Source organism: Myotis nattereri (genome assembly GCF_964212035.1).
Source record: "Myotis nattereri genome assembly, chromosome: 13".
In the NCBI taxonomy this organism is placed as follows: domain Eukaryota; kingdom Metazoa; phylum Chordata; class Mammalia; order Chiroptera; family Vespertilionidae; genus Myotis; species Myotis nattereri.
The window spans coordinates 4,435,429-4,708,837 of NC_138088.1; the positions used below are offsets into that span (position 1 = coordinate 4,435,429).

At 46.5% G+C, this 273,409-nt stretch overlaps 2 protein-coding genes and 1 pseudogene across 3 annotated transcripts; 1 reads left to right on the plus strand and 2 right to left on the minus strand.

Moving 5' to 3' along the window:
• The first annotated feature begins 17,618 nt into the window (after positions 1-17,618).
• On the plus strand, positions 17,619-18,163 carry LOC308529159 (small ribosomal subunit protein eS6-like; annotated as a pseudogene). Its single transcript has one exon. The product of its transcript is annotated as a small ribosomal subunit protein eS6-like (transcript).
• A 24,273-nt stretch (positions 18,164-42,436) lies between these two features.
• PTPN20 (protein tyrosine phosphatase non-receptor type 20) lies at positions 42,437-66,884 on the minus strand (the record flags this gene model as incomplete). The annotated part of the gene is given in 6 exon segments (XM_081105183.1): positions 42,437-42,529; positions 43,341-43,403; positions 50,463-50,678; positions 54,581-54,924; positions 54,927-54,935; positions 66,812-66,884. Coding segments are annotated over 6 exon segments (798 nt in total).
• Positions 66,885-76,564: 9,680 nt separating this feature from the next.
• Positions 76,565-234,270, minus strand: FRMPD2 (FERM and PDZ domain containing 2; the record flags this gene model as incomplete). Its single annotated transcript, XM_081105184.1, is given in 26 exon segments — positions 76,565-76,633; positions 179,884-179,983; positions 179,985-180,006; positions 180,009-180,068; positions 189,238-189,291; positions 189,294-189,317; positions 189,320-189,344; positions 191,130-191,140; positions 191,143-191,198; positions 191,200-191,265; positions 191,267-191,339; positions 193,761-193,874; positions 193,877-193,907; positions 195,866-195,951; positions 197,018-197,098; positions 197,101-197,110; positions 197,869-197,943; positions 213,767-213,879; positions 213,882-213,891; positions 216,257-216,372; positions 216,375-216,399; positions 216,403-216,441; positions 232,166-232,323; positions 232,533-232,617; positions 233,754-233,837; positions 234,232-234,270. Coding segments are annotated over 26 exon segments (1,626 nt in total).
• Positions 234,271-273,409: the final 39,139 nt, after the last annotated feature.

Below are 273,409 nucleotides of genomic sequence, written 5' to 3' on the forward strand. Positions count from 1 at the left end.
CACCTAGTGTGCTCCCAGCTGGACGCGGCTCTGAGGCTTGGTGATGCCGCAGGAAGCAGAGGCCCTGTTCCTGCTGCTTATGACCTAGGCCAGTGGTCGGCAAACGCATTAGTCAACAGAGCCCAGTATCAACAGCACAACGATTAAAATTTCTTTTGAGAGCCAAATTTTTTAAACTTAAACTATATAGGTAGGTACATTGTTATTAACTTAATTAGGGTACTCCTAAGGCGTAGGAAGAGCCACACTCAAGGGGCCAAAGAGCCGCATGTGGCTCACAAACTGCAGTTTGCCAACCACGGACCTAGAGTGAGGAGACAAGTATTAAATAAACACACAAACACACATATATAAGGTTTAATAAAAAATAAAAGCAGCATCAGGATATAGGAACTTGAACAATTAAGTCCTGTCTTTTCCGTCTTTCCTTTTTTTTGAGGGGGCGGTGGTGAAGGAGAGAAAGAAACATCGATGTTAGAGAGAAACATCATCAATCAGTTGCCTCCTGTACACACACCAACCAGGGATTGAATGCGCCCCAGCCGGGATTGAACCTGCAACCTGGGTATGTGCCCTGACCCACCAGCGTTTGATGCAGGGGACAATGTTCCCACCTACCATGCAACACCGGCCAGGGTCCATCTTTCCAAGAGAGAGTGCCCTCCGCACGCTTCCGACTCCCCCAGTCCCATGGAGCCCAGCAATGGGGCTGCCCACACCACTGCCTTCCTCCCTTCACACCAGCCCAGGCAGGACGCTCAGAGCTCAGGTGGGAATCCTGCAGAAGCATGACTCGGCATCTCACCAGCCTCCCAGACTCAGCTGAGGCAGCTCCATGGGCCCAGGAACAGGGTCAAGGCCCCCATGCGAGTCCAGCAGGCCAGCAGCTCATCTGAGCAGTTTCCCGGGCGGGAGGGTGGGGAGAGGGGAGGGTCAGGACACATTTCCATGCCCCTATGTGGGTGGAGGCAGGGCCCACCATACCTGTCCTGTCGGGGGGAACTCGGGGCTGAACCCAACTTCAAGGAGGGGCATGGGGCAGTCTCACAAGGCCTGGAAGGGCACACACTGCAACCCAACAGGCAGTGTGACCATCGCAGTGCCAACCACAAGCCTGGCCCAGGAGGCTGGGCCTGCGGAGGCCGGAGGCTGGTGCCCACATGCTGCTCAGGACGGGGCTTGGCCACAGCACTCGCCCATCAGGATGGCCCAGCACCAGCAGACAGCAGGACGGGAATGACGAGGACCCAGGTTGGCCAGGCCCCGGGGCCGTCACCTGAGGTGAGGCCCACTTATCCAAGTGGCACTGACACGCATTTGTGTGCCTTACGGTTCAAAGCCACTCCTTCCCGTCAGCTGCGTGACCTTCTGCACTTTCCTCACAGCCCAAGAGAAGGGCCTAACCTGTCAGTGGAAGCAGTGCCAGTGCCTCTCCAGGCTTTCCTGGGAACTGAGGAAGTGGTGAGATTACCCTCCCACCCCAGCAAGTGGCCGCAGGCTAGCAGGCCCTGGTGCAGGCTGGCTCCTCCCCAGCACCCTGCAGCCTGCTCACCTGCCATGGACCGACCATTTACGTTAGTCACAGCTCTGAAATATTATCACCGGGGCCGTGACATTTCACAAAAGGCGTCCTTTCCAGAGGCACGTTGCTCTGTCTATAATTAGCACACGTTTCCGAGAGCCTCACAAAGGAGTCGAGCAGCTGTGGGTGGGGGTTGTTAGTGTAAGGCATTCCTGGGGCTTCTGGCAGCCCTTCCTGGGCCTCTCCACCCCTGGCTTCGCTGGCCCCTGCCCTCGGCAGCCAGCAGGCCCTCATTAAGGGATTAGCAATGTCGGCCGCCCGTGCAGGGCCCTGGCTGAGGATGGGGAACTGCCAGCTCCCGCTCTGCCCTTATCAGGGTTCCCAAGTGATGTTTGTGCTGGGAAAATCAACGCGGGGCTCGGGCGGAAATGATGGACCGTTGGTGTCACGAGCTAATTAAAGACGTGGGGTCAAGCATCAGGAAGGGGACAGACTTCCTCCCTCTTGGTCCGTCTGCTAATGGGATGTCAGAAAGCGCAGCGGGCTGAGGCTGGGGGAGCACACGTTGCCAAGGCCTGGGAGAGTGTGATAAGAGGGTGACATCTGCTGTGCCTCAGGGAGGATGACAGGTCTTGCTTAACCACGTGCAGAGAGGGGCGCTCCTGTCTGGGCCCAGTGCCCGGGCACCAGGGCGTGGCTGCCCAAGCCTGGCCACAGCTGGGAACACCCAGTCATCCAACTCCAGTGGCCACTGCCTCCCGGGCAGGAGGGAGGCCGAGGACCTGGGGGCATTCTCATGTTGTGGAAACACAGGTATGGCTTGGTAGGCGGTTTAGGACGGTTCTGAGTGTCTGAAATCTGCCATTGAAAAACCAGGTTATAATTCAAGGACGATTCTACTCCCAAGAGCCAAACATACCGAACAGGTAAAAACAGAACAAAATACAACCCGAACAATTGCTGCAATTGTCCTCTTCCCCAGGCTCTCGGGACTGTGAGCTCTCAGACGGCACTGGCTCTGTCGATATGATCCTTCTCTGCTCCCGACCCCAACAAGGCAGGTGCAAGGTCAGGTGGAGGCCTGGGGACATCTGAGTGATGAGCTCACACCCTTGCACGTGGGGTGAGACAACATCCCCAGGTACCAATCACCCCTCCCTCTGCCTCTGCACCCACTGAAGCCTTCTCATGGCCCAGGGGTTCTCACCGGGTCTTCCCATAGCCTTGCCCAGCTCCTAGCCTCTCCCCCAGCCTCACCCCAGCTCCTAGCCTCTCCCCCAGCCTCACCCCAGCTCCTAGCCTCTCCCCCAGGCTCACCCCAGCTCCTAGCCTCTCCCCCAGCCTCACCCCAGCTCCCAGTCCTCCCCCCAGCCTCACCCCAGCTCCTAGCCTCTCCCCCAGCCTCACCCCAGCTCCTAGCCTCTCCCCCAGCCTCACCCCAGCTCCTAGCCTCTCCCCCAGCCTCACCCCAGCTCCCAGTCCTCCCCCCAGCCTCACCCCAGCTCCTAGCCTCTCCCCCAGCCTCACCCCAGCTCCTAGCCTCTCCCCCAGCCTCACCCCAGCTCCTAGCCTCTCCCCCAGCCTCACCCCAGCTCCTAGCCTCTCCCCCAGCCTCACCCCAGCTCCCGGTCCTCCCCCCAGCCTCACCCCAGCTCCCGGTCCTCCCCCCCAGCCTCACCCCAGCTCCCAGTCCTCCCCCCAGCCTCACCCCAGCTCCCGGTCCTCCCCCCCAGCCTCACCCCAGCTCCCGGTCCTCCCCCCCAGCCTCACCCCAGCTCCCGGTCCTCCCCCCCAGCCTCACCCCAGCTCCCGGTCCTCCCCCCCAGCCTCACCCCAGCTCCCGGTCCTCCCCCCCAGCCTCACCCCAGCTCCCAGTCCTCCCCCCAGCCTCACCCCAGCTCCCAGTCCTCCCCCCCAGCCTCACCCCAGCTCCTGGTCCTCCCCCCCAGCCTCACCCCAGCTCCCGGTCCTCCCCCCGAGCCTCACCCCAGCTCCCAGTCCTCCCCCCCAGCCTCACCCCAGCTCCTAGCCTCTCCCCCAGCCTCACCCCAGCTCCTAGCCTCTCCCCCAGCCTCACCCCAGCTCCTAGCCTCTCCCCCAGCTTTGTCCAGCTCCCAACCCCAGAGAGATGGAGCGAAGACTCCACCCACTATCCTTTGGCCGGGTACCCAGTAGTGGCGCCTGCATCCTGCTAAAGTGCGGGTTAGTCATGACCCAAGAGTATGGGGCCCCCACCATGCACCCATATGCCCAGCCCCATGTAGGACACCTTCCAACCTCCCTCTGGACCCCAGTAGGGGTAGGGTGTTGAATCCAGGCTGCCTGTGGCTGGTGTGGTGTTCCGGAGCGGATGCTTCACGGTGCAATCATCTAATTATTCTCTGAGACCTGCTGAGCCCTTCTCCCTTCTGCCTATCTTCAGTGCTCACTTTTGTTGAATATGTTCCTCAATTTCTCTGTCGTTCAATCCAGCTTCCTCTGACCAAAAGGACTAAAATTAATGGAGCACATACCATTTTCTAGGACAGGTTTCACCAACTAAGGCCAAATCCAGCCAGCTGTCCATTTCAGTCAGTCAAGCTTTATTGGAACACAGCTGTGCCTGTTCGTTTACACATCACCTACGGCTGCTCGCAGGCCACAGCAGCAGCGCCGAGCAGTCGCAACAAACACCCCATGGCCCAGGGCCCTCCACAGAGAACGTTCAGCAGCCCTTGTTCCAGGACGTTTGCAAAATAACTGTTTAGCGGTATAACCCCTGACTCCACTTGAAAAGAAGCCACTCAGGTCGGGCAAAGTCAAGTGGAACCCACGGCTGGTGGGGGAGGGAGAGACCCACGCCGCGTTCACCTGCGTCTGGAGGCCGCCCTGGGGCCTTTGTCCTTCCTCACCCTTGGCCAACCAGCCGAGGGGCACTGTCTCCTTCGTCCTGTTGCTCCCAAACCAGCAGGATGTCTAGTGATTTTCTCGGTGGAAATCCTGGTTCAGGCAAGACAAATGACCTCCTCCATCATTTCCCGAGATGCCCAACGCGAGTCACACAGACAAGGAGCCCCCTCCTTCCCCCTGGCTGGTGCCATTGCAGTCACTCCCTTAGCCCAGTGGTTCTCAGCCTGGGCTGCACATGAGAATCACCTGGGAATCTTTTTAAAATCCTGATTTCTGGGCCTCCTCCTCCGGAAATTCTGTTTCTTTGTTATGGGGTGAGGCCACATTAGTAACAAAGAAACAGAATTTCCAGAGGATGAGGCCTAGAAATCAGGATTTTAAAAAGATTCCCAGGTGATTCTAATGTGCAGCCAAGGTTGAGAACCACTGTCTTAGCCTCTCCCTCCTCCCTTTGATCCAAGCATCCGTACTGCCCCCGCCCCCCCCCCCGTCCCTCAGCCAGATGGTGAGGCTAACCCGAATGCCCACGGTCCTCTCTGGGACTGCAGGACCCTCCCTGGGCAGCGGGTCTTAGTGAGGAAGCTGGTTGTGGCCAGAGAAGCCGCTGGAGGCAGGGCTTGTAGTTACTCAGCTGAGGGCCTCTGGGTGGTGGGAGCTCAACAGAACCGCTCGCTAATCCTAGGATTCACCAGAGAGCAGCTGAGTCGGCACCAGCTGCTGCCTGTTGTCCTTGTTGGCCTCTAGGCCCTGAACGCCCCTCCATGCTCAGAGAGTGGACCCAGCGGGAAGCTTGCTGACTCAGGGGCGGCCCGCACTCAGAACCAAGCAGATGAGACGGGTGCATTCAGCTTCCTGCCGCCTGCCCCACCTGGCCATGTTCCAGAAGCTCCAACATCAAGCAGTGACCCCTGCCAGGTCAGGGCCAAAGAGGCAGCCAGGGACCAGGGGCCACCCTTCCGCTGACCACTCCTGCCTGATTTCCGCCTGTTCTACAAGCCTGTGCACCAGGCTTCTCTGTCGGTTGCCTGATCTCTTCCAATCAATCCCCTTTCTAGCGAAGCCAGCCCAGGCGTGTGCAGAAACTAAGCTTGGAGGGTTTCAGTGGTTTGTCCAAAGTGTGTCATAGTGGAAGACAGGTCTGGGACTGCGTCGGCCCTCTGGACGTAGCCCTTCCCACCAGTCCCCATGGCCTCTCAAGGAGGGACGCTGCTTGTTCTAGAAGTCGGCCACCACCATCTGCACTGCAGGACTGTGCCACCCCCACCCCCCTTGGTCCCCAGCCAGGGCCAGCCCAGTGACTGCCCAGGCCCCAGGACAGCCTCTTGAACCAGCTCCTGCTTCTAAGGGAAAACAGCCAAGTCCCTGGAGTGCCAGGTGCTCCAGCACTGAGAGTGAGAGGTTCAATCATGTGTGGAGCCTTGAGGAAGAGAGGGGTCTTGGGAGGTGCCCATCAGCTTGCAGGTGGGCAGCCACACCCACAGGCACTTGCCGGGAGATGGGGACCCAGGCCAGGCAGCCTCACCCACAGGCACTCACTAGAGACGGGGACCCAGGCACTGGAGGGCCTGAGGCCAGGTCAAGAGCAGAGAGAGTGAGCTGGTGGTGGCTGGCCTGGCCCCAGAGCAGGAGGAGCAGGGTGTGGCCACCAGGTTGGGGTCATGCAAACAGGGGCAGGGGTAGCGGGGGAGGCTGAGGGCAGCCGCAGCCGAGGCAGGCAGAGGGGCAGCTGCATGGGACGGTGCCCAGAGCAGGCTCCCTGCCGTCTCCAGCACTCCTGCCCATCTGGCAGGGTCTTGGGCACTCAGATAGTTTTCCTGCCTGAAGTGTGACTCGGAGGCTAAAGCTGCATGGACAGGACGAGTCTGGATCATACTTCCTGCCTTTTGTTCCTGTGTCACCGCCTCGTGTCATGGCTGGACGATGGGCCAGACACTAGGAGGAAAAGGTTGGGCTCTCCTCAATTCAGGACTCCTGGGCCAAGGGCAGAGTCTATGTGCTTTGGCTTCCTTATGACTGTGCTTAACACAGGGAGCTCGCTCAGGTGAGCTGCTCTGCCTGCCCCTGGAGGTGGGGGTGGAGGGAAAGGGACTCAGGGGCTCCCTGTCCCCTGGAGGTGGGGGTGCAGGGAAAGGGACTCAGGGGCTCCCTGTCCCCTGGAGGTGGGGGTGGAGGGAACAGACTCAGGGGCTCCCTGTCCCCTGGAGGTGGGGGTGGAGGGAAAGGGACTCAGGGGCTCCCTGCCCCCGACACCCATGCTGACTGCTTCACCTGCTGAAGCCACATGGGTGATCAGAGTATCAGACAGACATGTTTGTTGGACCTCTGTCTCATTTTAAGTCACAAAAGCGGAAATAAACTTTAAAAAGAATTAATTTTAATTGTTTTTTAAGACAAACTTAAGAAATTAAGTCACACTTTCCCAGGCCTCAAATCACCTTTGAATTTCTGTTGAAAACTTGGACCAGAACTTGCGCTTCCGCGTGCGCTGTCCTCATTGGCTCAGCATTGAATTGACATTACACTGAGCTGCCCAGGAGACAGCTCACAGGGAGCAGTTCCCACTGAACCTCCACTCAGCCTCCGCCTTCGCCTCCACCTCCACCCCAGCCTCTGCCTCAGCCCCAACCTCAACCCCAGCCCCAGCCTCAGCCTCTGCCCCAGCCCCAGCCTCTGCCTCAGCCCCAACCTCAGCCCCAGCCCCAGCCTCAGCCTCAGCCTCAGCCCCAGCCCCAACCCCAGCCCCAGCCCCAGCCTCTGCCCCAGCCTCAGCCCCAGCCTCTGCCCCAGCCTCAGCCCCAGCCTGAGCCTCAGCCCCAGCCCCAGCCCCAGCCTCAGCCTCAGCCCCAGCCCCAGCCCCAGACCCAGACCCAGCCTCTGCCCCAGCCTCAGCCCCAGCCCCAGCCTCTGCACCAGCCTCAGCCCCAGCCTCTGCCTCAGCCCCAGCCTCTGCCCCAGCCTTAGCCCCAGCCTCAGCCCCAGCCCCAGCCTCTACCCCAGCCTTAGCCCCAGCCTCTGCCTCAGCCCCAGCCTGAGCCTCAGCCCCAGCCCCAGCCTCAGCCCCAGCCCCAGCCCCAGCCTCAGCCCCAGCCCCAGCCACCAGCCTCAGCCCCAGCCCCAGCCCCAGCCTTAGCCCCAGCCTCAGCCCCAGCCCCAGCCTCTGCCCCAGCCTTAGCCCCAGCCTCTGCCTCAGCCCCAGCCTGAGCCTCAGCCCCAGCCCCAGCCTCAGCCCCAGCCACAGCCCCAGCCCCAGCCTCAGCCCCAGCCCCAGCCTCAGCCTCAGCCTCAGCCCCAGCCCCAGCCCCAGCCTCAGCCCCAGCCTCTGCCCCAGCCTCAGCCCCAGCCCCAGCCTCAGCCCCAGCCCCAGCCCCAGCCCCAGCCTCAGCCCCAGCCCCAGCCCCAGCCCCAGCCTCAGCCCCAGCCCCAGCCACCAGCCTCAGCCCCAGCCCCAGCCCCAGCCTCAGCCTCAGCCCCAGCCCCAGCCTCAGCCTCAGCCCCAGCCCCAGCCTCAGCCTCAGCCTCAGCCTCAGCCCCAGCCCCAGCCTCAGCCCCAGCCCCAGCCTCTGCCCCAGCCCCAGCCTCAGCCCCAGCCTCAGCCCCAGCCTCAGCCCCAGCCCCAGCCTCAGCCTCAGCCCCAGCCCCAGCCCCAGCCTCAGCCTCAGCCTCAGCCCCAGCCCCAGCCCCAGCCCCAGCCACAGCCACAGCCTCAGCCTCAGCCTCAGCCTCAGCCCCAGCCCCAGCCTCAGCCTCAGCCTCAGCTCAGCCCCAGCCCCAGCCCCAGCCTCAGCCCCAGCCTCAGCCACAGCCTCAGCCCCAGCCTCAGCCCCAGCCCCAGCCTCAGCCCCAGCCCCAGCCCCAGCCCCAGCCTCAGCCCCAGCCTCAGCCCCAGCCTCAGCCCCAGCCCCAGCCTCAGCCTCAGCCCCAGCCTCAGCCTCAGCCCCAGCCTCAGCCTCTGCCTCAGCCCCAGCCTGAGCCTCAGCCCCAGCCCCAGCCTCAGCCCCAGCCCCAGCCTCAGCCCCAGCCCCAGCCTCAGCCTCTGCCTCAGCCCCAGCCTCAGCCTCAGCCCCAGCCTCAGCCTCTGCCTCAGCCCCAGCCTGAGCCTCAGCCCCAGCCCCAGCCTCAGCCTCAGCCCCAGCCTCAGCCTCTGCCTCAGCCCCAGCCTCAGCCTCAGCCCCAGCCTCAGCCTCAGCCCCAGCCCCAGCCTCAGCCTCAGCCCCAGCCTCAGCCTCAGCCCCAGCCTCAGCCTCTGCCTCAGCCCCAGCCTCAGCCCCAGCCCCAGCCTCAGCCACAGCCCCAGCCCCAGCCATAGCCTCTGCCTCAGCACCATCCCCAGCCTCAGCCTAGCAGAGGCTCCTACAGGCGCTCTCTGTCTCCACCAGGGCCGTTCTCCAGGCCTGACAGCTGCTCTGCTGGGAGGAGAGGGGAGGTTGGGCCCCAGGCTGAGGTGCTGAGGGCAGCCATAGCCATAGCAGAGCCTGTGCGGAGGGATTTGTAGTCATTACCTGCTCCCCTGATCACCGTCCCAGGGTACAGGCTGCTGGAGGGTGGGGCAGCCGGCCAGGCTGTAAAATCAAGGGGGCGGAAGGTTAATGCTGGCGATGAGGCTGATGAGAGGGGCGGTGAGATGAGGCAGCGAGTGGCTGCTGCTGCTGATAATGATGTACCTGCCACTTTGGGGGCAGATGCCATGGCCAGGTGTGCCAACCATGTGGCCTGACCCTGCCTGAGCCACACCCACAGGAACTCTGTGAGGGTGGATTCTTAGGTTCTTCCATGTTGTAGCCGAGGAAATGGATTGGTTCCTGATCCCTCACCAGGTCCTCTGCCTTAACACCTGCCAGCAGCCTCCTCAGCTGCATGAGGGAAGAACCCCACCTTCACCCCTCCCCATCAGGACACACCCCCTCGCTCATCGGGCTGGCTGCCTGTGGCTGCTGTGCTGGTCACTGGATGTCAGGAGCCATCGCCTCGACCACAGCTGTCCCTGTGGGTCCTCTGACTCAAACAGGGCTGATTACTTAGTGTGTGAACTGTAGCTGTGTGTATGCACATGTGCGATGTGTGTGCATGCATGTGTGCGTGCATGTGTGTGTACGTGTGTGTGAATGTGAATCTGAATTTTAGAGCTGGAACATGAGAGGACTGTCAGGAGTGGAAAGCACCAGGACTCCTGGGGTCAGCAAGAGCTAGGCTGGGCTCACAGCCCACTTTCCACGCTGTGATCTGGGGCAAGTCCCTCGTTGGCTAGCGACAGCCTCAGAGCCTCACCCTGGGATGGAGCCCCAGGGTGCACCTTCACCACCCGGGGCACAAAGGCACAATCTTCCAAGCCAGTTCCTTCCCAGGAGGAGACTCCCACAGTCAGCTCCTTTCCTGCTGGCCCTCCCTCCTAACTACCTCTCTGGCCATCCTTCCCTCGCCAACCCGTCCCCCTGGCCTGGTAGTACCTCATCTCACATCACTCAGGGAACAGTCCTGCTAAAATACATATGGCACCACTTCCCTGACAAAAGCCACTTAAGGCCCTTTATTCCTAGTGGAGTGAAGTCCCTCGGGCCCACACAGCGGCCCCGGGTTGGCCCCAGCCCTGTGTCACACCACTCCTGGGACCCGGTCCGGTCATGATGAGCCTGCCCAGGGGCCACATCGCCTCTGCTTCCTCACCATCTTCTCCCCAGCCTGCGGGGCTTCCCTCTCCCTTTACCCATAACTATCCAAGCTGCCCGGAGCCCTGCGCCTGCTCTCTGCGCCCACTCCAGCCAGCCCCCACGCCGACCCTCCCCACTCCACCTGCTGCTGCCCTGTGCCCGTCGTGCATCACCCAGACCCCAGGTGCCACCAGGACTGTGACCATGTGTGTCTGCGGGTCTGCCAGCACCTGCCCTCGTGGGTCCCCGGCACAGTGACCTCCAGGCTGCAGGAGTGACGGTGGCATATTCTGTGCCCACCCCCTTCCTCCTCAAGTCAGCCACAGGGGCCCTGCCTCCCAGCTGTGATTTTCTTTTCAGAGAGGAGCTCCTCCTCAAACCAGAACCAGAACAAAAAGCAGGTGAATGAAAGGAAAACACAGTCAAGCTGGCAGCCCGCCCTCGCCACTCCAGGAGGCACCTCCAGGCGACCTCTCAGCCACTGGCGTCCCTGAGGCCCGGCTGCCAGGCGCAGCCGGCCTGTCCCTCACCCTGCTCTGCAGGCGGAACCAGCCCTCGCCCATGGTCACGGCAGTGCCAGGCCCCTCCGTTCCCTCTCAGACTTCTCTAGATTCACCACCTTCATGGGTGTGAGCCGCCTCGCAGAGGCCTCACCGCCTGGCTGGGAGAGTCCACCTTGGTGGCTGGGGGAGCAGGGGCGCCGCCCGCACTGCGGGCAGCCAGGCCGCCCGGCGGCCCACACTGAGCCCGCCCTCCCTCCGCCCGCGCCCTGGAGCCCGGAGCTTGGCGGGGACCCCGCACACTGCGCCCCGGGTCTTTCACGTTGCACTCGGGCCAGAGCAGCCTGGTGAAGGGCCAGGACCTCAGGGCTGCTCCTGCTGCTCCTGGAGCCCCTCTGGCCCCAGAGCTGGGCTCCATCCCCAGGTTCTCCCAGCAGCTCAAGCTCACCGTGTCCCCCATGGAACTCAGCATGGACTCCTCCAAACTCACCCCCATTCCCGCCATAAGGAATGGCGTCACCACCAGGCCCCACACCGGCCACCTGGAAGTCAGTGAGCTGCCTGCCCCAGAAGCGAGCAGGATTTGGTTACAGACTGCAGAGCTTTATGGGCCGCATGTGCCTGACGCTGCCGAGCCCCACCGCGCCTGTCTCCCGCGTCCGTTCTCACTCAGACTGGGTCACCTTCTGTCTGGACTATATGGCGGTGCCCTCCCACCAGGTCTTTCTAATTCCAGCTCAATCCCTGGCCACCACCCCCAGCACAGTTCTCCGGATGCTCTTCCTAAACATCCAACATGATTCCAGCTTCAAATACATCGGTGGCTCCTCATAAGCTCACTGCCTTGTGCCCGCTCCTCGCCTCTCTGCTGTGCTCCCAATACCCTTCTCATCTCCGGGGACCTCCGTGGGCCCCCTTTGGCCTGCACCCCGGACTGAGTCTGCTGTCAGGGACTCCGGCGTGGGAGTGCTCAGAATCCCAGTAGGGCTTGTGAAAGCCCAGAGGGCTGGGACCCCCACCTGAGTCTGGGACGGGGCCTGCGAGTCGCTGCACTTCCAACTTTAGGTTCTTAAGGGGGCTGATGCTGCGGGTCTCAGGGCCACACTGGGAACGGCTGCGCGGGGCTTCAGTGAGCACTCAGAGAGGACTTGGTACCTGCCCGCCGAACGGCTAAATGACTGAACCAGAGCACACACTCTGACCAACTGAGTCCCTGAGCCAGTCATGAAGACTGTTGGCCAGGTCTCATATGCATGAATAATCTTGGAATATGTTAAGTCAGACAAAGCTGTATTGTTCCCACCCCACAGGCCAGTGGCCCATCTGAGTTTCCACGACCAGGGTCTCCGTGCGCCCGGAGGAGTTGGGATCCCTTCCAGGCGCAGAGGTGGTAATTGGAGGGCCTGGGCCTGGGCCCTCAGACTCATTCCCGTGACATCATTTGGATTTCTTTATAGACCGCAGAGCTTACAATATCACAAAACACATGTTTCTATGATTTTCCAACTGCTCTGATTCCTGCTACCATGTCCTGTTCCCAGGCCACTGCCAAGCTCAGGGGACAAAAGCCAGCAAGCGTCAGAGCTCTCAATGCACACAGTATTCCTTTCTCATAGAGGGAGGTTAGAGAATGGAAACAGGATGTGAAAGACCCAGATGATGCTAGAGAAGGTGTTGCTGTGGGACCAGTTCAGACTGACCAAGTAGGGACTGCGAAGCCTTCCCATGCTCCAGGGCCACACTCAGTCTAAAGAAGACCCCGTGCTGGCCACCATGGTCCCCAGCGAACACGGCCTGAGCCCCAGGCTGGTCCACTCGGGTCTCTGAAACAGTAGAACTAACTGGAGCGGCATCCGTTATCCCATCCTCAGTTGATCTAACTATGGCCCTTTGTGGGGATCAGGAACTGACCTAGGGAGAGCTGGGGTCACCCTGTGATCACCCACTCTCCCCTTCAGACCCACTAGGCTGTCAAAGGAAGATGCTCCCTGAATCCCTGAGACCCACTCCCCCCTTGGGATGCTGTTATGGGCTGAACTGTGAAATTCCCAGAAGTCCTAAAGTCCAGTCCTACAGAAATAAGATCTTTAAAACGTAAGTGAACACAAAATCTCCAGGGTGGGCCTAAGATGATTTGTTATATGACACTAGGACCCCAGGTCTCAGTCGTCGTCGTCAAACCTACCCTGCCCTCAGCTTCTTCCCAGCAGTGGGATGTGTGCATGTGCCCGTGTGTGTGCAAGTGCATGAAATGATATGTGTGTGAGTGAATGTGAGTGTGTATATATGGTGTGAGCATGTGGTCTGTGTGTCTGTAAGCATGTGTACATGTGTGTGGTGCTATGATGTGTGTGAGTCTGCATGTATGTGTTAGCATGCAAGTATGAGTGTATGTAGTGTGAGTGTGTGATCATGCATGTGTGTTTTAGTGTATGTAGTGTGAGGTGTATATGAGTGTGCATGTGGTGTGTGTGTGTATGAGTATATGAACATGCATGAGTAGTATGTCAATGTGTATGAATGTGTGTGTTCCTGTGTGTTACTGTGTTAGTGTGCATGTGTGCTATTAGTGTGTGTGAACATGCATGTGTATGTTTTAGTGTATGTAGTGCAAGTGTGTATGAGTGTTCATATATGGGGTATGAGTGTGTGTGTGTGTGTGACTGCATGTGTGTGGTATGAGTGTGATGTATGGTGTGAGTGTGTGTGAGTATGTAAGTGTATGACTGAATGTGTGTGGTATGAGTATGCATGTGTGGTGTGTGTGGATATGGATGTTAGTGTGTGTGGTGTGAATGTGTGAGTGTGCATATTAGTATGCATGTGTGTGATGTGAGTGTATATGTGTGGTGTGTGAGTGTACATGTTAGTGTGTGATGTGTGTATGTGTGCTGTGTATGAGTATGCATGTTAGTGTGTGTAGTGTGTGGTGTGAATGTGTGGTGTGCATGTTAGTGTGCATGTGTGTGATGTGAGTGTATATGTGTGGTGTGTGAGTGTACATGTTAGTGTGTGGTATGTGTGTGGTGTGAATGTGTGGTGTGCATGTGTGTGATGTGAGTGTACATGTGTGGTGTGTGTGTGTGCATGTGTGTGTGCATGTGTGTGATGTGAGTGTATATGTGTGGTGTGTGAGTGTACATGTTAGTGTGTGATGTGTGTATGTGTGCTGTGTATGAGTATGCATGTTAGTGTGTGTGGTGTGTGTGTGGTGTGAATGTGTGGTGTGCATGTGTGTGATGTGAGTGTACATGTGTGGTGTGTGTGTGCATGTGTGTGTGCATGTGTGTGGTGTGTGCATGTGTGTGATGTGAGTGTATATGTGTGGTGTGTGAGTGTACATGTTAGTGCGTGATGTGTGTATCTGTGCTGTGTATGAGTATGCATGTTAGTGTGTGTGGTGTGTGTGTGGTGTGAATGTGTGGTGTGCATGTTAGTGTGCATGTGTGTGATGTGAGTGTGAATGTGTGGTGTGTGAGTGTGCATGTGTGGTGTGTGAGTGTGCATGTGTGGTGTGTGTGTGTGCATGTGAGTGAATGTGTGGTGTGAGTGTATGGGAATGCGCACCTGTGTGTTGGATGGGGTTTGCCACACAGATGCTTCAATCAGAGTGAGATGGTGTCAAAGCGCAGTCCTTGCTCCTGGTATCCTGGATGTGCACCACCTCCCGGTGTTCACACTCTTATGTAATCCCACACCTTGGACATGGGCTTGCCTAGTGACTTTTAGTGCACAGAATACAGCAAAAGTGATGTGCTGCCAATTCCACAATTAGGGGAGGATGGGGAGGGGGTCTGTCTCTTGCTCCCCACACACTCATTCTAATGGAACCAGCAGATGCTGTGAGCTGCCACGGAGAGGCCTCATGGCAAGGAGCCTGTGGGAGAGGCTTCAGCCAACAGGCAGCAGGTAGATGAAGGCACCAACGGTCCCTGAGCGAGTGCGAAACAGATGGACCCACTGAGCCCAGCCAATGCCGTTTGCAGGCTGAGGGAGCCCGGGCCAGGAGACCCCGCACAGCCAGGCCCCATTCCTGACCCACCTGCTTCACCCTCCCGCACAGCCAGGATAAATGTGGAGCATGTGTTACACAGCCATGAATAACTAACACACCGGCCTTTTCCTTGTTATTCTAAGCCCCGTTTCCCTGCTGTGAAATAGGGGTAGGATCATGGGAAAGGATCATGGGACATGCTTAACACAGCGCTGGCCCCACAGAGAAACTGCACAGAGATTTCCTGTCTCCTTTCCACACTACAGGCAGCTCGCACGGTGCTTTTTCCAACAGCAGGTGGTGGCGGGGGGGGGACCCTAAGTCAGGTTCAGTTTCAGGGCTGACAGAGCACCCACCCTCCCCAGCCCTGGCCCCTGGAGAATCTGAACCCCGAAGCTGGCTGGAGGGCAGATCTGGTGAAGGCAGCTTGAGCACATGAAGTGGGCAGTGGCAGGGAGGTGGGGTGCTGTTGACCTCTGCCCTCCTTATTCAAGGGAATAGAGCCCCCTCCAGGACCGAGGGGCTAGGACCCCAACTCTTGGATGTTGGGTGTTCTCTGGAACAAGTCCTGACAGTCCCAAGGGCAAGCTGACTGCCTTTCTCATGGTGAGCCCAAGGAGACGCCAGCCACCGCCTACAGCCATGGGGAGGGGCACCCATCTGTCCTCCTTCGAGTGGGAGGCAGCCCTGGCTCTCTCCCTGGTGGCTCTCCGGCCAGCCCACCTGCCTCCCAGTCTCACCGGGAAGCTCCCAGGACCTGGGAACAGTGTTCAGGGTGGGCTGTTGGGTCTCACCCTGGGAGGGGCTGACCCCTCTTCTTCTGTCCCTCGGCCAGGCGCACTGGCTCCCGGGCCTATGAAGCATGAAGAACTCACCCTGAGACCCTCACGTGTGCCAGGCTCCACCTGGGTTCCTGCCCGCTTCCTCCTCCCTCAGCAACTAGGGAGGAAAAGTGTTGTGGGCCCACTTTCTAGACAAGGAAAGCAAACCCCAAGGCTCGGAGTCACACGACCAGGTGGCAGTTCTTAAACATTCTCTGATCCCCAAATTCTTTGACCTCCTTCCACTGAGAGATGCTTCATGCCCTCTTTCTGAATCTGGGCCTGGGCTGTGCGGACAAGAGAACACAGCAGGCCTGATGCCGGCCAGTCGGGGGCAGGCTGCAGGAAACTGGCGGTTTCTGTGTCCTGCCTCTTGGGACATTGCTCTTGAACTTGATCACCATCCTCAGAGGAAGCCAGAGAGGGGCCCACTCAGAGAGGAACCGAGGCCCCGACCCCCGCTCTGGCCAAGCGCCCTGCCTCCAGCCTGCCCACCAGGAGTGAGGACATCGTAGAAGCAGACGCTCAGCCCAGTCAGGCTGCCCCAGCCGAGCGGTGGAGCAGAGCCATCGAGGCTGGGCCCCAGGGTCCGGGGGATATAATGTCAAACCTCCTGCCTCCAGCTGTAGGCTCCCAGACTTCCCATTACAGTGACAAAGCCCGGCCTTAGTTAGCTGCGGTCTGGTGATATGGACAGTCTCAATTCCCTCATTTCCAGGACAATCACAGCTCCCTGTTCAGGCCTCCCTCTCAGCAGGCCATTCACACCCTGGACACAGCTGCTTCAATCTGCTCCCTGTGTAAGCCCAGCCTTCTCTCATCTCTTACTTTCTCTGACCCAAATCCACAAGGACAGCGCCAGAATAGCAGCCCCTCTCACTGGGCTTCATGTGCTCAAAGCGCCTCCACCTGCCCACACCTCACCTCCACTTGCACATGCCTCACCTCCACCTGTCCACGCCTCACCCTCACCTGCACATGCCTCACCTCCACCAGCCCACACCTCATCTCCACCCTGCCCACGCCTCACCTCCACCTGTCCACGCCTCACCTCCACCTGTCCACGCCTCACCTCCACCTGTCCACGCCTCACCCTCACCTGCACATGCCTCACCTCCACCAGCCCACACCTCACCTCCACCTGTCCATGCCTCACCTCCACCTGTCCACGCCTCACCTCCACACTGCCCACACCTCACCTCCACCTGTCCACGCCTCACCTCCACCTGTCCACGCCTCACCTCCACACTGCCCACACCTCACCTCCACCTGTCCACACCTCACCTCCACCTGTCCACACCTCACCTCCACCTGCCCACGCCTCACCACCACCTGCACATGCCTCACCTCCACCTGTCCACACCTCACCTCCACCTGTCCATGCCTCACCTCCACCTGCCCACGCCTCACCTCCACCTGTCCACGCCTCACCTCCACCTGCCCACGCCTCACCACCACCTGTCCACGCCTCACCTCCACCCTGCCCACGCCTCACCACCACCTGCACACGCCTCACCTCCACCCTGCCCATGCCTCACCTCCACTGTGCCACACCTCACCTCCACCGTGCCCACGCCTCACCTCCACTGTGCCACACCTCACCTCCACCTGTCCACGCCTCACCTCCACCTGCCCATGCCTCACCACCACCTGCACACGCCTCACCTCCACCTGCCCATGCCTCACCTCCACTGTGCCACACCTCACCTCCACCTGTCCACGCCTCACCTCCACCTGCCCATGCCTCACCTCCACCCTGCCCACGCCTCACCACCACCTGCCCACGCCTCACCACCACCTGCCCACGCCTCACCTCCACCCTGCCCACGGCTGGCCACACTCCTAGGAGGTGGCCCAGGCCACACCCCACGCCCACTTCCTGGGTGGGCGTCCAGTGGCTCAGCCCACTGCTGCAGAGGTGGCACTTAGGACGCCCCCTCAGAGGGGTCTCTAGTGGCCTCACGTTGTTGCAAGCACTTGTTTGGTGTTCTAGGAGCATGATTCTAGTCTCCTATTACCACAGTGCCACCCCTCCAGGAAGAAGCCCACCTGGCACCATAAAAACAGCCACCGTGTCAGATTTTAATCTACTTCCATATAAACTGAAAGCACATCGAGATAAGACAATTAGTAAGAAAATAAAGAATCCAAACTACATCCCCCCATTTTCACCTGATAAACCAAGATGTAGTCAGGGCAGTTTTCTTACTAACCCTGCACATCTTGGAGGTGGTCGGCTGCTTCAAGATGAAGCTGAGCATCTCTTTCCCAGCCGCTGGCAGCCAGAAACGCATTGAAGTGGACTATGAACCCAAACGGCGTACCTTTCATGAGCACGTGTGGCCCCAAAAGTTGCTGCTGACACTCTGGGTGAAGCATGGAAGGGTTCTGTGGTTCGAATCAGTGGTGGGGATGACAAACAAGGCTTCCACATGAACAGGGTCCTGATCCATGGCTTGTCTGCCTGCTGCTGAGTAAGGAGCAGCCCTGGTACAGACTAACGAGGACTGGATAGAATAAGCACAGATCTGCTTGGTGCCAAGTTCAGCATTCTCACCTGGTTATCGTGGAAAAGGGGAGAGAGACACTCCTGGTCTCGCAGATACCACTGTGCCTCTCGCCTGGGGCCCAAAAGAGCTAGCAGAACTCACCAACTTTTCAGTTTCTCTAAGGAAGATGGCGTCTGCCATTGTGTTGTGAGAAAGCCCCTTAACAAAGAAGGTAAGAAACCTCAGGCCGAAGCACCCAAGATTCAGCATCTTGTCCTGCAACACAAATGTCAGAAGAAATAATGTACAAAGAAAAATAATGAAGAGGCCGCAGAATATGCTGAACTTTGGGCTAAGAGAATTAAGGGGGCAAAGGAAAGTGCCAGGGACAGATGGCCAAGGGGCGTACCATCCTCTCTTAGAGCATCTACTGGAAGGCTGCATCCAGTCAAAACTGAGATTTTGTAAGAGTAACAACTAAGTAAGAACAGACATAAAAAAAAAAGCAAACAAAAAGTATCATGATTATAGTTTTGCAATTTCTTGTAATTCTGTTGGGTTTTGCTTTATGCATCTTGAGGCAATATTTTATGATATTCCAGGGCCAGATTGTTAAGTGCACACTCTTCCTAATTGCATATTGCCCCTTTTACAATAATGTATTGTCCCACATTATGTCCAAAATGTCATTTGCCTTAAATTCTATTTTCTCTGTTATTAATATTAATATTGACAAGTCAATAGGAGGAGTTTTCCCCCAAGATCAATTGTTTGCAAGAACTGGTTGTGACCACTGACCACCAATCTCCAGTCACCATGGAGGATCAGCTGTGCAGGGTCCCACCCCACAGAGCAGAACTTACTTCGGTGGAGCTGTGGTGCCCACTGAGTTTGCCACTTGTGGAGGTGGTTGGGTGGTGATGCCTTGATGTGGTCTCCTGGATGCACTGGCTCTGAGGCCTTCTGGAAGGTGTAGGCCAAGGTCAGCTGCCAGCTGTGTTCTGCCCAAGGTCACCTGGCTTGAGCTACAAAGCAATCTACTGATGGCTGCTACTTGTGTTGGACTTGGAGGTGCCCAGGAAAGGCCAAGCTGCAAACCACAACTAGCTGTTGCTAGTGCCAGGCCTGGGGCCACTTATCAAGCAGTACAGGGCATGTCACGGCCAGATGTTGCTTGTTTGAGAAATTTTAGAAAAGTCTGAAGCATGTACCAAAACAGGCCATTTATATAAAAATGCCACTGGAAACAGCTTGGCCAGGCCCAAAATTTGGGTGGAGTGGGGTCTCAGGGAATCACCAGGACACGGAAAACAATGTTAGCCAGGTTGATGGAGACTCAGATAGTGCCCACCTGTCTGCTTTGTGTGGGGAGGCTCATCAAAGGAACCATGGCCTCTGCCAGCATTTTTGTGTGGGAGAAAGCTGCCCCTCCAGCTCTCATCCTGATGCCAGACAATTCTGTTTCTCACAGTATGTCCTTGGTGCCTTTCGTGATGCTATCCCGGCACTGGAACTCAGAGGGAGTGAGTCAAAGTAAGTTTGTATACAGTCCCCTTAAGAGAAACTGCCTGGGACTCCAGAAGCCCTCTGTCTCACTCAGTCACAATCCCAGCTGGTTTTTACTGCAAGGAGTTATGGGGACTTCTTTTCCTAGCCCTGGAACCCTACACTGGGGACCTGTTATGGGGTTAATACCTCTCCTCCTCAGTTGGGACCTCCCAGTCAAGATATCTCTCCTGATTTTTATCTGCCAAACCTGGGTGTGGGCCAGCCTGTTCCACATCTCTGTCCCTCCTACCAGTCTCAATGTGGCTTCTCTTTTATCTCCTTAGTTGTAGGGCTTCTGTTCAGCTAGATTTCAGGTTGTTCTGAATGACAGTTATTCTGTAGTTTAGTTGTAATTTTGATTTGATGCTATCTATCTTTTAATAGGCAGGTTAATTTGCTACTTTTTTGTAATTATCAATATATCTAGACTTACTTCAGCTAGTTTATCTTATAGTTTCTCTTTTCCATTCATAATATTCCATTGCTTCTCTTTTAATTTTTCCTCCCTAGTCAATTTTTGCTTCTTTTATGGTTTGAAAGTTTTTCTGTTCTTGGAGTTGTAACCCTTGAAATTCCAACCTACATACCTAGCTACATTTTTCTCTGAACAACCTACATTATTCATATCTCTATTCCTCCTCCCACCTACAACAAGGCCTTTGCCCAACTTAACTTCCACCCACTAAGCCCTTCTCTTCAATTTGTAATTTCTTTCTGAAGTCAGTTTTGCTTGTTATCTTTGACTATGAAAAATAACTTTTAATTTTTATAATCAAAAGCTAATCGTAATTTCTGACATGTTACAGATTCCGTGCTCACCAAGTGTTCTGTATCCTAGTGGCCCCTCTCAGGCCATTTTTATTCTGTGAAATTTCAGGCAGCCCCACTTTGCACAGCTCTGATATGAATGCATTTCAGTTGCCCTGCTATCAAGGCATTTCTTTGTCTCTAGTTTTCAGATTTTTTATACTACAATATATCTTCTTGTGGATTTCTTGGGTGTGAAACAACAGCAGTGCATGGTTCAAATTTAAGTCACCATACCTGTGAGTATTTGCAAAAAAACTGTAAACTTTGCTACTAACTCTCAGTCCACAAATCATGATCCATGACCATGTGATGTCTGAGAAGGTCTATCGCAATTGTTCACTGCATTTCAATTCGCCTTTTATATAGAGATGACAAACAGTAAGAGTATTATTTAATGACTTGACAAAAAATTTTAAAGGTCACTGAACAACTGTAGCTTGTTGCATTGGTCATTCAGATGCTTCGTCAGGAGTTCAGCTTGCAGGGCTATCTTTCGAGTCCCATGCTCCTATGCACAGCAAGGACTGAACATGTTTTAGTAATATCTCTTTTTCTGAACACCTGACTGACGCATCTTTTGCAGTCTTTGTGTAGCTTTGTATGTTTCCTTCATTTTTCAGTTTAGTATAATATGAAAGTTGAGTAATAATTATTTTCTATCAGCATTTTGAAATTATTACTCCATTTGCTCTTAGTGTCTCTTGCTGCTGGTAGAAAGTCTGTTGTCACGCTGTTGTTCCTTTAAAGGTAATCTTTCCTCTCTTGTACTTTTACCTTATTTGATTGATTGAGTGAGTGAGTGAGTAACTGAGTGATTTTACATTTTTACTTTGAAGTAGCTATACTATATTTATAGACAATTTCAAATACAGAGAGGTCTCCTATTCCTGCACCCATCTCCTCAGTGGTTCAGCTTACCTAACTCCAGTACAATATCAAAAGGAGGAACTTGATGTTGACACAATGTGTGTGCAGCAGCTGTATGCCATTTTAACACTGGTGTCCATGAGTATGACCACCCTGACAACCCAAATACAGCCAGTTACAGCCACAGCCGCACACCTGTCTCAGCACTAACTCCTTGAAACCGTTCATCTGTTCTCTATCTCTAAAATATAATTGTTCAGGGAACGTTTTATGAATAAAATTGTCTTGTCTGTAACCTTTTGATATTGGCCTTTTCCACTCACTGCAATGTTCTTTGTGTCTAACAGGCATTTCCCTAGTGGGTGGTGATGCAGGACATCTGCTCAGTTCTTATTTGCCACAAATATATCCTTTTCAGTGAAATATGGCTTCATGTCTTCGGCCCATTTTCTGTCACTTTTCATTTCCCCTCTATTTTCACTGGAAATGAGCTATGGGTTTTTTCCTTTTAGCACTTAATGTGTGTTGCTCCACTTTGTTCCCCGTTGTCTCTGATGGGAAGTCCCCCAGCGTCTCATTGTCCTCCCCCTACAAAAGGCTTGTTCCTGACTGCTGCCAAGCTGCTGCTCTGTCTTCAGTTTTATATTTCTTACTCTGATGTATATTCTCATGGATTTATTTAGGTTTTCCAAGTTTTGAGCTTGCTCAGCTTTTCAATCTGAGTGTTTATGTTATAACTGTCACCTGTAATGCTCCTTTCTATCTCCAAGAGCAGCTCATGGTGACTACAATAACCACCCCAAACTCTCACCATCGTTTGCCCTCCACGCTGGAGCTTTATAGTTTTAAATCCCACCACCTTTCCATCTCCCCATCTCAAGAATACTTTATCAATAACTGACTCTATTACTCACTCATATATTGTCCCATCACACACATGATTCTGTATATTGGCACTAACACTTGGAACACTCATAAAGAAGACAGAGTTTATCTCCCATTTGAGAAAACCTCTCTCTTGCTACAGCCCCACCATATCTATTTCCACCCCATGGTGTATCACCATATCACTGAAAAGCGCTGACAGCGGTTTCCCCACCTGCCTTCCACATGTCCATTACTCTCCTGAAGCTCCCTGTCTTCTCAGAGGCTGGGAGCCCCAGACACCAAGGACCCCTCCGACGCTGCCCCTGCCATTACTCTCTCAGCTCAGGTAGGACAGGACATCCACCTCCATGCTTCTAGCCTCCTGGAATGCTGCTTCCCAGACCCTCTGGTGACTTCTGATTTCACTCTGTTCAGTTACACACATAGACACCTTATCACTGGGTTTCTTCACCACTCAGGAATCACTCCAGCTCTGAGGTCATGCCCTCTGATGTTGTCCTTGTGGACTATCCTCTTCCTGCTTGTCCACCTCTCCTCAGTCTTTCTTTACCTGCCTTTTTACCCCCCTAAGGATCACCCATATTTTCATCCTGCAAGTCCCTCCTGAAATCATCTTGAACTCTACACCCAAGGACAGCTCCCAAACCCTGGCTTCTCAACATTTTTCCATCTCTGCCTATCAGGCTCCAACACTGAAGAAGCCACCACCTGGCTCCTCTCACTCCCCTGGGCCATGCAGCGCTGCAGCGGGAAGCTGGGTAACTGTGTGCCTTGGCTCCTGGACAAGCTTGTCTCTGCTAACCTCCCGGCCCGTCACGGCTGCTGCAGGAGCCAGTTATCCATCCCTCCCTGACATTGCAGCAGACTCCCCAGCCTAATCTTGCTCCTCTCCCCAAGTTCACAAACCCACCCCCACTTCCTATACTCATGGTTGATGAATGCACTTCATAATTTATTGAGAATTTAACTCAATAATAACGTTCTCACATTCTCTCCCCTTTTCCTCAGAATGTATCTATCTTCCCCCAGTGGATCTTTATTAAGAAATATTCTTCCTCTTTTCCAGACAAACTTTCCCCCTGGACTTTAGATCCCTCAGCTTCCTGATTCCTGCTTGAATTTCCATTTTCCTGTCCTGAAACTTCTTTGCAATTATTAGTTTTATTGAGGTATAACTGATATAAACAAACATATACACATTTAATTTATACATATTGATGAGATTGGACATACGCACACACCTGTGATACCATCACCACAACCAAGACACCAAGGCACTAAAGATATGCACCACTTCCAAAAATATTTCCTTGTGTTCTTTTTTTTTCTTCCCTTTTTTGTGTGAGAACATTAGTTCTATCCTTTTAACATATTTCAAAGAATATAACATCATGTGTTAACTCTATGTTGTATAAGATCTCTCTAGAACTTATTCATTCTGCGAAACAGAAACTATAACCACTGAAAAACAATTCCCCATTTCCCCCTACCCAAGTCCTTGGCAAACACCATTCTATTCCCTACTTCTATGAGTTTCACTATGTTAGATAGTTCATATAAGTGAGATCGTGTAGTATTTTTGTCTTCCTGTGACTGGCTTATTTCACTTGGCATAATGTTCTAGGTTCATCTATGTTGATGCAAATTCCAGGATTTATTTTCTCTTCTAAGGCTGAATAATCTACATCATGTTTCTTTATCCATTCATCTTGTTTGGACATTTGGGTTGTGTCCATATTTTGGCTATTGTGAAGAATGCTGTCATGGACATGGTATACAGACATCTCTTCAGGTTCCTGATTCCAATGCCTTTGGATATGTATCTAGAAGTAGGATTGCTAGAAAATATAGTTCTATTTTTAATGTTTCAGCAACCTCCATACTGCTTTCCATAGTGACTACACCATTGTCGGTTCCTACCAACAGTGTGATACCCTGAGGGTTAGAAATGCTGAGCACCTTTTTACATACCTGGTGGCCATGTGTGTGTATACTTTGGGGAAATGTCTATTGAAGTTCTTTGCCAGTTTTTTATTTTTTTTTTTTTTAATATATTTTTATTGATTTTTTACAGAGAGGAAGGGAGAGAGATAGAGAGTTAGAAACATCGATGAGAGAGAAACATCGATCAGCTGCCTCCTGCGCATCTCCTACTGGGGATGTGCCCACAACCCTGGTACATGCCCTTGACCGGAATAGAACCCGGGACCCTTCAGTCCACAGGCCGACGCTCTATCCACTGAGCCAAACCGGTTTCGGCTGCCAGTTTTTTAATTAGGTTCTTTGGTTTTCTACTATTGAGTTATAGGAGGTTCTTATATGTTTTGGACATTAACCCTTTATCAGGTAGATGGTTTGTAAACAAAACGTTCTCTGCCTCTTCATAGCATGATGTGGAGATGGGGTCCAGTTTCTCCCATCTGCCTGCGGTGTGCCATTTCCAAGCACCATTTATTCAGGAGACTCTCCTTTCCCATTGTGTTATGTCTTGTAATGCCTCTTCCTCCACAAAACTCCTGAAAACCAAATTTACCCACTTAAAATAAAACATGTGCTGTGCCTTGTGCCTCTCAGATTCCTGCCCCATCTCCTCCCTGCGTCCCTTCATGATCAGGAAGCTGCGTAGTGAACTACGTGATCACCACTTCCATCTTGCCCTGCATCAGCCCTCAGCCTCGGACATCCATCCCCACCCTCCACACCCTTGGGAGAGCAAGTGCAGTGTCTCCTTCACAGCTCTCTTTCTTGTCACCTTCTCCACAAAGTGTTATGCGATGACTTCCCACACCTCACTGTCTCTGATGTGACAAATGCAGGCTCTCCTGCCTCCTCACATCAGTCACTGGTTTTCTTCCTAGAGATCTCTGGAATCCTGCCCTTGGCCCTCCTCTCTTGCTACATTTCACCTGTGATTCTCAATGGGAAGGAACAGCCCTTTAAAACTGGGGCACTTTTGAGAGTGAAAGAAGTGCCATTAATAACTAGGTAGGGCAATAGGTGTCAAGCAAAACTGTCCTGGTCATCCTACCTGAGGTTTGTTTTAATGTAAAGCATGGAAATGATGGTCATGAAGGGAGAAGGTTGTGCTCACAGATCCCTAGAATCAGGAGGCACTGCCTGACACTCAGGGCCACACAGGGAAGCAACAGGCTTGGGGGGGGGGGGGGGCACAGAGGGAGAAGGAAGATGTGGGCAAGATCCTTTATTGTGTTTTCCATGGGAAAGGTTGGGCGAGGAAGGGTGATCAAGCTTAGGGCTGGCCAGTTTCAATAATTTTAGCAGGCTCTGGAACACAGGGGGGTCCCTAATTGTCTAGTACTTGGCCTGGGCATGATTAAGGCAGGGGAATCGTGACCCAAATTGTGAGAGCCAATAAAGGAGGTGGTTGAGGTGTGGACTCTGAGTGGCTGGTTTGCATTTGAAAAGCACACTCTAGGGCAGTGGTTATCAACCTTGACTGCACATTAGAATCACCTGGGAATCTTTTTAAAATCCTGATTTCTGGGCCTCATCCTCTGGAAATTCTGTTTCTTTATTATGGGGTGAGGTCACAACATTAGTAACAAAGAAACAGAATTTCCAGAGGATGAGGCCCAGAAATCAGGATTTTAAAAAGATTCCCAGGTGATTCTAATGTGCAGCCAAGGTTGAGAACCACTGCTCTAGGGTGAGTTGTTTAAGATATTCAGGAATTGGCTAGTCCTGGGTGGGGCAGCAAGGCCCCAAGATGTCAAAGCATCAGAACGCAGAAGATAAAAGACATGACTAATACAGGGATCTATCCAAGTCACTGGTGAGACTTTCCACCCTCCCCATACCTCCCGGGAAGAATGAGCACCCTTGCGAGCCAGAGCTGTGGATGCAGGTGCCACATCCCCACGTGTGATAACCACTGCTTTGCACACCATCACCCCAACCCCCACCTCATGCTGACTGGACACGCCTCATACCTGTTCCAATTTTGTATCTTAACTTCAGGTTCCCCTGTACCCCCAGTTGGAGTTTACCCTTCTGCCTGCTACTGCATTTACTCTCATCCTTTCCTTCACCTGGAACCCTTCCTCTTCCCATTCCACCTACCAAAGACCCAGCTTTCGTCCAAGGTACCTCTAGAATGCTGTTTCCTGGGAACTCATCTCGGTCTCCTCTCCCAGGCTGGGCCCTCCCAGCACGTCCTCAGCCCCTTCAGTCCAGTACATCTCTCCTGTCAGCGTGTGAGCTTTCTCTCCGGTTCATCTCCGGGGAGCAGGAGCGCAGCCATGCTGCTCTTAGATCGGATTTGGCTGCATCCCCCAGAGTAATGCATGTATTTTAATGTGCCAATGCGTTACTTCCTGGCAACATACTGAAATGAGAACAGGAGCCTTTGGGAAACATGATGTCTTCACTAGTGTTTCCCAAATGTATTACAGGAAACAGGCTTCCTGGGCCAGTAACAGGCATTATGCAGAATAAACAAGGGTGACACTGGGTACACAAAGTTAGTTTTGCCAAACTGCAACACTTCTCACAGTTAGGTAGCAAGGAACCTTTACTAAAGACAGTCTTCCCAAAGGGAGAAAAAGGGTGTTTAAAGGGCTGGTCTTTTGTTTTCTTTGGGGGGTTTTTGCTTGTTTTTCAGCTTGTTTTTCAGCCTTTTATTTTTCTCAGACCTTTGGGTCTGGTGGTTTTAAAAAACACCAATATTGTCTGAGAGAAGTGCTCTCGGGAGGCTGGGGCCGTGCATAAGCAGGTGGGGCCTCCCGCGCCTGCATGTCACATCAGCCGCACCATCACCTGTCTCACTGGCGTGCAACAAGTGCCTATGTCCAGAGAAGCTAATGTGTCCCGCCTGCTCCCACTCTTTGGTCGCCCCGGGACATGAGCTGGGCCAGTCCTTCCCTCCCCACTCCCTCTCCAGTCAGCTAATCAGCTGGTGGTTTCCTGAATACAGCCTGCTGTTTCTCACCTCTATCCCTTTTCACACTACTTGCTTCATCTGAATATATATATTATAAAACCTAATATATGTAAAGCTCTCCTGCCCTCCACACTATTTCCAACCCCCATTCTCCTGAAATCACCCATGACCTTCACTCCAAGCCGAAGACCCTGCCCTTATCTTCCAAGAAGAGCTCTCAGTTCCCACTGGAGCCTGTGAGCTCAGCCCTGCTCACGCTCAGCTCCTGCCTCCACCCTCACACATCCAGTGCCGGTCTTCTCCCAGGTCCCCTCACACAGCTTTCTCTCCTACACCTTCTCCCAGGTCCCCTCACACAGCTTGTTTTCCATGTCTTCTCCCAGGTCCCCTCACAGCTTGCTCTCCATGTCTTCTCCCAGGTCCCCTCACAGCTTGCTCTCCATGTCTTCTCCCAGGTCCCCTCACAGCTTGCTCTCCATGTCTTCTCCCAGGTCTCCTCACAGTTTGCTCTCCATGTCTTCTCCCAGGTCCTCTCACACAGCTTACTCTCCCACATCTTCTCCCAGGTCCTCTCATGCCACTTGCTCTATGTACCACCTGTTGCAGGCAGCTTGGTTTCTGTGGGGCAGTCAGCTTCACCCTCAGCAAAGTTCCTCTTACTCATCCTGCAGACGTGGCTCAGACACCATGGCACTCATGAGTCCCTGAACCCCAAGAATAGGCTGGTTCCTTTGACCTAGGTCCTCCTGGCACCCTCTTCCTTTCATACTTCTCATCTTCCCAAATAGTCATTGTGAGATTTTCACTACATACAATCTTCCTGATGAGTTTAAAAGCACCATGTGGACAGGAACAACTACTTCTGCATATTAGGTTGCCCTTGACACTTAGGAAATGCTCAATAATATTTACTAAATGAAAGAAAAGGAAAAAAGAGAAAGTGAATGAAAGTTTTAAAGCTCATATTTGGAAATTGATCTGTGGAAGCTGTAACTTTGCAAAGATTCTCTCCCTGAACAAATATTAGTTGAGCTCCTTTGAGCCTCTTCTTTGACTTGAGGCCTTGCCTTTGGCCTGCGGAGCCCAGTTCATTGAGACTCTCCCTCTTGACCCTCACCTTTATATTTAGTCAAGTTTCTCATCCCCATCCCAACTGCCAATATCTAATAAAGTGCCCCTCACTAATTTTCTGCTACTGTACCCTTTGGCTATAAATCTAAATTGCCAGATCTCTTTGCTCTGTTGGGAGTTGAGCTCAATTCTATAGTGAAGTAGCTCAGATAAAACCTGGCATGCTGTTTTGACAAATGTCAGTTTGCTTTCCTTTGACAGGCCAGGGGTATACACACTTAGACCTATAGGTTTCCTGTCGCTGCCTTGGGAAAGTCCTAGGCATTGCAGGTTATTGTCTTCATATTGGTACATGGACATGCTGCTCACTCAGACTTCCAAGCAAGGGCTTTGGTGAAGGGTCAGAGGTGACTGTCACCCTGTGATGCCTGCCAGTCAGGTCACCCTGGTTTATAGTGGGGCGTCAGCACTGCAGTCAGAAGCATCTTCCTTCATGACTCAGAACTGAGGCTGGGCCCCCACAGCCTGCAGCAGCCAAATGTTGCTGATCTGAGTTTATCCTGTTGGCCCTCAGGCTGCCAGAATCAAAGCTGGCTTCTCTAAAATCAGATGGCAAGGGAATTGGGGAGAAGAAAGAGAGCGAGCACTGGCCCAGCAGCTAGCGGCTGTGCTTGGCTCTAGGCTAAGCACTCCTCCAATCCTGACAGCAACTTCCGTGAATGTGTCTCATCACTGTCTCACAGCTGGTGCTCGCTCCACAGGCCTCTCAATATTCATTAGCCCAGCCCAGCTCCTTCCTAGCCTGGCACTGCTCCCCCGGAAAGGGGAAGCTGCCTGTCTTCTTAAGGACCAATCCAGGATTGGCTTAGAATTGTCACTTTATCCACATTTTCTTGATCAAGGCAAGTCAAAGATGCAGCCCTGAGCCAAAGTTCTGGGGCTGGTGATTCTCTGACAGTGAAGCAGTGCAGGGGGAGGACAGGAACTGATGGCCGCCACCTCAGAGGCACTTACTGTCCACTCGGAACCTGGCGCTCCACCTTGGGAAAGAGTCTAGGTCAGTGTTCTGCTCACTAAGGCAAGGAAACAGCCATCGGACACCTGTGTGACCAGGGACAGGAAATGCATTACACTGCACACCTGAGCCAGGTACAGATGCTGACAGACTCTGAGAGTGATGAGAAGATTCATTACTGAATTCCAGGACCAACTTACACTCACTCGCAGTGGCCCACATGCCACAAATCCAAGACGCCCTGGAGAAGCACCGAGGCCTTTCCATGCTCTGGGTGCTCCAGAGCCTGGCGACCTGCAGCAACGGCTGTTCTCTGTGCGTGCTGGTGAGGCCAGCGGTGTGAGGACATGTTAGACTACAAACCTCACCTTCCCAAGTTCCCAGAACAGAGCCTCAGAGGCAAAAACACCTCCTAGTTGTTCTCATTCCCCAAATGGCTGTTTTATGATGTGTTAAGTTTGGGAGAAAGAAGAAAATTCCTCTAGCTGTGAGTTGTCCCAGCTGACAGCACTGATTTATGGTCTGCTGAGTGCCAGCAGCATGCTCAGCTCCACCACGACTGGAAGAGGAGGCCAGGGCACTGCACCCACAGCACAGGTATGGCCTTCTTCACGGCCTCCAGGCTGAGGGTCCTCCCTTGTGGGCATGGCTCCCCATGTGCTGGACCTGCCTTCAAGTGCTTTGAGCTCTTGGCCTGCTGTCCAGTCACCGAGATGCTAATGGTTCATTAGAAGGTCTCAGAGGGAGGGCCCATTTCCTGGAGATTCTTTGGCTTGAGCAATGGCCTTCCACGTGGGAAGCCCTGTGGACACCTGTTCCTGGCCTCAGACCCCTGCCACCTGCCCCTCGTGGTGCCTGGGCCCAGGTGAGAAGGGCCTGTCTGTCCCAGAGACTCACTCGGAGGCCTCAAAGGAGACTTTGCCAGCTCCCCCACTTGCAGACCGGACGTGAGTGGGGTGCAGTGGGATGCTGGGCCGGGGCTGCTGGAAGGAAACCATTTAGAAGCGGCTGCAAAGGGTCGGACTCTAGGCCATGCCGACCCCTGGTCTCCTGACATCTCCTGCCGGTGCACATCCCCCTCAGCTCACTGCGGACGCTCTCTCTCCGGAGCTTCCCGTCACTCTGGGTCAGTCCCGGCTGGAGACACGTGACCATTCCCACTTCCTGCGGCTTCCACCCCACTTCCTGCGGCTTCCACCCCACTTCCTGCGGCTTCCACCCCCTCTTCCTGTGGCTTCCACCCCCACTTCCTGCGGCTTCCACCCCACTTCCTGCGGCTTCCACCCCACTTCCTGCGGCTTCCACCCCACTTCCTGCGGCTTCCACCCCCACTTCCTGCGGCTTCCACCCCACTTCCTGCGGCTTCCACCCCCACTTCCTGCGGCTTCCACCCCACTTCCTGCGGCTTCCACCCCACTTCCTGCGGCTTCCACCCCCACTTCCTGCGGCTTCCACCCCACTTCCTGCGGCTTCCACCCCCACTTCCTGCGGCTTCCACCCCCACTTCCTGCGGCTTCCACCCCCACTTCCTGCGGCTTCCACCCCCACTTCCTGCGGCTTCCACCCCACTTCCTGCGGCTTCCACCCCCACTTCCTGCGGCTTCCACCCCACTTCCTGCGGCTTCCACCCCCATTTCCTGCAGCTTCCACCCCCATTTCCTGCGGCTTCCACCCCACTTCCTGCACTGCTTCCAGCAGCTGCGCTTAGCAGACCCTGAGCCGCACCATCATGCTGGTATCGGGCTTCCGGCCGTGCGGCCGGCTGGGGAGCAGCAGGGGCCACGCAGGAGCCTCTTCCAGCCTCCAGTCCGAGCAGAAAGGACTTGCAGAAGATGCAGCCTCCACCCCCCACACCTGGCCCTCGACTGCCCAGGCCCCTGGAGGTGTGCCACTGCACTGTGGCCTGTAGTGCTCTCTCTAAACAGCGGCCATGCCGGGGATTTCACAATTTGTTGCTAAAACAGCCCAACCACCACTGAGCCTGTTGGGAAAATGGCGCAAAAGGCTCTTGATGCAGGGTGGCCCCGCCCTTCAGTGTGTCCAAGAGGCAGAAAGCCCAAGTGCGCTTTTCATACAGGAATGAGGAATGAATGACTGAGGAATGAATGAAGGAGGAATGAATGAAGGAGGTATAAATGAAGGAGGAATGAATGACGGAGGAATGAATGAAGAAGGAATGAATAAAGGAGGAATGAATGAAGGAGGAATGAATGGAGGAATGAATGATGGAGGAGGAATGAAGGAGGGAGGAATGAAGGAGAAATGAATGACGGAGGAATGAATGAAGGAATGAATAAAGGAGGAATGAATGACGGAGGAATGAATGGAGGAATGAATGGAGGAGGAATGAAGGAGGGAGGAATGAAGGAGGGAGGAATGAATGAAGGATGAATGGATGAAAGAGGAATGAAGGAGGGAGGAATGAAGGAAGAATGAATGGAGGAATGAATGAAGGAGGAATGCTCGCAGTGAAACACTGTGAAAGTCACGGCGCTTTTCCCCAGGGGAGGGCATGTTTGAGTGGAAGCCACCTGGACAGCGCAGAGTCAGGAGCTGAGGCTGCCTGGTGCCTCCCAGGAAAGACACCCCAAAGCTCATCCCGCAGGGAGGTGCCTGGAGAGCCATGCTGTTGGCCAGCGGCCTCGGATCCGCTCGGTCTGTGAGGGACCAGCAGCCGCTTCCACCGAAGGGAGTGCTGGGACCCACCGGGCCACCTGGGGAGGAGCACCTGCACCAACCACACCCACGGAGGACCCTGTGGTGGGCCACCAGGCCACAGTCCACAGCCAGGAGAATGGGCCGCCCACAGCAGGACAAAGGGCTTGTCTGTCCTGCCAGTCCCCGCAGGTTCTTGCTTCAGGTGGTTCTGGGAGGTGGGGTGGGGTGGGGGTGGGGGGGGGGAGCTGTGCCCTGGCCAGGCTCCAGGGAGAGCGAGGCTCTGGGTCACAGCAGCCCCGCCAGCTCCCTCCAGCGGCACACAGGGCAGGGCTTCCACACTGGAGCAACCACACCAGGAGAGCAGAATGACATGACGGGCTGACATACCCTGGGACTTACTTTATTTTTAACCAGTAACCTTTGGCTCATCTGTTATTGGCAGGACCTGCTGGCCAAACAGAAACTCCAAATGTAGAAAGGCTTAGCTTAGCAGAGCTTTCCCCAAAAACTTTACGCACACAGCAGCGGGAGGCACAATGGTGGCATACATTCATCACCACTAGCCCACGTGTCTTGAAAAGTGGCCTGAGAGATGGGGCCAGCATTATTGAGTGCTACCTCCTAACAGCTCATCGGCATCACAGAATGAAATGCCAATGTGTCTCTTTTCATCCCAGAAAAAGGAAGGCTCCTGAGGGCCTCTGGGAAGATGCTTCAGCTTGGCCCTGTGGGGCACTGGCTTCTCTAAGAGCAAGAGTGCCTGTGGCGGCCTGTGGCACCAAACATCAGGGAAACGCACCAGGAAAATCAGGTACTGGCATCACCCACGCATCCAGAAATGTGAACTACTTGAAACTGAGGAGCAGGGATCTGCCCAGAGGGCTGCATTTCAAAGGGGGAAGGAAGGACTGTAGAAACGAAAGATCCTAGAGGGAAGAAAGGAAAAGGCAGCTGAAGAATACTCACTAGGCGAGAATTAGGGTCTCACAAACGGACTAAAGGAGAGAGGGGCCCTCAAAAAAATCAAACCAACAGGTTATGGGAGAGGCAAGGGTGTTTAAAAGTGAGTCCACAGTGCCTGGGAAAAATTCTTCCTCCTTGATCCAACCCAGACCTTTTTGTCTTCCTGCTGGTTGACCATTAATCAGTTAAATAGAACAATGGAATTCACTCACTATCATTTTTATAAGAATTATGTTTTCAACACAATAGATTCCCCCATGACAATATTCAATGCCAAGAGAACATAAGTGGAATTCTATTTCTAGTTTGCTAAGAACTTTCTATTCTTTTTCAAAATTAAGAGAGGATACTAAATTTTATAACTTTTTTCTGTATCTATTACAGGGCTTTCCACTTCAATCCATTAGTGTGATGAATTACATTCATTGATTTATCAAATTGATCTCACATTCCTAGAAGAAACCCCAACTTGATCATGAAATATCATTTTTTTTTAACTGAAAAAAAAGTATAAGCTTTGAAAGGGACAAAAAGGATTACTTGGTATTCTTAATAGAAAACAAGGAATTTTCTCATTTTAGGTTTTCTGATTTTGTGGGAATTGTCTTTGAGCTATTTTACAGTGCTGTGAATTGTTGATAGCTGGTAGCACTGCAAATGATTCCTATCTGTAGATAGGCAGTTAACTCTACCCAGGGAAGGAACAATTAATTCTTCCTAAAATTCATGGTAAATGTCAGTTTATCACCTATTTTTAAATTTCAGGATTTATGTGTGGCTTTAAAATTTTTCCTGTGAACCAGTCATGAGTTTCCTCATTAACTGATGAATTAAATATTTGGTGTGTGTATGTTAAATATTGTAAGTCATAATGATACTTTAAAAATTATCTTCTGGTAGTTTCTGTATTCAATTTGCTGTACCTTGTTTAGGATGTATGCATACATTTTAGAGTGAAACTAACCTGCCATCTTCTCACAGTTTCCATTTGGGGTTTTGGTATGAACTGTTTGCTAAAAAATTCTCCCCCCCCCCAAATAATTATATAAGGTTTGAGTCCTAATTAATTATATTTTAGAACTTGCAGTGAAGCTACCTGAACTTGAAGTGTTTATTGTAGAATGGTTTGAATTATGAATTAGTTTCTTTGAACTTTTAGACCTATTATAGTTTTCTATTTCCATTGTGTGGTTTTGGTACTTTTCTAGGAATCTGTCCATTTCAAATTTATTGGCATAAATAAACTATATAATAAACTTTTTCATAAACTATTCCATTTTTTTTAAGTCTTCAGTAATGAAGTAAGTTGTTTTTTTTTTTGTTTGTTTGTTTTTTTTTTTCTCATTCTGCTATTTATTTGTGACCTCTCTCAGAACCCCACTGGGGGCAGCTTTTTAAAAATATATATATTTTTTTACTGATTTCAGAGAGGAAGGGAGAGGGATAGGGAGAGAGAGATAGAGACATCAATGATGAGAGAGGAATAATTGACGGGCTGCCTCCTGCAGGCCCCCTACTGGGGACCAAGCCTGAAACCCAGGCATGTGTCCTGACCAGGAATTGAACTGTGACCTCTTGGCTCGTAGGTCGTCACTCAACCACTGAGCAACACGGCTGCGCTGAAACCAGCTTTGATCAAGCCAAATCTATTCTCCATGTTGCATATTTGTTATCTGTGTCATTGATCCCAATCTGAACTCTATTACTTCCTTCTATTTTACTTTGGTTTAATTTTTATATTCTTTAACTTCTTGAAAGTGATGCTTCTTTCGCTAATTTTGTCCTTTTCTAATATTTATGGCTATAAATTCCTCTCTATATACTGCTTTACTGTCTCAAAACATTTTTAAATGTACTACTATCATTATCAATTTAAAGCATTTCCATTTTGATTATATTTTTCCTTTGTCTCATTATTTATTTAAATTTCAAATACATGGGGCTTTTCCAGCTATCATTCTGTTACTAATTTCTAGCATAATTGCACTTGATTTAGGAACCACACTGCATATTACTTCAATACTAGAGGCCCAATGCACAAAATTCATACAAGAGTAGGCCTTCCTTCCCCCAGCTGCCGGCGCCAGCTTCCCTCTGGCACCTGGGACCTGGGCTTCCCTCACAGCCCCAGCTTCGTCTGGAAGGATGTCCAGTCTAATAATTAGCATATTATGCTTTTATTATTATAGACTAGAGGCCCGGTGCACAAAAATTTGTGCACTCGGGGAGAGGGTCCCTCAGCGTGGCCTGTGTCCTCTCGCAGTCTGTGACCCCTCGGGGGATGACCACCTGCTGGCTTAGGCCTTCTCCCCAGGGGATTGGGCCTAAGCTGGCAATCAGATATCCCTCTGGCAGCCCAGCAGCCCTTGGGGGATGTCCACTTGCCAGGGGGAGCAGACCTAAGCTGCAGTCGGACATCCTTAGCGCTGCTGAGGAGGCAGGAAAGGCTCCCACCACCACTGCTGTACTGGCAGCCATCAGCCTGGCTTGTGGCTGAGCAGAGCTCTCTCATGTGGGAGCACACTGACCACCAGAGGGCAGCTCCTGCATTGAGCATCTGCCCCCTGGTGGTCAGTGTGTGTCATAGTGACCAGTCATTCCCAGGGGTTCTGCTGTTAGGGTCAGTTTGCATATTACCCATTTACTATATAGGATAGAGGCCTGGTGCACGGAAGGGGGCCAGCTGGTTTGCCCTGAAGGGTGTCCCAGATCAGGGTGGGGGTCCCACTTGGGTGTCTGGCCAGCCTGGGTGAGGGGCTGATGGCTGTTTGCAGCTGGTCACACCCCCTTCTGGGTGGGGGTCCCCACTGGGGTGCCTGGCCAGCCTGGATGAGGGGCTGATGGCTGTTTTCAGGCTGGCCATGCCCCCTTTAGAGTGGGGACCCCACTGGGGTGCCTGGCCAGTCTGGGTGAGGGGCTGAGGGCCATTTTCAGGCTGGCCGGCGACTGAAGCTCCCAGCCTCTTTTTTTCTTTTTTCTTTTAATTCTGGGATTTATTTACCTTCTATAATTGAAACTTTGTTGCCATCACTGGAGCTGAGAGCCAGCTCCTGCTTGCTGCAGCTCTGAGGCCACGGCCTGCTGAAAGCAGGTATCTGGGGTTTGTTTAGCTTCTACAATTGAAACTTTGTTGCTTTCGGAGCTCAGAGCCAGGCCATGGCAGGCAGGGAACCTTGGCTTCCTCCATCACGGGAGCAAGCAAGCCTCCTGCTCCCTTCAGCTGCGTGGCTGCCGGCCGCCATCTTTGTTGGTGGTTAATTTGCATATCACTCTGATTAGCCAATGGGAAGTGTAGCAAAGGTATGGTCAATTACCTGTTTTGTCTTTTATTAGATAGGATTTTTGACATAATTTTAAATTTGTTGTATGGCCCCAAATATGAGCATTTCAGTGTGTGGGGGCATTCTGGAGTGTGTGGGCATTTTGGTGTGTCTCAGGAGAGCTGGAAAGAGAAACTCTGCAGTATCCCTCTGCAGTGTGTGCAGTGTTCTATATGTGCTCTTGGGTCAATTGGCACATGTTGTTCTCCTGTAGTCTCATTATTTTATTTATTATTTATTCATTTATTTATTTATTTTATATTTTACTTTATTTGGCTTAAACAACAAACTTATTTTCTCACATATCTGGAGCCAAAAGTCAAAGATCAAGGTGTCGGCAGGGTTGGTTTCTGAGGCCTCTCTCCTTGGCTTGTGGATGGCTGTCTCACCCTGTGCTCACAGATTTTTGTCAGAGCTTTCTGTTAATAACTAAAAGAGATAGGTTAAAATCCCCAACTATTACTTTGTACTTGTTTCTTTACATTTTTCAATTGTTATTTATATGCTTCTTTTATTTGTATATATGCCTTATATATTTTAAAGTCTTATTGGGTGGACACAAATTTAGACTGGTCATATATTTCCAGGGGACTTCTCTAGTGATGCTTTTAGCCTGAATTCCATTTTGTCTAAAAGTAATATACCACACCAGCTTTCTTCAGGCTAGCTTTGGAATCCATTTTTAGACTCTTTCATATTCAACCTTCTTGTATTTTTGTTTTAGATTTCTTGATATTCTTCATTTACCTTGAGCACCTGATCCACTTATAATGTATTGTAATTACTGATATTTTGGGGCTTCAATTTTCTTTTTATGTGCTTTTAATTTGTACCTTTCCTTCTGTTTCTTTTTCTTTACTGTCCTGCCCATGTGTTACCTTCTCTTTGTGGAAATTATCCACTCTTTTACTGTTCTTTGAACAGCTATAATAGAAATTATAAGAAGCATTTTAAGGTTATTAAAACCTAATATTGATAAATTTACCCTTTTCTTAAGTAATTCAAGGACCTTAGAATATTTTAAAAACATTTATATCCCTCTTGACCGATATGCCAGTGTTACAATGTATTTTATATATTTTAATAAAAAATTTTAACTTTATTTTTATTGTAGACACTATTACAGATGTCCCCATTTCCTCCCCTCAATTTCCCAATCTTCATCCAGTCCTTGCCACCCTCTCCCCCCTGTCCATCACACATGTAGTCTGTGTATATGTTATGTATATAAGTTTCTTGGCTAATCCCTTCACCTTATTTCATCCAGTCCCCATGCCCACCTCCCCTCTGACAGCTGTTAGTTTGTTCCATGTATGCATGCCTCTGGATCTATTTTGTTCATCAGTTTATTATGTTCATTAGATTCTATGTAAAAGTGAGATCATATGGTATTTGTCTTTCTCTGACTGGTTTATTTCACTTAGCTTAATACTCTCCATCCATGCTGTTGCAAAGGGTAAGAGATCATCTTTTTTACTGCTGCATAGTATTCCACTGTGTCTACTGACGGCTACTTGAGCTGTTTCTATATCTTGGCTCTTGTAAATAATGCTGCAATGAACATAGGGGTGCATATATTCTCTCTGATTGGTGTTTTGGATATATTCCCAGAAATGGGATCACTGGATCAAAAGGCAGTTCCATTTTTAATTTTTTGAGGTTTTCCTTACTGTTTTCCACAGTGGCTGCTCAACAGTCAGCATTTCCACTAAAAGTGTACAAGGGTACCACTTTCTCCACATCCTCACTAGCACTTGTTGTTTGTTGATTTATTGGTGGTAGCCTTCTGGCAGGTGTGGGGTGATACCTCATTGTAGTTTTAATTTGCATCTCTCTGATTGATTAGTGACGTGAGCAACTTTTTCATATATCTATTGGCCAACCAAATGTTTCTATTCAGGTCCTTTGCCTGTTTTTTATTGGATTGTCTACTTTTTGTTGAGTTGTATAAGTTCTTTATATATCTTGGAAATTTGCCCCTTTTTAGATGTATCATTGGCAAATATGTTCTCCTATATGGTGGATTTCTTTTCATTTTGTTGATGGTTTCTTTTGCTGTGCAGAGCTTTTTAGTTTGACATAGTCCCATTTGTTTATTTTTTCTTTGTTTCCTTGGCCTAGGAGATATACTGGCAAAAAATACTGCTATGCGAGATGTCTGATATTTTACTGCCTGTTTTTTCTAGGATTTTTATGTTTTTGCAACTTTTAACATTTAAGTCTTTTATCCATTTTGAGTTTATTATTATGTGTGATGTAAGTTGGTGATCTAGTTTCATTTTTTTGCATGTACCGGTCCAATTTCCCCGACATCATATATTGAAGAGACTGTCTTTACTTCATATGTCTTGGCTCCTTTGTCAAATATTAATTGACCATAATGATGTGGTTTGATTTCGGGGGTCTTTGCTCTGTTCCATTGTTCTATATGCCTGTTCTTATGCCAGTAATGTTTTGATTCCCATAGGGTTGTAATATAGTCTGTTATCAGGTAGCATGATATCTACAACTTTGCTCTTCTTTCTCAATATTCCTGAAAATGATATTCCAATCAACTGAGCTACCCGCAAAGGCAATACCAAGAATTTATTTTTAGTAAAATTAGTGAAGTTTGAAAAGAAAAATATCCTTTGGCATCTATACAAAGAGTGTGAAGAAAATAAAATCAGGTTATTATCATGCTTTTTTACAATAACACTTTATGACAGAAAATAGGAGTAATATATTCAAGATTTTCAAGGAAAGAAAATATGATTCAAGTATTTAATATCTAGTAAAACGTATCATGATGTACAGATGGTGCAGATGAATGTCAACATGCAAGAGGTCAGAGAAAACTATTTCCAAGAAGCCTTCCAAGGGAATCTACTAGAAAACATGTTTGAGATATCAATGCTTAGAGAATTACTGACATAATGGTATTTTATATTTATATTTATATATAAAAATATATATATATAGTTTTGTATAATGTTTTTTATAAATATATACATGTAAAAGAGTTAAAAGGGATAAATTATAATGTGCAAATGATTATATCTACCTCATTAATATAATTATTTAAAAATGGGTAAGAATGATATAATCCAAGAAAAAAAAATTTAAGTGTTTTTGGTAGTTGGTAATTGGTCTTTTATATTTAAGTGCAATGTAACAAAATGCCACAAGGTTAGTGGATTAAAACAATAGAAATGTCTCATCTCACAGTTTCCTGGGTCAGGATCCAGGCACAGCTGGCTGGGTCCTCTGCCCGGGGTCTCACCAGGCTAAAATTGTGGCCAGCCTGCTGCATACCCAACTAGGGCTCCTTCAGGCTCAGCAGAATCTTGGGCTTTGTGTTTGTGACACTGAGGTTCCTGTTTCCTTCAGGGTTGTGAGCAGGAGGAAGAAATTGAAAACCTATTTGAAAAAATAATGACAGAAAACTTCCCCTAAATTTTAGACATACAAATCCACAAAGCACAGAGAGTCCCAAACAAGATGGCCCCAAAGGAGCTCATCCAAGACACATCATAATTAAAATGCTAAGGGTTAAAGACCAAGAGAAAATTTTAAAAGCAGGAAGAGAAAAGCAGTTAGTTACTTACAACAGAGGTAGGTAACTACTGTCAGCTAATTTCTCAAAAGAAACTTTGCAGGCCAGAAAAGAGTGACAAGAAATATTCAAAGTGATGAAAAGCAAGGATCTACAATAAAGATTACTCTACCCAGCAAAGCTATCATTTAGAATTGAAGTTCAGATAAAGAGCTTCCCAGACAAGAAAAAGCTAAGGCGTGTATCACCAGTAAACCAGCATTACATGAAATGTTAAAGGATCTTCTTTAAGAAGAAGGAAAAGATAAATAATATGAACAATAAAATGACAATACATACCTATCAACAATCGAGTCTAAAAACCAAAATAAATGAACAAGGATTCTTCTAATGAAAAAATAAACTAATGAATAAAATAGAATCAGAGGCATGAATCATGGAACAGACGGAAGAAACTCAGAGAGGAAGGGTTAAGGAAGGTGGAAAGAGATTAAGTAAATAACTTATGTGCATAACCCAGGGAAATAGACAATAGGGTGGTGAAGGCCTGAGGTGGGGTAGGATCCTGGCGGAGGGAGGCAGTGGGGAGGAGAGGCCAGAGACATCTGCAATAATCTCAACAATAAAGATTTTTTAAAAGGAAGGAAGGTGCAGAGGGAGAAAGGAAGAAAGAATGGAAGGAGAAAAGAGAAAAACAGAATGAATAAATAATACATGGTGGGAAAAAGAAAAATAAATTACTAAGACTTATATGAAAATAAAGCCTACAATGTTTATATCTGAGAAGATTTGGTCTAACACGTAAGTCCATCAAGCACATAAAACTTTTTAAATATGTATTTAAAGTTGAAAGATAATAAATGCATATATGATTATATTTAAATATTTTTTAATTTTTCCCAAATAAGCATTCATATACTCACAAAGATGTCAATGAGAGTTTCATATTCATATCGTAGGCAAAAACTGATTTGTTGTTTTATGAAACTTAGTATTTCAATTAGTCAAAAGTTTTCAATTTGAAATTCACTTCCCAAAAATAAAATCAAAACAAATACAATCCGTCTTCTCATATTTACTTATTCAACTTCCCTGACAAATGAAAAATTAGTCCAGCTATAAAAATATAAGGCACACATTAAAGAAAAAAAAGTCGCCAAAACCGGTTTGGCTCAGCGGATAGAGCGTCGGCCTGCAGACTGAAAGGTCCCAGGTTCGATTCCGGTCAAGGGCATGTACCTGGGTTGCGGGCACATCCCCAGGAGGTGTACAGGAGGCAGCTGATCGATGTTTCTAACTCTCTATCTCTCTCCCTTCCTCTCTGTAAGAAATCAATAAAATATATTTTTTTAAAAAAAGTCAAAAATTGAGTTTTTCTTTACAAGAATATTATAAGGCCCAAGTAATAAAAATGCAAGAGACAATACATAGTAAATATTTCCATTTAGATAGCATGAAATCCTCAGGAATATTGTTGTCTATTATTTTATAAAAACAGATAGATAGATTAGGAATACAAATATTAAAGGCCAATCATCAAAATTAATGTTTAGCATAGACTATTTATATGAACAATGTAAATAGGTAGAATCATCTATTTGACTTAATATAAAATAGATTTCTGGCATATAATTATTTTAAAAATGAGAATGATCATTTTAATTCATCCAATTCAAGTATTCATTCAGCCAAGGGAATATAAGCCTCTTAAAAATTCAAGATCTACAGCTTAATATTAGAAATGTTCTTAATATAATACATAGAATATTCTGATCTTTACTGAATTACACTTTACAAAGATGTATATTCAAGTGCTTTATAGCTTAAGATAACATCTAACTGGTCACTAAAATTCTTTGATAAAATTATCACTGTAATTGTATGAGGCAAAGTCCTATAATAAGATGACTGTAATAATGGCCACAATCTTTTCAAAAACAGAATATGGAAGTTTTCATTCTATGAATTTGGTTTTCCAAAATTTGGTTCCCAAAGCCAGTTTCTAAATGTTACAGCAGAGGTGGGGGGGGGGGGGATAAAAATAAATGATTTAATAGAACTCTGAAGAAAAAATAACTCTCCTAGATCTTAGTTTGAAAAATATATCTGGCATAAGAGATTCAAAATTACATAATAATGCTTATATCAAAGTCTATTAGTTAGCTAAAGGGCAAAAACTAAAAAGCAAGTAGAATGTAATATTTGCTTTCAACAAAGCCGACTGAGTAATATGTTAAGTGTTAGGGTGGGATAGGAAAGAACTCAAGCCAGGCAAAAGTTTCCTCTTGGACCTTCTCTATAAACAGCTATTTTAGTTTTGGACTGTTCCTCAGTGTGCTCATGTGATGGAGGAAGGAAGTCTGCCCACCCACAAAAAGCTCCCCACACCAACAGGTCTTTGTCCAGTGGTTCTAGAAAGGCAGCTGGTCCTCTGAGCTCCCTGGGGCTCCATGGGACTTGGAGGCACAGAAAAATGGAGTCCAATTTGCATAACACATTAAACCATCCTAATAGGAATCTTCAGTGAACTGAGTTATTCAAATGCCAGCTAATAGTATGGATTCTAGCTAATAACCATGGATAAATATCTGTCTTGAAAATGCCTGTAAGAAGTCAGTTTACTGGTTCTAGGTCCTCCCAGAATCAGGGCTTCCTAAGGTCTGGGAAATCCTTAGCTCCCTTTAGCTATCTTTCCAGATAAAATCTTAATGAATATAGTTTAAGTCCTTTATTGGGCTCTGTAATCCCTTCAACCAAATAGGCTGCAGTTGTTTTAAGAAACTTTTATTTCGTTGGAAAATGTGGGAGGGTATTTTGATATTATCTAAGTGAAATCAGTGGGTAGACACTATTCACCCCAAACCACAGAATGCTGCCTTCAGGAGTTGTCAGAAAGGAAATCAACGATACACCGAGAGAGCACACTGTGCGCCCAGCAGAGCCCTTCCTTCAGCACAACCTGCCATGCTCTGTCTGAGGAAGCTCCAGGCCACCTGGTATGTCAAGTGTGATGCAACTTCTGTCTTTCTAAATCCAAAGTCGCAAGCTTCCGAAGAACTTCAAGCACAATTTTATAACAAAACCAATACTGCTCCTGTAGACATATAAACAACAGACCGTTAAGTAACTGAATACCAATATCCACTTTCAGAGAACACATTTGTAATTTTCAGCCACAGAGAAAGTTCCTAAAGAGCACACATTTAACTAAGAACTTCTATACATGAATATATTTTTAAAAATATCAGAAACATAAATGATCACAATATAGTTCTTGGTCTAGAACTAAAGGCTTAACTGAATAGAGGGGAAACTAACTCTCAAACTCATTCTGCTTATGTTTTCCTTGGATGAATCACATTTTAAACATTTTTTAGATATAGCCTCCAGTCTCTCAGACAACAATAGTTCAAATAAAATGCTCCATATTACTCAATGTTGGCCTAAAAACAGGTCAGCCTGAAGATTCGGGGGTACCTATTTTCATTATCCATACTCTCTTAACCCCCCAAAATGACTAGTAATTAACCTGTGAATGAAATGATAGTTTTATGACTATCATGACTAATGAGATTAATATTTTAATGGCAAGTAAATATCCCAGAATTGCTATCCATAAATTTATGCAAATTCATGGAGACATGTTTCTCTAACGAAGCTTGCGTGTGGACACGGGGAGACTTGGCCTCAGTCTCAGCTCTTCCGTTCGCTATCAGAATGAAGTTACTTCATGGAAAAGCCTGCATTGTTCTGAACTTGAAGGTCTGCATCAGTAATGTCTACCTCAAAAGTGAGAACTCAGTGAGCTCATGTAGGTGAAAAGAGCTCTATAAATTGTAATAATCTATACAGTGAATCTCTATATTCATTATTCTTCAAATTAGAATTATGACATGAGAGCTTACCTTTGTTTGAACCATGCCATAACGTTGTGCTCTCATTTGGGCCACGATATCTTTGATGTTGAACTGCAACAGGATGACAGTAATTCTACGTTATCCATATAGAGCGAAACATAAACCCACAATTGCCAAATGAGTATTCAAACTGCTTTCTAGTAAAAAAGATGCCAAGATTTAACCAGAAAGGTCTCATTTTCAGTCATAAGAAATTGCACTATTTTAACCTAGTCTAATGGATAAGCAACACTTGTATCCAGGAAAAAGCAGGAAGCAATCAAATAACAAGAAATGCTCTCCAAAAGAAATAACAACAAATTTCCCCCTGTGTATACTTTCTGTTCTCCAAAGAGAGACCTGAAAGCGGCACTATAACTCTAGTAAAGTCTGATGCATAGAAGACTTGTTCTGGCCACAATAATAGCACAGCTGTTTCTCATAAAGAAAGTCCTCTTGACTCAAACGGAGACCCTGAGCAACAGCCGGCCCGACGCCAGATTCTACACGTGTGCATGGAGAGCTGCTCTGCCCAGAGTAGTCGCTGCCTGGGGCAGCCCGCAAAGGGCTGTTGCTGGGCCACAATGCGATCAGTCCAGAAATGAGCAGTACGTTTTAGAAATTCTTAGGGCAGTCTGCCACTGGCACAGGCTAAGAGGTGTCATCAACGGAACAGTGCACAGACCAGCTAGGGCGCTGCTCAATTTTCCTGAAGTCACATTTGGTGCAAGCTGAGGACCAGCCATGTGCTGTAAGACCATGTTGACACCTGAAAATTTTAAGATTTGTCAACCATAACCCAAAAGTATGTAAAAATCAGAGAATATAAGCATTCTTTTACCTTTATAACATGTCATTTTTATAATAATTTTAAATCTAATTTAGCCTTAAAATTTTTATATTGAAATAATTATATATGCAAAGTAGGTTGCCAAAAATACGTATCAAGAAATCCTGTGTATCCTTCCCCCAGTTTCCCCAAATTATAACATCCAAGATAGTGGCAGTATAACATCAGAAGCAGAAAACTGACATTGGTACAACCCACAAAGCTTATTCAGATTTTGCCAGTTTTATATGCGATCATTTGTGAGGGTGTGTGTTTGTGTATTTTTGGTTCTGTGCAACATTATCACATATAAAAATTCATGTAACTGCAACCACAATCAAGATCCCTGACCATTACACCACCAGATTTCCTTATGCTATCTGTTATAACTACCATCTACCACAACTCCTCATCCTTGGCAACCAGGGAATCTGTTCTCCATCTCTATAGTTTGCTTCAAAAGTATTATATGAATGGAATAATGAAATATCTAACCTTTTGTAAAGGACTTTTTTCATGCATCTTAGTTGACTCATCAAAATTGTTTTGCATATTAACAGATCTTTCCTTCTTGTTGCTAAATAGTATTCTAGGGTCTGGAAATGTACCAGGTTTTTAACCATCAACTTGCTGAAGGACATCCAGGTTGTTTCCAGTTTGGGGCTGTTATGAATAAATCTGCAGTGAACATTTGTGTACAGGTTTTTCTGTGAATATGAGTTTTCATTTCCCTGGGATAATTAACCAAGAGTGCTATTGCTGGGGTTATGTGGTTAAGTTTAGTTTAAAGTTTTAAAGAAACTGTAGCATTATTTGCCAGAATTGGTATACTGTTTTTAATATATATATATATATATATATATATATATATATATATACACACACATATATATACTAGAGGCCCGGTGCACAAAAATTTGTGCACTCAGGGGGGAGGGGGGTCCCTCAGCCCGGCCTGTGCCCTCTAGCAGTCTGGGACCCCTCGGGAGATAACGACCTGCTGGCTTAGGCCTGCTCCCGGGTGGCAGAGGGCAGGCCCAATCCCTAGGTGCAGCCCCTGGTCGGGCTCAGAGCAGGGCCGATTGGGGGGTTGGGGCACCACCCCGTCACACTCAAGGCAGGGTCAATGGGGAGGCTGTGGCGCAACCCCCTGTCACGCACAAAGCAGGGCCAATCCGGGGGTTGGGGCACTGCTCCCTGTCACACACAGAGCAGGGCCCATCAGGGGGGTTGGGGCTCCGTACCCTGTCATCCACAGAGCAGGGCCCATCAGGGGGTTGGGGAGCTCCCTCCTGTCACGCACAGAGCAGGGCCCATCAGGGGGTTGAGGAGCTCCCCCGTCACTCACAGAGTAGGTCCGATAGGGGAGTTGGGGCACCGTCCCCTGTCACACACAGAGCAGGGCGGATCAGTGGGTTGGGGCGCCACCCTCTATCACCCACAGAGCAGGGCCGATCAGGGGGTTGGGGCGCCGCCACTGTCACACTCAGGGCAGGGCTGATGGGGAGGTTATGGCTCTACCCCGTCACACACAGAGCAGGGCCCGTGGGGTGGGGGGGGGGGGCGCCACCCTCTATCACCCACAGAGCAGGGCCGATCAGGGGGTTGGGGCGCCGCCACTCTCACACTCAGGGCAGGGCCGATGGGGAGGTTATGGCTCTACCCCGTCACACACAGAGCAGGGCCTGGCGGGAGGGGGGGGGCGGTTGGGGTGCCACACCCTGTCACACACAGAGCAGGGCCCATCAGGGTGTTTGGACACTGCCCCCTGTCATGCTGATCCCGGTGCCGGGAGGCCTCGCGGCTCCGCTGATCCCGGTGCTGGGAGGCATATTACCCTTTTACTATATAGGGTAGAGGCCTGGTGCATGGGTGGGGCCAGCTGGTTTGCCCTGAAGGGTGTCCTGGATCAGGGTGGGGGTCCCTACTGGGGTGCCTGGCCAGCCTGGGTGAGGGGATGATGGCTGTTTGTAGCTGGTCACACAACCTTCAGGGTGGGGGTCCCCACTGGGGTGCCTGGCCAGTCTGGGTGAGGGGCTGAGGGCTGTTTTCAGGCTGGGGGTGACTGAACTCCCAAACGCTCCTTTTTTCCTTTTTTTTTTTTTATTCTAGGCCAGCTTTAGCTTGAGGCTTGGCTCCAGCTCTTAGGCCTCTGCTGCTGAAAGTAGGTTTCTGGCCTTTGCATACAATGTTGCGAATCTGCTGGCTGAAGTCAGGCGGTATTTGTTACAATGTTTCTTAAACTGCTGGCTCAGAGGCCTGCAGCCGCAGGTGGGGAACGTTGGTTTCCTCCAACGATCCTCCTCCGTCACTGAGGCAAGCAAGCCTCATGTTAGTTTCAAGCTGCCTGGCTGCCGGTCGCCATCTTGGCTGACAGTTAATTTACATATCTCGCTGATTAGCCAATGAAAACGGTAGCGGTCGTACGCCAATTACCATGTTTCTCTTTTATTAGTGTAGATATATATATATATAGATATAGATATATAGATATAGATATAGATATATAGATATATAGATATATATATCCATTACAACCAAACAACCGGAACGACTGGAATGACCAGTTGACCAGTTGCTATGCTGCGCACTGACCACCAGGGGACAGACACTCAATGCAGGAACTTCCTCCTGGTGGTCAGTGTGCTCCCACAGCCAACCTCCTGCAGCCAGCCAACCTCCCGCAGTCCCTCCCCCCTGGTCACCTGGCCAACCTCCCGCAGTCCCTCCCTCCTCCTCCCCCCAACCCCCTGGCCTACAGGCCTCAATCAGCCATTCTCCAATCAGCCCTGATTGCCAGCCACGCCCAGGGACTCCACCCATGCACAAATTTCATGCACCAGGCCTCTAGTGCTAGAATAATTGAACATCTATAGGGCAACAATAAAAAGAAAGAAAGAAAGTCAAGCTCGATCTCAACCTCCACCTTATACAAAGAATTAACCCCAAATAGATTATGGACTTAAATGTAAAACATAAAACTATAGAACTTTGAGAACACAGCAGAGAAAAACTTCTTTGGGACCTAGGCTGATGAGTACTTACACTTGGCACCAACAGCATGAAATCCTGTGGGGTTTTAAAAATTTATAATTTAAGGTTAGATCAATTGTGAAAATGAATTTGTATTTATTTAACCTAAGTTTACTGATGGCAGAACAAGCTTCTGGACTGGGCTGTCAGGGAAAGCACAGCTTTCTGAATGGAGCTTCAGTGACTGACCACATGAGGATCAGGGAAGTGATGCAGAGAAACAAAGGCCAAAAAAGCTCATAGTAATTTTACCTGGAATTATAATTCCTTACATACTTTAAGGAGTTTTACAGCCATTATTCATTGTGAATTGCTAAAACCACATGTGTGTTATTATTTATTAATCACTGTATTATTATTTATTAGTATTAACCTACTTTTGCCTACCACTGTATGTGGCAGAAAAGTTAAAGTACCATTTTCTAATGACACCACAGCTTAACAAGATCAGGGACTGGTTAATGATGGAAGTGGTACTAATTCATGAAACAGAAGTAGCAAATTATTTACCACTGTAACTTAATAAACACATAGATATTGCTTACACAGTAATTCTTTCAGTATATGTGTGATTTGAACATGATGAGACATGAAAGAAGAAGTCTCTTTTCTCAGTTTGATTGCTGACAAACACAATTATACAGCTCTACACTGTATAAAAATGCAACGTACAACATCGTCAACAACTGTTGTTCAGAGTGTAAGTTTTGTGAAGGATTATGTTCTGGTAGTAGAGCTGCAATGACCATAAAATAGTCGAAGGTAGTGACACAGATTAAGGAATTTATGCCAGAAGGCAAATCAACACACTGCTTCATCAAGACAGTTTTAATAAAAAAAATAAAAATTTTTTAAAAAAAACCACCTGCTGGATGATCTAAACTGTGTGCTTAGTGGTGCAGTGAAAATTTGGACTACTCACTTTTCTATGTGATAGCTGGTGACTGCCCGTGAGCGGCTGCTACTGCTGCAGGTGTGCGAGGGAAAGCTGTGTGCAGAATGTCTGAACTCGGAGCAACCTAAGTGTCTCCAGAGTTTCAGGGATTGTAAGCAGGCTTGATTAACTATGAAAACTGCTCTACAAATAACAATTAATGAAAAGAAATAGATGGTTACATATTCTCAGATCTTCATATCCTTTAACATTATAGTAAGTTAATCCTAAATGTCAGAGGTCACACTTGTCCAGCCACACGTGGCTGTATGCAGCTTGCAACATGTAAGCCTCCCCATGCGAATTCCCAGCACGCACATGGTCTGCAGCTGCTAACGCGACCAGCACGCTGCTCATGCTTCCCAGTGGTCAGCAAACTCATTAGTCAACAGAGCCAAATATCAACAGTACCACGATTGAAATTTCTTCTGAGAGCCAAATTTTTTAAACTTAAACTATATAGGTAGGTACATTGTTATTAACTTAATTAGGGTACTCCTAAGGCTTAGGAAGAGCCACACTCAAGGGGCCAAAGAGCCGCATGTGGCTCACAAACCAGTTTGTCAACCACGGTTCTAGACCATACAGCAATACACCAAACTGCCCTGAGTGCTTCTAAAAGCTTCCTCTCAATTCCTATAAAGCAATTTCTGCAGATATCAAACATCCACAGACTGATGCTGGTCCAAGGCCACACCTCCCAGAGCTCTGGTGGAAAGCATTTCTGAAGAGTAGAGAGGGGCATCAGTACGAATATGTGACAGTTCAAGGCTTTATGGAAGACCAATAAGGAAAAAATAGTGTATTTCTTATTTTTGAACCACTATATTTCATCAAATCTAAGGCATTCATGATTGTAAAATGCATCATTTATACACACTGTCAATTAGACAGATGACATTATAAAACACATTTAGGATCTAAAGAAGGTACAATGTGGGAAAAAGACAGTGCTCCTTAGGGTTATGAAATAGAATATTTACAGTTTTACATTTTCTACAAGGGATATAAAATAAAGATAAATATAAACAAACTACTTAAGAAATTATGATGAAAAATATATAAAAGAAAAATTATACTAATGCATTTTCTGCTAACAGGACAAAAAGTAACATCAGACACACTTAGCATTTTTTAGAACATTTGTCTTTTTGGGGGCCAGCCAGTTTATATTCTTTCTATGTGATAAAGCCCTAAGTTTACTCTGGAAAATCATTCCTCTCCTCTTCTCAACCGTTAAGGCCTGGAGCAGCCCTGACTGGCCTACACTAACCAGCATCTCCCACAGGGACTAGTTCAGGGAAGGGGCAGCCTCAATAGGAACTCAATCGGAAACAGTGAAATGCTAGGAGATACGGGGCTCAAGATTCTGAAAAGATGGAAAATTGCTTGCCCCTCCTTCAGGAGTGACCGGAGAGGCCATTTTCCTATCCTCCCACATTATGCACCCTGAGGTCCAGGGCCCAAGCGGCATCTGCTGTCACTGTCGAGTACAACTGCCCAGAGTCTGAGGAGGAAAGTCTGAGACCTGTTCCGACAACAGCCTGACTGCAGCGCTGTCTGCCAGGCACGCCCACACCCTGTCTGCCTGGACTAAGCCACAGGGTCACACTCCTGGGCTTGACTGTGGTCAGAGCCCCGCCTGCTCAGTGCACGCACGCCCACCCTCACTGCTGCAGCACAGAACGCTCAGCAAGTAGCCTGTTAGGCCACAGATCTAAAGTCACATTCCCCCATCAGTGTAACCAATAATAAAGGCAATAGTATAATCACCACATGTCTAAATTAAGAGGAAAGTAAAGAACTGCTAATGAATAACTCAAATCCAACAATATTATTATCCATATTTTATATATGAGCAAACTGGGTTGCAGAGAGGATGAACAATTTGCACAAGTCGCCAAAAGTCTACAGTATGTGGCAAAACTGGCAGTCACACCCCGAGCCTCTCAATCGCTCTGAAGTCTGCATTGTTTTCAATGTGCTACATGCATGTCGTTCTGTCCATTCAAAACAGGCACATGCCACCAATCTTCTCCAACAAGGCCGGGAAGAGGCCCCTGGGGGTGGAAGGCAGAGGAAGGAAGATGAGCTCACACTCAGTGTGTAGGTACTATGTTCGAAGCCATTCGTTTCATTATGTACTTCAGTCCTCACAACCACCTCCAGGAACCTGCAGCAGTTAAGGAGCAGGTTCCCAAAGCTCGTGTCTCTTTACTAAGTTGCTCCTAGTAACTAAGTTGCTCTTAATAACTAACTAAACAACAGCTGTTGGAAGACTGTTGAAAGTAGAGTTTTACTGATATGGGTTTATCTACTTAATTCCCACACTTACTGCAAAGTTCTTTTCAATGGCGCAGAACACCACATCCATACAGATGAACACCCCCGTCCGGCCCACGCCTGCGCTGCAGTGAACCACGATGGGTCCTGTCAGGTGGCTGCTCCTCACATAGCGGACATACTGTATGAAGCACTCTGGTGGCGCAGGAGTGCCGTGGTCTGGCCAGTTGGTGAACTGCAACTGTTTTATAAAGTGCCTAGTTCTTGTCTGTTGAGAAAGGGAAAGAGAGGGAAAGGGTGTAGGAGAGGGAGAGAGAAGAAGGGGAGAGATAGAGAAGACAGATATATCAACCTCTTATATTAAAGATATCATTTTAATTTCTAATATACCAGAAATAATAATGATAATAATAATAATGGCTATAGGTACTGCAATAATAAACATATGAATACCAACAGGAAACATGAATTGGGCACTTGTTCTGTTCCAGGTACTGTGCATTATCGCTTTTAATCCTCACATCAGTGTTTGGAGGTGGCACTATTTGCCCTCATTTTAGAGATAAAGAAGTCAGGATTAGCGTGACTGAGAGATGCAAAATAGGTCAGAAGGCTCACAGGTCCAGAGCTGAGACTACCAACTAGGCCTCCTGAATCCAAGTCTACTATCTTTCTTCTGCACCATGAGGCTGCAGAAAAAAACAGGAATTCAAAGATGGCCCAACATGTTATGAATAATATAGAATAGCACTCTTTCCTAGCTTAAATATCATTAAGTTTAATTAAAACAGGTATGTGCTATCAAGTTGCTTGACCGGGAGCACCAATGCCCTCTGCCAATGAGGACAGGGTGGTTGATGACCTGTGCTGAGCCCCTGGATATGGGGTCATGAAACTCCTCAAGACTGACAGATTTGAGTTTTCCAATCATCCCTTCCAAAGGGATCACCCTCTTCCAGGGTGCGCCCTCATTTAATTTCACTGGGGACCCATGGGGAACACTCAGGGTGGGTTCTCACTCCTCTCCTGCTGCCCTAGTGCACCAGTTTTCCTAAGTTCCAAATAGAAAGCTCAAGTTTGAATCATCAGCACCTAAAAGTCAGTGATGAAAACAATCCTTGAAAATCCTGCGAAGGCATGAGTTTTAGGGTGACTCTCACCCTATCACATATTTCAAGGACTAAATCTCTCCTGCTGCTGTTGACCATGGAGAGTTGCTTTCCTGACTGACCCAGTGCCATGAAGACAGGCCGCTGATGCAGGTTCTCCAAACAGAACCACATGGGTCTGAGGCTTGTGGGCCTCAGCCCAAAGGCCACCGTCCTGGCCTTCCTTGCCAAAACTCCGTAAGTGGATCCCAGAACTTGAGTCCATGCAGACAGACCATGCATCTGTGCCTCCCGCCTGGCCTACATTCTCCAAGCATGCTGCCCTCTCCTGCCGCGGCAGGCATCACACCCCATTTGGAACTGATGTGGCTGGTATCTTTTTAAAAAAATATATTTTACTGATTTTCTACAGAGAGGAAGGGAGAGGAATAGAGAATTGGAAACATCGATGAGTGAGAAACATCGATCAGCTGCCTCCTGCACATCACCCACTGGGGATGTGCCCGCAACATGCCCTTGACTGGAATCGAACCCGGGACCCTTCAGTCCATAGGCCAACGCTCTATCCACTGAGCCAAACCGGTCAGGGCTGGTGTCTTCCTCCCATGCTAGCCTGCAAGTACTCTAAGACTTGAGACTGTGTCTCTTTATATCCCCAGCCCCTGACATGCTACTTGGTTAACAGGACGGAATCAACAGGTATCAAGGGAATGAGGGATCAGGCGAGTCCCCAGGTATACAGAACAAGCATGGTGCCCAGCACACAGCCAGCAAGCTCTGCATCCATGTCAGCCGTTGTTATTCCTGACATCCTGCTCCTCACTCTGGGCTCATACCCTCCTCATTCGCAAATCTGCCTCTCCCATCCCTCCCTACTCCTCTCTCTCTCAACTCCTCCCTTTGCACTCAGGGCCACCATCCCACAATAATATCTTAGAAACCCTAGTCACCTCCCTAAATGTTTCTTCCATGTCCTTGCCTTGCCTTGCCTCCCACAGGCACGTCACTGTCTCTGGCGCTCTGATCAAGGCCCTAGGTATCACAGAGCACAGAGACTAGGTTACATACTGCTTGATGCCGACTCCCGTTTCCAATTCACTATTCCTTCTCCTTGAAAAAAACAAAACTCTCTTCCTTTTGAGCTTCATACCTCCTAGCTTCATCTTTTCGTTGTTATAACCCACTAGCTAGACCTCCTGCTTCATCTGCTACATTCACAGAGCATCCTGACCTTCTCCCTACCACAGGTTCTGACACCATCCAGGGCACAGTCAGGGTCCCCACAGGGCCACCGACATTCTGAATCACAGCACCTTTACTTCTCTCTTGCAGAGGAGAGACTCCTTCCTCCTAGTCCTCACAGTGAGGAGCACCACCTGCAATGTCAGGGATCAAGAAGCTTCCAGTTCTTAAAATCCACCGCCACTGTCTGACCAGAAGCCTATATGCTAGCACCTCATTTGTGCGTCACTTCAATGCAACCAAATGTACTCTCCTGTCCCTTGAGTCCTCCACGTACTCCTAGCTGACTGGCCCGATTCCATTCATCTCCCTAAATTAAGACTTCATGACTAATTATCAGAATCATTCTCTTACAAACTGTCAACTCCCTTTATCATTTGAATCTTGCCAGATTACCCTGGGCCAGTCCCATAACCAGTGAACAGAAATCCCATAGTCTGGCTGTCGGGGAGAAAATAATCACATAGTTGCCTATTTTATTGCAATTAAAAATGTATAGGTTCCAACCTCAGCACCTCCAGAAACCCTTTTCCTAGTCATTGTGCTCTAATCAAGTCAACTTCTTTGGTGATGACTCCAAATATCATCCCGTTTTTTCAAGCTTCCTGTTTAACTCCCATCCCATTCATTCCTGTGGAACACACGTATCACGTACTTGCTAATCAAATCCACTTAGAGAAGTTAACTCATCACTGCCTCCTATAAATCACTGCTTTTCTATTTTCTGAGTCTAACAGAGCAAGAAATCTGTGAATTACTCCAGACAACACTTCCCAACAAAACTTTCTATGACGCAGATGTTCTATATCTGTGCTGTCCAATATGGTAGCCTCTGGTAACATGGGACTGCTGCAGGTGAAAAATAAATTTGTTATTTTATGTAAGTTTAAATAACTTAAACTTAAATAGCCACATGTGGCTACCATATTACATAGCATACTTTTGACCACTCTTTCTGTCACTTATAAGTCAAAAGTCATAAGTCACATATAAGTCTGCCAATTTTATCTAAAAAACACCAAAGTCTCTGCTTTCCATCTCAATGCCAACTTCCCTAGATGACAATGGCACTTTCTTACTAAAATTCTTCAATGTCTCTCAATTATTTTCATAATAAAGTTTGCTCCTTCACTAAAATTCAAGAAATTTCATGTTCTGGTTTGCCCCTGCTTACTTTCTATAACCTTATCTCATCTCTCATTACTTCCTGGCACTGCAATTTTATGTTCCAGAAACATTTAACTACTTATATTTCTTTATATATACAGCGTTCCATTTTATATCTTGATAATCTACTCCCTCTTTCCATCTTTCTCATTTGGGCAATTCTCAATTCAGATGCCACTGCCTCTAACAAACCTTCCCCAAACCACAAGTAATGCTAAGTACTTCCCTCCAAAGCTCCCAAACCCTCCACATGGATCGCAACATTACCACTGAGCACACCAAACTCTCCACCACTCTGTAAGGGTGCCTGACACATTCCTAACATGCCTTCACATAACTAACATACCTTAAAGACTCAATACACATCTGTCACACTTGGCAGAAGCAGCCCAAGTACATCCCAGGATTAGGCAACTTCCAATACTCACTCTCTCACTCCATTCCCCCCTTCCATCCCTTCCTCTCGCCAGCCAGAGTTTGATTAAGCACAAGTGGAAGTGGTGAGGTCTTAGTTTCTAATGCCAGAGAGAAGTAAAACTAAGTTATTTAAAAAGTATCCTGGTCTATACGCTACCCTATGCCTAACTTCTCATCCTGACATGCATGCTTATATAATGAAATATGTATCTGATACTGATTTTAAAAAACTTACAGACTTCCTCACAACTTGAAATATTCGAATGGTGAAATACGGAAGTATCTGGTAGTCCTCCAGGAAGACGCGACAGTGCTTCAGCTCCAAGGGCTTCTTCGTAGAAATGGGCCAGTAGCGATGGCATTTGGGAACTCCAGCTTCTACCTCTCTGGTTATCATGACAATAACATTAGAGTTATTTTCCAAAATCATTTGCCAAAAGTCATCTGTGGTAGTTGGCAGTGGCCCTTGGGTAGCGATATAGAAATACTCTTCTCCAGAATTGGTTATCCTAATATAACTAGCATTAATGTAGTCCTTGTTTTCTCCAAGAGGAACACGTGTTGAATCATCTATTACAAAACAGAAACATCTGGTAGATAAGGAAAAGCAGAAGACACAATACACTCAGACTTCCTGAAAGCACTTAATGCAGATAAATCCATTGATCTCTTGGAGCAATAGAGAAGATGGCATACATTTGAGTCCATATATTTAAATTCTTCCCTCCCCTAAAACTTACTGGCATGACCTAAGAAATATACAATTAGGGAAGTTTTTATTTTAAATCATTTTCTACTAAACAGAGAAGGATGCCACCAGTATCCAGATACTGAGGGATTTCTGTTACGTGGGCACAGGTAGGATTAGGTCAAAAGAGGGACCTACTAGTCTGCAACTGAACACAGCCAAGGAGGAGCCCTCGGAGGGAGCAAGTGGAGAGCATTCCCAGAAATCTGGGGAACCTGGAAGCCCAAAACAGCAGAGCCAGGGGAAAATTCGGCAATAACAACTGAGAACTGAGGTAGTTGATCAAATACAAACACTAGCATAACAGATTTCTATCAATGCCACAAACATGCAGCCAGCCATCTGAATGTCGATCCTCGGTTTCATTGGTGAAGCGGCAATTTCTAATCAAAGCAGAGGAATTATGGGAAACGGATGCTATGAAGGGGATTTGTTCCAAGCAACATGGGACTCGTCTGACATAAAGTATTACAAATATGAGAGGGAAAAGCAGTGACTTGACTCACTAACAAACTCCACCAGCCCCGGAGTGGAGTTACAGTGACACCTGGAGCTCTGGGTCTCCCATGGCTCCTCGAGAAGAGAATGAAACCCTCAACAAAGGAGGAGCCTGCCCGCCCAGCCAGGAGCCATCACACCAGCAGTCTGTTCCTATGACCCCAGGTCATGGGGACTGCTTATTTAACAAATATACTATGACAAAATAATTGGCAAGGGGCTTACACAATTTCCAACAGAATCCTTCTCAAATTCCAACACAGTAAGCATAAACCATCCCTTCTAAATATGAATAAATTGGAAAAATAATCACTAGGTATATAAAAATATACAGTACTTCACAAAAGGAGACCGTTCTGAGAAATCAGAGCAAATGTCCTCCTTTCTAAAAGAGAAGAATGACTTAAAAACTCCGATTTGTTTATATATAAAGAACTTATACAAGTCAACACCAATAAGACAAACAACTGGCTCTCCGACATCCCCCAAAAGGTCCCAGATTGTGAGAGGGTGCAGGCCAGGTTGAGGGACCCCACCGGTGCACAATCTCCCGGGGTGGGGCCTCGGGAGGGCTCCAGGGCATATCCGGCCCATCTTGCTCAGTCCCAATCAGCCGGAGCCCAGCAGCAAGCTAACCTACCAGTCAGATCATCTGCCTCCTGGTGATCAGTGCACATCATAGCGACTGGTCAACCAGTTGACTGTCTGCCCCCTGGTGGTCAGTGCACATCATAGAAGCAGTTGAGCACCTTAGCATATCATTAGCATATCACACTTTGATTGGTTGTTCAGTTCTGCCATTTGGTCTTTTTGCATATTACCCTTTTATTATATAGGATTTTTATAGAAAATATGTACTACTTTATGATAAAAAAGCATTTTTTTTTAATTTTCAGAAGGGAGATAAGAATAATAAAAGCTGCTTTTAGATAAAAACCACAATAACTCAGAGGGTGATGTCAGCATCATGGGGGAGTGAGAAGACTCCTTTATTCTCTTCTTAAAATTACAAGTTAGACCATTATAACTCAACAAAGGACCCCCTGCTCAACACACAAAGATACCTGACCTGAAAGCCACCTGTCAGAACATCTGAAGGTGGGAAGATTTGAATGAGCAGGAGGGGTGGACAGGGAAGGAAGGGGAGGTTGCTGCAGATGCAGCCCAGCACGCACTGAGGCTCCAGTGAGGGCAATAGTGGAGGACTGGATGCAGGACTCACACTAGAGCCTGGAGTGTAAGAGGGACAGAAGCAGTGGTCTCCCAAGAAAAGGCATCACCTTTTCTCTCTCCCCGTTACAGCAGACCCCTTGCAGAGATGGCTGGGAAGCTTCAAACAAGAGCAACTATGATAGCCACTACTGGAAGAGGGGTGGAGCCACACATGCTTATATAGCCTAACCCATCCTGACAGAGCCCAATAAAGAAAGCTGAGAAGACCTGGACAGGGCATTGTGCCCATGCCACTGCTGGCAGGAGGTTGGACCTGCAGGAGTTCAACCTTACTACACTAGCAGAGACAGATAGAGAAAATGACAAAGTTTAAGACTGCAGTTATGAAGATGCTCGATGAGATAAAAACAGAACTTAGAGAAAAGTTCGTTGAACTCAGGAAGAAAACTAATGAACAAATGCAGTATTTTACCAAAGAGATTGTAAGTATAGAAGGAACCAAACAAAAAAATTCTGGAGCTGAAAACTCAATAAATAAGATGAGGAACATATTGAAGAACATTTGAAACAGCAAACCAGGTGGAAAAGAGAATTAGTGAATTCAAAGATCAATCACGGCTCTTCTTTCTAGAATTAGATGTGCTGGGTCCTCCTGCATTTGCAAGATCAAGTAGGCACTGTTTCCAGCTCCAGGACAGACTTTTCAAGAACCAGTGGAACAGAAACATGAAGGACTTTTGAGAGATGCTCTGTTTTATCCCGTAGGACGACAACATGAGAAATACTGTAAATAATACTAGTACTTTCAAATCTTACACAAGTTTCTTCATTTGCCCTCTCTGGGCAGGATTTCATCCCTTATTGTCTTGATTCATTCCTAAAATAACTGAGTCCTCCCAATATGATTCTAGCATTCTATTTAATAGTAAACTAAGCAGTAACTTTTTAAAAGTAGGAACTTGGATATGACCCAGGCGGATAAAGAAAGTGAACTAAGGGTTTATAAAATAATAAAGGAACTCTACCTATGAGAACAATCTTACTCCATTACAAAGAGCAACATAAGCATAAGGGTATACCAGAAGAGAGGGAGTAGGGAACAGAGTTAAATAGTCATACAAACAAATAGTCAATAAGAACTTCCCAAACCAAAGGAAAGAGATGGATTCTTGAATCCAAAAAGCTAACAGAAAACCTATTTTTTCTCAATACAAAAGACTTTTTTCAAGACACATCATATAAAAAATATCAAAAGTTAATGATAAAGAAAAAAATTTCAAAGCAGCCAGGGGGTGAGAGGGAGACTGTAACCTACAAAGGAAACCCCATTACAGAAAAAAAATTTACAATCCAGGAGAGAGTGTAATTAAATATTCAAACTACTGAAAGAGGAAAATCACCATCCAAAAATAATATATCCAGCAAAGTTATCCTTTTGATATGAAGGAGAAATAAAAACTTCCCCATAAAATAAGAGCTGAGGGATTTTTACTGCCACAATACCTGCATTACAAGAAATATTGAAAGGAGCTCTTTGCTTGAAAGAAAAAGACAAAAGTATACAAAACTTTCAGGTGACAGAAGCAGGAAAATGCAAAATTTTTCAGAATAGAGTATTAAATACTTAATGATAGCATGAAGGTTAAAGAGGGATAATAATTTTTTTTTAAAAAAAAAGTATAACTTCTGAAATTTCTAAACAAATTCACGGCATAAAAAGCCATACTTTATGACAACAAAAATAGAAAAGGGAAGGAAAAAAAAAGACTGAACTTGATAAGTGAATAAAGATGAGATACAATCAGAAGAAAAAGGACTAGTGTAAGTATGAAGAATTTTTTACATAAACTTAATGGTAACCACAAAACAAAAATCTGTAGCTGAGACAGATAATATAAAAAAAAAAAAACAGCCCTAGCCAGTTTTTCTCAGTAGTTAGAGTGTCAGCCTGTGGACTGAAGGGTCTTGGGTTTGATTCTTGTCAAGGGCAAGTACCTTGGTTGCAGACTTGATCCCCAGACCCAGTTGGGGCACTTGCAGGAGTCAACCAGCTAATGTGTTTCTCTCACATCAATGTTTTTTTTCCTCTCTCCCTCTCCACCTTCCTTCCATTCTCTCTCTCAAAAAAAAAAAATCAATGGAAAAATATCCTCAGGTGAGGATTAACCAAAAACATAAAAGAGAAAAAATTATAAATGAACTAACAAAACTAAAAAAGGCAGACAGAAATACAAGGCAAAGAAACAATGGAGACAGAGAGCAATAAGAAAAAAATAAAAAATGGTTCTAGCAAGTCTTCATATATCATTACACCCTAAATGAAAATGGACTGAACTCATGAATCAAGAGGCATAGAGCAGCAGGATAGGTTAAAAAACAAGACCCGACTTGCTGCCTACAGGAGATCCATCTCAGCTCCAAAGATAAACAGACTAAAATGAAGAGGTGGAATACGGTACTCTAAGCAAATGGCATCCAGAGAAGACATAACAGATATTTATACACACATACACACACACACACACACACACACACACACACACACACACACACACATATATATATACACTAGAGGCCTGGTGCACAAAAATTTGTGCACTTGGGGTGGTCCCTCAGCCCAGCCTGTGCCCTCTCGTAGTCTGGCAGTCCTCAGGGGATGTTCACTTGCCAGTAGGGAGCAGGCTTCAGCTGCAGTCGGACATCCTTAGTGCTGCTGAGGAGGCGGGAGAGGCTCCCACCACCACTGCTGTGCTGGCAGCCGTCAGCCTGGCTTGTGGCTGAGCAGAGCTCCCCCTGTGGGAGCGCACTGACCACCAGGGGGCAGCTCCTGCATTCAGCGTCTGCCCCCTGGTAGTCAGTGTGTGTCATAGTGACCAGTTGTTCCCAGTCATATTGCTGTTAGGGTCAATTTACATACTACCCTTTTATTATATGGAATACACACACGCGCGCGCACACACCCACAAAACCTGGGAGCACCAAAATATATAAAGCAATTACTATCAGACCTAAATGGAGAAATTGACAAAAATCATAGTAGGGAAGCTAAATGCCTCATTTACAACAATGAATCAACCATCCAAGGAGAAAATTAATAAGGAAATATCAACTTTAAATGACACATTAGAGCCTGGCCTGCATGGCTCAGTGGTTGAGCTTTGACCTATGAACCAGAAGGTCACAGTTTGATTCCTGGTCAGGGCACATGCCCGGATTGTGGTCTCGATCCCCAGTGGGGGTGGAGGGGTGTGCAGTAGGCAGTCTATCGATGATTCTCTCTCATCATTGATGTTTCTCTCTCTCCCTCTCCCTTCCTCTCTGAAATAATAAATGGGTAATATGCTAATTAGACCAGAACAGGTTGACCAGACATCTTCCGGACATCTGACTTCCTTCCGGACAGTTAGGGGGTGACCAGGCTGGCAGGGGGGCAGTTAGGGGGCGACCAGGTCAGCAGGGGACCAGTTAGGGAGAAATCAGGCCAGCAAGCAGAGGCAATTAGGGGTGATCAGGCAGGCAGGTGAGTGGTTAGGAGCGAGCTGGCAGGCAGGTGAGCGATTAGGAGCCAGCAGTCCTGGATTGAGAGAGGGATGTCTGACTGCCAGAGATCCCCTGAGGGGGTCCCAGATTGGAGAGGGTGCAGGCCAGGCTGAGGGACCCTCCTCCCATGCACGAATTTCGTGCACTGGGCCTCTAGTGTGTGTGTGTGTGTGTGTGTGTGTGTGTGTGTGTGTGTGTATGTATATGATGACACATTAGACCATCTACTTATAAAAAAACCATGGGCGGTGTTCGTCACAGTCCTACAGGGATAGTCTTGGCAACAGCTGCACCCTCCCCCAAGCTGTTTCCTGTAAGGGCGGAGTCTGAGGCAGGAACCCGCCCTGGGAGCTTGGAGGCAGATCTTTCTAAAGTGTGCGCGCCAGCACACCTGAGTGGGGCAGCTGAAAGGCTTAGAAAAGACAGACAAGAGAATGAAAGCCGGGTCTCGGTGGGATGCTGCTTCTCTGAGAGACAGCGACCACGCCCACAGCCATGCCTTTAGTTTATAGCAGATGCTACCAGGCAAAGTAAGGGCGTGACCAAGATGTTTACAGCATCTGCAGAGGGAGAGGCTGTTCTGATTCCAAGAATTAATTTGTCCCCATCTGACACTGGTTTCCCATTTAAATTGATTCGACGATGGTTTCTCGTGATGCCAGCATTTGTGATGACTATTAATAAATCACAAGGACAAACTCTAGACAGAGTAGGCATGTTCCTACCTGAACCCGTTTTTGCACATGGTCAGTTATATGTTGCTTTCTCTCGAGTTTGAAGAGTATGTGATGTACAGTTAAAGTTCTAAGTACTTCATCACAAGGGAAATTAGTCAAGCACTCTGAAAGTTTTTTCACTCTTAATGTGGTGTACAGGGAGATATTAGAATAAGTTTAATCACTTTATCAGTCATTGTTTGCATCACTGTTGTTTTCATATCATGTTTCTGTTGTCTTCATATCATGTTTTTGTTGTTTTTATATCATGCTTCTGTTGTTGTTATATCCTTTTGTTACTGTTTATTTATTAATAAATTTATATATGATTTTCATATACATTTTACTAATTTCCTTTCATCTCTCACACTTCTATTATAGAGAAAGGGCAAATAGCAACATTAAAATATCTCTGCTAATTAATTCCCTTTTTTAAAAAATATATTTTGTTGATTTTTTACAGAGAGGAAGGGAGAGGGATAGAGAGTTAGAAACATCGATGAGAGAGAAACATCAATCAGCTGCCTCCTGCACACTCCCCACTGGGAATGTGCCCGCAACCAAGGTACATGCCCTTGACCAGAATTGAACCTGGGACCCTTGAGTCCGCAGGCCAATGCTCTATCCACTGAGCCAAACTGGTTAGGGCAATTAATTCCCTTTTAATGTGCACAAATTTCATGCACTGGGCTACTAGTGTGAATATAATCAATATTATTAGAACTTTGCATCCACAAATGACAGAATATACATTCTTCTCAAGTGCATACAAAACCATCTCAAGGATAGAGCATATGTTGAGGCACAAAACTGACCTCAATAAATTTTAAAAGATTGAAATCACACCAAACATATTTTCTCACCATAATGGTATGAAACTGGAAATTAAGTATAAGAAGAAAGGTGGGCGGGGGGAAGAAGGTGGAAAAACTACAAATTTGTGGAAATTAAATAGCATGCTACTGAAAAACTATTGGATCAAAGATAAAATAAGAGATCAAAACATACATAGAAATAAATGAAAATGAAAATAATACATACAAAAATTTTGGGGATGCAGCAAAACAGTACCAAGAGGGAAGTTTATAGTATTACAGGCCTAACCCAAGAACAAGAAAAATCTCAAATAAATAACCTAACATTACACTTTAAAGAGCAAGAGAAAAACAAAGCACAAAATCAGTAGAAGGAAAAAATAACATAAATTAGAGCAGAAATAAATGAAATAGAAAACAAAAAAATACAATGAAAAAATAATAAAACAGAGCTGATTCTTTGAAAAGATTAACAAAATTGACAAACCTCTGGCTAGACTTATGAGAAGGAAAAAAGAAGACTCAAGTAAATAAAATCACTAATAAAAGGGAAAATATTATCATTGACACTACAGAAATACAAAGATTTATATAAGAATACTATGAAAGTCTATATACCACCAAATTTGATAATTTCATAGAAATGGACAAATTCTTATAAATATACTAGTAAATATATAAGCTTCCTAGACTGAATCATAAAGAATTGAAAAACCTAAATTGAAGCAATAATAAGTTATGCTAAGTGAAATAAGCCAGTCAGAGAAAGATAAATATCACATGATCTCACTCATTTATGGAATATAATGAACAACATAAACTGATCCAGAGATCCACATCCCGTAAAATGTTATGTCGGTTTATCACTGAAAGATGAGGAGGCAACACAACCACCTGCTTTGCTGTCGGTGCATGAGCTGAGTGACCAGCACACAGTGAGCAACTACTGACATATTTAACAGGAGTGACAGGAGTGATGGCTCAGTTGGTTGGAGCACCATCCCATTCACCAAAAGGTTGTGGGTTTGATTCCTGGTCAGGACACATGCCCAAGGTTTCGGATTGGATCCCCAGTCATGGCCTGTACGGGAGGCCACCGATCAATGTCTCTCTCATACTGATGCCTCTCTCTCTCACACACTGATGCCTCTCTCTCTCTCTCTCTCTCTCTCTCTCTCTCTCTCTCTCTCTCTTTCTCTCTCTCTTTGCCTCTCTTTCTAAAAATCAATAAAAAAAAATTTTATCATAAAAGAAGTGACATGATTGGTCACTGATCAGGATGTGCATCTGTACTCACATAGTGATCTGTGGACAGGAGAGGTACAAGTGAGGTTTACACCTTAGGCAATTATTCATAATTAATATAGTGACACTACTGAAATTTGAATCATGCTTTTGAGGAGTGGTTGTTACCTACTGAGAAACAGTAACTGAAATTTGTGCATCTTGGAGCCATGCAAAGTGAGGACTGTCTCCACCTGCAGTGTCCCAGGATGCATGAGTTCCCCATTTAGTGGTCTCAGCATTTGAAGAGAAAGGAAGATGTTATTTCTTTGGCTTTCTTCATGTAATTCTTCATAGACCTTTTCTGTTACTTCCAAAAAATTATGGTGAAGAAATCAAAGAAACTTTGTATGATTGTCACTGTTAGGTCTGATCAAATAAATGAATCAATTTCCCTTGGGAACTGACCTTTAGGCCACTTCACAAGGGACATTCCCTTTCGCTTAGACCGCATTCCATTTCACTAAGACCTTAGCCTTCCCCTCCAGACCTTCCTAGGATCCAGGCCTGCTCAGAGAATGCTCTGCCAAGCAGAAACCCACCTCGAGTTCTTTACAATCTCTTACTCCCCAACCCTGGGTGCTGGCACCATTTTGGGGCTCAGCCCATCTGGTTTTCCAGATGACCTAATATAGTCATAACTCTTCACCCCTTTTGGCCTTGTGCATTCCTTCTTAGGCAACCCTAACAGTCACTTAACCCTTTGCGGTCCTTTGTCTACTCTCAGCCACCAAAGTTTTTTTACCGTTTCGGTCGTGTCTGCTCTCAGCCACCACAGCAAGGAACCGTATGAATCTTAACTCTATTCATTCATGTATCAGTTCATATTTTCTCTTAAAGCTCTTAAGTGTCTAAGCAATCTTGTCACGAACCAAAACATTGCACCGACAAATCAGAGATATCGAAACTCAATATAAACAAACGCGGTCGTTCCACACGCGCCATGCAAAACACCGCGGCGAGTCAGTCGCCTTTTGAGAGTGAAGAAATCGACAAGCTTCGGAGATACTTCGCAGAATTTCAAATAAAGCTTTACAAGTTGCATTTAACTGTAATTAGGCATTCTCGCTTGTTAAGATATTTCAAAATAATACTCCAAAATGGCAAAAAGAAAGTTACCGAAAGAAGTGTATTGCGAATCTGAAAGTAACGATGAAGAGTTTTATTTTGGCAGGAAGACCATCGGCCTCAGATAAAGATGAAAGGCTTAATGGGAAACTGCATATATTGCGGCACTGTGAAGATGTGAAAAGTAAAGATTGCTCTTTATGTTCGAACAGAAAGATTAAGGGCGGAAGGCACCAAACTAATTATTTTTGCGACACATGTAGTCGAAAACCAGGACTGCATATTGGAGACTGCTTTCAAAGATACCACACAATGAAGAAATATAAAATATAATTTTTACATAAAAACATGTTATTGAAACACATTATTGTCTAAACATACACCTAATGTTCAAAAAATAATTAATAAATCTTGTTTATCCTTCATAATCTTGCATGTTATGTATCACTGCTCTTCCAATGGAAATTAATTCTGACCAGTATGACACCCATGTCCAAATTTAATACGACCGCAAAGGGTTAAGTGAGTTTATTTTAAATTAAGTTACACTGTAGTAAGAGATAGATAAATCAGTGAACTTCAAAATAGAACTTGAACGAATAACACCTTATTTCCTTTTCAGAAAAAGTAAAAAACTTGTAAATAATTTTCCTTAGTTTTAATCATTTCACTTCACTATTTCATATCTTTGCGTCTCTTTGGTTGTCACTCTTCTTATACCCAGAATAAAAGTTCAGCCAGATCAAATGTTAAATGTACCCCTGTCCCATGATGAGATTCTGCTGAGCTCCAAAGGCTTATTTAGGCCTGCGTGCACTCAGTGTGCTTGGATATATGGCATGTGTAGGGCAGAAATTATAACACTGAACCTCTAACTTCTTAGAGTAACACCAAATTGTCGGCATTATCTCTTAAACTGTCTAATAATGGTTCATCATCCTGATTTCAGAAATCGTCATCAATGCATTCCGCACTATCCTTATAGAAGACAGAATAAATTATTTTTACTAACTTGGGAAGGTTATTACTTTTATAATCATAAAGTTATTTGAGATCTGAATGAATCAACTAAACATGAAGATATTTATTCAAGGTGGCAGCTGCTGTGTTCTACTCTGATTTTTATAATAAACACCTCAGGCCTAGTGACAGAAACAAGAACATAAATAGTTAATAAGTCACAGTCTGGTAAGTGGGGGAGGGTAGTCACAAGATGGTAGAGGCTTTGGGAAATACCAAACCCAGCTTTGAGGAAAACAAGGAAGGTCTGGCCGGCTAGCTCCGAAAGACTGCGGGGATTGCCTCAGCAAGGAGGACAGACGGTTCTTACAAGAACCGCAGGTGCAGAGGCCTGGAGACAGGAGAAGGAGAATGATGAGTTCCAGAAACCAGAAGAAGTTCCAGGGGAGCTGAGGCTAGAGAGGTGACAAGCACGCCATGTTGAAGGACTCGGCCATGACAGGAACAGAGAGGCCACGCAGTCTTAAAAGGAGAGTTTTTCCTGTTCTGATCCGCATTTCAGAAAAGCCATTTCCAGAGTTACTGTGAATAGCGGGAGGGGGGCAGTGCCGAGAAGACCAGCTGGGATGCAGCGGGCTCACTGGAGGCCAGCAGCAGAGATGGGAGAGGATTCTAGAGGTATTAACCAGGTAGAATCAAGAGTGCTGTGACTACTTTTGGATATTGCAGGTGACTTGGAATTTTCTGGTCTGACAGCTTGGTGGTTGCATTAAATAAGATATATATAATAAAGGAAGATCAAATTGAAAGGAAATATGGTAATTTAATTTAAAAACTATTGACTTTTGCCCTAGCCTCTTTGGCTCAGTGGACAGAGCGTCGGCCTGCGGACTGAAGGGTCCCAGGTTCGATTCCGGTCAAGGGCATGTACTGTGGTTGTGGGCACATCCCCAGTGAGGGTTGTGCAGGAGGCAGCTGATCGATGTTTCTCTCTCATCGATGTTTCTGACTCTCTATCTCTCTCCCTTCCCCTCTTTAAAAAATCAATAAAATATATTTAAAAAAACAAACTATTGACTTTTAAAGGAATGTAAGGCATAGAATGAGCTGGCCTCTGTGTGTTTTTCTGCTCTTTGCATGGCCTGAGACAGATAAATCCTATGAGGAACCAGCCGGGTGGGGAGGGAAGTGGCACTACATTCACTCAGCAAAGGGAAGCAATGTGTAGGGCCCTTTGGAGACAAAGGGCAGCCTCCTATTGGCAACTTTATTGTCCAGGACTAACGCTGTAAACAGCACCATTTATTTGTGTGTCTGAACAAAATGGCTAGGGAGCTGGTCAGGGCTTCTTGTACTATAAGTGACAGATGTCTTAAACTATTAGACTATGTTTTAGCTGGTTCATGTCCTGAAAAATAACAATAAAGGCATAAGAAGAGGTTGAAGGACTTCTGTGAAGAACCCGGTGGCTGTGGCTGAAAGAAGGACCTGGACTGAAAGACTGGAACTTTACCATGTTCTTGCATATCCAAACATACACCCAGGCCGCCGACTGCCCACTCCTCATTATGGCCACAGGTCAGAATGCCTGAAAGCCATACAGACCACTTTTTATTTTTTCCCAAATGTAAACAGGAAAATAATCAAAAGCATTTTTAGCTCACATGGAAGGATGTCTCGATATCTGTTTTTGTCTCTGTTGCATAGTTCATTCCCACAGTTGAACTCATAATGCATATTCTTATTGTCCAAAGCCTTTGGAGGTAAGAAATATATAAGTCATGTATTTGCTATAACAAAAAACATCTGCCTTTGTCTACTGTTCATGATCCTTAACACTCTATATGACATGACCTGATATTAATGTGTTGTATTAATAATGGAAAAATCAAACCCCCTTTTAAAAGTACTATATGAAATATCTCAAACTTCAGATATCAATAAACAAGTGGCTTGATAAGGAAATGTTAAACCCTTAGAGATTCTTCTTTTGTTAGAACTTCAATAACTTTTAATTTTCCTTTAAAAAAAGGAAATATAGAATAATCACTTCTTAGGATCTACCCAAAATCTATCATTTCATAGACAAAAATAACAGCAACAAAAATATATAAGCATATAAACAAAAAATATAAATAGTCTCACAATTTACTACTTGCCCCACAAAGAAATTACAGCTGGGACACTAATTAGAGAATTCTTCCTATCAAAATAATTTATTTACCAAGTATAAATCTAACAAACATTTATTGGACATTTAGAATGTATTTGTACTGTTCTAAACTTTAGAATACAAAGATGAATCTGAATGTGAATATGGCTTCATCCTACATGAGTTACAGGAGAAGTTTAAGTGGCGGACATGTGAACATGTACAAAGACACCAGTATGACTGACAGCACTAGACATTACCTGAAGGTATGGGGTTGGTTGGTAAGACATACAACATGTACAAATACACCAGTATGAATGAGACCACTGGACTCTACCTGAAGGTATTCGATTGGAGGGCAGACATGCGAACAAGTACAAAGACACCAATTTGACTGATAGCACTAGACTTTATCTGAAGATATGGGGCTAGAGGGGTGCACACGTGAACATGTATATCAACACTGGAATAAATGACAGCACTAGATCATACCTGAAGGTATGGAAGGAAAGCTCTATAAAGTAATGAGTACTTGAACTGAGCCTTCCAAAGTCATTAGAAGTTACTCACATGAAGGTCTGTGCGTGTGTGTGTGTAAGAAAATAACAGAGGTGAGTGGCTATCATTCCAGGTAGGAGGACAAGAATAACAAAACTGAGGTATACATGTCCTCTCAGGGAAATAGCGGGTAGTACCCAACATGATCACAGAACACATGATGTAGCCCAATGGGAAACTGAAACTACCTGGAAGGCCTTGTTTCATTACAAAAGAAATCAAGATATAGCTAGTCATTTTCTATTAGAATATTGGTGGATAAAACCTATACTTTTCAAAGCTTTTCAGTAACTCCTGGGTGGCCAACTTGGCACCACCAGTCCTTAAATAGGTGTTGGCAACTCCTGCCATGGGTAATGAGGCACAGTGAAGGTGTGAAGCAGTAGGATAATATAATCAGATTATCTCTTTAATCTTTTTTGCAAACCAATTTTAAAATTAACCTAGAAAAAAATCTGTAGGAAGAACCAGAGCAATTTTGTAAAATAAGAGCAATGAGGAAAGACTAGTCTTAATAGATGGTAAAAACACTATCTAGCCACGCTAATTAAAGGAGTGGACAACTCACGGATATAGACAAAATAGTGTGGTGATTGCAGGGCTTTAGGGGTGGAGCTGGAAGAGGGCATAGAGAGGATACATAGCGATGGAAAAAATAAAAATAAATAAATAAAAGAGTTGGATACCAGTATATGAATAGACAAATCACTGGAAAAAGTCCAAGAATAAATTAAAGTGCATGTGGGGCTTCAGTATACGCTAAAGGTGGCATTTTATATCACTGAAGAGAAGTTTCCACACAATCCTGAGACACCTGGATAGCTATATAATGCTGGGTGCCTACACAATACCTTCTAATAAATAAAATTCTAGCTGGATCAAAGATTTAGATTTGAAAAATCATCAAATTATTAGAAAATAATCATGAAATAATTATTATGATCCTAAAGTAAAAGGGGAATTCTTAAAAGACACAGAAATCCCTGAAGTCCAAAAAGAAAGGCTTGCCATATTTGACCACTAAAAATACCTGTCTTTTCTTAGTCAATGTGTATGCGCACACATGTGTGTAACATAACAACAAAGTGGAAAATTTACCATCTATCACACATACAAAAGGGATCAATTCTTCATTATTGGTAAGCTTATTAATGGATAAGTAAAGGAATAAACAGAACATTGGACAAAGAATTGGAACTAGCAGTTCACTAAAAATAAATATGAAAGGCTTAAAAAATACATAGAGCTATTCCTGTGGTCTCAAATAAATGTCAATTAGATCATCAGTAAGAAATCATTTGTAATTTAAGAAATGAGCAATGATCCAAAAATCTAGTAGCATTAAATACTGGTTGCTTGTTAGGAGTTTGTTCTAAGGAACACGCACATGTATGTACAGGCATGTGAAGGGGTGGATGCTGTTCACAACAGCCAAGATGAGACTGATCTAGCAGCTATCCACCCCAGGTGACTCTCCAAAGAAAAGGTCTTTATTCAGGTAAGTAACCACCATGCACACAAAAGAATGAGCTGGGGCTATATGTGCTGACATTATATTTGGGAATCATATCTTCTATGGAAAAATTATTTTTAAAGGAAAAGAAGGGAAAACAAGCTATCAATTTTTCTGGAAGTCTGTATGAGAAGCTTCACTAGTGGAAAGGGGACCCAAGAAGTGAGGGAAGAGCAAGAGGGAGACGTTACCCATTTCATAACCGTATATGCTGTTTGACTTTTTACCCTGTACTCCTGTGACTTCAAAAATAAATTTAATATTTAAAGACAAAAACAATGTGCTCAATCTTTTAAAAAAAAAAAAGAAAAAGAAAAGAAAACCCCTGGCAGTGATGTGAGAAATAAATCACATATAGACCTTTGTTAAGACCAAAATATTTACCATGTACTCCTGAATGATTTCTTGTTCTTCTATCCTTTTCTGAAGTATTTGAAAATCATTCTTGATGTCTGATTGCTCGTGAAAACTGAATTTTAATGGCCGAATCAGAGCCAACTGAGCTAAATCCCTTTCAGAAATAATCTGTATACCTAAGGAAGAGAGAAATTCATACTTGTAACTTACGTGTATGTATGTGAAAGGAGATTTTATTGTTGTTGTTTTCTATTAAGTAAATACACATCCACTTAAGGATTAATGGGAGTTTATATTTTCAGAGGTGAAGAGTCTATTTGAAAGAAAGTATCCTTGTTTTGAAAAAATCATGACTATATACCTTGAAATTACACCAAACCCACTGCTCTTGGAGAAAACTGGAAGTGCAATAAATAACAGATGCAGCAGACCTAGAAGTGTTCTGATTTATAATGTGAACTGGGTGTCTGTACCGACAGTTATTCCAGGCAAGCATGTGCAAGACCTGGGTGGGAGAAACAGAGACCTGTCCCCTCCCTGTGGCCAAGTGTTTGGAAGTCCCTGGAGTCTGAGATTAGAGGATGTGGAGTCCAACACACTTCTTACTAAAATGGATCGAGTGCACAGACATGTGTGTACACACACATACGCACACACATACAAGAATAATATATGGTATAATCAATAAAACTAAAAAATAGATATATTATAAATACACATAATTGACAGGTATTAAATAGTTATACACTTAGAAGAGAATAGTTTCTATTTAATAGTACATGTGGAATCTCTTCTTAAATGATAACCCTTTAGGTCATGTTGACAGTCTAGATTTCACATATCTGAAATTATACAGATCATTACCATTGACCAAAATGTAATAAATCTAAAAGTATTAAAAGAGTATTTTAAAATTTCAGAATTGTGAAGTAAAATGCTCAAGTGAAACTGTTCTAAAAATCTATGCAAAGCCAAATATTATGAACTAAAATTAAGTTAATGCCAGAAAAAATATACAAGAAGCAATTAAGCAGAAAAATGGGCATAAATATAAAAGGTGGAAGTTTCTAAAAGTCTGCACAGCCTTGGGATCTCATCTTGTCTTGGAACACTCCTACACTTAAAAGCTTTCTGGAGAGGTGAGAGTGAGGGACTGTTGGTTGGGAGAGACATCCACAGAAATCCTAAAATTTTTCACAAATACTCCAGTCTTAGTGTGAGAGGTCTAGGAAGCCCAGAAAGGGAGATGGAATGCCCACAAGAGCAGAAGCCATTTGATCACCCTTGAGTATCTAAGAAAAATACTTAGAGCCTTGCTGGGGAGAAGCTGTGTGAAGGCAGAGGAGAAAGGACAGAAAAGATGGAATTACTTCAACTGACACAGCTGTTGACTCCCCGACACTGATTCCACCCTGGTAATTAATTAAAGCCATTTTTAATCATTCCACAATAATTCCTTTGCCAGTGAATAATCAGCAATAGGTAGGTGATTTGCACCAATGAGAAGCAAGGAGAAGTTTATTCAGGCCTTACAGGCAAGAGAATCAAGCCTCTGTCCCGCCTCCATTCCCTGCCCAGGCACACGCACATAAGCATAAGGCCTACTGTGACCATAAAAGGAATGAGCTGAGTATAGCAAATACGATAAAAAAGACACATGAAGAACCTATGTTCTGGATGAGCTCACTGAGCAGCTCACAATGAACCTGGAATATTTTCTATCTTTGGCCTCCATTATAGGAGAAAATGTATTTGTTTATTGTTAATGTCATTTTGAATTTGGTTTCTTTTTATTGTAGCCGGTCCAAAAATTCCAACAAGGTGTATAAGTTCGGTTTCAGCTATAGATAATGGCAATCATTACAGAAAGATATGTTATCTACTAGTTGGTGCTGACAACCTCATTGGGTGGATTCAAAGAGCAGGTGCTTCCCCCATTATGATTCAAAAATAACACAGCAGAATGGTCTGCCAAGAAAAGTGCCACCTTTGCCAGAATGAGGAATCTAAGGAAGCTGGACATCACAGCTCTAACCACTGGCTCCTGATGGCACTACCTGAGCAACCGTGGAGGAATTAGAAAGTCACACCACTGGGAATGCCTTGCCTGCTATGCTGTGCGCCAGCAGCGTGGATGCTGCTCCACACATTTCAGTCTCAGCTAAGTGCATATGACTGGTCAAAGCCTCGCTACCACCATGTCTGAGAAATGTCATTTTTAGTTTTTCTGCCTGAACCATACAGTGAGGTACACTAGGAGGAAGGTGTAGGTGATGTTGTGTAGACTGAGCTACAATATATGCCACACAACAATCCAACCACATCCTTTCTCTAACCCTGTACACACTTGTCACTGTCCTCAAGCAAAATCCAACTCTCATCGTATAGTTTATAAAGATAGATTTTAGTTTCAAGTTTTATGGAATGAGAGTCTAGAAGAATTCATTCATGCTCAATTATAAAAATCAAATAAATGTAGAGCTATACATGTTGTGAACAAGATGAAAATAAAATATGAGATGTGAGGGAAAATGAGTAATGCAATATGGTATGCAAAACTTTTCAATCCACCCTGAATGGAACATAAACTAAATGGTAGCTCTACCATCTTAGGAAGAAATAATAAGAATGTTAATTATCCTATATAATAAAAGCCTAGGTGGCATCACACCCTCGCACGACGCCCTTGAGCAAGATGGCTGCCCTCACGTGGTCACAAGATAACCACCCTCATGTTGTCACAAGATGACTGCCGCAAGATGGCCGGCAGGAGAGGGCAGTTGTGGGCGATCAGGCTAGCAGGTGAAAGCAGTTATGAGTGAACAGGCCAACGGGAGAGGACAGTTGGGGGTGATTGGGTTGGCAGGGGAGGGCAGTTGGGGAAAACCAGGTCTACAGGGGAGGGCAGTTGTGAGTGATCAGGCTGGCAGGGAAGCAGTTAGGCAACAATCAGGCCAGCAGGGGAGTGGTTAGGGGGCAATCAGACAGGCAGGTAGGTGAGTGAATAGGAGCCAGCAGTCCCAGATTGTGAGAGGGATGTCCAACTGCTGGGACGTCCTGCAGGGATCGGGCCTAACTCGGCAGTCGGACATCCCCTGAGGGGTCCCAGATTGGAGAGGGTGCAGGCCGGGCTAAGGGACACCCCCCTCCCATGCACGAATTTCATGCACCGGGCCTCCAGTTTTAAATAACAGGACAAAATTAGATGAAACAAGAGAATGAGGTAAAAGATAAATTAGATGTCAAAAGCACATGATTATAGAACTAAGAATTAATCAAACACTGCAATAAATATGGTATATAGTTAAAATTAACTTCTTTATAGGACAAAGACAGGTGTACATAAATTAATAAAAATAAGAAAAGGGGAAAAACAAAAGATAATGCATGTAATGACCTCATCAGAAGCTCAGGAGAAAACCTGGAGATAAGGCAAAGAACTCAATAAATCCTCTCTCCGGTGCAAGCTTGTACAGTGGAGCAGCCACTTCTGCAGGAAAGGCATAAAGCCCTACCCAAGTACTTTCCCCCTATAGTCCCTAGGGATCCAAAGCATAAGACAATGGGAAAAAGGCAGCAAACCCTATTACCCTCAAAGCACAGGTTGACCCCCTACATTGGGGTTAGAGAAGGTAGGAAAGCATCTTAGACTCAGACAGTAACACCTCCCCCAAACCTGAAAAAAGGGCAGAATAACTGAGAAGGCACCATGCCAGGAATGCCCTGATAAGGCTGAACAAGGACAACAGAGAATACCAATCCCATCTCCAATCAAATGTGCACGTAACAGAATTACAACAAGAGCACTCTATTGCTAAGGAGGGAACCAGATCCTAGATAGGAACCTTCTCTTAGGTGCAGGTACAATGGGGAGACCTAAAGTAAAGGGTAGAACAGACATTAAGGTAAACCAGCGGTTCTCAAACTGTGGGTCGCGACCCCTTTGGTGGTTGAACGACCCTTTCACAGGGGTCGCCTAAGACCATCCTGCATGTCAGATATTTACATCACGATTCATAACAGTAGCAACATTACAGTTCTGAAGTAGCAACGAAAATAATTTTATGGTTGGGTCACAACATGAGGAACTGTATTTAAAGGGCCAGAAGGTTGAGAACCACTGAGGTAAACACTCTGGCATGCCATTTTCCACAAGGTAATGGCACCAGTAAAACTGGTGGTGTCACTGAGCCCAACAGAATGTGAATGTTGTAGTGCTTTTATCCATAATTGCCAAAACCTGAAATCAACCCAAATGTCCTTCAACTCGTGAATGGCTAATAAAACTGGTGTAGTCATGGAGTGGAATGGTATTCAGCAGAGAAAAAAAAGTAAATTCTGATACTTAATATATATTTAAATATATATATACATAAAGAAAATACTTGGAATATTCTTCAGTATTTTTATTTTATTATACGTACTTATATTTTCTTTATTATCCACAATATGTGATTATGTGTAATCCAAAATTATTATTTTATTTACAAAGCACATGCTATGCAACAAATTAACATTAGGTGGATGAGGAAGGTCGTATTCAAGTCTATACAAATCTATAATTGCTAGTTTAAGAAAATAGCTCATTTTTTTTATTTTAATATTTTTTATTGATTAAGATATTACATATGTGTACCCTCTACCCCCCCCCCCCCCGCTCATCCCCTCACCCCCCCGTTGTCCGTGTCCATTGGTTAGGCCTATATGCTTGCATATAAGTCCTTTGGTTGATCTTTCCCCCTTGCCCCCACCCTCCCCTACCTTCCCTCCAAGGCCCGACAGTCCAATCAAAGCCTCTCCATCTCTGGATCAGTCCTTGTTCATCAGTTTATGTTGTTCATTATATTGCACAAATAAGTGAGATCTTGTGGTATTTATCCGCTCTCCAGTTCCATCCATGCTGTGGCAAATGGTAAGAGTTCCTTTTTCTTCTTCCTCTTCTTAAAGAATACCTTTCAGCATTTCATATAATGCTGGTTTGGTGGTGATGAACTCCTTTAGCTTTTTCTTATCCGTGAAGCTCTTTATCTGACCTTCCATTCTGAATGATAGCTTTGCTGGATAAAGTAATCTTGGTTGCAGGTTCTTGCTATTCATCTCTTTGAATATTTCTTGCCACTCTCTTCTGGCCTGCATGGTTTCTGTTGAGAAATCAGCTGACAGTCAGATGGGTACTCCCTTGTAGGTAACTGTCTTTCTCTTGCTGCTTTTAAGATTCTCTCTTTATCTTTTGCTCTTGGCATTTTAATTATGATGTGTCTTGGTGTGGTCCTCTTTGGATTCCTTTTGTTTGGGGTTCTCTGTGCTTCCTGGACTTATAAGTCCATTTCTTTCACCAGGTGGGGGAAGTTTTCTGTCATTATTTCTTCAAAAAGGTTTTCAATATCTTGCCCTCTCTCTCCTTCTGGTACCCCTATAATTCTGATGTTGGTATGCTTGAAGTTGTCCCAGAGGTTCCTTACACTATCTTCATATTTTTTGAATCTCTTTTCTTTTTTCTTTTTCGGTTGGGTATTTTTTGTTTCTTTGTATTTCAAATCTTTGACTTGATTCTTGGGATCCTCTTGTCTGCTGTTGGATCTCTGTAAATTATTCTTTATTTCAGTCAGTGTATGCTTAATTTCTAGTTGGTCCTTTTTCATGTCCTCCATGGTCTCACTATACTCCTTGAGGGATTCATTAAATTTATCGGCGGTTTCCATAAAATTCTTGACAAACCTTATAAACGTGGCCTTGAACTCTATATCCAGTCGTCTGCCCTCCTCCATTTCTGCCAATTGTGACCTGTTTCTTTGTCTCCGCATTTTGGCTGCTTCCCTGTGTTGATAGAGTGGCCCTGCGTGCCAGGTGTCCTGTAGGGCCCAGTGGCTCAGCCTCCTAAGGTACCTGGGGTGGACACTCTTGGTGCACTCTTGGTGCCTTGGTTGTTGTAGGATCACTGGGAGGAATTGACCTCCAGGCCAATTGGCTGTGGGAAGCAGCTGTGTCTGAAGTGGGAGAATGGTCCCCCTCTGACCACTGGGTACAGTGGCTCCTGGATATAAGGAGGTGCTAATTCAGCCCCTGCCTGAAGCCACACAGCCGGAGCCACGAAGAGGCTCAGCTGTGAAGCAATGCAAGCTGCTGCGGGACCTTGGGCCTTCTCTTGGAAGTTCCGGGTCTGCCTGGCTGGGCTGTAGTTAGGTACATTCACATGCAAAAGCCTCTGCCGCAGCCTGGGTGGGGCGGGGTCTCAGGGAGTCAAAAGGGCAGAGAAAGAAGCTATGGCTGATTCTCCGCGCCCGGAGTCGCGTGTCTCAGTGTCCCAGTAACGGCTGCAAGCACCTCTGAGGGAAATCCGCCCTCAAGTTCGCCTGCTGCCGCCTGACAGAGCAGCCTCTCCCCGTATGAGTCCTGGGTCCCCAGAGACTTCCCGGAACCGGAGTTCAGAGCAGTCGGGAGCTTGTGATTCAAAAAGACAGCCGCGTCCTCAGGTGCCACCCCCTTTCCGCGCGCGCGAGCCGCCGCCGTACCTCTGCACTCAGCCTCCGCAGCTCCTCTGGCTCTCAGCGTGCTTTTCTTTTCTTCTAGTTGTAGAAATTACACTCAGCCAGCCTTCCTGTTGTTCTGGACGATGTTTGCTCCGTCCTTTGGGATATTTTTCAATTGTTGTGTGAGGCGACTATTTCCCGGTGTTTATCTATGCCGCCATCTTAGTTTCTCTGAAAATAGCTCATTTTAATGTCATGTTTTATATATTAAAATATTTAAAGGTAGAATAGAAATTCACCCTTATGAATGTGGAGTGTGCAGCAAGAAAATCCCCCAAAATATGTTTTCCCATTTTAAAAGGTCTGCCTAGCTCTCTCCTGCATTTGTGTTAGAAAAGCCTTTGTGCACGGCGCTGAAACCAGCCTGCTCAAGAACCTGCAACAGAACAGGGTGCAGTCATACCATGCCCAGTCGGGGGTACAGCGTGCGACGGCCCTGCAAGCTCATCATCGCTGATCCACTTGTCTCTGAGGTAGGCGTCATCGGCTGTCCACATACCATGTTCATTCTCACTAGAAAATAAATGCACATATTTGTTCATGGTATCAAAGAACTTATCCATTTAAGAATCTCTGATAATCTACAGTAGTTATTAATTGACATTCACCGACATTTCTGTTCCACCATCTAATTCCATTGTCAGCGCCTGGAGCTGGCCCACTTCCAAAGAGAATTCCAAAATCCCAATGTCTGATCACAAATTCCATCTCCTCCAACTTTTACCTGGCTTGCAAACCAGCTGCCTCGGATCTATCCACCTCCCACCTGCTTTCCTCCTTCCCTAGGCTGTGGGAGGACAGCACTAGGGCCACTCGGCTTTCTCATATCAACAGAGAGCCCTTTGGAAAACACTGGTATATCACTGGTTTTCTCTACCATTCCTCCCCTGCAGCTAATCCTAAACTACCACCTGCATGTAGTTCTGATCTTAACCCTCTGCTGTAGCAAAAATGCAGCCACTTCTAGAAAATGCAGGCCAGAAAACCAGAACTCTTTCAACTTACTTTTAAAAAGTGTACTTAGATGAATCAACATTCTTCATTACTCCTTCCTTTCTTCCTGTTCAAAAGTTATCCTTCCACATTCTCAAGTACAATGCCTTCTGTCTCATGAGACGTTTTTCTAAAATTTCACATATATGTGTGTGTGTGTGTGTGTGTGTGTGTGTGTGTTTTATATATATAAAATCTCTCCATACCTACAAATTCTTTAATATTATAAGGATACTTGATTCACCCTCATTGTAAAGATAGAAAACCCTTCAAAGGTTCTATCTCAATCTAAACTACTGCTCTATTTCTAACTGACTTTGCAAATATAAATCCACACTCATTTCCATTTGCTTCCCAACTTCTCACTGTGACTCAGTTTCTTCTCTTGTGCTACCTGCTTGGCTCCTGCTGTACTTACACTCACAACCCACTTAACAGAAGCCTCCTATTATTTGACTTCTGAGTCTAATCTTTAATGTACAGAAAAAAATTCCCACTAAAATTTAATTATACCTGCCTACAAACTTCAGAATAAACAAAGGCTCCTTCCTGGACACATAACTTTAGCATGTTGGCAATGCGGTCCCTGTCTCCTCTTTTTTAAAAAAAATTTAAGTTATTTATTTATCTTTTTATTCTATATCATTGAAGGTATTGCATATGTCCCTGTTTTCCCCCATTGACTTCTCCCAGCCTGCCCACACCGAATAGCCCAGGTCTCCATCCCCCTATTGTCTATGTCCACTGGTTATGCATATATGCATACAAGTTCATTAGTTGATCTCTTCCCAACCACCCACCCTCCCCTCTGAGGCATTCCCTCTGAGGTTTGACAGTCTGTCAATGCTTCTATGTCTCTGGATCTATTTTTGTTCATCAGTTTACATTTTTCATTACTGTATATCCTACACTAGAGGCCTGGTGCATGAAATTCATGCACCAGTGGGGTCCCTCAGCCTGGCCTGCAGGATCAGGCCAAAACTGGCTAACATCCCCCCAGGGTTCCCAGACTGAGAGAGGGTGCAGACCAGGCCGAGGGATCCCATCGGTGCACAACTGGAGCCGGGGAGGGGCGCAGGAGGTTGGCCAGCCAGGGAGGGACGATGGGAGGGGTCCAGGGCACATCTGTCCCATCTTGCTCAGTCCCAATCGGCTGGATCCCAGCAGTGAGTTAACATACTGGTTGAAACATCTGCCCCTTGGTGGTCAGTGCACAACATAGTGACTTGTCGACTGGTCAACTGTCTGCCCCTGCTTGTCATTGCACATCACAGCGAGCGGTTGAGCAGCCTTAACATATTACACTTTGATTGGTTGAATAGAAGACCAGACGGACACTTAGCATATTAGGCATTTATTATAGGACTAGAGGCCCGGTGTACAAAAATTTGTGCACTCAGGGGGGGGCGGGGGGGCACCTCAGCCCAGCCTGTGCCCTCTCGCAATCTGGGACCACTCGGGAGATAACGACCTGCTGGCTTAGGCCTGCTCCCCGGTGGCAGAGGGCAGGCCTAATCCCTAGGTGCAGCCCCTGGACAGGCTCAGAGCAGGGCCAATTTGGGAATTGGGGTGCCGCCCCCTGTCATGCACAGAGCAGGGTGGATTGGGAGGTTGCAATGCCACCCTCAGTCACGCTGCAGGGTAGGGCTGATTGGGGGGTTGGGGCACCGCCCCCTGTCACACTCAAGGCAGGGTCAATGGGGAGGTTGTGGCGCCACCCCCTATCACGTACAGCGCAGGGCCGATCAGGGGGTTGGGGAGCTCCCCCGTCACGCACAGAGCAGGGCCGATCAGGGGGTTGGGGAGCTCCCCCCTGTCACACACAGAGCAGGGCCCATCATGGGGTTGGGGAGCTCCCCCCTGTCATGCACAAAGCAGGGCCCATCAGGGGGTTGGGGAGCCCCCCCCCCGTCACGCACAGAGCAGGGCGGATCAGGGGATTGGGGCGCCGCCCTCTATCACCCACAGAGCAGGGCCAATCAGGGGGTTGGGGCACCGCCACTGTCACACTAAGGGCAGGGCCGATGGGGAGGTTATGGCTCTACCCCATCACACACAGAGTAGGGCCTGTGGGGTGGGGGGTTGGGGTGCCACCCCCTATCACCCACAGAGCAGGGCCGATCAGGGGGTTGGGGCGCCGCCACTCTCACACTCAGGGCAGGGCTGATGGGGAGGTTATGGCTCTACCCCGTCACACACAGAGCAGGGCCCGTGGGTGGGGGGGTTGGGGCGCTGCACCCTGTCACACACAGAATCGCAGGGCGATCAGGAGGTCGGGGAGCTCCCCCCTATCAGGCACAGAGCAGGGCCGATCAGGGGGTTGGGGCGCCTTCCCCTGTCAGGAACAGAGCAGGGCTGATAGGGAGGTTGTGGCCCCGCCCACTGTCACACACAGAGCCGCAGGGCGATCAGGAGGTTTGGGCGCTGCCCCCTGTCATGCTGATCCCGGTGCCGGGAGACCTCGCGGCTCCACTGATCCCGGTGCTGGGAAGCATATTACCCTTTTACTATATAGAATAGAGGCCTGGTGCATGGGTGGGGGCTGACTGGTTTGCCCTGAAGGGTGTCTTGGATCAAGGTGGGGGTCCCCACTGGGGTGCCTGGCCAGCCTGGATGAGGGGATGATGGCTGTTTGCAGCTGGTCACACACCCTTCAGGGTAGGGGTCCCGACTGGGGTGCCTGGCCAGTCTGGGTGAGGAGCTGAGGGCTGTTTTCAGGCTGGCTGAAGCTCCCAACTGCTTTTTTTCTTTTTCTTTTTTTATTCCGGGCCAGCTTTAGCTCTGAGGCTCCAGCTCTTAGGCCTCTGATCCTGAAAGCAGGTATCTGGTTTGTTTAGGTTCTACAATTGAAACTCTGTATCAACTCCAGGTCTGAGATCCCGGCTAGCTGAAAGCTGGTTTCTGGGGTTTTGTTTAGCTTCTATTTTTGTAACTATGTTTCAAACTGCCAGCTCAGAGGCCGGCAGCGCAGGTGGGGAACATTGGAGTCCTCCGTCACTGAAGCAAGCAAGCCTCATGTAGTTTCAAGCTGCCTGGCTGCTGGCCGCCATCTTGGCTGGCAGTTAATTTGCATATCTCGCTGATTAGCCAATGGGAAGGGTAGCGGTCGTACGCCAATTACCATGTTTCTCTTTTATTAGATAGGATTAGTACCTACTGCTTAGGACATGCTATTAGAATATCTCTTTCATTTAATGTACTTCTGAAAGTTGAACATAAAAGATTTATACTGTACACATTATTATAGTATTATCCCAGTTAATATAGGTTATATTACTAAGCAATCTCTATGGAAGTATGATTCAATAAAATGTTTCTTATTTGGTTTGGTTTTTCACATAACACCTAAATCTGAACATTTTATGAGCATAAGAGCTGCTACCAGTGTTTCTTTGTTTTTCTTGATGTAAATTTATTTTTCTCTTGATTCTTTAATTTTTTTCATACAAAGTACAAAAAATTTACCAAGATGAGTCCCACTGTTTCTAGCATATTATTTTCTTTATAGAACCAGCCATAATTTCTAATAAAATGTCACTGTGCACCAAGCTTTACGTTACCTCAAGTACAGTGGCCCCTCAGGAGCTCCAGACACATTTACAAAAGCTTGGGAACCGTGGAATTGCTGAGATGACAAAAATGAAATTCTGTAGGCATATCTTTTTCTTGTGTTAATACCATATTTATGAGATCGTAAATACATTCTATTTCTAGCCAAATCAGCTTGTACTTATTACAAAGAGCTATATCTTGAAATATACCAAACATTTGAGAGCCATGATTCATTATCTCCAATCAGAGGAGTTATAGCTATTAACAGGCATAAACAGAAAACTAAATAAGCTCATTAGTCATACCTTTCTGTAGATTCTTGAAAAAGATCCACGAAATCACTATGTTTGTAATCCGAAAAAGAGAATAGTACCTTATCTAAGTTAATTTGATTTGCAAAAACCTATAGGAATAAGAAAGAATACAAAATTATGGCTAAGATTTCAAAAACATGTAGTTTCAAAATATGACTTCTGTAGCTTCTTAAAATACAACAAGAAGTACAAATTGACTTTTATACGAACAGTCAGGAGTGAAAAGTATAGCACAGGATATACAGTCAGTAATCTACACTAATAAAAGAGAAAGATACAAATTGACCATACCTCCGAATGCTTCCCATTGGCTAATCAGCAGGATATGCAAATTAACTGCCAACCAAGATGGCGGCCGGCAGCCAGGCACTGAAGCTAACAGGAGGCTTGCTTGCTCCAGTGACGGAGGAAGCCAACGTTCCCGGCCTGCAGCAGCCCAGCTCTGAGCTCCGGATGCAACAATGTTGGAATTATAGAAGCTAAACAAAGCCCAGCTAGCTTCTTTCAGCTGTCAGTGGGCTCAGAGTTTAGAGTGCCAGTGATGGCAACAGAGTTTCAATTATAGAAGCTAAACAAAGCCCAGATAACCTGCTTTCAGCAGCCGAGGCCTCAAGCTGGAGCCGGCCTCAGAGCTAAAGCCAGCTCTCACTCATGACAGCCATAGAAGGTAAATAAATACTAGAATAAAAAAGAAAAAAGAAAAAAAGGAGAGGTTGGGAGCTTCAGTCACCCGCCAGCCTGAAAACGGCCCTCAGTCCCTCATCCAGGCTGGCAAGGCACCCCAGTGGGGACCCCCACCCTAAAGGGGGTGAAGGCAGCCTATAAACAGCCATCAGCCCCTCACCCAGACTGGCCAGGCACCCCAGTGGGGACCCCCACCCTAAAGGGGGTGCGGGCAGCCTAAAAACAGCCCTCAGCCCCTCACCCAGACTGGCCAGGCACCCCAGTGGGGACTGCCCCCAGAAGCCTCAGCAGCCGGTCTTGCCTTGCGGCCTGGGAACCGCCCATCAGCAGGCCAGCACTTCAAGGCAAGGCCCGCCCCCAGCAGCAGGTCTTGCCTTGAGGCCCGGGAACCGCCCATTAGCGAGTCCTGGCTGCAAGGCAAGGCCCGCCCCCAGCAGCAGGTCTTGTCTTGGTGCCCGGGATCCACCCATCAGCGGGTCCAGGCTGCAAGGCAAGGCCCACCCCCAGAAGCCCCTGCAGTGAGTCTTGCCTTGGGGCCTGGGATCTGCTCATCAGCGGGTCCAGGCTGCAAGGCAAGGCCTTCCCCCAGAAGCCCCAGCTACTTTAAAAATAGAAGGATCTCCTTTTGAACCAATCTGTTTAGATTCATGATTAGTAAAACAGTATGGAACTAATAAAATACAGTGATAGGAATTAGGAAGTGTGACACTGATGGTTCTGGGCATGTGAAGGGTGAGGGACAGAGGGTATACACGGTCTTCCATTCAGTTTTGCTGGAGAGATGAGCTCTGAGGGCCGGAGCTGCTCCATGCCCAGAGGAGGTGGGTGTGCTCAGTGGCTCTGTTACAGAACTTCTTGCCAAGCAGAGACCTTACCCAACCCACAGGAACCTTTTCATTCCAGAAAACAGAAACAGCCAGTTCCCAATGTGCATGGAAAAACCAGTGTCCCCTCCTGTGCACGGCGTCCTGATGGAGTGACGGGGGAGGTGGGCGAGGGGAGCAGTGCAGAGTTGTTAGGCAGCTGGAGTGGGAGTGGAAAGGCCATGAAATGTCCACAGTCCTGGCTGTGCCCACAGCCTGGGCGGCTCCTCCAGTCCCTGGCTGAGGGATTAGGGCTGATTCTTTCAGGAAGGGAATAGTCCATGGGTGAAAGATTTACAGGCTCAGGGTGGGCCGTGTGTTAGTTTGGGGCAAATCCCTCAGCATTCCTGCTGCCAAGCCCTCAAAGGAATGAGGCAGAGGCACCCCTCACCCCCAAGACCCCTTCGTGAACATTTTAGCATCTACGTGATTTTTAATCCCTTCAGGGAGACTTTCTATCCTGCAGTCCCATCCCACCCCACTGTTGCTGTTTGTCTGCCAGCTGGGTCGAGCATCAAGGGGAAAGGGGTTAATACTCACTGAAAGACTACTGATCCTATTGGGAAACCAACCTATTTATTGTACTGTTGTAAATATCATACCCTTTATATCCTGTATATTGGCTTCTTTTAAATAAATTGAAATGTCTTAGAAAAAAAGAAGGAAAAAAGGCAAGGCAGGGCGGGACCTAGAAGACTCAGAAGCTGCCTGATATGGTAGTTACTCTATCAGTAAGCACTCTGAAAGTCAGTGGCATAAATGCAGCAACTAAAGGACAGATTATGAGGGTGAATCAAAAACAAAACCCACTTTAAATATAAAGACACATATAGATTAAAAGTAAATGAATTAAGCTGCAGCCTGTTTTGCTCAGTGGATAGAGCATTAGCCCGTGGATTGAAGGGTCCCAGATTCAATTCCAGTCAAGGGCATGTACCTCAGTTGCTGGCTTGATCTCCAGTCCCTATCAAAGCATGTGCAGGAGGCAACCAATCAATGTGTCTCTCCCTTTCCCTTCACTCTCTCTAAAATTCAATGGAAAAATATCCTTGGGTGAAGATTAACAAAAACAAAGTAAATGGATTAAGTAACATTAAAGAGATCATAAGAAAAATATATTCCAAATTCTGTTAGTTGTATATGGTTATGTTTAAATTATTAACACCTAAGAAACTGGGTGAAGGGTACATATAATATGCTGTAATATTTTATAGTTTTTTTAGATGTATGAGATTATTTCAAATTAAAATATTAAAAATTTAAAAATAAAATATTAATTGAAATGTATCTGCATTACATGAAAAATCTCCTAATTGCTTCTAGCATAATTTAATAAATTGCGCTAAAATTTACAAGGGTTCAATTAAAAAATATCTTAATTCTAAATGATATAATAGAAAATATATAATAGTGCAGTTATAAGCACTTATCTTAAAATACAAATTTAAAGAAGTGAATTTAAAGAAGGGATTAGCCAAAGAAAATATATGCACAACCCATGGGCACAGACAACAGTATGGTGATGGCCAGAGAGACGTGGGGGGCAAGAGCTGGGTAGAGGGGGAAAAAGGGGGGAAATAGGGACATCCTATATCCTATATAATAAAAGAGAAACATGGTAATTAGCCATAACTTCGCTACCCTTCTTATTGGCTAATCAGGGCAATATGCAAATTAACTGCCAACCAAGATGGCGGCCGGCAGCCAGGCACTGAAGCGAACAGGAGGCTTGCTTGCTCCAGTGATGGAGGAAGCCAAGGTTCCCCGCCTGCTGCTGCCGGCCTCTGAGCTGCAACTCTAAGAAACATTGTTGCAAATATAGAAGGTAAACATTCCCCAGAAACCTGCTTTCAGCCAGCAGTGCTTCAGCCAGCAGGACCGCAACAGTGTTACAATTATAGAACCCAAACAAATCCAGATCCCTGCTTTCAGCAGCTGAGGTCTCAGAGCTGCAGCTGGGCCTCAGAGCTAAAACCAGCTCTCAGCTCCAGTGACAGCCATAGAAGGTAAATAAATTCTAGAATAAAAAAGGAAAAAGAAAAAAAGGAGTGGTTGGGAGCCTCAGTTGCCCACCAGCCTGAAAACAGCCATCATCCCCTTACCCAGACACCCCAGTGGGGACCCCCACCCTGAAGCAACAAGATGGCAGCTAATTTGCATACTGAAGGCAGGCGGCAGTGGGAAAAGCTGTCCATGGTCCAGGACCCGGATCTGTGACCCTGCTGGGCGGGGGGTAGTGCTTGAGGCTGTCCGCGGTCTGGGACCCGGATCTGTGACCCTGCTGGGCGGGGGCAGTGCTTGAGGCTGTCCACTGTGTGGGACCCTGATCCGTGACCTGGCGGGCAGGGGGCAGTGCTTGAGGCTGTCCGCGGTCCCAGGACCCAGATCCATGACCTGGCGGGCGGGGGGCAGCGCTTGAGGCTGTCCACGGGAACAAGACACGGATCTGTGACCCTGCCAGGCGAGGGGCAGCTCTTGAGACTATCCGTGGCCCCGGGACCCGGATCCATGACCCTGCCAGGCAGGGGGCAGTGCTTGAGGCTGTCCATGGGACCAAGACATGGATCTGTGACCCTGCCGGGTGGGGGGCAGCACTTGAGACTGTCCGCGGTCCCGGGACCAGATCCGTGACCCTTCCTGGAGGGGCGACAGCTCGCACAGGGGCGGATCGGCCGGGGTTGGGCAGGGCAGGACGCCTGGTTTCCGCCCAGCCCCAGTCACTCTGGGCAGGTGCTCAGTGCAGAGAGCCTCTGGACAGGGGAGGCAGGCCAGCGGAGGGCAGCCTGTACTCCCCACATGGCGGTGGTGACAGCTGTGAGCGCGCCAAGCAGAGCCTGCAGGCTGTGCTGAAGTAGCACCTGCAGGCCCTCAGCACCAAGGAGTGGCTGTGCAAGATCCGCCTCCTGGCCCAGAAGGTGCAGGATCGCAGGGACAGCCACCATGGCGGGCCAGACTGACGTCCTCCTGGCCCCACCATGGGGGTTTGTGGATCTGCAAAGCCAGAGGCCTCAGGTGTGCACATGCCCCCTGGCATGCGAACATCCCCCAGCACACTGTCACCCTCCCACGCCTGCAACAGTTGCAAACCAAGGCGTGCACAAGTTCCCCCCGCCTCTCCACCGCACTTCCATCAACCCAGCATGCCTAACCCCCCCCCACAGGATGTGCACACATCCCCTCAGATGCGCTCACGTCCTTTGGAGAGTGTCTGGGTGTTCTGGGTGCTGAGGGTGGGCGCCTGTGAGATGACAGTGAGAGGGCGGAGTGGTGATGCCCTGTTCCCACGGAGGCCAGTGCAGCTACGAGATCACCTCTGGGGGGTTAATGCAGGTGCTGAGGCGGGAGCAGATGCAGACAGACACACCTGGTGGGCGCGGGCGGCCCTCGCTGAGGTGCCATCGGTCAGCGTTCAAGATCAAGAACCCAGAGGCAGAGAGGAATTCCGTCCTCTCAGTGAAACAGTGGGATAGTCGGGGCGACTGTAGAGAAAGAATGTGCACTTTGGGTGCCAGCACCCATGAGGGAAGGCTGCCCTGACTGAGCCTCGCTTGCTTGGGGGGTAGCACACTCCTGCCAGGCAGCGGGTGACAGGACGTGCTTTTCTGAATTAATGAGAGAAAACGTTGATTCTCCTGCTGCCCACGAAGGTGGAAAGTGAAGTGGGGAGACGTGGTGCCCTAAGACTATTTCTACTTTTAATAATAGATATCATTATGAATATAACACTGATTTAAGTTCCTGTGGGAAAATTATAAAATACTGGTAAGCACAGTCCGTTTTATAGGTGCATTGCATTAACACACTAATCAGGTATATACACATTGCTCTGCAGTTTGCCATGGAACCAAATTATCTGCACATCTGGCCTCGAAACACCTTCATGATGATTGCACTTCCTAACAAGGTAGTATGGCATCTCTTGGCTCCTGTAATTTTGCGCCTACAACCAATGTTGTTCTTTATTCACTTTTGCACTGAGCATGTGTATACCTAATTAACCTCAGCATCATGTAGGGAGGCTATAGCGTGATCGAGGTTCCCTGTCTGGGGGTTCCAAATCTGCTGTTGGTTTCTTTCACCACTGACTAGAGATATACAGGGTGTCCCCCCAAAATGTATACACACTTTGAATACCTACTAATTCCAATGGTTTTAAGCATAAGAAAGAAACAACAATGGAGCTGTTATCTGTTAAAAGTGTGGGCACAAACAGGTAGTTGGACATTCCCTGAGGGGTCTCAGATTGGAGAGGGTGAAGGCCAGACTGAGGGGCCCCTTCCCCCCCCGCCCACCCCAGTGCACCAATTTTGTGCACCGGGCTACTACTAATAATAATAAAAGGCTAATATGCACATTGACTGAACAGCAGAATGACCGGTTGCTATCATGCGCACTGCCACCAGGGGGCAGATGCTCAATGCAGGAGCTGCCTCCTGGTGGCCAGTGCACTTCCATATGGGGAGTGCCACTCAGCCAGAAACTGGCTCATGGCTGGCCAGCGCAGTGGTGGTGCCAGGAGCCTCTCCCACCTCCGTGGAAGCACTAAGAATGTTCAACTAACGGTTAAGACCTGATCCCTTGGGGGCCTAAGCCTTTAGTCGGATATCCCCAAGGGCTCCCTGGCTGCTAGAAGGATGTCTGACTGCAAGCTTAGGCCTGATCCCCTAGGGAGTGGGCCTGAGTCGACAGGTGGACATCCCCCAAGGGGTCCTGGACTGTGAATGGGCGCAGGCTGGGCTGAGGGACAACCCCCGAGTGCACAAATTTTTGTGCACCGGGCCTCTAGTATAGTAATAACTATGCATGGTGTCAGATGGTGACACCATGGTGATCACTTTGTGAGGTATATAAATGTCTAATCACTATGTTGTACACCTGAAAACTATTTTAACATTGTATGTCAATTATAATTTAATTTTTTTTAATATTTTTAAAAATAAGATCTTAAATAATAGAATCAAACCATAATCACATGATTTTTACTCCTAGAAAATCACTTGAAATGTGTCTCTCCCTAGTAAATATTTTCCAATCTGTCAAGACAGACTATAGAGTACTATGCATATACAAGTGATTTTTATTGAATCACCCAAGTTATTTTCCAAAGTAAGTAAAAATAAGTTTGTATTTCTTTTCTTTCTTTTTAAATAGCGTTTTTTCATTGATTTTTTAGAGAGAGAGAGAGAAGGGGAGAGAGAGAAACAAGGAGAGAGAAACATCAATCAGCTGCCTCCTGAACAACACCGCCCACAACCTGGGCAAGTGCCCTGATGAAGAATTAAACCAGCAACCTCTGGGTGCACGGGCTGATGCTCAACCAACTGAGCCACACTAGCCAGGGTTAAGCTTCATTTTTCTTAAAAAAAAAAAAAAAAAAAGATTATGACTTCAGCCCAGAAATTCTTACAATGAGTGTTGAGTTTATTGTAAATATAAAATTCCCAACAATGTATTTATCTTTATTTTAGAACTTGCGTAATCTAATACAGTAATTCTAAGCATGTCTCTGCCATGAGAGTTAGTACTGCCTGATGGCCCTTAGGCCACTTGTAGCATTCGCAGCCTCCGGTATAGTACCTAGCCCACCAGTAAACAGAGCTGAATATAATGGAAGGGGAAACATCATTAAAATTAAGATTCAGTAATCAATATTTTGGCTCTTAATTCTGTTTCAATTAATCTATTCATTTGACAATTCTTTTCTGGGGGCCTATGATGTGAATACACTGTTCTAAATGCTCCCGATGAAACACTGAACAACAGAGGCTTGTGTCCTGCCCCGTGGAGCTACGTATTCCCATGGGGAGAGAGGAAATACACAAGCAAGCATGTAAAATTACAGCTGGTGATAAGTGTTAATGCAGTGACAGAGTATGGTGATACACAATAGCCATGTACCTAAAAAATACTAGGGAGGGCAACGCAAAGAAGCATCCTGAGCAGAAGGACCAGGCCCAGCTTCCCGGGCAGCCTTCCCTGGTACGGACGCTGCCTAATTTCCCACCCTCACCTCATGTCTCTCTATTTCTCATGCAGCATATCCAGCCACAGCCTGTGTTCTGTCTTTTCATCTTTTTGAAGTGTTATTTGGTGACTTTTATTTTTGTAAAACATATTAATCTTTTCCCCTCTTGCAGGTGTCTGTGTTTTGATTGATTCCATAAAACTTCCTAGTCCTGGAATACCTCTTGTGGGCATAAATACAACCATCATTCCAGAACATGAACCCAACAAAAGAGATTTTAAAACTAAGCACATTAATGGAAAGATATAAACAACTACCCAGCATTCCTACCATATACACACGTTTCCTTTCTTACTTAATACTGTCTTACCTAATCTTGGTCTTATGTTTTTCCAAGTTTTTAAATCAGCCAATCAAATCACATGCACACAAACAAACACACAACACAAGCTTTGAAATTATGAAATTATTGTTTAAATTGAGGATACCTATTATCTTTATTATATTAAGTCTTATTATCCATTATATGATATAGCTATTATAATATTTTATGACATTCTCAACAGCAATTCTCAACTTTCCTTATATTTACTCCTATATACTTACTGGCTGGTGCCATTGTAAATGTAATGATATAGATTATACCATTATATTTGCTAACCACTGCATAATGAATGAGCAAACAAGTTTTCCTATAATTTTGTATTTATTCTAGTCTAAATAGTTTATAAATCCTTTGTAATTTCTTCTTTGACCCATGAGTTTAGAAGTATGTCTCTTTAAATTTTAAATGTACATTTTACCCTTTTGTGGTTGACTTCTTACTGAGTTTCTTTATGTCAGAGACCACAGTCAGTACTATAAGATTATTTGACATTTGCTGAGAGATAATTTTGATTTGATACCTGATAAATTTTGTATGCTTAAAAAGAATGTGTGTTCTTTAATTTTAAAAACTAGTTCTATTTATGTTTATTATACCTAGCTTGCTAATTGTTTTTTGGTAATTTCTACACTCTTAACTAATTGTCTAATCTATTGATAGGACATATTTTTAAATGGTCTACTATCCTAGTAAAGTTATTATTTCTCCTTGTAGTTCTGTTAAATATTAATTTATATATCCTGAAGCTGTAATTAGGTGTTTATAAATTTAGAGTTTTATATCTTCCTTGTGAACTAACCCTTCCAGTATTACATAGTGACCTCGTAATGCCTAATGCTTTTTGCTTTTGTCTCTTTATCTGCTATTACTATAGTTACAACAGCTCTCTTTTCTTAGTGTTGTTTTGTGTATTTTCTTCATTTTACTTTAAAATATCAAGGAAAAATGTTTCCCAAAGATTTCTTTTCATTAAACTATATGGGTGACTAATAAATTAAATGAGTTCTATAGAGTTAACTTAGTCCTGAAAACTAGTTTATTAATAGTTCATAAAACAAATCCCTAAAAATTAATTTCTGAATAATTAAAACAGAAATGTGGAGATTGTGAATGCGATGAGATAGAGGATAAGTGAGGTGGTTGCTATCACATCAACAGGATCCCTCCTATCTCTAGCACAGCACATTTAAAAAGGCATTTGCATACAACTCATTTACTCAAAGAAAGTGACATTACCTGAGTAAGAAGTGCTAGCACAATTTAAACCCGAGACTTATTTCAAGTCATGCTTCAAATCAACTTGAGTACATTTATCAAAGAAGCAAACTGCTCTAGATGGCTGCAGTTCAGACTGAAGGCTCATTAGGACTCTAATACGTCTGATGAATGACATGTGACTTGGCTAATAACAACGTCAAGAAGGCACAAGATGCCAGATCTTCTCATAGATTGTTCACCAAATCAAATTAATGTCAAATTAGAGAAAAGGCTAGACTAGACAAATGTTTCTGAGCAGGCTAAGTTAGCTTTTCTGCACTGCATATGCCAAGGATTTTATGAAAACAAGATCATTCTATAAGATAGTAGCCTGGTTTCTAGGCTTTTCTCCATAATGAAGAGCTGTATGTCACAGATGAATCATTTCAGTTCTCTCTAGGACTTAGTTTCTTCACTCTAAAATAAATAAAAAATCTTAGTCTACCTTCCAAATTTAGCATCTACACATCTAAACAATTCCTAGGAACATCATCACAATTGAAAGGCCATCAAGTGGCTATTTCATGTTTTGTGAAATATTAAAAAAGCAAATAAATTCTGATTTTAAAAAAATCAGCTGATTTTCCCAACATACTCTGAAAGCCATGCAGAAGTGTACTAAGATCTCTTTATTAAAATGAAACTTTAAAGTATATCAAAACTCACTTTAGATAAGTCAAGTAAAAAGAATGAATGAATGAATGAATGAATGAATGAATGAATAAAATATACTCAGTTGTAGATTGCAGTTATACAACGGATCTACTCAGGATATTCTGTGAAATTATTCACTTCCAAATTGCCATTCAGATCAGAGAAAAGTATCAACAGTGGGCTGACAGCCCAGCAGCACACTAAGAGTCAGACACTGCTGGTCAGAGATGCACTGGTGCCATTGATAAGGCCACCTGACATGTCACACAAAAATCTACCAATCTTCGAAGTTGTTTTTCAAAGAAGCAGCACAACTGTCATCCCTGAGTGGAGGTGGCAGTCAATTGGAAAGTAAGGGAAGCAGTGCTTATTCTTGATACTGATTTTTATCTCTATTCATGCTGGAATTTACAAGAAGTGACTATGAGGACCGCACCATGATGGAAGTCCTAAAGCTCCAGTAGATGAGTGAGGGAAGAGAAAATTGCAAGGCACCCACAAGATGAAAATTTTCCTATTTTTACTCTAAACCTGGTGGTATCTCCACAAGGAAGGTAATATATCAAGGTGAGAGTTTTTGCCCCAGATTTTTTACCACCATAGATTGGAGACACTGTACCACACTTTCTCTATCAATTAAAATTTCATCATCATATATTTAAAATTGCTTCAAATTTTATGCGAAATTTATTTTGTATCTGTTACTAACAAAATGAAATAGATACCCAAATAATTAAAATTTCCAGGACAGCATCTAAAAGAGTTTTCTTTAGAGTTTGAAAAAGTCTCACTCTTTTAAACCCATTTCTTAGCGAGCTTAGTCAGTGATTTGGGGTACCAGCCACAATTAATTATCAGAGGTGCCTCTTTTTCTAGTTTTACCTCATTAGTCACTGATCTATGTGCCGTTTCCTGACTGGATGAGGGCAAATGCGTCCAGGAATTCAGGTCTTCTGTGGTAGAGGCACCTTCCTGCTGACCTTTTCCTGAACAAAGAGAAGGAAAGAATTGATCAAATGCAAAGGGTTACACAGAAAGGAAGACTGAGTCTGAATGAGAAAAGTCAAGCTGGGTGAAGGGAATTTACACCTGCCTTTCCTATTTTAGATTTATTTCATCTTTAACTCCTAGGTTATAATCACTTTTCTCCCTGCTTTGAAAAACTAACATAGCAAACATGACCCTTCTTCTAGGATTATCCTCAGGAATTTATTTTTGAGGAGTCCCTTTGTTCCTACTTCTATATTATTCAAGAACGTATTCTTTAGGTAAGTCCTAAATATATACAACCTACAGAAAGTATGCATTGTAATCTATTGAAGAATTCTGTTTCAGAGTCTACTTCTTAGATAAAAAATGTTACATACGTCTCACATACTTAAATAATGTTTTGTATTATTATTAATGAATAAATTAGCAATATGTAAATGTATATAGAAAGTTGTTATAGTCTTTATTGAAAAACATAATATGAGTCATCCCTACAAAACCCATTGCTGGTTGTATTACAAGAGTGTTGCCAATTACCGTGTTAATTCTTCTGCACAGAATCTTCCAGATAGAAGCCCAGAGAGAGATTTTTCTCTGATCTTAGAACTGAGCATTCAGACTACTGTTTCCCATATCATGGCAGCCTTAAATATTATAATTTAGAAATGTTGTAACAGCATATTACAAAATCAATAAAAATATAGTAAACAAATACTTTGAACACTAAAAAGTACATTCTTGCATGTGTTTAAAAGGAAATCAAATAGGAATTATAAACTATTATAACATATACATTTTTATAAATATATATATATATTAAGAAATGTCAATGAAAGACTACGGTTCTGAAGGTTGGAAATGCAAGATCAAGGTGCCGGGAGGTTTGGTTTCTCTTGAGGAATTTATCCTTGGCTTTTACTTATTTTTTTTTAATTTAAATTCTTTATCATTTAAAGTATTGCAAATGTCTCCTTTTTCCACCACTGACCTCTCCCTGGACACTCCCAACTCCCAGCACAGGCCCTCACCCTGCTAGTGTCTGAGTCCATTGGTTATGCATATATGCATGCATACAAGTCCTTTGGTTGATCTTTTACCACCACCCTTCCACCCTCTTTTTTCCCTCTGAGGTTTGACAGTCTGCTTGATACTTCTGTGTCTCTGGATCTATTTTTATTCACCAGTTTATGTTGTTGTTGTTTATTATATTCCACAAATGAGTGAGATCATATGATATTTATCTTTCTCCTACCGGCTTATTTCGCTCAGCATAATACTCTCTAGGTCCACCCATGCTGATGCTAATTGTTAGAGTTCTTTTTTTTTTTATAGCAGGTAGTATTGTGTAGATGAACCACTGTGCTGATGGGCACTTAGGCTGTTTCTAAATCTTAGCTATTGTAAATTGCACTGTTATGAACAAAGGGGTGCATATATCCTTTCTGATTGGTGTTTCTGTTTTCTTGGGATATATTCCTAGAAGTGGGATCACAGGGTCAAATGGGAGTTCCACTTTTAACTTTTTGAGGAAACTCCATACTGTCTCCCATAGTGGCTGCACCAGTCTGCATTCCCACCAGCAGTGCACGAGTGTTCCTTTTTCTCCACATCCTCTCCAGCACTTGTCGTTTGTTGATTTGTTGATGATAGCCATTCTGACGGGTGTGAGATGGTACCTCATTGTTGTTTTCATTTGCATTTCTCGGATGATTAGTGACTTTGAGCAAGTTTTCATATGTCCCATGGCTTTCTGAATGTCCTGTTTTGAAAAGTGTCTATTTAGGTCCTTTGCCCATTTTTTTTATTGGATTGTTTATCTTCCTTTTGTTAAGTTGTATGAGTTCCCTATAAATTTTGGAGATTAAACCCTTTTCGGTGATAACATTGGCAAATATGTTCTCCCATTCAGTGGGCTTTCTTGTTGTTTTGTTGATGGTATCTTTTGCTGTGCAGAAGCTTTTTATTTTGATGTAGTCCCATTTGTTTATTTTCTCTTTAGTTTCCAATGCCCTAGGAGCTATATCAGTGAAAAAATTGCTTCGGCATATGTCTGAGATTTTGTTGACTGTGGATTCCTCTAGTATTTTTATGGTTTTCCGTCTTACATTTAAGTCCTTTATTCATTTTGAATTTATTTTTGTGTATGGTGTAAGCTGGTGTTCTAGTTTCATTTTTTTGCATGTATCTGTCCAGTTTTCTCAACACCATTTTTTGAAGAGACTGTCTTGACTCCATTGTATGTTCTCGCCTCCTTTGTCAAATATTAATTGAGCATATTGGTTCGGGTCGATTTCTGGGCTCTCTATTCTATTCCATTGATCTTTATGTCTGTTCTTGTGCCAGTACCAGGCAGTTTTGAGAACAGTGGCTTTGTAATACAGCTTGATATCTGGCATTGTGATCCCACCTACTTTGTTCTTCTTTCTCAGGATTGCTGCAGCTATTCAGGGTCTTTTTTTATTCCAGATGAATTTTTAGAGAGTTCGTTCTAGATCTGTGAAATATGCCATTGGTATTTTAGCGGGAAGTGCATTGAATTTATAGATTGCTTTGGGTAGTATGGACATTTTAATGATGTTGATTCTACCAATCCAAGAACATCGTATGTCCTTCCATCTGTTTATGTCTTCCTCTATATCTTTTTTCAACGTCCTGTAGTTTTCTGAGTAGAGGTCTTTTACCTCTTTAGTTAAGTTTATTCCTATGTAGCTTAATTTTTTTGGTGCGACGGTAAATGGGATTGTTTTTTTAGTCTCTCTTTCTGAAAGTTCACTATTGGTGTATAGAAATGCCTCAGATTTCCTGGGGTTAATTTTGTATCCTGCTACATTGCCAAATTCATGTATTAAGTCTAGTAGTTTTTTGATGGAGTCTCTAGGGTTTTGTATGTATAATATCATGTCATCTCCAAATAAGGACGGTTTTACTTCCTCTTTTCCAATTTGGATGCCTTTTATTTCTTCTTGTCTAATTGCAATGGCTAATACTTCCAATACTTTGTCGAACAGGAGTGGTGAGAGTGGGCATCCCTGTCTTGTTCCTGTTTTTAGGGGAAATGGTGTTAGTTTTTGTCCATTGAGTATGATGTTGGCTGTGGGCCTGTCATATATGGCTTTTATTATGTTGAGGTATGATCCTTCTACTCCCAGCTTGCTAAGAGTTTTTATCAGAAATGGGTGTTGGATTTTGTCAACTGCTTTTTCTGCATCAATTGATACGACCTTGTGGTTTTTTTCTTTCAATTTGTTTATGTGATGTATCACGTTTATTGATTTGTGGATATTGTACCATCCTTGCATCCCTGGGATAAATCCTACTTGGTCATGGTGTATGATCTTTCTGATGTACTGATGGATCCGATTTGCTAAGATTTTGTTGAGGATTTTGGCATCTATGTTCATGAGGGATATTGGCCTGTAATTCTCTTTCATTGTGTTGTCTTTGCCTGGTTTTGGTATTAGAGTGATGCTGGCTTCATAGAATGAGGTTGGAAGTGTTCCTTCCTCTTGAATTTTTTGTAGTAGTCTGAGGAGGATAGGTTTTAGCTCTTCCTTGAATGTTTGGTAAAACTCCCCTGTGAAGCTGTCTGGTCCTGGGCTTTTGTTTGCTGGAAGCTTTTTGATGACTGCTTCAATTTCTTCCATAGTTATTGGCCTATTGAGATTTTTAGATTCTTCCTGATTTGATTGAGTTTTGGAATGTTGTATTTTTCTAGGAATTTGTCCATTTCCTCCAGGTTGTCTAGTTTGTTGGAGTAGAGCTGTCCATAGTATTTTTTAACAATCATTTGTATTTCTGTGGGGTCTGTTGTTATTTCGCCTCTATCGTTTCTGATTTTGTTTATTTGGGTCCTCTCTCTTTGCTTCTTGGTGAGCCTGGCTAGAGGTTCGTCAATCTTGTTTATCCTTTCAAAGAACCAGCTCTTGGTTTCATTGATTTTCTGTATTGTTTTTTTGGTCTCTATGTCATTTATTTCTGCTCTAATCTTTATTATCTCCTTCCTTCTGCTCACTCTGGGGTTTTCTTGTTGCTCTCTTTCTAATTCTTTGAGATGTAGAGTTAGATGATTTACTACCATTTTTTCTTGTTTTTTGAGATAGGCCGGTAGAGCTATACACTTCCTTCTCAGGACTGCTTTCATTGTGTCCCATAGGTTTTGGATTGTTCTGTTTTCGTTGTCATTAGTTTCCAGGATGTTTTTAATTTCTTCTTTGATCTCATTGGTAACCCAATCAATATTTAATAACATGGTATTCAGCTTCCAAGTGTTTGAGTATTTTGGGTTGTTTTTATTGTAGTTTATTTCTAATATTATGCCCTCATGGTCTGAGAAGATGCTTGGTATGATTTCAATCTTCTTGAATTTGAAGAGACTTTGCCTGTGACCCAATATATGGTTTATCTTTGAAAATGACCCTTGTGCACTTGAGAAGAATGTATATTCTGTGGGTTTAGGGTGAAATGTTCTGAAGATGTCAATTAATTCCATCTGATCTAGTGAGTCATTTAGGATTGCTGTTTCTTTGCTGATTGTTTGTCCAGAGGATTTATCCAGTGATGTCAGTGGTGTATTAAAGTCCCTTACTATGATTGTATTGTTGTCGATCTCTCCCTTGGTATCTCCCAGGAGTTTTTTTATGTATTTTGGTGCTCCTGCATTGGGCGCATATATGTTAATCAGGGTTATATCTTCTTGTTATATCGATCCCTTTAGTATTATGAAGGCCTTCCTTATCTCTTGTTATGGCCTTCACTTTGATGTCTATTTTTTCTGATATAAGTATTGCTACCCCTGCTTTTTTTTATTTCCATTTGCCTTAAAGATATTTTTCCATCCCTTCACTTTCAGTCTATATGAGTCCCTTATTCTGAGGTGGGTCTCTTGTAGACAGCAAATATACGGGTCATATTGTTTAATCCATTCAGCCATTCGATTCCTTTGATTGGAGCATTTAGTCCATTTACGTTTAAAGTTATTATTGAAAGGTACTTGTTTGTAGCCATTTCTATTTTTTGTGCCTGTTTTCTTTCTTAGCTTTTTATTTCTTCTTTTTACACCAGTCCCTTTAGCATTTCTTGCATTGCTGGCTTGGTGGTGATAAACTCTCTTAACCTTTTTTTGTCTGTGAAGCTTCTTATTTCGCCTTCAATTTTGAATGATAGCCTTGCTGGATAGCGTATTCTTGGATTCAGTCCTTTGCTTTGCATCACTTTGTAAATTTCCGTCCATTCTTTTCTGGCCTGATTTGTTTCTGTTGAGAAATCATTTGATAATCTAATGGGAGATGCCTTGTATCTTTCCGTCTCTCTCTTGCAGCCTTTAAGATTCTCTCTTTGTCCTGAACATTTGCCATGGTAATTATTAATGTGTCTTGGCATGGGTCTTTTCGGGTTCACCTTGTTTGGGACGCTCTGTGTTTGTGTGACTTTTTCTTCCCCACCTCAGGGAAGTTTTCTGATATTATTTCTTCCAATAGGTTTTCTAACACTTGTTCCTCTTTCTATTGTTCCGGCACCCCTATTATTCTTATGTTGTTTTGTTTCATGTTGTCCCATAGCTCCCTTAGACTCTCCTCCTGTCTTTTAATTTTTTCTTCAGTTGCAGTTCAGTTTGGGTGTGTTTTGTTTCCCTGTCTTCCAATTCACTAATTCAGTCCTCCGCTTCTCCTATTCTACTATTGAAACTTTCAATGGTGTTTTTTATTGCAGCTATATCACTCTTCATTTCTTCTTGGTTCTTACATAAGTTGTTGATTTTTTCATCTGTTTCTTCTTGATTCTTGCAGAGGTTGTCGATTTTTTCCTCCATCCGGTTTATGCACTCTAGGACCCTTAATCTGAATTCTTTTTCTGACATGTTGCATGTCTCTGTTCCACTTAGCTGCTTTTCTGATGAGTCCTCCTTTTCTTTCCTTTGGGGGTTTCTTTGTTTACCCATGTTTGATCACACCGACAGATCTAGATGTTGAGTCATTCAGGGGCTGCTACTTGGGTGGCTGTGGCTCCTCAGGCTGCGGTTGCTCCTTGGGCGGTTGTGGTAGCAGTTGCTCCTCAGTTGGCAGCAGCTCCTCTGGTGGGTGCTGTTCACAGCCCTAGTGGCTCCTCTAGCTGGTGGGGGGAGGCTTCTCACACAGCTGCTGTTCCTCAGACAGAGGGTGTGCTGATCACGAGGCTGCTGTTCCTTGGATGGGGGCGGGCTACACATGCAGCTGCTACTCCTTGAACTGGTACGGACTGCTCACGTGGCTGCTGATCCTTGGATGGGGGCTGGCTGCCCACTGCTGTTGTTCCTCTGATGTGGTGGGCTGCTTGTGGGGCTACTGCTCCTTGGTCTTGGATAGGTTGATTGCAAGTCTGCTGCTCCTCGGATGGGGGTGGGCTGCTTGCACGGCTGCTGCTCTTTGGACAGGACTGAGCTGCATGCGTCGCTGCTCCTCCTTTCCAGGTGTCTGGTTATGTGGCTTGCTCTCTAGCACTTTAGCCAGAAAGGATAAAATTCACCTTAACAAGACATGACTCAAGGGGAACAAAGCATGAATGTACTCATGACACCGATAACCCCAATATAAGTGAGCACCTGAGAAAAGAGAATTAGGGTAGAGAAAAGAGAGTACAAATGATATCTAAGAGAGAGAGCGAGAGAGAAAAGAAAAAAAAAGGTAGGAGAGAAAATAAAAAGGAATATATATACACACACACACACACACACACACACACACGTATGGATAAAACACCACAGAACCAATAGATAAATCAAACAAATACAAACACCAAACACCCAGTAAAGAGGGTGGGGCATAATCTGTAGAGGCTGAGCTGATATACAAGAAATAAGGTTCAGAATTGGATAAATATGGGGAGGACCTCACTTCAGTATAGTGGAGGTAGAAAAGGGATGAGTGGATAAGAAGAGACAGAAAGGGAACAAAATAATATATTTACAAAAAAATTGATTAAAAAATGGTATAAAAATAGAGTTTGTAGCTCCGTGAAACCATAAAGGACACACTCAGGGGGCAGACTCAGTGAACACCAAACCCCCACTGAAGCAAGTCTTGCCCCGGAGGGGTGTCTCCAGCACAGAAGTTCTCCCACTGCAGACACAGCTGATTCTCACAGCCAATTGGCCTGGAGGTCAATTCCTCCCAGTGATACCTACAACAATCAAGGCTTAACTACAACAAGACTGTGCACAAAGCCCACAAGGGGGTGCACCAAGAGTGTCCTCCTCAGGTAATTGGGGAGGCTGAACCACTGGGCCCTAGAGGACACTTAGCACAGAAAACCACTTTATCAACACAGGGAAGCATAAAAAATGTGGAGACAAAGAAAAAGGACACAAATGACAGAAATGGAGGAAAGCAAACTACTGGATATAGAGTTCAAAACCACACTTTTAAGGTTTTTCAAGAATTTTCTAGAAACTGCCGATAAACTTAATGAGACCTACAAGAAATCTAATGAGACCCTCGAGGTTGTGATAAAGGACCAACCAGAAATTAAACATACACTGACTGAAATAAAGAATATTATACAGACTCCCAACAGCAGACTAGAGGATCGCAAGAATCAAGTCAATGATTTGAAATACAAAGAAGCAAAAAACACCCAACTGGAAAAGCAAAATAAAAAATGAATCCAAAAATACGAAGATAGTGAAAGGAGCCTCTGGGACAGCTTCAAGCGTACCAACATCCGAATTATAGGGGTGCCAGAAGAAGAGAAAGAGCAAGATATTGAAAACCTATTTGAAGAAATAATGACAGAAAACTTCCCCTACCTGGTCAAAGAAATAGACTTACAAGTCCAGGAAGCGCAGAGAACCCCAAACAAAAGGAATCCAAAGAGGACCACACCAAGACACATCATTATTAAAATGCCAAAAGCAAAAGACAAAGAGAGAATCTTAAAAGCAGCAAGAGAAAGACAGTCGGTTACCTACAAGGGAATACCCATACGACTGTCAGCTGACTTCTGAACAGAAACTTTGCAGGCCAGAAGGGAGTGGCAAAAAATATTCAAAGTGATGAATGCCAAGAATCTACAACCAAGATTACTTTATCCAGCAAAGCTATCATTCAGAATTGAAAGTCAGATAAAGAGCTTCATAGATAAGAAAAAGCTAAAGGACTTCATCACCACCAAACCAGTATTATATGAAATGCTGAAAGGTATCCTTTAAGAAGAGGAAGAAGAAGAAAAAGGTAAAGATACAAATTATGAACAACAAAAACACATCTATCAACAAGTGAATCGGAAAATCAAGTGAATAATCTGATGAACAGAGTAAACTGGTGATTATAATAGAATCAGGGGCATAGAAAGGGAGTGGACTGACTATTCTTGGGGGGGAAAGGGGTGAGGGGGATGCGGGAAGAGACTGGACAAAAATCGTGCACCTATGGATGAGGACAGTGGGTGGGGAGTGAAGGAGGAGGGTGGGGTGGGAACTGGGTGGAGGGGAGTTATGGGGGGAATAAAAGAGGAACAACTGTAATAATCTGAACAATAAAGATTTAATTTAAAAAATTTAAAACATGGTATAAAAATAGAAAATAACAAGTAAAAATAAAATAAAATTGAATGATGAAGAAATAATGTAGAAAAAAGTAGAAAGTAAAGCAACAAACAAAAAAGGAGAACAAAGAAAAATGCAAAAAAATAGCAACAAACAGAAAAAGGGAAACAAAGAAAAAAGCGGGAAAAAAAAGAGCTAATAAAATAATAATAATAAAATAAAAATGAAAAATTGAAATGTCATTCCTTTGGCTGGCCTAAGATCCCAGTTTTCTGGAGTGTCTGTGACTTTTTTTTTTTCTGTTGTTGGGACTGAAGGTCCCTCTACAGACCAGACCCTGTTAATTCCCAGGGCCTAATCAGATTTGTTTAATCCTTCATACCATTCAGGATGGAATCTGGATGTGGCTGAATTCCTTGCATGGGGGCTTGAGGGGGTAGTTATATCCTCAGGAGAAAATGGCTGCCCAAGTCCTGGGCTCAGGCATGACTCAGCACTCATTTTGCTGCCACCTCTCCTGGATCCCCTTCTCTCCCCAGCCTCTTCCCAGATTCCACTTGTCCGCACCTTCTCCTGCTCCTCAGCACAGGTGAGTGTCTGTATCCGAAATGTCCTATAAACAGGGTTCAGTGAAAACATACAAATGCCATCCGCAGAAACGAGGAAGACTGAGTCTCTGTAAGCTCCTCTCTTACCGGCACTGCATGGTCTGGTCAGCCCTTAGGCTGCCCCCTCTGGTCTCAGTCTTCCGTAATTATGGAACCCAGATCTCAAATCCTCCGGCGCCAACAGTCTTGCAGATTTCCTTTCCCCAGTCAGGGTCTGTGCCTGTCCCAAGGGACGTGGCTGGGTATCGCGAGGTCTCCCTCTGACCCTCTGGGCTCAGAGATCTGGCAAACTTTCTTGTCCAGGTCCCTGGTTTTTACCTTTCCAGGGGAACTCTGCCCTTCCCGGCTGCAAACTGTCTCACCAGCTGAGCATACTTTGCCAATACTGGGATGGATGGTATCTGTTTCAGCTGCTCATTCTATTTGCTCTGGGACAAGCCTTGGGACGCGTCTGCCTATACCGCTGCCATCTTGTCTCTGTGTCAGCTCCACTTTCCTTTAATTCAGTGGTTCTCAACCTTCTGGCCCTTTAAATACAGTTCCTCATGTTGTGACCCAACCATAAAATTATTTTCATTGCTACTTCATAACTGTAATGTTGCTACTGTTATGAATCATAATGTAAATATCTGACATGCAGGATGGTCCTAGGCGACTTCTGTGAAAAGGTCGTTCGACCGCCAAAGGGGTCGCGACCCACAGGTTGAGAACCACTGCTTTAATTCCTGAGTATTTCATAGTTCTAACGTGAAAATCTGGTAGTTTCTCATTGACCGCTTCCCCTCCCCACTCCTTTGCCCTGCTAAAGTCACTGTCCACCTGATTCCCATAGTCTAAAATGGTAAGCCCTCTCCTCTGCTGTTACTTCCTCTCCTAAAATGCTCTGTAGGTTCACATCTTTTCACCCCTTCACTGTCGTTCCAGTAGGATTTCTGCTGAGATTACTTTACTACAGCCATTTCCCCACATGGTTATATTATAGCATTACTGTTTATATTATGATTTACCTGCACACAAATTTCCTCAGTATATTGGTCTCCTTAGAGAGACCATGCTTTATCTACTTCTCTATTTCTAACCTATCAAATACAGTGTCCAGACCAGAACACTCATGAGATAAATGTCTATAAAATAATGAATTTTTTAATCAATTTTCATTGTGTGATTAATTTTATTATATGTTTCTCTAACAACAAGAGTACTTTCCCCAGGCTTGAACAAATGCAAGGTGCTGGGCAATGGGAAAAGCTTTTCTGTTATGGTGGTGGGCATGTGGCCTTCCATCATTGATTCTAGATTGGTACTCTAGAATGAACAAGGTATATTTTTCAAAATCATGATAATCACTTGGCCAGAAGAGTCCAAACCAGAATCAAAGAAGGAATAGAAAAGGTCAAAGCTGGAGAAGGGGTGCTAAGAATCAGTCTGAAGAATGAAATATAAAGGGGAAAAGGCCATAAATTAATGGGGTCCCTGAAAAATGGAAAGACGTCAGACCCCACTTTATGTGTGTTCATGTGTGGCTTAGGGGCTACAGATATGAAAGTCTAAAAATACCAGGCCTTCACCTCAGCCAGGTGGCGCAATCAGTTGGAGTGTCATCCTTACACCAAAAAGGTTGCGTGTTCAATTCCCAGTCAGGGCACATACCTAGATTGTGGGTTCTGTCCCTGGTCAGGTTGCATATGGGAGGCAACTGATCCATATTTCTTTCTTTCTCTCTCTCTCTCTCTCTCTCTCTCTCTCTCTCTCTCTCTCTCTCTCAATAAATAAATAAAAATATATCCTCTGGTGAGGATTCAAAAATAAAATAAGTAAAAGCACCAGGCTTTTAAACACCTATTTCCCATTTATTTATGCCTAGATTCCCTGGTCTTGAAGTAAGGCAAGGATGTCTCTTCATCGCCCAGCTGAGACCCTATCCCTAGGAAAGTCTATTTGAGCCTCAGCTTCCTATAAGCTGCTCTGATGTCCAGCCTTTCTCCTGGCTAGGGCTCGGAGCAGGCCTGTCGTATGGTCTATTTGTGGAGCATATCCTAAAAGTCCTGGCTGCATGCCAATGCCCCCATGGGCTGCATATCGTCACAAGAGAATGTAAGGAACAGTGGAAGACAGGAAGAATGTGAATGGAAATAATGATAATAGAAAGGGGGTAACCTTATAACTTCAGTGACTCAGGAAGAACTAGAATGCAGCTTTCAAGTTTCTTAAAGTGTAAGGTGACAGAAAGTTATGGGGGTTGAATGTGTCTCAGTGGCCTATGGAATGGTTTCTGCTGGCATGCAATAGTGTATCCACTGAAGTCTAGTAGCAGCTCCTGGTGTTGCATCCTATATATTTTTGTGAATTGAGATTCCTGGCCAAAGCCAGAGTGACGACGGCGATAGAGAAAGTACAGAACTAGGAGTGAAGGATATAACAACTATGATTGAAATATCTGTTGGGTATTAGTACCGTATTTGGGCACCATGTAGCCTGTCATTTTACACATACAGAGCACAGCATCCGAAGTACTTCCCAGTGATTCCTTTAAGTACCCCATCTGGCTTATTAGTAGGTACAAATGAACGTAGAGGGCCTTAAAAAGTGCAAGATTTAAATGTGGCCCTCTCTCAGACACATGCATGGAAAGGTCCGAAAGAAACATCTCTTAAGAAAAAGTGGGGTTAACTAGAGAAACTAAAGACAAACTAGCACGAAGAACCAGAACCTAGTCATCTGTCTTAACATTAACACTTACTACAGTGAGAACTCTGTTCTCCTCCAGGATATGCAGGGACTGACAAAGAAGCATAACCCTGGGCCAGCTAGCTCAGGTCCTAGGTAGTTCTGTACAATTCTGAATATTGGACTTGATGCAATAAAATCACCAGAAATTTCAGGTCATCGTGGTTCAATTTTAAAGGAGCCTGAAGCATAAAGAAGGCTGAGAATGTTCACAAAGACTTTGTCAATGGGTCATCTAAGTGGCTAGCAAACTAGTTAAACTAGTGAATTGATCATAAAAGGATCATTTCTGATTTCAGCAAGCATCTATTTGTTTGTCCTTTCAATAGGGTTCCAGGGAAATTTTAGGGCCACCAGGTACCCCAAGCAAAGAATCCCCTGTGGTCTGATGGTGTGGGTCATCCTGATCTTCCTTAGCATGGCCAGGAAGAAGAGTACCTACACATCAGAAAGAGGGGTTTCCTCTTAATCCAAGGCTGCTCTAGACTAGTTAGAGGCTGGGCCAACCTGTCTTACTCTGAGTGAAAAGCACTCTGTTCTTAAAGATCACTTCATTTTTTTACTAAGGGCTCACGGACTATTTGTTTGGTAATAAAATATGTTGTAAAACAAAATTGCTAATCTGTTCTTTCTCAAAGCACGGTATATTGTAGAAACTACAGATTAGTAAGTATTTTTGCTGTTCTCTGCTTTCTTCTACCACTGAGAGCAGCTCTGAGATAATGGTCAACTCAACAAACAGTTATTAAACATCTACAATATACAAACATCTTCCTTAAGAAAAGAAGAAAAAGACTACCTTAAACCTCAAGGAGTTTGTACTTCAATAGGGGAATATAAAAATAAGTATGAGACAATGAATAATCATTCCAATAAAGAAATAAAGACTTATGGGAGCCCAGAAAAGAGAATTCCACCTGGAATTCTATGAAAACTAAATGCTTTAGTGATTTAGGGACTGTGTCTGTAGCTAAAGATTTTAATTAACTTAAAGTAATTTGGTTTTCTCTCTCTCTGTTTTTGTCTGTCTTTCTCTCTTATGTTGGACTTTAAATTCATCTATATATTAACTTTTCAATTTTATAAAGCATTCTCTTTCTTGATCAAAGAAACCTAACTAAATAGCAATAAAGAACAGACCTATAAACTATCATAACATAAGTAGCACTTTTTGAATATTAAAAAAATATTTAGAATCTAAAATGTTTTGCTAATAAAATATAAGAATCGCTACTTTCACTGTAATTTCTTTTAAGGTAATCCACCCATTGTGGCCACTTGCCTACTGATTTGCAAATGTCTCAAGTAAATAGGTGCCTCAACTATTCTTACTTTGCCAAGGAAGCTGAAATGAAGTAGTGGAGTATTAAGAACATAAAATAGAAAAGAAGTCAAGTCAAAATTATATTTTAAAAGACTCCAGTAAACTTTAGAATTTCATCAGACCCTTGAGAAGTCAGAAGATAATTAACTGATAGAACTTGTTACTGCACAAGTAAATTTAAAAGAAAAAAAAAGGATCAAACAGAATTTTTTAAAAATCTGATTACACAGCCCTGACCAGGTAGCTCAGTTGGTTAGAGCACTGTTCCAATATGCCAAGGTTGCAGGTTCAATCCTGTCAGGGCACATACAAGAAACAACCAATGAATACATAAATAAGTGGAACAACGAATTGATATCTCTCTCTCTCTCTCTCCCTCCTTTTCTCCTTTCCCTCCTCCCTCCCTTCCCCCTCTCTCGCTCTCCGGCCCTCTCTCTCTCCCTCTCTGTCTCTAAATCAATTTTTGGAATTCTGGTTACACAAAAGAAAATAAATAATCATGGACAGTTATCAGAGAAATGTAAATTAAGGAAGCTCAAGGCATCATTTCATAACAAATAAATTAGGAACATTTCTTCTTGCTGTGATAATACCAAGTGTGGTGAGGTTACAATATAACTGGTAACCTGCTGATAACATGCTTAACCTCTTCTAGAAAATAATATGGCGATAGATAGCAAAAGTAATACAAAATTCAGACTCACTAGCTCAAGAAACTCAATCCTGAGAATTTATCCTAAAGAATTCAACCAAAGAATAAAATCTATTAATATGAATAAATTGTCAATAGTAATGTCAATAACAGAAAGAAAACACTGAAAACAACATACGTGCTATGGACCAGTAATATCACAATTAGAAAGCAAGCTGCCTCCAGAGTGGAAACAGGACGAGAGGACTCTGGAGTTGGAGCTGCAGGGCCAGGGAGCAGCCCCATGCACAGCATGAGCTGAAACCTGCAGTGAGCAATGCTGACAACAAGGAGGGCAGAGCAGGAGGTGAAACAGGAGCTGAGCTGAACAGAAGGAGTGAAGAAAGATAAGAGAGGTTGAAAACTGAAAGCAAGCTACTCCTGGTTGAGGTTAGACAATGGCAATATGAGTCCGCTGGGAAAGAGCTGGCATCTAATTAAAACTGCATTAGTATTATGTACCAAGAGCTTTCTTCTTTGTGGTTCTGTGTTCTTTGTACTTCCCTAATTCTCCACAGTAAATATATTTGTAATCAGAAAAGAAAGGTTATTTGTAAAGAGAAAATAAAACACGAGCCTAATCCTTGCTACTCTAAGTATATAGCCTTTTTACAAATTCAGACTCGTAGGCCCCACCACAGACGCAGTGAATCAGAATCCCAGGTTAACAAATCCGCAGGTTAACAATTAACCAATGTGCATGTTTCCGTGCATTTTTACAGTCTGGGAAGCACTACTCTAGTTCCTCTGGTCCCCACATACCCAAAGTGTGTGCTGCATGAGAACCTACCGGGTTCTGCTGTAGCCTTTCTGGGTGAAGACATGTCCCTGTGTGCAGATAAGATGGATAAAGGCTTCTTATGTCCTGAGATTCAGCAGAAGGTCTAACTAGTATCCTGAGGCCAGCACACAATTGTTCACCTGGTCAAACACACAATGCAAAGGATTTTCTTAGACCGCTGACGTTTTCACAGCCTCGGCATATTGCTCATTTATTCGGTCACTGTCACTCAGTGGCTTAGTTCTCTTAATGCCCTACTATGCTGACACAGATGCTTAGGAATACAGTATGAATGGATACAAGAATTAACCACAGAGTGTGTCTGTCTTCAAGGAGTTCATGTTCAAGCTAAAAAAAGTCCTCACATAGGACAAGCTTTATTTCTCTGCTAATCCTTCCCATATAGACCTGTGAAATCATGTTGCATTCCCTGCTTTGGTTAAAGCCTAGAGTATATTTTGTCCAGTGATCTTTCAATTAGCTACCTCCAAATGAAATCGGATTGCTATAATCTGAACTTAAAAATTAATGTTTTAAAACATATGTATTTTAAAACGTTCAGATATAGGATGTTAAGAAAGGTTATTTAAAACATGGAAGTAAGGCAAAGAGATAGGTGGCATGTCCTCTCAATGCTACATGAGGACATTGTGTAAACAGGCCCTCTTAAGGATTATTTAATTACTAGAGGCCCGGTGCACAGATTTGTGGGATCCCTTGGCCTGGCCTGTGGGGATCAGGCCAAAACTGGCTCTCTGACATCCCGCTAGGGGTCCCGGATTGCAAGAGGGTGCTGGTGAGGCCAAGGGACCCCACCAGTGGACAAATCCACACACCGGGCCTCTAGTATGCATATAAGATCTTTGGTTAATCTCTTCCCACGCTCCTTACTTCCCCCTTCCCTCTGAGATTCATCAGTCTGTTCCATGTTTCCATGCCTGTGCATTCAGCATCTGCCCCCTGGTAGTCAGTGTGTGTCATAGCTATCAGTCAAATGGTCAGACATTTAGCATATTAGGCTTTTATATATGTAGATGTAGATAACACATACTTATGTATTATTGTACTTTGTTCAAATCATTGCTTACTGTTAAGAGTCCTAGACTTAGTCAATTACATGTTACCTTAGATTTTTGTTCAATAGTAATACAAATAATTTCTATGTGACAGAAAACACTAAAGATTATAATTTATTGTCCTGTCAGATATTAACCACCCTAATGGTAACTTTCCTTTCTAAAAAAATATAGGTTTTCTTTATAATTAGAAAAAGCATTACATTATAAAAAACTAAACTAATAACAATTTCAAAAAAGTATAAAATATGCTAAATAATAATAGTCCAAGAAGCTCATACTTGGAATTTGATCACAGGAAACACAGATTTCACAGGAGGGAACTCTTATCCCTGAGGTGGCTTCAGGTCGGGCAGCAAAATTACTCAGTCCTGCGTATTTGGAATTTCTCTTATTCCCTTCTCTCCAGGCCAGTCTAGGTCTCAGAGAGTGGGACATGATAGAATTTTTAAAAGATTTGAGGGTAGCCTCAGGTTAAAATTCTATATTTTGGCATCTTGTATCCACATGAAAAAAAAGGGTCTTTACTGGCATCTACTTTAGTTTTAAGAGAGTTTGAGATAAATCAAACACTTTGTCCCATGTTGGAGCTTTTTCCTTCCATCCTCAATGTTGTATCACAAAAGAGGAACATTTTTTCAGGTTCTACTATCGACTGCCATTTTCCAGAATTCTTGACATGATTATGCAGATTGCTTAGTGAAATATACATATTTTCATGGAATTACAGAGATACCTCTTTTTATTGCGCTTAGCTTTATTGTGCTTCACAGTTCATTGCATTTTTTTTTTACATACTGGAGGTTTGTGGCAACCCTACGTCACCATTTTTCTAATAGGTTTAGATGATGCATTTTTTAGCAATAAAGTATTTTTAATTATGGCATATATATATATATATATATATATATATATACACACATATATATATTTATATTTAGAAATAATGCTCTTGTAAACAATAAACTACTGTATAGTATACGTACTGGGAAACCAAAAAATGCTTGTAACTGGCTTTAGTAAGATACTTGCTTTATTGTGGTGTTCTGAAACTGAAACCACAATAGCTCTGAGGTCTGCCTCATTAGTTAAATCATCAAACATTTCTTTAGTACCTAAAATGTGCTAGTCACTAAAGATCCAAAAATGAAAAAGTTACAGTATTTGCCCCCCAAGATGCTTATGGTCCAATGAGATGAGTCCAGAAATCATCATAAAAAAAACAAAGTATAGGCGAAGCACTGGTGGAGAGTTACTCTGAAAAGCATGGGGATAGAGGGTAATACAGTTTTTAAAAAAAAAAAATGTTGCTGTTTTTTTCGAATTATAAAGAAAGTAAAGTTATCATTAGAAAATTTCATTTTTGATCAGTACTTTGTTAATCATTCTCTGTAGTGTGTGTGTGTGTGTGTGTGTGTGTGTGTGTGTGTAAGGGTTGGGGGTTGTGAAGAGGGGAGAAATAAAGTGCTAAAGTGGTACTTCAATAGCCACTGACAGTTCCAGCCAGCACAATCAGGCAAGAAAAAGAAATAAAGGTATTCAGATTGGGAAAGATAAAGTAAAGCTGTCTTTATTCACAAGATTTGGGTTCTTGTATATAATTATACCTCAGTAAAATTGATTTTTAAAAAGCCATAAAAAGGTCATCTATTTTAATAAGACTAAAGTAAAATATCTATATATATAAAAGCCAAGCAACCAGAACGATGGAACGACTGAAACAACTGGAAAGCTGGGTCGCTATGAGGCGCACTGCAGCAGCCAACCAGCCCGATCAGGGCCCCGACTGCCCCCCTCCCACAACCTCCAGCAGCCCCTCCCCCAGGCCAGGCCAGCCCCCAATTGCCCACTCTGATCAGGGGCAGGATCAGTTGGTCAACCACCCATGACCCCTCCCCCGCCAGCCCAGCCCAATAGCCCCCATCAGGGTGGGCCAGCCAGACCCCACCTGTGCACAAATTCATGCACTGGGCCTCTAGTATAGAAATAATTATGTAAAAGAAATTTTTAAAATCAAATTTTTGATGAATGTTTAAACATTAAAAATGGTTGTTACCCTCTGTGGAAACCATGCCAATGAGAGCACAGAGGTCTTGTTATTCATACACCGGGATGTTCAAGGCCGTTTTGGCATGAGCCTAATCAAGGTGCCCAAGGCCAAGATACCATAAGCGGGCGCAAGGACACACAGTACACTTCTGTAACCCAAACGATTGATGTCACTATTGGCAACTAGCCTTCTTTGCCTCTGGAGTAATATACAGGTTACTGACCATAGAGAGAGGGCAGAGAAAGCAGCTGGGCAGAGCAAGTGTGTGAAGAAGAGAGGCTAGAGAGCTCAGATGGAGCTGAAAGCTGGAACTGCTATGATGTAAGGCTAAGATCTCAAAGGGAGCTCAGATATAGCCGCCATGTTAACCAGCCAGTGTGCTGGGAAGGAGAGACAGAAGAAGCTGCTGAGCCAGAGAGCTGAGACACCGCTACGATGTAAGGCAGTGAGTTTAGGGGCAGCGTGCGGGGTGCTCAGATAATAGCTGTGGGTACAGAGACTAATGTTGCTTTGTGGGAAAGATGTACACGTTAACCAGCTGGTGCCAGCTGCCTGCCTGTATGGACTCTGCTGTGAAGAATTGTCTTGTCTGATGGCTATATGGCCACTGGCTTATACAATAAAGACTCATTCTTATACCCACAACCTCTCATGGCTTCTTCATCTGCCCTGCCACCGAGAACTGACCTGTGTCTCTGACACTTGTTGGACTAAGTTCCCAGCAGTTAGTACAGTAGGGAGGGTTCGAGAAGGAACTCCCTGGCGTAGTTTGGAAGAGTTGAGAACACAATGACTCAGAGCCATTCAGAGCACCAAAGCTTGTGCAAGGCTCCAGCTGGCTCTGACACCCTCCAATCATAGAAATTTAAAAAAATGACTGTCGCCCTTCATGGGTCCTTACTAACCTGTTTGTATTAAAAACGTTTGAACCCGCCCTGACAGGTTTGGCTCAATGGATAGAGCATCGGCCTGGGGACTGAAGGGTCCCAGGTTCGATTCCAGTCAAGGGCATGTACCTTGGTTGCGGGCATATCCCCAGTGGGGGGTGTGCAGGAGGCAGCTGATCAATGTTTCTCTCTCATCGATGTTTCTGGCTCTCTATCCCTCTCCCTTCCTCTCTGTAGAAAATCAATAAAATATATTTAAAAAACAAACAAACAAACAAAAACGTTGGAACCCTATGTCAACAATGCTTAGTCACTAGCAACACAGGGACTGGCCATTACCATAATCCACACATGAGCAAATACTTTTCAATTATTTGAATGACATTAGTAAAAATAACTATTCTCTAAGAACATCATTTAAAAATGATTTATTGACCTCAGTCAAGATGGCAGAGTAGGTAAACACTGTGCTGGCCATCTCCCATGACCATATCCAACTTATCACTAAATTACATATCATAGAGAATTACTGAAGACTAGCTAAAGAGAATTCTTACAAATAAGGATATAAAGAAGCCACAGTGAAACTGGTAGGAGGGGTGCAGATGTGGAACAGGCAGGTCCCCATGGTAATTAAGAATCTGGAGGAATCTCAGCTGTGGGGCTCCCCCTGATAAGTGAGGGGTCCCATCCCAGGCTGCCAGTGCTAGGAAGAGGAGTCCCCATAACATCTGCCTGAAACACTGTGGGAATTGTGTCAGAGAAAGACAAGAGACTGCTAGAGACCTAGGCACTGAAGGTCTTAAAGGGAGTAAGCACAGATCACTTGATCACTAACTTACTTGCTCTGAGTTCAAGCACTGGGATAGCAACATAAAAAGCTCCAGGGACATACAGGAAGAAACTAAATTGACTAGCTTCAGAATGAGAGCTGAGGGGAAGGCATCAAAGCAGTTCTCTTCATGATGAAAGTTCTAGCAAATGTCAGTGTCCCTTTGTTGAACCTTCTCCCTACTTAGCCAGCAGATGCAGACAGGTACCTGGCTCACCATTAACCTTGCTAACATCGTCCACCCCACCCTGATGATTCCCTGAGAACCTCATGCTTACAGCCAACTCACGCCATAGCCAACTCATCTCAAAGCCCACACCTCTTTCAATAGCATTTCCACATAAGCAGCTTGCCTTGGTTCATGCTGTTTACCTTCCTCCTACACAAACCCCAAACAAACAGCAGCTGGTCTCAGAATGCATTGTAGCTCTTGCTAAGTGGTCCCAAGCAGAGCACTATTGGCAGCTAGCCTCAGTTCACAGCACAGCCTCTTCCAGGTACCTAAGCCCAGCAGAGATGGCAACCAACCATAGATTGTTAGTGCTACCATGTGGCCCTGGGCCAGTCACAGGCAGTGGCTGATGTTGGCCTACAGTGGTCCCTAAAAATAGGCCCCAGGACCAACACACCTGGAGACAGCTTCAGACAACACCAGAGCATCACCAAAATAGCTTCATAAATGACAAACCAAAAACAGTTTTGGCAGCCACCAGATGCCCACTAAAGCAAATCCCACTCCATGGAGTCAGCCCTCACACAACAGCTCATACACTGTCGCCAACAGCCCTCACAGCCAGTCAGGCTGAGGATCAATCCCACCGATGTACTGACAGCAATAAAGGCTCAACTCAACCAGAGGGCACACCCACAACCCACACAACGGACATCCATGGAGCACCTGGATCAGATGACCAAGGAGAATGTGCCACTGAGCCCCAGAGGAGACTTACTAAATAAGGCCATCTGTAAGACTTGGAGACATAGCAGATCTACCTAACACAGCAGTTCAACCTGTGGGTCACAACCCTTTGGGGGTCGAACGACTCTTGCACAGGGGTCACCTAAGACCATCGGAAAACACATATATAATTACATACTGTTTTTGTAATTAATCACTATGCTTTAATTATGTTCAATTTGTAACAATGAAAATATATCCTGCATATCAGATATTTACATTATGTTTCCTAACAGTAGCAAAATTAGTTATGAAGTAGCAACGAAAATAATTTTATGGTTGGGGGTCACCACAACATGAGGAACTGTATTAAAGGGTCGCGGCATTAGGAAGGTTGAGAACCACTGACCTAACATATAAACAAACACAGGGAGGCAACCACAATGAGGACACAAAGAAACATGACAAAAATCCAGAAAAAGAATGAAACAAAATGGTGACAAGCAATCTACCAGATACAAAGTTCAAAACATTGGTTACAGGAATGCTCAATGAACATAAGGAAAGAATAGATAAAATCCATGAGAACTTCCATAAAGAGATAAAGACCATAAAAATAGAAATAAAAGGGGTAGGTAAAGTAGGTTTATAGTTGTGAGTAACACAACTTTATTCTTATTACTAGAGGCCCGATGCATGAATTTGTGCACGAGTAAGGTCCCTCAGCCTGGCCTGCGGGATCGGACCAAAATCGGCTCTCGGACATCCCCCGAGGGGCCCCAGATTGCGAGAGGGTGCAGCCCAGACAGAGGGATCCCACCGGTGCACAATTGGGGATGGGGAGAGAAATAGGAGGTTGGCCAGCCGGGGAGGGACTTCGGGAGGGCTCCAGGGCATGTCCGGCCCATCTCACTCAGCCCTGATGAGTGGGACCCCAGCAGCAAGCTAACCTACCAGTGCACGTCATAGTGACCAGTCAACTATCTGTCCCCTGGTGGGCAGTGCACATTATAGCGAGTGGTTGAGTGATCTTAGCATATCATTAGCATTTGTGCCTCAATTGGTTGAACAGACAACCTGACGACTGGACACTTAGCGTATTAGGCTTTTATTATATAGGATTTATTTATTATTGTATTATTTATTTGTATTACAACTGCAAACCTACTTTTGCCAACCCCGGTACAATAACTGAAATGAAGAAAATATTAGAGGGAATTAAATCAGATTAGATGAAGCAGAGGATCAAATCAGTAATCTGGAAGACAAAATAGTAAAAAACACCCAAAAGAAACAGAAATAAAATTTAAATTAAATTAAATTAAATTAATAAAATAAAATATAATAAAATAAATAAATAAATAAAATAAGATAGGATAGTCTTGGACAACATCAAAGTATACCAACAATCTCACCCTAGGGGTACCTAGGAGAGAAAGGAGAGAAGGAAGGAAAGAAAGAAAAGAAAAGAAAGGAGGGAAGGAGGGAGGAAGGGAGGGAGGGAAGGAAGGAAGGAAGGAAGGAAGGAAGGAAGGAAGGAAGGAAGGAAGGGAGGGAGAGAGGAAGGAAGGAAGAAAGGGAGGGAGGAAAGAAAGTATTTAAAGTGACAAAGAGCTAAGACCTACAACTAAGATTGCTCTACTTAACAAGGTTATCATTTAGAAGTAAAGGAAAGATAGTGTCCCAGAAAGAAAAAGTTAAAGGAATTCATCATCACTAAACTAGTATTATAAGAAATGTTAAAAAAACTTCTTTAATAAAAAAGGAAAATATCAAAATGATAAATAAGAAAATATGAAAAGGTAAAAAATTCTCACTGAAAAGGCAAACACTTAATAAAAGCAGTGAATTAACCAACAATAAGGCTAGTATAAAAATTAAAGAGCAAAAGTAGATACCTGGCCAGTGTGGCTCCATGGTTGAGCCTCAACCCATGAGCCTCAACCCATGAACCAAGAGATCACTGTTTTGATTCCTGGTCATTGCTCGATTCCCAGTGGGGGCAGGGGGGGCAGGAGGCAGCCAATCAATAATATTTCTCTCTCATTGATGCTTCTATCTCTGTATCCCTCTCCCTTCCCCTCTCTCTAAAATAAATAAATAAATAAAAATTTAAAAAAATACATTTTTAAAAACACCTCATAACATAACTTGTTTTCGAAGCCCATTTCTTTTAGGAATTAATTTTTCTATCTCTGTAATTTATCCAACAAATGTTCTCTCACACACACAAAAAAAAACACCTCATAAAAAATAATAATAAAATGCAAAAGTAGGAAGATCATGTGAAATTATAATATTAAGGGACACACACATGTAAACACAAAAGAAGTGAAAACTAATAACAAAAACATAAACATGAAGGGAGTGAGTAAAAACTATAATGATTTTAGAATGTGTACCAAATTAAGTGACCATCAACTTAAAGTAGACTGCTACAAAAAATAGCTTGTCATATATGAAGCACATAGTAACCACAAAACAAAAATCTACAAGTGATATGCAAAAAATGAAAGTTATCCAAACACAACACTACAGAAACCATCAATATACAAGAGAAAATATTAAGAAAGAGAATGATAAAAACAATTAATAAAATGGCAATAACTGTATACTTATCAATAATTACTTTAAATGTATATGGACTAAATGCTCCTATCAAAAGACATAAGGTGGCTGAGAAGATTGGAAAACCCATACATATACTTCCTACAAGCGATCCACTTCAGATTGAAAGACACACAAAAACTAAATGTATGGGAAAAGATATTAAATGCAAATTAAAAAAAAATTAAAGCTAAGGTAGCACTACTTAGACAAAAAGACTTTAAAACAAAGGCTATAACAAATGACAAAAAATAACATTTCATAATGATAAAAAGTTCAATCAAACAAGAGAATATAACTCTTCTAAACATTTATTCATCCAATGTAGGAGCACCTAAATATATAAAGCAAATATTGACAAACATAAAGGGAGAGATTGGCAGTATTAATACATTAACAGAAGGGGGACTAACACCCTTGACATTAATGAACATACATAGAGACAGAAAATAAACAAGGAAATACTGGCCTTAAAGGACAAATGAGATAACATGTATTTAATTGATATTTTTAGAGCATTTCAAACAAAGGAAGAAGAATCTATATTCTTTTCAAGGGCATATGGAACATTATCTAATAGAGCACATGTTAGGCCATAAAATGTCTCAATAAATGTAATAAAACTGAAATCATATCAAGCATATTCTCTAATCACAGTGGTATAAAACTAGAAATCAATTACAAGAAAAAGACAAAAACACATGGAGGCTAAACAACATGCTACTAAACAATGAACTGGCTAACAATGAGGTCAAGGAAGAAATCAAAAGATACCTGGGACAAATAAAAGTGAAATACAAATGAACCAAAATCTAGTAGAAACAACCACAGTAGTCCTAAAAGTAGTTCTAAAATGAATAGCAATACAGGCTTACCTCTGCCCAGCCATTGTGGCTCAGTGATAGAGTGTCGACACATGTATCAGGAGGTCACTGGTTTGATTCCCAGTTGCAGCACATTCCCAGATTGCAGGCTCGATCCCCAGCAGGGACGTGCAGGAGGCAGCCAATCAATATTAATTTTTTTTTCTCTCTCCCCTCCTCTCTCTCTGAAAATCAATTTTAAAAAATACAGGTTTACCTCAAGAAACAAGAAAAATCACAAATAAACGAGGTAACTTTACACACACGCGCACATGCACACACTCACACACACACACACAAAGCCTAGAAAAACAGGATAAACAAAGTTGGGAAAAGTAAGAAAATAATCAAGATCAGAGCAAAAATAAACAAAATAGAGTCCAAAAAATAGCAATAATCAAAAAAACCAAGAGCTGGTTCTATGAAAAGACAAACAAAATTGATAAATCTTTACAAAGACTCATCAAGAAAGGAGGAGAAGCATTCCAAATAAAATCAGAAATGAAAATGACAACCAACTTGACAGGAATACAATGGACCATAAGCAAATACTACAAATAACTATATGCCAACTAATTCTATAACAGCCGTGGGCAAACTATGTCCCGCGGGCCAGATCCGGCCCGTTTGAAATGAATAAAACTAAAAAAAAAAAAAAAAAAAAAAAAAAAAAAGACCGTACCCTTTTATGTAATGATGTTTACTTTGAATTTATATTAGTTCACACAAACACTCCATCCATGCTTTTGTTCCGGCCCTCCGGTCCAGTTTAAGAACCCATTGTGGCCCTTGAGTCAAAAAGTTTGCCCACCCCTGTTCTATAACCTAGAAGAAATAAATTCCAAGATAATATATAATCTTCCAATACTTAATTAGGAATAAACAGAAAATATGAAGACAACAATAACTACTTATAAAACCAAAACAATAATAAAAACTCCCAATAAGGAAGGATCCAAATGGCAGTGGAGTAGGTGGATGTTACACTCAGCTCCTCCCAGGATCAAACTGAAATTACAATTAAAATATAGATCAACTTGCCCTAGCCTGTTTGGCTCAATGGATAGAGCATTGGCCTGCAGAATGAAGGGTCCCAGGTTCGATTCTGGTCAAGAGCACATGCTAGGGTTGCGGGCTCTATCCCCAGTAAGGGGTGTGCAGGAGGCACCCAATCAATGATTCCCTCTCATCATTGATGTTTTTCTCTCTCTATCCCTCTCCCTTCCTCTCTGAAATCAATAAAAATATATTTTAAAAATACATATATAGATCAACTAACTTGAATAACCAAATGAAGACTAGCTGAAGAGAAGTCTTATAACCAAAAATTTTAAAAAGAACACACATCAAAACTGGTAGAAAGAATGGAGATGCAAAAAGGGCTGGTTTTGCTCCCACAGGTGGTGGCTAAGATTCTGAAGAGATATTTCAGCTGCAGAGGCTCCCCTGAGAAGCATAGGTCTAAACCTCAAGTGAGGAGCACCAAAGTCAGGAAGAGGCACCCACATAATATCTGGCTGTGAAAATCAGTGGAAATTCTGTCTGCCAGAAGAGAAAAGTGTCTGCTAGAGACACAAGCGCCCCCTGAAAGAGCCAATGCACAAAATCTCATTCACAGCCACTCACCATGGGCTCTGATGGAGGGAGGGTGGAGTGGACTACAGTCATGAGAGCAAAGACTAGGGTTTGTGGCTCCGGGGAGAGAGCTGAAGGGACAGGAGCCAAGATCCCCACGTAGAGTCTCTATCCCACACTTTAAACACCATCTTAGGTGGATGGAGCATTTGCCTCCATATGGCAGTAGCCCGAGGGAAAGCAGTAACTCTTCTGGACTCCCTGTAGGCCCACTCTACAGAGCTTGTGCCCTGCAGAGTCAGCTACCTTGCTGGCATGCAGAGGTTTGGGCAGACTCAGAAGGTGCCAGTGTGGTTTTCGGGCGTGGCCATTCCCACCACTTTACCCTGAACCTGACTGGTGCTCTCCATCACATGGGATCTGCTAGCCCCACTTTCTGGGCTCCCAGTGGCCCCTCTCTCCCAACTCCTTGTGGCAGAATCAGGGACAGACTGAGTTGTGTGGCAGGTTCAAAGTTACATGCCCCCTCAAGGGGGCACCATCCCTCAAGGCTGACTGGCATCTCCTATTCACAAAAGATCCATTAATCCCATTCTCCCAACTCCCATTAGCCTCAACCTGCTGAGACCTGGCTCCTGACAGCATCTGGGACAGACCGAGTTGAGTGGCTCTAAGACGGGCTTTTTTCCTTTGTACACACACACAACTGGTGCAGAGCCCTACTTTCACATAGCCAAATCTTGGTCTGGCTGGGCCAGATAAACTCTGATAACTCCTTGAGACCCCGCCCCACCATAAAAAAGGCAGTTAGAATTGATATACCCTGGGACATTTGCTGAGTGGCCTCAGACACAGCACTGGCCCTGAGTTTGAACCTATATCAATCTGGTAAAGACCAGTCACCCATACCTGGTGACTCACTGAGAACCTACCACACAACTTGAGTATTGCCAGAGAATCCTTCACTGACTGAGTCTAACAAGCAGCCAACAGGCAGAGGCAGGCAGAGGTGTATCTTAGGGTGCCTGGGACTTTTGCTGACCTGTCCACAACCACGGATGGTAAAAGCTGACCTTGGTGCACAGCCTGATCCTTCCTGTGCAGACCTAGGCACAGCAGAGGCAGGCAAAAACTGGGGATCACTTTGTAGCCAATCCAAACAGGCAGTGGCTGACATTGGCCTGCAACAGACTCCCTCCCAAGGGCCCAACACCAAAAAATCCAGTGGCCAACTTAAGATAACATCAGAGCAGGATCTAATTAGCTTCACAAGCAGCATATACAAAGAGAGATCTCAGCAGGCACCAGATGCTGCTAAAGCAAATTCTGCTTCATGTGGTCAGCACCCAAACAGCAGCTTGTACACTGACATGCCGATTGATCCTCAGAGTAAGCCAGTCTGAGGTTCAATACCAGGTACGAACTGGCCAATAAAAATCACAAGGCTCAATCACAACAGGAAGCCCACAAAACCCAAATAAGGGACATTCCTGGAGCACCAGCTCAGGTGATCAAGGAGACTATGCCACTGGGTCCCCTAGGACACCTATTACATAAGGCCATCCTACTAAGACTGGAAGTCATAGCAGATCTACCTAATACATAGAAACAAATATAAAGAGGCAGCCAAAATGGAGAGACAAAGAAACATGTCCCAAATGAAAGAATAGGAGAAACCTCCAGAAAAAGAGGTAAATGAAATGGAGGCAAGCAATTTATCAGATACAGAGTTCAAAACAAGGGTTATAAGGATGCTCGAAAATCTTAGTGACAACTAGAGCAAAAGATAATAACCCATCAGGAATGAAGACTACAATATCTGAAATGAAGAATACACTAGAAGAAATAAGCCATTTGGAAAAGGTAGCAGAAAATACCCAATCAAAGCAGCAAAAAGAAAAAAAGAATTTTTTAAAAATTAGGATAATATTAGGGGTCTTTGGGACACCATGAAGCGTAACAACATCTTCATCATAAGGGTACTAAAAGGAGAAGAGACAGAGTAAGAAATCAATAACCTATTTGAAGAAACAATCACTGAAAACTTTGCTGACCTGGTGAAAGAAAATGATACGAAAGTCCATGAAGCACAGAAAGTCACAAATAAAATGAATGCAAAGAAGCCCAAACCAAGACACATCATAATTAAAATGGCAAAGATAAAAGACAAAGAGAGAATCTTCTATAATATTTTTTATTGATTTCAGAGAGGAATGAGAGGGAGAGAGAGAGAAACATCAATGGTGAGAGAGAATCACTGATCAGCCACCTCACATACACCTACAAGGGATTGAGTTCACAGCCCAGGCACATGTCCTGAGAGGGAATCGAACTATGACCTCCTGGTTCATAGGTCAATGTTCAACCACTGAGCCACACACATAAAGAGAGCTCCCATAAGACTGTCAGCTGATTTCTCAACAGAAACATTTCAGGCAAGAAAGGACTGGCATGAAATATTCAAAGTGATGAAAAGCAAGCACCTACAACCTAGACTACTCTTCCCAGCAAGGCTATCATTTAAATTTGAAGAACAAATAAAGAGCTTCCCAGACAAGATAAAGTTAAAGGAGTTCATTTATCAAGAAACCAGTATTACAAGAAATGCTAAATGCTCCTCTTTAAGAAAAACATTACAAAAAGGAACATAGTTAAAAGAATAAAATGGCAATAATACTTACCTATCAATAATCATTTTAAATGTAAAAGGTTTATGTTCCAATCAAAAGACATATGGTTGTTGCATGGATAAGAAATCAAGACCCATTTATATGCTGTCTACAAGAGGCCCACCTCAAAATGAAAGATACACACAAAGTGAATGGATAGAAAAGAGATTTCCTACAACTGGAATGGAAAAATAGACTTTAAAACAAAGGACACTACATAATGATAAAGGGAGCAACCCAACAATCCTATCTAATAAAAGAGAAACATAGTAATTGGCATATGAGCGCTAACCTTCCCAATGGCTGATCAGCGAGATATGCAAATTAACGGCCAGCCAAGATGGCGGCCGGCAGCCAGGCAGCTTGAAACTAACATGAGGCTTGCTTGCTTCAGTGACAGAGGACTCCAACATTCCCCGCCTGCCTTGCTGGCCTCTGGGCCTGCAGTTTAAGAAACATTGCAACAAATATAGAAACTAAACAAAACCCCAGAAACCAGCTTTCAGCGATCTGGGATCTCAGGGCTGGAGTTATACATTGTTTCAATTATAGAACCGAAACAAACCAGATACCTTCTTTCAGCAGCAGTGGCCTCAGAGCTGGAGCCAGAGCTAAAGCTGGCCCAGAATAAAAAAAAATAAAAATAAAAATAAAGAGCAGTTGGGAGCTTCAGTCCCAGCTTGAAAACAGCCCTCAGCCCCTCACCCAGGCTGGCCAGGCACCCCAGTGGGGACCCCCATCCTGAAGGGTGTGTGACCAGCTGCAAACAGCCATCACCCCCTCATCCAGGCTGGCCAGGCACCCCAGTGGGGACCCCCACCCTGATCCAGGACACCCTTCAGGGCAAACCAGCCAGCCCCACCCATGCACCAGGCCTCTATTCTATATAGTAAAAGGGTAATATGCCTCCCAGCACCGGGATCAGCAGAGCTGTGAGGCCTCCAGGCACCGGGATCAGCGTGACAGGGGGCAGCGCCCAAAACCCCTGATCGCCCTGCGGCTGTGTGTGTGACAGGGGGCATTGCCACAACCTCCCTATCGGCCCTGCTCTGTTCATGACAGGGGAAGGCTCCCCAATCCCCTGATCAGCCCTGCTCTGTGCCTGATAGGGGGGAGCTCCCCAACCCCCTGATCTCCCTGCGGCTCTGTGTGTGACAGGGTGTGGTGCCCCACCCCCCCCACCACCTCCCCACCCCATGGGCCCTGCTCTGTGTGTGACGGGGTGCGGCGCCCCAACTCCCCCACCCCCACGGGCCCTGCTCTGTGTGTGACAGGGTAGAGCCATAACCTCCCCATCGACCCTGCCCTGAGTGTGAGAGTGGTGGAGCCCCAACCCCCTGATTGGCCCTGCTCTGTGGGTGATAGAGGGCAGCGCTCCAACCCCCCCCCCTCCCACGGGCCCTGCTCTGTGTGTGATGGGGTAGAGCCATAACCTCCCCATTGGCCCTGCCCTGAGTGTGACAGTGGCGGCACCCCAACCCCCTGATCGGCCCTGCTCTGTGGGTGACAAGGGGCGGTGCCCCAACTCCCCTATTGGCCCTACTCTGTGAGTGACAGGGGGGAGCTCCTCAACCCCCTGATGGGCCCTGCTCTGTGACGGGGGGAGCTCCCCAACCCCCTGATGGGCCCTGCTCTGTGCGTGACGGGGGAGCTCCCCAACACCCTGATCGGCCCTGCTCTGTGCGTGACAGAGGGCGGCGCCCCAACCCCCTGATTGGCCCTGCTCTGTGCGTGACAGGGGGTGGCACCACAACCTCCCCATCAACCCTGCCTTGAGTGTGACAGGGGCGGTGCCCCAAACCCCAATCGGCCCTACCCTGAGCGTGACTGAGGGTGGCATCACAACCTCCCAATCCACCCTGCTCTGTGCATGACAGGGGGCGGCGCCCCAACTTCCCAATCGGCCCTGCTCTGAGCCCGACCAGGGGCTGCACCTAGGGATTGGGCCTGCCCTCTGCCACCCGGGAGCAGGCCTAAGCCAGCAGGTCGTTATCTCCTGAGGGGTCCCAGACTGCGAGAGGGCAGAGGCCGGGCTGAGGGACCCCTCCCTCCCCCCCAAGTGCACAAATTTTTGTGCACCGGGCCTCTAGTCTATACTAATATTAGACAAAAATATAAATTGACTATCCTTCATGATGCCCACAGCCAATCAGGAGTGAGTATGCAAATTAACCCAACAAAGATGGCGGGCATGTGGGCAGCACGCATGCGCGCAGGTGCCAAGTGGCTGGGGGCAGGTTGGGATGCTCACCCATCCACGGTGTAGCCAGGGCGACGTGGCAGGCATCCCTGGCAGTCGTCCTTGGACTCCGCCCACTCTAAGCCTGTGGCCAGCATGATTGAACGCTGGCGCCGAGCGGCCGGGGTCCCAGGGATGCCACTGGAATGTCCGGTCCTGTCAGCCCGGAGTGGGGGTAGCTGGAGTTCCCAGTCCTTTTGGTTTCTGCAGCCCCTGGACCAGAAGCAGAAACCAAGAGTGTGGGGAGCACAGGGAATTCTGGTAGCAGCCCCTGGACTGGAAGCAGAAGCCCAGATCGCAGAGAGCCCCAGAAATGCTGGGAATCGTAGTTCTGGTGGCAGATGCGTTGTGGGGTCTTCTAGACACCTGAGCAAAGTGAGCCTGGAGCAAGTTACTGTTGCGGGTGGGGGATGGAGGGAAAGCAAAGGTGAGAGACATAAGTAAAGTCAGAGTGTCGAAGAGAAATTAAAAGGAAGATATCCTGCAACTTCTAGGAAATCTCTACCAATTGAGCAAAGAAAAAAGAAAGACCTCTATTATTCTGTGAGCACCAAACCAAACTGGGTTGGGGTCTCAGACAATTTGCTCATATGATTGCAAAGACAGACAGAAACTCCCAGATTGGAGGGGGTGCAGGTTGGGCTGAGGGACCCACCCCCCTGCATGAATTTCATGCACTGGGCCCCTAGTAGGATGTAACGCTTATAAACATGTATGCACCCAGCATAGAAGAACCTAAATATGTAAAGCAAATCTTAAAGAAAATAAGGGGAGAGACTGACTAACAGTAAAGGTAGAGAATTTTAACACACCATTGACATCAATGGATAGAACTTTCAGACAGAAAATGAACAAGGAAACAGTGGCCTTAGATGACACACTAGATGAGATCTAATTGATATTTCACAGCATTTCACCCCAAAGCAGCACAATATACATTTGTTTCAAGCGCACATGGAACATTTTCTAGGATAGACCACATGTTAGGACACAAACAAGTCTCAAAATATTTCAGAAGACTGAAATTATATCAACCATTTTCTCTGACCATAATGGTATGAAACTAGAAATTAATCACAAGAAAAAACAATGGAAAACAACAACAACAACACGGAGACATGGAGGCTAAATAACAAGTTACTGAACAATGAATAAGTTCAAATACGATCAAGGAAGAAATCAAAAGATACCTTGAAGCAAATGAAAATGACAACCAACAACTCAAAATATATGGGACAAAGAGAAAGCAGTCCCAAGAGGGAAATTCATAGCATACAGGCCTACACAAGAAACAAGAAAAAGCTCAAATAAACTTGAAAAAGAAAAACAAAACCCAAAGTAAGTAGAAGAAAGGAAATAATAAAAGTCAGAGAACAAATACATGAGATAGAGTCTAAGAAAAAAAAAAACACAATACAAAGAACAATGAAACTAAGAGCTGGTTCTTTTAAAAGATAAACAATATTGACAAACCTTTAATCAGACTTATCAGGAGAAAAAGAAACAGACTCAAATAAATGAAAGAGGAGAAGTAACCATGAACACCACAGAAGGACAAAGGATTATAAGAAAATATTATGAACAACTATATGCCAACAAATTGAACAACCTAGACAAAATGGATAAATTCCTAGACACATACAATCTTCCAAAACTGAATCAGGAAGAATCAGGAATTCTGAATATACATATTACAATGAATGAACTGAAGCAGAAATTAAAAATGAACTCCCAACAGACAAAAGTCCTGGACCAAATAGCTTCAAAGGCGAATTTTACCAAATATTCAAAGAAGAACTAACACCTGTTTTTTCTCAAACTATTCCAAAAATTTCAAGAGCAGCTCATCTTTTTTTTTTTTTGATTTTTTTTTTTTATTGCTTAAAGTATTACAAAGGGTATTACATATGTGTCCATTTTATCACCCCGCCCTAGACAGTCCCCTAGCCTCCCCTATCCCCCAGTGTCTTATGTCCATTGGTTATGCTTATATGCATGCATACAAGTCCTTTAGTTGATCTCTTACCCCCCTACCTCCTGCCCCCCAACCCTCCCCGGCCTTCCTGCTGCAGTTTGACAATCTGTTTGAGGCAGCTCTGCCTCTGTATCTATTATTGTTCAAAAGTTTATAATGGTCTCTATTATCCATGAATGAGTGAGATCATGTGGTATTTTTCCTTCATTGACTGGCTTATTTCACTTAGCATAATGAAGAGCAGCTCATCTTACGAGGCCAGCTGCCGGGGTCCAACCCCAGCAGGTCCAGGGGTCCCCAAAGGTGTGGACGGAGTCGGCGAAGAAGGAATGACACGGAGGCAGCGTTCAGTTGATCATCATAGCCGGGTTCTCTTGTCAGGGTCTCCTGCCAAGTTCTGGTCTGGATCTCCAGCGAAGTTCTGGCTAGGATCTCCAGCCAGGTTCTGTGTCCATGTTCTCTTGCTAGGTTCTCCAGCCAGGTTCTGTAGATTCTCCAGCCAGGTTCTGTAGCCATGTTCCCTCGCTAGGTTCTCCAGCCAGGTTCTGTCCAGGTTCTCCAGCCAAGTTCAGTCACCAGGTTCTAGTCAGGTTCTCTTGCCAATTTCTGTAGTCAGGTTCAGTCCAGGATCTTTTGCCATGTTCTCTCCAGCGAAGTTCTTCTGTCTGTAGGTTCTGTGTAGGTGCTGTCTTCTTTCTGTCTCCTAAGTTCTGTGTCTTGCTGTCTTATTACATCTGTATTTATACCAGTTGATTTTAATCCTGTCAATCTCTATTACAAAGGTTAGGGCGTTTCTTATCTCCATTCCAGGGAGTAAAGATTATGTAGCTTAAGCATGATTGTTCATAGTTAAAGTGATTAATTACCCGCCTGGCACTTAGTTGAGGGGTTTTATTCCCTCCCTAACTTCAGGGAAAAATTCCTACCTGGGGAAACAACCTTTCTCGGAGAGGTGACCTTGGTTAAAACACACAGCGCTAAGGGGAGCAAACATATTAAGAACAGTATGCTATATATGCCAGGTCCCTTGAAACAGCAAGGATGGACCGGCTCCCGGCAGCCAGCATTATCCTAACTCCCAAACCAGATGAAGACAGTACAAAGAAAGAAAATTATAGGCCAATATCCCTGATGAACATAGATGCTAAAATCCTCAACAAAATATTAGCAAACCTAATCCAGCAATACATTAAATAATCATACACCATGACCAAGCGGGATTTACTCCAGGGATACAAGGCTAGTGTAATATCTGCAAATCAATAAACCTGATATACCACATAAACAAAATGTAGGATAAAAATCATATGTTCATATCAATAGATACAGAAAAAGAATTTTATAAAATCCAGCACTCATTTATTATAAAAACTCTCAGCAAAGTGGGAATAGAGGGAACATACCTCAGCATAATAAAGGACAAACTCACAGCCAACATCATACTCAATGGGCAAAAACTAAAAGTGTTTCCCTTAAGATGAGGAAAAGAATAGAGATGTCTGCTTTTATCACTCTTATTCAACATACTACTGGAAGGCCTAGCCACAGCAACCAGATAAGAGAAATAAAAGGCATCCAAATTGGAAAGGAAGAAGTAAAACTCATTATTTGCAGGTAACATGATACTGTACATAGAGAATCCTAACAATTCCACCAAGAGTACTGAAATTTATCAATGAATTCAGTCGTGTAGCAGGATAAAAAATAAATATCCAGAAATCAGTTACAGTTTGTTCACCATTAATGACTATCAGAAAGGGAAACTAAGAAAACAATCACATTTATAATTGCATCAAAAAAATTTTAAACCTTTGAATAAATGTAATCAATAAGGTAAAATACCTGTACTCAAAAACTTATAAGACATTTAAGAAAGAAATTGAAGAAGGTACAAATAAATGGAAGCATATGCCATGCTCATAGATAGGAAGAATTAACACTGTTAAAATGTCCACACTACCCAATAAAACCTAAAGATTCAATGCAACCCCTATCAAGATATCATGGCAATTTTCCACAGAAATAGAATAATTCTAACTTTTATATGGAATGAAAAAGACCCAGATTATCTAAAGCAATCTTTAAAAAGAAGAACAAAGTTAAATGTATCATGGTATTATGCAATACTACAAGCCTACAGTAATCAAAATGGCATGGTACTGGCATAAAAACAGATATACAGATCAATGGAACAGAACAGAGAGCCCAGACATAAACCCACATATATATAGTCAATTAATCAATGACAAAGGAGGCAAGAATACATGATGGGATAAAGACAGTCTATTCAATAAATGTTGCTGGGAAAACTAGATAGATACATGGGAAAAAAATGAAACTAGATTACCTTTTTCACCATAAACTCAAAATGGATTAAACACCAAAGATAAGACCTAAAACACTAAAACTCCTAGAAGAAAGCATAGGCACTAAACTTTCTGATATTATACTAAATAATATTTTTTCTGATATATCTCCTCAGGCAAAGGAAACAAACAAAAAAAGAATAAGCAAGTGCAACTACATTAAATTAAAACATTTTTTGCAAAGCAAAGGAAAACATCAACAGAATAAAAATACAACTTACATATTGGGAGAAGACATTCATCAATGACAAGGGGTCAATATTGAAAATGTATGTATAAAAAAATATATGCAATTTAACAGCAAGAAAACAAACAACTGAATTTAAAAAATGGGCAGATGACCAGAATGGACATTTCTCCAAAGCGGACATACACATGGCCAACAGACGTATGAAAAAATGCTCAATGTCACTAATCATCAGAGAAATGCAAATTGAAACCTCCTGTCAGAATGGCAATTATCAATCAATCAACAAACAACAAGCACTGGCAAGGATGTGTAGAAAAGGGAACCTTTGTGCATTGTTGGTGGGACTGAAATTAGTACAGCCACCAGGGAAAACAGGATAGATTTTCTTCAAAAAATTAATAATAGAACTACCTAAAACCCAGCAATTCTACTTCTGGGTATTTATCCACAGAAACATGAAACACTAATTCTAAAATTTATATGCACCCCTATGTTCACTGCAGCATTATTTACAATAACTCAGATATGGAAGAAATCTGACTGTCCATTGTTAGACGAATGGATAAAGAAGTTGTGGTACATAAATACAATGGAATATTATTCAGCCATGAAAAGGAAGGAAATCTTGCCATTTGCAACAACATGGATGGGCCTAGAATTCAGTGGTTCTCATCCTTCTGGCCCTTTAAATACAGTTCCTCATGTTGTGACCCAACCATAAAATTATTTTTGTTGCTATTTCGTAACTGTAATGTTGCTACTGTTATGAATCATAATGTAAATATCTGATATGCAGGATGGTCTTAGGAGACCCCTGTGAAAGGGTCATTCGACTGCCAAAGGGGTTGCGACCCACAGGTTGAGAACCGCTGGCCTAGATGGTATTATGCTAAATTAAATAAGTCAAACAAAGACCATATCATTTCACTTATAAAGGGTGTCCCAAAATTCATGCAAGAACTAATTTTGATAGAAAACACAGGTTTATAATTAAAAATTGTAAATCTTTTATTGATTCATAAAGTACACAGTATAGGATAATGTATGGAATAGCATATTGGGTAAATGGCCTCCACGGCTTTGCTGGCACATACGCACTCTTTTGTTGAAATCTTCCATGAGCGTTTTTGCATAAATGTGGCTGAATTTCATTGATACAGTGCTCAATTTCCTCCTTCAAGGTGTGGGTGGTTGTGGGCTTGTTGGCATAAACCTTAGACTTCAAAAAACCCCAAAGAAAAATCCAACAGCATTAAATCACATGATCTGGGCAGCCAATTCTGATCACCAAAACGGGAAATTACCCAACCAGAAGATGACTCATGCAGTAATTGAATTGTTTCTCAGGCTGTATGGCATGTGGCACCATCTTGTTGAAACCACATGTCCTCCACATCCATATCTTGCAATTTAGGCACAAAAAACTGGATTATCATGTCGCGATAGCGAGCACCATTAACTGTAAATGGCATAAAATTCAAATCTTGCGTGAATTTTGGGACACCCTTTAAAACAAAGTAAATAGCCAAAACCGGTTTGGCTCAGTGGATAGAACGTCGAGCTGCAGACTGAGGGGTCCCAGGTTCGATTCCAGTCAAGGGCATGTACCTGGGTTGAAGGCACATCCCCAGTGGGAGATGTGCAGGAGGCGGCTGATCAATGTTTCTCTCCCATCGATGTTTCTAACTCTCTATCTCGCTCCCTTCCTCTCTGTAAAAAATCAATAAAATATATTTGAAAAAAATAATAATAAAAATAAAAAAATAAAATAAAACAAAGTAAATAAAACAGACTCATAGATACAGAGAACAAATTGATGATTGCCAGAGAAGAGGGGAAGAGCGGGATGGGTACTGGATGAAAAAGGATTAAGAAGTACAAATTACCAGTTATAAAAAATACTCACATGGATGTAAAATACCATATAGAGAATATAATCAATAATATTTAATAACTAGGTATGGTGTCTGATGGGTACTAGAATAGTTGGGGTAATCACTTCATAAGCTATATGAATGTCTAATTGCTATGTTGTATACCTGAAACTAATCTAATATTTTATGTTAAGTGTAATTGAAATTTTTAAAAAATTATTTAAGTACCTGGATACTTCTGCTACTTAGGTGCCAAAGTGAACAATCTTCTATGGTTTATTTCATTGATGGCATAACTTGCTTTGGCATATTCTCTCAAACCCCCTGAACTTCAGGTCCTTCTATCTGTCTGTCTGTTCCTCCTTTTTTTTCTTCCCTCATACCGTCCTCTCTCTCCTTTGGAAGTAAACCAATAATTACATTATAATTCTTATTTCAAAATAGTTCCTGTAGCTTGAATCAGTACACTTGCATTACCCAAAGAACTACTTATTTATAAGGTAGAGCTGAACCATTTCCATAACTGAGATCATATCAATCAAGAGCATATGCACATTACATTTGTGTGCCAACAAGAGCTGTTGAAACAGTCCTGAGTCTGCTATGCTCAGAAAGGCCTATCTATCTACAAGGCTAGCCTTGAATGGCATCTAGAAACCTGCCTGGAAAAACTTCCCCTAAAGAGTGAGAGTGACTCCAAGTGCCTCAATTATACAAATGATGTAGTGTATGCTAGCACCTGCTTTCCTTCTGGGTGTCTGGAATGCCAGGGACGTCCTTCATGGGTGCCTCCATGACTAACCTCTAAAAATGACCCTAAATTCCTACCTGCAGTGTGCTCCCTGGTAGACATTTCCCACAAGCTGCCACAACTTGTTGCTGGGGGAAATTAAGGGCTTCCTGTGTGACTCCACTAAGAGAGGAAGTTTGCATCTGCTTTCCTTCTGCAAAGAACTGAATGTGTGTGTCCCTCCATAATTCATATATTAAAACCCTAATTATAAAGTGACGGTATCTGGAGGTAGAGTATTTGGGAGGTAATCAGGTCATTAGGGTGAAGCATTCATATGTTAGGCTAGTGCCCTTATAAGAACAGGCTAGAGAGTTAGCTAGCCCTCTTTCCACCATGTGAGGATACAATGAGATGTCGTACACAACTTAGAAGAGAGCCCTCACCAAAACTTGCCCAAGCACCTAATCTTAGACTTCTAGCCTCCAGAAGTCAAAGACATAAATGTCTATTGTTTCAGCTACTCAGTTTATGGCATTTGTTATAGTTACCCAAAATGACTAAGGCAGAAACTGGTACTGAGAAGTGGAGATGCTGCTGTGACATCTACTTAATATAGAAGCAGCTTCGAAACTGGGTGATGGGTAGAGGCTAGAAGAGTTTAGAGGCTACATCTTTGAACATAAAACAAAATTTAACAAATTTAAAAGAGTATAACTCATATACAAAGTATGCTCTCATACCACAGTGAAATTAAACTAGGCATAAGAAAGAGCTCACTGGAAATTAAATAACATATAGATCAAAGAAGTCTCAAGAGAAATTTTAAAATATTTTAAACTAAATGAAAATGGAAAAACATCAATATTCATGAGAGACAGCAAAAGCAGTTCTTAGAAATTTGTATAACTGAATGCATATATTAGAAAACAAAGATAAAATTAACAACTAAGCTTCCACCTCAGAATATTAAAGAAAGAAGAGCAAAGTATGCCTAAAACAAGCAAATAAAATAAATAAAAATTAGAGCAGAAATAAATGAAATTGAACAGAAAATCAATAGAGAAAAAATCAAAACCAAAATCTGGTTCTTTGTAAAAAACTAATAAAACTGATAAACCTATAGCCAAGAATAAAAGTGAGAAGCACAAATTATTAATAACAGAAATGAAAGAGGGAACATTACTACTGATGTCATGGACATTAAAAGGATAATAAAGGAATTTTATGATGTCCTAAAACTTTGACAAATTTAAAAGACCAGTTCCTTATAAAATGGAAACTACCAATACTCTCAGAAAGGAAAAGTAAATCATCTGAATAGGCCAATGTCTATTAAAGAAACGGAATCAGAGGGAAAACCAAGATGGCGGCATAGGTATACACCGGAGATTGCTGCCTCGCACAACCACTTCAAGAATACAACTAAAAGACAGAACGGACATCATCCAAAACCACAGGAAGGCTGGATGAGTGGAAATTCTACAACTAGAAGGAAAGAGAAAAGCATACCAAGACTCAGGGGAGGTGCAGTGCGCAAGTGCAGAGGTACGGAGGCACATGCGGAGAGGGTTGGTGGCTGAGGATACGGTTGTCTTTTTCAATCAGGAGGGAGACTCAAGCTCTGAGCTCCAGTTCTGAGCGAGTCTCTGGGGACCCAGACTCATATGGGAGAAACTGGACTGTCTGGCATCGGTGGGAACTCGAGGGCGGCTTTCTCTCAGAGGTGCTAGCAGTGATTGCCGGGACACTGAGAAGCAGGGCCTCTGAGGGCAGCCATAGCTGCTTGCTCTGCCCTGTTCATCTCCTGGGACCCCGTCCAGCCCAAGCCGCAAGCCACACATGGAGGCTGTTCCAAATGAAAGGCCTGGCCCTTTGCAATCTGAAAATTACCTAACAAATTGCAGCTGGCCCAAGGCTTCAGGCAACTTGCATTGCTTCACACCTGGCTCCTGCTGGATAGCCTCAGGCAGAGGCTAGATTAGCACCTCCTTAGAGATCCAGGAGCCAGTGTACCTGGTGGTCAGAGTGGGACCATCCAGATTGCAGGTCCTCGGATCCATAAAGAACACATTCAGGGGGCAGACTCAGTGAGCACCAAAGCCACACTGAAGCAAGTCTTGCCCCAGATGGGTGTCTCCAGCACAGAAGTTCTCCCACTGCAGACACAGCTGATTCTCACAGCCAATTGGCCTGGAGGTCAATTCCTCCCAGTGATACCTACAACAATCAAGGCTTAACTACAACAAGACTGTGCACAAAGCCCATAAGGGGGTGCACCAAGAGTGTCCACCTCAGGTAATTGGGGAGGCTGAGCCACTGGGCCCTATAGGACATCTAGCACAGAAAGCCACTCTATTAACACAGGGAAGCAGCCAAAATGCAGAGACAAAGAAAGAGGACACAAGTGACAGAAATGGAGGACAGTAAACTATTGGATATAGAGTTCAAAACCACACTTTTAAGGTTTTTCACCTATGGATGAGGACAGTGGGGAGGTGGGGGGTAAGGGCACAGGGCAGGGTGGGAACTGGGTCGACAGGAGCTATGGGGGGGGGGGGGAAGAAACAACTGTGATAATCTGAACAATAAAGATTTAATTATTTTTAAAAAAATGTAGCACTCATGCCCTGGCCGGTTTGGCTCGGTGGATAGAGCATCAGCCTGCAGACTGAAGGGTCCCAGGCTTGATTCCGGTCTAGGGCATGTGCCTTGGTTGCGGGCACATCACCAGTGGGGGGGGTGTGCAGGAGGCAGCTGATGGATGTTTCTCTCTCGTTGATGGTTCTAACTCTCTATCCTTCTCCCTTCCTCTCTGTAAAAAATCAATAAAATATATTTAAAAACAAAAAAAAATGGAATCAATAATTAATAACCTTCCAATGTGAAAGCACAAGACCCAGAAGTTTTCACCAGTGAATTCTACCAAACATTTAATGGGTAAAGAACTATACCAATTCTCTCAAATCTCTTCCAGAAAATAGAACCAGAGGGAGTACTTGCTCACTCATTCTATTAAGCCAACACTGCTTTAACTACAAAATCCAATAAAGGCATTAGAAGAAAGAAAAACCATAAGCCAACATCATACATGAACATAGATACAAAACTCAACAAAAATATTAGCAAATTGAATCCAATAATGTATAAAAAGAATTATACACTATGACCAATGGAACTTATACCAGGTATGAAAAGTTGGCTCAACATTTGAAAATCAACTAATGTATGCAACAAAACAGACTAAAGAATAAAAATATTATTATATCAACATGTTCAGAAAAGCATTTAACAAAATTCAAATTCTATTCATGATTTTTAGAAAACTAGTACTAAAGAGGAGAATTTCCTCAACTTACTAAAGAACATGTATTTTAAAAATCTACAGGCAACTTGACACAGCCAGTTGGCCTGGAGGCCAAATCACCCCCAGTATTACCTACAACAATCAAGGCTTAACTACAACAAGACTGTGCACAAAGATCACAAGGGGGTGCACCAAGAAAGCATAAAAAATGCGGAGAGAAAGAAACAGGACACAAATTACAGAAATGGAGGATATAGAGTTCAAAACCACACTTTTAAGGTCTCTCAAGAACTGTCTAGAAGCCACCGATAAAGTTAGTAAGACCCTCAAAAAGACTGGTGAGACCACCGATAAATATAGTGAGATCCTCAAGAAATCTAATGAGACCCTCGATGTTGTGATAAAGAACCAACTAGAAATTAAGCATACACTGACTGAAATAAAGAATATTATACAGACTCCCAACAGCAGACCAGAGGAGCGCAAGAATCAAGTCAAAGATTTGAAATGCAAAGAAGCAAAAAACACCCAACCAGAAAAGCAAAATGAAAAAAGAATCCGAAAATACGAAGATAGCATAAGGAGCCTCTGGGACAGCTTCAAGCATACCAACATCTGAATTATAGGGGTGCCAGAAGAAGAGAGAGAGCAAGATATTGAAAACCTATTTGAAGAAATAATGACAGAAAACTTCCCCTACCTCCTGAAAGAAATAGACTTACAAGTCCAGGAAGCGCAGAGAACCCCAAACAAAAGGAATCCAAAGAGGACCACACCAAGACACATCATTATTAAAATGCCAAGAGCAAAAGACAAAGAGAATCTTAAAAGCAGCAAGAGAAAGAAACTCGGTTACCTACAAGGGAATACCCATACGACTGTCAGCTGATTTCTCAACAGAAACTTTGCAAGCCAGAAGGGAGTGGCAAGAAATATTCAAAGTGATGAATGCCAAAAACCTACAACCAAGATTACTTTATCCAAAGAAGCTATGATTCAGAATTGAAAGTCAGATAAAGAGCTTCACAGATAAGGAAAAGCTAAAGGAGTTCATCACCACCAAACCAGTATTATATGAAATGCTGAAAGGTATCCTTTAAGAAGAGGAAGAAGAAGAAAAAGGTAAAGATACAAATTATGAACAACAAAAACACATCTGTCAACAAGTGAATCTAAGAATCAAGTGAATAAATAATCTGATGAACAGAATGAACTGGTGATTATAATAGAATCAGGGACATAGAAAGGGAATGGACTGACTATTCTTGGGGGGGATAGGGGTGTGGGAGGTGTGGGAAGAGACTGGACAAAAATAGTGCACCTATGGATGAGGACAGTGGGTGGGGAGTGAGGACGGAGGGTGGGGAGGACGGAGGGTGGGGTGGGAACTGGGTGGAGGGGAGTTATGGGGGGGGGAAGAGGAACAAATGTAATAATCTGAACAATAAAGATTTAATTAAAAAAATAATAAAATAAAAATCTACAGGTAACTTAATGTTGAGAAATTAGATACCTCTATGATAGAGAACAAAAGATATCCTCTCTCACCACTCCTATTCAAGATCATATAGGAAGTTCCAGCTAAAGCAATAACACAAAAAAAAGAAATAAAAAGTATACAAATTGGAAGGAAAAAATAAAACTGTTATTTCTTCTTAGATGACATGATTGTCTCTGAAGAAAATCCCAAAGAATCAACAATTACTACAAAGAACTCCTAGAACTAATAAGCTATTACAGTAAGATTGCATGATACAAAGTTAACATACAAATGCCAATTCCTTTCCAATATACCACCAATGAACAATTGGAACTGGAAATGAAAACATATTAGCATTACATTTACTCCTCCACAAAATGAAATATAACAAAATATGTACAGGATATATATGAGGAACTCTAAAAAACTGATGAAAGGAAGCTGAGATCTAAATAAATATATGGGGTATTTCATGTATATGTATAGAAAAATTCAATACTGTTAAGATTTCAATTCTTCCCTGTGTTATTTATAGTCAATGTAATCCCTTCCAAAATCCCAGCAAGTTATTTTGTGGTTATCAACAAACTCATTCTAAAGTGTATCTGGAAAGGCAAAAGGCCCAACCAACACACTACTGAGGAAAAACAAAGTCAGAACACTAACACTAAGAATTTCAAGATGTACTATGATACAACATGGTACTGATGAAAAAATGGATAAATAGATCAATGGAACATAATAAAGAGCCCACACATAGACCCACACAGATATAGTCAACTGATCTTTGACAAAGGAGCAAAGACAATTCAATGGAGAAAGAATATTCTTTTTCACAAATGGTATTGAAATAATTGGACTTCCATATGTAAAAATAAATAAATAAATCTAGACATAGACCTTATACTTTCACATAAATTAACTTAGGCCTAAATGTAAAAGACAAAACTATAAAACTAATAGAGGATAACTGTATTGGTACCAAGGACTATCACAACAAAGTGTCACAAACTGGGGAGCTTAAAAGGAAAAACAAAGCACAATGGTAAGAAAACAACCCAATTTAAATATGACAGAGGAGCCTAGATTGCCATGAAAAGGCTGTTAGTAGAAATATGATGTTAAAGGGGATTCTCGTGAGGGGTCAGAAAGAAAATAGGGGAATTGTAGAAAAAGCATCTAGTCTTAAAAAATACATATTTAGTCAAGAACACAACACTGCTATAAATATTAACCTTAAAAGTTCTTCTGGTGAGGCCTTACCAGGAAACCATGAACATATTAGAGGACACTGAAAACAAGAGATCCTTGTTACAAAGTGGCAGAAAGTTGCCTGAGCCAGGTTCTATTATTGTGTGGAAGGTAAAACTCATAAGCAATAAACTTGGATATTTAGCTGAAGCAATTTTTAAGCCAAGTGGGGAGATGCAGCCATGGTTTCTCCTTGCTGTTTAGAGTAAAATGCAGATGAAAAGGAAAAAATGAGGAAGAAATTGTTAGCAAAAGAATCCAGCACTTGATGATTTGGAAAATCATCAATTTGATGATTTCCATCAATTGGAAAATTCTCAATTTATTGTCAACCTAAGAAGCATCCAAACTTGTAAAGAATTATTATAAGATTGTATTCAAGCCAAACTTAGGATACAGCCAGAAAGCATGATCTCAAATGCTCTGGAGAATACCAGTTTTGCAGTTTCTTTATGCATTTGGAATTAAGGTAGAAAGTGGGAGAAAGCAAGGTGGGAACCAGATTACAGGTTACCTAACATCGTGTATGTTCTCTGAGGGGTCTGAAAAAGAGGTATTTCACAGGTGTGTTACTCTATGCATAAGAATAATGGACAGGGCTTACTTAAGGCAAAGATAAACCTTTTACTAAGAATTTGTATACCTGGGCATAATTACATGCCAGGACCTTCACAGTTATGAATTCATGATCAGATTACCCTGTGAAGTTAGATTTAATAAAGCACCTTTGTTCATCCACACTACCCAATATATCAGGCTCTGGAAACATGACTAAAGATGTGGCTGGACAAACGTTCAACAAAGAGATAAGGTTGTGACTCCTGGATCCAGTCAGCCTTCTCAGCAGAAACACTGCTAGCGTGGACTGAGGGAAACAGAGTCAGGATGAAATGAAGGCAGACTGCCATACTTTTGGTATTAGACACAGGAAACAGACTACCCGAAGAATGCTTCTGACCAGAGCACGGTCTGAGGCTAGGCTCACCCTCACTGAGGGCATCACCCGCCAGCGGCCCAGAGGGTGGACTGACCCAGAAAATTACTGTCAGGCCTTGAAACTTAATGAAATGTTCCCTGCTGTGTTTTGGACTTCATGGGACCTGTAACACACTTTTCCTTCCAAATTCTCCCTTCTGGATTGGGAATGTCTATCCTCTGCCTGTACCACCCTTCTATTATGAAAGCAGATAAGTTGTTTTCTAGATTTCAGCAAAAACAGAGGGAGACAAATTTTGCCCCAAGATAGACCGTACTCAGGTTCACACTTATCTGATTTAGGTGAATTAGGAGATGAGATTTGGGACATCCTGAGTTGATAATATTTTGAGATTTTAAACTCAGTTGGTGATGGAAATGCTCAAGTTTCCTGGAGAAGTTAAGATGAAGTGAAGGTATTTTGCACATGGTAAGGATATAGCCTTGGAGGGCTGGAGGCCAGATTGTTCTGGTTTTAATTGCCTCAACCAATTAAAGTGTGCTGCCAAGAATTGCCAGCAACTACCAAAAGATACAGAGGCAAAAGTTTGATGTAGTCCCATTTGTTTATTTCTTCTTTTGTTTCCCTTGCTTGAGGAGATATGTCAGAAAATATATTAAGGAAACAATCAACATTATGAAAAGAAAACCCACTGAATGGGAGAATATATTAGTCTATGATACACTGGATAAAGGGTTAATATCCAAAATTAATAAATACCATATAAAACTCAACACCAAAATAACAAATAATCCAATTAAAAAATGGGCACAGGCCTAGCAGCATGGTTCAGTGGTTGAGTGCAGACCTATGAACCAGAACATGGTTCGATTCCCGGTCAGGGCACATGCCCGGTTGCAGGCTCAATCCCCAGTGTGGGGCATGCAGAAGGCAGCCAATCAATGATTTTCTCTCATCACTGATGTTTCTATCTGTCTATCCTTCTCCCTTCTTCTCTGACATCAATAAAAATATATATATATATATATATATATATATATATATATATATATTTTTTTTTTTTTTAATGAGCAAAGGACCTGAATAGAAATTTCTCCAAAGAGGACATACAGATGACCAATAAACAGATGAAAATATGCTCAAAGTCACTAATCATCAGAGAAATGCAAATTATAACAACAATGAGATATCACCTCATACCTGTCAGAATAGCTATCCTATCTAATAAAAGAGAAACATGGTAATTGGCGTACGACCGCTACCCTTCCCATTGGCTAATCAGCGAGATATGCAAATTAACTGCCAGCCAAAATGGCGGCCGGCAGCCAGGCAGCTTGAAACTAACATGAGGCTTGCTTGCTTCAGTGACGGAGGACTCCAACGTTCCCTGCCTGCCTTGCCAGCATCTGAGCTTGCAGTTTAAGAAACATTGCAACAAATATAGAAGCTAAACAAAACCCCAGAAACCTGCTTTCAGCGAGCCCGGGATCTCAGAGCTGGAGTTATACATTGTTTCAATTATAGAACCGAAACAAACCAGATACCTTCTTTCAGCAGCAGAGGCCTCAGAGCTGGAGCCAGAGCTAAAGCTGGCCCAGAATAAAAAAAGAAAGAAAAAAAGGAGCAGTTGGGAGCTTCAGTCGCAGCCTGAAAACAGCCCTCAGCCCCTCACCCAGACTGGCCAAGCACCCCAATGGGGATCCCCACCCTGAAGGGTATGTGACCAGCTGCAAAGAGTCATCATCCCCTCACCCAGGCTGGCCAGGCACCCCAGTGGGGACCCCCACCCTGAAGGGTGTGTGACCAGCTGCAAACAGCCATCACCCCCTCATCCAGGCTGGCCAGGCACCCCAGTGGGGACCCACACCCTGATCCAGGACACCCTTCAGGGCAAACCAGCCAGCCCCACCCATGCACCAGGCCTCTATCCTATATAGTAAAAGGGTAATATGCTTCCCAGCACCGGGATCAGCGGAGCCGCAAGGCCTCCAGGGACCGGGATCAGCGTGACAGGGGACAGCGCCCAAATCCCCTGATGGCCCTGCGGCTCTGTGTGTGACGGGGGCGGGGCCACCTCCCTATCGGCCCTGCTCTGTTCATGACAGGGGAAGGTGCCCCAACCCCCTGATCGGCCCAGCTCTGTGCCTGATAGGGAGGAGCTCCCCAACCCCCTGTTCTCCCTGCGGCTGTGTGACAGGGTGCGGTGCCCCAACCCCCCCACCCCACGGGCCCTGCTCTGTGTGTGGTGGGGTAGAGCCATAACCTCCCCATTGGCCCTGCCCTGAGTGTGACAGTGGCGGCGCCCCAACCCCCTGATTGGCCCTGCTCTGTGGGTGATAGAGGGCAGCGCCCCAACCCCATGATCGGCCCTTCTATGTGTCTGACAGGGGGCGGTGCCCCAACTTCCCTATCGGCCCTACTCTGTGAGTGACGGGGGGAGCTCCCCAACCCCCTAATGGGCCCTGCTCTGTGCGTGACAGGGGGGAGCTCCCTAACCCCCTGATGGACCCTGCTCTGTGTGTGACAGGGGGCAGTGCCCCAACCCCCCGATTGGCCCTGCTCTGTGTGTGACAGGGGGTGGCGCCGCAACCTCCCCATCGACCCTGCCTTGAGTGTGACGGGGGCGGTGCCCCAATCCCCCAATCGGCCCTACCCTGAGCGTGACTGAGGGTGGCATCACAACCTCCCAATCCGCCCTGCTCTGTGCATGACAGGGGGTGGTGCCCCAACTCCCCAATCGGCCCTGCTCTGAGCCCGACCAGCGGCTGCACCTAGGGATTAGGCCTGCCCTCTGCCACCCGGGAGCAGGCCTAAGCCAGCAGGTCGTTATCTCCCGAGGGGTCCCAGACTGCAAGAGGGCACAGGCTGGGCTGAGGGGACCCCCCCCCCAGTGCACAAATTTTTGTGCACCAGGCCTCTAGTTATTAATAAATCAACAAATAAGTTGGCCAGGATGTGCAGGAAGGGAACCCTAGTGCACTGTTGGTGGGAATGCAGATTGATACAGCCACTATGGAAAACAGTACGGAGATTCCTCAAAAATATTAAAAAAATGGAGCTGTATTATGACTCAGCAATTTCATATCTGGGACTAAACCTGAATAAGTCTGAAACACTGATTTGAAAGACTATATTTACCCTATGTTCACTGCAGTGTTGATTATAATAACCAAGGTATGGAAGCAGCCTAAGTGCCCATCAATAGATGAGTGGATTAAAAGCTGTGGTACAAAAATAAAGAACTGTAAGAAAATACTATGAACAACGATATGCCAACAAGCTGGACAATGTGGATGAAATGGACAAATTCCTAGAAAAATACAATCTCCCAAAATTGAAACAAGAAGAATCAGAAACCTGAACAGGCCAATAACTGAGGAAATAGAAGCAGTAATCAAAAATTCCTAGTAAGCAAAAGCCTGGTCTGGATGGCTTCACAGGGGAGTTTTACCAAACACTCAAAGAACTGACACCTCTACTCCTCAAACTATTCCACAACATCCAAGAGGAAGGAACACTCCAAGCTCTTTTTATGAGGCCAGTATTACTCTAATTCCAAAACCAGATAAAGACACTACAAAGAAAGACAATTACAGGCCAGGATACCTGAACATAGATGCTAAAATACTCAACAAAATATTAGCAAATCCAGAAATATGTTAAAAAGATCATACACCATGACCAAGTGGGATTTATTCCAGAGATGAAAAGCTAGTACAATATTTGCAAATCAAGAAACGTGATATATCACCTAAACAAACTGAAAGACAAAAACCACATGATTATATCAATAGATGCAGAAAAAGCATTCGGCAAAATCCAACACCCATTTTTGATAAAAAAAAAAAAAAACTCACAGCAAAGTAGGAATAGAGGGAGCATATCTCAACATAATAAATGCCATATGTGACAAACCTACAGCCAACATCATACTCAACAGGCAAAAACTAAAACCATCTCTCCTAAGAACAGGAACAAGATACGATACCACTTTCACCACTCTTATCCAACATAGTACTGGAAGTTCTAGCCATAGCAATCACACAAGAAGAAATAAAAGGCAATCAAATTGGAAAGAAGAAGGAAGTAAAATTCTCATTATTCACAGATGACATGATATTGTACATAAAAAACCCTAAAGACTCCACCAAAAAACTACTAGATTTAATAAATTTGGCAATGCAGCAGAACACAAAATCAACACCCAAAAATTGATATCTTTTTTATACATCAATAATGAATTCTCAGAAAGAGAAACTAAACGAATAATCTCATTTATCATTGCAACAAAAAAATAAAAACTTAGGAATAAACTTAACCAAAGAGGTAAAAGACTGGTACTTGGAAATCTAAAGACATTGAAAAAAGAGACAGAGGAAGGTATAAACAAGTGGAAGAATATACTGTGATCATGGACTGGTAGAATCAACGTAATTAATATGTTCATACTACCCAAGGCAATCTGCAGATTCAATGCAAACCCTATTAAAATACCAACAGCATATTTTACAGATCTAGAAAAAATACTCCAAAAATTTATATGGACTAAAAAAAGGCCCCTAATAGCTGCAGCAAGATTGGAAAAGAAGAACAAAGTTGGAGAAATCATAACACCAGATATCAAGTTATACTACAAAGCCACCATAATGAAAACAGCTTGGTACTGTCACAAGAACAGGCATATAGATCAATGCAACAGAACAGAGACCCCAGAAATTGAGTAAGGCCATTATGCTCAACCAATATTTGACAAAGGAGGCAAGAACATATAATGGAGTCAAGACAGTCTCTTCAATAAATGGTGTTGTGAAAATTGGACAGATACATGCAAAAAAATGAAACTAGACCACCAACTTACACCATACACAAAAATAAACTTAAATTGAATAAAAGACTCAAATGTAATTCGGTAAACTATAAAAATCCTAGAAGAAACCATAGGCAGCAAAATCTCACACATCTCTCATGGCAACATGTTTACAGATACATCTCCTAGGGCAGTGGTCGGCAAACTGCAGCTCGCGAGCCACATGCGGCTCTTTGGCCCCTTGAATGTGGCTCTTCCACAAAATACTGACTTCTGTGCATGAGCCACGAAGTTTCAATTGCACTGTACATGCGCGCCTGCACGTGGTATTTTGTGGAAGAGCCACACTCAAGGGGCCAAAGAGCCACATGTGGCTCGCAAGCCGCAGTTTGCCAAACACTGTAGGGTAAAGAACACTAAGTAGAAAATAAACAAATGGGACTACATCAAAATAAAAAGCTCCTGCACAGCAAAAGAAACCATCAACAAAATGAAAAGGGAGTCCACTATATGGGAGAACATATTTGCCAATGATACATCTGATAAAGGTTTAATATCCAAAGTATATAGTGAACTCATACAACTTAACAAAAGGAAGACAAACAATCCAATTTAAAAAAGGGCAAGCGAGCTAAATAGACACTTCTCCAAAGAGGACATACAGATGGTCAAGAGACATATGAAAAAATGCTCAAAGTTACTATCATCAGAGATGCAAATTAAAACGACACTGAGTGTTGGGGCTGGCAAGCCGACCCTGAGCAACGGAAGAATGGATAACTCCAACACAACTTTTGCTGTGAAAGAGGGCTAAGGTACTGCCTGGCTAAAGGAACCAAACAGCCTCAATTGCCTGCCTCATTAGGCTCTTATTGTAGCAGCAGTTTGAGATAAAGCTTCTCTTTTAGATACAATCAGTAGGGTAAAAAATATTGGGAGGACACATGTGTTTGTAGTATCCTTTAAGCAAGGGCACCCAAAGATTAAGCATAAGGATTCCAGTAAACACCGGGGGGGTCTGCACATGCACAGACTTGTTTGGAAAGGTCAAGGAAGGGCACCTTCTTCAGCACTCCCCTAAGTCAGAATTCCAATGAACAGGTGGGTGGCCTTCCGCACACTTCCCTTTTCTTGGAATGTCCTCCTTACAAACTTTCCAACCAAGTCTCATGCTTCCCCACAACTGAGATATGACCTCACACCTGTCAGAATGGCTTCCATCAACAAATCAGCAAATGACAAGTGCGAGGATGTGGAGAAAAGGGAACCCTAGTATACTGCTGGTGGGAATGCAGACTGGTACAGACACTGTGAAAAACGGTATGGAGTTTTCCCCAAAAAACTATGAAACTGCCATTTGACCCAGTGATCCCACTTCTAGGAATATATCCTAAGAAACCAGAAACACCAAACAAAAAGAATGTATGCACCCCTATGTTCATAGCACCACAATTTACAATAGCTAAGATCTAGAAATAGCCCAAGTGCCCATCAGTAGATGAGTGGATAAAAAAAACTGTGGTACATTTACACCATGGAATACAGTGGGGCCTTGACTTACGAGTGCCCCAACTAACGAGTTTTTTGAGATACCAGCTGTCTCTCGGCCAATTTTTTGCATTAAGTTGACAGAGTAATTTGAGTTAACGAGCTCCTTAATGAGCTCGGTCTCGGTCTTGGAATGAATTAAACTCGTAAGTCAAGGCCCCACTGCACTATGCAGCAGCAAAAAAGAACAATCTCTTACCCTTGGAGACAGCATGGAGGGACCTGGAGAGTATCATGCTAAGTGAAATAAGTCAGTCAGAGAAAGACAAGTACCACCTGATCTCACTCATATGTGGAATCTAATAAACAAAATAAACTGATGAACAAAACAGATCCAGAGGCATAGAAGGATAGAACAGAGTGCGGGATCTCAGAGGGGAGGCGGGAGAGGATGGGTCGGTGGGAGGTAATCAACCAAAGACCTTGTATATCTATGCATAACCCATGGATACGGACAATTAAGTGATGAAAGCCTGGGGCAGGAGGTGACGGTGGGCTAGAGGGGGTTAGTGGGGAGAAAGGGGAACATATGTAATACTTTCAACAATAAAGATTAAAATTTGAAATAAAGCTGTGGTACATTTACAAAATGGAACACTACTCTGTCTTAAAAAAATAAATCTTACCTTTTGCAACAGCATAGATTACTCCTAGAGGGTAGAAATTACTCTAAGTGCATTAAGCCAGTCAGAGAAAGACAAATACTATATCATTTCACTTATATGTGGAATCTAATGAACAAAATAAACAAACAAAATAGAAACAGACCATAAATATAGAGAACAGACTGCGAGCTGAGAGAATGGAGGGGCTGGGTGAAATAGGTGACGGGATTAAGAAAAAACACTCATAGACACAAACAACAGTATGTTAATTATAAGAGAATAAGGGGGCTTGAGGCAGATAGCAATGGGAGATAAATGGTGATGAAAGGAGACTTGACCTTGGGCAGTGAACACAAATATAATGTACAGATGATGTATTACAGAATTGCACATTAGAAACCTATAAATTTTATCAATCCATGTCACCTGAATAAATTCAGAAGGATCCTCCCCTGGAGCATTCAGAGAGAGCATGGCCCTGCTGACACCTCGATTTCAGACTTTAAGCTTCCAGAACTGTGAGAATACATTTCTGTAGACACTAAGACAGTGGTTCTCAACCTTCCTAATGCCACGACCCTTTAATACAGTTCCTCATGCTGTGGTGACCTCCAAGCATAAAATTATTTTCGTTGCTACTTCGTAACTGTAATTTTGCTACTGTTATGAAACGTAATGTAAATATCTGATATGCAGGATGTATTTTCATTGTTACAAATTGAACATAATTAAAGCATAGTGATTAATCACAAAAACATATGTAATTATATGTGTTTTCCGATGGTCTTAGGCGACCCCTGTGAAAGGGTCGTTCGACCCCCAAAGGGGTCGCAACCCATAGGTTGAGAACTGCTGCACTAAGAGCACAAACCACAAAGAAAAAAAACTGATAATTAGAATTAAAAGTTTCTGCTCTTTAAATGATACCATTAAGAAAATACAAAGACAGCCCTGGCTGGTGTGGCTCCGTGAGTTGGGTCTTGTCCTGTGCACCGAAAGGTGGCAAGGTTTGATTCCCAGGTTTCCAGCTCAATCTCACTAGGCATCAAATCAATGTTGCTCTCTCCATCTCCTTTCCTCTCTCTAAATATTAATAAATATTAAAAACAGAAAATACAAAGATGAACCACAGTACCTAAAAATAGACTTGTATCCAAACATATGAAGATCTTTGTAACTAAAAAAGAAGACAACTCAAGTTTTTGGGTGGTGTTTTTTTGTTGTTTTTTTTAAATATATTTTATTGATTTTTTTACAGAGAGGAATGAAGAGGGATAGAAAGTCAGAAACATCGATGAGAGAGAAGCATCGATCAGCTGCCTCCTGCACACCCCACACCGGGATGTGCCTGCAACCAAGGTACATGCACTTGACTGGAATTGAACCCGGGACCCTTCAGTACCCAGGCCGACGCTCTATGCAGTGAGCCAAACCAGTCAGGGCAACCCAAGTTCTTTAAATGGGCAAAAATTTGAACAGATACTTCACCAAAGAAATGCAAAGAGTAACATATGAGAAGATACTCAACACCACTGGTCAATAAAAAATGAGATACCACTATGTACCTGCTAAAATGGCTAAAATGAAACACAAATAATACACAGCTGTTCTGGTGAGGTAATGGAACATTGGAACTCTCATGCAATGCAGTTACATTTATTCTACTCATTACCCTACTTTTTTTTATCTTTATTGTTGAAAGTATAACATATGTTCCCTTTGTCCCCCCAGTGACAACTTCTAGCCCAGCCTGAACTCATCCCAGGCCTTCACCACCCTATTATCTGTGTCCATCGGTTATGCATATATGCATACAAGTTCTTTGGTTGATCACTCCCCATGCACCCACCTTCCCCCACCTAGCTTTTGATATTCCACGGTCTCTTCTATGCTTCTATTCCTCTGGATCTATTTTGTTCATCAGTTTATTTTGTTCATTAGATTCCACATGAGTGAGATCATGTGATACTTCTCTTTCTCTGACTGGCTCATTTCGCTTAGCATAATACTCTTCAGATGCCTCCACGCTGTCTCAAAGGGTAAGAGATACTTTTTTTTTTCTACTGCTGCCTAATATTCCATGATATAAATGAACCACCGCTTTTTTATCCCCTCATGTACTGATGGACACTTGGGCTATTTCCAGGTCTTCGCTATTGTAAATTGTGCTTCTATGAACATAGGGGTGCATACATTCTTTCTGATGGTGTTTCTGGTTTCTTAGGATATATTCCTAGAAGTGGGATCACTGGGTCAAATGGCCATTTTATATATATAATTTTTTGAGGAAACTCCATACTGTTTTCCACAGTGTCTGCACCAGTCTGCATTCCCAACAGCAGTGCACTAGGGTTCCCTTTTCTCCATATCTTCGCCAGCACTTGCCATTTGTTGATGGTAGCCATTCTGACAGGTGTGACACCTACCTGCTTGCATCTCTCCGATGATCAGTGACTGGGCATTTTTTCATATGTCTCTTAGCCATCTGTGTGTACACTTTAGAGAAGTCTCTATCTGGGTCCTTTGCCAACTTTTAATTAGATTATCTGTCTTAAATTGTATGATTTCCCTATATATATATTGGATATTAAACCTTTATCAGGTGTATCATTGCTAAATATGTTCTCCCATACAGTGAGCTCCCTTTTTGTTTTGTTGATGGTTTCTTTTGCTGGGAAGAAACTTTTTATTTTGATGTACTCACATTTGTTTATTTTCTCCTTAGTTTCTTTTGCCCTAGGAGATGTATCTGTAAACATATTGCTATGAGAGATGTGAGATTTTGCTGCCTATGGTTTCTTCTAGGAATTTTATGGTTTACTGAATTACATTTAAGTCTTTTATCCAATTTAAGTTTATTTTTTGTGTATGGTGTAAGTTGGTGGTCTAGTTTCATTTTTTTGCATGTATCTGTCCAATTTTCACAATACCACTTACTAAAGAGAATGTTTTGACTTCATTTTATTTTTCTTGACTCCTTAGTCAAATATTAATTGAGCATAACAGCGTGGGTCAATTTCTGGGATCTCTGTTCTGCTGCACTGATCTATATGCCTGTTCTTGTGCCAGTACCAGGCTGTTTTCATTATGGTGGCTTTGTAGTGTAACTTGATATCTGGTAATGTTATTGCTCCAATATTGTTCTTCTTTCTCAAGCTTGCTGCAGCAATTAGGGGTCTTTGTTTAGTGCATATACTAGTAAGTCTGTGGAGTATTTGTTCTAGATCTGTGAAAAATGCTGTTGGTATTTTAATAGAGTTTGCATTGACTCTATAGAATGCCTTTGGTCATACAAACATATTAATGATGTTGGTGCTACCGATCCATGAACACAATATATTCTTTCACTTGTTTATATCTTTCTCTATCTCTTTTTTTTTTCAATGTCTTTAACTTTCCAAGTACAAGTCTTTTACCTCCTTGGTTAAGTTTATTCCTAAGTTTCTTAATTTTTTGTTAAAATGGTAAATGGGATTTTTCGTTTAGTTTCTCTTTCTGAGAATTCATTATCGGTGTATAAAAAAAAGTCATCGATTATGGGTGTTCATGATGTATTCTACTACACTGTCAAATGCCAAATTCAATTCTAATAGTTTTTTGGTGAAGTCTTTAGGGTTTCTTATGTACGATATCATGTCATCTGTGAATAATGACAATTTTACTTCTTTCCAATTTGAATGCCTTTTATTTCTTCTTCTTGTCTGATCACTATGGCTAGGACTTCCAGTACTATATCAAACAGGAGTGGTGCAAGCGGACATCCCAGTCTTGTTCCTGTTCTTAGGGGAAATTATTTTTTCCCATTCAGTATGATGTTGGCTGTAGGTTTATCATATAAGGCTTTTATTATGTTGAGATATGATCCTTCTATTCCCACTTTGCTGAGAGTTTTTATCAAAAAAGGGTGTTGGATTTTGTCAAATACTTTTTCAGCATTGATATGATTATGTGATTTTTGTCTCAATTTGTTTATGTGATGTATCACATTTATTGAATTGCAGCTATTTACCAGCCTTGCATTCCTGGAATAAACCCTACTTGGTCATGGTATATGATCTTTTCAATGTATTGCTGGATTTTATTTGCTACTATTTTGTTGAGAATTTTAGTATCTATGTTCATCAGGAATATTGGCCAGTAATTCTCTTTCTTTGTGGTGTCTTTATCAGGTTTTGGAATTAGAGTAATTGCTCCCTTTAGTATTATGAAGTGGCCTTCCTTATCTCTTGTTATGGCCTTCACTTTGAAGTCTAATTTGCCAGATATAAGTATTGCTATGCTAGGGGTTTTGATTGTTTTTGTTTTGTTTTTGCATTTCCATTCGCCTGAAAAAAATTTTTCCATCCCTTCACTATCAGTCTGTGTGAATCCTTTGTTCTCAGGTTGGTCTCTTGTAGACAGCAAATATATGGGTTGTGTTTTCTTATCCATTCAGCTACCCTACATCTTTTGATTGGAGCACTTAATCCATTTACATTTAAGGTTATTATTGGTAGGTACTTGTTTGTCACCATTTTTTATTCTTTATGCCTGTGTTCCAACTTCCCTTCCTATTTCTTCTTTTAAAGCAGTCCCTTTAGCATTTCTTGCATGGCTGGTTTGGTGGTACTAAACTCTGTTAGCCCTTTTTTGTCTGTGAAGCTCCTGAGTTCACCTTCAATTTTGAATGACAGCCTTGCTGGGTATAGTATTCTTGGATTCTGTCCCTTGCTTTGCATCACTTTGTATATTTCATTCCATTCCCTTCTTGCCTGGTGTGTTTCTGTTGAGAAATCAGTCAATAGTCTAATGGGAGATCCCATGTAGGAAACTTTATATCTCTGTCAGCTTTTAAGATTCTTCCTTTGTCCTTGGTGTTTGCCAATTTAATTATGATGTATCTTGGTGTCAGTCTTTTGGGGTTCATCTTGTTTGGGAATCTTTGAGCTTCCTGGACTTGTGTGAGTTTTTTCTTCCCAATATCAAGGAAGTTTTCTGTCATTATTTCTTCAAACAGGTTTTCTAGCCCTTGCTCAGTTTCTTCTGCTTCTGGCACCCCTATTATGTGAATGTTGTTTCATTTCATGTTGTCCCAAAGCTCCCTTAGGCTCTCCTCCTGTTTTTTACGTGTGTTTTTTCCAGTTGCTGCTCTGCTTGGGTGTTTTATCCTAACTTGTCTTCTAGCTCAATGATGCGGTCCTCAGCTTCTTCTAGTCTACTGTTGATCCTTTCTATTGTGTTCTTTATTGCAGCTATGTCATTCTTCATTTCTTCCTGGTTCTTCATTTCCTCTGATTCTTACACATGTTGTTGAATTTGTCTTCCATCCTTTTCAGAATCCTTATGACCACTGCTCTTAATTCTTTTTCTGACAAATCACTTGCCTCCACTTCATTTACTTCTTTTTCTGGTGATCCCTCCTTTTCTTTCACTTGGGAGTTATTTCTTTGTTCCCCCATTTGCACTCTTCTTAGCGTGTCTGGTTATGTGGCTCACTCTCTGCCATGTTGACCAAAAGGCATAAAATACAACTCAACAAGACACGACACAGAGGGAACAAAATACATATGTATTCACGACACTGATAACCCCAAATAAAGGTGACCACCAGAGAAAAGAGAATTAGGGGAGAGAAAACAGTGCAAAAATGATATCGAGAAAAGGAAAAAAAAAGTAAGAGAGAAAAGAAGAAGAAAAAAGAAGGGTAAAAAATATATATACGTATATGGGGGGGGGGGGACTCCTCAAAACCAGCAACTAAACCAAAAAATGCAAACAACCAACACCCAGGACAAAAAGGAGGGGAGCTGAATCTGAAGAGGCATAATTTATTTCCACAAGGTAAGGTAAAGGAATTGAATGAATGGGGGAATGGCCATGATTCAGTATAGAGGCGGTAGAAAGAGAATGAGTGTATACAAAGGAAAGTAAAAAAATAAAATACTCAATAAAAAAAGAAAAAATAATAATTAAAATATATATATTAAAATTTACATATATAAAAATAAAAATATTTTTAAAAAACTTTCCCCTTTCTTTAATCTACCTATCTATATATTCATCTATTTTTCGAACAGGGGAATAGAATGGGGAGCAGATAGGCCTGAGTTTGGCAAATGAAACTAAATAAGCTATTAATAGAAGAAGAAAACAATCGAGGAGAGGAAATACAAAAGCATATAATAAAAAACAAACAATGACAAGAAAAATAATTGGCTAGCAAAGAGAAAAGAGAAGGGTGCATGGACTTGGAGAAGGGGAGAGGAAATTAGATATATGAGTAAGCCAACAGAGACTACTATAATAGTAACGTGTCACTACAGCAGATAAAGAAGATCAATTTTTAACAAGGAGTAAAAAGAAAGGAGAAAAACTAAAGCAGGAATAGGAGAAGAGAAACAGGATGAAAAAGGGGGAAGTGAGGAAGAAAGGGTTGGCATAAATGAAAAAATGAGATAGAGTAAAATAATGATAAAAAATAGAATGTAGAACACCTATCCAAAAAAAGGTTTAAAAAGGCTAAATAATAATAATTTTAAAAAATAAAAAAAGAAAAACAATTTAGTTTCTTATGTAAAAGATTTTTTTAAAAAGTGAAGTTTGTTCACTTCAGCTGAATACTTAATGTCCCACGGGGGCTGGTGTAAGACTCCTCTCCACTGTTCTGTCTGCCACGTCTCATCTTCCTGCTAGTCAGCACCATGTTGAAGCTCCCAGCAATCCACTGCTTCTGTGTCAGATGCCACAGCCTTGGTTTCAGTCAGGCAGGACCAATCTGCCCACTTCATTTTTCTGCCTGTTTTCAGTCGTATTTACAGAAGCTTTTATATTTCTGACACAGCTTCTAGGTTGCAGTGTTTCTGTATTAGTTTCTGGGACCAAATGGCCCCACAACCCGAGGGCTCCCCGCGGGTATTTTGAATCTTTGTTTCCCTGCTGAGCTCAAGGCTAGGTGTGGCTATGCTGCTAGGAGGGGCCTAGTCTCCAGGAGAAAAATGTCTGTTCAGGATTGGAGGGATTGGACTGTCCCAGAGCTGGCTTCCTGATTGCCTCTCCCTATTTTGTTCCCCAGCTTCCACAAAACCACCTTCCTCTGCATTGCAGCCTCGGTGAGTGTTTGTAATTGAAAGATCCTGGGTTTAGCGAGTAAAAGCAAGGGAATTATAAAGACAGAGCAACCACGCCACTCCACGTCTCTCTCCCCACCAGGCACTGTGCAGCTGGTGCAGAACTTCAGGCTGCCTTTCTGGGCACAGCGTCCCACAGCTGTGGGCTTAGGCCTAGAGTCCCCTGCTGCCAGCGGCCCTGTGGACACCTTTCCACAGATGAGTGCTACACGTGTTTCCAATGTACGTGGACTTCATGCAGCACAATCTCCCTCTGACACTGTAGTCCCAACTGAGTGCATGTCTCCCTCCAGCCCAGATCCCTGATGCCACTGGTCTCCAGGCTGCCTCTGACCTTTCTGTCCACGGATTATCTCTCCAGCAGGGTTTAATTCACCAGTTCCGGGTGGATATTATTTGATTCAGCTGTTTCTTCTATCTGTTTCGTGAGAAGGCACCGGACCTCTCCACCTATTCTGCCACCATTTTGTCTCCCCCTGGACAAACATTTTAGGAGCCCGTGGCCAGGGAGGTTGGTTTCTTGGTGTTCATGGGTTCACAGCCAAGGCAGCTGGTTCATGGCCAGTGTTGATGTAGGGTCCCGGTTGTGTCCGAGGTCTCCCCAGGTAAAGGTGAGGCTGGGCTCCCAGACACAGCCGCTCTCCCCTCCAAGATGGCACAGTTTCTGTGCCAGAGCTGGTTGCCCTGTGAGAGATTTCAGCAGTAGTAGAGGCTAGGGGAGCCTGGTCCACCAGTCCCCAACAGTCCTGCAGAATATAACTGTCCCTCACTCACACACACACACACACACTGCATGTCCACACAATCCCCTTTTGCTCGCTCTCTCACTCACTCACACTCTCTCACTGCCGTCCTGTCATCCACCATTTTGGATCTTTTTCCCTGCTTTATTTCTTAAAAACACTTTTCAATTGCCTTAAAACAGTGGTCGCCAACTGCTGGTCCACGGATCACTGGTGGTCCGTGAGGTCTGAAAGGTTGGCAACTGCTGGTTTAAGGAAACCTTTGGAACACCAGTCGTCAACTGGTGGTCCACGGACCACTGGTGGCCCGTGAGGTCCGAAGGCTTAAAGTGTACTTATGTATGTAAGTCCATATGAATCTGATCACATGTTTACTATCTATCTCCCTCAATATAAGTACAATGAGGTTGTTGACTCAGGCTCTGGTCACCACTGTGTCACCTCAACACACAAAGTGGGCACTCAATACATATTCATTAAAAGCAGGAAGGAGTAAAAAGAAAGGACACTGAGCTAAGTAAATGTGTAGGGGTGTGGAGCCAAGTCACAGCAGTCTGAGGAGGAACAACCTGCTGGTGTGAGAGAAAATGAATTTAGATCAGTGGTCGCCAACTCTACAGACCTCATGGACTACCAGTGGTCTGTGGACCATTGGTTGGAGACCACTGCTCCAAAAGTTTCCTTAAGCCAGTGGCTGCCAACCTTTCGGACCTCACGAACCACCAGTGGTCCAGGTACCACCAGTTGGCGACCACTAATTTAGACCACAGGGACTGCACACTAGAGAACTTTGCAAAATCCCATATTCAGGCCACACCAAACCAATAAAATCAGAATCTGAGAATGGAACCCAAGCACTAGTCATTTAAATTCCCCAGGTGATCCAAATGTGTAGTCTAGGTTGAGAAGCACTGAGGAAATGGAACCTTGGCTTTGGAGCTATAAACACCTGGATGTAAATCTTGGGCAAGCTACTTAATTTCCCTCAGCCCTAAAATTCTCATCTACAAATGAGAATAATGCACACCTCTTGGTTTCTGTTAGATTGAGATTATATATAAAGCTCTAAGTAAATGTTAACCTCATTTCCAGGGTAATCTTGATGAAATCTTTATTGTGTGATAAATGCTAATTCAGTTACCAATTCATGTCATTCTTGTTTACCTTATTATTAGATTGAACATTTTCATGGACAAGTTTAGAAATGCTAATTTTTTTCACTTTTCTGATAAGATGTTGCCTGAAGTTAATTCTATTTTAAATCTATGAGTGACTGCCGTAACCAGTTTGGCTCAGTGGATAGAGTGTCAGCCTGTGGACTGAAAGGTCCCAGGTTCGATTCCGGTCAAGGGCATGTACCTTGGTTGCAGGCACATCCCCAGTGGGAGGTGTGCAGGAGGCAGCTGATTCATGTTTCTCTCTCATTGATGTTTCTAACTCTCTATTCCTCTCCCTTCCTCTCTGTAAAAAATCAATAAAATATATATGTTTTTTAAAATCTATGAGTGACTAAACTCTGGAGGGAACTCTAGCTAATCATTTAAACCAATGATTCTCAAACCTGGCTGCAAGTTAGAATTACCTAAGAAGCTTTTTTTCAAAATGCCAACATGAAATGTTCAAACCTCATCCAGGTCAATTAAACAAGAATACCTAGTGGGGAGGGGGGAGTCTGCAACATCATTGTTATTTTTTTAAAGCTAATTGAACAGTGATTCTAAAACAGCTTCAGGGCTGAAAAATGTTGCTCTTTACTGATAAACCATGCTCACTGCACATCTGAGTCACTCGGGGCACTCTTAAAAAGTTGATTGATCCCAGCCTGCATGGTTCAGTGGTTAAGCATCAACCTATGAACCAGAAGGTCATGGTTTAATTCCAGGTCAGTGCACATGCCCAGGTTGTGGGCTCAATCCCCAATGTGGGGCATGTAGGAGGCAGTCAACCAATAATTCTCTCTCATCATTCATGTTTCTCTCTCCCTTGCCCTTCCTCTCTGAAATCAACAAAAGTATATTTTTTAAAAAGTAGATTGATTCCACAACCCTGTCATGACTTACTGATTTAGAATCTGTGGGTGTAGAGCCTATATTTTGCAAAGCTTCATAAAACTCCCCCTGGTGATTCTGATGCAAACCCACTGGGAACCCTGCTTCATTTCATGCACTTACTCTCCTTTTTGTGAGTTTTCACTGGCCTCCCATGCCATGCCTTTCTACTTACTTTTAAGCAGTAACTGATGCCACACATCACAGCAAGTCTAAATTTTACAGATCTTTTCAGAATACTTTTATATACAGTCCAATGACAACATTCACCATACGCTGTGCCCAGCACCAGCTGTGTAGTCCATTGGCCTTTCTAAAAATCCCTCCCATAGGCTGCCCATTTGGGAAAGACAAAATGGCATCACATTAAGCCTTATTTATAAGTGGCATCCAATGCCTAGACTAATGAAATGAACATCATTGGTCAGATGCGTCTGAATGAAGTCTGAGTTGTTAACTGCACCAATAAGCATATTGTTATGTTTGCTTCCATTAGAGAGATAATAAAATCAAAGGAAACAAAGCTGATGCCTGAGTTGGGAGCATTAGCCGAATGCCCTACAATTTTTAAATTCACTCTAGACACAGTCACAGGACACATCCTATCTAACAAAGAGGAAATATGCTAATTGACCCTCACGCCATCGAAAGATTGCAGCACTGAAAGCCAATAAGGAGGGAATAGGCTAATTGACTGCCATGCCCTCAAAGATGGCGACGCCCACAGCCACAAGATGGCTGGCAGGGGAGGGCAGTTGTGGGCAATCAGGCCAGCAGGGAAGGGCAATTAGGGGTGACCAGACGAGCAGGGGAGGGTAGTTGGAGGCAACCAGGCTGGCAGGGGAGGGCAGTTGGGGGCAATTGGGCTGGCAGGGAAGCAGTTAGGGGGTGATCAGGCAGAAGCGGTTAGGGGCAATCAGGCAGGCAGGCAGGTGAGTGGTTGGGAGCCAGCAGTCTCGGATTACAGAGGGTGCAAGCTCGGCTGAGGGACACCCTCCCAGTGCATGAATTTCGTGCACCAGGCCTCTAGTCTTATATAATAAAAGGGTAATATGCAAATAGACCAAACGGCAGAACAACCAGAACACCTGTGGCCACTTGCCTGGCCCAGCCCCGCCCCCATCACCCCCCTCCCTGATCAGGGGCAGGGCCAGCTGGCAAACCTCCCAGGGCCATTTGCCCCAGCCAGCCTGCCTCTGCCAGACTCCATCAGGGGCAGGCCAGCTGGACCCCACCAGTGCACGAATTCGTGCACTGGGCACTAGTTACTTATAAGAAAGTCAATCAATCAGCACACATACCACCATGGTTGCAGGACCAGGCAAATGATAATAGCAGCATTTAAACAACAAGGCTTATTACATGCATTAAGTCATGTCATCCTTTAGGCAGGACTATTATTATTCCCATTTCATGGATAAAGAAGCAAAGGTTAAATTTGCTCCTAGTCACATAACTAATAAGTGGCAGCATTACCTTTACTGCACCACAATGTAGATAAGTGATGGCCAAGTAGTCATTTTTCAAAAAATTAAAGTCTGCAGCCGAAAATGGAGATCAAGCTATATGTATCTTGGATGAGTTACTTAACTTCTCTGAACCTATTTTTGCATCTGAAGTTTAGATATAATAATAGTACTCGCCTCACAGAGTCGAGGTCCCAAGATTATATATATATGATGTGCTTAGACCAGCCGTGGGCAAACAACGGCCCGCGGGCTGGATCCGGCCCGTTTGAAATGAATAAAACTAAAAAAAAAAAGACCATATCCTTTTATGTAATGATGTTTACTTTGAATTTATATTGGTTCACACAAACACTCCATCCATGCTTTTGTTCCAGCCCTCCGGTCCAGTTTAAGAACCCATTGTGGCCATCGAGTCAAAAAGTTTGCCCACCCCTGGCTTAGACAGTGCTTGGCACTTTTAAGAGTTGTCAATATCAGCCACTATCATTATTTGTACAGTTATCATAATACATCCCAAGTGGTCAGGGAGAAATGACAAACTATTAAAATGAAAATCGCCCTGGTGATCTTAGAGCTGTGGATTCCGTAGACTCCCAGTACATCAGATCCAATATGAAATACCTAATAAAAGATTTTCACAAAAACTTATGCACTGCCACTGTGACAAATCTGTAGTGCATCCAGTCCAAGACTATGAATTAGTCCGACAATGGAGAGCTCTATTTTGCTTATTTCTAGCAAACATCCTCAATTTTCAAGCTATATAAATGCAACTTCATAAGAAGTCAGACTCCAAGAAGCTGCAAACTGCAGTGGTCTCTAGTTTGGCTGGAAAACATGTAACAGAAGATCCCATCAGATTGTAAATGTCATCCCTCCTCAGTCCCATTTATATAAACAAAAGAAAAAATGAGAACTCAAACAAAAATATGTAACATTCATCCTATACTTCTCACTGTACTGGTACCCATGCATTATCTCTTTTAATCCTCACAGCACCCTCCCAGGATGGAACATTCCCACAGAAAACCACACAAGCCCCAATGGTTAATCTCACTTTAAATTCATGACTACACATCTCAGACGGGTACTCAACACTGCCTAACAACCCAACTCCATTTCCCTGGTTAGTTCACTTTCCCACTCTCCAGAAGGACTGTGTCCCTTTTCTCTCCTCCAAGTTCCAGCATCTCTTCCCCTCTCTTCTGCTGCCCTTACTCTCAGCCATCGACTGCCTTCACAGACCTTGCTCCTACACTACCTGCATCTGCACCCGTTATCTTGGTGCTCCCTCCAGTTAGTGTAAAATATGTGTTCCTGCTCATTTCAAAGCCAGCTGTCCACCTGCTCTATGATTTCTCAGGCACTCTCCGGTACTCAGGGAGCTCCCCCTGCAATGTTACCCTCTCATATGTATCAAGTTTCCTTCTCTATGAGTTTGAGCCCACTGCCATATAAACATATTCTTTTTTCCCTATCTTAAAAAGAAAACAATCTCCCTTGATTGTAAGGCCCTTTAGTCCACCAAAGTTGTTCTTGTTAAATTAAAATCCTCCTAATTGCCAAGGCCATCTCACACAGGAGTCACCAGTTGACCATCGCCTTCCCCCGTTTTTGGCTTCCCCAGAGAGAGCACATGCTCCACCGCCCTAGATGGTTTCATCCTTAGTTTCAATACCAGGTATATGGTGATGATTCCAAAGATCATCTCTAGCCCTGACATTCCCCCAGGACTTCAGACTCAAATTTCCAATGGCTTATGTGACATCTCAACTTAAGTATCTACTAGGTGAATTTTGCTATATATATTTTATCACAATAAAAACTAAATCGATCAGATGATTGACAGATGGGAGAGGGCTGGAGATAAGATGTGTGAAAAAAGTAAGAGTAGCTGAATGTTAATGGTGGGATGGAGGTGGTGGGTATAAAGAGTTCACTGGAAAATTTTTTCAACCTATACTGTTTCAATGTTTTATGTCGGAAAAATCCTACTAGGCAACTCAAACCTAACATATTGAAAACGTAATTCTTGATTCTATCCCTTCCAAATAATCAGGAACCTTGACTATCTTGTTCATCAATATTCCCAACTCCTAGAACAGCACATACGAGGTGTTCAAAACAGCTGTGGAATTAACTGACGAATTACGCTGCGTCGACGGCCCTCGAGCCGGTCCTGTAGTGGGAATGTTTTGGCTCCAAAACTGCCCAGCCCCGGCCGGCCAGACCGCGCCTAGACCTGGTTATGTTTTCTTACCGGTCAGGTCACATCAGCTCCATGCTCTTCAGCGAGAGCCCAGGCCTCCCGGTACCGGACAGCCAGTTTCCGGTCCCAACCTGCACACAGAACAGCTGTGGCAGGGCCGCTGCGCACCTCACGGGCAGGCCCGGCCCCACCCTGCCCCTCGGCTAAGCCCGCCCGAATCCAGCCCAGGAAGGCCTCCGGGGGTCTGGGAGCCCCCTCCGTCAATGGCAGCTCCCACTCGGGACCCCTGGGTGGCCGGACTCCGCCCTCTCCTGACACCGAGTGGTGCCCCCCTCGCCCACCTGACGCGCCAACTCTGCTCACCTGGTCCCAACTGCCCCGCCTGCCCCCACGACGCCCAGCCAGTTGGGTTCTCGCGGGAGCACAACCCGCGGGATCGGTGCAGTCCAATCCGAGCTGTGCCCGCGAGCCTGCGCACAGAGCCTCCCCCCCGCCCCCCCACCCCTCCACCCCGTGGCCTTCGCTGACCTGGCCGCGCCAGAGCCCACAGCGCCCCCCCTGCTGGCCCTCGCGGGCACTACAACGCCCACGGCTGGACCACTGAACACTCTTCCTTCCCAGGGGTGTTCATACCTGTCCTGAGCGCAATGGGCCCTCAGAGGGGCAGGCTGCGGGGCCGGCTTGGAGTGTGAGAGCCGGGCAGGTGGGGTGTTCAGGCGCTTTGGCCGAAGATTACTGCAGGAGTCACTCGTCTGAACCAGAAGGTGAGGTCCTGGCTACCAGGTTTGTAGAGAGAGGCCGCTGGAGGGTCAGTGGAGGGAATTCAGGTGCAGACATCCCTCGACACGCAGAGCCAGACTCTGCCGCGCTCCGTTTGGTCCCGAGCAGAGCCCTCTGGCGGTGCCGTGTCCGTGAAGGCCTGGCCAGGTTGCCTGGCTCAGCCCGTGGCATTCAGTGTGGGTCCGAGGAGAGAACCATGTCCTTGAGCTGAACTGGGCTGAGCTGCAGGCACCTCTGTCCCGGCCTGGAGGGAGCAGCCTCCTGCTCTGAGTCCCGGGAGGCGGAGGCGTCCTTCCACCTGGGGCCCCGCCCTCCCTCCCCAGGCACCCTCCCCGGGCACCCTCCCCGGGCACCCTCCCGTGAGTGGCGCCGGTGCCCGCATGGGGTTCCGCATAAAGGCGGACTCGGTGGGGCTTACAGAACTGCAGGTGGTCACCACTTCACAGACGGAGCAGCATGATGGGATCTGAATGTTGCAGACACAGCTGTGTCCCCACAGGGATGGGGGCGTGGGACCGGGAGATGCCCGAGCCCGGTATCGGGATCCCGGTGAATGGGTAGCAAATGAGCATTTGGTGGGGTGGGCCCTGAAGTCTCCTCCCCCCCTCCTAGTGTCCTGCTAACCCACAGTACTCCCAGAAGCCACTGCGCCAGAAGATTCTTCTTGGCTGTTTCACTTTTTATTAAAGAAAAAAATCAAAGAACTCTAAAGTTCAGTGCGTTCGCCAGGTGGCTACCACTCTGGAGGCCGTTTCAAATCCCTGTGTCGGCCAGTTATCCGTAGTGCAAGGGTCTACCGGCCTGGACTGAGCCCTGCTCTGCTGCGGGGTAGCTGATGACCTCGGGCAAGTTAACTTCCCAACTTCTGCTAACGTTCTCTTTATTAAAAGGGGACACAGGTAACCAGCGTTTACTGAAACAGGGGTGAGGTGTCCAGCCCCGTGCCTGGCGCTAAGTGCTGCTTCCCTGCCCCGGAGGTTAGAGCCACATGCTCCCAAGTCGTGGCTCCTCCAATCTCTGTACTCACTGTGCCCATCTCTCAGTTTTTCTCCAAGCAGGGCACTCGCCACAGTCACGTCTCTGTCCTGTGCGGGTGAGGTTGGATACCCTTGACAAATCAGGCCAGATGTATTCCTGCATCTGACAGTTATTGCCAAAGCAGAAGCCTGCCAGGCCGGCATGGCTCAGTGGTTGAGTGTCAGGAGGTCACTGTTTGATTCCCGGTCAGGGCACATGCTTGGGATTGTGGGCTTGATCCCCAAGGTGGGGGGGGGGGGGGGGCATGCTGCAGGAGGCAGCCATTGATGATTCTCATCATTGATGCTTCTGTCTCTCTCTCCCTCTCCCTTCCTCTCTCTGAAATCAGTAAAAACATATTTTACAAAGAAGCAGAGGCCAGAAGACCAGATTGCTAACGCTTCCTTTCCTCTTGGCTCAGGACTCAGTCGCACAGGACATTCTACTGCACAACCGCAGCGCTCAGTCCTCCGTGCAGGCCTGGCCCCACTCTGGTCCCAGCCCAGGCCTCAGCTCTGCCTCTCCCAGTCCTTTCCTCCAGGTCCCTTTTCTAACCTGGCTGAGAAGCCTCCCGGTTTTGCCCCCTCTGCTGCCCCCTGCCCCCAGATACCATTTCTGAATGTCCTGCGTGGCCCTGTGCCGGGGTCCAGCCCCAGCGGGTCCAGGGGTTCCCAAAGGTGTGGACAGAGTCGGTGAAGAATGAATGACATGGAGGCAGCGTTCAGATGATCAGCATAGCCAGGTTCTCTCGCCAGGTTCTCCAGCCGGGTTCTAGCCAGGTTCTCTAGCCATGTTCTACCTTTATTCTCCTGTTACATCTGTATTTATACCAGTTGATTTTAATCCTAACCATTCTATTCCAAAGGTTAGGGCGTTTGTTATCACCATTCCAAGGTCACTATTCTATTGTTCTGTTAAACTACAAGGAAGTAACTGAAGGAGATATCCTAAGTAAAGATTATATAGCTCAAGCATGATTGTTCGTAGTTAAAGTGATTAACTACCCGCCTAGCATTTAGTTAAGGGGTTTTACTGATTTATTCCCTGCCTTAGTCCTATTAATCCCTAACTCCAGGGAAAAATCCCCACCTGGGGAAACAACCTTTCTCGGAGAGGTGCCCTTGGTTAAAACACATAGCGCTAAGAAGGGGAGCAAACATATTAAGAACAGTATGCCATATACGCCAGGTCCCTTGAAACATATGCTGTGCAGATGTTTCTTCCCTGCAGCGACTATGTCAAGCAGCAAGGATGGACCGGCTTCCGGCAGCCATGGGCTCACTGAAGATCCCTGGGAAGCTCAAATTGGGGAGCAGCAGTGACCAGCACAGAGAGGCTGCAGACTGTCACTGTCTCATCTTCGCCCCTGGTCTGGACATCCAGACTCCCTCTGCGATGGACCCTGGGGGCCAGGCAAATGTCTGCTCTCTGCTAGTGTCCATTTGCTCGTCAAGTGTGAGAATTTACTACCAAAATGACCCCTCATCCCAAGCCATAGGTCTCTGGGCACAATCAGAGAGGACCCCATGCTCGAGGGCCCCCAGTCTCCAAGGCCCATGGCTCAAGTTCAGGGTTTTTTTAACCTGACATGGGTCCAGAGAAGGGCAGAGAACTACGGATAAGAAACAGGGACAGAGAAAAACAAATCATTTGGGTGACAATACATCTCCACAGGCTTCACTGCGGTACAGGCCTCAGCTTTGCAGCCCATTGTATTTTTATATATTTTATTTTTTTAATCCTCCCCCAAAGATATGTTTATTGATATTAGAGAGAGAGCAAAAGAGGGAGGGATAGAGAAAGAGAGAGAGAGGCATCGATGTGAGAGAGAAACAATTGGTTGCCTCCCATATGTGCCCCAACCAGGGATCAAACCTGCAACCTAGGTGTTTGCCCTGACCAGGAATCGAACCCACAACCTTTTTGGTGTACAGGGAGATGTTCCAGCCAGCTGAGCCACCTGGCCAGGGCCTCTGGTTTATTGTGGAGAAGCTGTGGGGTATGTTCTGTGTGTTTCTCTCTCTCTGCTCAGCTTTGAGGGGCTTCACATAAGAGGCTATGAAAATCCACTGTGGAGACGACACTGCCAATAAAAACCCTGGAAACTATTTTATTTAAGGGCAGAAGCACATGCACTGACCTTGCTGTGGCCTGAGCCTGGGACATGGTAGACGCTTGTATACATGAACTGGGTGGTCCGTTAGTTGGCTGCTCACCCACTTTCAGAGCTGAGCCAGTCCACAGCTCTGCATACGCACGCCACAGGGAGAGATAATCCTCAGGCTTTGCTGGGAGAGCTGCTACGTTGGCAGGCAAGCCTGCCACAAAGTCAAGTCGCAAATGCCCATGCCTATCACTCAAGCTACTTACTACATAAAACAATGATGTGGCAGAAAGTGCACTGCAAACTGCCAAATTCTGACTCTGACCTGGGTGTTTGGTTCTCTCTGCCTTGCAGCCAGGACTGCTTTGGGTTGGAAAACAGGCATGGGAAACTGGAATGTCAGTCTCTCTTTTCTCACCACTTCACACCCCCAGACTCCCCTTCTGGTATCTCTGCTGCTGGCACCCAGCTAACCCTCTGAGCTTGGCAGCTATTTTGAACGGGCCAATGTTCTGAGAGCGAATCTGTGGTTTCCCTAAGAATCCCCCTGGAGATGTGTCCCAGTGCAGCTCCTCTGCCTGGGCGAGGCTGCCTCTGGCCCACTGTTCACAACGCCCTCCCCAGGCTCCTGTCTTCTGTGGGCTCTCTCCTGGACACGAAAGTCTGTGCCACAATAAAGACAGTAAAAGGTTTTGTGTCCCAATGAGAGCCTCTCCAAGGGAGGAAGGGCCACGCCACATAGCTCCTCAGCCACAGGAGGTGCTTTTCTGTGATTCTCCCCAGGGCAGCGCCTGTGTGAGCTGTTTGGGTCCACATCCCTCCTGCTTATTTTGCAGCTACTCCAGGCTGGGCCCTGCCTGTAGATCCACTTGGCTATAAAAAGGGCTGGTGCATCCCTACCCTAGCAAGGGTGTTGGCAGTTCACTCCTGGGCCAGTTCTCTTGCTCCTTGCTCTCCCACCAGGAGTGTTGTTTCAGCCGTCGCCTCACCTTTGGGTTGCTCAGGCATGGGTCAAACACCAAGCCCTTGTGTTCCCCCCAAATTTCAGGAGGCACATGTCAAGCCTCACAAATTATCCTCTTAAAGTTGCTCTAATGAAAGCAGAGGGGCAGGGGAAGCGTGTCTCTCTCTCTCTCTCTCTCTCTCTCTCTCTCTCTCTCTCTCTCTCCTCTCTTCTCTCTTCTCTCTTCTCTCTTCTCTCTTCTCTCTTCTCTCTTCTCTCTTCTCTCTTCTCTCTTCTCTCTTCTCTCTTCTCTCTTCTCTCTTCTCTCTTCTCTCTTCTCTCTTCTCTCTTCTCTCTTCTCTCTTCTCTCTTCTCTCTTCTCTCTTCTCTCTTCTCTCTTCTCTCTTCTCTCTTCTCTCTTCTCTCTTCTCTCTTCTCTCTTCTCTCTTCTCTCTTCTCTCTTCTCTCTTCTCTCTTCTCTCTTCTCTCTTCTCTCTTCTCTCTTCTCTCTTCTCTCTTCTCTCTTCTCTCTTCTCTCTTCTCTCTTCTCTCTTCTCTCTTCTCTCTTCTCTCTCTCTCTCTCTCTCTCTCTCTCTCTCTCTCCCTCTCCTTTCCTCCTCCAAAAGGGGAAACAGGTATGGAAAAGCTATAGTGTCCCAACAACTCTTTTCAGAGAACTTTTCTATTCCTGACCTCCAGACCCTCTAAACCCTCATAGGCTATGGATGGATGATGCCCAGTGCTACTGGCTTGCTGGAGGCAGTGACTTTAGAGCATGAGTAGCATGAAGAAGGGCGAGTGTGCCATGTGGGTGTGTCAAGCCCAGAGCAGCACAGGAGGGAGCATAGCATATTCCACAAGCTCCATATGACGCATGAGAAAGACCTTGAGGACGGCCAAGGAGATGGAACTGAAATTTGGAGAACTGAGTTGTACCAGATCCTGGAGTGTTTTGCATACTGGCCTAAAAATTTTGAATAATGTCCTGTGGGATTAGCCACCAAAGGATATTTAAAGAGATAGTACATGTTTTTGTTTTCCTCTTAGCATGCTTCCTTTGGGTGTAGTGTGGAAAGTTATGGTGGCCAGGCCAGTGTGGTTCAGTGGTTAAGAGTCAGGAGGTCACAGTCTGATTCCTGGTCAGGGCACATGCCCGGGTTGTGGGCTCGATCCCCAGTAGGGGGCGTGCAGGAGGCAGCAATCAATGATTCTCTCTCATCATTGATGTTTCTCTCTCTCTCCCTTCTTCTTTCTGACATCAATAAAAATATTTTTTTTAAAAAGAAAGTTATGGTGAAAGTGGAAACTTCTAAGAACTTTAGTAAGCAATATTCCGAGGATCTTCCAATCAGTAGCCATGGTTAAAGCAGACGGGGAAGACCATTCTTTACATTAAGCTTTTTTGAGATAATTATAGATTATCACACAATTAGAAGAAATAATTAAGATGATTCCCTTTACCCTTTACCCACTTTTCCCCAACGGTAATATCTCACAAAACTATAGTACAATATCACAACCAGGATATTGACATTGAGACAAGCCATCCCTCTTGTTCAAGTTTCTTTTTTTGTTGCTGTTTCTTTTTTTTTTTCTTTTATTGTTGAAAGTAATGCAGGTGTCCCCTATCTGTTTGTTTTTACTATTGACTTCCTCCCCTCCACACCCGCCCCTCCAAGGCCTTCACTACTCTATAGTCTGTGTCCACATATGCATATAAGTTGCCTGGTTAATCACCCTCCACCCTCCCTCCCCCACCTTCCCTCTGAGATTCCGCACTCTGTTCTATGCTTCTACTCCTCTGGATCTATTTCGTTCATCAATTTATTTTGTTCATTAGATTGCATGTGATACTTCTCTTTCTCTGACTGGCTTCTTTCACACTTAGCATGATACTCTCCAAGTCTGTCCATGCTGCTGCAAATGGTAAGAGTTCTTTCTTTTTTACAGCTGCATAGTATTCCATTGTGTAGATGTACCACAGCTTTTCATCCACTCATCTGCTGATGGACACTTGCATTGTTTCTATATCTTAGGATCTTAGGTATTGGAAATTTTGCTGCTATGAACATAGAGGGGCATATATCCTTTCTGACTGGTGTTTCTGGTTTCTTGGAATACATTCTTAAAACTTGGATCACTGGGTCAAATGGGAGTTCCATTTTTAATTTTTTGGGGAAACTCCATACTGTTTTCCATAATGGCTGCACCAGTCTGCATTCCCACCAGCAGTGCACTAGGGTTTCCTTTTTTCCACATCCTCACCAGCACTTGTTATTTGTTGACTTGTTGACAATAACCATTCGGACAGGTGTGAGGTGATACCTCATTGTCGTTTTAATTTGCATCTCTCAGATGATTAGGGAATTTGAGCATCCTATCAAAGAGGGAATATTCTAATTGACCCTCATGCCATTGCAAAGATGGCAGCGCCCACAACCAATAAGGAGGAAATATGCTAATTGACTGCCCCACCCTCAAAGATGGTGGCACCCACAGCCAATAAAGAGGGAAAATGCTAATTACTGCCTCACCCTCAAAGATGGCAGTGTCCACAGCCAATCAGCAGGGAATATGCTAATTGACTGCCCCACCCTCAAAGATGGCAGTGTCCAGTCCCCTCAGCCCTGCCAGGGTGGCAGGTGTGCAACAAGGATAGGCCTGCCCCCAGGCGGGCCCAGCCACTCCACACGCCTGCTTCCAGAGTCCCCCAGGCCCCACAGCCCCTCAGCTGCCCAGGGCCGGCCCAAGGCACAGGCAAGCCTCGGATGGCAGCTGCCCAGCTATCCAGGCCTGCCTGGGGCTCAGATAACCAGGGCCAGCCAAGGCTTGCGCTGCTGGCAGTGGCAGCAGCAGAGGTATGATGGGGCATCGCCTTCCCCTGATTGCCGGGTTGTCTCCTGCCCCTGAGGGCTCCCGGACAGTGAGAGAGGGCAGGCCGGGCTGAGGGACCGCCCCTCCAGTGCATGAATTTTCAAGCACCAGGCCTCTAGTTTTTTCATATGTCTCTTGGCCTTCTGTATGTCCACTTTGGAGAAGTGTCTGTTTAGGTCCTTTGTCAATTTCTATTGTTTTACTTATACTCATGTGTGTGTGAGTGTGTGTGTATGTGTGTGCATATTAAGTTCTATGCGATTTTATCACCTGGACAGATCTATGTATCCACCACCACTGTCAAGACACAGAACAGTCCCTCACACCAGAATCCCTCCCAGTGCCCTGTTACAGCCACACCCACTCCCCTCTTACCCGACCCTGCCATCCTGCTCCCTCCTGAACCTACCATAACCACAGATCCGCTCTCCATTTCCATAATTTGTCACTTTTAGAAGATCATACAAATGGAATCATACTGTACAAACGTGTGGAATTGGCTTTTTCAACCTCATTCTCTACACATCCATCCAAGTGTGTCCCTTTAGTTCACTTCTCTTTGTATGAATGTACCACAGTTCATTTAACCATTCATCTGGTTGAAGGCATCAAGATTGCTTCCAATTTCTGGCTACTACAAATAAAGCTGCTACGAACATTTATGTACAGGTTTTTGTGTGAACATGTTTGCCATTTCTCTGAGATAAATACCCTCATATCTAATTTCTGGGTCTTAGGGTAATTGCATGTTCCCTTTTTTTTATAAGAAACCACCAAACCCTTTTTCTGGGGTGCCTGAACCATTTTATGTTCCCACCAGTAATGAATGAGGGACCCACTTCATCCTCACCAGCATTTGGTATTGTCGCTATTTTTTTTTTATTTGACCATTCTGATACATATATAGAGATATCTTATTAAGGTTTGAGTTTGCAATTCTCTAATAACTGATGAAGTTGAACATCTTTTCACACTCTTATTTGCCATCTGCTTATCATTCACAGTCAAATGCCTATTACCTATTTTCTAATTGGATTTTTTGGCTTTTTACTATTTAGTTTCAAGAGTTCTTTATATATTCCAGATACTGTTCCTTTGTTGGATATGGGGAAAGACCTATTTATCCTTTTTTTTTTTTAATGGATCATGCTTTGATATTGAGCCTAAGAACTCTTTGCCTTGCCCTAAATCCCAAAGATTTTTTCTAAAAATCTTACAGTTTTACATTGACCCTTAAATATGTGATCCATTTGGAGTTCAATTTTGTACAAGATGTGAAGTTTATGTCAATGTTCTTTTTTGTTTGTTTGTTTTTTGCTATGGATATCCAATTGTTCTAGCACTATTTGTTAAAAGACAAATTTTTGTTAATTTAAAATAATTAAATTTCTTCTGCACCTTTGTCAAAGATCAGTAGGAAATATCTGTGTAGGTCTGTTTTTTATTCTATCCCATTGATCTATAAGTCTGTCCATCTGCTTATACTATAATGTTTTGAGTGCATTTGCTATATAATAAGACAATATGGGGTACAGTGATTCTTCCCACTTTATTCTACTACTAGAGGCCCAGTGCACAAAATTCTTGCATGGGGGGGTGGACCCCTCAGCCAGACCTGCACCCTCTCCAATCTGGGAGCCCTCAGGGGAGCCCTCTCCAATCAGGGAGCCGTGACGACTTAGGCCCACTCCCCATGGTTCTCTAATCTCTGCAGGCCCTGGCTGCTCCACACCCTCTACCCAAAGGCTCTCCGTGGCCCAGAGGCCCCTCCATGCACATGCACACAGCCCAGAGGTCCTCCACGGCTGGGGCGGGACACTTGCTTCATCACCACAGCGATGAAGCAAGCATTCCACCAGGCCGCTCATGCTGCCCGCTCTCAGCAGCTGCGCCCCTCCCCCCCCCCCCACCCCCGCCAGGACTGGGGGACTCCATCTTGTGGCTATGGGCACCACCATCTTTGTGACAGAGTGATAGTTAATTTGCATATTACCCTTTTATTGGATAGGATTTCAAGATATTTTTGTAATCTAGGGCTGTGCCTTTTCCTATAAATTTCAGGACATAGTGTTTTGTTTCTATGATGCAAATTATGTTAAAAACATAAAATAAAATATATAAAATGAATTTTGGAATAAGCATGTCTCTTTTTACAAAATACCTTGCTGGGAATTTGATAGGAATTGCACTAGGCCTCTAACTTAATCTTTACTGTATTTAATTGAAAAGCCCACTTTTGCTTTAAAACTTAGTGGTAAACATACATATGTTTGAGCAACCTTATACAAATGGTGTGCTGGCACATAATGGAAGCTTAGTAAATGTTTGTGGCCAGGACGGAGGATGGGAAGGCCAAGCAAATTCTTGAAGTGTGTGTGGGTCATTGGTTCCCAAGCCTGGCCAGGCCCACACCCTCTTCTTACCTTCATCAAAGTACAGATTTCTGGTTTTACCCAAGGCCTGCTGATTCAGAGTCCCCAGGGATGATGCCATGAATCTGATTGTTTTTCTTTTTTTAATTAATTTTTGTAATTAAGGTAACATTGGTCAGTAACATTATATAGATTTTAGATATACAAAATTATAATTCAATATCTGTACATTCTATTGTGTGCTCACCATCAAAAGTCCAGTTTCCATCTGTTTCCATATTTGAACCTCTTTTACCCATTGTTTTTAAAACTGGCAAGAGTTGATTCTCAGGTGAGCAGGGTTTGAGAATGTACGGTGGAGAAGCCAGACACAGCAGCAGTTTTCAGGCAATGAGATGAATCCCTCGAAACTGCACTGTTCTGACATTTGCCCTGAAACAAAGTGAGTGGCAACTGCAATCAAGTTTGCACAAGACAAATGAACAAGTTCTTTATGAGCTAGGACTCAAAATGAGTGAAAAGGCCTGGGGAAAGGGGAGGCTAGGTCCATTTTGAACCTGTACCCACCCATTTTTTTTCCAAATAGGAACTGAGCAGCCCGAGTTCAGCAGAGAGTAAACAGTTCCAAGCAATGCTGTACATTCACTGCTCTGCGGGCTTGATCAACTCCCTGGCATGAGGCCGACAAACTCTGGAAGACAGCACCCTGCACTGAGGGAGTTACACTGGGAGCCTCTCACACCGGACTCTTCAGAGCCCGGAAACTTCTTTTTCATAGAGAGCAGAACAAGCCAATTGGAAGGAACTGAGAAGGAAAAGCTCACAGAGGAGAGAGCGTAAGTTAGGGTTTAGAGCACAGCCATTTCAAACCTTTGTTCCGGTTTATTTGCTGCTTGCTTTATTTTTAATGTAAGTTTCATTACATAAGTAATACATATATAAAAGTAAAGGAATGTTTAACAAGATGAAGTACAGTCGCATAATTCCATTACCCACGCACTAGGTGATTTTGATTTCACTGCTGCACGTGCCTTCTATTCGCTGCACCTGTGTGAGTACATGCTTTCTGTAGCTGGCATTACTATTCCAAACACCTTTCTAAGTTGTCACTTTTTGTATTTATTTTATTGTTTTCTTGGCTGCATAAAATTCCTTTATGCTACTATACCCTGTCTCTTTGTTTTCCCATCACACTAATATTACTGCATTTTATTCTATCACCATTTCTACTCTTTTTATCATGTTGACATCATTGTCTTTAATATTAGCATATTCTAAGGCATTTTAGCCATTTTCAATCTGTTGTTTTTACCAAACGCACTGCAATAAACATCTTAAAATATACAGATTTTATTTCTGATTTCAAATTTATTTGGGATAAATTTGCAGGAATGGCATTGTTAAGTCATTGGACATAAGCATATTTATGGCTTTTAATATTTCTGAGTCTATCAGCTTCAAAATTTTGTCAAAATTGGATTTTACTTTTTTTAATTTTGCAAATATGGTTGAATGAAAATAAATACATTAACATTATTTGATTGGAATATGTGATTATCCACCATTTGTATTTCATTGTATACCTTGCCTATTGAAATCTTTTATTAATCTACTAGAGGCCTGGTGCACAAAAATTTGTGCACTCAGGAGGGAGGGGCGGTCCCTCAGCCCGGCCTCTGCCCTCTCGCCGCAGTCTGGGACCTCTCAGGAGATAACGACCTGCTGGCTTAGGCCTGCTCCCAGGTGGCAGATGGCAGGCCCAATCCCTAGGTGCAGCCTCTGGTCGGGCTCAGAGCAGGGCCAATTGGGGAGTTGGGGCGCCGACCCCTGTCATGCACAGAACAGGGCAGATTGGGAGGTTGTGATGCCACCCTCAGTCACGCTCAGGGTAGGGCCGATTGGGGGGTTGGGGCACCGCCCCCTGTCACACTCAAGGCAGGGTCAATGGGGAGGTTGCAGTGCCACCCCCTGTCATGCACAGAGCAGGGCCAATCAGGGGGTTGGGGCACAGCCCCCTGTCACTCACAGAGCAGGGCCAATCAGGGGGTTGGGGCGCCACCCTCTATCACCCACAGAGCAGGGTCGATCAGGGGGTTGGGGCACCGCCACTCTCACACTCAGGGCAGGGCCGATGGGGAGGTTATGGCTCTACCCCGTCACACACAGAGCAGGGCCCGTGGGGGTTGGGGGTTGGGGCTCTGCACCCTGTCACAGAGCCGCAGGGTGATCAGGGGGTTGGGGAGCTCCCCCCAATCAGGCACAGAGCAGGGCTGATCAGGAGGTTGGGGCGCCTTCCCCTGTCACACACAGAGTTGTAGGGCAATCAGGAGGTTTGGACACTGCCCCCTGTCACACTGATCCTGGTGCCGGGAGGCCTCGCGGCTCCACTGTTCCCGGTGCTGGGAAGCCTCTCGGCTCCGCTGATCCTGGTGCTGGGAGGCATATTACCCTTTTACTATATAGGGTAGAGGCCTGGTGCACAGGTTGGGGCCGGCTGGTTTGCCCTGAAGGGTGTCCTGGATCAGGGTGGGGGTCCCCACTGGGGTGCCTGGTCAGCCTGGGTGAGGGGATGATGGCTGTTTGCAGCTGGTCACACACCCTTCAGGGTGGGGGTCCCCACTGGGGTGCCTGGCCAGTCTGGGTGAGGGGCTGAGGGCTGTTTTCAGGCTGGGGGTGACTGAAGCTCCAAACTGCTCCTTTTTTTCTTTTTTTCTTTTTTTTATTCTGGGCCAGCTTTAGCTCTGAGGTTTGGCTCCAGCTCTTAGGCCTCCGCTGCTGAAAGATGGTTTCTGGCCTTTGTTTACAATGTTGCAATCCTGCTGGCTGAAGCCCCACGGACTAAAGCTGGTTTCTGGGGTTTGTTTAGCTTCTATACTCGTTACAATGTTTCTTAAACTGCAGGCTCAGAGGCCAGCAAGGCAGGCGGGGAACGTTGGAGTCCTCCGTCACTGAAGCAAGCAAGCCTCATGTTAGTTTCAAGCTGCCTGGCTGCCGGCCGCCATCTTGGCTGGCAGTTAATTTGCATATTGCCCTGATTAGCCAATGGGAAGGGTAGCGGTCGTACACCAATTACCATGTTTCTCTTTTATTAGATAGGATACTAGAGGCCCGGTGCACAAAAAGTTGTGCACTGGTGGGGGGTGGGGTGGGTGTCCCTCAGCCCCACTTGTGCCCGCTCACAGTCTGGGACCCCTCGGGAGATAACGACCTGCTAGCTTAGGCCCGCTCCCAGGTGGCAGGGGCAGGCCCAATCCCTAGGTGCCTGCCCCGCAGCCCCTGGTCAGGCTCAGAGTAAGGCCGATTGGGGAGTTGGGGCGCCGCCCCCTGTCATGCACAGAGCAGGGCGGATCAGGAGGTTGAGATGCCACCCTCAGTCACGCTCAGGGTAGGGCCGATTGGGGGGTTGGGGTGCCGCCCCCTGTCACACTCAAGGCAGAGTCAATGGGGAGATTGCGGCGCCACCCCCTGTCACGCACAGAGCAGGGCAGATCAGGGGGTTGTGGCGCCACCCCTGTCACATACAGAGCCCACCGATCAGGGGGTTGGGGTGCTGCCCCCTGTCACGCACAGAGCAGGGCCCATCAGGGGGGTTGGGGCTCCGTACACTGTCACACAGAGCAGGGTCGATCAAGGGGTTGGGGAGCTCCCCACTGTCACCCACAGAGCAGGGCTGATCAGGGGGTTGGGGAGATCCCCCCTGCCATGCACAGAGCAGGGCGGATCAGGAAGTTGCGATGCCACCCTAAGTCACGCTCAGGGTAGGGCCGATTGGGGGGTTGGGGCGCCACCCCCTGTCACACTCAAGGCAGGGCCGATGGGGAGGTTGCAGCTCCACCCTGTCACACACAGAGCAGGGTCGATCAGGGGGTTGGGGAGCTCCCCCTTATCAGGCACAGAACAGGGCCAATCAGGGGGTTGGGGCGCCTTCCCCTGTCACGAACAGAGCAGGGCGGATAGGGAGGTTGTGTCCCCCGCCCTCTGTCACACACAGAGCTGCAGGGCGATCAGGGGGTTTGAGCACTGCCCCCTGTCACGCTGCTCCAGGGGCCAGGAGGCCTCGCGGCTCCGCTTGGCACCAGGGCAGTGAGGCCTCGCTGCTCAGCTGATCCCGGTGCTGGGAGGCCTCATGGCTCTGCTTGACACAGGGGCAGTGAGGCCTCACGGCTCCACTGATTCCGGTGCCAGGAGGCCTCACAGCTCCGTTGATCCTGGGTTCGGGAGGCCTCGTGGCTCCACTTATCCCAGGCTGGGAGGTCTTGCAGCTCCACTGATCCCGGTGCCAGGAGGCCTCCCGGCTCCACTGATCCTGGGTTCGGGAGGCCTTGTGGCTCCGCTGATCACAGGCCGGGAGGCCTCATGGCTCCGCTTGATACCGGAGCAGTGAGGCCTCGCTGCTCAGCTGCTCCCAGTGCTGGGAGGACTTGCGGCTCCGCTGATCCTGGTGCTGGTGCTGGGAGACCTCGCTGCTTCTATGATCCCTGTGCTGGAAGGCCTCGCAGCTGATCCCAGGCTGGGAGGCCTTGTGGCTCCGCTGATCCCGGTGCTGGGAGGCATATTACCCTTTTACTATATAGGATAGAGGCCTGGTGCACGTGTGAGGGCTGGCTGGTTTGCCCTGAAGGGTCCCGGATCAGGGTGGGGGTCCCTCTTGGGTGCCTGGCCACCCTGGATGAGGGGATGATGGCTGTGTGCAGCTAGTCACACCCCCTTCAGGGTGGGGGTACCCACTGGGGTGCCTGGCCAGTCTGGGTGAGGGGCTGAGGGCCGTTTTCAGGCTGGCAGGTAACTGAAGCTCCCAACCTCTCTTTTATTTCTTTTTTCTTTTTTTTTCTGGGATTTTGTTTACCTTCTATGGCTGTCACTGCTGCTGAGAGCCGTCTTTAGCTCTGAGGCTCGGCTCCAGCTCTGAGACCTCGGCTGCTGAAAGCAGATTTCTGGACTTTGTTTACCTTCTGTATTTAAAACTTTGTTGCGACTCCAGCTCTGAGATCCCGGCTGACTGAAAGCAGGTTTCTGGGGTTTTGTTTAGCTTCTATATTTGTAACAATGTTTCTTAGAGAGCAGCTGAGAGGCCTGCAGCAGCAGGCGGGGAACCTGGTTTCCTCCGTCACCGGAGCAAGCAAGCCTCCATGTTCGTGTCAGCTGCCTGGCTGCTGGCCACCATTAGCCAATGGGAAGGGTAGCGAAGTTACAGCTAATAACCATGCTTCTCTTTTATTAGATAGGATATATAAAAAGCCAGCAACCGAAATGCCATAACGACCAGAATGACTGGTCACTATGATGCCCACTGCAGCCAATGAACCAGCCCGATCAGGGATGGGGCTGGCCAACCAACACCCCCCACGAACCTTCCCCACTCCTCGGGCCCGCCCCACCCTTGATTGGCCCACCCCACCCCAATTGGCCCACAGGCCCTCCCCCAGGCCAGCCCCGCCCATGATGGTCCCTCACCAACCTGATCGGCCTTCAGCCCCTCCCCCTGGCCAGCCCCACCCCAGATTGGCCCCTCCACCCCAAACAGAGACAGGGCTGGATGGCTAACTGCCTGCAGTCCCTCCACCCAGCTGGCCCCACCCCCCATGGGTCCCCACCACCCTGATCAGTCCATGGCCCCTCCCCCAGGCAGCTGGCCCCCAATCGGCCCCCCTCATCCCATTCAGGGCCAGGGCTGGCTGGCCCACTGACTCCAGCCACTCCCCACAGCTGGCCCCACCCCCAATCAGCCACCACTAACCTGATTGGCCCGTGGCCCCTCCCCCCAGCCAGCTCCACCTCTGATCAGCCCAGCCCTGACCAGGCCCCGATCAGGGCAGGCCGACTGGCCAGCCTCTTGCCATCTCCTCCTCCTGACAGGCCTGGCCGGACCCCACTCATGCACAAATTCGTGCACTGGGCCTCTAGTCTATTATAAATTAGTAGAGGCCCAGTGCACAAAATTCATGAATGGGTGTGTCCCTCAGCCCGAACTGTGCCCTCTCGCAATCTGGGACCCCTCAGGTAGGGTCCTGAGGCCTGCCCAGCAATCAGGGCCTATCAGGGCTTTCCTTCCCCTGGCTCCCGGCAGCTGGCCCTGCCCCCGCCGTTGGCACTGCTTTGTGCGACACTACCCTCCCTCCCCCACCAGCCAGTCACCTACCTCTGCAGGTGACAGGCGTGGGGTACGATCACTTGGCCGGCCTGGGCCTCCTTCTGTGCGGCAATCACTGGCCAGCCCTGCACACCTGCCACAGCATCACTAGCTGGTGGCCTGGGCCTCCCTCTGTGCGGTGATTGATTGCGGGACCCCCAGATCGATTGCCCTGTAGAGGGAGGCCCTGCCCACCCACCACAGCATCACTAGCCAGGTGGCCTGGGCCTTCCTCTGTAGCTGCCAGCCAGGTGGCCTGGGCCTCCCTCTTTGGGGCAATCGATTGCCCAGCAGAAGGAGGCCCTTCCCACCCGGCCAGGACTCAGTGATCAATTGCCTTGCAGAGGGCGGCCTGGGCCTCCATCTTTGGGGTGATTGATCACAGAGGCCCCCATCAATTGCCCCACAGAGGGAGGCCTGCGGGGTGATTGTGGGGCGATGGCATGCCCCCCACAACCAATTTTATCGCACCCGCCTTGGCAGGCCTGGCACTAGTGCGTGTCATAACATGGTCGGTCGTCCAGAAGGTAGTCCAGATGGTTGTTCTGCTGTTTGGTCATTCGGTCGATTTGCAAATTATGCTTTTGTTATTATAGACTAGAGGCTCAGTGCACAAAATTTGTGCATGGGGGTGGGGAGTCCCTCAGCCCGGCCTGTATCCTCTTGCAATCCAGTACCCCTCGGGGGATGTCCGACTGCCAATTTAGGCCTGATCTCGCATGTAGCCATCCCTATACCAGCATTTGGACATCCCTCTCGCAATCCGGGACTGCTGGTCCCTAACTGCTTGCCTGCCTGCCTAATTGATTGCCTCTAACCACTCTGCCTGCCTGACTTATTGCCCCTAACCACTTGTCTGCCTGCCTGATCACCCTTAACCACTTGCCTGCCTTATCACCCCTAACTACTCTGCCTGCCTGCCTAATCACCCTTAACCACTTACCTGCCTTATCACCCCTAACTACTCTGCCTGCCTGCCTAATCACCCTTAACTGCTCACCTGCTTGCCCCTAACCACTCTGCCTGCCTTGTCATCCCTAACTACTCTGCCTGCCTGCCTGCCTGATCACCCCTAACTGCCTCTGCCTGCCTGCCTGATCACCCCTAACCACTCACCTGCCTTATCACCCCTAACTACTCTGCCTGCCTGCCTAATCACCCCTAAGTTCTCGCCGGCTTGCCTGATTGCCCCTAACCACTCTGCCTGCCTTATCACCCCTAACTACTCTGCCTGTCTGCCTGATCGCCCCTAACCACTCACCTGCCTTATCACCCCTAACTACTCTGCCTGCCTGCCTAATCACCCCTAAGTGCTCGCCTGCTTGCCTGATTGCCCCTAACCACTCTGCCTGCTTTATCACCCCTAACTACTCTGCCTGTCTGCCTGATTGCCCCTAACTACTCTGCCTGCCTGCCTGATCACCCCTAACCACTCACCTGCTTGCCTCATCACCCCTAACCACTCTGCATGCCTGCCTGATTGCCCCTAACTGCTCGCCTGCCTGCCTTATCACCCCTAACTGCCTCTGCCTTGGCCCCCACCACCGCAGCTTCATCCAAAAGGATGTCCGGAATGACGTCCGGATGGTTGTTCAGCTGTCTGGTCTAATTAGCATATTACACTTTTATTATTATAGATAGTGGGCTTTACAAACATTATAGAAATCAATCTTTATTCACAATTATGTAAATTATTTCCCAATCCATTGCTATTTTTTCATTAATTTTGTCATTATTTTAATATCATCAACTTTGTAGTTCTTTTTTGTTATGCTTTTTATATATTACTGTATACTGTAAGCCAGAATTAAATTTATATATTACTGTAAGCCAGAATAAAAAGATATCAAAACACATGACTCTGTAGATCTGATATGATGAAAGTCTGTTTTCTGCCAGCTTTTTACTGACGTGCTCCTGTGCATTTAATCTATCTGTACGGACTTTTAGTAGATGAAATACCTTTGAGTCTAATCATGGGTCAGCGATCCTTGTTCTCTGTGAGGTGCCCTCCCTCCCCACAGAGACGCTGACTGCCATGTGTCTCTATCATGTAGAGCTAAGTGTGCCCCCTGCTCACTCTGGGGTCCACCAGATCTATTTCTTTTGAGCGTCTGCTATTCCCACCTGGTTTAGATTTTGTCATGGCTGTATGTCCAACACCTGGTAATGCTGGATCCACCTCTCCATTCTTCCTTTTGCGTTATATGTTCCCATCTTACATTTCCTTAATATAATCTTTAGAATCAGGTTGAGAATCAAGTTGTTGAATCCCAAAAGAAAACACTTTCAAAAGAATTTATACCCATAGAAAGTTGCACAGAACACAGAAAGATGTCAAAACACATGACTCTCATGGCCTTTGAGGCAACACCCTGAGCCAATTCCTTTGCGGTAACTAGGGACATGTTGAAAACCACAAAAACTGCTTCCATTAATGGGGAACTAGATAGTGCAAACCAGAACACTGCATCTGCCCCAGAAAGTGGGCACCAGTGCTTCACCTTGTCCCAAGGTTGGGCAAGCTTATCTCAATGTAGGAAGTTGGTTCTCAACATCCTTCATAGATGGAAGTCTCCACCCCCAGACATGAGTGCAAGTGTATACACACACACACACACACACACACACACACACACACACACACGACATACATCCCAGAACTGAAGAGAGGTCACAGACACTACCCAAATGAGCCTCGGAGGTGACAGGCATGATCTTTTCAACCTTAGTTCTTAAAAACTGGGCCAGACCCTGCATCACAGGTCATCTTCTCAGGCACCTTCTTTTTCCTTCTGGCGGAGCTTGTGGGCACATTCTCTGGACCAAGGGCATCTGAGGGCTCTTCCATGTGACCACAGTCAAAAAGACATCCACACAGAAACTTCAGGTTCTCCCTCGGGAGACCGTGCTCACCTGAACAATGCCTCGCTCTTACTGGGTGGCCTCTGCCATTTGGCCAGCAGCCTTTTCTAAACAGAACATTTGCATTGACTCCTATCCCACTGGATAGCAGGGCCTGTTTTAGCCTCATTAGAGAGAAATGTTCTGTAAGGGAAAAGCAGGACTCGTGACACGTGATGGAAAGGCATCTATGTTATCTTAAGTTCACACCGAAAGACACATTCAAGTAAGTGCAAGAATGTGCCAAAAGTAGAGTCAGAGAGATGCAGTGTGTATCTGCCTCTCCTAGCTGCACAATCTTGGGATAATTAAATAAACATTTTAAATCCCATTTATAAAAGAGGAATGAGGATATCATTCAAAATTGATGTGAGGGTTAAATTAAATCATTGATAGAAACTCCCTTGCACTATTCCTGTCTGAGAGGACCAAGGAAAACAGTTCGTTATATGGGTTCAAAGGATGCACTGCTCCGTCCGTAAGCACAGCCCTCTGTGCCCTCCAGGACTTCTCCCCGCACTGGGATGACAGTGGAAATATTTACAACAGAGGTAGGTCCTCAGCCTTTTGGGTCATAGATCTCTGAGAAAATTTAAAGAATATGAAGAGCCGCTTTTTCCCAAAGAACTACACAATCAACATTCCAGGTGCAGACGTCAATGGACACCTTGAAGCGCATCCATGGGCTGCTCCATGGAGCCCAGGCTAAGCCCGCGGGCCTTGAGCAGTCCCTGCACGCCCACCTTCCAGCTGCAGGAAAGGATGAGTGATGGTGACAAGACTCAGCCTAATTACATCCTAAGCCATTGTCCACAGCTGAGGGCTATTCAGTCCATCCCAGACCCTGACAGTCTTTCCATAAACCAGGACTTCTCCCCACCCCACTCCACACCTCATGTTAGGGCATAAGTCTGACTGCCAGTTCCTTTGTCTACATGGGGAAAATCCAACAGGATTGGATGTATTCATAAGGCTGCATCATCTCGCTGATGTTTCTTCCTCCTTTTTGATTTATAATAAAAATAGCTAACACCTTTTTAGCCCTTACTACATGCCAGACAGTATGCCAAATGCCTGGCTCGGATTGTCCCCTGACTCTTACAATGAGAGCATGCGGTGGGATTTGTTATCCCCATTTGGCAATCGGTAGCTGAGTCTTGGATGGTTGAAGAGCCATTTTGCTGCAAGTCACCCGCTCGTGAGGGTGGAGCTAGGTTCAGAGCCTGAGCCGTTCGCCTCGAAGCCCCACTCTCACCTCTCTGTGCTCCACAGCCTCCCTCCAGGGCACAGAGAGCTCCTGGGCATTTCACATGCCTAGCACTCATGGTGCCTCCTGAGTCCTCAAAGCAGTGCTGGCTCTTCCCGTAGCCCCAGCCCTGAGGAGCTCTCTCCACAAGACTGCCCTCCACAGGGCAGCCGCTCCCTGCTTGCTCTACACTCTGTGAATCCATGTTTCATTCCCACCATTGTCAGCTGTCCGACTTCCCCATAAATGGCATGTGTGGTCTTCAGAGCTTCCATGTCATCCCCTCTGTTCACTTGTTTTCTATTTCAGGGAAGAACGAACCCTCTTGTCATGTTTGAATTTCCAATACCCACCCACGTGATCAGCTTGCCTGCCATCGTCCTCTAAGCGTCCAGTGCCATCGTTTGTGGTGAGAGTGTGCTGGGCCCCGAGGATGAGCGTGAACGGGTGTGTTTCAATTACAGCCCAAATCCGGGAGCCAGTGCCCCAGCACATCTCAGTGCACCCTGAGAGTGTGCTCATGTGGAAGTTTCTTGAACACTCAGCATTCTTTTAAGACTAGAACTACATATGTGGAGGCACTTTAACAGCTGGAAGGTGTTTTAGCAGCCTGTCAAGATGTCAACCCATTCTACTCCCAGCCTCACATTGTTCTTCCTCCTCCTGTGACCTCAACAGCACGATCGGACCCCAGCCTGGTGACCCAGTCCCAGCTTCTCGTGGCTTTCTTGATCAAGAAGGAGCTTGCTGTGCGGAGCCATGGTGGCTCAACAAGAAGGGCCACATTGCCAGCAGTCCCTCTCCCTCACCCTACACAGGCCATGAGAAAATGTACTAATCTTAACCTAACAAGCCTTTGTTTAAACTTCTCTGGGTTGCAACCTTATACCTTTAAATTAACCCTAGACTTCTAAAATTTTAACTTAACACAGCAAAATCATACCTCAGGGAAAAGCAATTAAAAGTTCTCTACTTTCTTCCCCCAAAGCGGGGTTTGCCCTATCTTTAAACAAACAACAGAAAGAGATAACAAATACTCTCATGTGTACAGCCAGACAGCACAAAGTAGCTTTCACTTCACACAGACTCTCACACTTACATTCATACACCAGAAAGTCCGAGTTTTTGACTTCTACCAAATGTTTACTCAGAGTTTAAGCAATCCATCCAATTCCTGACTAATTGCCTAAGGGAACTCTATGGCTTCCCGGGAGGTGATCAAGCTCCCCTTCCACTCACTTGGAGTGGGCCTGATTGATAGGGGTCGACTAAGGCGACTGACCCTAACCCATTTTGACAAAGACAAAGACAACAAAGAACAAAGACAACAAACACCAGACAACAAACACCAGACAGACAAACCCGGTGCAGCCTAAAGCCGCACAAACCAGGGACACCGGCCACCGTCGTGGCCGTGGGTCAGTACCAGGAGTACTGCTGTGTCCAGCCCTCCGTATAGGTCCTTCCGTGAGATGTCCCAATTCCAGATTAACGACCAGTCTTCCTTACCTCTCCCGAGAGTCCAGGTGGCTCAGTTTCCGAATTGAAAGTTTTGGGTGGAGTCTCCTCCACCTCCCTGGGACCAGGAACGGAGACTGGAAGCCTCCTTGGTAGTCGTTCCCCACAGGGATGTGGGGTATCTCGCTGCATGCCCGGCGATAAATGGGGGAGAGTCTCCTGCCTTAAATAGGGGGTCCCTCTCACCCCTGCCGGGGATCTCACTGGGGGCCTCCAAATGTTATGAGTTCACACAGCGAGATAGACCACTGACTCAGAATTTAAATTTAGGAGCCTTTATTATTAAGCTGGCCAGCGACTACAGTTACAGCACCCTGCCGAAGCAGAGGCTGAACTTCAGCGCTGACTACAAGAGTTACATTTTATTATTAAATTCTGTGGAGGCCCAGAGAAAAATGTGTCTTTCAAATTCTGGGCCCCCCATATGGAGAAAACTCTATTTATACTTTTTCCAGTCCTTTGTCTCCCAAATTTGGAATGAGACTTCCGGGCCTTCTGAGAAAGAAGGCCTGCATGCTGGGAAGGGGCCATGAGACCATATCTCAAGGCCTGGCCTGATAGCAATACCTTCCTATCTATGTGTTTTAGGAATAGACAGCACAGCATGACCCGTCTGACCGAAGCGCCAGATATGCAGCCCAGCACAACATTGCATGAGACCAAGACTTGCTTTCTGGAAATTTCAATACCAAACCCAGAGGCAGGCAGGTGCTGAGGAAGCAGGAGCCAGTACTTCACAGGCAGCGCACCAGCGAGCACGAGGCGGCAGGGTAGCACTGAATCGTCCTGCACAGAGTAGGAGCCTGGGGGGCACTGGGACTCTGTTACTTACTCACTGTAAGATGCTGGGAACGTCCCCAGTGTGTCCTCTGTAAAATGTGAACAATAATAACCTTTTCCTTTGGGGTGGTTGTCGTGGACATGGACCATGCATGGTAGGTGCTCAGTGAAAACGCCTGCGTGGTGACATCTGACCAGAGGGGCGGTGGTGGGAGCACGTTGCTGCCCACAGGCCATGAGGCAGCCAGAGTGGCTGAAACAGTGAGCCACATGGGAGAACTCGGTCCAGCCCCATCTGCCCAAAGTGATACCCACCTGAGGGCACCATCACCTGGGTCTGGGAGCTCCTCTCCGTCCTCCCATTCGCTCTCACTATCAGGGGACTCTTCCGGGGGCAAGGACTCTGAGAGCACCCCAAGAACAGAACTGCGGCCAGGGAAGCTCCCTGAATCCGCCTCCAAACATTCCCCACAGGCAGCCAGTCTCCGACGCACAGCTGATGGGAAAATTCACTTCTTCTTTCACGGAGGGAGAAGGGACTTCAGGTGGATGGCACGTGTCAGCTGCCGCACCATCCAGTCCAGGACTAGAAAACAGAAACCCAGTGTCTTCTGGCATTGATCAGAGATGCCTCTCCCTGTCTTCCCTTGCTTTTTAGGATTCTCATCATGGCAAATCACAGGAAAGCCAGCCAGGGTTTAAACAGTCCTTGCCAGAAGCTGCTCTGGGACCATGAGGTAAACTGAGTTAGGCATGATCCCTGGAAGAGCCCCCAATTTAATGGGAATAGTGAGCAGGAAATGTCACAATGCAGGTAATGAGTGCTATGGTAGAGGCAGCACAAAGCATTATGGGTGCAGGGGAAGCCCCTGACCAAGCCCAGGAGACCATGGGGAATTGCTAAAGGGCAAAGCATTGAAAGTAGAGCTATGACCCAGTTCCAGGAGTAACTCTTCACATGGGAGTCAGTCAGACCTCGGTCAAGCTTATTAACTCCTCTGGACCCTCAGTTTTCTCATCTGAAAAATGGGAAGATCAAGCAACGTATAGGATGTTGGGATGCTTACGTTAAATAATTCTGATACAGCCCTCCATGGTTCCTGTTACAAAACAAGGTCTCGGAAAGTAGGAGATGCTGTTACTACACTGACTGCAAGTATTACTTCAACAGAGGAATTCGGTGGAAAAGGAGAAAGCAGGGGGTTGGGTGCAACTCGAGCAGGTGACCTGCAAAGCACTTTGTGCGAATATCAGGTCCTTTCCTGAGCATGAAGAGGTGGCCGTTGGGAGGCAGCCACTACAAGAACATTTCCTCCTTGTGTGACACAGGAGGCAGATGAATGCTGGGACAGTGTCTGGCAGCAAAGACACAGACACACAGTGAAAGAGCAGCTCCTAGAGGCTGCCCGAGGCAGCACGCTTGCTGTTCATTGCAAAGAGCAGCCCCTGCAGACGGCAGAGCATTTTGCACATGCAGAGAAGGTGCTCAGAAAGTGTCAGTCAAAGGTCTGGTGAGGAATGATGAGTAGGAGAATCTAAAACAATGCACCCAGATCTAGTTTTTCACTAAAAACGCTCTTCTTTGGCCAGAACCGGTTTGGCTCAGTGGATAGAGCGTCGGCTTGCGGATTGAAAGGTCCCAGGTTCGATTCCGGTCAAGGGCATGTACCTGGGTTGCGGGCACATCCCCCAGTGGGAGATGTGCAGGAGGCAGCTGATTGATGTTCCTCTCTCATCGATGTTTCTAACTCTCTATCTCTCTCCCTTCCTCTCTGTGAAAAATCAATAAAATATATTTTAAAAAAACAAACAAACAAAAAAAACGCTCTTCTTTGTTCATCAGCCTCCTTCCCCACCCCCAAACCAATGGGCTGGCTTTGTTACATTATGGGGTGTGAGGTCTCTTGCCCTTAAAATCGGCTCTGAAACCCCCCCGACAGCTACAAGCCCCCGACTGCCATGGGGCCGTCTTCCTCCCCAGCAGAGTTGAGTGTCTGCTCCAACCTCAGTTTTGCCATCAAGAGAGCTTCCTTCTGCTCGTGAGAGCTGCAGGGCGCGTGTAAATGTGCACTTCGTGTAGATATACACTCACTCCTGTGTATCTAAGGAGACTATGCAACAGACTAAAGAGGAACATTCATTTAAAAGGAAACTATTTAAAAATCACTCAGCACTTCAAGGGAAAATTGGCTTTAAACCTTAAGATACTTGGCTGGGGGAGAACCAAGATGGCGGCATAGGTTAAGGCCTTTAAGAAGAGGAAGAGGAAGAAAAAGGTAAAGATACAAATTATGAACAACAAATATGCATCTATCAACAAGTGAATCTAAGAATCAAGTGAATAATAATCTGATGAACAGAATGAACTGTTGATTATAATAGAATCAGGGACATAGAAAGGGGATGGACTGACTTTTCTTGGGGGGGAAAGGGGTGTGGGAGATTCGGGAAGAGACTGGACAAAAATCGTGCACCTATGGATGAGGACAGTGGGTGGGGAGTGAGGGCGGAGGGTGGGGTGGGAACTGGGAGGAGGGGAGTTATGGGGGGGAAAAAAAGAGGAACAAATGTAATAATCTGAACAATAAAGATTTAATTAAAATAAAAATAATACTTTAAGCAATAAAAAAAATTAAAAAAATTAAAAATAAATAAAAAAATAAAAAAATTAAAAAAAAAACCTTAAGATACTTGGCTAGATGGTATAGAATATGTGGTTTCTTAATTGTATAGAAATTGTGCTGAAAACCATGGAGGTTTGTTAAAGAATGGGAAAGCCAGCCTGTTGCCCAGCATCCCCGCCCCCCCCCCCCCCGGCCCCCAGCAGCAGTGCTCTGCGGACATGTCCATCAGCAGCAGCAGTGAGGGACTGTCCACTGCCGCCACCACACTGCGCCCACCTTTCTAACAAACCGCCTGCTCTCCTGCTTTGATTTGGGGCTCACCTACGGGCCCGGCCTGAAGAGAGAGCCAGGGAGGCATCAGCCTGGAAGGCAAGGGCAAGAGGCCCAAGTGTCCAGAGAGAGCTTGCTGGCCATCACCCCATACAAGTCAGGGAGCGGCTGCCTTTCCTCCTGCCCTTCCTCACACCCCCAGGCTGCCCTGGAGCTGTGGCCTGGAGTTTGATTATGGGTGTGGGGAACGGTGAGCAAGGGGCCCGTGAGAGCCCCAAGGCACAGCCCATTTCATGGAAGGACAAGACCTAGAGACTTGGGGAGTGAATAAGGATGGTGGTATCGCTGCAGAGCAAGGCCAGATGTCTGGGCAGGTGACCAGCGGGTGAAGAGGCAGAGTCCTTCATCAGGGCTCGCAGCCAGCTCAGGGCGCCCGGGATAATGCAGCAGGACTCCCACCTGGAGCCTGAGGGGCCCAAGGTCCCAGAGCTCTCTGCTGACCTCCAGGTACAGTCAATGACCTAGTCCTAGTTACTCCCGCCCTCCCCACCCCCCTCCCCCCCACCCCCAGCTGTCTGACTAAAGAAGCCTTTTATAGACACATCCTAGAGGAGGATCGGGAGACCCCGGGTGAGCTCCCGGCCCCGCCATCCTCCCCACACGAGCTGGCAGGGCCCTGGAACCCAAATGCAGCCCCTCCTCGGAGCTGCTTCCAAGGACGTGCCCCGCCAGGCTCCGAGCCAGTGCAGTCGCTTGAGGCCTTTGCTTGTAGAGGGTGTGTGCTCCCTGGACAGGCTCCTGAGACACTCGCTCACTGAAGTCACGGCCCCTTCCAGGAAGACAGTTCAGATGAGCAGACGGCATCTCTAGGCTGCAATACCACGGTTTTGTAATCGCCCTAATCGCTGTGGTTAAACTCACAGCCAAGCTCAGGTCCTGGTCTTTCTGTGAGGCTGAGCCTTCTCCAGTTTTCCAGGGACAGGCCCCGCCAACGTCCTGTCAGCCCTGGTTAGTGCGGGGAGCTCAGGGCCAACCCCCACGAGTCCAGGATTTGCATGGTCTCTAGGACGGCTAGTGGAAAAGGCAGTGGACTGCTGGGCTTGAAGCTCAAACGATGATCATGAGCTGGAGATTGGGATTTGGGAGTGGTCACAGTGTGTATCGGGGTGAACGGGTGGTAGGGGCGGTCCCCTGGGAGCCTGTATGGGAAAGAACCTGCTGAAGGTAGCACCAAGCCCAGCCTACTGAGGGCTCTGCTCTGCTGTTAGACCACCTGTCCCTAGCCAGGCACCTGCCGCACTGGCTCCCCTCAGCTCACAGGGTCTCCTGAGCCCTCCCGTCTGACCAACAGCTCTCACCTGGCAGCCTCATTCGAGGCTCAGCCAGCTGCTCTGATGACGCACCTGCATGTCAGCTGCAGTGTTAGACCCTTCGCCTCCGTATTACTCCAGGGACAGAGTGCTCCCTCCCAGAGGCCAGGCCGTCACTCTGTTTATTTCAAGGCCTCGGCCTCACTTCACATTCTTTTTAAAAAATATATGTTTTATTGATTGTTTTACAGAGAAGAAGGGAGAGAGATAGAGTCAGAAACATCAATGAGAGAGAAACATCGATCAGCTGCCTCCTGCACACCCCCCACTGGGTATGTGCCCGCAACCAAGGCACATGCCCTTGACTGGAATCAAACCCGGGACCCTTCAGTCCACAGGCCGACATTCTATCCACTGAGTCAAACTGGTTAGGGCACTCACTTTACATTCTTAAGTGACTCTGAAGCCTTCCATCACCTCTTCCACTAAGTGATGGCTGCTGAAGCTGCATGTTTCAGTTGCATGAACGTAAACATATGTGCTGGGGGGTTGGAGGAAGAGAGAGAGGGGGAGAGAGAGAGAGAGAGAGAGAGAGAGAGAGAGAGAGAGAGAGAGAACTAAACATTCTGCAGTGACAACTTCCAACTCAATGAGAGTCAGCCCTGAAGGGAGCGTGGGTGGAAAGTGCACCTCCCGCACCTTCACCTTCTCCCGACAAGCCAGCACTCGCAGATCGAATTCTGCAGAGCCCAGAGCACAAGTCACCACACTCATCTGAGGCTCAACCAGAGAAAACCTGACCTGCTCCGACACCATGGGGAACGTCGCATCTTCCACAGTGATGCGCAGGGGTAACATGGCTTGGTGTGATTTCCATTATTTTCCTAACTTTGGGAACATGATGATAAAGTGGGTCACCTCAAGAAGGAGCGAATCCTGCACCCCAGGCGATATTTAAGCTAAAGCAAGTCCCCTCCTTCAGGGACGTCCAGGGCAGATTCCAGCATGGGCTAGGAGTTGGTCTCGATCATTTTTATACTGAAAACCCCCGAGCTTCTGTGAGTCAATGAATGGGACAGTGACCACCTATACTAATAATTAGGAAAAAAAAGTAGTAATATTAACTGATAACCATGTTAGATGAAAGGCACGTGGCCAGTCAAACTCCAGGCTTGCACCTAAACCCAGAGTCTCTTTTTAATCCAGCTCTCAGGGTCGCATCACCCCGAACTAGCTGGCAGTAACACCGTTAAAACCCAAGAGAGGCCCCACGTATAGGGAAATACAGTTCCTTGTATGTTTCCTATAAGATCATATCAATGGTTCTCCTTAGATTAATCTCTGTACATTATTTCTTCGATCATTTAGGCAAATATTCCAGTTACAGCCTAGAGTACACTTGTGTTGTACATTTTCAGACAATGAAAAGAATACCACTGATGAATGTGCTTCTGCTTTTCAGACTCATTAGTTTTTGTTCCCAAAGTCTGGCACAGAATTCTTTAAAAAATGTGTCTGAATACTTTCAGGGAACATATGCCTGGCTCCCGTTGGTGACAAATCTCACCTGCCTAATGCAGGACGTCAGCTACCTCATACTTCAGGTCACCTACCAGTCCCTACAGATCTGCCCTTGTCAGTCTTCTAATATGATCAATAAAATCAAGCCATGTAATCTCAGTGGGTTTGCATGGTTCCAACAAAAACCATCCTTCCTCATTACTGTCTGTCTGTGCGCATGCTTCTCTCTCTCACATGCCTAGGCACAATACTCCACCCTTTCTCAGTATATGTACTCTCTCTGCCCATAAGAGGTCTCCGTGGACCTTGGGTATCTGTAATAAATACTGTCAAACTGAATGCAATCGTAAGTTATCCATCAGGCCAGGACCAGGACTGAAACCTGGAAATACCTAGGAGTGGATGGGCACAAAAATAAAACTAAGTTTAAAAGGGCTATTAAAATGAATGTTTCAGTCCAGATTGAAAATGTAGGTCTGTTTTCTTAAGAAACGTTGATTGTGAAGCATCGTATTAGCATAGGAATGATGATGCACATGGGGGGAATTCCTATAGGGGGGGATTCTTTACCGCAGTGCTTCCAGAGGCCACAGAGAGGCAGGACAGAGCTGTGGGCTGCAAAGAGCCCCAGGCCTGCCATCTCTAGCCCCAGGGTACCACTGGGTGAGGCTGGCTTTCCCGAAAGCTCCCACGCTGTGGTTACAGTGCCTCCAGATCTTCTGCTTCTCTGGATTTTTCCTCCCCTCCAAATGCCGAGGGCGTGCTGGGCCTAGTTGAGCAGTTATTGACTGCTCTGTTGGAATTTCTAGCAATGAAGGGCATACAGCTTACTAATTATCTGCAAATGTGGTGAGTCTCTGTTCTCTAAATTGCTTCTCATCTTCCAGCCACCTTGACTCTCTGCTCTTCAAGTGAGTACCTGTATGCACTATTTCTGGACCTTCTCCCTTGCATCCCCACTAACCAGGTTTCTGTCCCCATTATTCAGTCCCCACCTGAAATTGCTCTAATCAGGGTCTCTCTTGAACTACCTCTTTCTAAAGCTAAAGGACAACTCTCTGTCCTCATCTCACTCTACTGCTCAGCAATAGTCAACATAATTGGCCCCTCACTCATTTACTCTAGTTAAATGTCAAGTTGACCCTGAACTCTATCCTTACCTGGCTTCCCTACCACCTTCCAGGCCACCTCCTCTCAGTCCCATTTGCTGTCTCATTTCTTTGAACCAGACCTCTCACTGATGGAGTGGCCCATGGCCTACTTTTCAGCCCTTTTCTTGACTTTTTCTATATCTTTTCGAAGGTGGTATCATCCATGTCATGGCTTTAAATGGCATTGTTTGCTGAAAATTCCCAAATCCACTTTTTCCAGCCCTGACCTCATGCCAATTCTCTACAAATAACTGCCTAATAGACGTGTCCACTTGGCTGTTCCTTAGACCTTTCCCTTTAGTGCCATCAACAACTATTGCTGCTTCTCATGTAAACTGCTCCATCTGAGCACCCCTGTCTTGGAAAGTGTGCACCATTCATCCAGTTTCTCAAGCCAAACTTTGTTTTCTTTCCTCATACCGAGATCTAATGGAAAAGTAATCCTATGGGCTCTACCTCTCAAACCTTTTCCAAACCTCACTACTTCTTACCAACTATTCGGCTTCAACCTGAGTCCAAGCCACAGTAATAACTTCCCTGAATGACTGCTGGCTTACCTCCTGCAGTCCATTCCCACCAGCAACCTGAGGGGTCTTCCTAGAGCACAGACCAGACGAGCTAGGCTCCTGCTGAACCCTCATCCTCGCACCACCCCCTCCAGTGGCGTCCATTGCAGACAGTGTGGACTCAGCACATTTCCAAAACCTACAATTGGCCCAACGGCCTCTACATGTCTCCTTCCGTTCTCCCCTTCATTATCTCTAGTCCAAACACCAACTGTTACCTTTTGTCCCTCAAACATCCAGGTCATTCCTGTCCCAGAGCCTTTGCACTTGATATTCTTTCTGCCTGGAATAACCTTACTCAAAATGTTTTACAGCTGCCTCTTTTCATAATTACTTTATTCTAGCTATGAATTCAATGTTCCCTTTCTTGATCTTCAATCTGGAGTCACACAAATGAATTAAAATTCCTCTGCACATGGCCCCAGACAGGAGAAAGAAAGCATGCCCCACCACACCTTACCCCAAGCCATCCCTCCACGCTCTGCTGGGTTCTCCTGGAGGGAACTATTCTCAAGGACAGAAAGACAACTTTTCCCCTGGCACTTCCTAGGTATCTCAACAAAACCCCATGGTACAAACCCCCTCGGCCTGACCTTTGTGTGTGCAAAACTTGATCCTCTCTCACCTGTTCAGATGTATAATACAATTGCTTTCCGCTAAGCTTTTTTCTAAATTGGCAACTTTCTTATTTCCTTTCCATAGCTCTTTTCCCACCAAAGTCAGTATCAAACAACCTGTTGGAGTCTGAGCATCAAGAGGATCTGAGTCACCAAGTCCCATGTGCTGTCTTTAGTGACTGTCACCTTCAATGATGATAAGTGATCATTTTAATCCTCATTTTGTATGAGGAATCATGGGCCCTAGAGAAGTTAGGCAATTGCCCAAGGCCCATGCAGCGAGAGAGTGCAGAGCAGGTGTGGGAGATTCCAGGGTGTCCACACAGACCATCCAGGACCAAGGTCCTCTCCGCCAGCTGCTAGGAGTGCCGGCTGCTGATGGCGCTCAGCTAGCCCCTTCTGCCGCTCAAGGGAGCTTCCTCAGCCAAAGTCAGAGGCAGGCCCCTCCCTTGAGGCAGCCATGCCCCAGAGCCGGTTGCTGCTCATGAAAGGCACGGGCTCTCTTGCCCCTCTTAAGGACAGCTCCGAGAGGCCCTCCCAGCTCCAGACATCTCTGTGGGGTCAGCCAAGGCCCCTGTTGCAGCTGCACCACATTCCTTCCCCGCCCCTCCTCCACCTGGCCTCCTGCATCCTCCCGGGAGCAGTACATCCCTGCTGCGGAGTCTATGTCCCAGGCACCCAATACGCGGCACTGTGATGGTTAATGTTAAGTGCTAACTTGACCAAGCCACAGTACCCAGTATTTGGTCAAACACTAGTCTAGATGTTTCTGTGAAGGTATTTTTCAGGTGAGATTAATGTTTAAATCAGTAGACTGTGAGTAAAGCAGATTGCCCTCAGGCCTCATCAATCAGTTGTAGGTTTTAAGAGAAAAAGGCTGAGATCTTCAAGAAAGAATGAACACTGCCCCCAGACTGCCCACATGTCCTGCAGAATTAGACTAGCCAGCCCTGGCAGTTCCTTCAAATTTCTCTTCACTCCTCTCTCCTCCCCTTCCCACCACTTCCCTCTCCCTTCCCTACTCTCTCCCTCCCTCCCTCCTTCCTCTATGCATATATGTGCACTTGCTATTGGCACACATATATACCTACACACATACACGTCTAAATGGTTCTGTTTCTCTAGAGAACCTAATACAGCATCAAGGTAAAACTTCTGAATTTCCCTAATCCCAATGCCTTTCTTTTCCCTGGACCACAGGTGGAAGTCATGCTTTAGGAGGGCGGATGCACATTCTGTTCCCCATTCCACTCCTCAGCATTGACACTCTGGTTTCGCATCTACTCCTCTTGTTTCCAGTTTCCCCGCAATCAGCCTGGGCTGCCAGGGAGCCTGGCTCTAGCGCGTTCATGGCCAAGATCTGCACATGTGACCATGTGCAGGGAGATTCAAAAGTCAGGAGAGGCAGAAGCAGGGAGGGGAGGGAAATGGCAGAGATAAGACCTCAGGAACTTGTTTCAACCAATGGAGGTTTGGGGGCCAGCTATGTTCCGGCCCCAGTGAGAAGGTGGCGTCGAACCCTACCCAAGGCAAAGCTGGGCTTCTCAAACGCACCAGCCAGGAAACGGGGTGCCTGACGTGAGGCCTATGGAGAGGGCAAGGGCACCACATCTTGCCTGCCAGCCCTGGTCCATCTCAGGCAAGACCCCCAGAGGGGTCCACAAAGCAGGAGTGTGACTTCTGAGAGGCCCCTCGCAGTAAATGGAGCACCACCTACAGGAAGCAAACAGCTAGGTGAGGGGCTGGATGGCCGTGGTCTCCTCTGAGCTCTCCACCACCGCCCTGGGGCCGCTCCCGTCCCACCTGGATAAGCTCCTCAGGTCGCTCCCGTCCCACCTGGATAAGCTCCTCAGTTCCGAAAACTGGAGAAGACCACTGGGGCTGATTTCCCAGAGTGGGCGGAGGCAAGGCAGAGCCTGAGCTCCCCCGAGGGAGTGCACCAATGATGATGCCTTCTCTTCAGGTACACAGTGGCTCAAGCAAGTGGCTGTTGTTGTCTCAACCTCCTTCCCTCCCAAGGCCTCCCTCTCAGCATCACCAGCCAACAGTCAGCTAGGCCCTCGGAACCTCTCACCTGTGCTATTGCCCCAGTTTCTGAGATCCGAAGCCGATAGATAGGCATCCCCACCCATACATACACTGTCCTGGGGACTCTCCGCCCTCCGTACCTACCCGGGGCCCTCTTCACCCACCCCAGGCCCTCCTCTGGCTTTGTCAGCATGCCCTGTGCTCTGGGGGCATGTCTGTGAGGGCTGCAGGGTAGGAGGAGAGGGAAGCTGGGTAGTTCATGTGTGTGTATGTGTGCGTGTGCGCGTGTGCGTGGGCCTGCCTCCCTCCCCATGGGGTAGTCACGGGAGACTGCGTCCCTCAGTTCGTGTCACAGCTCATTTCAGTGAGCTCACTCCATCCAGCTCTCTCAGCTTCTGGGGTATGGTAATTGCTCTTTCCCATGTCCCTTTGGACTTGGGGGAGTGGATCACTGCACCCAGGTTCCCAGCCCCAGGGCTCCATTATTTCCCTTGCCCACACCTTTATTAAACTCTCCTCAAATGACTCAATTTTCTGCCAGGACCCTGACTGATATGTACAGTATTCCATAGAGATTTTGTACTATAAGCATTGAAAAGCATCCACTTTTCACTGTCTTTCATAAATTACACTAGGGCTCCAGTACATGAATTCCTGCACCAGTGGAGTCCCTCTGCCTGGCCTGTGGGATTGGGCTGAGAAACCAGCTCTCCAACATTCCCTAAGGAATACTGGATTGTGAGAGAGCCCAGACCAGGCCGAGGGACCCCACCAGTGTATGATCAGGGCCAGGGAGGGACCATGGGCAGGGTTCCAGGGAGTGTCCGGCCCATCTCACTCAGTCCCAATCAGCCGGACCCCAGCAACAAGCTCACCTACCAGTCGGAGCATCTTCCCCCCTGGTGGTCAGTGTACATCATAGCAACTGGTTGACTGGTTGTCTGCCTCCTGATAGTCAGTGCACATCATAGTGAGCGGTTGAGCATCCTTAACATATCATTAGCATATTACACTTTGATTGGTTGAATGGCCAACCGGACACTTAGCATATTAGGCTTTCATTATATAGGATTTTTGATGATACAGGATAAACAATGCAACACTATGCATCAAAAGCTGTAAATTTAGTAGAAAAGTGGGGGAGTAGAAAAGGGACCCACTGGAGTCCCTTCAGCCCTCACACTCACCTCCCAGAGTGTGTTACACCTTTAAACAACACAAAAGTCAAGGTTTATCCTCCATTTTATTATGAGCCTAATTAAAGCAAGGCTGAGTCAAGGTCAGATATTTAAAAACTAAGATGAAAAATTAAATGTGAGAATGTTCTGAAGACTGCTCTCTTTAGGTGATCACAGTGCAGGCGCCAGGGCTGATTGACAAGAGCCGAGAGCATCCCTTACAGTGGGTGGGCCTGGGAGAGCATGGCCAACACCAGCAGGCACTCAGGCTGCAGCCTTCATGGCCTCCCACCTGGAAGAGGAGCCTTCCGTGGGCTTTCCATTTGCAGCCAGGATAATGCCACCAGCTGTGATGGCTGCTCTCCTCAGCTGGCTGCCCTGGGAAGAGCTGCTTATTCCTCACAAGATCATTATTGAGGTGGCTGCAGCTCTCTCTCCACCTGCACAAAACGGAATCCCACACCACCAGCAGTCTTCCTCAGTTTGAATTCAAACTTCACACCTGTATGGTAGGATGTGTGGGAGATCAGCACTTCAGCACATTACACATAAATTGACCAGCCTCAGAAGGCAAAATGTCAAGGAGATGGATTCCATGCTTTACATAAAAAGATTTCATTTTGCTAATTTTTATGAGAGTCTCATACATGTTGTAGATCAGTATTGTCCAATGGAAATATACTGTGAGCTACAAATGCAAACCACATATGTAATGTCAAAGTTTTCAAATAGCTACATGTTTAACAATGAAACAGGTAAACTTAATCATATGTTTTATCTATGAACTAGAGGCCCAGTGCATGAAATTCATGCACAGGGAGGTTGTCCCTCAGCCTGTCCTGCACCCTCTCCAATCTGGGATCCTTTGAGGGATGTCTGACTGCCGGTTTAGGCCCTATCTCACAGGGATTGGACCTAAACCAGCAGTCGGACATCCCTCTCACTATCTGGGACTACTGGCTCCTAACAGCTCACCTGCCTGCCTGCCTGATTGTCCCTAACCATTTCTGCCAGTGTGATCGCCTCCTAACCACTCCCCTGCTGGCCTGATTGATGCCTAACTGCTCCCTTGCTGCCCTGATTGCCCCCAACTGCCCTCCCCTGCTGGCCTGGTCCCCCCCAACTGCCCTCCCCTACAGGCCTGTTGCCACCAACTGCCCTCCCCTGCAGGCCTGGTTGCCCCCAACTGCCCTCCCCTGCCAGTCATCTTGTGTTGGCCATCTTGTAACGATGTGAGGGGAGCCATCTTGTGGCAGCCATCTTGTGATGACATCACAGTGGCCATTTTGTGACAATGTTGTGCAATGCCACCTAGGCTTTTATTATATAGGATATATATCTAAATAAATCTAAAAATATTACCATTTCACCTTGTAATCAACACAAAATAATTATTAATGAGCTATTTTACACTCCTCTCATGAACCAAGTCCTCAGGAATTGTGAGTATGTGTTATCAATTTGGATTGGTCACATTTCAAGTACTTAATGGCCACATGTGATGAGTGGCTATCCTATCAGACAGATGATCAACAAAATCTGGCCTTAAAGACCTATTCAGGGACAGACACAGTATGCCCGCGGTCTTTACTAAAACTAGTATCACACACACTTCTCGGACTCCTTTAGAGCCTCAATCACTTTTTAATTTCCCTGAAACTAAATTTTGCATAATTAGACTATGGAGACAATGCCATGGAAATGTTTTAGCTGCTGTTTTGTTTAACCATGCAGGCTGATCATAAGACAAAACAGCTGCCTCTGGGCACCTAAGAGGGACACAATCCAGGAGCCTGAGTGGTCCGGCAGCCACTGGGCCTCTCAGCACCCCCTCATTTCTCTCTCCAGCTCAGCTGGCCATCGGTCAGAGGAGGGACAGAGCACCTGTGAACTCTGACTTGGGGCAAGAATAAAAGCCCCAGAAGCTCTTAGGTTCAAGTGTGTGCAGACAAATTTCACCTTCGCCATCATCTGGCCCCTTCAGCTCATTGCGTGGTCAGTTTCCCAAGTCCTCACTGGAGTCTATGAACAGCAATGAAAGAGGACAGACTTGTTTCAGGCACACGTATGCCTCCACCAAGCCTGTCACTCACTATGGCTACCTGCATTCAACCTGTCTTATACCTTCCAGAAAACCTTATAAAGGGATCAAAAATGGCCCTAGTCAGTTTGGCTCTGTGGATAGAGCATCGGCCTGTGAACTGAAGGGTCCTGGTCAAGGGCACATGCCTGGGTTGAGGGCTTGATCCCCAGTGTTGGGTGTTCAGGAGGCAGCCAATCAATGATGCTCTCTCATCATTGATGTTTCTATCCCTCTCTTCCTCTCCCTTCCACTCTGAAGTCAATAAAAAATATTTTAAAAAAGGAAAATTGTAAGTTCCAGATCATGATATCCCAGGAAATAAACCTTTTCCCAGCAGGAAACAAAATCACAGGGACGTGCAGAGGGGCAGACCGCCCGCAGATGTGCAGCCATGCCCACGCACACTGACTGTGGGTCTGCTTTTTAAAGGCTGCTGACAAAAGGCTGCTTCTGAGCTCCTTTCTCTCTGGCCTGCCTCATCATTCCTCGGGCTCCTGCTGCAAAGGTCTTGGCTTGAGTGTGGAGCTTTGGACAGAAAATGCATGACCCTTTCCTTTCACTGTCATCCCCAAATGTTATACTCAAGCAGCAGCTGATCAGGAAACCACTGAAGGTTTCGGGACAGAATTATGCCTGGCAACCACTTGGGGACGATGCACTATTCTTCCGGAAACAGGTTTTGTTAGATCGTCTTCAGAAAGCTGCCACGGCACGGCCACCACTGCTCACTATCTTTGGGGAACCCAGAGGAAGCCTTCCCGCTTCCCCTTTCCAGGCGACAATTTGAAAGCAACCCAGGATGACATGACAATAGTAACACTCGATTCTCTCTCCTCTCACCATCTGTCACCGAGACACAGCTTGCAGGCCTGCCAGGCAAGGCTGTTGCCAAGGAAACAGCTGTGCATTCAACTCCCATCCTGCTATTAACAGAAGGACACTGCTGTGCAGTCCTGGGCCTCTTCTCCCTAAGACCAGGCTTGCGATCTAGGGTAGGGAACAAATTCGGTTTATATTTCAGATGGCACCCGGGAGGCTCCCCATTCACCCTGAAAATGCTTTTTAATTTTCTGATACTTTCAGTAGCTGCTTCATTTGAATCTCAAATCAAAATCTGCAAGCCAGCCTATTTGATAGAATCCAAAGCCGTATTTCCACTGCCTATTGGACAAATGCTCCTGAAAGCAATGTGTGTGCCTCTATTTCAGGGTATTCAAGGTCATGTTCATCTTATTCTCTCACCCACCCTCACTTCCTCCCCCTCGCTTTGCCTAAAACATTTCTCCCCGTGCATTTGCTCCCCAGAACGTGGAGCCATCCCTCTAATCTCCCAGGGACCACGCTTGCAGTGGTCCCGCTCTCCCCTCTGCCCTCCAAATTCCCATCTTGAATGTTCTCCATCAGAAGCTTCCGCTCAGAGCTTGTCCATTCCCTCTTCTGCCACCAAGCCCAGCTGGACTGTGGCCGGCTCCTTGGCTTGCTAGCCCCTATCTCCTCCTGTGGTCCACCCTCCTCATGGCTACCCAGGGATTGATCAAAGACACAAATTGAAAAGGCAACACTTTGGTTAAGAATCTCCAATGCAGCCCTGGCTGGATAGCTCAGCTGGCTAGAGCATTGTCCTAATATGCCAAGGTGTCAGGTTTGATCCCCAGTCAGAGCACATACAAAAATCAACCAGTGAATGCAGAAATAAATGGAACAACAAACCCATGTTTCCCTTTCTCTCTCCCTCTTCCTCCCTCTCTCTCTCTGCTTCTCTCTAAAATCTATTTTAAAACATAATGATAATGAGTCTCCAATGTTTCCTATCAGCTAAAGTCCCACCCCTAGCATGGTGTACCAAGCCCATGGCAACCTGACCCCCTTCCTTCCGGTTCGATTTCCATTCTCTTCCCCACACATTCTAACTCCTATTACCCAAAGCGTGGCTGAGGGCCAGTGGCTAGATATCAGCTGGATGCTTTTCAGAAATGCCAAGCTTCATTGAGGGGCCTTGGCCTGACTAACACTCTTCCTCTGCAATATCATTTAGCACTAAGCCCAAGATCCGACCTACTGTCATCACCACTGCTAGGCTGGCCCAGTGCCTTCGTAATCCCGTTAATTAGCAAAGGTCTAAAGAACAGAGACCTAATAAATCATGATTCTGTTCCCAAGATATGTGAACTGAGGCTGCCAATATAAGTAAATCGCCATCACCAGGAGATGGCTTTGGGAAAGGAAGCCACGTTTGCCAGAAGGGGCCCAGGAGTCCTTTCTGTCTCTGCTGGCTCCCCAGTTCCCAGGAGAGTAATGCTAGCCCTGCAGTTTAGGACCCTGGGGCAAGCAAAGCCTGCCACCTTGGGCAGACGGTGGAACACAACGTGGCAATACCCAGATGCCACCTGGGCACTGCGCAGAATACAGAGCACCTAGTGGGTGAGTGCCTCCAGCTCTCGGTCTGGAATTCCTAGCTCATTGTAATGGCAGGATTGATTCTCAGGACAACGTGGCTTGTAACCACACAGCAGGATGGGAATGGTGTGAACTGGGCGGGGTACAGCATGTGCAAAGGCAGGTTAGGGAGAGGGCCTGGGAGCAGGTGGAATACTGGTCAGTGGGAGCTGGAGCAGAGGGCGAGAGGCAGCAAGAGCCAGGCCGGGCAGTGGCCACACTCCATCAGCTCTGTCCAGCTGTGAGATGTCAGAGTCTAGGCAAATGGCAAGTAAGTTGTTCAAGGCTATTTATAGACAGTAAGTGTTCTGCTTGGGACATCGGTCTACTTCCTCCTGGCCTTCACATCCACGTGGAAAAGTTGTGCTAAAGGAAGAAGCAAGAGAAGAAGGAAGTTTTGTTTTGCTTCCTACCTGCCCCTTCCACCCAGGGGCAATTGCAGTGTCTAATGTTGTGCAGAAACTCTGGAAGGAAGAGACTCTCCCAGGAATGAGCAAGGGTGCCCTTACCTGCTCAGAGCCCTTAAGGCACTGCATGGCCTGCTTGTGGGTGAAGCCACTCAGACTCTTTCTGTCTACCTGCAGGAGCCTGTCACCTGAGGGGAGACAGATGCCATGCCCACGGGTCCTGAGGCTACCGGAAGGACTCTCTGGGAGTCCCTGCCCATGTGCAGCCATGCAGCCTCGAGAAGCAGGAAGCCACGCTGTGGGAGCGCAGCCGAGCCTGAGCACCAGCGCCGCTCTGAACGCCCAGCAGGCCAGGAGCTCTGAACGCTCCGCAGGCCAGGAGCTCTGAACGCCCCGCAGGCCAGGAGCTCTGAACGCCCCGCAGGCCAGGAGCTCTGAACGCCCCGCAGGTCAGGAGCTCTGAACGCCCTGCAGACGAGGACAGAGAACTCCTTGGATGGACGGGTTAGCCATCTCTGGGCAACCTCATCCTTTCTCCTAGTTCCCTGGCAAACTGTTTTTTAAAGTTTTTAAAATCCCCTTTAAAATAATATTTATCTCCAGGATATATATATTTTTTTATTTCAAAAAGGTCAGGGAGACCTAGTTGGTGCCAGAGACGCTGGAATTCTGGGGGAGAAGAAGGAAGTGCTAAGTTCTCTTTTCACTTCACTGTGGCCTTTGGAGAACAATGCAAATCCCCTTCCTTCAGGGAGTGGACACGAGGAAGGGCAGAGAGGAGGCTCAGCGGAGGCCTCCCAGACGCTCAGGTGGGCCTCACCCAGCACTCTGTCCTTCACAGGGAGCACTGTTTGTTCCCATGAAGGCAAAACAGTAGCATGTTTATTTTATTTTTTATTTTTCCTTTATTGATTAAGATATTACAAATGTGTCCTTATTCCCCCATTGCCCCCCATCCCCCCACTCATGCCCTCACCCCCTGGTGTTTGTATACATTGGTTATGCTTATATGCATGTATACAAGTCCTTTGGTTGATCTCTCCCCCTTTTTAAATCTTACCTTTTTAACTCACCTTATGGTTCCCAATGTGACCCTATAGACATCTGGCTGTGATAGGAACCTATCGGGTGGTGGGCCAGGCTAACTCATCCCTTTTCCAGGCAAGGGAGCCAGGACTGCTGAAGCCATCATTTGCTCAGAGCCTCAGTGGGAGCAGCAGCACTCCCGGCACCCAGCACAGCTCCATGCCTCACTCTGCAGGACAAGCCCTTCCTTGTCAGCTGGTCCTCCAGGAAGGATGGATTTCACATAGATCCCTCTATATAGCACGCGATGTTAATGCCACCCTGAAAGTACAATGAGAAACTCACCACTAAAGAGCCCCATCTGCCTGCCACTGTCTCCCATTATTCATCTCCATGTGACACCATCTTATATATTTGCTTGCTTGCCAATCCCATGTTATGCGTGAGCAGTAAGGTTAGGTGCTCATAAGATAGGAGCTGCTTGGGGGAGCTGAGCCATACCCAGCCCCAGCAGCGGCCCATGGCAGGTGCTGGAAAATCGGAGTCTGGTTGATGCACCACACTGTCTCTGCACAAGCAATAACCAACATAGGTGGACAGGGTGATGGGCTGGTACCTGGCTCACCCACTGACTGGTGCCTGGCATGTCCTGTATGCTTGCGTTTGGCTTGTGGATACAAAACTACATGGTATTTTGCAACTTGCTTTTTTTAACTTAATAGTTGATCCCGAACATCCCTGCAGGTCACTAGATAAAGACCCAACTCTATCTTCTTATAATTACTTCATGTATGCACACACACATCTATACAGATTCCTAGATCAGTGGGGTTACATCATTCCTGTCTAGGTGTCGCCTTTCTCCTCCAGGGTCGGCAGAAAGAGTTCACCAACCAAATGCAAAGTATCTATCCTGAACAGAGGTCTTGCCAACCCAACTTCATCCTGGGCTTGGGACTGGGAGCACCAGGTTCTATCATGACTATGGATTATCCCTCTCACCTTTGGCTTGTTTCTCTCCAGCTCCACCCTGCTGCCCTCTCCTTTTGCCCAGCATAACCTCAGAGTTAGCACCCAACTTCTTTAACCAGTTCCACAAAGTAGAGTCCACTGGCATTGGTTTCTGAAAGTGATGGAGGAAAAGAACCGGCACCCTGCCCCAAAGGAACAGCATGAGGTCAGTTGCCCTGCCTAAGCAGATGGCCCCTCTTAGCTCTCACCTCTCAGGAACTGGTAGCATTGCACACCAAAAGGGGCTTTAGCTTCAGGGTTGGGCCAACAGGGGGTTTGTTCCCAGCTTTATCAGCTCCTCCCTACATGACCCTGGACCAGTCCCTGGCCTCTGTTCTTAGTTCCCAGTCCACAGAAATGGAATGAGAGCTCCTCTTCTAACTGGGACAGCAGATGATGCCCAGCACATAGCAGGGACTCAACAAGTGTAAGTCCCCTCCCGTCTCTACTCAAGATGCAAATATCATTATGAGAACTGAAGTCATCCAGTAGGTTCATGTATGACACCAGCCAAGTGATGGCATGCTGGATACCAGATCACAGCAGCTTCTTGAGCAGAAGAACACCTCAGGAGGACCTCCACTCATCCCCAGCAAGAGCAGCTGCACTGGGTTTCTACTTTACAGCGGATGAATCCTGAACAGAAGTTAAGAATTGTCTACCATATGCCAGGCATTTGCTTGGTATTGTGACAATAACAGGTAGGATTGTTTATTTATTTGTCCAATCATGCAACAACACTTATTATGTGCCAAGCACTGTGCAAGTAGCTAGGGAGATGTCAGTGATCAGACAGACCTTCCCATATCAAGCTACTGTCTAGTGGGGAAGAGACTTTTACTAAACTGTGCCCGGAATATGGGGCGGCAAATACTACTAGCTTTCTGTCTATCTGCCCCCTTTGGTTTGTTAGCTGCTTGTTAGTCCACCATGCTGGAAAACACAATTAACACATAGGAAACTAAACAGGATAAAATAAGCTAAAAAATGCTCAGTTCAACTGAAGCCCTCTATGCCCCACTTCCTACAAAAGGAGCCTTCCAAAGTATGGCCCAGGGTGAAGGTTTCTGCTCTGGAGTCTCCTTCTCAGATTCAAATCCCAGCTCTGCCATTTACTCCCTGAGAGACCATAGGCATGTTCCTTTCCTCTCTGTGCCTCAGGTACCCCACCTATAAAAGGAGTAACTATCTCATAGGCTTATCATCAACCTTTTATGAGACTAGAGGACCAGTGCACAAATTCGTGCACGGGTGGGGTCCCTCAGCCTGGCTGGCCATCAGAGCTGATTAGGGCCGTCTCGCTCAGTCCAAGGGGAGGGACCGTGGGAGTTTTGACAGTCAAGATGGTGGCATAGGTAAACACAGTACTAGGAACCTGCCACAACCACATCAGAATTACAACTAAACTATAGAACAGCCATCATTGAGAACCACCTGAAATCTAGCTGAATAGAAGCCCTATAACTAAGGATATAAAGAAGAAGACACATCTAGACAGGTAGGAGGGGTGAAGGAGTGGAACAGGCTGGTCCCACCCCCACATGTAGTGGATATAAATCAGGAGGATATCTTGACTGTGGAGTTCCATCCTGAGGAATGAGGGGTCCCAGCCCCACCACACCAGGCTCCCCAGCCCAGGGTTCCAATGCCAAGAAGAGAAGTCCCCATAACTTCTGGCTATGAAAACCAGCAGGGATTGTGGCTGAGTGACACGGAGGCAGCTGGAGTCCCAGGTGTTCTTCTTAAAGGGCCTACACACAAACTTACTCAGACCCCCTCGCTCTGAGCTCCAGCATTGGGGCAGATGCTGGAAAGGTGACAGGGACATACGGGAGGAACTGAATTGTCTGGCACCAGGGTGAGGGCTGCAGGGACAGCTTTCTCCCAGGCAGAAGTGCTGGCAGAAACCAGTGTTTCTTTGCTGAGCCCTCCCTCCACAGAGCCGACAGGTGGGCATCATATCTGAGTCTCCAACAATCTGGTTCACACTGTTAGCCCTGCCCTGGTGATTCCCTGAGACACCATCCAACCCAAATTTTGGGCCCACCCAAGCCCTTCCCAGTAGCTTTTCCATACAAACAGCCTATCTTGGCTCAAGCTGTGAACTTTCCTAAAATCTCTCAAACAATCAGCATCTGGCCTCAGTGTGTCCCATACTTCTCACTAAGTGGCCCCAGACCCAGCACTAGCAGTAGCCAGCCTTGGTTCACAGCCTGAGCTCTCTTAAGCTCCTCCATGCTCAGCACACATAGCAAACATCTGCAGAACATTTTGTAGCTCATGCCAGATGGACCTGGGCAGGGCAAAGGTGATAGCTGATCTTGGCCTGTACCTCCCAGGAGACCCCTGAACCAGCAGACTCAGGTAACAGCTTCAGACCACACGGAAGCATCTGTGACTGAGGACACTGGATGCTGAAACACTGAGCCTGTGGCCCAGGCACTGTGCTGGAGGCTTTGCCTTTCCCCTTTATATTCTTCTCAACAACCATGCAGTGCAGGTATGTATTTCCTTTTTGAAAATGAGAAAGCTGAGGGCCAGAGGAACTAAATAACCTCCCTCCACCTGACACAGTAAACAGAGAGCAAAAAGGGACTTTGAGGCCAGGGTTGATGGGCTCCACAGACTGTTCTCTTTCCTTCAAAATCTAGAGAATGAACCACAAGTACAGTTACCTTTAATGGGAGAGCACATGGCTGAGGCCTCCACCTGGACAGTAAGCTCTGAGTTCCAGCCATTTCTAGTTCTTCAATATTTCTCTTCTGGTCTTGTGTGTGTGATGAAAAACTGCTCTGGTGCCCAGGGCTCAGGCTGTCTGGAGAGAAGACCCCAGAATTGGCTGTGCTATTCTTCTCCTAGCTTGGGTATTTCCACCAACACCTGCACAAACAAGCCAAGAAAGAAGTCAACAGCTTGGAAAAGCTAACATCTCGGTGGCATCTCTGTGTGGAGCACAGCGTTTTCACCAATGGCAGAAAGACCTTTATATCTGCTGGGAATGATGTGAGTCAGTACCTTGTGAGGATGATGCATTAGAATATAGGAAGGGAAGATGCTGGATGCGATTTAGAGCCTTGGGACACAACTGTGCAAATATGGGAGCCACGGAGAGTTAATAATGCCAGCCCCCCTGACGTGCCAGGTGTGATGAGCAACACACACACACACACACACACACACACACACACACACGTACACCCCTTTCCAGTTTCTCATCATTTGCAGCAGGAAGTTGTTATTCCAGTTCAATCATGAAAAGGCAGAGTCAGAAATATTAAGCAGCATTCGCAAGATCCCACAACCAGTGTGTGGTGGTGATAGCACTGGCCTCTTCTGGACAATCACCGCGTGATCCAAACGTCAAAATACCGGGTCCTCTTGGGGACTTGATAATAACCATGTGGTGGGCTCCCTGTGGGTGAAGGCTGGGCCATGGCTTATACTTACCCCATGTCTGACCCTTAATCTGGCACAGAACAGAGGAAATAACATGATGTTGAGAATCAAAAGTTAAAACCTGGGGGAGGTACTTTATTCTAGACCTCAATTTCCTTATACCTAAACTATTGATAATATGAGATACTGTATAGGGTTGGTGAGGCTTAGAGGTTATATATACATATGGAGAGAGAGATGAGGAGAAATTACAGCTTGGTACCTGGAAGAGCCTCAGTATATATATTGATTGCCAATATGTTAATATTAGCTGCTCCACAAATATATGTGGGAGGAAGGTATACAAGTTAGATTTTTTTTTAGATATGGATATAGAAACATACAAGTAGATTTGCTGCTTTTGATACAGACTCATTAGCACCCAGAGAAGTGTCCAAACTCACATGTTGAATTCACTTACTTTATTGAAGTTATTCAAACTAGAGGCACTCAGTAGATAATGGGAGGGCCACTGTCTGTAAGGCCGTATTTCTGGACAGTCATTCACAGATCACTGACCCTCCTGCCAATGTTGTAAGCATTTGTTCATTTTCTTCTACTCCCTCCGTGAGAAGTGAAGACAGGACTTATGACTGATTAAAAAGTCGAGCTGTACAACCTGTGTCCTGCCCAATGAAAATACAAGCTAGGAGAACTTCTACAGGTAATTAAAACTCAATCTATTGTAGACCGTGATGGCCACTCATGAGGGAATGTTTTATCTTGTCCCTGACCTCCGGTCTACGCTGCCTGCCCCAACAGCAGCCTAACCAAGTAGAAATTCATGGCTGTCGAGACTCTGCCCACAGTTACCAAGCCAGCATCCCCATGGAAAGGTCTTCCTCCAGTGGGAGAAGCTGTGTAAGAGACCTCAGCTGTGATGAGGCAGTTTTACCTACTAGTGACAGACCTGCGGTGAGAGGTCATTTAACCACAGGCATTGTGAAACACTCATTGTCTAAATTCTAATCTGAGATGGTGGCTTGAATCTAGAGACTGAAATCTGGCTTTCTCTGCACCAAAGTCAGCCTGGTCTTCTTCCTCCTTGTGTAGTTGTCAAGAGCCAATTTGCAGCGTGAGGACCAACCAGAGGCCAAGAATGAGGTGCCTGGTTGTCCATACACTGACACCCTCTAACACAGCAGTCCATTCCTGAACAACACAATTGATCCCCGCTCAGCTGCATTATGGTTCTTGATTTTAAAAAGGCTAGTTTTATTACTCCTTCCAGTCCTACCCCTGTGCAAAGTGTGGGGGGAAGAGCTAACACAGTGGGAAGAACTGTGACATGTCAGGAAGTCCAACAGACAGAGCTGGGCTGCTGTGTGGAAGTGCAGGGGCAGGCCCTGAGTCTGCTCCAACCACAGGATGAAAGGCACATGGCTGCGGGTCCAGCTTTGCCAGCTCCCATTCTCTCTGGTCCACAGGCAGCTGCAAGACCAGGAAAGCCCTCTGGTGATGGTGCGTTGCATTCATGTGCAAGAGTGAGAGTGTGGTTTTCAAAGGGTGAGGCACCTAGAGAATCCTGGCTGGCATGATGAGAATCATTTCTATACTAAGGGGAAGTCTTACACTTAGCCTGGACTTTGAGAGAGACACACATGAGCCTGGATTTGCAGGCAGCCTGTTAAGTTACAGTGTCATGCAACCAAAAAGCAGCGGTGGTCCCAGGTACTGGGAGGAAAGGGGATGCTAACCTTCCCCTATTACCTCCATCACTCCCCAAACCTGCCCCAAATAAACATCATAATATTATTGTTTGCTATGGCAATTCCTCTCTCTCTCTCTCTCTCTCTCTCTCTCTCTCTCTCTCTCTCTCGTTGAATAAAAGCATCTTGAAAAACCAAACCACTCTATTTGTCAGTCTCTAACATGCCAAGACTTAACCAAGTAAGCAGTATGCTTGCTGCACACATTCAGCTCTGAGAGCAGCTCTGTCTTCCTCCCATGTGACTGTCACACACTGTTGGCGACTGTAACTGGTACAAACACTATGAGAAACAGTATGGAGGATTCTCAAAAAACTAAAAATAAAGTGACTATATGGCCCAACAATTCCTCTTCTTGATATCTACCCCAAAATTTTTAAAACATTTATTCACAAAGATATATGCACCCCTATGTTCATGCAGCATTATTCATAGTGGCCATGACACAGAGACAACCAAAGTGTTCTTCAATAGACAATTGAATAAAGAATATGTGAGATATATGTGTCTCTCTCTCTCTCTCTCTCTCTCTCTCTCTCTCTATATATATATATATATATATATATATATATATATATATATATATATTAGAGGCCTGTTGCATGAATTCATGCACGTGAGGACCAACCAGAGGCCAAGAACGAGGTGCCTGGGTGTCCATACAGGGGCATGTTGGGATGGAGATATATATATATTGAGTGGCCAGATTATTATGACCACCCCATCAGTCTGTTGTTGGGCCACCTTTTGCCTTCAATACTGCGGTGATTCTTCTTGGCATCAACTCCAGGAGATGTTGAAAGGTGATGGCGGGAAACCTGACACCATGCCTGATGAATAGCACTGTCCAGTTCTGTGAGGTTTGATGGTTGTGGAACCAGCTGCCTGATGGCTCTTTTAATTCGTTCCACAAATGCTCAATTGGATTGAGATCTGGTGATTGTGGGGGCCACCTAAGCAAGGTAAAGTCTCCCTCATGTTCTTGAAACCACTCCTGCACAATACGAGCACCGTGGCATGGCGCATTGTCTTGTTGGAAAAAGCCATCTCCATTGGGATACACCATCAACATTATAGGATGAACTTGATCAGCAACAATGGTATGTTGGGCTATTCAGACATTGTTCCACACGAATTAAAGGGCCCAAATCATGCCAGAAAAACATGCCCCAAACCATAACACTGCCCCCACCAGCTTGAAGGGTTGTACTCATGCATGTGGGATGCATGCTTTCATGCTGTTTCCACCAAATTCTCACTCTGCCATCTGCATGATGCAACAGGAAACGTGATTCATTGGACCACATGACTTTTTCCAATGCTTGATTGTCCAATCCTTGTGTTCCTGTACGTTTTATCTTGGTAACTGCAGACAGCAAAGGTGTTCGAACAGGCCTTCGGGTGCTTTGCTAGTACTCGCTCCATGGCTCCGAGCGCCAACAATCACCCCACGTTCAAAAGCTATTAAATTGTGTTGTTTACCCATACCTTCAGAAAAAAATCACTTCTACTGTCGTGGTAAACAACCTGCTTCCCTATTTATAATGGTCTGGCCCTCTAGCAACTTCAGTGCAAAATTATAGCTAATTTGCCTATAAATGTCAGGTGGTCATAATAATCTGGCCACTCATCTACACTAATAAAAGAGAAACATTCAAGTTGGTCGTCACTCTGCTACACCCACCAACCAATCAGGATGAGTATGCAAATTAACCCAACAAAGCTGGTGACGCCATAGCGGCCAGGCAGTGCTTGGTGATCCTGGGGGCCAGATCAGAGACGCAAACACACAGGGAGGCCATCACCCAGCAGCCACAAGGCCCACCACCCTGGCACTGGGGCTTCTGGGGGCCTGATCAGAGGTACAAATATGCAGGGAGGCCGGCACCCAGCAGCCCCAAGGCCCACCACCCTGGCACTGGGGCTGCTGGGGGCCTGATCAGAGACACAAACATGCAGGGAGCCCGGCACCCAGCAAGCCCAAGCCCCGCCACTGTGGTGCTTGGGGCTGCTGGGAAGATCAGAGACACAAACCCGCAGGACTGGCACCCAGCAGCCCCAGCACCCAGCAGACCCAAGGCCAGCTACTGCAGTGCTGTTGCTGCTGGGGGCTGGATCAGAGACACAAACCCACAGGGGGGCCTTGCACCCAGCAGCACCAAGCCCCACCACCTCAGTGCTGGGGCTACTGGGGGAAGGATCAGAGACACAAAAACGCAGGGAGACCAGGACCCAGCAGCCCCAAGCCCCGCCATCATGGTGCTGGGGCTGCTGGGGGCCAGATTGGAGACACAAAACCACAGGGGCCATGGCAGAGGTGGTTAGAGGTGACCAGGCAGGCAGGGGAGAGCAGTTAGGGGGATCAGGCTGGCAGGCAGGTGAGCAGTTAGGAGCCAAAGGTCCTGAGGGGTCCCAGATCGGAGAGGGTGCAGGCCCAGCTGAGGGGACCCCCTTCCCATGCACAAATTTCGTGCACCAAGCCTCTAGTTACATATATAATACTCAGCCATAAGCAAAGATGAAATACTGCCATTTGCAACAACATGGATAATATTGTTGAGAATATCATGATAAGTGAAATAAGTCAGACAGAAAAAGTCAAGAACCATATGATTTTACTCACATGAGAGATATAAAACTGAAAGCAACAAATGAACAAACAAAACAAACAACAACTCATAGACAGACAATAGTATGGTGGTTACCAGGGGGAAAGGGATTGGGGAGAAGTAGTAATGGGTAAAGGGGTCAAATATGTGGTGATGAAAGATGTGACTTTGGGTGGGAAACACACAATGCAATATACAGATAATGTATCATAGAAATGTACACTTGAGGCCTACATGCTCCTGTTAATCAATATCACCCTAATAAATTTAATTAAAAAAATTTTAAATGGTTAAGATGGTACGTTTTATGTTACATGTGTTTCACTGCAGTTAAAGTAAATTTTTAAATGTAAACCTTAAAAAAGCCATTTACCGAAAGCCTCCACAGGGTGCCAGAGTGAGGGAACAGGCCTGTTGTGCTGTCTGGAGGTTCACTTTTAACCAACAAATAGATAGATGCTTATGGATGTTGGGGTGCAGGAGGTAGGGGTGCTGCTCTAAAGGGAGCCAGTGATGTCAAGCAGCCACCCCTTTGCCAGAGCTTCACAGCAAAGGGGATGAGAAGCAGGTGGCCAGCTCCTTGGTGGAGAAGGGCAGGGTGGAGGTTGTATATCAGATTGGCACCCCCTGGTATCCTTAGTCTAAGGCAGGGGTGGGGAACCTTTTTTCTGCCGAGGGTCATTTGGATATTTACAACATCGTTTTTGTGGGCCATACAAAATTATCACCTTAAAAATTAACCTGCTCTATTTCGTCAAACATTTAATTAACTCATCCCTAACCTTGGCAGGGCCAGACCAAATGACTTCATGGGCCTTAATGGCCTCCAGACTGATGTTCCCCCATTCTCCTCCCTGCCCCCCATTCTATGGGTTGCTGAGTAAACAGCTGCTCAGGAATGGCCATGGGTATGAAGCCCACCTCTTCCATGTACAGGCCTGCATGCAGTCCCACCCGTCCTGTCCTGGCTCTGGACCACTCCATCTCATGCTCTGGGCTCCAGACCAACAGCAAGAACTGCACCTGCCCACACAGACCCTGTTTGTCACTTCTGAGAGCACCATGGGGCAGGAACTATGTTCCTGAGGGCTGATGATTCCTCAGCATCTAGCCCAGGACAGGCACACAGCAGACTCTCAACTAATTTTTCTAGCAAGGCTACTTGAACCTTAGCTCATGGCATTCCTGCACATCTTCCCTCCCTCTCATCCTACTGATGTCATGTCCCCAGTCCTCCCTGAATCTCCTTGCTTGGAAATAACCTCACCCTTAAGGGAGCCATGACACTGTTGTATCTGTGTCTGCCTTAGACCTTAACCGCATCCTATCCCCCTTTAGAGGGACTGTGTTCCTACCTTCTCCCCTAGAGACAGGAGAAGGGCACCGATATTAGGACACTCACTGCTAAGCCAGCCCATGTTCATTCTTTTGGAACACCATTTAATTCCCACAGTCACCCAGAGGGGTTATCGTCGCTGGAGAAATGAGGAAACTGAGGCACGGTGTGTTAAATAACTTGATCAAGATTATGGAGCTGTAGACAGCTGAGCAGGTATTGGTAATGGACTTCAAAACGCTGGGCTCCCGCCAGAATTCTGTCCGAAGGGGATCCATGGCCGAGCCATCTATATACCAGCCACCGCACAAATGCTGAGTGTCCCGCCCATGTCACAGAGATCAACGGGGCCAGAGGATGTCAGCCCTTGACCCACTGGACTTCGACCATAGTGACGGTGGGCAGTTCCACTGAGTTCAGGCTTAGCTCGTGCTGACAACATCCTGTGTCAAATTTGGTCCTCCTGTCCTAGAATTCCTTGTACATCTTGGGTACCCCCCACCTCCACTGCTCCCACCTTGCCCCAAAGTAAAGGAGAGCTAATACCTCCCAGACCACCTTTGCCCACAGGGCGTGGGAGCAGTGTCCACCCTCTGTCCTTTAGGTGAACAATTCTGGAGGCCTCTGTGAACTCTAATTGAAATGAAGCCTGATGCCCACAACCACTACTTTGATGATGCTGAGTCCCCACCCGTTTTTGACCTTCCCTCTTTCCCCACCTCACTCTCTGTGCTCACTCCTACTTCCTGGAATCATCTGCACAAAAACCACAGGCACCAGCTCTGTCTCAGGCTGTGCTCTGGGGGCCCTCCAGATGGCCAAGGGCCCCAGAGTCCCCTTTTCATGTGAGGTTGTAGTGAGTTAGCAAGGGTTGTGAAAACCTGTCATTTGTAAACTAGAATTAGAGTAGTACCAGAGTTTACGAGGATATTAATCCAGCTTTCTATTGAGAAGACTGGCTGCCATGCCCTGCTCAAAGACCCTACTGCGCATGCCCATTGGCAGGTCATTAGAAGCCCCACCATCCTCGGGAAGGATACTGTGCAATCAATACTTCCTGAAGATGACCTTGAGCCAGTCGCAGCTTCCTCAGACTCTTAAACTATGAAGTGCTATAAAGTACTATTACTTTGAATAACAGATTAAAAATGGCCACAAATTTTTTGACGCTCCTACATCAAGAGGCCAGTGTGTTCCTGCAACCCTTAAATCTGCATTGCTCTGCAACTACTTGACCAAAAGAGAATGGCAGAGGGGTGCTGTGCCAGCTCCACCCCTGGCCTTGAAGAAGACTGGTAGCCTCACAGTGGTCCGTGGAGCCCTGATCTGCCATGTGGGAGCCTGACTACTGTGCCGGAGGCCCTACGTGGAGAAGGCCTGAGACTGCGGGGAGGGAGAGGGGTGAGGGGAGCTCACTGTCCCAGCCTGCCCACCACGGGGCGGGCACATGAGCACAGCTGTGCTGAAGACTCCAGACAGCCCTGCCAACTCCAGTCAGGAGACTCCAGTCACCACCACATGAAGCGGAAGGCTCAGCCAGCCTGGATATGCTTGGTTTTCTAACCCAGGAAATGATGAGACAGGGCAGCAAACCGGGGCTTGTTTTCAGCCACTGGGCCTTGGAGTGGCGTGGGGACCAGCGACAGTCGCATGGACAGTTTTACTTCACTACTGATTTAGTTTGCAGTACATGGTGATTCATATTTGCATCAACAGAATGTAAGACAATAATTTTTAAGAATTACTTTAAGAGTCAAAGTTCAAATGCAACATCCATACCCTCTTGCTGAAGCAGGCGTGTAACTCATCCAAAAGCACAGCTCCTTCAGCGACCTGTGCCGGTCATGTGCTGCCTGTGAATCTGCGCTATTTATATAGTTTGCCAAGTAGGTGTAATCCAATTTCTAGGCTATTTTTGAATTTATGAATCATGGTGTTATAATGACAAGTTGTGTTTATAAGCTCATTATTTTTACTTGCAAATTAAATTACAAGTAATCTATTAAGAGAGAAAGTGCCTAGAGCAGAGGTTAGGAGTAACAGCAACGGGGCTGCTGTGTGGGTTCAAATCCCAGACTCTGCTTCTTCCCCACATAGTCAGTAGAACAATGGAAACTACCGTGGAGGGTTGTGAGGGTCATTGATGTATACAAGTGCTTAGAACAGCTCATGATAAGACCCAATTGGCTCATTACAATTTATTTATTTTGTCCTCTTCAATTTTGTATTGTCACCTAGTTCTTTCTCTACCAAAAGATAGAGCAACATGCTGGGGAGACAGTATGTCTGCCCTGTAGTGTTGAGCACACCCATTCCCCATCTCAGCCTTCAGGGAACTTTGATAGTTACCCAGTGAATGCATTCTTCCCTTGGACATCTGACATCCTTTAAACAATGTCTTTAGGCACAGGTGGCTCTGAAGCACTGAGTGCATGCTGGTTTGGGCCCAGGGAACAGGGGTGTCCAGCCCATCTGCCTCCGATTTCTGGTGGCCCCCGTCTCCTCGCCAGTGTCCTCGGTGAAGCTGTCCAGCGACGTGCCCACCAGGCCTCCTGCAGGGTCCTCCTGCCTGGATGCAACCAGCGTACTTTCTGAATCCAAGTGACAGGCTCAGGCTGGGCCAGTGGGCAAGACTCAAATTGGCCACTTGCTCACACCCACCATAGTCTGAAATTTGTCAGAAAAAGATAAAAAGACATAAACACAAGAATGGCGCTGGCCCCATCGCTCTGTGGCAGCAGCACCTCCCAGGCCCCACGTGCTGTTCTGTTTTCTTTTCCTGCTGGTTTTCCTCCTGTGACCTTGGGGAGTTCTTGCTATTGGCCCAGAGATGCCAAGTCTCCCTAATGAGAGAAGCCTGGGAGACACGGGAAGGATGAGAAGAGACGCTCCCCCTCCCGCTGTGGCCAACAGGACTCTGACCCAAGGTCTGATGTGTGGGAACCGGCAGCACCCGGAGCCATGTCACCGGGCCAGCAGAGCCCTGTGTAAACGCCACTGCCACCATCCGTTCTGCTTGCTGCCTCCACAGAGCTGTCCTCACAAACACTGCTGTAACCAATGGGTGCCAAATTAGGCTCTGCCCTGTGCAATATAGTCTTCACTCTACACAGCTTAGTTCCCTGGTAACACAATAATCTCTAAATTAAAGTCAGATTTTGTAAAATATATAAGCATATCTGATGTGTTGAGCCCCCAGCTTTGCCACCCCTTCTGCCCTCATGGAATAAATGAAGTCCTAACCTGAGACAGTGAAGGAGACGCTCACCACTTCACTGCTCATGTTGTTCAGAAGATGATAGATAGATAGATAGATAGATAGATGATAGATAGATAGATAGATAGATAGATAGATGATAGATAGATAGATAGATAGATGATAGATAGATAGATAGATAGATAGATAGATAGATAGATAGAACCTGTAAGTTCACTAGCCTTTATACAAAGCCCAGTTGTATTTTGAAAAAAGGAAGAGAAGGACTGTATTGCGGCCACCTGCTCCCTGCTTAGGCCCAGAAGGAAAGAGCCACCACTGGGGTCCTTGGCCCCCATTCCTCAGGAAGACCCCGCCTTCCCCAGTGGCCTCTGGCTCATTGCCAGCCCTCTGCCTCCGGAAGCAGGCAGCCTTTAGAAAATGCTGTTCGGAAACTGTCTGTGCCTATGAGGCACTGGTATCATGACTCACATGGCGTGACCCAGAACGAACCCAGGAAGAGAAGTGACTCAGGTGTGACCTGCAGCTCTTGCACAAACTGCGTAGCATCTCACTCCAGAGCTGGGACCTGTTCAGATACATAGCACAACGGTAACCTCAACAGAACTGCTCACCTGTGCTGATGTGCCAGGCACAGTGCAAGCACGGTGTCTGCATTGTACCATTTAACCCTCACAATGACCCTGTGGAGTAGATATATTAGACCCATTTTATAGATGAGGAAGCATGAGGTCAGACAGAGTTCATAATTTCCTCCAGCTCAGGGCTGGTGGGTGGCAGAGCTAACTCTCACTCAAGTCGGCTGACCCCCACCAGGAAATGGATATGCGAAATATGCAGAGACAGAACAGTGCACAGCCCAGCCTCCGACAGGCCCAAGGGGACTGTGAGCTTAGCTAAGCCTGATGGATACTCACGCCCACAGGGAGACACTAGGGAGAGATGGTGGTGGCGGGGTCTCAGCTAGAGAGGTTTAGTGGGTTTGAAGGAAGCCTTTGCATAGAGGTTGAGGCTACAGAAAGAAGGGGCTGTCCCCTAGGGGCAGGGTCTCATGGAAGGTAGCTGGGAGAGCCCCAGTGGGCTCCAGGCAGGGTTGTCCCCAGCAACAAGCCCGATAGCTCAGGGCTCTGGGGAGGACAGAGGCCACAGAGAGTCAGGGAATTGGAGCCCAGATGTCACACAGTTAGCAACAGCCGCTCAGCACCGAACGGGGCCGGTGGGTCTGGTGGGGAGCATATTACCATTACTAGGCCATAGCTTAGGAGTTTGATTGTCTAGACAAACAGTGGAGGAAGAATTGATTGGTAGGTGAAAGATCCAAGAGTTGATAACTTCAGGAATGGGAGGAAGTGATGCCAAAATGTTCCAAAGCACCAACCGGCTGCCAAGGAGAGGGGTGGTTTCTGCCCACTGGCCATCGGTGATCACAGCATGAGTGTGGCACCAGGAAAGCAGCTGACAAATGTGCCAACTGGCTGCATGGCAAGTGCTGGGATCCAGGCTGGTGACAGTGTTTCAAGGGCACAGGAGTCACCAGGGCCAAGGGCCATGAAAAAAATGAAAAGGGAACCAGGGCCAGATCCTGGGCAGCCCTCGGAAGAGCCGCAGCATTTTACAGCCACCAGCTGTGAGAGCGAGAGCCCAAGGCCCCGCTCTGCAGTGCTGACAGATGACAGAGCCTTCATGATGTACTCCTGAAATTATGCACTAGTGTAATCATGGTGACATTTCTCTCTCCCCAGGGAACCAAGTGTAACTAACTATAAAGTAATATGCTCATTGAGACAATTCACCTAAGAACAACTAAGAAACATTTGGGAAATATTCAACTTTTAAAGAATCAAAGAAATGCCAAATAAATTATCAGTGAGAAACCATTTTACCTATCAATGGACAAAGGTAAACATGATAAAATCCATTCTGCAAGGATGCAGTGCAACAGGCAGGGTGACACTGGGCATGGGAACCCAGGAAACAGCGAGGGCCTTAAAAATGCCCAGCCTTTGTACCCAACAACTACACTTCCAAGACCTCGCTTAAAGGTACTGCAAGGTACAGAAGAAATTGTCTTTCAGTGATGTTTATTGCAATATTACTTAGAATATTGAAGAATGAAAAGCAACTTAAAATCAAAATAAGGAAGTGATTAAAGGATTACATTTCCATACTCAGAAGTCATCTAGTCATTCAAAAAACCCTGCATGACCACCTCCCACTTGCATAGCTCTGATCCATGCTGGAGCTGTGCAGGCAGTGGGCCACTGTCCCTGCCCTGCAGACTGGAGGCAGACAGGTCCACAAATATAAGGGGCAGAAAAAACAGGTGAAAAGATGGAGTCTGCACAAAAGAGGGAGTGGGCAACACCTGTAAGGGAGAACAGGCCAGTCAATCAGAACTTTAGAAAAGGCTGTCCTTGAACTCATTGTTGGAGAACTGGGCTTACCATGGTGACCTGAGTCTGGGAGAGGGCAAGAACAGCTCTGCAGGCAGAGGCCATGCGAGCACACAGGCCTCAGCCCCGAGCCATCCTTGTGTGCTCAGCAGTCTGCAAGCAGCAAGCAGAGCAGCTAGAAAGCGGAGTGAAGGAGTCACAGCGAGGGCTGTGTCAGGGCTGGGCCAATGCCAAGTCTGGCATGCCAGCCTAAGAAGTCTGGGCTTGTCAAAACAGCTAGCAGAGAGCCGCTGACAAATGTTCAGTGTGGAGGAACATGATCGATCGGTCCTTTTGTCACTTGGAAGGCTGAGAGCAAGACGTCTTTGGAGGGCATGACTCCCAGCACTTGGTGGCAGATGGGTGGGCAGAGAGGGTGCAGATTTAGACCCTCCCAGTTTCTTACAAGGTGGATGAGTGGTCTCAGTTGAACAAGACAAAGATCCTGGTGGGGAAATGTGTGTGGGAGGATGAGGGCAAGTGTGGACATGCTGCGTTCGAGGACTCTATGGGGCCATCAGATGAAGATGCAATCATTGAAAATGGTGTCTGTAGAGAGAGTTTCTAATATAAAGAAATTTTTTAAAAGACAAAGAAAAATTGTTTAAGTTTTTCTAAAGAATACATACAAATGTCCAATAGGTACATGAAAACATGCTCAACTTTACTAATCATCAGGGAAATGCAAATCAAAACCACAATGAGATACCATCTCACACCTGTTAGAATGGTTATCATCAAAAAGGCAGAAAATAATAAGAACCTGTGAGAATATGGACAAAAGGGAGCTTTGTGCACTGTTGGTGGGAATGTAAATTGGTAGAGTCACCATGGAAAAGAGCATAAAGATTCCTCAAAAAATTATAAATAGAACTACCATATGATTCAGCAATTTTACTTCTGGGTATATACTTGAAGGAAGTGAAAACAGGCTATTGAAGAGAAATCTACACTCACATGTTCACTGTAGCCTTACTCACAATAGCCAAGATATAGAAACAAACTAAGTGTCCATCAACAGATGAATGGAAAAAGGAAAATGTGGTTATATATATATATATACAATGAAATATTGTTCAGAAGTTAAGAAAGAATGTACTGCCTTTGGGGACAACATATTGTTCCTTTCATAACCACAGAAGAAATGATGATTAGAGATCAACAGCAAATGTGATATCCGGCACTCAAAGCCAAGGCTCTCCAGGTTGAGAGCATGGTGCCTACTCACCAGTTGCAACTCTGAGAGCGTCCATATGAGCATGAAAGCCATGCTGGGCAGGGCAGAGGCCCAGCCAATGTTTACAGGCCTTGGCCGAATCCCAGTGATGCTACTTGTGATGGGAACTTCTTTCGCTGAAGGAAGCAAACACCGACATTAATATAGTGACCATCCATACCCATTAAAGCATGACTGCCCAGAGAGTAATCAAATGCTGGGCCTCAGTTCAATATCAAGGTTCTAGGCATAAGAAATGTGTGGCACATGTCATCTGACTACGGCTCAATGTTTTCTTTCTGATTAAGAAAAATCCCTCCTTTGATTTTTCCATCATTCATGAATCAAATGTTTGTTGATCAGGTGACCTGCCAAGGTGTGCTAGGTGAAAAGAATATTAAGTGAGTCAGGTGCACATAACTGGCCCTGAGCAAGGACTGATCCTCAGTGCACATTTTGAAGGCCATTGAATATACATCGTGTTCATTGTACAAACTCCCAGAAGTTGCAAACAAAATCTCAGCTAGTAGGGTGATAGAAAAGATAAAAGCACTGTATATGTCCTCATAATTCTTATAATATATGCCATGCTCTGTTCTAAGTGCTTTCTGGGTATTCATTCACTTCCTCCTTAAGGCTCCCGATGAGGGACAGCCTAACATTGTCCTTATTCTACGGGTGAGGGAACAGACCAGCAGCTCTTAGAATGCAGCAGGAATTCAGGCCCCATCACCATGAAACATTTCCCACATGTATACCTCCAAGGCCCACATACAAAGTGACAACCTTGGCACAGCTCACCAGGATGTACTGCAGAGGATTATCTGTACGGGGTTATCTATGTGGAGCTTCATGGAAAAAATCCATAACTTTTTGCAACTTGTAATTCTAAGAAGGATAATAAAATACAAAGTAATAGAGATGACATTAAATATAAATTTATATGTAGCTTCCAAATGAAATCTATATTCTAGATATTTCCATAAGAACCTTGAGTTGCTCCTATAAAGATAAGCTTATAATTGTAAGGTTTATGCTTCCAAGGGCTCCCTGAAACTCCCAATCCTCTTTTTTGTTGATCCTTTTATTCATGAGTCACCATTTCTAAGGAATCCCATTCACACAAATCAGATATTAGCAAAGGCAGATCACTGGTCATCACATTTTCTCTGAGGAACTCCGCTTTGCCATTAACCTAATTTTAGATAATTAAGCAATCTCTTAATATCTTTCCTTTTATTGATAGGCATAATGTTGAACCTCACTAATGTGAATGGATTGTGAATCCAATTGAACTATATTATGTCTGCTATTTTTTAAATAATGTATTTTCTCAAATATTTACAGGTGCTGTCCTGCTAGCCTTGAGAATTCTTCTTTAATATTCAAATTGTAATAATGCCTAAACTCCAGCAGTGGATCATTTTATCCTCACTTTCCAAGCTGGAATATTTGCCTGCAACTCATCTGCTTTCAGTACATATTTATATGCTTCCCTACAGTCCTGACAATTTTACATTCAGTTCACTCAGGTGTTAAAAAATTGTTAGATGTTATTTTTTTAATCTAAGAGCTATTCTTTAACAAATCTGAAAAGAGAGAAAGAATCATTTTCTCACACACACACACACACACACACACACACACACACACACCTCGGTCTTTCTTTCATAAACTCTCAGCAAAACTCTCCTTTTGGACATCAATGCTCTGGGCAGCGATTTTTACCCAGTGTGTTGCAAGAATTTTTAAAATATGCAAAATATGACTATTTAGTCAGCACACTGACCTCTTTTTCCTCAGATTTTCAAATAAAAAAATGACAACAGCCATTACAACAATAGCCATTCAGTGTGGATGAATCAAAATTGTACCTATTTTTTGGTGTGCTGCAGAGTTTTAGTCATTAATTTATGTGTGCCATGAGATGAAAAAGGTTGGAAATCGCTGCTCTAACGTATTAAACACCACAGAGAATGGGATTCGGATGCCATTTCTTGGCATAAAGCTGACAACAGTCTTGACTGTGTGTTTTGAATTCTTTTCCATCTGATAACATCATTTAATGAGAAATCACACCTACAAGCAAACTTTCCCATGGACTAGCTGCTCCACAAACACGAGGATGTGTAGCCTGCCCTCGGGATTTTCAGCAGAAACCTGAGAATTTATTTACACCCCGTGGTCACAGTACAAACATATCGGTGCTTCCGTGACAGCATATTTGTTTCCAAGCACTGGTTTATCATTTCAAGTACTTCTTCCCCATAGTTGTTGGGAGGGACGGAGGGAGGGAGGAAGAAAGGAAGAAAGAAAGGACCTCCTGATCACTCTCAGATCCCCTGGTACACTCCTTCCCACTGTGCCACAGTGCATCTGAACACAGGGCAGCTGGCATCTGCACACATGGGCAAGAGATCATGTGACCCATTGCTCCTTTAAAGAGGCAACAGATCAAAGGAAAATGAAGCATTGGCCATTTATCAGCTGAGCTGCACTCACATAAGTTGAAATCTTCCCAATTTCTCTCCACTGAAATCGTAAAGTTGCAATTCTGCTACTGTTTTTCACTTCATATATTATGAGACCCTTGGCCCAGATCCCCAAGGCCATCTCCCCTCCGAGCTTGTCTTCTCTGGGAGAACTCAGTGAACCAGTACACCGTATTCTGGAAGCTGCCGAGTGACCTGGAGCAAGAAAAAGGCCAGTTTAGAAGAGACAGGCACACAGGTCTAAACAAAGGGCTTCAAGCCATTCCGTGAAAACACCTTAATAGATGTTTCAAAAAGAGAGAAGGGAGGAAAGAAGAGGCTCGCCAAACAAGTTTAGGAAACACTGAGCTAAACAGATCTTCTTGCTTAACTATTTCTCTCCACCTCCGATATGATAGCAGTTTTCTTTTTTTCTTTTTTACCCAAGGGTTCCTTTTTTAAAACAACACCTGGAATACAGTTGCTATGAAAATGAAAATAGCATGATAATATTCTGGACACATTTTTAGAATGCAGACTCTTCTGGGTAATCTCACAGTAAGGGGTTCCTTTTTAATTGCTTCAATCAAAGTCAACTGCAATATCACCAAGTCCAACCCCTTCCTTTTGCAGATGGAGAAGTTAAGGCCCAGGTACAGAAAACAATGGTCCAAATGGGTAACATCACCATTAAAGCAGGAGGAGCCATGAACATCTGCAGAGAAAATGACCAACCACTGGTATTTCTTACCATGTGGCAGCCCAGGGGCTGTCCTCAGTTCACCAGTCTACCAGGTTAGGAGGCTGAATTTTGCCGGTGGCCTGTCATCCAAAGCTGGGCCTGCATCAGGCCAGCCACCTCCTTAAGAACCGGTGTGTGCACCTCGCCAGGCTTTCGGTTGTGTCTCTGGTGGGCAGTCCCCCCCCCCCCCCCGCACATCTCCACCTGGACCACTCCCGTCCTCATCAGAGGGCGGTGCACCTGGACTAGCAGCAGCATCTCGCTCCAGGTAATTGACAACCTCCCAGAAGGGTTTTGGGGGGCGAAATCCGGTTTCCGTCTGTCCTGCCCCTGCAGAAACACTGTGTCCTGTCCAGTCTCTCTCACGCCCAGGCAGAGTCACAAAAATAGGGGCAAATTATGGCTTTTGAGAGCTCCTCTCTCAGGCTCCTCTCTCCTTCTGTTGATAAGTGAAAGGCGTGTTTAGGGGTAAAATAGGCCGGTTTAGGGAGTTTTAGGAACTAGGGGGCCCAGCCGGGGGGTGGGGGAGGCATAGTTGGCTGGGGACTTGGAGCTGCCAAAAGGCATACATTCCCAAAGAACAAAAGGCGCCACAGGATAAGGGGAGAGGAAGACACCCGTTCACAAAACACAGGGAACGCCACAGGGAGTAGAGAGACAAAAGGGAGAAAGAGGAAGACAGGTGCTCACAGGGGACAGGGAATTCCACCACTGCAGGGGAGAGGCAGAGGGGGCCCACCTGGGGCTTGAGCTTTGAAGCTGCTATAGGACCAATCAGAAGGGAGTATTGGGACCCAAACAACTGCAGCCTTATAAACCTTAGGAAAAAGGGGCTCAGTGGGCCACCCCCTTTGGGACCCCCTCCCTACGGGGAGTCTGTGCTTGTTTCCCAATAAATGTCCACCTTTCCACACACCACCGTTTGTCCGTGGCTTCATTCTTGGAATCCACCTGGACGAGAACCCGGGAAAGAAAGCACCTGTGTATCCTGCTCAGAAGAAACCGCGCGTTTCAGTTTGGTTCTGCGTTTCATAAGTAATCTCTACAGATAAATTCTACAGATAAATCCCGCCGCCTGCAGAGCCTTCAGTCTTCACATAATCATGATTGTTTCTGGACCCTGAGCCTCCTTCTTTTAACTGTGGAGAGACCTTGTTATCATCATCATCATCGTCACCATCATCCAAACAATATTTATTGAGCTCTGATGTGGAAATAATCAATGGCCTGACTAGGCATGTGCTTGAGATATGACAAAACAAGTAAGCCAAAAACAAGTAGGTAAATTATTTAAAAGTAGCTGATGTGATATTTCTAAAATAAAACAAAACCCTAAGGTATTAAATTCATCTTCATTACAATAAATATGCCTTTCATAAGCTTGCTTACATTTTTAATTGTTTAATATAAATTTTATTTTTAATTAGAGAGAGAGAGAGAGAAAAAACACTGAAATACTTAGAGCCACAAAATTCTTAAAAAGATAAAACACCATCTAAGTATTTCCTGTAAGAGAGAGCTGTACTATGTCTTTTCAACTGAAAAAATGGGGCACAGAAGGGTTCAGCAGTCTGCCGAGGTTCCCAGCGGGAGTCAGGAATGAAAATATGAGTCTATTTGCTTCTGAGTCTTCCCGCTCAAGCACAGCATTTCTGTAAAGTCTGGAAACTTGGTGAATATACGTAAGGTCAAGGGCATCTTCAAGCCGTAAAAATGTAAGTCACATCTCCATGCTCTGCAAGGGAACCGTCTGCGGCCGCGCTCCGGTCCTGGGGGGTGCTGTTCCTGGCCTTCCTCTCAGGTCCCTTCCTCTCCATGTGCTTAGGACCATCTCACTAGCTCCCCTTCTCCCTTAAAGGGGCAGCAAGGTCGAGGCTGGACTCAGACTCTCGGGGCTCCCGGCCCACGCAGCACTCTCTGTATTGAAAACTGTTGGAACAAATGGATTATTTCCAGATTTTTGTCAAGAAATTCCTAATTCATATCCTCTGACCCTGTGACTCCACCCCTGGGAATCCGTCCTAAGAGAATGTGCTACAATCAGTACCAAGCCTGCTCAGGGCATGTTCAGTGTAGACTTGCAAGATCAGGTTGGGAGGACCCAGAGCTCAGTGGCTCCCTAAAGGCAGGACTGCCTTAAAAGGGATTACCCGGCAGTTTAACACAGGATATTTACAAAGCGTTTGCAATGACCCGGGAATGCAGATGTTATAGTGCTAAGTAGGGGAAAATACAAGATACGTTCAGTATGATTTCAACAACAAAAGATGTTTCAATAGCATATCAGACCCCTAGTCATGTGGGAAATGGCTCCATGGCTGGGGGACTTGGAACACATGGAGCTAACCTTGAGCAGGTAGTTCTGGGATTGACATGCTAATGTAGCTGTGAATCTTCCAGGCAGAGTATGTTATTCAGCATCTCAAACCGGACTGCTGCCGAGCCTCCCCGTGCGAGATGATGAACTGGCAGGCTTCGTCATCAGGGAGCCAGAGGCCAGCAGCACCATCCTGTCATGGAGCAGGGAGCCACGAGGAGCAGTAACTAAATAACCCGGTGCCGGCTTACGGCGCATCTGGGCTTCAGAGGGCCCTCTGGCACTTACAACCGAGGCGAAGGACCGAGAAATGCACAGAGATGCTGGCTTAGCATGTTTAAATGTTCAAAATGTTCACAGCTCCCGCCCTGCCATTCTGTTCATGAGCTTCTATTCCTAAGGAACTGAGCAGAGTGCAGCTAACGACCAATGTAAAAAAAGCACTAATCTCGTTAGTATTGTTTAAAATAGCCCCATGTTTAAAGCAATTTATATGCTAAACAACAGAGTATTGAGAAAAATTTAGGTTACACAATGTGTTGACTTAAAATAGTTTCAAAATGTTAGTAAGATGGGATTATGAAAATACAGAAAACTGCATATGTGGTATTTATAAACCTAATTTCAAATATATATGCATATACACCTGTGAATGCCCAGAACATAGAGGAATCAGTACACTGCAGAGTAACTGTGCTATCTACAGGGGGCATAGTCGGGAATAACGGTTGTTTTTACAATCATGGGGGAAGGACTTTGTTTAACACTTACTCCAACAAGGAGGGTCACCATGTGCTCTGGGCTGGCTGCCCGCCCTCGGGGTCCTGCCTCTGCACCGAAGGGCGTACACGGTATCATCAAGCCAACCAAGGGAACTTGGAAAGCCACTTCCTTGAAACTGATAAGATCCCTGCAAAAGAAATCAGGCCTGTTCAGGGTTTTGCTAATAAGACGGTGGCTTCCTTTCCGATCATTTTCATTCTTCTACCAGGGCAAGGAGGGACATGGTGAGTCCGGCCACAAAGCCGGGCCTGAGCAGAGGTGGGCAGGGATCCTCAGTCCTGCAGGACTCCCCACTGGCTCAGGCTCTATGGCCGCTCTCCCCCAGATGTGTGCTGATGGCCTGGCAGTCCCCACCTGCCCCCTGCCAAGGGGATGCCACCCCCTCTTGACAGGGAGCACGTGAAGGCTAGGTTCTGCAGGACTTCTCAAATGACCTCCTGCAGATCACACATGCTGGGTGATACTAACAGTCCTGCTAAGTGACCCATCAGAAAGGAAAGGCCAGACCTCCCTCGGCATTTGGCTTCCTGATGCCTGTCTCCATCAAAGGCAAAAGACGACAGAATATTTCTATCTGTCTCAGGAGACTTTGTACAGAGAAATGTGCAAGTTTCGGAGCTTCCTTTTGAAACCTCTTCCAACTCTAAAGGCCGCCAAGTACCCTGCCCTGGAGGAGCCTGGGGGACCCTCCCACGTGCTGCCAGCTCTATCTCCAGGGGCAGAGGAGTCACCCGCTCCTCCCTGGAGTAACTGCTATTGCCATTGGTCTCTGGGCAGTTACCGCAGTGTTGGCCTCTGGGCACTCCCTGGGGCAGGCCGCATGGACTTCCACGGCCTGCAGTGCCTGGCTCCAGCAGGCGTGAGTCTCAGAGTGAGCAAAGCCTATTCTTTATAGACTCTGTGCCCACAACATGGGGCCTGAAATGCTGCTCCCGTTGCTCAGGACTGAGGAGAGAGCGGACCAGAGGGGTGCCCGGATGCACGGACCACACTATCTGCTGTGCTGAGGACAGTTTTCTGGACGGTGCAAACTTGGGGTCTTCCAATGGTTTTGCTTTGGGCTCACACCCCAACCTTGCACTTCAGTTGTCCCACATGTCATCTATAAGAAACACTCCCAGAAAAGTGACTATGAACTTAAGGTTGAAGAAAGGCCCTGCCATACCCAGCCTGGCCCACTAAATCCTGCCCATCCTTTGGGATCGTTTCCAACGCCACCTCCTCCCAGGAGCCTCTGTTTGCCCCACGGGGCATTGGAGCTTCCTTCTCCCGGCCTCGCTTGTACCTCCTCAAGGCTCTGAGCACATGAGCCCTCAGCGGTGGCTTTAGAGGGGATTGCTGTGTGCCCTTGAGCACTCTCACCCCTTCCAAGGGAGCCAAGGCCTCACCCTCAGGAACCTGGCCACCTATCCCCAGCAGGGGGCGTGGCGGCACATCGCTGAGACTGGGACCTGGCTCCCGCGAGCAGTCATCTTCTCCATCAGACTTGCTGGGATGAAATCTTCAGCATGGAAGTCGGCTTTGGCTGCTGCCCGCTGGAAACAAGATGCTGAGGAAAGGGGCATAGGCAGGTCGCCGTCTGCGGCACTCTGGGCGGAACAGAAGTCTGCTGCAGTCAAACCCAGGTGAGGGCCCAGCGGGCATGGCTCAGCAGTTGAGCATCGATCCAGGAACCAGGAGGTCCCCAGTTCTATTCCCGGTCAGGGCACATGCCCGGGTTGTGGACTCGATCCCCAGTAGGAGTGTGTGCAGGAGGCAGCTGATGGGTGCTGTTTCTCTCATCAATGTTTCTATCTCTCTATCTCTCTATCCCTTCCCCTTCCTCTCTCTCTAAAAACCAATAAAAACATGAAAAAGAAACAAACCCAGGTGAGGCCCCCAAGGCAAGTATGCTCCTTCGGAGTGCCCACCAGGCACACCTTTTTCTATGCTAGAGGCTGGGCCAATCACATGACAGGCATAGAAGGGAGAGAAGAGAGGACACACCTGTGGGTGAGCCCTTCTGTATGCCAGTGGGTCCTCAGCACTCACAGCTCTTCTGGCGCCCACAGTGATCCTGCGGGGGCTACTGCCAAGATGAGCACAATGACCAAGGAGGGCCGTCGCCCACTGGGGCCAAGGTCACACCGCTTGTAAGTGACAGAAACAAGATGTGGTCACCAAGCCCTCCCACATGCCATGACGCCACACCACTCCCCAAGGCACAGCAAGCCCTGGTGCTGAAACGCTGACTCTTTTTATTCCTCTGGCATTTCTATGCATGTGTGCTCCCGGCTCACTGTCCCCTCCTCCTACAGGGAGCTCTTGCCTGTGACACTCTGTCCACAGCAGGTGGTCAGAAGTTGCCCCATGAACAAGGTTCTGACAACCCCACCTGCGTCAGACGAGCCTCCACCAAGGCCGCTCTTAGGCAGACCTGAGGCTGCAGTGCACGAGCAGGGCAAACCACTGTGTCAGCTTCTACAAAACAAAACAGACCCTTACCGTACGATCCAGCATCATGCTCCCCGGGAGGTAACAACATCTGTTCACACAGACACCTGCATGTAGATGTGTACAGCACTTTATTCGCAATTGCCAAAACCTGAAGCAAAGATGTCCTTCAGGGGGAGGGATGAATAAACTGTCCATCAGCTAAGAGGAGATGAGCTACCAGCCATGAAAAGACATGCAGGACAGTAAATGCATATGAGCAAGTAAAAGCAGCCAAGTACCGCAGGGCTCCAACTATAGGGCATTCTGGAAAGGGCAAAACCATACAGATGTGAGAAGATCAATGGTTACCAGGGGTTGTGGGAGGAGGAGGGATGGATAGGAGGGGCATAGAGGACTTTCAGGGCCGTGGAACTACTCTGTAGGATCCTGTGGCCCTAGATAGCTGTCATTATAAACTTGTCCAAACCCATAGAACATGCAACAGCAACAGGGAACCCGACAGTAAACTGTGGTCTTAGGGTGATTATGGTGTGTCTGTGTAGACCCATCAGAGTAACAAATGTACCACTCTGCGGGGGATGCGGAAACGGGGAGCCTGGGGGAGGGGGATAGGCGGTATTTGGGAACTCTCTGTACCTTCCTCCCATTGCTGTGAACTGAAAACTATTAAACTTTTTGTAAGTATTTCTGACCTTTAACCCAGCATCTCATTGCCAGGAACATGTCCCAGAGGAGACGTCCGCATGCACTGAGACAGCTCCAGCAGCAGCATGAGTTTCCATGTCATTGATTAAGAGGAAAGATCAGAAACTGGAATCACAATAGCAGTGACCACTTCGATGGCACCTCTAGGTGATGCCCAGCATTCTTACCAGCCAGCCAGTGGGATCCGGCCCTGAGGGTCACACAGAGCTGTCCCAAATGGTCACCAGGCGACTGCAGAAGACACAGGCCATCGGGTGAGAGAGCAGGATGCAGCCTGGCAGTGTTCACACCGGCTCCTCTCCGCACGTGACACGGCTACAGGGGAGGCGCCCAGGGGAAGGCTGTTCTGCTGCAATGATGTGATTTACAAGATGTATTTTTATACCAAATTGTCTTTGTCTCTTTTTAAAATGCAAATGTAATCATGTCACTTCCCTGTTTAGAATTCAGCCGTGCTCCCAATCTTTCACTACAGTGATTTTCAAATTATTTGAAAATAATCACCAGAACCGTTTATCAAACAAAATGCAAGCCCCTTAGGAGGGCACACTAGGTCCTCCTGGGCCCACGGGCAGTGCCGCCAGCCCACAGCCCTGCAGCCGCGGGGGAATACCCGCCGCGCTCTGGACAGGCAGCCTTCTGGTCTCGGCGCCGCTGACACTCGCAGGGCGGCGCTCTCCCTGAGTCTCCCCGTGCCCTCTGACCTGCCCACCACAGAGGCTGCAGCGCAGGGAAGCCAGGCCAAGAAGGGGTCCTCGCGGGGCTCTCACCAGCTCCCCTCCCTCACACGCAGAATGTTTCTCAACTGCAGATGGGAATTGCACTGGCTCCGCAGGGTTGACACAGGCTTAGAGGATGCCGGGCGCAGAGCAGGCCCCCATAGACAGTATGAGCGAGCGGGCGCACAAATGAATGCTGGTGTAACCCTCTGCCTTTCCACACACCGCACAAGGGAAGAGGTCTGCCTTTGGGGGCCACGTGGGAGCATCCGAGTTCTCAGAACGACTCTGACCCCAGGGCAGTGGGAGAGGTTGAGGTTGGGCAGGGCCTGGGAGAGGAGACAGAGCTGGAGGGTGAGATCAATAAGGTAGGGGCTGGGTGAGGTTAGTCAGAAACTGGACAGGCACAGGGAGGCACCAATGGGCCACCCACAGACAGGTCTGGGCCGCTGAGCCTTGGGACAAGTGAGCCCATCAGAAGGATCTGGGCTGAGTCTACTCTGGCTCCCAGCTGCCTTCAGGGGACCTGGCCCACAGTGTCCACCAACTCCAGAGTTAAGGTCTGTTTTACATCCCACACCCGAATCCCGAGGCTGAAAGCTGGGCCTTCGTGTGGTTTTGTAGAGAGCACTCCTAACTCCGGGGGCGAAGGACGTTTGCAAATAGCAGTTGCTACATGCGGGGGTCATACATGCAGAACCACTGCCGCCTTTACGGGGCTTTGCAGGGACCTGCTATTGTTTCCATTTTGCAGATGAGAAGCTGAAGTTCAGAGAGATAACGTGCCCAAAGTCACGCACGTAGCGACTAACGGAAAGAGGCAGGGTTGGGACCCAGTTCCGTCTGACTCCAAAACAGGGCCCATTCTGCTCCGTGGAGCCTGTAAGGATGGACTAGCACAGCGGCTGGAAGCCACCTCCCCTGTCCACGTGGCCACACACTGGATCGGACCGGAGGCTGCAATAAGGATGTCAACTGCTTCACTGGGCCCCTGGCTTAGAGCCTCTCTGTCAGAGCCCTTCACCTCCCAAGGCCCCCAGCGCAGCAGCACAGGGCAAGGCCCCCCAATGCAGCAGCACAGGGCAAGGCCCCCCAATGCAGCAGCACAGGGCAAGGCCCCCCAATGCAGCAGCACAGGGCAAGGCCCCCCAATGCAGCAGCACAGGGCAAGGCCCCCAGCGCAGCAGCACAGGGCAAGGCCCCCCAGCGCAGCAGCACAGGGCAAGGCCCCCAATACAGCAGCACAGGGCAAGGCCCCCAATGCAGCAGCACAGGGCAAGGCCCCCCAATGCAGCACAGGGCAAGGCCCCCCAGCGCAGCAGCACAGGGCAAGGCCCCCCAATGCAGCAGCACAGGGCAAGGCCCCCCAATGTAGCAGCACAGGGCAAGGCCCCCCAATGCAGCAGCACAGGGCAAGGCCCCCCAATGCAGCAGCACAGGGCAAGGCCCCCCAATGCAGCACAGGGCAAGGCCCCCCAGCGCAGCAGCACAGGGCAAGGCCCCCAATACAGCAGCACAGGGCAAGGCCCCCCAATGCAGCACAGGGCAAGGCCCCCAATGCAGCAGCACAGGGCAAGGCCCCCAATGCAGCACAGGGCAAGGCCCCCCAGCGCAGCAGCACAGGGCAAGGCCCCCAATACAGCAGCACAGGGCAAGGCCCCCAATACAGCAGCACAGGGCAAGGCCCCCAATGCAGCAGCACAGGGCAAGGCCCCCAATACAGCAGCACAGGGCAAGGCCCCCCAGCGCAGCAGCACAGGGCAAGGCCCCCAATGCAGCAGCACAGGGCAAGGCCCCCAATACAGCAGCACAGGGCAAGGCCCCCCAGCGCAGCAGCACAGGGCAAGGCCCCCAATGCAGCAGCACAGGGCAAGGCCCCCAGCGCAGCAGCACAGGGCAAGGCCCCCAATGCAGCAGCACAGGGCAAGGCCCCCCAATGCAGCAGCACAGGGCAAGGCCCCCCAATGCAGCAGCACAGGGCAAGGCCCCCCAATGCAGCAGCACAGGGCAAGGCCCCCAATGCAGCAGCACAGGGCAAGGCCCCCAGCGCAGCAGCACAGGGCAAGGCCCCCCAATGCAGCAGCACAGGGCAAGGCCCCCCAATGCAGCAGCACAGGGCAAGGCCCCCAATGTAGCAGCACAGGGCAAGGCCCCCAATGCAGCAGCACAGGGCAAGGCCCCCCAATGTAGCAGCACAGGGCAAGGCCCCCCAATGCAGCAGCACAGGGCAAGGCCCCCCAATGTAGCAGCACAGGGCAAGGCCCCCAATGCAGCAGCACAGGGCAAGGCCCCCAATGCAGCAGCACAGGGCAAGGCCCCCCAGTGCAGCAGCACAGGGCAAGGCCCCCCAATGCAGCAGCACAGGGCAAGGCCCCCCAATGCAGCAGCACAGGGCAAGGCCCCCAATGCAGCAGCACAGGGCAAGGCCCCCAATGCAGCACAGGTCAAGACCCCCAATGCAGCAGCACAGGGCAAGGCCCCCAATGCAGCACAGGTCAAGACCCCCAATGCAGCAGCACAGGGCAAGGCCCCCTAATGCAGCAGCACGGGGCAAGGCATCTTGCTGAGTGTAAGCTCTACCCCTGGTTGCAGGGTGGCCACGCCACTCAAGACCAGCCAATCAGTGCATAGCATCTCCGTGCACAGGGACTGGTGTAGGGCAGGCCCATGACCCTTTCGGAACCAATGCAACAGACGGCAAGATTTCAAAGCCTCAGGGACAGGGGGACTCACTCTCCCCCTGGATCTGGGTCTGGCCTTGGAGTCAAATGCACCTGGGCTCAAATTTAGATTTTACCACTTTCTTGCCACATGAGTCTCTTCTAGAAAATGTGAGTATCAACCGTGCATTTTGTTTTGATGCTTTGGTGAGTTAACATTGGAAAATGTCTAGGTCGTGGCAGGTACACAAGGCCTCTTAATAAAGGTTGGCTGCTGCTGCTGATGATGATGATCATGATAACTCAGTAAATTAGTAAATTACTATTTTTAAGAGGGACCTTAGATTAGGACCACACTGCAATGCACACACTTAACTAGTTCATCTTCATACCCCCCAGAGCCCAGCAAAGATCCTAAGGGTGGCCCTCATGGAGGGATTGATGTAAGGAGAAGGGGGAGGACCAGAGCTCCCTCTGCTGTGTGTGGGCACACTGAGAAGGCCACTGGCTGCCGGCAGGAAGCGATCCCACCCCTGGCTGGTCAGGCCCTGGCCTTGGACGCCACCTCCAGAACTGTGAGAAATAAGCATCTGACGTTCAGGCCTGTGAACAATATTTTGTTTCAGCAGCTGAGCTGACTGAGAGGGAATAAGTGGAGCCTCATTTGCCTTTTGACCGTAATGCTGCCAGCTGGAAACCTCCGTCAGGCCAGGCTCAGGACTTCAGCTCCTGTTGAGTCTGCACTGGGGCCCCTCTGGAGGGAGGGGACCAGCCGCCACTGTCTCCAGCCCTGCTCCCTCCTGGCACCTCCCCTCGGCCCAGCCCCGGGTGCCCTGCCACTCCCCCTCACCCAGTGCCTCCCGCTGACAGCCCAGGCCTGCTCGCCAGCCCCCTTCTCCATGCTCCGCCCTCAAGCTGAGAACTCCTGGCAGGCTGCCTGGCCCAGGAGTCCTGCAGGACATCGCTGGGGAGAGGGAAGGAGGTGTCCGTGGAAGTTCAAACAGCCGTCACCACGCAGCACCAGTGTCGGATTTCAATAAAACATATTAATTCCAGGTTAGCAAAATGTTTTATTAATTGTTTGATTTAATAAAAAACAATTAACAATATAAAAGCAAAATTAAGTGCTTAAAACATTGCAGGGGAGCACAACTTCAAGAAAAAAAGGGGGGGGGAGGCAGGAATCGATATAATGATTGTGAGAAATGGCCTCCTAAAGCATAAGCCAACTAATTGTCCCCACGTTTCCTGCCCACACAGCGGAGGGGGCACAAGAGGCTCTTGATAATAAAAAGTACCAGGTCTTGGTAAAGAAATACACAAGTGCCAAAACCTAAAACTGAAAAAACTCAAGCAACCTCATCTGGGCCCCGTGCCTATATCTTTGCAGCCGAATTGGACTCCGACGGCCACTCACCCTTCCCTGAGGGTCACTTCCCCAGGGAATGCCAGGTCCCGGCTACAGCGTGGCTGGCAAACCCTCCCAAGTGGGTTGATATCCAGACCCCAGACTGGTCACTTTTGAGTGACTTACCCAGGAGGCCCCAGCTAAACGGCTCTCAAATGTCTGAATGGGAGGGCCCTAGGCCAGCACCTGACCGGGAGCGGGCAGTGGGGGAAGCCCAGGTGCACCCCCGAGCAAGCTCACTGGTTTACTTAGACGGCATGTCACAGGTCAATAAAAACAACTCCACCTCCACTGTGTAAACAACAACCCTCTGCAACTCTCTTAAAATGTGGGCTCCAGCTCTAGTGGCTAAACGCCATAGTGACCGTGACACTCAATTCTGACAAAAGACAAAGGCGAGTCTAGAGAGCTTCTGAGAAACCTTCTGCTTTACTGACAATAGAACACCAGCGACTGACCCACTCTTTCCTCCACATTCCTGCCTTGAAGATGGTGTCATACATGGACTCACCGCCCCCGTCTTATGACCACGAGGCAACAAGCAGAAGAACAGAGAGCCAGAGAAGAGAGTGGAAACACACAGCCTGGGCTCCTGAAGACACACTGAGCTGCTGACCCATCCCCAGGCGTCTCATTAAGTAAACACCCATATCTGAGCTTCAGCCACTGTGTCCTGTAGCCAAAGCCATGTGTACAGGACACACTGGACTCAGCCTGATTTCAAAGCATCATTTGTTGTCAGAAGCAGCGTGGTTCAGTGAAAAGCATCGCCTGACTCCTCTGGGCCTCAGTTTCCTGGTCTTTAAAGTGATTATTCTGCCCGGGGACTCCTGAGGAGTAAGAGTACCTGGAGATGGCAATAATAATTATCGATATTGTTGGGCAGAGAGCACTTGCTCTAAGTCTTTTATTTACATCGACGTATTTAGTTCTCACCGCAATCCTGTGAGGTAAGTATGTTAATTGTCCCCGTTTTGCACAGAAGGAAACTAAAGCAAAGCAAGTTAGGGGACTTGCCCAAGTAAGACCTAAAGCCTAGCCTTAAAGCCAATGGCCAGAGTCCCTGTCCTGAGCCACTCGACTTATCACTTCTGGATCATACTGTCTTCAATAAGTGCCCTATCATTATTATTATTATTATTATTATTATTATTGGGCTTCTAGTATAACTGACAAAGCACATTCCCCATAAGATCTCTCTTTTAAGGAAGTGATTTTTGGGACCGGGGAAGGGAGACATTGAATTAACAAAACTTGGTGTAAAATGCGTGGTTACTTGACCAATCCACTGAGTTAAATACAAATGGGCTTGGCATGGGTTTGGGTACCTCTAGGTTAAGGGCACCTGTCCAGTGTCACATGTGCCGATTAGCTCTGTGCTTTGTTTAAAACCCTTACACCAGCCAACACCCCCGATGAGTGTGACTAGCACCTGCCAGGAAGCTCACAAGCTGCACCTCATTCCCAGAGAAATGATCCTGAGCACAGATGCCAGAGCAGTGACTGGCACCGCCCACCTCGGTACCTCACTGGGGTTCCAGGGGCTCTGGCCTAAAGCTTCCTCGGCAAGGCCTAGGGCCAAATGACAACTGACTTCATCCCAAACCCAAACCCAGCCCTCTGGTAGACCCCACCTGAAGCAGGTGGGAGAGGATCTGAAGGGTCCTGGGTCCTGGGGAAGGGCACCATGGTCAGCTGGTGATGTCTGCCACGAGCATGGGATGGGGTGAGGGTGGCATGAGTGACTTATAGTTAGACACCTGCCCACACCTTCTTCCTGCACCTGGGACTAATGCTCCAAGCAGTGAGGGAATGTGCTGGTTAGAGCTGAGAGAAGGAGGCAGGGTACATCCTCCCAACCTCAGAATAGGGCCCAGGACTGGGGAGGATTCTGGACACAGCATCTCCTGGGACCACCGTCCTCGTTGCCCACCCCCCACCCTGCCCTCTGCGCACACACAGGACCCAAGGTAAGTTGGGTGAAGAGAGGAACCTGAGGTGAATGGTGGAGAACAGCAATTAACAGAGCTGACTGGTAGGGAAGCTGTGAGAGAAGACGACCAGGTAACCCTGCCTCTTGGCCTAATAAACAGGGTTTGGGGCTGGTGGCTCTGCCACCTTAAGCCACATTACCATGTGCTGTGTTTCATAAGCCCAGAGAGTTAAACACCAACCAGAATTGCTGTTTGGTTCATTCAGGACTCTGTCCTCCCACACTGACCCTCCCCCAGTTCAAGCACACCCCATCTTCCTGGCCTGACTCTCGGCACTGGCCCAGTCTTAGCTCGGCCTCCTCCTGTAGCAAGGGGACTCTTGGAGCCCTCGCCCCCTGCCTGGAGGAGCATGTGCAGGAGGGAGCGGGCAGCTCTTCTCCAGCTCAGCTCAGCTCCAAGAGGCTCTGAGCAGTGACTAGACTTCACAAGTCACTCAGTCAGGGGGTCCTGTCTATTCCTCGTCAGGGAAGGCCCAGGAGCACTCACGATCGGTCTTAGCTCAGGTGCTGCAGAAAGCAGAGCCTGAGACAAGGATGAAATGCTGACATTGCCCTCAGGAGCAGTAACCCAGGGCAAAGGGAAGAAAGGGGAAAGGAAGACAAAGACCGATGTGAGGTGCAGGGCGATCCCGCCAGCCACCTGGCACTCAGGATTCCTCTGGGAGGCCTGCACGACCTGCCCAGCTCAAAGCGTCCAGCAGGGCAGCAGGAAGGGAGCGTGCCCCTTCGCAGCCCCGCCCGCCTCTCACTGTCTGTTGGTGAAGGTTCAATGTGGAAAACTAGCTCCGTGCATGTTCAGGTTTCATCAGCAGGCCCTGCTGTGGCCGCTGAGACCAGCTCCGCGACTCAGGATGCAGCCTCTTAGCCGAGTCCAGAGGGTAGGTGGTAGCATGCTGTGGGTGGAGCACCTCCCAGGAGACCCAATAGAGGGAATCTGGGAGGCACCCACGTCTGTGACAGACACAGGAGTCCAGGCACTCACCCAAGGGATCCTGGCAGTACAGGAAAGGGTGTAGGGACATGGAATCTGGGCACTGCCTGTGGGTGACAGAGCCAGGGCCACTGCCAATGGGACTCTGATGCTTTCACTGTGTGGCCTCACATGGAGACATGTGGGCCCAGACGCCAGCCCTGGGAGACATCAAGGCCTGATTCTCTGATCCCAGAATGCACCTCCCTCAGAATGCACCTACGAAGAGCGGAATCCAGATCTGCCTTTTCCCACAAAAGGACAGGACAAAGGGACAGAACCCTCAATTCAACACCCACTGTGCCCTGCTCAGTGCTGCGCACCTGCCTCACATCATGCTCTCCTCAGATTTTCTTCTTTTTTAAATCAAAACTGATGCCTGCGAGAGCTTCTGGCTGTTCAGACGCAGAAATGCATCCAGGGCAAGACAAAGGTCATCACGGCCCAATGGTGGAACAACGGTTGCAATGATGTGCACTGACCACCAGGGGGCAGACACTCAATGCAGGAGCTGCCCCCTGGTAGTCAGCACTCCCACAAGGGGAGCACTATTTAGGCAGAAGCCGGGCTCAGGGCTGGCAAGCACAGCAGTGGTGGCGGGAACCTCTTCCACTTCTGCAGCAGCACTAAGGATGTCCGACTGACAGCTTAGGCCCACTCCCTGCAGGCCTAAGCCATCAGTCGGACATCCCCCAAGGGCTCCTGGACTGCAAGAGGGCACAGGCCAGGCTGAGGGACATCCCCCCCACCACCCCCCCCAAGTGCACGAATTTCTTGCACTGGGCCTCTAGTACAAAATAAACCTTACAGCTAAATCAATTTTACTCATGCTCTAGATAAGCTCCGCCTTGAGGACTTGCTGAGTCCTTCTTAGGGTTTGCTACATGCTGCAGTGGTTCCAGTGCAGACCGGTCACCCACAGCTTGCGCAGCACTTCTTGAACATTCGTAATAAATGAATGGATTCAGTCACATCAACCCCACTTTACAAATATAGACATCAGGACACAGAGATGTTGACTTAGTCTCATTTAAGAGCTAATAAACTGATGGCAGGAAAGCCTGGGAATAACACTCTTTAAACACATTCTGCCTCTGAGCTCCTCCAGCTGAGCTGGGAGCTGGGAGCTGGGGGCTGGGAACTGGGATCTGGGAGCTGGGGATGGCCAGGGCCTGGCCTCCCCCAGAGGAGACACCATGTGCCTTACCTGAGGGGCATCAGGCTGCTCGCTGTTGCTCTGTCGCCGTAGCAGTTCAGGGGCCTTGAAAGGAGCGGCCTCTATGTGAGATGCATGGCCAAGGAAAGAAAGACTTTCAAACCCAGAAAGCAAGGTCGGCCAGGGGCAGACCACGTAGTCCGCAGAGCCTGAAAGCCAGGCAGAGCGGGGTGTAGAGACCGGGCCACTGCCTGGCTGGCCAGCGGGGGAGTGCCCGGGGGAGGCCTTCCAGCAGCCCCACTGGGATGGGCTGAGGGCTGGCCCCGGCAAACACGGAATGGAGCAAATGCGACCAGGATGCGCGCATGCACACAGCATGTGCTACAGAGGTGCCGACCGCTGTGGCCAGGAAACTAACCTGCCTCCGAATTCGTAGTGGCCAAGTGTCTCGAGGGCAAGCCCGACTTCCCGGGAGCCAGGCCAGGGGCCAGGCAGCTGGTTTTCTGGGGTCCCGGAGCCCTGCATCAGACCTCCAGGGCAGGGAGGAGGGAGTGAGGACTCGGGGAGATGATGGAGCTTTAGATGCAGGTGCACAGCCTCCCTTCCTCTCCCTGTGCTGGCACCCTTCTCCCGGACTGTGCATGTGTGATCATGCCTGTGGGGTACGATCCACTGCGGGCCTGCAGCCCCCAAACCTCTGAGTGGGAATTCAATGCTTGTCTTAGTTGTCCATTTGTCTCTTAACTAAAATCCATCGTTCAGTGCCTGCTGGGTCCCTCAAGCATCTCACCTTTACAGCGAGTGCAACATGCAGCTTTCTCGGTAGAGGGCGCTGGAGAGACACTGCTGTTTCTCAGGGTCAGAGGTGCGTGTGAGAGGACACCTGGTGATGCTTTGCACCAACATCGCCCAGGACACCGGTCCCTCTGCCACCTCCTGGCCGGCCTTGCCAAGTAGTCACACAGACGCTGCGGCTCCAGGCCTCCCACCCGCAACAGCTCCGGAGCTGCAGCTCGCCTGCACCCGCCGCCACCCAGAGGCCGATTGGCTATGGTCTGTGCCCCTGCCTGTCCAGGCCAACTATCCCAGGCACAGCAGCACAGACCCAGGTCCCAGCCTGGCAAGCAGACTTCCCCCAAAGTGTGTCCCCCACTGGGACTGCCCTCAGCCCTAGGGGGCTGTGTAGGGTTTCCTCATACCTTACAGTGGCTATGCTAATGGAGTTGAATCATTCTTGGCATTACCCTTCCCTGTTTAGACCAGGAGTGTGTGGGTTCCAGCTCCTGATGGGCCACAAGCTGCATAGCATCCCGCAGGGGCTGCCCCGCCTCCTGTCTCTGGTGATGCCCGCATGCCCAAGTGGTGGAAGAGGCCACCACTCTCCCCAGCCACCGTGCCCAGAAAAACTGCAATGCCTTTCTTCCAACTTGCCCGGGGCCATGGGTCCCAGACAGCTTGCCCTCCCAGTGCAGCTCCGGGGGGAGTGGAGGAAGGGGGCCGCGGGTTGCAGGTCGTAATCACTGTCATTCTCGGGCTGATCAAGAAGCAGCACCTGGAAATGTGTTTGTTTGGGAAGCTTCACATCCACCACCCCGCACCCCACACCCGCCACTCTGATGTCCCAAACACACCCCCTTACCCTCACAGGGGTCCCCAGGAGCCGCTCTGTAGCCAGGGACAAGAGCGACCAGATGTCCTCCTCTGGCAGAGCTACGCCCCGGACCTGCTCATCAGAGGCTGGCTGGCTAACAGGCTCTCAGTGAGTGAGAAATAAATCAATAAGAGAATTCCCATTCACGGGCTAAGTGAATGGATGGATGATTGCACAAATGAGCATGCGAATGGCGCCCCTGCGGGCTGGGCATGAGCTGCTGCAGAGAGCGGCCTCTGCCAGGTGCGCCCCTCGCCCCTCGCTGGCTCCCTTCTCTGGGAAACTGGACCCCCGCTGCCTGGGATACAGGAGCCAGGTCTCTTCCTCTCCAGCCGCCACGTGCAAGGTTGGATTTGGTTCCAGCACCGCCTGATGGTCCTGTTTCTAATGGTCACCAGCACCCGCCTGAAGAGAGGAAGCCACTAGAAGGAACAGCGAGGCCGTGTTTGGAAAGGTGCAGACTCACAGGGAAGCGCCAGGCTGCTTTGCTGGAGGGAGGTGCCATTCCCAGGGGAGTGAATGGAGAATGAGGCCTTCTCAGATCCACGTGTCTTTTCCATACATGTGAGCCCTTAGGACTCTCAGAAATGACCCTCCTCAGCTCTAGGCTCCCTGTAAACTAGATCTCTCTGTAATGGCTGCAGAGCCTCAGAGAAAAACATGCTCAGATAGAAAGACACATCTCCAAAACGGGTGAATGAACTCATTAGCCCATTGCCAACTCTCGCCAATCCTCGAAGAATTAAAACAGCACTGTCCTGGGTCAGAGGTGTGTGGCTCCAGAATATCAAAGCATACTACATCCTTACTGCCTCAATGCTTCCCACGCTGGGTTGAGCAGAGAGGTGATTGTGGAAAAGCAACCAATTAGGCAGGGGCAGTGGGGGGATAGGGGGGCTCTACAGGAAAGCAGAACCGGTCTTCGTTCCTACAGAAGGAATCCTCTCACTCTAGGCTTCCCTCCCATCATCGCACAGCTGTATTTCGGCGGGGGCCTGTTTGCATGCATGCGTGTGTGTGTGCATGTGTGTTTATTGGACACAAGGGAAGAGCCTGTAAACGAAAGGGGCCATATGCTAACCTGACGAGTTCAGGGAAGGCCTTGCAAGGCAGTTGTACAAACTCAGAAACCTAAAATAACCACAAAAGATGGTCTGAAGGTTAAATATTTAACTACAAACAGGTTATGGTGGGTAGTCATGTCCTAGGCCAGTATTTTCCCTGACAAAGATCAACTTAGATCTTTACTGAGCCCATTTGTCTTTTTGCCTCTCAGATAACATATCGGTGAAATGACTGGGTAACTTATAACTTCCCTTTTTTCTGGACCCCTCAGGGCACAAGAAATGGCACCAGGACATTCCCTCATTGTTATTGTTATCAAGTTAATTGTCAACTGTTAATTATGTAAAACTATCCTGTGCCCATCTGTGTAAGAGAAGCACATGTCCATCATTTCACTTTTACCCTATCCCAGAGGTTTCCCCGCTTTGCTTTATCCCTCCTCCTTAACCTATCACCAATGGATTTCATGTAACCCACCTCCGTCCCTTTCCTTTGATTGCTTTGTATAAATACAGATGTAACCCGCCATTCTCCAGAGCATTATCTCAATTCAGGATCTAGGACTAGGCAAACTGTTCTTAAATGACACGGAAAGCACACTTTCTAAAGAAAAAATTGACAAATTGGACCTTATCAAAATTAAAAACTTTTGCTCTGAGAAAGACACTGTTAAAAGCTATAGACTGGGAGAAAATATTTGAAAACCCCATACCTGACAAAGTACACATAAATGGAATACATTAAAAACTCTCAAAACTCATCAATAATAAAACAAATAATCCATTTAGGAAATGGGCAAAGAACATGAACAGATATTGCATCAAAGAGAGTATGCAAATTATAAAAAAGTGTGGGAAAAGATGTTGAAGACTACTAGCCATTAGAGAATGACCAGATGCCCCCCACACCTACCAGAATGACCAACAGAAAGAACCGAGACACCAGTGAGGGGAGGATGCGAGACGCTGGGCCCTCAGGCCTGGCTGATGAGAACATGCGATGGCGCGGCTACCTGCACAGCATGGTGGCAGTTTCTTACAGAACTCAGCATGCAATTAGCATTCAATCCAGCAATCACACTTTGTGCATTTACCCCAAAGCAGCGGTTCTGAACCTGTGGGTCGCGACCCCTTTGGGGGTCGAACGACCCTTTCACAGGGGTTACCTAAGACCATCGGAAAACACATATATAATTACATATCGTTTTTGTGATTAATCACTATGCTTTAATTATGTTCAATTTGTAACAATGAAGATACATCCTGCATATCAGATATTTACATTATGATTCATAACAGTAGCAAAATGACAGTTATGAAGAAGCAATGAAAATAATTTTATGGTTGGGGGTCACCACAACATGAGGAACTGCATTAAAGGGTCGCGGCATTAGGAAGGTTGAGAACCACTGCCCTAAAGAAATAGTAATTCATCTATATATAAAAAGCCAGCGACCAGAACACCATAATGATCAGAACGACGGGTCGCTATGACTCCCACTGCAGCCAGCAAACCTGCCCAATCAGGGCGTGGGCCCACGGGCCAACCTCCCTCAGCCCCTCCCCCCAGCTGGCCCCGCCCCTTATTGACCTCTCTCACCCTGATCAATGGCAGGGCAGCTAGTCAACCCCCCCTCGGCCCTTCCCCCTGGCTGGCCCATCCCACCCCACCCCTGATTGCCACCCAATCCCAATAGGGGGTGGGACCAGCCAGCCAACCTCCTGCAGCCCCTACCCTCACCGAGCCCCACTCCACATTAGCCCCCCCACCCTGATCAAGGGCAGGACTGGCCAGCCAACCACCTCAGTCTCTCCCCCAGCTGGCCCCACCCCCGATGGGCCCCCATCACCCCAATCAGCCGGCAGCCTCTCCCCCTAGTCAGCTCTGCCACCGATCCCCCCCCCCCACTCCAATCAGGGGCAGGGCCAGCTGGCCAACCATCCATGGCCCCTACCCCAGCCACTGACCCCTGATCAGCCCCCCTGACCCCTTTCAGGGGCAGGGCCAGCTGGCCAATCGCCTGCAGCCCCTCCCCGCAGCCAGTCCAGCCCTGATTGGCCATGATTGGGGTGGGCTGGCTGGCCATCCTCCCGCCATCTCCTCCTCCCAACAGGCCTGGACCCAATTTGCCAATTGGGGTCAGGCTGGCAGGACCCCACCTGTGCACAAATTTATGCACTGAGCCTCTAGTGTTTACATAAAAACCTATACATGAATGTTCGTAGCAGCTCTATTTGTAATAGTCAAAAACTGGAAGCAAAACAAATTATCTTCAATAGGTAAATGATTAAGCAAACCAGGTACTAAATAAAATGCTATTTAGCAATTAAAAAGAATGAACTATAGACACATACAACTTAGATGAATTCCAGAGAAATGTGCTGAGGAAAATAGTCTCAATGGTTATATACTGTATGATTCCATTCATATAACATTCTTGAAATGAAAAAAATTATAGAAATAGAGAACAAATTAGTGGTTGCCAGAGCTTAAGGATGGAGGGGAAGTGGGTGTGGTTATAAAGACAGCAGATGGGGTCCTGTGGGGATGGAACTGTTCTTCTCAGCTTGTGATGTAGGCATAAACCTACACGTGTGATAAAACTACTCGCACTAACACTCCCGTGCACCCACACGCGAGTACAGGTGGTGGGAACTCAGAACCAGATCCGGCCTTGCCTCCACACGATCCTCCTGGCTGGGATATTTTACTATAGCTTTGCTAGATGTTATCATTGAGGGAAACTTGGTAAAGAGTACATGGATCCTTTGTATTGTTTCTTACAACTGCATGTGAATCTATAATTATGTCCAGATTAAAAGTTTAATTAAAAAAACACACAATGAGATATATTTTCACATCTACTAAATGGGAAAAATAAGAGGTCCAGTGCCACTTGTTGGCAAATAAAGTGAAACCCTCATGCACTGCAGATGAGAATGTAAATTGGTTCAATCAACCACCTTGGAAAATAAATTAGCATGAACTAATGCATTAGAATAACTGCATGTAAAAATAAAACTCACATGTTGGGTTGCTCAGTTCACGGACTCTCAGGCCATGGAGTGACACTGGACTAGGTGAGCACGGATGGCACTGTGTGGACACACCCTCTGGCGTGCACACGGATGCACACATATGTGTGAAATGGTTACAATTGCCATACCTGCTTCTTCACTTCTTGAAGAGCTACAATTGAGGAGAAAAATAATATTTTGCCCACCACAGGTTTCTGTGCAGACTTTCAAAAGAAAGAGGCTGAACCTGGGGACTTAGAGATATTGGACATACACTTCCAGTCCATGAACAGGAAGGGAAATGTATGTACTGTGTATACTCACACTTGCAACTTATCACAGGCCAACTAGAGGCAAGTAAAAATATATACAACACGCAAAAGAGATTGGAATGGTACTTAGAACAAAATAAGCACTTTATAAGTATTAACTTTTATGATTATTACTGGTCAACTCTAACCCAGCATTCATGGGTAGTTAATGTACTATACTGAAATAGTATTAGATATTATAGTTATAGATGGTCTTCGACCTAAAGATCTAGATTTAACAAACCAACATATTGAATTTTCATATTTAGTAGCCAGTTAAGAGGACCTAGGCTTTGTTGAATAAAACTTCTAAAAAATATATTTTTTATTGACTTAAGAAAGGAAGGGAGATGGAGAGAGAGATAGAAACATCAATCATAAGAGAGAATCATTGATTGGCTGCCTCCAGCACACCCCCCACTGGGGATCGAGCCTGAAACCTGAGCATGTGCCCTGACAGGGAATCAAACCGTGACCTCCTGGTTCATAGGTCAATGCCCAACCACTGAGCCATGCCAGCTGGGCAAAACTTCTGCCCTTTTTTTAAAATTAAAATATACATTGCCTCCCTGCTTGAAATTAAATTTGACTGCATTGTAGATTTACCCTAAAAGTCCAAACATTGTGCCTCCGTAGAATGACACAGCACCATCCGAAGTCCTACAAAGGGGCCAAACCTGCGTCAGACCAGGGCTCTGCACTCAGCGGCCATGCTGTGAGCTTCACATGAGAACATTTTGAAATGCAGAGAGTGTGCCACTGCAAAATCCAACCTGGGAAGCTGCAGGTCACACAGCCCAGATTCTCCAACAAATGAATGATTGTTTAAAAAAAAATTTTTAAGAGCCCTGGCCAGGGAGCTCAATTGCTGGAGCATTGTCTTGTGCACCAAAGCATTGCAGGTTCAATTCCCAGTCAGGGCACATATCTTGGTTGTGGGTTCAATTCCCAGGAGGGGCACATATGGGAGGCAGCCAATCGATATATCTCTCTCACATCAATGTTTCTCTGTCTGAGAAACATTTCTCTCCTCTCTCTTTCTCTCTCTCTCTCTCTCTCTCTCTCTCTCTCTCTCTCTCTCCCTCTTTCTCTCTCAAAATCAGTAAAAAACATATCCTCAGGTGAGGATTAAAAAATAAAATATTAAAATTATTAAAAATAACAAAAATAAATAAAACATAAATAGATAAAAAGAAAAAGGGGAATGAGGTAATGGGAATGCCAGAATCAGAACCTCTAAAAAATCTTCCCTCCATAAAAGCAACAATAAAACAAGCTTAGCAGACACTGTAAGGGTCAAAACATGGTTGCAGGTCTTTCAAATCCCAATTTTCAAAGAATTCTCACTATTGGACTTTACAATGATAACAAGATCAACCCGCCTATAATATATAATAACTATCCTATCTAATAAAGAGGGAATATACTAATTGACCCTCACACTGTCACAAAGATGGCAGCACCCACAGCCAATAAGGAGGGAATATGCTAATGGGCTGTCATGCCTTCAAAGATGGTGGTGCCCACAGCCACAGATGGTGGTGCTCAGTCCCCTCAGCCCCACCTGGGGGTTGGCCCAGCTGCTCCACGTGCCTGCCTCCAGAGACCCCCAGTCCCCTCAGCACCCCAGCCACCTAGGGCCAGCCTGAGGCACAGGCAAGCCTCAGATGGCACAGGCAAGCATAGGTATGATGGGGCGTTGCCTTCCACTGATCGCCAGGTCGCCTCCCACCCCTGAGGGCTCCCAGACTGTGAGAGGGGGCAGGCTTGGCTGAGGGACCCCCCCCTCCAGTGCATGAATTTTCATGCATCAGGCCTCTAGTAAATCTATGAGAACCTGAAAACCATCCATCAAAGCACGTGAGGCAAAACCTGACAGAACTAAAAGGAGAAATAGAACAGTTGTGCAGGAGACCAGCAAGGACTTAACAACAATGTAGGTCAACTAACCCCAGAGGCATTATAAACCTGCCACTGGACCATAATTATACAAGTTATATACTCAAACAATAGAATGAAATCAGAAATCATAAAAAAAAGAAGTCATAAGAGGAGAAAATTTGGAAAATTGACAAACGTGGAAATTATAAAGCACTAGAGGCCCAGTGCATGGATTTGTGCACTGGGGGTCCCTCGACCCGGCCTGTGCCCTCTCACAATCTGGGACCTCTCAGGGGATGTCAGATAGTGGGTTTCGGCCCAGTCCCCACAGGCCCGATCCAGACAGGAGGGAGCCCGATCTTGTGCATTGAGCATCTGTTCCCTGGTGGTCAGTGCACATCACAGTGACCAGTTGACTGGTCATTCAGTTGTTCAGTCACTTAGGCTTTTATATCAATAGATACTCCAAAATAATCAGTGGCTCAAGAAGAAAACACAAGGAAAATTAGAAAATTCTTTGAGATAATAGAACAAAAATCTAACATACCAAAACTTACCAGTTGCAGCTAAAGTAGTCCTTAGAAGGAAATTATATGTGCAAATGCTTATATTTAAAAATAAGAAAGACCTCAAATCAGTAACCATATGTTCCACCTTAAGAAACTAGACAAAAAAGAGCAAAGTAACCCAAATCAAGCAAAAATGACAAAAAAATAAATAAATAAATAAAGCCTGGAGTTAAAATGAATTAAACACAGACTAGAAAAACAATAGAGAAAATGAACAAAGAAAAAGTTGATTATTTCTAAGAATCAATAAAATTGAAAAATCTTTAGCTAGATTGACCAAGATGAAAATAGAGAAAATTTAAATTACTAAAATCAATAATGAAAGACTGGATATTACTACCAATCTTACAGAAATAAAAATAATTATAGGAGAAACCAAGATGGTGGCATAGGTAAACACCTGAAATTGCTGCCTCGCACAACGACTTCAAAAATACAACTAAAAGACAAAACGGACATCATCCAGAACCACAGGAAGGTTGGCTGAGTGGAAATTCTACAACTAGAAGGAAAGAGAAAAGCGCACTGAGACTCAGAGGAGCTGAGGAAGTAAAGTGCAGAGGTACGGAGGCTCGAGCGTGCACGGAAAGGGGCTGGCAAAGGGCTAGCAATGGAGGACGCCGATGTCTTTTTCAATCAGGAGGGAGGCACAAGCACCCGACGGCCCTGACTCCAGTTCTGGGCGAGTCTCTGGGGACCCAGACTCATACAGGAGAAACTGGACTGTCTGGCAGCAGGCAGAACTCGAGGGCAGCTTTCTCTCAAAGGTGCTTGCAATGATTACTGGGACACTGAGATGCAGGTCCTCTTAGGGCAGGACTGAGGATCAGCCATAGCTGCTTGCTCCACCCTGTTGATTCCCTGAGACCCCGCCCCATCCAAGCTGTGTGTAGAGACTTTTGCATATGAATGGGCTGGCCCTTTGGGATCTAAAATTACCTAACAAACTGCAGCTGGGTCAGAAAGACCCAGAACATCCAAAAGAAGGCCCAAGGCCCCACAGCAGCTTGCATTGCTTCACAGCTGGGCCTCATCTGGGCACCTCCAAAACCCAAACAAGGAAGAGGAACCTGTGGATCTCTCCATAGCTCCTGCTGGGTAGCCTCAGGAAGAGGCTAAATTAGCACCTCCTTAGAGATCCAAGGGCCTGTGTACCCAGTGGTCAGAGTGGGACCATCCAGATTACAACTCCTCAGATCCATAAGGGACACACTCAGGGGGCAGACTCAGTGAGCACAAAAGCCCCACGGAAGCAAGTCTTGCCCAATAGGGTGTCGTCAGAACAGAAGTTCTCCCACTGTAGACACAGCTGATTCTCACAGACACTTGCCCTGGAGGTCAATTCCTCCCAGTGATACCTACAACAATCAAGGCTTAACTACAACAAGACTGTGCACACAGCCCACAAAGGGGTGCGCCAAAAGTGTCCACCTCAGGTAATTGGGGAGGCTGAGCCACTGGGCCCTATAGGACACCTAGCACACAAAGCCACTCTATCAACACAGGGAAGCAGCCAAAATGTGGAGACAAAGAAACGGGTCACAAATGACAGAAATGGAGGAAAGTAAACTACTGGATGTAGAGTTCAAAACCACAGTTATAAGGTTTTTCAAGAATTTTCTAGAAACTGCCGATAAATTTAGTAAGACCCTCAATAAGTCTAGTGAGACCCTCGAGGATATGAAAAAGGACCAACTAGAAATTAAGCATACACTGACTGAAGTAAAGAATAATATACAGAGATCCAACAGCAGACAAGAGGATCCCAAGAATCAAGTCAAAGATTTGAAATATGAAGAAGTAAAAAACACCCAACCAGAAAAGCAAAATGAAAAAAGAATCCAAAAATATCAAGATAGTGTAAGGAGCCTGTGGGACAACTTCAAGCGTCCCAACATCTGAATTATAGGGGTGCCAGACGAAGAGAGAGAGCAAGATATTGAAAACCTATTTGAAGAAATAATGACAGAAAACTTCCCCTATCTGGTGAAAGAAATAGACTTACAAGTCCAGGAAGCACAGAGAACCCCAAACAAAAGGAATCCAAAGAGGACCACACCAAGACACATCATAATTAAAATGCCAAGGGCAAAAGACAAAGAGAAAATCTTAAAAGCAGCAAGAGAAAGAAAGTCAGTTACCTACAAGGGAGTTCCTATACGATTGTCAGCTGATTTCTCAACAGAAACTTTGCAGGTCAGAAGGGAGTGGCAAGAAATATTCAAAGTGATGAATGCCAAGAACCTACAACCAAGATTACTTTATCCAGTAAAGCTATCATTCAGAATTGAAGGTCAGATAAAGAGCTTCACTGATAAGAAAAAGCTAAAGAAGTTCATCACCACCAAACCAGTATTATATGAAATGCTGAAAGGTATTCTTTAAGAAGAGGAAGAAGAAAAAGGTAAAGATAAAAATTATGAACAACAAATACATATCTATCAACAAGTGAATCTAAAAATCAAGTGAATAAAAAATCTGATGAACAGAGTAAACTGGTGAATATAATAGAATCAGGGGCATAGAAAGGGAGTGGACTGACAATTCTCAGGGGGGAAAGGGGTGTGGGGGTGTGGCAAGAGACTGGACAAAAATCATACACCTATGGATGAGGACAGTGGGTGGGTAAGGGCAAAGGGTGGGGTGGAAACTGGGTGGAGGGGAGCTATGGGGGGGAAAAGAGGAACAACTGTAATAATCTGAGCAATAAAGATTTATTTAAAAAAATAATTATAGATTAAATGGAAAATTCCTAGAAAGACACGAATGGCTCCAACTGACTCAAGAAGGAATGACAATCTGATTGGGCGCCCACAGAACAAGTGAACAGACTGATTACTAATCAAAAACCTTCCCACAAGGAAGGCTCAGGGCCATGTGGCTTCACTGGTGAAGTTGTAAAGATCATTTAACGAAGAATAAACACCAACACTCCCAAGTCTTCCAAAAACTAGATGAGGAGGGGACACTCCTCAGCTTGTTCTATGAAGCCAGTATGACCCTAATACCAAAGGACACAGCATCCTATGATTAGACACCCACAGAACAATGTGAACTCTTCATTGAGGCGGGTGGAGGAGATGCTGGTGCCTGGGGTTCCTGTTGAGGAGGATAGCAAAATTCTGGAATTGGTGGTGATGGTTATGCAAGTCTGTAAATATACAAAAATGTCTGAGTTGTACACTTTTATAAAGTAGATTTTATGGTATGTGAGCTATATCTCAATAATTTTTTTAAAAAAATGAGAAAATATAGGGATGGAGGAAAACCTGTAATTAAAAGACATTTCAATTTATAAATGAACAAGACTAAAAACAGTGTCTAGAAATGAACTTTGGAGGGATAAAACCATAAGCAACAAAAGGAAGCGGTGACTGCAATGGCCAGAGAGCAGCCACTTTTGGGGGAGCAATGGCCCTGTGATTGAAATGGAGGGTAGTGAGGGGTTTCTGGAATGGGTGGCAAAGTCTTATTCCTGGGCCTGCATGATGATTACAAAGGTGTTTTCCTTATAATGACCTAACACATTTGTTGTTGGGTCTCTGTATCTGTTATCCTACATAATAAAGAGGTAATATGCAAATTGACCCTCACGCCCTCACGTCACAAGATGGCCGCCCACATTGTCACAAGGTGGCTGCTCCCACATCATCACAAGATGGCCGCCACAGGATGGCCACCCCTACATCATCACAAGACGGCCACTCCCACTTTGTCACAAGATGGCTGGCAGAGAAGGGCTGTTGGGGGGGACCAGGACTGCATGGAAGGGCAGTTGAGGGCAATTGGGCCAGCGGGGGAGCATTTAGGTGTCAATCGGGTCAGCAGGGAAGCAGTTAGGGGCAATCAGGCAGGCATGCAGGTGAGCAGTTAGGAGCCAGCAGTCCTGGATTGTGAGAGGGGTGTCCAGCTGCCAGTTTAGGCCTGTGGGATTGGGCCTAAACCGGCAGTCGGACATCCCCCAAAGGGTCCCAGATTGGAGAGGGTGCAGGCTGGGCTGAGGGACACTCCCCCCGCCCCTCCCATGCATGAATTTCATTCACTGGGCCTCTAGTTTTACAAATAAAAGCTTAAAACAATTGCAAGCATCGCCCTTATAAAAATATTTTAAAGCAAATCCAAAGAAAGAACGTATCACATTTCCACCTCCTTTCTTGAAAATTGAATCCAACAGCTTTCATCAGCTGGTTAAACTTGTCTGAAGAGAATTATCCCGAAACCTCACTAACAAATGGTTACCAGGTAAATGCCCAAGACGTTTTCTCCCCCTCTAGGGGAGATAGGGAGACCAGGAGTTTAACATCTAGAAATCCGTGGAACTGACCATCCCCAGTCATACCCTTGTTGTAGATGTGTCAGGATAACAGTTTTCACAGCAAACGCAACCTTGCACCGAGGAGTCAGTGCCAGCAAAGTAGTCCTTATCCTTCCCATTAAGCAAAACAAACCAAAACTGACCCACTTGTTCCAAAGCACATGCATGATCTACTGCGGGAGAAAATGTGTACCTTTCACTGTTCTGTATACAAGACCCCTGTCCCATGCCCAGTGTCACAGCTGAGTGCCAGGACCTGCTCCCAGGGGTGGGCTGGCACCGAGGCCTGGGAACCGCCGGCCTCTGAATTTTCCAGTAGCTCTAGCAACTTCAATGTGGACAAAGTACTGGGGACATTCCAGGGACTTCTCTCAACCCCCCGCCCTCACATTAAAATTGTTACCTCTGTGTCCTAGTGAAAATTCCGTTTCACAACCAACTGGTACTTCCTCTAGGACAGTGGTTCTCTCTGGGTCAATACCCCTTTGGAGGTCAAACGACCCTTTCACAGGGGTCACCTAAGACCATTGGAAAACACATATATAATTACACTAGAGGCCCGGTGCACAAAAATTTGTGCACTCGGGGGGTGGGGGAGAGTCCCTCAGCCCGGCCTGTGCCTTCTCGCAGTCTGGGACCCCTTGGGGGATGACCACCTGCTGGTTTAGGCCTGCTCCCCGGAGGATTGGGCCTAAGCTGGCAATCAGACATCCCTCTGGCAGCCCGGCAGCCCTCGGGGGAATGTCCACTTGCCAAGGGGGAGCAGACCTAAGCTGCAGTTGGACATCTTTAGCACTGCTGAGGTGGCAGGAGAGGCTCCCACCACCACCGCTCTACTGGTATCAGACTGGCTTGTGACTGAGCAGAGCTCCCCCATGTGGGAGTGCACTGACCACCAGAGGGCAGCTCCTGCATTGAGCGTCTGCCCCCTGGTGGTCAGTGTGTGTCATAGTGACCAGTCATTCCTAGTCTTTCTGGTGTTAGGGTCAGTTTGCATATTACCCTTTTACTATATAGGATAGAGGCCTGGTGCACTGGTGGGGGCCGGCTGGTTTGCCCTGAAGGGTATCCTGGATCAGGGTGGGGGTCCCGCTGGGGTGCCTGGCCAGCCTGGATGAGGGGCTGAGGGCCGTTTTCTGGCTGGCCACACCCCCTTTAGGGTGGGGGTCCCCACTGGGGTGCCTGGCCAGTCTGGGTGAGGGGTTGAGGGCCGTTTTCAGGCTGGCTGGCGACTGAAGCTCCCAGCCTCTCCTTTTTTTCTTTCTTTTTTTTTTTTATTCTGGGATTTATTTACCTTCTATAACTGAAAATTTGTTTCCGTCACTAGAGCTGAGAGCTGGGCTCCTGCTTGCTCCAGCTCTGTGGCCACTGCCTGCTGAAAGCAGGTATCTGGGGTTTGTTTAGCTTCTATAATTGAAACTTTATTGCTTTCGGAGCTCAGAGCCGGACCGCGGCAGGCAGGGAACCTTGGCTTCCTCCATCACTGGAGCAAACAAGCCTCCTGCTTGCTTCAGCTGCGTGGCTGTCGGCCGCCATCTTGGTTGGGTTAATTTGCATATTGCACTGATTAGCCAATGGGAGGCATAGCGAAGGTACGGTCAATTACCATGTTTTTCTATTATTAGATAGGATATTGTTTTGTGATTAATCACTATGCTTTAATTATGTTCAATTTGTAACAATGAAAATACATCCTGCATATCAGATATTTACATTACAATTCATAACAGTAGCAAAATTACAGTTATGAAGTAGCAACGAAAATAATTTTATGGTTGGGTGTCACCAAAACATGAGGAACTGTATTAAAGCATCGCAGCATTAGGAAGGTTGAGAACCACTGCTCTAGGACAACAGGTACTTACTACGCACCTGCTGCTCCGTCACTGTTCCGAATGCTTCACCTGTGCTCATCTCAGGCTATGAAATTGTCACCGGGAGCCTTTCACTGCACACGGCGATGCCTCTGGGCTTCTCTTCCAGTTTGTAGAACAGTCTGGTGGTTGAGGTACCGCTGCACCGTGGACTAAACAGGGTCATTAACTGCTGAAGGATGGGCGGGTCCCACCACACAGTAAGCCCTGCCCTCCCCTAGGGAGGCTCGGGAAGAGCCTCAGCCATGGGTGCATCTCCATGCGCCTTTCCAGGGCTCACCCTCCGTGGGCGGAGTCCTCTGTGCTGACTTCATTCCCTGAGGCCCCCATGGTCCTCTACTGCCTGAGAGTCTCCTTTCCATCCGAGGCCCATGGCCCATCCCAGAGCTTTCTTAGGTTCCCCTGAGTCCACAGTGTGGTGCATCCTGCCTCCCAGGGACTCTCTGTTGGCTGCCAGTGCCCAGGCACTGCCCCCGAGCCTGGCCCGGCCTAGGAGCCCCACCTGGGCCCAGGCTCCCCAGTGTCCAGCTTGGGCCACTCCCCTGGCGTGGGCCCTGGGGCAGTGGCCCTGAACTTATCCAGCAAGTTGTCCTCACACCCTTGCCTCAGCCATCCCTTATTTAACAAGTGCTTATCAAGGACCTATTATATTTTAAGCTCTGTGCTATGAATAGAACAGTAAACAACATGACCTTCCAAAATTTATAAAGAACTTATATAACTCAACACCAAAATAACAAGCAATCCAATTAAGGAACGGATGAAGGACCTGAATAGACATTTCTCTAAAGAGGACATACAAATGTCCTTTAGACATATGAAAAGATGCTCTAATCATCAGAGAAATGCAAATTAAAACCACAGTGAGCTATCACCTCACACCTGTCAGAATGGCCACTATCAATAAAACAACAAACAACAAGTATTGGCAAGGATGTTGAGAAAAGGGAGCCCGGCTGCACTTTTCCTGGGAATGCGGACTGGTGCAGCCACCGTGGAAAGCAGTATGAGTGTGCCACAAAAAATTTTAAAAATAGAACTGCCTTATGACCCAATGATTCCACTTCTGGAAATTTATCTGAAAAATCCTGAAACAGTAACTTGAAAGAATATATGCACCCCCGTGTTCATTGCAGGGTTACTTACAATAGCCAAGATTTAGAAGCAGCCCAAGTGCCCATCAGTAGATGAGTGGATAAAAAAGCTGTGGTACATTTACACAATGGAATACTACTCAGCCATATAAAAGGAGATCTAACCCTTTGGGACATCATAGATGAACCTGGATAGCATTATGCTGATGAATTTCTGACAAGTACCATACAATTTCACTGATACATGGATTCTAATGAATAAAATGAACTAACAAGTAAAATAGAAACAGATTTATAGATAGAGAGCAGGCTGACAGCTGTTGGGGGTGTGGCAGGGTTGAGTGAGGGGAGGTGAAGGGGAGGTAAAAAAGAAAAAGTCATAGACACTGACAACAGTGGGGTGACTGCGAAGAGAGGGGTTGGGGTAGAGGAGGGTTAGGGGGGTAAATGGTGATGGACAAAGACCTGACTTAGGGTAGTGAACACGCAGTAGAGTGTGCAGATGATGTGTTGTGGAATTGTGCACCTGAAGCCTGTATAATTTTGTTAACCAGTGTCACCCCAATAAATTCAATAAGAAGGAAAAAATAAAGAAGAAAATGTGAAGACAATCCACAAACTGGTAGAAAATATTTCCAAAAGACACGTCTGATAAAGAATTGTCATGCAAAACATACAAAGAACCCTTAAAAATCAACAATAAGAAAACAAACAACCCAACTTAATAAAGGACAATGATTGTAACAGATGCACCACCAAAGGAGATATCCAAGTGGCAAGGAAGGAAGCGCATGAAGAGATGAGGCCATACGTCATCAGGGGAGCACAAGCGACAGCAGCAGGAGACAGCATGGGCCCCTATTGCACGGCCAACGCTCAGAACACTGACGCTAAACATTGACAGAGATGTGGAGCCGGGGCCTGCCATTAGCTGCTGGTGGGAAGGCCACATGGCGCAGCCACACTGCAAGACAGCTTGGTGGCTTCTCACAAAACTAAACATCCTCCCACCTTATGATCCGGCAATTACAATCCTTGGGATTTACCCAAAGGAGTTGAAAACGTGTGTCTACACAGAAACCTGCATTCAGATGTCCCAGGGAGCTTTATTCCTAATCGCCAAAACCTGCAAGTAACCAAGGTTTCCTGCAGTAGGCAAATGGGTGAGTAAACTTGGTACATGCAGAAAAGGCAACATTAGTCAGTGCTGAGAAGAAGTGAACTATCGAACCATAAAAAGACATGGAGGAAACTTCCTTGCATATCACTAAGTGAAAGAAGCCAATCTAAAGATGCATACTGTGTAATTCCAACTAGAGAACATTCCTGAAAAGACAAGACTGTGGAGACAGTTACAAGAGTAGTAGTTGAGGGGAAAAGGGGGTGAATAGGTGGGGCAGAGAGGGTTCTTAGGGCAGGAAAACTCCTTGTATGATACTCATTCGCCGGAGAAGTTCATCCCCCAGGCTGATGGGGGAGGCTGGTGGTGGGGAGGCGCGCCCAAGGGCGGGTGGGCAGCTATGGGAAATCTCTGTCCATTATCACTCAGTTTTGCTATAAGCCTTAATGTGCTCTGAAAAGAGTAAGTTCTGTTATTTTTTTAGTTTAATGGGGAAAGGGCATACAAAGACATTTCGCTGAAGTAGAGATACATTTGGAAGTAAGCGTATGAAGATGCTCACCGGTGCTCACTGTAACAGGAGGATGCGACAGCACTGCCCGCCGTCACAGCGGGGAAGAGATGGCGCCGAACGCCGGTGGGGATGAAGGAAACCAACGCCTCAGGCAGGGCTGTGGGACGCAGCCACTCGGAACAACTAACAACTCTTACTCATGACGCAGCAGTCCCACTCCCGCACCTGTCCCAGAGCAATGAAAACATGTCCACACAAAAACCTGAACACAAATATTTGTGTTTGACTCATAATAACCAAAAACTGTTAGCAACCAAAAGCCCTCATCTAGTGAATGGCTCAACAGTTTGCAGTACAGCTGTACCATGGAATACTACTCAGCAATGAAAAGCAAACTATTAATACGTATAACAACTTGCATGGGCCTCAAGGGCATATACACAGGGTGCTCTAAAAGGAAAGCCTATTAATAAAATAAAATAAAATAAAATGAACTAGTAAAGTAACTATTCCTACTTAAAGTTTCAGGAGTGGCATTGGCAGGCCAGGTTCTGGCCTGACCCCTCCAGATGCTCCACTTGGCTGTTACGTTAAACAGGGCCTCGCTTCCAAACGGCACCTTTCTGCCTGCAACCACGGACATGCATTCCTTTCACTGGTCGGACCCCCCACGGGAGAGGGGAAGGTGAAAGAAGCGGTGAGTGTGCTGGGAACCATCAGTGAATGCAATGAGCAAGACGGGCTCTACCGCCGCCTCCCAGGAGCCAAACTGGCCTGGGAGGGCTCTCTCCACAGAGAGCTGAACTCTCCCCCACCGCAGCCCTCCCCGCCCCCATAGCGACAGCTGGGAGCTGAGTCTCTGGTAGAGGGACTCAGGCATGTAGGGCCTTTAGTGGGTCCCAACTGAATGCAGGTTGAGAAGTGGCTCAGGGGTCACAAACCCACAAAACGAACACTTTGTTTAAATGTTTCCTCTAGAGGTGAAGCAGGTTCATAGCCAAACCTATCCACACAAAGCAGATAATTAAAAATAAGTATCACATGGGCTCACTCAGGTGTGGAATCTAATGAACAAAATAAACTGATGAACAACATAGATCCAGAGACACAGAAGCACGGAACAGGCTGGCAGATTTCAGAGGGAAGACAGGGGAGGGTGGGGGGATTAACTGGGGAACTTATATGCATATATGCAAAGCCCATGGACACAGACAATAGTGTGGTGAAGGCCTGGGAGGGGAGGGGGGTCAATGGGAAAAAGGCGGAGGGGGACATCTGTAATACTTTCAACAATAAAGATAAATTTTAAAAAAATAAAAAGAATGCCTAGAAAAGAGATGGTCCTTCACTTCTATAAGGAGCTTAACTAATTCAAGGGCCCTCACTCTAGCACAGAAAGGAAACCTGTGCGAGTAGCTGAAGGCTGGAGAACTGAAGGCGTTTCCCCACATGACATTCGACTGGTTGGAGGGAGAGAAATGCAGTGTCAAGATCCTTGTCTGGGCTTCAGTCGCCAGATTCCATTCCTAGGTTCCTGAGTTTAGAAGCTGCTTCCCACTGTGACACCCACAGGTGCAGCACAACCAGCTGTGATGACCACAGGTGCAGCACAGTCAGCTGGGATGCCCACAGGTGCACCACAACCAGCTGGGATGCCCACAGGTGCAGCACAACCAGCTGGGACGCCCACAGGTGCAGCACAGCCGGCTGGGATGCCCACGGGTGCAGTAAAATCATCTGGGACGCCCACAGGTGCAGCACAACCAGCTGGAATGCCCACAGGTGCAGCACAACCAGCTGGGACGCCCACAGGTGCAGTAAAATCATCTGGGACACCCACAGGTGCAGCACAGCCAGCTGGAACACCCACAGGAGCAGTACAACCAGGTACAACACCCACAGGTGCAGCACAACCAGCTGGGGCACCCACAGGTGCAGCACAACCAGCTGTGATGACCACAGGTGCAGCACAGTCAGCTGGGATGCCCACAGGTGCACCACAACCAGCTGGGATGCCCACAGGTGCAGCACAACCAGCTGGGACGCCCACAGGTGCAGCACAGCCGGCTGGGATGCCCACGGGTGCAGTAAAATCATCTGGGACGCCCACAGGTGCAGCACAACCAGCTGGAATGCCCACAGGTGCAGCACAACCAGCTGGGACGCCCACAGGTGCAGTAAAATCATCTGGGACACCCACAGGTGCAGCACAGCCAGCTGGAACACCCACAGGAGCAGTACAACCAGGTACAACACCCACAGGTGCAGCACAACCAGCTGGGGCACCCACAGGTGCAGCACAACCAGCTGGGACACCCACATGTGCAGTAAAATCATCTGGGACGCCCACAGGTGCAGCACAACCAGCTGGGACACCCACAGGAGCAGTAAAATCATCTGGGACGCCCACAGGTGCAGTAAAATCATCTGGGACGCCCACAGGTGCAGCACAGCCGGCTGGGATGCCCACAGGTACAGCGCAACCGGCTGGGATATGAAGATCAAGCTGAAAGTGACTATTTCTGTGAAAAGAGAGAGAGAACTCTCTGTGGGTCCCAACACTAGTATATACACAGAAGTGAGATTAAGAAAAACAATAAAAGAAACTGCAACTCGTTATTAAGGCGTCTGGAAGGCGTCCGCCAAGCTGGCGGCAGTGCCGAGCCCTCTCGGTGCGACGCGGCTGCAGTGAGCTGTTCCGCTGGGACGCCTACGCTGGTGCAGCCGATTTGAAAGCCATTTGGCAACACTTACCAGGAGCCAAGCGATGTCCACCCTCCCATCAAGTTATTCCTGTTCGGAAGCTATGCTGAGAATTTAACTGACAAAGGTGTGCACTCAGATCTGTGCCGTGGCATTACTTGTGACATGAACAAATGAAACGCCAGATGCTGGGGGTCTTTCTGCCCTGGCCTCTCTCCTCTCAGACACGCAAGTCACCGGCTGCCACCCATCACCCCCAGGTGGTGCACCTTCACTCCAGCATCTCTGGTGAGTCCTGCTCGGTGTTTCCAGTGCTATTAGATAACCCCAGGGGTGCCCAGGACTGAAACCATCTCCTCTTCTTCCTCCTTCTTCTCCTCCTTCTGCTCCTCCTCCTCCTCCTCCTCCTCTTCCTCCTCGTCCCTACACAAATAAATGACTGACCATCTACCCAGCTGCTGAAGCCAAACCTTCAGGTCTTCCTTTTCTCCTGTCCTTAACTTCCCACCTTCTGAATCACCATCTCCCAAATCTCTCTCCATCCACCCTCCCAGCCGCGCTGCCACTGGCCTGGTCTAACCACCATTCCCAGCAGGAGCACCCATATTCTAACAAGTAGTCTTCTTGCTCCCAGCCTTGCCACTGGCCCAGTCCCTCCTCCATCCTGCAGAGACCTTTTCCTAAGACACAACCCTGACCATGCCATTCCCTCCACATTAAAACCTTCAGTGGCTTTCTGTGTGCCATGGGGTCATTTCAGGTCCCCAACCCTGAGCAAGGCTTAGAGCTTATGGGACCTGCACCCCTGCACCTCCAGACTGATCTCCATGCTGCAGGGGCACCGCCTCCTCTCACCTCATCCTTCCCACGCTGTGTGGCCACACTCCTGCCTGGAATCGGTAACGAGTGTGGATCAGAGGCTGCCTGCGCCTGTGGCCCACCATCATGCAGCATGACACTGCCACCCGAAAGCGTGAAATACTTTAATGACCTTGTTCAAAATGTCTAACACGTTTCCTGTTGAGCCAGGCACATTTTTACACCTCCTCATCTACGGAAAAGTAAGTCTGACGGGCGGGGCTCAAAATTGACTGCGTGGCCAGCACCAGCTCCCCACCAGTGGGCCCTTTCCAACTCCGTCCTGCTCTCCTTCACCACCTGCGCTATTTCCAGGGACATCAGCTATTACAGCCATTTTAGCTCAAGGAAATGCAGGAACAAGGAGACCTCCAGCCACACAAGGGGAAAGGGCAATTAGCAATAGAGCTGCCAGAAGCCAGAAGAAAAGGAGGACCAAGGATGGGGGAGGGGACTTAGCAGACAGCCTCAGGGAGCAGAGGTCTGGGCGGAAAGCAGCTGAAAACACCCACCTCAGGCAACAAAACCAGGAAGGAACTAGAAATAGCAAAGCCTCCTGGCTGAGAGGGCAGGTTCTGAGCTCAGCTGGGCTGCCCTGTCCTGCTTGGGTGAGTTATTTGTTCTCTTTATTCATCTATTGTGACTGACACACCACAGCTTCTCAATAAATGCTACTCACACGATTGATGTTGAGGATACAGTGAGGGCAGGGAACAGGGCAGCACAACCCTGCAAAACTAGGCTTGAGAGCAGAAATGGCTTCACCAGTGGGGCTGCTGGTGGCCTTGGCGAGGCTGTGTGCCCCAGTCCTTGCTACTCAAAGTGTGGTCCCTCGGACTAGCCATGTTGGCACCACCTGGAAACTTGTTGGAAAGGCACCCCCAGGCCTCCTGAATCATAATCTGCATTCCAACGAGATCACTGCTGGTTCCTCAGCACATTACGAACTACAGGTGGGACTGCCCAGGGAGCTGAGCTACAGGTGGGACTGCCCAGGGCCCATCAGCTCATTGGGAAGAACCAGTCAAAGGCAGGCAATGGCTGCAGCCACCTCGCTTCAAAGGCAGAATTTCTGTGCTAGTTAACCAAGGAGACCCCTAACTGAAGCTGGTCAGTGCTCCAGGGAACGTGGGTAACCACACTCTCAGCTCAGAGGGAAGGATTTAATGGAGGACTTACCTCAAGATAAGCCAAGGCCATAAACCAGAACAGCTACCCAGTGCCCGGGCTTGTGTGGCCTGAACACAAGGTGAGTGGAAAGCGCATGCAAAAGGGGATGATGTGAGGGGGAGGGGCAATCACCAGGGCCAGAGACTCGAGGGCTGAGAGGAGAGAAAGGGTCACAGGCTGTTTTCCTTTGAGTTCCCACAGGCTGTGTGCTCGGCCCACACTTTCCTGACCCTCCAGCATCAGGCCCCTGGCCCAGCAGGCCCCTCTGAGCAGCGCTCTGCTTCCTCCAGAACATCCGGTCAGTGAGCAGGACTGATAGAGAGGCAGCAGGGGCCAGGCCCCCAGGGTCTCTCCAGAAAGGTTTACATCACTTTCCAGATATTCCTTTAGGCTCAAACTACACTTTGTAGAGCAAGCATGTCAAACTCATGGCCCGCGGGCCGCATGCCTCGTTTATTTGGCCCATGTTAGCTTTGGAATTTGGCATGCTTGTTGTGGAGAGTAGCAGTACATTCCTTTCATAGAAGGGCAAAGTAAACATTATTTTAAAAATCAAAGAATTAATGCATAGTAACTTAGCCAAAATAAATTCCATTGAGAGCCAATGTGCCAGGGCTCAAGGTTTAGATGTTGGGAATTCAAAAAGTATGACCCCACCTCCACCCCACAGGGTCTTGCTGACCAGGAGTGAGCACTGTGTCTGCAGGCATCTGAAGAAGTGTCGTGACTTCTCTTCAAGCCTGAAAACAGCCCTCATCCTTCTCTGCTCTGCATTTAAATGGATAGTCCTGCTTCCTGATGGTCTTTTCAAAGAGTCCACTATTGACTTGCACCCCTGAATCCACTCCTGTATGTCCAGTTTTGGTGAGTGATAATATTTGTCCATAGTGAGAAGTGGCTATTCTACTTAACTAGAGACCTGGTGCATGAAATTTGTGCACTCGAGGAGGGGTGGGGGCGCATCCCTCAGCCCAGCCTGTGCCCTCTTGCAGTCCAGGAGCCCTCGGGGGACATCCCTAGAGCTGCCACGGAGGCAGGAGAGGCTCCCGCCACTGCCACTGCACTCGCCGGCAGTGAGCCCAGCTTCTGGCTGAGTGGTGCTCCCCCTATGGCAGCGCACTGACCACGAGGGGGCAGCTCCTGCATTGAGCGTCTGCCTCCTGATGGTCAGTGCGTGTCATAGCGACCAGTCATTCCACTGTCGGGCCAAATGCGACAGGGCGCAGGCCAGGCTGAGGGACCCCATCAGTGCATGATCAGAGCGGGGAGGGACACAGGAGGTTGGGAAGCCAGGGAGGGACTGCAGGAAGGCTCCAGGGCATGTCCTGCCATCTCACTCAGTCCTGATTGGCTGGACACCAGCAGCCAGTTAACCTACAGGTTGGAGCATCTGGCCCATGGTGGTCAGTGCACATCATAGCAACTGGTCGACTGGTCGACTGTCTGCTCCCTGGGGTCAGTGCAAGTCATAGCAAGCAGTTGAGCGGCCTTAGCATACCATTAGCATATTATGCTTTGATTGGTTGAACGGTCGACCAGTGACCAAACACTTAACATATTAGGCTTTTATTATATAGGATTCCCTTCTTTGTCCTCCCTTCTCCCATCCCCACTAATTATATTGCCATATTCTGTTTAAAATCTTCTTGGATCTGTGATATACTGAAGAAGGCCCCTGTCAACCAGTGAGAGCCAATTATTAAATCTCCAGAATTTTGCAAGCTGGTAGTTAAACATAGCCATTAAAAAAACTGTTACAGAAACTTCTAATTCAATATATTATAGTAACAATATACCCCAAACTCACCATTTCCTAATTATTTCATTACATTTTATTGTTGCCTGTGCTCTTGAGCTTATTAACTTAATTGCATGTATATGGTGAGAATGCTATATAATGTTACTAGAGCATATCTCTTCCAACATTGTATTCAGTGATATCACATTGGGAGCTTGGAATTGGCCATAGTAATTGGCAAAAGCTACAAATCAGGGCTTGGTTTGTTATTTTGTTGATTGTTTAGACTTAAAGAAAACATTAATAGTGTAGATTAGGCCTAGAAGTGTGTCATGCCTGTACTGTTACATTGTGAATAGCACAAAAACTGAGGAAATATTCTTCCAGAATTAAAAAATACATATGTAATACTTTAATCAATAAAGAATAATTTTTAAAGAAAAAAGCAAGATGGGAATTTCTAAAAAAAAAAAAAATCCAGTTTAGCAAAGAAATCACTCATGTCATTCACTGATAGGTGAGTAAAGTTAACACATTCACCTTCATTGCTTAACTTTCTTCTTATAAATGTAAACAAAAGTATCAGCCAACATTCATGCTGGAACTACACTCATTGATCAACTGCAGACATAGGCTGACTAACAATAAAAGAGTTCAGCAAAAATCAATGAATTCATTCTGTGTGAATCAACTGGCTAGATGGAATTTTCAATAAAAAGTAGGTCTTATTGTGATTGTGCAATGCACATCCTTCATAGCAATGAAATGTTAATGAACTTATGTATGTATGTTTGGGGGTTTCACAGTGCTGGCAGTGCCTGCTTAGTGGCTGTCTACATCCCCACTGTTGTTTCCTTAGGTTAGTAAATCCATCATCATTCCAGCCTTCACTCCCTCCAATCCCATACTCAAACTGCCTGCTATTCCCAGAATATGCTTTACTTATTCATGCCTCTGGGCCTTCGTGCGTGCTTTTCTCAGGCCTGGATGCCTTTCCCCATTTCCTCCCCTCCACCTGCTGCTAGTTCCCATCCGGCCTTCAAACCATTCTCAAACATCACCTCTTATAGGAGCCTGGACCACTTTAGCACTTGCCGCCTCATGAGTGGGGCAGGTAGGGCTCGCTGGCTCCTGCTCACCTGGAAGATGAGCAGAGAGAGGTGCCCCAGCACCTCGCACCTGGCTTGGCACCCAGGAGATATTTAGTAAGTGCTAGTTGAGTGGATAACCTAATTGATTGGTTTCAGCTATAGCTGATAGCAAATCACAGGATTTAGCAGGATGTACGTATATACACATTTTATCTCTAAATTCAATTGTTCCTTTAAAAAAGTTGTTTAAACTGTTGAAAAACTCAACTGAGCTTTTTCTTTCCTCTAAGCATTTGCATAAAACTAGGTGAATCATTGATATTTTTTCCATTGATTTCTGGAGTCAACTATACATGGCCTGAGACCCTGCCTTAACCACAACACCATTCCTGAGAGTGGTGACAGCTGTCATTTATTGGGCTCCTCTTAAGCTCTAAGCATGTGTAAGTGCCTTACACACTAGTATGTCACACCATGTACCTGCAGCAGTGCACTGTGGGCACTACTACCTCCATTTTACAGGGAGGAAACGAGTCTGAGGAAAGTTACGACATTTGTTGAATTTGAACAGATGCTGCATAACAGAGCAGTGGCTCAGACAAGTATTGCCGTCTCTGCGGAGACCATTCTTTTCTGCTTCAAAGCAAATGCACTGTCAGGCCATCCCAGCACCTGGGCCAAGTCATCCTCCAAAGAGCGGGGAGCACAGGGCCTGACCCAGCCGAGCGAGCCTTCCTTCGGGCACCCGACCCAATGGGTGAGGTCACCCTCCTCTTGACCAGACTGATAGGAGGAAAGTGAATGATGTCAAGGAGTACATGTGTCCTGTGTCAATGGCTGAATCCGGAAGTTTCCGTGGCCTCGGCTAGGCCTTCACCATGGACACCTTTCCTAGGGTGGGCAGCCCGTCCTCAGAGCTGTGATGGTGACACAGCCCGTGAGAGCTCAGCCAGATTAGGAGCCACAGAAGCAACGGGATGCAGCTCAGTGGGGCTCTTACACTGACGCCACTTTATCTCCTGGTCCCATCAAAGGAAGAGCCCAGTAAGGAAACGGAGGGCCAGCCACGAGTGGAGCCTTGGCTTCTTTCCTGCAGCCGTCCTCCGTGGCCTTTGAGTCAGACTTAGACCCGCACCTAATGAAGAGGACACGCAAAGTTATAGCGAGGAGTGAGGGCCTGGGGCTGCCGTGGGAGCAAGAGGAATGCACGCGCGCATGCACACACACACACACACACACACACACACACGCACACACGCATGCACACACAAAATAATAGCAGTAATAAGAATACAGAGGACAGGAGGAGACTTTCAGACATGAGCAATCTGTTCATGGCATAGATTATGGTGGTAGCTTTACAGGCACATACTTATCTCCAGACTCATCCAGTGGTACATATATGTGCTGCTCTGTGAGTGTCAGTAATACTGCAATAGACTTGCGTGGTGTTTTGTTTTGGTTTTTGTTTGTTTGTTTTTTAAGGAGAGATATGTTTGAAGAAAGAGGAAGAGAAATCCTCACTCTCTGGAAATTAGGGTCAGAGGGCCGCAGCCAGCAATAGATCCTAGTAAAATAGTAAAATGTATATTTTGTGTGTGTGTTTTTTTTTAAAATGCCTCTCTGTTTTGAACTGCTGTTGACTAAAAATGTACGATCGAAGAAGCTGAGTCCCAGAGGCAGAAAGCAAACTGCCCCTGTCATGTGGCTGGTTCCCTGTAGAACAGAGAGCAACAGAATTTGGATTCCCCTCCATAATAAATGAAGTTTGATTTAATTAAAAGAGAGAGAGAGAGAGAGAGAGAGAGAGAGAGAGAGAGAGAGAGAGAGAGGCACACAGGTCACCGGCAGCCAGGCACAGCTGTCAGCTTGGAGTCACTGCTGCTCTCACCTCCTCCCTTACAAAGGTTAGCACTCAGCAGTGCACCTGCCAGTTACCACAGCACAGATTTCACTCACCCAATTAAAGCCAGGAAACCCATAAAGAAGTATTAAAAACGTTAAGTTTGCATATTCAGCCTTGGCCAGAGTTGCTCAGTGGATAGAGCTTTGGCCCATGCACCAATGGGTCACGGGTTTGATTCCAAGTCAAGGGCAGGTACCTGGGATGCAGAGTGGATCCCCACCCCATGGCAACCAATTGATGTGTCTCTTTCACATGGATATTTCTCTCTCTCTCTCTCTCCCTCTCTCTCTCTCTCTCTCTCTCTCTAAAAATCAATGGAAAAATATCCTCAGGTTAGAATGAACAATAAATAAACAAATAAATAAATAAATAAATTTGCATATTTTAAATAATTCAATTGTTTCACTCTCAAGAGCCATATTTATTCATAGCTGCATATAGTTCTTGAACAGGACATATAAACAAATTGAATTCAACACTAAAACTGATTCCCAGTTATTTTCTGCTTTATACCAAGGGTATGCCCAATGTTTAAATTACCATAAATTATAAATTAATTAAATCTAAAACAATAATTCTATTTTTCTAAACAGAATCCAGGACCCCTCATACAATGCTGTTGAGAATATAAAAATGGAACAGCTACCCCAGCAAACAATTTGACAGTTTCTTAGAAAACGAAAATATTTTTGCGAGTAATTGAACTCCTCGGCATTTATCCCAGAAGTGAAAACTCCTGTCCACACAAAAATGTACATGTGATTGTCAGCTTTACTTACAACTGTCAGCTGTTCACAACCCAAACGGCCCACGGTGAGTGCATAGCTGTGGTGCATGGTCGATGGCACACTCCTCGGCAGTAAGACGAATGAGCTGCTGGTACGTGCAACCTAGGATGGATCTTAAGGGCATTAGGCTGATTTCAAAGCCAAATTCAAATGGTCGCGTACATATGACTATTTATATAACATTTGTGAAATGACAAAATTATAGAGATGGGAAGCAGATTAGCGGTTTCTGGAGGTTAGGGATGGTGGGGATGGGGATGATAATACAGGGGCTGCACGAAGGAGACCTTTTGGTGCTGGACGAATTCGGCACCTTGTGTGAGTGGGGGTTACGCAAAGGTTGTGCAGCTTTGTCCATCCCGCACTGCTCACCTGCCTCTGCCTCTGGCTCACCTGGCTGCCTCCACAGGGTCCAGGCGGCGGCCTCACACTCCTCTCACCATTTCTCCAACATCCTCCCTCCAAACCCTGAGCCCCTTTGCGATACTTAACAAGACAAGACGCTCTGCTATCCCTTCTGCCATCCCCCACCGGCTCCTAAGAAGTCCCCACTGAGACCTCGACAAGGCCACCCCTCACCCTCCTCTGAAGACACCCCTCCACAGTGGGTGAGAAGTCCCTGGGGCAGGGCTCATGCTGACCCAGCCTGTGTCCCTCTGCTGAGTTTTGTCCGGGTGCCCTGCTCAGCCCCCACTGAGCCTGGTGCCAGGCCTGCAATGGTCTCTCCCACACCTCTGTCTCTCTGTGGGTGTGGCTAGAGAATGGATGGAAGACAGAGCCCCACACACTATGGGAGGAGCTGGTGAGGAGTGGCCCACAGAAATCCCGGACAGCCCTTCTCATAAAATGCAGAGACAGACTTTCATTTCAAACTTAACCTTCCAGGAGGTGATGAAGGTACATCTGTCAAAGTAAGAAGACAGGTGTTTAAAGCTGGTGTTCTAACCCATAGCTTAAATATTAGACCTAGGCCTCCATTTGGATCGTGCCCTGAGCCCTGCAAAAGCCAGGCCTTCACAGCGGCTCTTCCCTGGCAGTCAGCTCGGGCTTTCTGCGGCCTCTGCTGCCTCAGCACCTCCTCCACCCACTGCGCCTGCCTCCCCACGCTGCAGCCCTCCACTCCTGTGTTCACACCTTAGCCTTCCTCATTGCGAGTAACTGCATCACCTCCAAAATGTTCATTTCGAACATCCTAGACTCAGACAACACACCAACTCCTGTTCTGCCAGCTATTCCTTCAAGTTGCCTGACTCTGACACATTTTTGTGCCCATTAAGACCTTCCAACCATGGACCCTACCATGATTTTTTTTTTTATTGTCATCACCCACCCCCTATACTTCCTTTTATCCAGTTTAGAGTCTATGATCCATGGGGCAGAAATTCCTGCTAGCCATCCATCAAAACCTGTTTTCCCTTCTCTCATGGGCATCATCCACACTCCACCTCCCAGTGTCCTTTGCAGGTAGGTGGAGCCATGTGGCAGAGTCCAGCCAATGGAATGTGAGTGAATGGGATATGTGCATCCCACAGGACTGGCAGCGAAGATAACCTCAGAGACCCCGACAGCACCCAAACTTCCACCCACATAGAACATTTTCCTTGAGATGCTAATTAAAAAGAATATATATATATATATATATATATATATATATATAGCCTGAGCCATTACATTTTATATTACATTAATATAGCCTCTCACTGAAACACTCACCCGCATGTGGGAGTATAAGCTACATGGTGGTGTAGTGGTTAAAAGTAGGGTTACAGAGCCTCGACCACCTGGGTTCAAATCCTGGCTTTGCCTCATACTGACTCTACCTGAGCAAGTCACTGGCCCTCTCCATGCTGCGTCTCCTAATCGTAAAAGGGGGATACTAGTACCTACTTCAAAAGTCTCAACTCCCATAGCTTGAGCTGCCATCCATCCCTAGGCTGATGAATTCCACATTCTTATTTGGTGTAAAGAGCCCCTACCTCTTCAATAAACTGGATTCTTTTATCTAAAAGCCACACATCTCTACTTTGAGGTCTGATAGACAACTCAAATGTAAGTTTATCTGAAAGAGGATGTTGATTTCTAAATCCCCTCCTTTGAAAAAATAAACTCTACACCCTTTTCAGTTCATTGATCTCAATAAATGTACCACCATCCTCCCAATTGCTCAGCCCAAAACACCAAGAGTCTTCTTTGATTCCCCCAGGCCCTCATACCTCACATCTAACCTGTTGGCAAGCCCTGTTTAAAACATAGTCCTCTTCCGCCTGGGAGCCAAACCAGACATGATAGCTCCTCACCACCCTGCTCTCTCCCTGGAGCCAGCACCACCTCTCACCTGCCACTGGCATCTTTCCTGGCTACTCCTGCTTCAACAACGGCCCTCCCCAGCACAGTCTCCACGCAGCCAGCTCAGCTGTTCTTTTAAAACCAAAAGCAGACCATGGTGTTGCCTTGTTTGAGATCTCCCCAGGGGTTCCCATCACACCAATCCCATAGAATCTGACCATCTTACCGTGGCTCATGGACCGCTGTCCAATCCTGGCCACCTCACTTCCCTCTTGTTTCCTGCACTCCACTCAGATAGGTATTTTGCCATTTTTCAAACAGGCCCAGCTTGTTCCTGATCCAAGGCCTTTCGCATGCTGTTTTGTCTCTCTGGAATGTTCTAGGTCTCCGTGTACTTACTTCCTCACTTTATTCATGTCTCTGTTCACATTTATATTCTTAGAAAGACTGTCCCTTAAATAGCAAGCCTTCATCAGTCTGAATCCCCTTGCCTTCTTTAGTTCTCATCAATGGTCATGTTTTACTTTAATATTAAGTACTAGTGGCCCAGTGCACGAAATTCGTGCACATTAAAAGATTAATTCGAGAAAATATTTTAATATTGCTATTTTCCCTTTCTCTATAATAGAAGTGTCAGAGATGAAAGAAAATTAGTAAAATCTTCCTCCTGTCAGAGTCTGGGGTGCACTGCAGGACCCAGAGTCAAGTCCCTGCACACCCGCAGCACCTCAAAATCACACAAGACCAAGACCCAGCCAGCCCCATCCCCATTGGCAGAGATCCAGACCCAGCCGGCCCCATTCTTGTCAAGCCCCACCGGGTGGGGGGCACAGCTTCAGGCCCCCTGGCCCAGCACTGGGCGGGGGGTGGGGGAGCACAGCCTCAGGTCCCCCAGCCCAGTGCCAGGGCGGGCGGCTCAGCCTGAGGTCCCCCAGCCCAGGCTGGGGTGTGCACCTTGAGGAGCAGCCTGAGGTCCCCCATCAAGCCCTGCCAGGCGGGGGACACAGTCTCAGTTCCCCTGGGGTGGGGGGCGTGGCCTCAGGTCCCCCAGCCTGGCACTAGGGCAGGGGGCACGGCATCAAGTCCCTTGGCCTGGTGCCAGGGCGGGAGGTGTGGCATGAGGTCCCCTGGCCTGGTACTGGGGTGGAGGGGCAGCCTGAGGTCCCCCATCAAGCCCCACCAGGTGGGTGGTGCAGCCTCAGGTCCCTGCTGTTAGCTTGTTAAGGCTTGTTATGGGAACTCAGCCTCTGCCAGGGGCACAGCCATCTTGTGTTACAGAAACCCTGCCTCTGCCATGGGCACAGCCATCTTGACCATTATGGTGTGGTGGTCAATTTGCATATTCCCTCTTTATTTGATAAGATTTATTTGTTGATTTGTTTATTTTCTATTTGTCCACTGACAGATGTGAGCTCTATGAGGGCAGGGACTGGATCCATCTGATCACTGCTTGCAGCATGTTTTCAGCTGCATGTGGCAGATAAAACAATGGAAAGTGACTTAGATGATCAAGGACATCTATGTTTCCACGTAAATGTGCACTCCACCGTGCCAGCGTCAGAGCCCTGGGTCCACACCTCGCTTCTTCTCACTGCAGCCTGGCTGGGTTCTTCTCACTGCAGCCTGGCTGGGTTCTTCTCACTGCAGCCTGGCTGGGTTCTTCTCACTGCAGCCTGGCTGGGTTCTTCTCACTGCAGCCTGGCTGGGTTCTTCTCACTGCAGCCTGGCTGGGTTCTTCTCACTGCAGCCTGGCTGGGTTCTTCTCACTGCAGCCTGGCTGGGTTCTTCTCACTGCAGCCTGGCTGGGTTCTTCTCACTGCAGCCTGGCTGGGTTCTTCTCACTGCAGCCTGGCTGGGTTCTTCTCACTGCAGCCTGGCCGCTGCAGCTCTAACAGGTCAGAAGGGAAAGAAAAGACCTTATCTCTCATGTGTGTTTGGGATCTTTTCCAGAAGCCTAGCCTTTCCCTTTCATATGATTCTCCAGATGAGGTCAGGGGCCCATCCTAACCAAAAGTGGGATAAGGTGATGGGGATCGGATCTGCTCAGTCCTGGTTTCCCCCTGGAGAGAACTAGCCCATGTGCCTGCAGCACCTACTCCCTAATGTGAACACAAACTGGAGCCCTGCCACAAGGAAGAAAGGGATGTGTGCCTATTGGGTGAAAACCAAAGATGTCGGCCACAGTGCTGCACCCAAAACAGGCCCTGGCTCAGAGCAGGTGCTCAGTCAGCACGTGCGGATTGGAGGATGGGATACTTGTGCCTCCATAGACCACAGACGACACAGACACAGGGCCCAGAAAACACACACAATGGCACTAGAGACGTGCTTTCTTTAGCCGAGCCTCACTGTCTCTCATAGCAGCCCTGTGAGGTCAATACCTTTTTAAAATTATCTTTTAAAGAAGATGATTAGAGTTCAGGGAGGTTCACTTAATTGGCAAGTTCACCAGCCAGGAAGCAGATAAGGTGCTCAAATCCATGGAGCAGTCCGAGAAGCGCCAGGGAGTGATGGGTGATGGCAGCTGGACCAGAAACACTTGCTCCAGTGAAGGTCTACACTGTGTCAAGGCTTTTAAAAAGCTGTGTATGATGCTTTATGCACACACGCTAGGAAGTGGACAGTATCATCCCCCTTTTACAGGTTAGAAACCTGAGGCCCAGAAAAGTCAAATAATTTGCCCAAGGACACATGGTTATAACAGATGGTAGAGTTAAGGTTTGAACCCAAAACAGACCTCAAAGCCTGTGAACCCATTCAAGAGAACAAAAATAAAGGTCTCAGGTGCTGAAATGGTTTTCAAAAAATAATAATAATTAAAAAACCACTATGAACCCCAAACAAACTTCAAAACCTGTGTTCCTTCCCCCTGAAGAGCCTGCACAAAGGCAAGCCTTGGGAAGGTGGTTCTTTGAGGTGGGAGAGAGGGAGAAAGGATGGGTGAAAAGGCAGAGAAAATGTGAGGCCAATGGGGAGGAATTGGAAAATCTCATGTCAGGTGACCTCAATCTTTTCAGGAAAGTAGCCTTCAAGGTCACCTGTATGGTGAGGTTCAGACTTGAAAGTAGAGACAGTTTGGCGCGAACACTGGGAAGCCTGAGGGCAATCATGAAGACCGTGAGCAGCAGGGGGGCGAGGGCTGAGGCTGTGCACAGGGTCCGGGAATCAGGAGGCCAGCAAGAGGCTCAGTGCCGGAGAGGGTGACTGGGACAAGGCAGGGACAAATGCAAAGACTGGCTCAGTGCCCGGAACTGCATTTCCTGCTGGTGGAGAGGGCAGGGATTTTTAAAGAGCAGACACCCAGGTTTCATATCTGGAGCCATGGCGTCTGTGTATGGAGAAGAGTGAGCAGAAAGGAGACTATACACGAAGGAAGGCGGATTCTGCTAAACATCAAGAAAGGGGCAGTCCCAGGGCCAGGCAGTGCTGAGCAGGGCAGGGTGGGGCTGAACAGGATCTGTAATGACCCACTGACCAGAAAAGACAGGGAGGGAGGAGCCTGGGAAAGAGGGGCAGTGCCAGCTGAGACTGGCACACCAGCCAGAGTGCCAGGGCAGGACTGGGGTTTGCTGTTTTCCTTACCAGCCTCAGGGGTGCAATTCCAACTCCTGCCAAGCTTCCCTGGAAGGTGCACAGTCCCAGCCTGAGTCATGAGGAGGAGGCTGAGGGCAGTCCTCACAGCCCGAGCAGGATCACACCTCAGGGTCAGATGCTGTAATGCAGACACCTGTCCCTTGCTCACGCCAGCTTTGGTGGCTCTCCCTTCAGGTACAACAGCTCAATGGTATGCTCTGGCCCAGATGGAAAAAGAAGACCAGTCTGGAGTTCAGAGACAAAGCAGCTAGGAATTGGGCCCAGAATCCACTGAAGCCAGCTGTGCAGACCGAGGAGAGGCACACGGGGCCTGGGAATGCAGAGCGGCTGGAGATGGACACAGGGAGAGCCTGTGGACACTGCGCTGCTGTGTCCTTTCTCATCGTGGCAACATGTTTTAGTTGCTGGCCAGGTGCTGTAATGAGACAAAAGGCCTGGCTGGGTGGCTCACTTGGTTGGAGGGTGGTCCCATACACCAAAAGGTCGTGGGTTTGATTCCTGGGCAGGGCACAGACCTAGGTTGCTGGTTCAATCCGGGTCAGGGTGCATATGGGAGGCAACCGATTGATGTTTCTCTCTCACATCAATGTTTCTCTCTCTCTCTCTTTCCCTTCATCTCTCTCTAAAAATAATCAATAAACATATCTTTGGGTGAGGATCAAAAAAAAAAAGAAAGACAAATGAGTTCCCGAGTCCCTAACTGAAAAGGGAAATGCCAAATTCAGGACAGGGGCCCATCTGAGGATCCCTCCGCACTGGGAAGGGGAGATTTGCCAGGGCAGACCCTTTGTGGTTGGTCCTTGCACACCACAGGGAGATTAGACCCAGGATTTGCTCAGTAATAAAGGCCGACACGCTGTCTCCCCACCGCTTCTCACCCAAGTATGTTCCTTGATAAATGAGATGGCTTTAATCTATTGATGGCCTGTGATGGCCTGGGCACACGCATTCCCACTGAGAGTGCTGCTCTCGGTCTCTAGGTGAGAAGGTGGTGCTTTGCCACCTCACCTTGCTGCACACAGCTACGCACCCCAGACACTTTCCAGGCCTCCAATGGCCTGCCCTCCCGGGGAAGATAAATTCTGCTCTCATGGCCTTTCCTCTGCCCCTCTGTGGCCTCCATTCTGCTCAGTTTTCCATTCACAGACGAGGCCTGGCCTGAAAGAACACAACACAGGGAAGCTTATCTCCATCCTCAAACACTGGTTTACTCGTCCCCCCCACCACTCAGTGGCCACAGGAACTTAGATGAGTTACTTTACCTCTCTGTCAAAATGGAATGCCTGTGAGAATTGAAAGGGCAAAGCCATGGATATGAGTTAATCATTACCCATTTATACTCAAAATTTACTGACGTCAGCTCTGGCAGGCCTGCTTCCCAGAGTGCGAAGAGGGGTAAATGAGATCTGTGTTTGAACAGCTTAGTGCTGAAGAGGCCTGCAGCACTGCCCCTCTGTGTCTCCCTCTATAGTCATTACCTATAAAAATGTCGTTTTAATTAAAGCACTTCTTTTACAAATCTAGGAATTCTTTATATTTCCTTGGGTCACGAGCTCTATGTCTATATAATTTCTTCCCCTGGACTAAAGTGTTATCCAAACTGGGGAGGAAGCCATAATGAAAGAAGGAGTGGTGTTCATTGTCTGGGATGTTTTCTTTTGCCCTTAAATTGTTGAAAAGAAGATACAGAGGCAGAGCTGCCTCAAACAGATCGTCAAACTGCAGCGGGAAGGCCGGGGAGGGTTGGGGGCAGGAGGTAGGGGGGTAAGAGATCAACTAAAGGACTTGTATGCATGCATATAAGCATAACCAATGGACATAAGACACTGGGGTTGGGGGAGGCTAGGGGACTGTCTAGGGCGGGGGGAAAAATGGGCACATATGTAATACCCTTTGTAATACTTTAAGCAATAATAATAATAAAAAAAATTGTTGAAAAGAAAGGCTTTCTAAGAACAATACGGGGCAATCCCAGGTCCAACAATGCAGACCCAGCACGCTGCATCTGACCAATGAGGGTGACACCTGCTGGTCATCACTGGAACTACATCCAACCTCCTCAATTGCCACAGTTCAGGGTGACCTTGAGGGCTATTTGGTGAGCAACATTGTCTAATTAAGGTGACTATTTCTTAGGAATCAAAGAAAAACAACACATTCTTCAGGAGGCAGCATGTAGTAGCGATTAGAGCTATAGCTGAGTTTCAACTCCAGACTCTGCCATTGAGAAGCTGGGTGACTTGGGCAAGTTACTTCGCCCCGCAAAAGGGATTTCCTCAACTGAACAGGGGTCTCAATCCTACTTCTCATACAGCCAGAGGAAGAGGATGTGAAATTCTGCATGTGCCAGCTTGACATGCGGCCAGTCACCTGCACATTGCATACCTGAAGGAAGGTGTATTTGATGACATTTTCCCTTCCTGAACTTAATGGTTCCTTCCACATGGTGTCAAATCAGGAGGCCCCTTGTTCAAAAGTGGGAAAAAGTATAAAGGTACTAAAATACCTAGATCTTTTTCCTTTAAAATATTTTACTTCTAAAATATAATAGGAGTAACAACAAAAAAATGTATTTTGGTGCTTTCATTTCATACTAGAGGCCCAGTGCACAAAAATTTGTGCACTCAGGGGGGTCCCTCAGCCCAGCCTGTGCCCTCTCGCAGTCTGGGACCCCTTGGGGGATGACAACCTGCTGGCTTAGGCCCACTCCCTGCGGGATTGGGCCTAAGCTGGTGGTCAGACATCCCTCTGGCAGCCCGGGAGCCCTCGGGGGATGTCCACTGGCCAGCAGGGAGCAGGCCTAAGCTGCAGTCAAAATCCTTAGCACTGCTTAGGAGGTGGGAGAGGCTCCCACCACCACCGCTGTACTGGCAGCCATTAGACTGACTTGAGGCTGAGCAGAGCTCCCCCTGTGGGAGCGCACTGACCACCAGGGGGCAGCTCCTGCATTGAGCATCTGCCCCCTGTGGTCAGTGTGTGTCATAGTGACCAGTCATTCCCAGTGGTTCTGCTGTTAGGGTCCATTTCCATATTACCCTTTTATTATATAGGAATGCCTGGCCAGCCTGGGTGGGGGCTGATGGCTGTTTGCAGGCTGGCCACAGCCCCTTCAGGGAAGGGGTTCCCCCTGGGGTGCCTGGCCAGACTGGGTGAGGGGCTGAAGGCCGTTTTCAGGTTGGCCAAGACCCCCAGCGGGGACCCTCACCCCATGAGGGTGTGGCCATCCTGGGTGAGTGGCTGATGGCTGTTTGCAGGCTGGCCACACCCCCTTCAGGGTGGGGGTCCCTGCTGGGGTGCCTGGCCAGTCTGGGTTAGGGGCTGATGGCTGTTTGCAGGCTGGTCACGGCCCCCAGCCACCCAAGCTCCCAGTGGAGGCTGGCTGGAAGAAGGTATCTGGGATTTATTTATCTTCTGTAATTGAAACTTTGTTGCCATGAGCGGAGACCACAGTCAGCTCAGGGCAGGCAGGAAGCTTGGCTTCCTCCATCACCCGGGCAACCAAGCCTCCTGCTTGCTCCAGCTCTGTGGCTGCCGGCCGCCATCTTGGTTGGGTTAATTTGCATATAGTCACTCTAATTGGCTGGTGGGCGTGGCTTGGGGCATAGCAAAGGTTCAGTCAATAAGCATCTTTGTCTTTTATTAGTGTAGATTATTAACATTTGGTGTCATAATTTCATATAATAAAATTTAACATTTTATTAATGTGGTATCTAGATTTATTATAATATTTTTCTGGCTCAAATTCATTTGTCAGGTTATCAAAATTTATAGTTTTAACAACTTCTAAAAAATCTATTTTCAATTGATATTGAAAGTGACATCAGCTGCTTACAACTGCAAGATGACAAATAATTTTTGGTAATTTTAAAAGTTGATAAGGACCTTTCTGCTGATGTAACTGTTACTGGAACTAAGACTATTTTATCAGCTCTGATAACATAAAGATAAATTTCTCATAAATTATTTTAAAATATAAATTTTAGAACACCTAGAACTGATTATTCTTAAGGAATAATTTTTCTAAAAAGATTTAACTCTATACAATTCAGTTTTATATGTCTTATAATTTTAAATGTATATTTATGCAATGTCATTTTAATATTTGCTCTAACATTTTCTGTAACTAGTGAAAGTTGAACAAAAAACTGAAAGTGATTTGTGTATAATCAAGACACCTACTGACGCATTACAAGGAAAAATAAATTTTGAAATTGTGTTCCTTGTTAATAATTGGTTCACTTAAAGCTTTATATGGAAATACTGATGTTTTTGTTGAATTGACAACCTTTCATCTTAATTTCCATTTCTAAGCCTGTGGGTATTTGCTTTGTCATGTTGCATCAGTTTTTAAAATCAGTATTTTAAATGCTTTGTAGAACTCTGATAATTTCCTGATGTGCTTTATTGCAATGTCTGTTTCATCTTTATTTTGTAATAGGAGTACAATTTTGTAGCTAAGAACATTACTTCCTGAGTGGGCAGTTTCTGTCCTTGAGTTTGGATCAGAGAGTTCATATCTGTGCAGATGCCCCGGGGATCGGGGGAGGGATAAAGGGAAGGCGCCACCCATGGGGGTCCCAGAGCGTCTTCAGGCAGAGGCCCTCTCTCTGCTGGGCCATGCCACTCTTGCCCACACTGCTGCTGCTTCTAAAGGCACCACTGCTACATTTAGCCATTCAAACCTGGATGCTTTTCACAGTGCAGGAAGCACGGTTAGTAATTATACTGAGGCAACAGGTGTAAACCGGACCCATCCTGCACAACCTGGGACATCTGGTCAAACTACTTGTCAAACACAAAAGGCTCCCAGTTCCTTGACTACTCGCTTTGAGTGATCTTTGCTTCTCCTTCAAACCAGCCAGTCACAGTTGTAAATGTACCCAGGAGCTGCTCCATGTTGGAAATGTAAACTACAATCTCTCACCCAATTTCTCCTGTCGACATCCCTCCTGCATGGCTTCATGTGCACTGACAACCTTCTCAGTCCTAAAGAACAGAAAGCCCTGCTCCCTGGGTGAATTCTGTGCCAATCTCTTTGTCCTCCGCCAGCTCCCTGTCCTTCCTGCTCAGCCTGGGCCCTGAAGTTCCTTCCCTGATGCTCTCAGGAGCACCTTCAGCTTCGACAAGCCCAGGGACACCCAGCTCCCAGAGACACCCCTCCAAGTGTCTCTATTTCTCTACTTGACAGGGGTTGACAGGGATTCTAGAGAAATTGCCACAATTATGCCATTTTGATTCTATGCCTTTTAATTCAGCTGAGGACCACCCAAGAATCCTTGAACTTGCCATTTGCTTGACACTCTCAAACATCTCCCCTTGGACCTATGAGCTGCAGAACTATTTGGGTTGGGGAGAAATCTAGTGCCTTAGCCAGTCTCCTGTTTCCTCTGTGTAGTTGGTTTGTTTTGTTTTGTTTTTTAATGGTTAAAATCTCTGCCCTTGAGCTCAGCTCCCCACGTCTGGTCTTCTCTTTGGCTTGCCTCTTTCAGCCCTGTCCAGTCTCCCTCCCAGGGCTGCAGACCTCTGGAACAATGGGTAAATCCTGCTTCCCAGGTCCTGAGGCCCCAACCTGCTGAGTGCAGAGTGAACCGAGTGTGTGAGGCCGATGTCAGTTTGCATGGTCCCATCTCTAAGCATGTAGGTATGTGCCCTCACAAGGGGATCGCAATGGAAAGGACCCCATCTCTGCCTGTCACACGCTTGCTTGGTCCACCTTGCTTGATTGCTTGTGATGAACCTCATCCACCGCCCTGCCTTTGAGAAGACAGTGTGTGTGACATCCTTATTGTTCCTGCTGGTTCCAAGGGAAGCCCTGCTCTCCGCTCTGCATAGGCTGACAGTCACCAACCACACCCTGGCTTTCCGAGGAAATGGAATTCTGCAAGGGGACAGAGTGGGGAGGCCTGGGTCTGGATTTGAGAACTTATCCAGTTTTTATGACTTAGCACCCTCAGATATAAGTTTCTTCCCTATTGACCCTGGATTGCTTGTCCCTCAAACATCAGTCAGAGTGAGGACTGCTTAAAGTTCAGGAAGGAATGCCCACTGTCTTCCCTGTGTGGTCTTTCATGTCAGAGGGCCACCACTTGAAGGGTGCTGGCACCTCCCTCTGCCCTCTTCTCAGGCCTGCAGCAAGGCCCGGGCAGGGAAGGCTGATGCCTCCATGTCAACCCTCGTCTGGGAATGAATACTGCTGCTTTTGGGCAAGAAGGACAGTGAGACTTACCCTAGGAAGCAAATCTGTCCTCGTCTGGGAATCTGCTCTCAGGAGCAGGATAAAGGAGCTGTTGAGAATGTGGTCACCAGGTTGTATCTTAACCTCCGCTTTCTAGAAGCAAGAGCCTCTCCTCAGGACTCTGGGAGGAGCTCAGATCGCCTCCGGAGGCAGGGACATGAGACGAGTCCTGCCCTGGTGAGGCAGCGGTGAGGGAACACCTCTCCCGCAGCACTCTTGCCTCCTGAGGGGCTCTGGATCCTGCCACCTACAGACAATGGCTCTTCACTCCCTGGTGATACCAGAACCTCCTCTGTTACCCAACAACACCAGGAGGAGCCTTTCACAATTTCGCGGAGAATGGGTAGAGCTTCTGCAGAGGTTGGGAATTCATAGGGGTTTCCCTGCCAGAGGTTCATTAGTGGAATGCCAGCCGTCTAGCATGGCATGAGCTCCAGTTTTACATCCGAAGGGTGAGAAACAAAGCCCTAGAGATAGAGGTGGAGATGAAGGTGGAGGTGGCGGTGGAGGTGGAGGTGGAGGTGAAGGTGGAGGTGGCGGTGGAGGTGGAGGTGGAGGTGGAGAAAGAAAAAAGTGAAGATGAAGGTGAACATAGAAATGGATTCTTCCTAAAGCTACCAAGGGAAGGAGACCAGTAAGGGGGTGCTGTCTTCCCTCCACCATGGGGCCTGGACTGATCTTCCACAGTACAAGAATTGCAAATGGCAAAATCCACTGGGCTGGAAGGAATGCTAAGCTAAGAAATGGCAAATGGGGCAGAGGGTCCATGCTGAGAGGTCTAATGGAAAGCCTTCTTCCTAATGTATACTTATTTGAAACAACAACCAGGGTTTTATTTTTCAGTTACAGGACTTCAGCACCTTGTTCTTTCCCTTCCATTTAATTATCTTTAATCATTTCCTCCAGAAGATAAATATTGCACATGTTCAATATCTGAGTGTGGATAGAGAGAAAACAATTTATCATAGGTATACCTAAGCGGTGGGAGGTGGGTGCAGAACGTTAGGAAAAAGAGGCAGTGATGAGGGTAAGGATTAAGAGAGAACTTGAGCCCTGGTCAGTGTGGGTCAGTTGGCTAGGTGCCATCTGCACCAAAAGGCTGCTGCTTCAACTCCTCATCAGGCACAGGCTCTGGTTGCGGGCTTGATCCCTGGGAGCGGGGGTTCAAGAGGCAGCCGACAGATGTTTTGCTCTCATGTCGATGTTTCTCCCTCTCTCTCCGTTTCCTTTTCTCTCTCTCTCTAAAAGTCAATTTAAAAAATCTTTAAAAGAGAGAGAGTGGGAGTGGGGAGAGAGAGAGAGAAGAGGGAGAACTTGAACACAAAAGCTACTATGGGCCGGTTTTCTTGTCCTGTTTGTTCTGAGATTTTAAAGAACAGAAAATGTGCTGAAATTTTTTAAGGCACTGGCTCTCAATCTTGGCTACTCATCAAAATCGCCTGAGGGCTTTAGCAAAGGCCACAGAAGCCGGGCTCTCCGGACCTCTGAGGCAGGATCTCCAGAAGTGGAATCCGG